The sequence below is a fragment of the Vanacampus margaritifer genome, chromosome 1 (assembly GCF_051991255.1).
Source record: "Vanacampus margaritifer isolate UIUO_Vmar chromosome 1, RoL_Vmar_1.0, whole genome shotgun sequence".
In the NCBI taxonomy this organism is placed as follows: domain Eukaryota; kingdom Metazoa; phylum Chordata; class Actinopteri; order Syngnathiformes; family Syngnathidae; genus Vanacampus; species Vanacampus margaritifer.
The window spans coordinates 65,150,438-65,379,113 of record NC_135432.1 but is presented as its reverse complement, the minus strand read 5'-3'; the positions used below and the strand labels follow the sequence as shown (position 1 = coordinate 65,379,113).

The following is a 228,676-nucleotide window of genomic DNA, read 5'->3' as shown; positions in this document are numbered from 1 at the left end:
AATTGGTGTTTGGATGATGAGGCTTTTGCCCCCCGGACCCAAAATATTTTTCGAACCCCTGGCGCCGTTGCCATCACTTGGTTGGGGGTTGCGAGTGGAGATTGAAGCCAACTTCAAACAAACAGGAGGACTCCAAAGTGAGGCCAGCGGCGCCACGTCAGAGTTTATTCCCTGCGAGTTACTTAAGGGTGCGGCACTTACATTTGCGGCGGCCTTAATGAGCCTTGCCGAGCTCATTGCAAGGCTCAGCGAAGGTCGATTGAAATCTTGACTCTCGCTGGATGCGACGGGGTGGCCTCTATTATTATTCTGTTTTCTTAATACCCATTAAATCTCACGTGCAAAGTGGCCAAGTCATTAAGTAGGGTCTACTAGCCGCCTTCATTTGGAACATTGCGGTGCATATTGACTTCACCGCATGGTGTGTTGGTTATGGAACGAAACCATCGCTCATTAGCAGTGGCTAGCTCGTGGAACTTCAACTTTAAACAATGGGACGGTTTCATTAATCAAATTTGTCCTCACTGGGCCAGAACACGCTGGCCCTCAGTGATTGGTGGCTCAGAGAACATTTGCTAGCCAACTTTGAATACCAAAACGAATCTGTAGGGATCTAAATGCTGATTAGTATTTTTTAGGGCTGATTCAGATACTTGGCAGAATGAAATAACTTATAAATGATTAATCAGTGGATACATTAAAACAAATATATAATCACTTATTTTTGGGGTTTCGTAACACTTACGACAGAAATATGAGTCACAGGCAGAACATTTGACGACTTAACAATAAATCGGCAACATTTGGCTGATACTTTTGCTGATTTCTGCCAATTTTTCAAAAGGGCTAATACTGGCCAATTAAATCGGTCATGCCTTAATAATTGCATTGGTGGGGGAACAGTATAGTGTACTTTTTTCTTTTCTTTTTTTATCAATATTTTCTTTCAACCCTAAATTCTAGAAAAAGCCAGGTTAAACTACCAATAACACGAAAAATAGGGGTTGGTGCCCCCGGCTTAAAAAAAAATAAAAATCTATTTATAAAAATTTCTAAATATTTTATTTAAAAAAATATATATACACAAAATCGGCCGATTAACTGGTCTTCGCCCCAATTAATACATTTAAAGATCAGCATCCCAAGTGAGTATATATTCCAGACAAATATATCATGTTTTTATAAATCTTAAACTGCATATTTGCATCGTATTAACGGTTTACACAATTGCGACGTGATCGTGATGGTGTTCAGAGACAGTTTCGGTTCCTATGGAAACCCCAGGGTTGATATTCATGAATCCTGCCACTGCTTGGTTGGAACCACCAGGGGTGCTGTTGAGTCATTCTTTACAACTTTGCTGTTCTGAATAAGCAGAAGATGACGTCAACTATGAAAAGTTCAGAACCTCCCCTCAATAGTGTCAACACATCACAATCCTTTCATTGAGCGTTCATTTTCCTCATAAAGCTCATCAGTTGCTCTCCAGTCCCGAATATCGCTTTTTATTCTTTTTTTTTTTTTTGTGACATGCCAAATAAAGTAGACGTTGACTTTATTGTCGTATGATTCAGCTCGCGCGTGGGCGTAATCGTGCGTTTGCGTGCTTCCGCCCGTCTCCAACTTTTGACACACATCAGACTGGATTTTTCACGATGGGTGGGCTTCAGCTCACACATGACCCTGATCACAAGGAGCGGTAGGAAAATGGACGGCTGGATGCTTCGATAGCTATTTGTCCGTGAATGTTTGGTAAAATGGCGAGGACACATTTCAGTCATTTTTGAAAGTTCTGTTGGTATTCATCTCATCACTAAAACGAAGCGAAACAAATCTGGATAAATACGATGCGCATTCACAATGTGTTCAAAGATACTCTCAGTGCCATGCAAGCAACTTCAATTACATTAAGAGACAGTTCACATCAATTACAATACATAATTTCGAAATAATTGTTTTATTTTTAAGCCAATGCTTTTCCATGCCAAATTATATCCGTGATGCTGTTTTTGGAAATTCTACTCAAAGCAAGTGTACGATACGGCAGAATTGACTCCAATTACCATGAGATGCAGACACTTAATTCCAATTACCCGGAAAAGAAATGCGCACTTATTTGTAATGACGTTTATTCTGGCTGAAATTAATGAATGGAGGTGTCGTATATGCACTTAATATCAATTACCCCAGAAAGAAAATCGGTATTTTACCGATTTCAGTGGCATTTAAAGCCATTTATTGCTATTCCATCTCAGATTATGTCGGTGAGACCGTTGTTCAAAGTGGGTCATCGCATTGTAGACAATTATGATTGATTTTTTATTGATTTTTTTCCTTCATCCGAGCCCCGTACTTGCACATCCCTTCTCATCCTGAACTGGCCTAAAAAGTGAGTGCTCAAATGTGAAAAGTTTTGCTTCTTCCTTTAAGAGCGAGTACTCAAGAGTAAATACTCGTACCGGTATCGGTCTGAGAAAAAAAAAATGCTGGTGTCGAATTTATAGCAATTACTGGATGGGGGGAAATCTTCATAGACAGATGTGGAAAAGTAATGTAATTGTGATTTTTTTTTTCTTTCACTGTTGCAATTGTGATTTATTAGGCAACTATTTTTTCTAAGGTCGTCTTCCCAATGTATTTTTTTTTTTAAACAAACATAAGCAATAAAAAAAGAAAAAAATTTAATCAAAGCACCATTCCAAATTATGCAATGCCACAGCGCATCGAGGCAGTGGTTAAGGCAAAGGGAATTCAACCAACTATTGAAGATTGACATATCGTTTTGAAAATACCATCCATCCATCCATCTTTTTTTCCATGCAAAACACTGGGAAGTATGCATGCTGATTTCTTCACATTATTTCAAATTTTTTGACATCCTGTTTTAGTGGGTTTTATGAGCTGGAAACTCAAATAATGTAAAAAAAATAAATAAATAAATAAACAAATAAATAAATACTTGAAATCACTTAACTTGTGGGCCCCCAATCTATAATAGTTTGACTTTTTGAATGGAATTACGGAAATTATTAACATTTTGAGGATATTCAAATTTTTGGACGAGCACCTGTATATTCATCTTTTCGGCAAAAAGGGGCGTGGCCACCTCATTCGAACTCATATCTCGGAAACTACTGATGCCTATTTTGGTAACTTGACCTTGAAATTGACCATGTGGATCATGTGACTTTACCATTTATTTTCATTAAATGTCAGCTCTCAAAGTTTCAGGTATGTAAATGTATGAGTTTATCGGCAATAACGAGTCAAAGTATCGAAAGCCTTCATTCAAATCTAAATCTGTTTGGTTAAACCCACTGGCTGATTAACTAGGAATTCACGGGAAAAACATCGTCTTCTTGCACAATTTTAAGAGTAGAAGCAATTTCTTCCATGTCCTGGTGATGCAAAAAGAGGCAGCAAAGGAAGGAATCAGGATGGAGGGAGCGAAGTTATCCAGAGAGGGACGTTGACGGATGGCTGAAAATTATCGCAGGAATGCTGCGAAGCGCTTGTAACGTTTTGAGCTTTTTCTTCCATTGAGGAGTTTCATCCAAATGCGCCATTTAAGGGATTAGCGGCCGATAACCTGCCCGCTATCTACACTTACAGCACACACACATCCATGTGGACTTTGTGCTCTACTTCCCCCCCTCGCATCCTACCACAATTCCCTTCCCCATCCAGACTTTGTCCAGCGGGCTCGTGAGCGCCGAAGCGGGAACGCAACACGGGTGGCGGAGGCCAGCTGCTCTGCCGCGATAAGTGCGGCGCGCATCCGCGACTCCCGTAGGTCACAGGTCAGAGGCGAGCAGACGGGGGAGGGTGGGACAGGTGATAGAGACACGCGCCGGGCTGGAATTAAACAGATACCGGGCAGATGGCGGCGGGCCCGTCGTACCGCCGATGCCAAAAAAGACGGGTTCGCCCGAGGGGGAAGGCGGGAGAGATCCAAAAAGCAAACCACGTGGAAGAAATACATGGCAAACCCGACGATGGGATGATTTTGATCCTCTGCTCTTCGCAGTCTGTTCAGGATTGGTGATGATGAGGAGAAAAAAATCCCTAATGTTTTGCCTGATACTGAAATCACGATTTATAAAAAAAAAACTATTTTTCATTGTTTTCAAATCTTAGCATTTATTCAATTACCACAACTCAACTGCTCAAAACTACCATCGCAGGCTCACGCACATTCACACAGACAAGAAAAAGAGTAGAAAAAGAAAACTGCGATTGAATTTGTTTTTCACAAATTAGAGAGATGCTTTTGGTTATCGTTATATGACCTGTATGCGTTCCCACAGCGTTTGCATGTAAGCATTTGTTCTCATTTGAAGGACTATCACTCCCGGAAGTTGATGCTAATTTCTCCGTTAGCATGTCAATGGAATTTTATATTGACTTTAGCATTAGCAACTGATAGATATTATAACATTTTTAATACTTCATTTTATTTTATTAACCATTGTTACACATTATTAACATTTTAATTCTTTATATTAACCTTGTCGAAATGTTTTGTGTCCTGTGCAGAGCAGATGGTGTTGACTTCGTATAGGCTGACCTTAAGCTGGGACATACTATTTAGTCTAAAAAAGTTCCTTCTCAGCGCTTTGTGCGAAAACACATTTGGTCCTTGAGAACAGAATCTGTTTTGAACACCCACACCTGACTCTGTTTTCGCCATCGCTCACGGAAAAGTACCAGAGAGTATGTTTTGTCTACAAATGAAAGAGAGGAGGTCTTCTTAACTATAAGAAACCGTTGTGCACGCGGAAGAGCTACATTTGACGCTCTGAATCCCACCTGTTTAAGTGATGATTAGAGGCAGTTATTTGTCCAGAGATTCTCTGTTTTTTATTAAATCATTTTTTGCAAAAGGTGTATTTTTCTTACATTAAATCGATCTTCATTTTTGGAACACGCAAAGAGGACATAATTCTAGATTCCTCTTCACACTGTCGTAGTTTTTTTTTTAAAAATGTATTTTAAATGAAACATGCATTTTAATTCAATTTACAACGCGTGTAATTCATTTTGTCGTGTGTTTAGTTTGACGGTAAACTTCCGCCGGGTGTTGAAAGCCCGGCAGAATCACATCCGTGTCACATGCTAGCTGCACACGCAAACATGGTACTTTCACAACGTCGGGAACTTTAGGACAAACGTTTTAAGGTTGTAAGATGCCAAAATTGAAATAATTGATTGGATTTCTCCGCTATCCCTACATAGTGTGCACACACCCCCTTTTCACACTTCTCTAGTCGTGAATTAATCTAAATTAGTGTACGCACATTTTACATCCGATACAATCCTTTTTTTTTTCTATCATTGCTCTCCTTTTTTTTAAAAATAAATAAATAAATAAATTAAAAATGTTTAATTTTTTTTTTTTTTTTTTTTTGATCCGATACAATCCTACTCACAAGTTTGAATGCTTACTGAGCATATTTGGCACAAAATGGAACCGTTCCCACTCATGCTCAATGCTCATCGATGACAAGATGGTTGCCGCTCCATGAAATAACCGTCCTACCATGAACCGGTCTGTGATGTAAAAAAAAACAAAAAACAGGTACGATTGTCTCGTCTCCACATTCCTGCATAGCATTAGCATGTTTACGATACACATTTGGAGACTCAGCCAAAGCCGAGCCCCTCAATCCAAGGTGGGATTTGCTATAGGAGATGAAAGGACCACCAAGACTACAGGGACAGCAACATCTGCACTTCTGGCAGATGTTGCTCGTGGATGTCTCCGAGTTGGAGACCTCAAACCGAGGAAAAAAAACTCTTGTTGGGCCCGAGAGTCATGAAGCCGATTCACGCAGGGCAGTAACAAACGGGTCAGTCTTGAAAAAGCCAGAGAAAAGTTTTGCATAATCTTGGGTCTTCATTTGAATTCAACACCCGAGGGGACGTAATCCCCGTGTCAGTAACACCGTAACCATTTTCTTTCCATGTGAAAACGTGTTCAAACAAAGATGACAAAAGGTCAACATTGACTTTTTTTCCCCAATGTTGTCATTCATGCTTTTTCTTCCGCTGCGATTCCTCCGAATGCGCCGTCGCTTCCTCCCCATCCTGACGTTATCAAGCGATAAGATCTTTACTGGTTTCCGAGCCCCGTAATCCCCCTTATTATTCCTTATCTATCCTTTGACTTGGCGTGTACCGCGGTGATCATTTCCTCCCTCCCAAATCCTGCGATCCCCTCATAATGCCTCATTTCCTCCCTCCATGTGCGTTGTTGTGGGTTTGGATCATCACATCCCTCATTTCCTGTCCAGCTCATTCCACGTGATTTCATCCTATTGCGCCCCTTCAGCTCTCCTTCCCGGCTTTCCTCCTACTTACAGTATTCCATTTTTTTTTTTTTTTAATTAAGGTGGCATTTGACAACATTTTCAGATGCCTTCCGGTTGCAATTAAAAAAAGTAAAGTAAAACTACTCCTTCAAATGAATGAATTTGTTTGTGGGCCTGCGCGGGTGACATTTTAGTGTAAAAGTGACCCAGAAGTTGCTGTCATGTTTAGGAGCATCTTAACTCTTTGACTGCCAGACGTTTTCAGAAACGGGATGTCGCCAGTGCCAGCCGATTTAAGCATTTTTGACTGATCTTTCAAGGTCCACAGAAAATTATGTGTTTGGACTATGGAAACACTGATACTACCAAATGAAAGATTGGACTCTCATCTTTCATCAGAAAAAAAAGTTTGTTTCTACCTTATTCCGTTTTTCAGTAATCAACAATAGAAAATGGTTAGTTTCACCTCTGTTTTGAAAAAAAAACGTCTTTTAACGTCTTTGGCACTCCTCCATAGGATTTTACTAAACGTTATTTAACGTTTTTGGCAGTCAAAGAGTTAAACACATATGACATATGGTTAGCTCTCCGGCCAGGGGGCGGGGGTTGTGCCTTGGCGCTGCCGTAGCCTGGGGGGCCCTGGGGGGGGGGATTTGTGCTTTCTCGGTCCTGGCCGGGGTCGACGGCTCCCCTCTTTGGTGGAGGTTTTCATGCATGCCAGATTCACTTCCTCTCTCGAAATTCAAACACATTCTGCTTCTTCCTCTGCTCGTCGAGTCGGTGGAGGCGGACGTCTGTGGATCTCACTCTGCGTCGTCTGTCCTTCCTTCCTGTCCTCAGTCTTTCCCTTTGGCCTCTTGAGGTCTCCCTAATTTGTTGGAATTGAGATGTTTCTGGGGTTGGTGAAAGATTCTGGTTGGTAACCTGGTGGGTAGTAGGTGATGTCTGGTCGGTGCTGGATTTCACTTTCCTTTCTTTGATCCTTCCTCGGGTCTCCTGACAACCCCACGACTTTAGCTGGATTCTGAAGTATTCGGTTTAGGTGAACGGTACGGGATTTTTAATATTTTTTTTTAAATCGGTTTTAGGTGAATTAATGAGCACACATGCACATACATACAAAAAAAGAAAAGAAAAAGAGCGAGAAAAAAAAAGAGAGAGCAATGATGATGACATGTCGAATCGGTAAGATTACCGAATGAACAATACTGAGCTCTCTCAAAAAAAAAAAGGGGGAAAAACTACATATGACACACCACCCTTGAGCTGCCTGCCGACCAAGGTTATTACAGTTAAAGGAGAACAGGGTTTAAAAAATTAAAATATTGAAGAATCGATATTGAATCTTCCGTAGGTTAACGCGGCTGCTTAACTGCCTCAGATGAATACCGTCTTAGCACACTACAATATATTTACAAAAAAGTGAATACCAGGCTTGGTAATAAAGTGCTTTGGACAACAAAGCGCAAAAAAAAAAAAAACTCGATTTACCATTATATGCTAATTGGATTTTTCAGTGTTTGGACTATGATGTGTTTTTTGGCAAAAGTAATTGCAGCTAATTTCCAAAAAATATTATCATAAATACCTGGAGCATAAAAGTTAAATAAATTCCATGTTTGTTTTTGCTTTATAAACTTTTCTTTTTTTTTTTTTTTTTACACTTTGGTACAGTATGGTGCAAAAGTATCACGCTGGTGTGAAATGACTTCAGACATGCTCCACTGACCGGAGGCGCAGACGATGCAAAAAAAAAAAAAAAAAAACCCTACATAAATAAACAGAGAAAATTGAACTAAGGGCTTGAGACAGGCCCGCAATACGCTGTCTGCCGTCCCTGCGCGCTGCCATTAACTCCGGCGGGACGCCGCCGTCTGTCACCACGCCGCTAATAAAGAAGAAGACGAGTGGGTTGCGGGAAACAAAAAAAAACAAAAAAAACAAAGCTGTTTGCAGTTAAGTGGTGAGCTTGGAGCAAACTGTCACTTGGCCTGACTTTTTGGGGTCCCCCACCACCACCACCACCCCCCGCTTCCACCTCCTGGCCGCTTACTGGGCTGTGGAGCAAATCCCCTCATCATCTGAAAGAAAATGTGAAAGGCAGCAGGCTTGTAAAGCCTCATTAGGCTTAGTAACTCATAGCACTGCACAGCACTGTGTGTGTTACATGCAGATATGCAACAGTGTGCCAATGCGCACATGCGTGTGCGTGTGTGTGTGCGTGTGCGTGTGCGCCTACCTCACAGCCACAATGAGTCTTTTTCTGCGGGGGTCGACGGATTAAAATGTCATTTCATTCAAGGGATTTTTTTTTTTTTTTCCCCCACAATAATTTTCATTTTACTAGTGAAGGGATGTCATTAAAAAGCCTATAATAATCATAAAAGAATGACGGGATGGAGGGACACGCGCAAGAGGGGGGGAAAGCGGTTCCCAGATTCATGATAAAAGTCCTAATTATTACATTCAAATAAATTAGATGTGCGGTTAAACCAGAGGTGGGGAGTCATTTCAATTTTATCGCATAGAGTCATGCAATGCAAAACGTACTTTTTTTTTTTTTCTTCCCATCTTTGCAAAATTGCTAAGCTGCGACCCATTGTGGCCATGAGTGATGCGGGGACCATATTTCAAGCAGTTGTTAGGCAAGGCCGCTTTATTCATACAGCACATTTCCTACACAAGGTAACTCGATGTGCTTCAGATAATTAAAGTGAATTCCACTATTCTACTGAGGAGCAAACATGCTAACATATGCGAGCGCTTGCGTGCTTGAACCAACCCGGACGAGAAATCAGCATTTGCAAACGTTCACCAACAGTTTTAACTCTTTGACTGCCAGACGTTTTCAGAAACGGGATGTCGCCGGTGCCAGCCGATTTAAGCATTTTGACTGATCTTTCAAGGTCCACAGAAAATGTTGTGTTTGGACTATGGAAACACACATACTACCAAATGAAAGATTGGACTCTCAGCTTTCATCAGAAAAAAAAGTTTGTTTCTACCTTATTCCGTTCTTCAGTAATCAGCAATAGAAAATGGTTACTTTCACCGAAATTCTTTCTTTTGAAACAAAAAACGGAGAAAAAGAGCTTTTTGTGAAACGATGTTATTTCATGCACTCTAGTGAATTGTACACTTCTTTTTGTCCATGAATGATGCCACAAACACCTAAATAGTGCTTTACTTCTGTAAAACGCTTTCACCAACAATGAAAAAGTGTTTTTTGATTGCAAAATACGTTTATTTCCATTCAACAGCGTAACAATTTGACAAAACAATTTCGCAAACTATTTACAAATGTGTGCAACTGTGGTACTACTTACAATTATGTGGATGTTTCAAATACAGTTTTTCTTTTTGTAACGCTCTCCTGCGTGCAAGGAGACGCCAGGACTCGCGCAACAGTTTACTTTCACTTTCGCATTGGTCCGTTTTGCGTGCAAACGTTACACTTTCTTGACGGGCTTTTTTTCCGGGGAATAAAAAGCAAGTAGCAGACTGTACACACTTCCTCCGATGAATATGCATTGGACTCGGGGCACTCTCCGTCGTCCGATCGAACGTCCGCCTGTGCGTGCTCGGTTGCGCTCCGCGTTACGACACCGTCATAGCCGCCGCGTCAGCGGTTCCAATTTCGCCGTCAAGCTCGGATTCACCTTCATCATCATCGATGATGATCATTGTCGTCATCAATGTACTATTTTAGCGTTGGTCGATGCCTTTCGTCTTGTAAGTGTAGAGCTGCTTGCAAACGCTCGCCATTGCCCGTTCCCTCCTCCATCTAGCTCCATCTAACGTCTTCTACTGCCGCGTCAATGCTTTCCAACCACGGAGTCACCATCATCTTCATCATCGTCATCAACAATGTGCTTTTTTAGCGATGCTTTTGGTCTTTGAAAAAAACGGCTCTGGCGTTAGCTCCTCGCGACCGGCCGCCATTTTTCCTTTGTTTTCCATTCTGATCTCCTGCTCAACGCTCTAGCTCCGCCTCTACTGACGCCCACCCGATCTTGTCAAAAGAGAGTCATCGCTGCCCTCTAGGGGCCAAAAATAGTCATTAGGCTCAAAAAACCTGCTTAAAACTTTCAGGAGAGCTCCGCAAGCCTTCCCAGCACCCGTTTCAAAAAAAAATAAATAAAAAAATGGGAGGACGTCTTTTAACGTCTTTGGCGCTCCTCCGTAGGTTTTTGCAGAACGTCATTTAACGTCTTTGGCAGTAAAAGAGTTAATGGATTTTCTTGTCGCCGGGGAAATTTGGAAAAAACTGTTGGCGAATATTTGTGCAGACACTACAGATAAAATTGTACAGACAGTAAATATTAGGGCTGTCCAAAAAAAAGAGAATCGATTCTCATTTAGTACGATTCAGAATCGATTTTAAATGTCCCCAAATCAATTTTATTAAAATGATTTTATTACTGTCTTGCCCTTGTTTGTGTGTGCGTCTTTATTGGGAGCGCTGTTCATGTTGTACACGATTTGGCCACTTAGGGGCAGTGTGGTTCTGTGCATTCTGATTACGTTGTAGCCACGTTAGAGGGTAGAAGGAAAAAGTCAAGTTTTTTTGCAGCGTAGGAAGCGCGTATGCCGGGTGAGTAATGTTAAGATGCTTCTCTGTACACATTCCGGAAGCGTTTTGTATAAGCGGCCGTTCATTTGAGCGATAAAAATGCCGCGAGTAGTGCGCTAATTAGCATTAGCGAGTCATACTGGCGTAGATCATGACGATTATTTGCACATTTATAAATTGAAGCAGAAATCCTTGTCAGTCAAATCAATTGGAATCAAAAAACGATTCTGAATTGAAGCAATCAAATCTTAAGACTCCCGCCCCTAGTAAATATGTTGATGTTCGATGATCATGTTCTCTGAAAGTCACATGAAATAGGGTGAACATGCAACGAAAAAGTCTCAAGGACCCCCGGGCTTGAAATTGAACAGGAAGTCTACCCTATTGGTTTGAAGCGGCCATATTTGGAATTTCAGAGCTTCTTCTTTGACAAACACCTCCTAGAAAATTCACTCAAATGAGCAGCAATTGATAGCAGGGATACGAGACAGATGGCAGGTTTGAATTGTCAAGCTTTTTGTGTAAGCCATTTAACGTAGGCGGAGCAAAGCAGAGACCCCCCCCCCCCCCGACACCACTTTCATGGAGTGACACAAAATGTGTTGGCAACAACCATTTCTCACAACGAGACTGCCGCACCTTTGACGCTTGTCCAATTAAGCCACCATATGCATTAATAACACTGTTATACACACAAAATCAGTAACTAATCGAGCATTTCAAAAGGAACTGTCAACGGTTCTTGTTGAAAAATAAACAAATTGCTGTTGATGTACTTCTGAGATCAGTGTTGTGGTGGCGATTTAGTATGAAGTAGTATTAGACCGATATGTCTTTCCAGGGTCAATACGATACCTATTATTAGTAGGCAAGGAGGCCGTTAACCAATATTTGGAGCTGATATTCATTTGCGGTAAAAAGGAAAATATTTGCGTCAAAAATAAGAAACTGAACTTTGTTGAAATGCCATTGAACATGTTAGCTGAAGGTCGTTTTTTTTCCTTTTAATTTTAAACTAAATAAAAAAAATAGATGGTTCCGTTTTAAAATTGTAACAAAAGCGTAACTGAAAACTTATTTTTCCACTTATTTTTGTTTGAGTTTAAAAAAAAAAAGTTTAATCACATCTATTTTAAAGTGAAATATAAAATAAATACATAACTAAAAAGTTTCCTGAAGTGAACCCAGTTTTCAATTAATCTTTTAAAATGCCATCTCACTAAGCCACGAACATTTGCAAATTTAGTAAAAAAATTTGTCAAGGTTTGCAAAAGGTTTCCAAAAGATGTTCGCGGACAGTGAAAACTTGTCTGAACAAAGAAAAAGAAAAACTGCTTGCGACAAGTAAAAAGCGCCTGCTAACATCTTTGCAACCCGCTACCAGCTGTCCAACTAATTTACAGCTACCAAGCCAGGCACCCGCAGGTAATGCTAACAGCTAGCTAGCTGCATGCTAGCCAGGAGCCACTTACGTCGGAGACTTCTGCCATATCATGCAGCGACGGCGTAATTAGTTAGCGGTTTCTTAGCGACCTAAACAAGCGATTGAATACGAGTTCGGGGATAGCGTTGCGACTTTAATATCCATCAAAACTATGAAGGTCTAAAAGGGAAGTCGCGCTACCATCACGCCACGACGCGGGCCACTTTCAAAGTAAAAGTCTACTAAGGCTATTTGGGATTGCGACTCCGGAGCAACTTATAGTCCGGAAAATACGTTACACGAAGCAGATAAAGTTTGATCGGTGAACATATTTTCCTGGAAGGACAGCATTTTTTTTGGGGGGGGCTGAATTCGGCTTCTTTGGCTACTTCTTGCGCTCTCTTCTCCCTCTGCTGGAGAAGAAACGCCGGCAGAGGCTGCATAAGAACCCGCCCAGTCCGTCAGTCGCCCGCCCTTAGTTCATATCATAAAAGCACAGCCTGAATTATTAATAAGACGTCTTCACTGAAAGGATATTTACCACGTAGCGCACAAAACAACAGTCGCAGCAAACGAGCCACAAAGGCAAATAATCGGCGCGCTATAGCAAATTAAGACTGTGAAATGAAGCCTTGTGAAGAATTCCAAGGGTGTATTTCAATAGTATTAAGTGCGCGTGTGGGGGCGTCAGGAGACGGTAAAGAACACATCCTCGCCGGTAAAATAATGAATTCTCGCCACAGCGGCCTCCTCGCTTAATCACATTTAGCAAATCAGGAAGAAGCCTTTACGCCCCCCCCCCCCCCGTTACGTCGCGCTCTCGCCGCCACTGAAATGATTTTAGCGATAATATCGGCAAGTCAAAAGGTGCTCGGCGAGGCCGCGCTCGAAAGCGGCGCGATTGCAAAGATTGGCTTTTTTTTTCCATTTAAAGAGACACACACACGGTTTACACACGGGCGGAGAAGGTCGATAGGAAACACGGTTTCATTCACTTGGGGGGGATGAATAGAGGTTACATTAGCTTTAACTTCAAATATCATCACGTTGCTCAAGTGGGAATTTCCAAGGCCTCTCCCCCCCTTCCGCACTTTTTAACACTCACACGTCCTCTGTGTCAAAAGATAGACAGCAGAGATTTACAGTTGGGGGTCACACACCGCCTCGAATTAGCTTAAGTAGAAAGGGAGGGAGGAAGCGCTTCCGGGCGCGAACGCGTCGTCACACGGAGTGAGAAGAGACGAGCATCTTTCGCTCTGCAACCCCCCACCCCACCCCCCACCCCCCTCTGTCCTTTTCTGCCTTTGTCCCGGTTTGACATTAACGAGAGGTTTGCGTGGCGGATTCCCGATAACGCCTCGGAAAAAAGTGATAGCGGAACAAAACAGCATCAATAACTCCAAATGTGACGCAAGTCTCTTCAACATGCAAAATTCCACCTTCATTAAATCCCGCCTTGGTGTCTTTACAGATAATATCACACACGGTCGAAGATCTGGGCGTGGTTTGGGAGGAGCCAAAAATCTGCTCCGTCACAAATTGGTCCAAAAACAACGAGATGGTGGTTGTGTTTTTTTTATTTTTTGGGGACAAGGAGAGGATCTCCCAGGAGTTATGGAAAAACTGCAGATTCGATTTTTCGGTGTGTTTTAGAGTGGAGCGCTTGTTTTTCAGTGTTGTTCCCCCCAGTGCCACTCTGGAGGCTCCTCTTGTTTCAATGTGGACTTGTTGAGGATGTTGGGACGACTGGTAATGGGCTGCAGTTGGGTGGGGGCGGGGGTCCATGGTAAAATGTTCATTTGAATGGTGAAGCAACCCGCTTGATTTTAAGCAATGCCCGACAAGTAAGCTGCACACGTCAAAAAGTGTCCCCCAAAAAAAAAATAATAATTATGATGCTTCAGCCAATATTTAAAGTCCGTTTGCTAGTAATGAAGCAAAGATTTTGAATTTGTATAAAGTGGTGCTCGGGGTACAGCTGAACTATTTCGAAGAAAAAAATTCCCCTCAATATTAAAAAATTCAAAGTCCACAAGCAATAAATTGTTCTGTATTACAACAAACTAATAGATTTTTGGTCCTGTATGTGAGGCTTACACCAAAATAAAGACAAATGAACCCTGAATCAATATGAAAGATCAACGTTAGCAAGTTAACAACTTTAACGAAACACTTTTTGACTCGCAAACTCTTAACCCTCCTGCTTGTGTATGTTGTGGGTCAAAGTGATAGCGATGTAACGATAACGGCAATATCGTGATATCGCGATATCAAAACTGCCACGATATCGCAGTCGTGTCACAATATTAAAAGCAGCACATCTGTTAAAAATGTCAAGTTGATTTCCCTCTGGTGGCTAGTTTTTTTTTAATGCGGTTGGATTTTCCAAAGGCATGTTTTGGCCCTTCTATGTTTAAAATCCACGCACTCAATATTAAGTCGTATCAGATTGAAGGTTGTTTATATGCGTTATAGTATTTACAATATTGTGATTTTTTTTTTTTTTTGTATATCGCAAACCTCACCACAATATCGTGATAATTATCGTATCGTGAGGTTCATATCGTGATGTTTGGATATCGTTACATCCCTAAAAAAATGACCCACTTTTCAAGTTAAATCACAAAATATTAGCTTTTCACTAATTTGGCACCAGCAGATGATAAACAGTTCATTTAGACATGTTTGCAAAGGAAACAGTTAAAGGCGCTATAAGAATGTTTTCTCCGGATTGTTTCAGAACATTGAGCATAAAACGGGTCAAATTGACCCAATCGTTGGTTTTGGACTGTTAAACATTCCGGGTCAAATCGACCCATTGTAAGAGTAAAGAGCGTGCGCGTTCATTCTTATTCCGAAAATGCAATATTAATGAGAATGCCATGTTTTGACTAGCGGGGGGCACACAAATGTCACCTAAGACTGAAGCAAGAAACAATTTTGAATAGCTGCACCGACTTGCTTCATTCAGCAAGTGTATTTACAACTGTTATGTTGGAATTACCATGTAAATGAGCACCGGGCATGATGATTTTTACTTCTTTTTTTTTTGGGGCAATTTGACATCTCCGTCTGAGAGAAAAGTACCTGCTGCAATGCTCTCTAAGAAAAATGCCAAGTTGTGTGTGGACATGCAGACATGCTGTGCTACACTTTGCCACCCAAAAAAAAAAAAAAAAAGAGAAAAAACGCACACAAAAAAAGCCAGGCTAAAAAAGGCTGATGCGTACAGAAAGTGAAAGAGTGACGGTTGTTTCTTTCTTGCCCTGTGGCTGAATGCCAGAATCCAGCAGAGCTCAAAGTCCTCCTTGCAGCTGGAGGAAGCTCTCAGCTGTGTCCCGGCTCAACCTTTGCTCATCTCGCACCTCTCTCACTTACGTCCTCGCCAAGCGACCTCATCGTCGCGTCGGGGTTGACGGTTATTGAAATCGGATACCGCTAAAGTTCATCTCTCCACATTCTCATCCCTCTGGATGCCATCATGTGAGCGTCTCCTTTGTGTATATAGACAAATATTGCCGACTTGCAACTGCCACGGAGCTAAACTGATTGCAAAAAAAAATCTGCAGGTTTGCAAAATGAATCCGATTTTTGTAACATTTTTGATAAAGCCATTTCCTTGCAATATGCAAATTTTTATTTTTTTGTTCATTTCGTAGCATAATTAACACTTTCTGGGTTGTTTTACACAAAATGACCCAATTTTTTGACCCAAGTAAAGGTTCTGACCAATATTTACCAGTTGTTTTACACTAAAAGACCAATTTCTTGACTTAAAATTGGGTCAAATAGACCCAAGTAGATGATCGGTTCATTTTTGGGTTATTTTTGAGTGTAGGCTAAAAATGACCATTTTGCTAATGGGCTAACAAATCAGAGCCGACAGATCAGAATTTTTTTAAATCTGATATATTGATGAAAGTTTACATTTAGATCTCGTTTAAGTCAGTAATTCCCAACCAGACACAAAGGAATGTTTTTGGAGTATCACTGGTGGTACACGTGCTCCCTCTAGTGGTAGGCAAAAGAATCACTGAATTTGAAATATTCAAAATGTACAAAGCATAATGATTGTAATCAAACAAAGTACATTTAAGTACAATTTAAATGTATTTAACTTCATTGCAATGCATTTGCATTTAACCTTTTACAATGTATAATTTAGCCAATTCCACGTTTTGTTAGAATTTTGAGGCATATTTTGTTTGCAGAAAATCCCAGTGGAAGCTGATGACTGTTGGAGTCATTCGAAGTGTACCCTATACATAAAACGTGTGTGAAACAGGCCACATACACACACACTTATATAATTGTGAGGACATCCATAGACATAATGCATTTCCTAGCCCCTCCCCCTAACCCCAACCATCAAAAACGAGTGCCTACCCCTCAATTCCTTACCCTAACCCTCAACCATAACCTAATTTAAACCTAAACTCTAAAACCACATTTTGACCCTCAAAAAAAAAAGTTTGGACTCATGGGGACCACCAAAATGTCCCTACAATGATAGTAAAAACCCAGAAAATGATCCCCATGGATTGGCTGGCAACCAGTTCAGGGTGTACCCCGCCTACTGCCCGAAGCCAGCTGGGATAGGCTCCAGCACCCCCCGTGACCCTTGTGAGGAAACGCGGTCAAGAAAATGGATGGATGGATGGATGATCCCCATGATGAATATAAACGCCCATACACACACACACACGTTTGTTTTACTATCTTCGTGGGGCCATCTCATTGACATAATGCATTTCCTAGCCCCTCCCCCTAACCCCAACCATCAAAAATTATTGCCTACCCTTATTCCTTACCCTAACCTCAACCATAACCTAATTTAAACCTAAACTCTAAAACCACATTTTGACCCTCAAAAAGAGGTTTGGACTCATGGGGACCACCAAAATGTCCCTACAATGATAGTAAAAAAACAGAAAATGATCCCCATGATGAATATAAACGCCCACACACACACACACACACACACACACACACACACACACACACACACACACACACACACACACACACACACACACACACACACACACACACACACACACACACACACACACACACACACACACACACACACACACACACACACACACACACACACACACACACACACACGTTTGTTTTACTATCTTTGTGGGGCCATCTCATTGACATAATGCATTTCCTAGCCCCTCCCCCTAACCCCAACCATCAAAAATGATTGCCTACCCTCATTCCTTACCCTAACCTCAACCATAACCCAATTCAAACCTAAACTTTAAAACCAAAGTCTTGACCCTCAAAAGGAGGTCTAAACTTATGGGGCCCAGCAAAATGGCCTTGCACGGACGGGCGGGCCCCACAACTCTGTGAAATCCCGACATTTTGGCCCCACTATGTCACAAAAACAAGACCACACACACCCGAACGCCACACAGCACAAACACATAAATACTGGTCCCCACACGTTGACAGGAAGCAGGCGCCGCGCGACTCGGCAGCGTCAATCTATCCGTGACTCAACTGTTGGGAGTGATTCACTCGGAGAGGAAGCTAAACACCTCATCTCGCTCGTGCGCGCGCACGCACGCACGCGCACACACACACAGGCAGTCAAGACTTTGCAGAGCCAGCTTGAAGGAATAATAAGAATAGCGTAAATAAAAGGGCTTCTGCTGGAGGGGCTTGAGAGTCGAATGCAAAAGTGAAGGTATATGAAACATGCATGCGAAGGAGCCTGCAGGTTCGCCAGCACTGAAAGGACACCGAGGCTGAACTCTGAAAACGTTTTTTCCCAACCTTTATTGACACAAGTAAATTGCGCCTAGTGCCATCTAGTGGTCGAGTATTTACTGCAAGTGCTGTCACTATCGAATATTTTTTAGAATCAGTCGATTCATCAATTAATCAAATAATTAGATACATTTTTATTTTGCATTAAAGGCTATTACAAAAGCTTTTTCCAGCCGCTGATTACTGCTTATTAACCAATGATTCTTATTTTGTAATGTTTAGTGATTTTAAAAAATGGTGAACTCGCCAACCTTTTTGAAACTCATTTCAAGGTAGCCCCGCCCCCTGCCAAGTTTTCTTGATGGCTAAGCACACTTCCCTCCCGCCATTGATGAACGAAGAATAGTAAAATATCGGTCGCTAGTTGCTGCGCTTGTCGTCCGTCATCCGCGTCCCCCCCCCCCAACCCGTTGACGAGTATTTTCCCGGTTGGATTTTGGTTCCCAGTCCATCACCAGACCACCACGCTCAGCAAATTTTCCAGGTTTTCCAGGTTGGTTATCGAGTAAAAACTGATGCCTGCAAATAATAATAAAAATAATAAAAAAGATAACGTACGATGACGGGCTACAGAAAAATCAGTAAATAATTCTGTTGAGAAACTGAAATTTTCGTCAATTTAAGTGAATAGCTTCAAACGATAACTCGATTATTAATCGATTACTTTGATAATCAATTACTTGTTGATTAATCGGTCTGACAGCTCTAAAAGATAGTATATAATCATTTTCAGTTGATTGGATCATTTCCCGTGGAACACCTGATGATTTCTATTAAGTCCTTGGGAAACACACACACAAAAAAAAAAAAACACTATCGATGTCAGGATGTATTCAATGTGCTCATTTGTGTTGCAATTTCCTTTAACACTCCAGCGCATTGATTCCGCAGACGTTTACTGCACTTTGTGAGATAACCAGCCTTTAAAAACAGTAACAACAACAGTTTGGAGCAGAGGTGCAGCAACAATACACACACACACGCAAGCATGCTCGTACCTTGGTGACAAGGGGCTCGGTGTCCTCCAGGATGGAGATGAAGGGGGTCTCCAGAAAAGAGGAGAGAAACTCCACCTGCACCAGCTCCTCGCTGGAGCGCGGGAAGGCGAGCACGGCGGTCACCCCGCGCACCACCAGCTCCTGGCAGGCGCAGCGGGACAGCGACGCCGGCTCCCACCCGAGCGGCGAGCGAGCCACCACCTCCAGGCTCAGATTGTAGGGCAGCAGCGGGAGGCTGCCGGGGGCGCTGGAGGTGGCGGCGGATGAGTCGGAGGTGGTGGCGGCGGCGGAGGCGCTCTGGTGCCGGAGGCTAGCTAGGGCGCGGTTGAGCGCGTTCTGTATCCGGGCCGGCTGGCGGGCGGGCAGCAGCGCGCCGAGGCGCACGGTGTGTCCGATCCGGGCCAGGACGTGGCAAGACGGCGGCGGCAGCAGGCAGGGCTCCGGCGACGAGAGGGCGCCCAGAAGTAACAGCAGCAGCGGGAGGAGGAGGCGCGGGGGTCTCCCGGGGGCGGCGAGGCGGTGGGTCCAGGGTCCGGAGAGGGGCACCATGCTGCAGCTCCGACACGCGACGCAGGAGGACTGGGCTCCACTCTGCGGGAGATGGCATCGCTCCCCCTTGGCTCCCGGCTCCACCGCTTCACCGGGACTTGATGCTGCTTCTTTTCGCACCGCTTGCTTCCTTGCTCTTGTCTTTCCTGCCTCGTACCTCCGTAAAGTTCTTGAAATGAGCAGGAGGTGGGAAAACAGACGCGCGGCTCGAAGCTCGGAGCAGCCCGGCTCTTTTTCTGCTTGTCTGCTGGAGTCAGGCACACCAGCTGCGTGCGTGCGTGCGTGCGTGCGTGCGCGCGCACGTGTGCGTGTGTGTGTGCGTGTGTGTGTCCTCCCGCCCGCCAATAATGTAACCTCTCTCCGAGGCTGCCTCTTGTTGAATCTTAATGGCAAATTCGGCGGGTAACGGAAGAGGATTGCTCATTCACAACCTTCACGCAGCCACTTTTTTTTTTTTTCCTACGGAAATTGAACTACATCACTCACCCTAATGCAGTAGTGAAGTATACTAACAATCACATAGATTGAAAATAGAAATCTCCACAAAAGGACCAGACATTTTTTGGGGCTGAAAGTTGATTATGTGATGACATCATTGAGGGACGATCGAAAACACTTCTGATCAAATATCGCCAACATTTATGTTGACTTTTGCCCACTTTAACCTCTGCAAATAGAACAATTGCCCCAATATTTTATATTAGGGGTGTGAATTGCCTCGTACCTGGCGATTCGCTCCGTATCACGATTCATAGGTCACGATTCGATTAGATACCGATTAATCATGATATGAGTCGATAATTGCAACAACAACAAATTATTCAAAATTTTGAAAATACTAATCAGTAGTAATAGACAAATGAAGCTTCATGAAACACTTGTGATAGTTTGACCCCTCTAGATGGCACTCTTGGTTTAAATGGGCCAGCTAGCTAGCTAGCTAGCTAAACAGCTAACCAGACAGACAGACGGACAAATGAAGCTTTATGAAGCACCTGTGATATTTTTTGACTCCTCTAGATGGCACTCTTGGTTTAAAGGTGCTAGCTAGCTAGCTAGCCAAACAGCTAACCAGACAGACAAACGGACAAATGAAGCAGCTGTGATATTTTTTGACTCCTCTAGATGGCACTCTTGGTTTAAATTGGCCAGCTAGCTTGCTAGCTAGCTAAACAGCTAACCAAACAGTCAGACAGACAAATGAAGCTTTATGAAGCACCTGTGATATTTTTTTGACTCCTCTAGATGGCACTCTTGGTTTAAAGGTGCTAGCTAGCCAGCTAGCTAGCCAAACAGCTAACCAGACAGACAAACGGACAAATGAAGCTTCATGAAGCACCTGTGATATTTTTTGACTCCTCTGGATGGCACTCTTGGTTTAAATTGGCCAGCTAGCTAGCTAGCTAGCTAAACAGCTAACCAGACAGTCAGACAGACAAATGAAGCTTTATGAAGCACCTGTGATATTTTTTGACCACCTCTAGATGGCACTCTTGGTTTAAAGGTGCTAGCTAGCCAAACAGCTAACCAGACAGACAAACGGACAAATGAAGCTTCATGAAGCACCTGTGATATTTTTTGACTCCTCTAGATGGCACTCTTGGTTTAAATTGGCCAGCTAGCTAGCTAGCTAGCTAAACAGCTAACCAGACAGTCAGACAGACAAATGAAGCTTTATGAAGCACCTGTGATATTTTTTGACCACCTCTAGATGGCACTCTTGGTTTAAAGGTGCCAGCTAGCTAGGTAGCTAAACAGCTAAACAGACAAACAAACGGACAAATGAAGCTTCATGAAGCACCTGTGATATTTTTTGACTCCTCTAGATGGCACTCTTGGTTTAAAAGCTAACCTCAAGTAAGATGTTTTGTTGCAATATTTCTATCAAAAATTGATGTTTAAAAATCGATTTTGGCCGCATAGTGAATCGATGCGAGAATTGTGCACGGTAATATCGCGATATATTGCCGAAACATCACTTGATGTCAGAAAAACTCTACTTATGTCTACTTCAACCTCCGATTGCCCCAATATTTATAACTCCAAAGAAAAAGCTTAACGTTGATTAATGTCCAAAAAATGCTATCAATCTTCACAAAAATGTATAAGATCATTTCTACTTACGCCCAACTCAACCTCGGAAAATATCAGATCTGCGATATTTTGGGATCTTACGGACGTTAAGTGTTTCCACTTGCTAGCAAAAGCTACAAAGACGCTACACATTGCCAGGCTTCCAAAAAATAGCATATTTCAATTTTTCAACCGTTTTTATTTCACGTGTGTGTTTATTGTATACGGCTCGACTTCCATATTAAAGCAATCTCAATTTGAGTCAACTATCTCGCCACATTTGTAGCATTCGCCAACTTTCCACACCGACGTCGGCGGTGCTTTAATCGCACACTCTCTCGTTCGCGCATGATTTGACGTAACATTTTGCCGACGACGCCTGCGAGCTTCACTTTGCGCCGCCGTCCTCGTTCCTCGCCGCCGCCGCCGCCATCCCGCTGACATCCGGAATGAATATTTGAAGACAGGCGGCAATTGGAGTAACCAAAGTCAGCCAGGCTTGCAACTATCCTCATCCACACCTGCATTTTTATTATTTTTTTTTCATATTGCCTGGCTGAGGTCGTCGTATGAAAAGCATACGTGCGAATCCAAAGTGCTGTGCATGTCCGCTGACAAGATTCCAAAAATAAGTGATGATCGCAATTAGCTGACCGCAAGCTTTAGACGTCCGTGCCGAGTAGTGAAGTCGATTCGTCAACTAGTTGACTTGGACTCCCTACTTTTTAAAACAAACATGCAAGTACGCATGTCATGTCTCAACTTTAGCTGCATTCTCCATTGGGTTTAAGTATGGAGAGCGATCTTGTCCTTTCACTTCTTCGTTTTTGGTGGTTTGCCGAGTCTGGTTTGAATTTTTTGAATCCGATAGCAGACAGAATTTTAATTTATACGCAAATCGTCTTTTTTCGGATTAGAATGCAGAAATATGTGATGAATGAATTTTATTTTTATTTATTTATTTTATTTTATGAATATTCCAAACTTCCACATAAGCTACAGATCTATGCCATGTATCTTATTTACACTATAAAATCACCTCAGAACACAACTCAAGAATAGTCACCTCAATAAGTTTTAAGTTTTCATATTTGTCTGCACTTATTAATCCAACTAGTAACGAAGGTGCTAAAACGGCATCCCAAACCAAAAGGTCCTTCCCGAGGAGGCGAAGTTCCCGTATTTTCCTTGAGAAAATGAACTGTGTGTTTTAACTGGGCTCCCCCTTTGCGAGATAACAGCCAGCGCTTAAGCACCGGCACGCCGCGCTGCCGGGCTGGCCCGCCGTAATGCTGATAGCCGCTTGGCATGCCAAAAATATTTTGCTGAGATTTATATTCCCACTTCGCTACTGGCCGTCTTTTTTTCTTTTCAGCACGCTGGACAGCGCCAGTTTGCAATAAAGCTGAGGTGGAGCGCGGGCATGCTAATTTGGACCAGGGACAGCGCTGGCTGCTGTGTGTGTGCGCGCGTGCGTCCTACAGAGTCATGAAAGTGGAACGTGAAGTGTGTGCACAGCTGCTGGCGATTCTTGGGAGGTCCAAGTAAGAATATCAGGCTTTCATCTCGGCGGGTTTCTTTATGCATGACTTCCAAACTACAGATTTTCAGATATCAACCTGGAGTCTTGGCTTTAGGCTACACAATCAGAATTTCTTTGGCCTATCACAGATTAGTCATCAAGTAAAAAATGAAAAACTGGACTGGCCCGGCCCACGAATAGCAAAAACACGTATAAGTGATGCCAACTAGGATATATGGAAGAATAAAATCTTCACCAAAATGCTGATTAACGGTATATATAACTCCTTGGAGCCAATCAATGATGTCATTGACCAATAAGGCAAATTAACTCATTCACTGCCATTGACAGCTATAGACGTCAATGGCCACTTTTGTTAACAGCCGAATGCCGATTTTGCAAAAAAATGCTAACCCTTTGACTGCCAGACGTTTTCAGAAAAGGGATGCCGTGGGTGCCAGCCGATTTTAAGCATTTTGACTGATCTTTCAAGGTCCATAGAAAATTATGTGTTTGGACTATGGAAACGCACATACTGCCAAAAAAAGATTGGACTCTCATCTTCCATCAGAAAAAAAAGTTTGTTTCTACCTTATTCCGTTTTTGAGTAATCAACAATAGAAAATGGTTAGTTTCACCTGTTTTGAAAAAAACGTCTTTTAACGTCTTTGGCACTCCTCCATAGGATTTTACTAAACGTTATTTAACGTTTTTGGCAGTCAAAGAGTTAAATATCGTCTGATCCCGATTCAGATCCGTGTAAAGTCTACTGGATTCCTTTTTGTTGTTGTTGCATAACTTATTTTTATGATGTATGGATGTTCTTTTCGGCAACCAGCAACAGCAAAATGCTTATTTTGTTTAATTAAATTTTTTCAATTGTATTTAATTAGAAAAAAGTATAATCGTGTTTAAAAAAATTTTAATCCTTCTAAAATAAATATAAACAAAACCTTGCATAACGGATGGAAATTAAGTTAGCCTTTTCCTGCAAAAAAATTTAATCATTCTATTTTTTATTTTAATTTAATAAAATCTATCAAATATCTATTGGATTTTGATTCATTTTTAAGAGACGACCAGGGTTTAAGTGTGTGATGATAACCATAGAAGAGGAAATGGAACTAAATATTAATGATACACAAATGGAGATTTGCCAAACAGATGCTAGCATAACTAGCATGCCACAAATTCCAAATAAAAAACTACACATTAAATTCTGTAGAGTAAATTTGACTCTATTTAGAGGGGGACCAAATAGACTCAGCTTTAGAATAAAAAGTGACTAGAGGTAGGAACGAACTCACGACCTTCAGCTTGGGAGACAGGCAATGTACTCCCTGAGCTACGCAGCTCCTGCTTTCTGCTATTATATTGCTCATGTCAACTGCAGCTGACGCCATCATTGCGTGAAATCTTCCTAACTCCAAGAGACCAAAAACAATGTCTTAGGTCTCTTGGAGAAAAGCAAACAGTAGGAGGGGCAAAGCTCAGCTGGTAGTGTAAGGGGGGACTGCCACAAGATGAAGGTCGTGAGTTTGTTCCTCAACCCTTGAGCGAGTTTTATTTATTTTTTTTACGTTTTTTTTTATTTTACTCTCTTCCTAGTGTAAATCTTACGCTATTCTAAAACTTGAGTCTATTTGGTCCCTATCTAAATAGAGTCAAATTTACACTACAGAATTTACTGTGTACCATTAAATGCCACGATTTCCATGATGTGGTTCTCAGGCATCTTCAAGGGTTCAATATAGTTTCACTTTGTCATTTTGCCCATTAGCTCCTTAATAAATTATGGATTATAGATAAAACTTACTTTACTTTATGTGGCAGTACTGTTGAAGTATTCAAAATCCAACCCCTCCAAGCATAAAAACTTTTTTTTGCAAATTTTGGGCCCATTTTTTTAACTCATTCACTGCCATTGACGAGTATTGACGTCAAAAATTCATTTGAACAATTTTTTTTCTTTTTTTTTTTAAGGAGAGCTCAGTATTGTTCATTCGATTTGACATCATCATTGCTCTCCTTTTTTAAAAAAAAAATATATATAAATGTTTTTTTTCTCATTTTTCTTTCTTTTTCTTTTTTTTTTAAATATATATACATATATATATATATATATATATATATACATTTGAACAATTCTATTAGTTTAACATTTTTTCCACTTTTGTTAACAAGAGTATGAAAACCTAGAATTTTTTTATTGTAAATTTAGAACAGATATAAAATTTATGATTAACTATTGAAGTCAAGCGATCAATTACAATAAAAAAAATGAATCGCCTGACGCAATTAAAGAAAAGAAAAGATTATTAAAAATTAGGAGCATCAGGCGATTAAAATGTTTAATTATAATTAATCGCATGACTTCACGAGCTAACTCACGATTAATCACAAATTTTATATCTGTTCTAAATATACAATAAAAAATTCTAGGTTTTTATACACTTGTTAACAAAAATGGAAAAAAAAATGGTAAACTAATAGAAATAGTCCAAATGAATATTTGACGTCTATAACCGTCAATGGCAGTGAATGAGTTAATTTCTGGCTTTTCCATTAGTTTTCTTTTCGCATTTCTTGAAAATTCGAAAAAAAAATGGGAGGATGGAAATCCAACTACTGATCATCACTGCAATGTTTCTACAACTTAGTTGGCGAATTGAGTTCATTAGGCTCACACCTGTCTTTAGAAGGTCCCACAGCAGACATTACTTGCAAGCATGAATCAAAGGCAATTGTCTGTCCACCTTTTGAGACAGGATTGTCTTTCTTTTCTATCTAAATAGAATCAAATTTACACTACAGAATTTACTGTGTACCATTAAATGCCACGATTTCCATGGTGTGGTTCTCAGGCATCTTCAAGGGTTCAATATAGTTTCACTTTGTCATTTTGCCCATTTGCTCCTTAATAAATTATGGATTATAGATAAAACTTACTTTCCTTATTCGTTATTGAGATCTTAGACCGGCGGCGTTCAACTCATTGATTTCTCAGCCGGCAAAATATTTGAGCCTCCTCTCTCTCCCTGTGTGTGGTTGTATGTGTGCGTTACCTGATTGTTGGTAGCTTGCCACCTGCAGATACTGTTTGCCTCACCCTGTGGCCTGGGACAACCTGCAAGTACACACACACACACACACATTTAGGAAGTCATTTCACAGCCTGCTGGGCGACTCGGCGTGTGTGAGAGCGTCCCACTTTAGTGACAAATCTAAGACAGTTGTGGCAAAATGTGTTTTTTTTTTCTTGCTCCCTGTGCAGAAAAAGGTGAAAAACTAACAAGGGATTTTGTGCGTGGGGAGCAAAAGCAGCAGCATTAATCTTGAATGGCTCCGCACTAACACACACACACACACACACACACACACACACACACACACAAACAAACACACACACACACACACACACACACACGCTAAACTTGTTGAAGCAAGGTAATATAGCCGTATAAAATTATAAATATAGCTTGTGTGGTGAAATATTACAGGGTATACGAGGTTTGTCTTGGTGCCGCGTAAGGCTTGCTGTAGCACAAAATGTCAAATGTGCTGTTCAAAAGGTTTGCGTGAGAGATTCAAAATGTCAGAACACCTTAAAAGCTTGTAAAATTCTAGAGTAGGACTCAAAACGTCCGCAGCCCGCACACCTCACTCCACCTTCCTTTCAAACACCAACAAAGGGATTAACAATGACGCTTTGAGGTTTCCCATTGACTCTTTCAGCAGAAGTGGCCTCTAACTGGGCTTGACTACCACCAGAACCACCGCTAAAAAAATGGTGGCCATTTAAGTCGCCCATCCCCCACTTGAGAAATAACGCTGCATTGCTTGACTTGTGGACAAACGACTTGAATTTGGATCCCATATGACTGCAGTTTTTGTTTGTTGACAAGGAAGAGCTCGGTGTAAAGATGGAGGCTTCTACTTTAGCATCTCACACTGGCTAACTATCGAGCCGCTGACTAGCTAGCAGCCATATGCTTGTCACTCATGCTCAAAATGTAGCGTCTCCTCCGTATAATGGTTTACACTTAATGTAAAGATTTGTTTGTACCATAACCAAAATACGTAGATTGCTACATTAGCTTCTTGCTCTAGCTAGCTTCCGACTGGTTCTCTCTGACGTCGGGCAGCTTTTTAAAAAATCTAAATTAACATTTAGTTGAATCTTCCGTGGCTGCTTTTGTGCACAAGAGTTACATTTATTTGTATTTTTTGACAAAGAGAAACGGAGTAAAGGTTTAGACTGCTACGTTAGCTTATCATGCTAACTAGCTATCAGCTGACTGGCTAGCTGTGCTTTTTTTTTTTGTCATTTGTGATGAAAATGTAGTGCTCTACATGTGTTAAATATGATTTACAGTTAATACTGAAGTTTAGATTGTGATTGTTTCGGAATAAAATGTAAGTGATTAGCTTGTGATGACGGCTAAATAATGTTACATTTTGACTTAAAATATTGGCTGCACAGCTCGGTTTTATGACGGTGATGATGTGACAGTTTGGATATTGATCTCAACAGAAAATCAAAAGGTACCACTGCAATGTAACTCCTGATCAAAGATACCATCATTGGAAATCAATACCTGGAGGAAAACCCGCTTAAAAATGCCTCATCATTATCAAAACATCTTATGTCCGTTTCTCCTGCACCGATAAAAAGCTCACTTCAGCTCCTTTGCACTGGAACTTTTTCTTCTTCTTTTTTTTTTTTTTTTTTTTTAAGGTCTATGCTGCACAAATTAAGACCCGAGACCAGAAACAATGCTGAGCACCATTAAATGTGCTAGGTTAAATTATACCTGCAGTTTTAGAGGTGAATCGTCATTAGAAAGCTCTTTCCCGGAACACCACTTGCGCCTGAGAAAGTGGGGAAAGTGACTACTTGACGAAGGCTAAATTGGGGGGGGGGGGGGGGGGGGTTTATATTGTAACAATTTCCATAGATTAATTTTCTGTAAAAACATTCAAGAACTACATGTGCTGAATAATTTGAATATAAAAGGCTTTTTTGTTGTGATTTGAGTAAGTCCGAGTCCTGTGCATCAACCTCATTTCGAATTCAGCTCTCCATCTGAAAAGCCTTTGAATTTTGGTCGGTAATTTCTGTACAAAATCCGACTAAATCCCGGTTGCACAGGAACACCTCAAGGTTGACTGCCTGCAAACTCGCTAGACAACGTGACGGTTGGCGACCGTTTCGGTTGAGTTTGCCAAAATGACTCTGGCGCGTCTTTGGGTTTGTTTTTTTGCTGACAAAAAAAGCAAAATGGTTTTCTTGAATGCATGAGGAGCTGCGGATTAACGAGGCGCAGCGGCACGGCGAGCTGCGAAAATGACATTTAATAACCACCACAACTAGAAAGAAAACAATAATTGCGGTTATCGTTTTTGTTTTGAGGCAAGGTGACTTGGTTGCATTTATTTCTTCCTCACATGGATTTGAAGGCTTATTGTGTGGTAGACGTCATTAATGTCCAATAACATTCTGTGTCATTTCTTCACTTCTGTTTTTCTTTTTTTTTTGCCAGGAATAGGACATGCGACTTATGCCCGTTTTCATCTGTTTTTCTTTTGTGAATATTGAGAGGGGACTCCGCCGCTGTATGTGGCAGTACTGTTGAAGTATTCAAAATCCAACCCCTCCAAGCATAAAAACTTTTTTTTTGCAAATTTTGGGCCCATTTTTTTTTTTAACTCATTCACTGCCATTGACGGCTATTGACGTCAAAAATTCATTTGAACAATTCTTTTTTTTTTCTTTTTTTAAGGAGAGCTCAGTATTGTTCATTCGATTTGACATCATCATTGCTCTCCTTTTAAAAAAAAATAAATATATATATATATATATATATATATATACACATTTGAACAATTCTATTAGTTTAACATTTTAAATATATATATATATATATTTTTTAAATATATATACACATATATATATATATATATATACATTTGAACAATTCTATTAGTTTAACATTTTTTCCACTTTTGTTAACAAGAGTATGAAAACCTAGAATTTTTTTATTGTAAATTTAGAACAGATATAAAATTTATGATTAACTATTGAAGTCAAGCGATCAAATACAATAAAAAAAAATTAATCGCCTGACGCAATTAAAGAAAAGAAAAGATTATTAAAATGTTAAAATGTTAAAATGTTTAATCATAATTAATCGCATGACTTCACGAGCTATCTCACGATTAATCACAAATTTTATATCTGTTCTAAATGTACAATAAAAAATGCTAGGTTTTTATACTCTTGTTAACAAAAATGGGAAAAAAATGGTAAACTAATAGAAATAGTCCAAATGAATATTTGACGTCTATAACCGTCAATGGCAGTGAATGAGTTAATTTCTGGCTTTTCCATTAGTTTTCTTTTCGCATTTCTTGAAAATTCAAAAAAAAAATGGGAGGATGGAAATCCAACTACTGATCATCGCTGAAATGTTTCTACAACTTAGTTGGCGAATTGAGTTCATTAGGCTCACACCTGTCTTTAGAAGGTCCCACAGCAGACATTACTTGCAAGCATGAATCAAAGGGAATTGTCTGTCCACCTTTTGAGACAGGATTGTCTTTCTTGAGGCAAAGATCTAGTGAAGTCTCCTGCTTTGAAGGACGTCCGTCATCGAATAAATCAAAGTAGTCTGGAACTACTGCGGCTCTCATTTGTGTGTCGAATTTTGAAAATAAATAAATAAATGGACTATTTTGCAATGAGATTTCAATGTAAGATATGATTAAAAACTGCGAATACTCTCTGGATCCATTGCAACAAGTTAAAAAGTCCAAACCGTCACGAAATGGCGGCACGTCATTGGACAAGCCGCAATATTGAATTCAGCGGCACGTGGCTGTCAAGAGGTCGCTTATTAGCGCTCTCAAGTGTGATTGCTAGCGCAGCCGCCGGGACGCCGCGGCCTTGGATTGTCCCGGAAGGACGGTTGTACTTAACTGCACGCGCAGGTGTCCCGTCTCCTCGGATGTCTCGCTGCTCCCTCTCTTTTACGAGTACTTGTTTGGATTGCGGAATTAAAAGGAAGAATAGAATTAAGACGGCGCCGGGAAGTCAATTAAAGAAGCTCTTGATCTGCGTTTTTGTTGTTGTGAGCCTTTGGCTTGTTCAATCATCACCTCTCGCCCTCTGCTTTGACCTCTGACTCACCCCGGTTTTTTTTTTTTTGGGTGTGTTTTTTTTTTTTCAAAATGTTTCTTAACCTGCGCACTCCCACCCCTCCCTGGAAAAATAAGCAACCTTGCATTTTATAGAATGCAAAGCCCCAGCCGACAACATTTCCAGCCGTCTATAATGTGCCTCTGTGTCAATGTAATCCTTCGTAATCTGTCAGAACAGACTTTAGTGGCAAAAAAAAAAAAAAAAAAAAAAACACACGCTCGTATCACCTTTAAGCAAAGTGCTCGCTACCAAAACAACGGAAGGGAAGCAATACTGGAAGATGGCGTGAGGAGGAGGAGGAGGAGGGTGGCGCAAAAGGTTACGGACGGGTGAGAGCTGGTTCACAAAAGGCCACAAGGGTGGGAGTGTTTTTTTTTTTTTTTTTTTTTTCAGGGGGGTTGTGGGGGTGACTTGTCTCGGGCTCTTGCTGTGTCTTTAGTGTCGAGACAAATTAACAACATGAGCTCACTTGCTGCTATTGCTTTCATCCTCTGCTCCCACTGATGTACAAAGACACTGGTCTGTGGAGGAAGACTTATCTGGAGGCAGCAGCAGCGCCGACTGTGACTGTGCGTGTGTGTGTGTGTACTTGTACATACTACATTGTGAGGACCAAAATACTAACTCAAGAATTAGAATTTAGGTTTGAATTGGGTTATGGTTGAGGTTAGGGTAAGGAATGGGGGGGATAGGCAATCATTTTTGATGGTTGGGGTTGGGGGTGAGGGGCTAGGAAATGCATTATGTCTATGGATGTCCTCACAATTATATAAGTACAAGTGTGTGTGTGTGTGTACTTGTACATACTACATTGTGAGGACCAAAATACGTTTTCAACAGGACAACAAGGACATTTTTGGTGACGTGAGGACATTTTGGCCGGTCCTCACAACTCAAGACCTGTTTTTGAGGGTCAAGACTTGTTTTTTTTTTTTTTTAGAGTTTAGGTTTGAATTGGGTTATGGTTGAGGTTGGGGTAAGGAATGGGGGGGGGGGGGGGGCTAGGAAATGCATTATGTCTATGGATGTCCTCACAATTATATAAGTACAAGTGTGTGTGTGTGTGTGTGTGTGTGTGTGTACTTGTACATACTACATTGTGAGGACCAATACTAACTCAAGAATTAGAATTTAGGTTTGAATTGGGTTATGGTTGAGGTTAGGGTAAGGAATGGGGGGGTAGGCAATCATTTTTGATGGTTGGGGTTAGGGGGAGAGGGGCTAGGAAATGCATTATGTCCATGGATGTCCTCACAATTATATAAGTACAAGTGTGTGTGTGTGTGTGTGTGTGTGTGTGTGTGTGTGTGTGTGTGTGTGTGTGTACTTGTACATACTACATTGTGAGGACCAAAATACTAACTCAAGAATTAGAATTTAGGTTTGAATTGGGTTATGGTTGAGGTTAGGGTAAGGAATGGGGGGGGGGGGGGGGGCTAGGAAATGCATTATGTCTATGGATGTCCTCACAATTATATAAGTACAAGTGTGTGTGTGTGTGTGTGTGTGTACGTGTACATACTACATTGTGAGGACCAAAATACTACAACTCAAGACCTGTTTTTGAGGGTCAAGACTTGTTTTTTTTTTAGAGTTTAGGTTTGAATTGGGTTATGGTTGAGGTTGGGGTAAGGAATGGGGGGGGGGGCTAGGAAATGCATTATGTCTATGGATGTCCTCACAATTATATAAGTATAAGTGTGTGTGTGTGTGTGTGTGTGTGTGTGTGTGTGTGTGTGTGTGTGTGTGTGTGTGTGTGTACTTGTACATACTACATTGTGAGGACCAAAATACTAACTCAAGAATTAGAATTTAGGTTTGAATTGGGTTATGGTTGAGGTTAGGGTAAGGAATGGGGGGGTAGGCAATCATTTTTGATGGTTGGGGTTAGGGGGAGAGGGACTAGGAAATGCATTATGTCTATGGATGTCCTCACAATTATATAAGTACAAGTGTGTGTGTGTGTGTGTGTACTTGTACATACAACATTGTGAGGACCAAAATACATTGGGTTTTTTTAACAGGACAACAAGGACATTTTTGGTGACGTGAGGACATTTTGGCTGGTCCTCACAACTCAAGACCTATTTTTGAGGGTCAAGACTTGGTTTTGGAGTTTAGGTTTGAATTGGGTTATGGTTGAGGTTAGGGTAAGGAATGGGGGCGTAGGCAATCATTTTTGATGGTTGGGGTTAGGGGCTAGGAAATGCATTATGTCCATGGATGTCCTCACAATGATGTAAGTGCAAGTGTGTGTGCGTGTGTGTTACATGTCTGCGTGCCACGTCTAAGCAGCTAAGAAGAGGTTAGAAAAGCCCGTTCTGGATTTTGCACAAAATAGTCATACTGTAGAGTGGAAGCAACACATTTGAATGCTGTCAAGGTGAGAGAAAGTGAGAGTCGCGTCAGACCGCCGCAATTCCGGCTCAGGGAATATCCGAAGAATTTGTTGTCACGGTACCATTAAACAAGGAATGAATGGAGAGCGGGAAAGTCAGGTCTGTCGTGTCTATGTGAGGAGACTGGCCTCCCAGGTAGGGGTGACCCCGCGGGGCTTTTATATATTTCTTGGAATAAATACATCATATCATCAAAACTACAGGCACAGCAGGGGTCACAAATGAGGTTCCTATGGGGGGCAACCAGGCATCCACAAGGACCACATAAGTAGTCCGCGGGCCTGTTCTAAAAATAGCTCACTCGCGATGGGACATTTTGTTAGCTAGCAATTTTGTAGAAGGGGATGACCTGAAAATGTAAACGGCAGACATTTATAGAAATAAAGGGTAGCATATTGTGGTTATCTGCTTCCTAATTCATATGAGAAATGATTAACAATGTCTTCACATAATATAATTATTATTAATTTCATGTGTAGCTGTAAGAATAACTTAAAAGCCGTAGGCCGGCAGCCTCTTCCTGTCACCCGTTTCCACTTATTGTTGGCCGTCATTTGTTGACGCTGTCCAAAGTACAATATTTTCCGTCTTCTTATTCTATTAGAAGGGAAGCTTTTCTTGTTCGCTTGCAATAACTGACAAGAGAAAGCATCAGGATGGCTGATAATTGGCTTTGCCTTTGTGTCTCTAACAGGAATTAAAAATAAAAACAACTTTACTTAAGCGTTGTTCCTGTCAATAAAACATAACTACATTCTTAAATATCACTAAAGACTGCACAATTCAAAACACACTCAGACGATCATGACAAAGAAATGCTTTTAAGAAGTGAATTCTGTCACCCAAAAATGATTTTAACAATTGAATAACGGGATGAAATATTAAAAACGCAGCAAAGTAATGTTAAGGCGATGTTGCATGTTAGTTTTAAAATGTATTTTTAAAGTTTGATGTTAATATTTGATTCAATCGTGTGTGCGGTGCAATGATGAATGAGCCCTCGAAATTCCCATGGCCGTCTGGGGTGAGTCAAATTGTGGGAGCTGCGTTTTGAGTTTGGGAAATGGGGCACCAATGACAATCTTTTCATCAGACAAAATATTTGGTCAAGAATTTAGACCTGTCAAAATGAATTGATTAATCGACAAGTAATCGATTATCAAATTAAGCGACAACGATTTTAATAAATCGAGCCATTTTTTAAATTGAAAATTGTCCAAATCCTCGGATTTTAGCACATCGACAGTAATTGTTCACTGATTTCTGTAGTCCTTCATGAAAAAAGGACTTCTTCTTCTGTGCTTAACCAAAATAAGACATTTGCAAACATCTGTTTTTACTTTGGAAAACAATGACCGAACCGGTAACACAGTACAACATCAACCCCCCCCCCCCTTTTTTTTTTTAAATCACTATATGAATACGGAGTACGGAATAAAGATCAATCACTAGTTAACTCTTTGACTGCCAGACGTTTTCAGAAACGGGTTGTCCCCACTGCCAGCCGATTTAAGCATTTTGAGTGATCTTTCAAGGTCCACAGAAAATGTTGCGTTTGGACTATGGAAACACACATACTACCAAATGAAAGATTGGACCCTCAGCTTTCATCAGAAAAAAAAGTTTGTTTCTACCTTATTCCGTTCTTCAGTAATCAACAATAGAAAATGGTTACTTTCACCGAAATTCTCTGTTTTGTCTTCCATTCTCATCTCCTGCTCGACGCTCTAGCTCCGCCTCTACTGACGCCCACCCGATCTTGTCAAAAGAGAGTCATCGCTGCCCTCTAGGGGCCAAAAATAGTCATTAGGCACAACAGACCGGCAGGAAACTTTCACCACAGCTCCAGAAGCCTTGCCCGCACCCGTTTCAAAAAAAATTTTTTTTAAAAATTGGATGACGTCTTTAGACGTCATTGGCAGTGCTCCGTAGGTTTTTACTTGACGTCTATAAACGTCAATGGCTTGGAGTTAATAAACAGTAATCAGGGAAAAAATGCTTTTGTAATGCACTTAAATGCAAAATTAAAATGAATCTGATTAATCGATTGAATCATCGATAGATTAATCAATATTGACAGCACTAATCAAGATCTGACCTTTGTGGGTTTGGCAAGTCATAAGACTTCGGTGCCATTCTCCGCCCACACGTAATCACAAGAACTAAAAAAATAATAATTCTGCGATTTTTTTTTTTCTGCAGGAGAGTGGATCGTGTACTTGAAACCAAAATGGCAGACTTCCTGTGTCTTTTCCCATTTGAGAAATAGTTGTGGGTCTGATCACGACAGACGTGGCAACCAAATTGAAATTGGTTTTGGCCCCCCCTACTTTAAAACGTCTGCTTTTGTCACAACCGTTTCAAACTCACAAAAACGATCATGTGCGTAGTGCTGTTGTTCACGTGAAAAGCGGCCGCACGCCTCATTAGTATGTCGTTTGCATATTAAACAGCTTTCTGAGGAGATGGGGGGGGGGGGGGGAGAAACCGTTTCCATTTCCATGATTGAGTCCACAGAGCCATTACGACTATCAAGGTGAGCTTTAAAGGAACCGCCATTTCCCCGGCATCGAGCGAGCGAGGCGGGATGACAAATGGCAAAACGGCGGCGCTGATTAGCACCAACGTTCGGCGAGGGTTCTTGAGTGTCTGATCACGTTCAGAACAGCAGGGGCTTTTTTTCCGCCTTCATTTGAACATGGAAAGTGTTTGAACACGCATGTCCTCACGCTCACCTCCCCAGGAGACGTGCAGGGTGGAGCCAGGTGTCGATCGGAACCCCCTGGCGAGCTAACGATCGACGTAGCCTGCGGCTAATACCCGAGAGGATTCGTATATACTGTTTTGTTTACATACTGCGGATAATTGGCGTAGCGCATTTTCATAAATATTTCCCTGAGGTGTCTTTTGGGATGAGGCTTTTATTTGCATATGCATTTGAAATAATAATAAACAATATTACAGGGACAGTAAACCCAAGTTCCCACTGTCATTATTTCATTGGTACAGGTAATAACCGTTCTTGTCTAACGCGCCTGTATACTGGGGCACACTGTAATTCCACTCCCCGCCACTAGATGGCATGCATGTTTAGTTGGAGACAGTAGTCAGGTTTCCATCCAATTGTTTCAAAATTTTCAAGCAAATGTACAGAAAGTGCACAAAACGGACATGCGACTTATTTCCATCTGTTCTTCTTGTGCGACTATTGAGAGGGGACTCCGCCGCTGTAGGTGGCGCTATACACTAGAGGGATGTAATTTTAAAAAAGAAGAAGAAAACCAGGAAGCGGCTGCGCCGTGGGACGGCATCGTATGAGTTTGCTTTTGTAATTCTTGATCAACCGTCGCGTTTCTTTGCGGTTTTCCATCGAAAATGGCATCAGTATTTGTTTCTTTAATTAATTCCAAAAAGTTTTAGGTTTCGTCGCCCCCCACCCAAAAAATTTTTTTATCATCTAACATTGCTTTGGCACTACAAATAACGTGTGACGTGTATCCGGTCTTTCCAGCGGTTATTTGCAAAACCCGTTTCCATCGCCAAAATTAGCATTTTCCTTTTTTCGATACGCTTTAAAAAAAAAATCCACCCCCTTTAAGCATAAAAACTTTTTTTGCGAATTTTGGCCCTTTTTTTTTTTTCCCGAATTTCTCGCGTTTCCATTTAGTTTGAATTTCTTGAAAATTTGAATAAAAATGTCTGGTTGGAAACTCAACTAGTGTAGATTTGAAAGAAGAACAAAACCGGAAGTGCCGTATAGTATGTCATGTCATTATCAAGTATTCATTGAAGAACTAATTCTTCGGATGTGGAATTGTAACTAACTATACAACAGTGATGTTGTCTGCACTCAGACGATGGGAAAGACCTTATTTGCCAGACCCGCCTCACTCTCAATGGACATTCGGCGAGGGGCGGTGGGGGGGTGGGACTCATCCCTCATTAGGTTGGCTCGCACATTCCCACATCCGGCCAATCAATGGGCCGCTAATGGGCTGCCTGTCAACGCATCAAGTCACGGGACGGGTCAGGGTTGCCCAGGGAACGCCTTTGTTTTGCCCAAAGGGATCCGGGATGGGAACTACGGAGGATGATGATGAGATCTAATCAAGAGAACACACTGCATAATGATTGTTTTTGCACTTTTACACTTTCAAGGTAGACATACAGTCACCCTGCAAAAGTATTGGGACGGCATGGTTAATTCATTTGCGTTTATCGTCTACTGCTAGTGGCTTCCTGTTTGTATTTGTTTTTAAATTAGGGGTGTCAAAATGACTGCGTTAATTTTGAGTTAATTTAAAGTTCCTTTAACGCCACAATTTTATTTATTTTTTTAAACACGCGATTAATGACCGCCCCTTACTTGCAAAGCGTGTACTGAGGGAATTGCAGCAGACACGTCCACGTCAAAATTTTGTGGTAGTAAATTTAATTTTATTTGTGGAGACTGGGGTCAAATTGTATTTTGCAATTTTATAAATGAGCAGAATTTCACGAGTTACTTCATGTTAAAGATTAGATAGCTCTTAATATGAAAAGAAAAATGCCCTGAGCTGCCACCAATGTCTTACAAATGCAATGATGCCATCTAGTGGCAGAAAAATGACCACAAATCAATATCGCGCTCGTTTTTTTAATTTTATTTTATAATTTTAATTTTTTTAATTAATTCTAGTTTTATTTTATTTTAATTTTGTTGTACATATAAGAACAGACATAACATTTGCGATTCATCGTGAGTTAACTATTGAAGTAATGCGATTAATTACGTTTAAAAATGTCTGGTTGGAGGGAATTGCAGCAGACACGTCCACGTCAAAATTTTGTGGTAATAAATTTTATTTTATTTGTGGAGACTGGGGTCAAATTGTATTTTGCAATTTTATAAATGAGCAGAATTTCACAAGTTACTTCATGTTAAAGATTAGATAGCTCTTAATATGAAAAGAAAAATGCCCTGAGCTGCCACCAATGTCTTACAAATGCAATGATGCCATCTAGTGGCAGAAAAATGACCACAAATCAATATCGCGCTCGTTTTTTTTATTTTATTTTATAATTTTAATTTTTTTAATTAATTCTAATTTTATTTTATTTTAATTTTGTTGTACATATAAGAACAGACATAACATTTGCGATTCATCGTGAGTTAACTATTGAAGTAATGCGATTAATTACGTTTAAAAATGTCTGGTTGGAGGGAATTGCAGCAGACACGTCCACGTCAAAATTTTGTGGTAATAAATTTTATTTTATTTGTGGAGACTGGGGTCAAATTGTATTTTGCAATTTTATAAATGAGCAGAATTTCACAAGTTACTTCATGTTAAAGATTAGATAGCTCTTAATATGAAAAGAAAAATGCCCTGAGCTGCCACCAATGTCTTACAAATGCAATGATGCCATCTAGTGGCAGAAAAATGACCACAAATCAATATCACACTCGTGTTTTTTATTTTATTTTATAAATTTAATTTTTTAATTAATTTTAATTTAATTTTATTTTAATTTTGTTGTACATATAAGAACAGACATAAAATGTGCGATTCATAGTGAGTTAACTATTGAAGTAATGGGATTAATTACGTTTAAAAATGTCTGGTTGGAGGGAATTGCAGCAGACACGTCCACGTCAAAATTTTGTGGTAATAAATTTAATTTGATTTGTGGAGACTGGGGTCAAATTGTATTTTGCAATTTTATAAATGAGCAGAATTTCACGAGTTACTTCATGTTAAAGATTAGATAGCTCTTAATATGAAAAGAAAAATGCACCGAGCTGCCACCAATGTCTTACAAATGCAATGATGCCATCTAGTGGCAGAAAAATGACCACAAATCAATATCACACTCGTTTTTTATTTTATTTTATAGATTTAATTTTTTAATTAATTTTAATTTAATTTTGTTGTACATATAAGAACAGACATAAAATTTGCGATTCATCGTGAGTTAACTATTGAAGTAATGCGATTAATTACGTTTAAAAATGTAATCGCCTGACACCCCTATTTTAAATATTTAGTTGGTCTCACCCTACCTTCCTTCTTTGAGCTCCTCCAAATGATCCGTTCCAATACTTTTGCTCGCTTGAAAGTGAGCGTCTTCATCTTGATGTAAAAACCCCATGAAATGAAAGCTGAAAATCGGAACTTTTGTCTCATATTGTACATAATCATCTTTTAATCCAAATCCAGTAAACAACAAAAACAAAAGGAGTTGACGACGTGTCGTTTCAATAGTACTTGGCCAATCGAGATGATGATTAGCCATGAAAAAAAAAAATGGTGCGAGGGCTCATTCATTGCAGCTTGCAGCTTCAACTTCTTTCATTTTTTTTTTTTGACATGGCAAGAAAAACCGATGAAAAAGCAAAAACACTCACAAGCCGCGGATCAAAGGGAGCTTTGTGTCATGCTTGGAAAACTAAGCTCCTTGTCGACTCGGCGATTTGTTTGTGTGCAAAAACTGACATCAGTGCTGTTGACATTTACTTAAATTCAGCCCCACTTTGGCACAAGCTCAATTTTATTGGCTGGCGGAAATCCCACCGGTGGTTCCCGTATTTGACACTGACGAAAACGCTTTATTATTCATGACACATGGCAGGTGGGTGAGATGAATTATTCACTTTTCCGCAAACATAAACAAAACGGCAAATACGACGGCTGTGACGACTGCATGAGTGACTAAACAGTTCATTTTCCGCCATCGACGGCGGGAAAAAACGGCCCGCCTCATTTTCTGGCGGGCATCGTTAGGAATTCACAGCAGAAAATGACGCCGGCTCAAAACAATTGCGACTGGGCCAGTCGAGCCGGCAGCACATTCAGCCGTTAAAGAAGTGCGTCAATTTGTTCTAAAAGAGCAGGTGGAGCCCAGAAGTAAATGAGGCCATTAAAAAAAAAAAAAAAAAAAAAAGAGCATTATCATTTCTTGGATTTCCCTTCGCCTTTTGGATCCGTCGGTCAGCAAACAGTCAAGTTGAGCGAGCAGAGAGAAGCAAAGTGCTGACGGAGACTTCGCACCCAAAAAATAAAAAATAAAATCCCTGCAGCATTCAAAAGTAGAGGATTATCACCTTCTCCCACTAAAATGGTGTGATTAGAAAATAATATAAAAGAATATATACTTTACAAAGAAATGAGAAGCAAACCTTTTTAAGCCCTCATGCAGGTCTGAAAGGCTTTTTTTTTTTTTTCTTTTTCGTGGCTGTATGTTATGGCGGCGTAATCTCAGGGGGGGGTTAACGCACATTTTTTTTTATTATAAATTTCTTGTAAATTCGAGTTGCAAATTTGCAAAGAAAATTCTTGGAATATTGCCACCCCCCCAAAAAATATATATTTATACGTGGCTCTAATACGCCGTCGTAGTAGGTTGCATTGGTGCGAGCTTTTTTTATTTTATTTTTTTTTGCTGAACTTGTCAATTAATTTATTTAGCATTTTCCCACAATTGACACCAGTTCCTCAAAGTCTTAACATGGCTGTGATTCGCTTTCCACAAAATCAGCCTGTTTAGCCCTCCACAGCGGGGCCAAAGGCAAGTACAGCCGTTACCATGGCAGCCGGGGGCGGAGCCGGGGCGGAGCCAAGGGCTGCACAAGCAGCAGCCCAGAGTATTTTTTTTTTTATTATTTATGGCGTCTAAATAAGTTCAGTGTTTAAGAAGTGCAGTCCACATGTTTACATATCATTGGGTTATAAAATGTGGATAGTTACGTGATGGAGCCATAGATTTAAGATTTGAAGTAATAATAATGATAAATAAACCCTCTTTCCTATTAATTCACATTAATATGATTTTTTTTTCTGCTGGGCAAGATTTCTATCTTTTTTCATTTTTCGCTGATTTTGACTCTTTTTCCCCACATGAAAAACATGGATTTTTATTTATTTGTTGTTTTGGGGTTATCTCATGTTTTTAGTTAATAGCGGGCGCCAGGATAATATGGCCGTAAAGCTTATAGGCAACATTTTAAAGATGATATGTTCTTCTCTACAGCGCAAATTAATTCAGACAATTGCGCACTCCAGTTGAGCGCAATTGCCATCCCATGCAAACTACAGAATATCTATTCATCTATTAAGTCCATTTAGAGTGTGAAGGAATCGAAATCAACACAAGTCAGGATTTAAAGACGATGCGTGTGCTAAAAACACCACAAGAGCACCGAAGCAAGATCTGACACAAGTTGTCCAGGCTGCTTTTGTTCATATAAGATAAGATAAGATAAGATAAGATTCACTGATTGTCACACCCACCTAAGTGGGGCGAAATTCATTCTCCGCATTTGACCCATCCCCTGAGGGAGCGGTGAGCAGCAGCAGCAGCCGCGCTCGGGAATCATATGGTGATCTAACCTCCCAATTCCAACCCTTATTGCTGAGTGTCAAGCAGAGCGGCAATGGGTCCCATTTTTATAGTCTTTGGTATTGAACCCACGACCTCCCAGTCTCAGGGCGGACACTTGTACCACTAGGCCACTGAGCTGGAGCAATAGAAGTGGACAGAGTGTTGCCAGCATACCATCGCAATGGTTCGAAAGCCATTAGCTTCAGGTTTCAACAATATATTATGGAGAGCTCAAGATGAGGGTAGGAAATCCCCAAAGTTGAATTTGGGCTGACTTGAGTTTCTTGCTTCCTCTTTCTGGAGCAACTTCATTTCATTTCATCATCTGCCGCTTTTGATCAGCAATATTTGCCTTTTCCATTTTTTTTTTTTTTTTTTTTTAATTTTTGGGCTCCTTCACTGCAGCTAAAAGTCCCGCTACGGCAGGCGGAGATTTCAATCAAAATGATATGTAAAAATGAGCGTGTTTTAATTTCATGCCGTGCGGGGTAAGGACATTTATCTGTAATTTACACTGCAAAAAAAAAAGATTAGCGCCCACAAAGGCGTTTTCCAGATTCTCCAAAAGACCCGGCGAGCAGTCACGCCTGCGTACCGCGGCTGAAATATTCCCGTCTCAGCTCGTTTGTGCGGTGCTGCCGGAAGACGGACACGAGGAGTTCCGCAGGTTAACGCGTCCCCCGGCGAAACGTGAGCCGCGATGATCGCTCGCCGCGGCGGCCATTACGCCCGTGCTGAGGTTGCAGTGCGAAATGTCGGGGATTAACATATAGAACATAGATTTGATATCCGCCGCGATGGCCTCTCTGCGGTGTCGGGGAAGCGCAGCGGCAGCGGAAGGGCTCCCCAAACCCGAGCCCGGGCCAGCTGGATGGTAACGAGCGCTCCCTTAAGAGGCTAATGGAGGCTCATCTTTGTCTTCTTTGATATATTCAAATCTAATCGGCCCGCTTTCCCCTCGTAGGCCGTTTGTTAACGCATTAACACGGGAGCCGCTAATAAAAGCGGTGACAACCGGACAAGACCGACGACTTCAGCCTCTTGTTTCAAACTGGCAGAATATTTTTGAACGGTCTTAGCGAAGTTAAGTAGCACAAGATGTCGACATCATCCAATATGTTTAAAAGTCTAATAATCACCTTGCGCCTCTGCGCAAAATACATTTTACACCCTCTGCTGGTTGGAGAGAGGCCGTAAATCTACTCAATGACCGTGAACCGCGCAGGCCAGGGAAATTGAAAAGTTACTTTTTATGTATTCGCAGATGTTAAGACGAATAGACGCGATGCAGATGACGCTCGTCTCCGGCTCTACGAGGCGCGCCGGAGCCCTTTGGCTTCTCCCGCCGCGTGACTTTAGAAAGTTCATCCTGGTGTCACGGCCGCAGTTTGCTCATTTTTTGACTGGTTGCCAGTGATGAAAAAGGGAAGGTCGGGCCGGGTACGAGTCCCACAGAGGGTTGGGAAGGTTGTGAAGGCTGCGCGGAGTGATACACGTTGGATAAATACGATAATATTTAACATACGAACATTTATAGAATCGATCTATTGATTATTCAAACGATTAATCAACTCATCGGATTCTTTTTAATTGTGCATTAAACTGTACAGTATTACAAAAGCATTTTCCCCTTTATTACTGTTTATTAAACATTGATTGGTGTTTATTTTCTACTTTGTATTCGTATAGTGTTAAAAATTTATATTGTCCTTTTTTACCGGTTCGGTTCATTAGTCAGGCTGCCATCCAATTGTTTTGAATTTTTTTTAAGCGAATTTACTGAAAATGCGCAAAACGGACACGCCCGTTTTCGTCTATTCTTCTTTAGCGAATATTGAGAGGGGACTCCGCCGCTGTAATTTAAAAGAAGAAGAAGAACAGAGAGCGCCTGCGCCGTGCGATGACATCGTTTGAGTCTGCTTTTGTAATTCTTGAGAAACCGTAGCGTTTCTTTTGCTGTTTTCCATCTAAAATAGCATTAATAGTCGATTCTTTAATTAATTCCAAGAATATTTCTGTTTTGTCGCCCCCCCCCAAACATACCTTACTTTATCGTCCGACATTGCTTTGGGACTACAAACGTACGTGTGACGTAATATCCGGTCAAAACGGGCGACATGTATCCGGTCTTGTCAGCGTTTATTCGCAAAACCTGTTTCCATTAACCAAAATTAGCATTTTCCTTTTTTTTTTGATACGCTTCAAAATCCACTCTCTCCAAGTAGCGTAAAAAACTATTTATACGGATTTTTGGCCCCTTTTCAAATTTCTAAAAATTTGAATAAAAATAGATGGATGGAAAGCAAACTTTGGTTTTCCAAAGCAAAAATAGATGTTTGCAAATGTCTTATTTTGATTAAACACAGAACATAATCAGTCTTCTTTCATGAAGGGCTACAGAAATCAGCCAACAATTACCGATGATGTGCTGAAACCAGAAGATTTGGACCATTTAAAAAAAAAAAAAAATGGCTCCAAGCAATTACTCGATTGTTAAAATAGTCGATTAATCGATTAATTTTGACAGCTCCACATATACAGCAGTCTTGGCGTACATACTTGATTTTCATCCAACAGAGGTTAGAGTTGACGTTACAGAATCGGCTGATGATTGGTTTTCATTGGACGGAGGCGATATTGATATTGGATGCGGGTGTTGTCCAAGATGTCTCCGATACATGGCAGTATTGATATTTCCTCTCCTAAAGAACAGTCTTTAGGAGGTGCATACTTGATTCTCATTTCACAGAAACAATATCAATATAGTACGGTAAGAACTAACAATTCAATACAAGCCTAATGGACTACTGTCTTTTATGAGGTTCTGTTTGTTGACATAACGACCAGACGTCGCCTCCTTTGCTTCAAAGTTGACTATTCAGGAAACTGAAGTGGAAAAGGTCAAGTCATAACATCCGTTACATCCTCAAGGCTTTCGGATCATTTCACTCCCTTTGTCCCGTCAACCAAAATCGACAACAGAGAAAACGACTCAATCGAAGGTCTTTGTGCGCCGTCTATTTTACTTGCTCCTTTACTGCGTATCATTTCTCCCCCCGCTTAAGTCGACGTCCCGGCGGAGGCCGGCGTTCCCGACGACGCATTTGCACCACAAATCTATATTTTGCCGGCTCAGCTTTTGTCTCTCTTAATCACTGGCTTACTCCGACATTACTGATCGTCTTTTGTCCTTTCGCACCCTAACTCACATTTGAACCTTTTGCCTCAATTTGGACTTTTAATCCATCCTGCCGTCTTCCTTTCAGCCAGAACTTCCTTACGGAATCGCATTCATTTGCCGCACTTAGTACATTCGTCCTCCTGACCTCGCTTCCTGTCTTTTCCCGCTCATTTGCTCTCTCCGTTGCCTTACTCATCCCTTTTCTATTCCCACCCAGCCCTCGCCTCGACCCCGACCCCCCCCCCCCCCCCCCTCCAATCCTCTCACTCCCTTCATCCATCCTTGTCACTTCCTTTTCAACTTCTTTGCCTCAAACGCTCTCGTCGGCATTTCTGGCCGCTCTCCCTCCGTGCTACTCTTTTCCCGTTAGCGCTAGCGCTAATGGTACGCTCCCGCGCGCACTTCCTACTCCAACCTTCACATCCATTATTCCGCCCCTCTCCCCCCCCTCCCGTCTGTTTTGCTACAATCCCCCTCTTCTCATCCTGTACATTTCTCAGTGTCTCTGCGTCCATTCGGAGTGATGGCTCTTATTGATCCAGCCTGTGATGATGTTGCCCAAGGACGACCACAGGGCAGAGAACCTCTTAAAAACAACAACAACAAAAACTAGCCCACCTTGTTCATACGTGCTGTGCCTGTTTTTTTTTTGTTTTTGTTTTTTTAAATGTATGTCTCCAGTGCTTTCCAGAGGCTTCTTGTAAGATGAAATGTCTGAGGGAATGGATGGGGATGTAGCGAGACCTCTAGGGATGTTTTTGAGTTACCCTCTGGGTCTACCAAGAGGTTGTGGAAATGTGCGATTTGACTTCAAGAATACATCCTGTCAAGACGGCATTGGGGTGTTATTGAGATATCAGGCTAAGTGAATCACTGCATTATTAATGACAACTTTTACCGCAGAATCCATACAACCCGTCTTCTATAGAATTGACGGTTCAGGCGGTGCAGGTAACACGGTCCTAACTTTAAAATTATCCTTAAAATATGTAGTTCCATCCCTTGAAGCTCTTATTTTGAAGTTCTTCCCGGCAGAGCGTTGCGGCACAACGGCTGACTTAACTCGTCTTTAAGTGTTTGGGGTGTTTATTTTACCGTCAGCAACTCAACTGAAATCACACTCAATCACCAATTAAGGGTGCTTAAAAAAAATAAATTAAAAAGACTTAATTCCGGACCTTGTATTGTATGGCACCCGTTGCCAACATTTAGCAGCAGCGTTAGCATTTAGCGCTAGCTAGCAGCACTCAAGTGCCCCACAGAGACAGTCGAGAGCCGTCGGATTGCTTTTCAAAGGCAGTTTGACAAACGCAAAAGACTGCACACACTTTGATGATGACAGCCTAAAACACAGTTTTACACATTCCTGCTGATCACGTTTGAACAAAAACAGGCTTAGCAAAATGTGCCATTTTAACTGGCCAAAATCGCTACTGTGGTTCTAACGTCGCTTTCGACTCATAGATCAACATCTATGGAGAGAGGTTTGTCGAAAATCTCAATGTTTCGAGAGAGGAAAATAGTTTACTGCTTAGCACAGTTTAACCCTGGAGAACCCAAGGACCCTTTTCTTCTTTGGAAAATTATAAATTATACATTAAATGACTGCTATAAGTTCACTAAACACCAAAATATGTTTTTTCAATGTTTTTTTCAATGTATTCCCTAATTTGAAAATTTGAAATTTGACCCTTTGGGATTTAGGGGTATCATTTCGAAAAATCTGAATAACAAAAACTGTCAGTAAACTATTTAGAATTTAAGAAAATAATCAATCAAATACACAGCAACATTGAACAATATAATTTTTTATTTTTTTTTTGCATTTTAGCCATCTTGTCAATGTAAGTGCAATATTCATCCACTAGATGGCCCCATGCAGGGGTCAGAAGTGGCACTCTGGACTTTTGAAGTTAAATTTGTAAAAAAAGAAAGAAAAAAAAGGTCTTTGTTATTTTAGTAGCAGAATTTATAGGGGCCAAATTTGACCCCGTGGGTTCTCCAGGGTTAAATCAGATTTGTTTTTATAAATTTAAACTGTGCTTAGCAGTACACTAAAAAGTTAAATCTAAAAAAAATATATATCATTCCTTATTGAATGCCAATGTTTTTTTGTCTTCTATATTTATAATTATTTAACCGAGCTAAACAATAAAAATATATCCAAATAGCAAAATGATCAATAAGTAAATACTGTTGCTGTATATGACCAATGATTCCAGACTTCCTACAGTCTTATCTAAGTGTTAAATGTTTGTTGGGCTATTACGGCGGCCATTTTCCTGATGGGCAGCTGCTGTACTGTATTATGAACATCGGAAGCATTGTGGGCCGACAGCCTACGATACGTGAATCATACGATCGCAAAGCCCCATTTTACTGCAGGATTCCTTGATAGATATTTTGCCCTTGTTTTTCTTACAGGTCACACGTAGCCGAGTCCGGGCATTGCTCAGGTGTTGGGCCGGTTGCCAAACCCAATTAGGCCGATCACTACATTGATGATGATATCGTTGACTGTAGAATCCATCACACCATCTTTTTCTTAGCAGTGAGGATCAGGGAATTGGGATGGCGCCACATTTTATTTAGGGCAAGAGCCGGGGTATTATTATTATTATTATTATTATTATCCAGGCAACAGAATTCCTGACTTGATTTATCCGTGGTTAACTTTCAGGTCCAACATGGTCAAACTTTGTACTGGAGTATTATTAATGTTTTGCGCCTACTAACTAGACGAATCATTACATTATTGATGCCAGCCTTGACTGCAGTATTTGCTGCAACAATATTTTACTCTCTTTGTCCATCTCGCAACCCCTGACAAGTTCTTCTCTGCGTATTATGGAGTGAATTGGAGTTAAAAGCAGCTATGGGAATCGTTACACAACTGACGCAACCTTTACTACAGAATTTCCTGACATTTCTCCTTTTTTGTTCATCAAGCGGCTCCAACGTTACAGTGTCTTTTGGGGCCATTTCTGGGGGCTTGTTGGACCTGCTGTATAAAAAAAAACCGGCAGCCATGTGACTCGCTACATTTTTAGTGCTCCCCTTGTTTGTCAAATATTTTCAGTCTTCTCTGGGTATTTTTTTTTTTAGGCGTGCGCTTTTACCGCATGGAACACAGTGAATCACTACATCTTGTGTTAAGTGTCAGGTATTGCGCCCTCTGTCAGGTTAAAAAAACGTAAATTCTCTGTTAAACTCACTGTCCTCATTTCCATGTGGAAGCTTTAAAAATAAAATGCTAATTGCTCTTCCTCCTCCAGTTTTTCGTTTAGTGTCCACATACTAAATCTTCCACTGTCCTCATGGCCAGACATCTGAAGCCATCGGTCTGTCCTGGTGTTAATTCCTACCCCCTCCTCCCCTCTCCTCGCTCTTGGACTGACTTCTGTACTGCTGGCTTTCATGACCAGGGGGACAAATGGCGGGATGGATGCAGATGTTTCCCCACCAAGCCAGACTGCAAGCTCAGCTTTCTTGCATTTGGCCTCATACATCATACAACTAGCGATGCAAACAAGACCTGGTAGGAAGACGGGATGAGGGAAAACTGTGGGGACGGGTCTTATTTTGCTTGCTCGTTGAATATTTATGCCCCTGACATTGTGAACTGCGCAAGCTATCTGTTAAGATGACTAAAAATGAGCCTGTAATGACGACAGTTAAAAGGAAGAAAAAAAAAAGTAGTTATGTGGCGCAGGATAGCCACGAGGAGGAAAGTGGTTTGGTTACAGCGTTCTCTATAAGCACAGCGCTGGTGCGTGGAGCGTTTAAATGTCTCCCTCGGTTCACATGGCCTCCATTTATACCACTTGCAGGAAATGTGGAGCAGTGAAACTACCAACCGTGTACTCGCTTAAGCATTCGATGGTCAACAAGTTAGGATGAATCCCAAATGAGGTACGATCTAAAAACAAAGAACGTGTGGTCAGTAAACCCAGAAAAAAAAAAATTTTAAGGCATAAAATTAAAAATAAAAAGTAAAAAATTGGGTATTTTCGGATTTGGAGCAGATTGGGTTACTTTTACCCAAGGTTGGGTTAATTATTTTGACACATCATTGGGTTGAGAATATTTAGACGGCCTGAAGAGCTGAAGCTGGTTGTCATTTTTGACTTTTGTGAGTAATTGCGGCCTTTTGACAGTTGGGTAAAAAGAGTTGGGTCAAAAATAACCCAAATTGGATATTTTTTTCTGTTTTTAGAGTGAGTGATTGGTATTCGAGTCCTGGCTGGCTGGCTGGCTTAGTGAGTAACACTGCCGACTTTGGAAACAGTTGGGCCAATCAAATAGGGTCAAAAAGTTACCAACCCAGCTTACTGGGTTATTTAATTAACCCAACAGTGGAAATCAATTAACCAAAAATATATACAATCAAATCAAATAAAACTTGGGGGAGGGTTAAATGAATAACCCAAAAAGTTGGGTTAGTCCCTTTTTATGACCCACTTTGGGTTATTTTTGTAACAACTGCTTTTAGATCAGTATTCATGACCTAGTCATGGTGCACGGCCCACTCACCGAATATAGGTTGGTTGCGTCAGGAAGTGCATCTCGTGTAATAACCACGCCAAACGGTGGCAACCCCTGAAAAGGAGAAAGCTGTTGCTGCTTAGAAAATGCTGGAAATACAATTTTTATTATTTTTAACCACAGCTTTATTGACAACCTGGTAACCCATTTTTTGGTAGCTTTAACTTATCAGTATGGGTAGTTTTCCCCCCTGTTACTTATTTGCTACAGAGGACGCACTTTTCTGCCAACAATTGTCCATGGAAAGAGAAAGATGCCTATGGTTGAGGGTCACTTTAAGCTGAATAAGGACAAAAAATCATTTGATGTAATTACTGCAAAGCAAAGTTGGCGGAGCTTGGAGACTTGAACGCGGGAATATGACTCGCCTGACAACGAGTCTATGGCCGGTCGGTGGACACCATCTGCTAGATGTAACAGCAACACAATTTTTATGTTTTTAAATGATTAACGGCAAACAAATTTACCGGTAATCTTCATCACCGTATGTCAAATCACTACTTTACGGGGGCCAAGCGTCTTCCATTGAATTGTTGTGGCTGGCGAAACTTGTATCGATGCATGTAAATTACCCAAGTAAAATCGAGGAAATAATCAATAAGATCATCGATTGTAAAAAGATTTGTTTGTGACAGCCCTGGTTCCATCGGCATCTGTCGGAATTGGTCATCGTTCGCTCGTGCACACATTTTGGGAGGCGAGCAGCCAGCAAAAGATTGACTTGCTTGCTTAATTTCACACTCAATGAGCGGGCAATCATTTTTCCTTAATGTGTCCTGTTTAAATTAAAAATGCTAAATGCTAATGCTAAAGTGCTCAAAAAGTCATTCTTTAGTCCAAAACTAGTTTGGAGGCAGACAAACTTGTTTAGTGGCTTTGTATTGAAAATAAATATGTGAACTAGCCATGATGCTAAATCACAAATCTGGCAAAATTGAGAACAGCACATTTTTGGAAATAAGCAGCCAATAAAAGATGCGCTTAGCTTGTTTAATTTCACACTTGGTAGGTGGGCAGGTGCTCACACACCATTTGCAATTAAAAAGTCCGTTTTCCATAATGTGTCCCCTTTAAACCAGCTTGACCCACAACACGCTCCATTGATGAGACCGCCTGGAGATTGAATGCGAACGGTAATTGCTCTGAACCAGGGGTGAGGCGGCCATTTTCCCCGGGATCAAATAAGCGCGCATGTTGTAATGGAGCAAGCGAGGCGGGCGGGGAGTAGAAGACGGGAGAGGGAAACCCCTCCGTCTTCACCTTCAAGCTCGGGGGTGCATACAAATGCCGCACACAAAATAAGCTTCGCTAAACCAATAACACAAAGTGAGAGCGCGCATAAATTCTGGTCGCTGGCCCTCGCTTGTCCTGTGAAGGTCAACGGGCTGACGCGTCTTCCTATCTGCATGCGCACGCGGCCCACTCGGCGCTCCTCATTCCTCTTACGTTTCGCAAACTCCGCCTCCTCCCATCTTGAGTCGACTTCTGTGCAATGCCTTTAAATACACCGAGAGCCTTTGAGTGTCCTTTACATTTCTCCACTGGATTGTCTCCTTTGGTTTTCAACTCTTTTCATGTTCTTGCTTTTTTCTTTCTTTTCAAGTCCGGCGGCAGCGAGGTCGGGAAAGCCAGCTTTAGCTTGACTGATGGAGCGGATAAAACAGACAAGAGCAAGACTCCCCCCCTGATGTCCCCTGTAGTTGATACAATCGCCGGTCAAAATGAAGTAAACAACATCCACATCAACTACTATAAATAAAAAGGCTAATTTATGCTTATTTCTCAACTAGTCACTCCCACTTAGATCCATTCTTCATTGCATGGAGTAAAAAAATATACATTAAATTTTTTGGGTGGATGAAATATTTACAAAAAAAAAGGTTTAGAACCCCCCCCCCCACACACACACAAATAAAAGTTGCATTTTTACTAGTGCTGTCAAAATTAAAGCGTTAACTCATTGATTAATCACAAAAAAAAAAATAGCGTTAATCATGTGTTAACGCAGATTAACTCATTCACTGCCATTGACGGTTATAGACGTCAAAAATTCATTTAAACTATTTCTATTAGTTAAAAAAAACAAATCCACTTTTGCTAAAAAGAGTATTAAAACCTAGAAAAAAAATATTGTTAAGTTATAATAGATATAAAATGTGTGATTAATCGTTAGTTAACTAGTGAAGTCATGTGATTAATTAAAAAAATTGAATCGCCTGACGGGCCAAATAAAATTATAAATTATAAATATAAATATAATTACGTTCAATCGTAATTAATCGCATGATAATTTTATATCTGTTATTTAACTCTTTGACTGCCAGACGTTTTCAGAAACGGGATGTCGCCAGTGCCAGCCGATTTAAGCATTTTGACTGATCTTTCAAGGTCCACAGAAAATGTTGTGTTTGAACTATGGAAACACACATACTACCAAATGAAAGGTTGAACTCTCATCTTGCATCAGAAAAAAAAAAGTTTGTTTCTACCTTATTCCGTTCTTCAGTAATCAACGATAGAAAATGGTTAGTTTCACCGAAATGCTCTGTTTTGAAACAAAAAGCGGAGAAAAAGAGCTTTTTGTGAAACGATGTTATTTCATGCACTCTAGTGAATTGTACACTTCTTTTTGTCCATGAATGATGCCACAAACACCTAAACAGTGCTTTACTTCTGTAAAACACTTACCACCAACAATGAAAAAGTGTTTTTAGATTGAAAAATACGTTTATTTCCATTCAACAGCGTAACAATTTGACCAAACAATTTCGCAAACTATTTACAAATGTGTGCAACTGTGGTACTATTTACAATTATGTGGATGTTTCAAATACAGTTTTTCTTTTTGTAACACTGCCCTGCGTGCAAGGAGAGGGAGCAGGCCGCGTCAGCGCTTCCAACTTCAGCATCAACCTCGGAGTCACCATCATCATCATCGATGATGATCATCGTCGTCGTTATCAATGTGCTCTTTAGCGTTGATCGATGCCTTTCGTCTTTGAAAAAAACTGCTCGAGCGTGAGCTGCTTGCAACCGGTTGCCATGTTCTCTTCCCTTCCCCAGCCATTGTCCCCTCTAGCTCCGCCTCACGTCTTCTACTGACGCCTACCCGATCTTGTCAAAAGAGAGTCACTGCTGCCATCTAGAGGCCAAAAATAGTCATTAGGCTAACTCGATCTGCTTGAAACTTTCACCACAGCTGGCCAAGGCTTTCCTCCACCCGTTTCAAAAAAAATAAAATAAAAAATTGGATGACGTCTTTTAACGTCATTGGCGGCCCTCCGTAGGTTTTTACTTGACGTCTTTTAACGTCCATGGCAGTGAAAGAGTTAATGTACAATAAATATAGGTTTTCATAAAAAATGAAATGAAAAATTGTTAAACTAATAGAAATAGTTCACGTGAAATTGTGACGTCTATAGTCGTCAAAGGCAGTGAATGAGTTAATCAAGCGATTAATCAAAATTCTAAAATGTAATTAATCTGATTAAAAATGGTTAAACAACAATATAATAGTTGAAAGATGTGGACTACGTATTTAAAAGGGTTGACCCTGTTTGTCTCATTAGCGTTGGACATGCTGAGGCGGGGAGACGACTGCGGAATATAAATAAATAAAAAATTAAAATAAAAATCCCTTGGCTTTGAACCTTCTCTCTGCACTGGCCAAAACGTCTCGCACTCTCTCACCCACACTAAACGGGCGACACGCTTACATTACATTTGTGACCAATGACAAGCTTCTTAATCCTGGGATTTGACTGCGTGTGTGTGTGTGTGTGTGTGTCTGTCATTGCGTCTTAGCGGCGCCGCCGTCGTCTTCACAGCTACGGGCCAAGAAATGAAAATCTTCCCATCCTCCTCCAACCTCGGGCTGCTTCTGTCCTCTTGCTCGTGTCAATAAACTCAAACACACACACGCGCAGATCCAATAAGACCCTTGCACCAGGGCCCGCGGGGGCCTGCCCTGATGGTGACTGATGGCAGAGGGGCAGGGGGGAAAAAAAAAAAAAAAACGGTCGATGTTTATTTGGGAAAATTCAATCATGAATAGCACCTCAATAAATGACTGGAGCGATGTTACAAAAAAGTAACATTGCATGCCTTCATTGGACTGGCAGGATACATTTGAGGAGTTTTTTTTGCGTGCCACTCAATTGTGTGAATACTCATTTGGAATTGGCAGGTTGGGGCTACGCACTTGCACAAACGGCCTTTTCTAATAAAAAAAAAAAAAAAGAAAGAAAACAAACAGGCTGAGAGGATTAAATGTCTAGAGCGCGACAGGTTGCGTATAATAGCATACACATAAAGTAGAATGACGATCGGTATGAGGTATGGCATGCGTTCTTCTCATCTAATCGTTAGCGCACATGTTTTCGTCATACCCAAACTAGAACTACTTCCTGCTTCCGTGTCTAAGAATCATGGGAAATGTAGTCCTAACTAGCCTAATGCCGGGCAGTCAAACAAAAAGGTAAACGGCACAACTAGATTCCAATTCACTATTTATTAAATTAAATACAATTAAATTTTATGACTTTAAAATAGCCATAGTCACTTGCTGAGGTTTTTTTTTTCTTTCATTGAAATATATTAACCCATTATTGTATCAATAATGAAATGAGTCAAAATATGCAAAGAATAAGGGGTAGGACTAGATAAGTTTTCAACTTCTTCCTACTCCCTTTTGAACATGTAAACCGTGACTAATGACTGTATAAGGTTTTTCTTCTTTTGAATCTTTTGTTTTCTGCTACTTGTTTGTATGTTCAATAAACAAACAAACAATCAAACAAACAAACAAACAACAAAAAGCTGCCAGGATCAAGCAAAAAATATTGGATAATGGTGAGTACAATGACTTGCTTAGCGCTGTTGAACTGTCAACCAAGATATTACTTTAGGTAATGCTAAATGCTAACAACCTTTGCTGTCATGATCGAATATTTTTTTTAGAATCGAGTAATCGAATAAGCAGAACATTTTTATTTTGCGTTCAAGTGTATTACAAAACCATTTTTTCCCCTGATTACTGTTTAACCAGTGATTATTTATTTCATATAGTGATTATTATTTATTTATTTTATATTTTTAAAAAGGGGGGGGGGGGGTTGATGCTGTACTTGCCAAACTTTTTGAAACCGATTATGCTCCGGTTTGGTCATTGCTTTCGAAAAAGAAAAAAAAAAAAAAGAAAAAAAAAGAGATGTTTGCAAAAGTCTTAAAAACAAAACATCGGAATTAGTGAATAATTACTGTTGAGATGCTAAAGTAAAACGATTACTCAATTATCAAAAATAGATTAATTTCATAATCAATTACTTGATTAATTTTGCCAGCTCTGAACACAATCACCAGATTGACTAGTGATTCAATTTGTTATGGTGAGAATTTGTTGTATATTTTCAGCATCATTAAATGAAGGTCTCTAAAACGATGAATTGTTTATCAAAATAGTTGTTTGATTAATCGATGAGTTAAGTTATGGTAGTGTCCAGTAAGTTACCGTAGGCACTGTATTAAATTCCAAGGGAAATGAGCAAAATTTGAAAAGTGGTACTTCTCATTCGCCGTCTTGCACCCGAGCCCAATCACCATTCAGCGCGTGGGCCCGGCCGGTGCGATTGCCTGATGCCGTCAATTTGCGATGCAACGTGATGTAAACTCTCCAAGCAAGTGTGTACGATGTGCCGATGAGTCACTGGGAACAAGCAGCAGACCCGAAATGTAGTCAGAAGACGGCAGATGCGTTCACTAATGCCGCATCACCTGCAGGCCTCGCTCCATCTTGCGTTTAGGACGATTGAGAGACATTGATTAGCCGTCAGTTAAAACGCGACGGGAAATGAACCGGGGGGGTCCCCCGAGTACCTTAAAAAAAAAAAAAATTTAAAATTAAAAAGTATCGACCATTCATTGTACGCGGCAGAGGATTAATTCCAAAAATAATAATAATTTATCTCTTAAACTGACATCTAATTAATATTGATCGGCGCAGCATTTTCCACAAGTAAACATGTATTCTTCCCCCAAATCAATAACTTTTTAACTGGCCTCGCATTCTACTCTTCATCTGAGTCAAGGTCGGCCCGCTTTAGAAAGCGGCGAGTAGCTGTGTGAAAAGACTCGACACGCTTCATTTAAGTCTCAACACCGCAAACGCCAACCGAGGGGTATCAATAAAGTTATAATCAGGCCTGCGGCCAGATGGATTATGTTTGTGATGCGTTTTAAGCGCCGTGCCGAGACACGACGACGCTCCTCTGAGGTTGTTTGTCGCCGTGATCGGCTTTTTTTTTTTTTTAAGATCACAAATATTTCAGCAAATTAAAAAAAGAGGTCAATCCAATGGTGGGATTATGCTATTTATGATTTTACTGAAGCATTCCCACATATATTATTGTGATTTTTATTCTCTTTGCCGAGAAACAACTCCCACATAATACTTCCGATTTATACACCGTTCAAATTTCAACTTGCTTCAAAAATTCGCAGCGACACATTTTTTACAAAATCATATAATTTTCACCTCGCTTTTGTTCATGAACTAAAATATCCACAGATTTTAGTTATTGTTTATCAACTCATTCACTGCCATTGACAGCTATAGACTTTAAAAAATATATTTTTAACTATTTCTATTAGTTTACCATTTTTTTCCCTCATTTTTTGTTAAGAGTATGAAAAACTTGAATTTTTTTGGTACATTTAGAACTGACATAAAAAAAATTAAAAAAGTGTTTAGTTTTTAATAATCTTTTTTTTTTTAAGAAAAGATTATTCAAAATTAGCGGTGCATGACTTCACGAGTTAACTCACAATTAATCACAAATTTTATATCTGTTCAATACAATAAAAAAAAATCTAGGTTTTCATACTCCTGTTAACAAAAGTGGGGGAAAAAATGTTAAATAGTTCAAATGAATTTTTGACGTCTATAGCCGTCAATGGCAGTGAATGAGTTAATGAGGGTTTTAGTCTAGTTTTAGTCTGTGTGACGACAAAATTATTTTTTGTTTAGTTTTACGAAATGAACACTAATTGCTGCATTCTTTTGAAATGCCATTTCATAACGAAGAGCGAGTTCACAAGCTAGCTTTTTGCTAACAGCGTTAGCTTCTGATAAGCCGCACTTCATTGCTCCGTGGCGGATGAGGGAGAATTAGTGTACATACACATTCTCGTGTATGATTCCTTTCCTCAAGTGAACACGCTTTTAATGTCTTTCCGGGCACTTGATTTATTTTTATTTTTATTTTTTTCTGCACACCCTGGGCTTGGCTTCCTTCCACAAGCAGAAACGAGCATCCGGCCAGAACGCACACTGGCTTGCCAGGGGACATATTTTAGAAAATGGACTTTTTAATATCTGGTACAAAAAAAATAAATAGTTGGATGCCCACCCATCAGGTGTGAAATTGAACAAGCAAGTTTATCTTTTTGTTACCTGCCTCATTTTGGAGTCCTCGTGCATTTCCAACCCACTTGTGGCTCATTTACATAAATAAAGTCATGCAGGTGGGAATGGTGAAGATCCTGAGCCTCTTTCAAGCAACAACAACAACAACAAAATTCTCGTGTTAATTAGTAAGGAAAATAACACTATGGGCCCCATTTTTCATAGACAGCCGCCCGTGCTTCATTTTTGTGGGTAGGCAAGTCTAGCCTGTTTATGAATTTGGTCGATCTGCTAATTTGGTGACCAAAAAGTAAATGCGGAGACAAGAAACAGGGTGTGTGAGGTCTACTGTCATTCTTGATCCTTTTGGAATTTTGACACAAGTGTAATTGCGACATGTAGGAACTGTTTTAAATTGTGAAAAGAAAAATCCATCATCTTTCTCCTACTTTTAGTAGTGCCCAAAAAAAAAAAAAAAAAAAGTGCCATTATTCATTCATTCATACTCCTCAGGGCGCCGATTCGCCGCCATGGAGTTAACCGGAATCAATAATCCTGCCGCCGAACATCTTGGCATCAAAGAGGGGAATTTCTGCCACTGTAAAGAATATCAAGTAGACGTGCACCTTTTTTTTTCTTTTACTGCCGCATGCCAATTAATTGCCGCAGAGTCAGACGTTGACGCACACTTTAAGCAAAAACATGCGCGCATTAACAATATTCATATTTGATGAAGCGCTCCATAAACCTATTAAAAAGGTCCACAAATGTTAACTTAGACGTCATAATAAAATGACTTATTACCCCACAGGATGAGCAAACTTGAGGTTTTTAAATGAATCTGAATGGGAAAATAAGATTTACACGAGTTTTGCAAGCAATCAAGCTGATTGTCCTCAAGCAGCATAAAGAGGGGACAACTTTAAATCATCTAAAAGCAACATAATGTGCTTACCGCCATAGCGACTTGAGGAGGAGATGACCTCTTCGTCTCCCTCAAAATGATTGTTGCTCTTTACTCGTCTCTTTGTTGCCTCCAGTACTTTCTAGAATGAGGAGGCAGCACAATTTCATTCAGCGAACGGTTGTTTAAGCGTCCAAACATCCACTTCCATTTCTTGCTCTTTTATTTAAACACTTGACTAGCCTCAATGGAAAAATCAATATATATATATATAAAAAAAAAAAGATAGCATATCATAGCAAATACATACAAACCAGATCAAATGGAAAATACGCCCTCGAGAGGATGTGAGCAGCTCAGACGATGTCATAAAAGAAACCATATCGGAAAAGCTATGATCGTAATGCTAATGGCACATACTTAAAGCTAACATTTGAATTAACGCATTTAGCATATATATAGGATCAATACTTATTCCCAACTCTCCATCGTAAACACAACTCGTCGGAAACTTGCCCCCCCGCTCCTTTCTAGGGGCCATGCTAGCGGAGGAATAGCTAGCTTGACCACTGGCTAACAGCAGTTAGCTTGACGGCTCACGTGACAAATTGTCATGATCCTGCGCTTCTGTATGTTGACCGTTTTTATATTTTTCCTCGGTCCTCCCTAATACACCCCTGCTTATCATTAGGAGGGCTTGTAAGCGCTGGGGAGATGGCTAGCTAGCTAGTTGCCGCAATATTGCTAACTCTAGTTCGATTTCTCTGCCACATTTTGCTAGTTCTCGCTCATTTTTGCTAGTTTCTTCTGTTTTGTCTTCTGTCTCAACTTGTGTTGTTTACATTCTGTTAGTAACTTTTCTTGGGAGTTTGAACTTGTTTTTTGTATTGTTTTTCCCTGTAGTCTACAGCTGAGTTCCTTTTTTATTCCATCTTTTTTTTTTTCTCTCCATTATATTCATTTCCCGCGTTAGTCTCCTTGTATGGTTGATATTGGAGAAAACAGGGAAACCTCTCAAAATGGTGCAGAGAGGGATCCAGACTGATACGAGATGGTCAGCTGCTAATATATAGTAAGCGCCCAACAACAGATTTGGCTCATTTATATATTTAAAAAGTATCCATGTATTAGTCGAAAATGTGATACAATGGCTAAAAAGATTTCACATTTCAATGTATCCTCAGAATGATGTTGTATTTTTTCCCAAAAATCAAACAATTGATCATTTATTTTTTAAAGCATAATTTTGTTCAATGAGTTTGGAATTCATTTCAGTTTTAAACTGTTGTTATAGATAATTCTGAACATTGCGTCCACAATGCGTTGCGATGCCAGCTTTTTATTTTCTTCTTCTTTTTTTTTTATTTTTATGTTTTTGTAGTTCATCCCAGCCTAAAATGAAATCCTTGTCCAGTATCCATTGTGTTAGCTTTAGCCTCGGCCTCCACTTCTACCTTAGCGTTAATGGAGATGGTACATTTAATTTGCCCACCAGGTATGTAGCCATAGCAACTTGGTGGCCACAAATTTGCATTTTGTGCACATTAAATCTATACAGACGCTCCCCTACTTACGAACATTCGAGTTACGAACAACGGTACATACGAACATGTCTGCGCGCATGTCAAAAAATGTTCGGAAAGAGATGCTGTAAGTTAGATTTTTTACTGCGCACCTTTTTCAGAGCACTGTAGTGCTTCTTTCCGCCGCTAATACCGCCGCTTGGCGCTGTGAGAGCTCACCCGGCATTGGAGGCTCAGCAACGTGTCGAGGAGGAGGAAGAAGAAGAAACGCCCGTCGCTCATAGATAAAGCCATCGCACTCTTCGAGCAGCAAGACCCAAATATTGAACGTTGCACAAAGGTTGCAAATCAATTGAATGATGCCATACAGTGCTACCGCATCATTTATGATGAAAAAAGAAGAAAACTGTGCAATCGTCGTTGGATCGCTTCTTTCGGCCAGTTTCTAGTAAATCCTCCAAGGAAGATACTCATCAACCCTCATCTTCTTCTCCGCGACCCTCAACTTCTTCCTACATTGAAGTTACGGAGGAGGAAGTAACTTTTGAAGCCCATTCCAGCGACGACGAAGAACCTCTCATGATATAAAATCCTCCTCTTCCTCCTCCTCCATCAAATCCTTAAGCATCGAGTACATCTTCCAAAAGTAAGTTAAACTTCATTTTATTTATCTTATTACGTACATGTACATACTGTGTGTGTCTCTCGCTCTCTCTCTCTAACATACGTAGTACAGTACTGTACGTATTCTCTTTAAACATAAATTATAATACAAAATATAGCACTGAAGCAACTTTACGAACAAATTCACCTTACGAACGATCGCTCGGAACGTAACTCGTTCGTAAGTTGGGGAGCGTCTGTATTGTGGCCAATAAAAAAGAAAAATAATGATCATTTTCCCCATGTCACAAATGAGGCTCCATAGATAAATGTTAAGTAAACAGTGTTTATATACTCATCATATTGAACCTAAATTCACTCAATCTCAAGTTTGTGTCTGAAATCAAAAGGACAGTATTTTTTGCAATTTGGCAGCAACATGTTATTGTCACATCTCTGCACATCGTCCACACCAGCACTTGTGGCTTTAACATACAATTCATATGCTGGCACACGCATGAATATCAGCGTATGTGCATGCTCCTGACACTCAAGCCAAACATGCACATAGCGTGCAAAATTGCAATTGCGGGCATGCATGTATCAGCACGCACACACGTGCGCACGGACGGGCTAAGCAGTTGATGGCCCTGGGCTGGCCCGTCTTTATCAGCCTAAGCCGGGGGCCGACTTAAGCCGAGGCTAGAGAGAAAAACCACTGAAACTGACACTTTTCATCCATTTCATATGAAATTCTGCCGGTCATTAATGATTTACGCTGTTATTTCGCATTCTGCGCACAGTGTCCAAACTTTTCTCTCACTCAAAGTCTTTGCATTGACTCATTGTGCACATATGTATTGCAACTTCGCAAAGGCTTTTTTTTTTTTTTTTTTTTTATGACGACAGGTGGTGCAAAGTTACGCTCTCCCCGAGGTCTTAAAAAAAAAGCTGATTGCATTTGTGTATTAAATTTGCCTTTGGATTGAATTAGGGGGGAGTTAAAAAATGTCCAGGAATCTCCGACACGAGCACAATTTGGAAAAGCGCCGCGGTCGCTTGCTCGTGCGTTCGCAAATCCCCTTTTTTCCTTCTTGCCTCCCTGCCGATTAGGCCTGCACGGGAGCGGGGAGCGGTGTTGACGGTGCTGCAGCACAACTCTTACAGCTACTTGAGTGCATACGTACGTAAAAAAAAAAAAAAAAAAAAGGGACATATTGTGGGAAATTAATACAGAAATTAGTTAATTAAACAAATGAAATTTATTTATAAATTAAATCTCAAGACCTTCTGCTCTACTGTTATGCAATAGTGGGGCTAATTTACATACAGTAACCACTCCCACACAGATTCTCAGCCATTGGCATGTTGAGCTAACCTTTTATGCATACACTTGCCGGCGAGATGCAAGGGAGCTTCCCAACGAATGCAGGACATGACCAAACAAGCCATATCATACCATACGTACTCGCCAGCGATAACCCGTTACGCATACACTTGCCGGCAAGACCACAAGAGCCATCGTGCCGATAGGCATATACAAACTGGGGAGAGCCAACCTGTTGTTACACATGAACTCGACGGCAAGATCCAGTCCACTAATATGCATGCATGTACTGGCAAGAGGACAGGAAATGAGCGCCAACTTCCCAAGTGGCACAGAAGAGGAGAAAGCCAAATGCCGTCCAGAATGCATACACTTGCTGGCAATTTCCAGCCTGTTGTTATGCATACACTTGCTGGCGAGATGATTAGACAAGAGCCAGTTTCAGTTTTGAGCTTCATAGCAAATGTACTTGTGTTATTGTGCCCTTTTCCCCCTAATAAATGTACCTAAAAAAAAAATTAAAAAAATGCTTAAAATTTTTTGAAAAGTGACACACTCCACTGTTTGTCTCCTAAAAAAAAAATAAGCGGAGAATGTGGGTCGTCCAGTTGCTGGTTGCCTTTTATTTTTCCCCAAGCGGCTGGTAGGCCGCTGATAAGGATACTTTTCCAGACTTAAATACAGTGAGTGAGAATTGATGAGACAATCAGCCTGCGCTTCTGTGTGCGACTTTTCTGATTGTAAAACGACGCAATGCCACTTGAAGTACCAAAGCGGGTCACTTGCTGGGGACTCTTTTGTACCCAATGCGTGTGTCACTGTCATTCCTTAATGACCTAGATAACAATTAACACAGAGGAACATCTGCTGAACATCGGCCCAAAAGTGGATCGTGATTCATCACAACTCTTTGCATGGACAAAATTGAGACAAACTGTCAGCGAATTCATAAATGATGAATTTTGTACTAAAGATATAGTTAACCTGTTTTGTTTGAACAATGGACTATATTTCACGGAGAAGGCGGGATTTCCGACTTCCGGGTTTTCACCCATCAACTTTGTTTCCGTTTCTGCACCGTGTGGGCCGCGTCCCAGTACGTGCGCTTTCGCCTTTGTGCCCCTCGGTTGCGCGTTCCCGTCGACGGGTGCGAGGCTGCGAGTGTGTAGCGTCTTAGCAGAGACGCCCTCCTGCCGATGAGCGGCACCGCGCGGTTGGGGGTGCGAGTGTAAAACCCGGAAGTCTGTGGCATCTACCCCATAGTATCCTAGGGAAATTTGGTTCAGAAGAAGAAGAATTATTAATTGGCACTAATATTTTTATTATTTAAAATAAATGTATAAACCAGTTATTGAGATAAATGGAATACATACATTTCAACGAACGAATGAATTTTTAGAGAGAAAAACAGCTAAATGAATGCAAAAGTATTTGAAGTCGTGTTAGCGACATTAGCCTTTTGTTACATCCTGTTAAGTCTTCCAGGACGCGGGGGAGCCGTCCCAATCCTTTTGTTGACATAACATGGATGGGGCGTGTCTGTGATTACAATGAATCCATTACTGACAAAACAAAGTTGGTCAAATGTCCAACTGGAGAACATCGCTCTTCGGGGGGGGGGGGGAAACGATAGCAAACAATTGGCACTACAGAAGTGAGTAACATGGGGTGCAAGTCCGTAAAAAGTACTTTATAGGGACAACAATAACATTGTCTCACCTGTGCACAAACATGAATGAAAACCTCCCCCATCATCTCGCCAGCTATTTTTAGGGGGGGGGCGGACCTCATCTGCAAGCGTGTCACCTTTTGTTGCTCCGTATCACACACCAATCCATCTCCTCTCCCTCCCTAAAAATTCCCTTCCCCTTCAGTTCATCTCAGTTCAACGGCTCCACCGACCGCCCGCCTCTCAGCCAAAAACTCCCTGCAGGCCCAGATCAAACGGTGAATCACAAAAAAAGTCCTTGAGAAAGGCGGCGGTTCCGTGTCAGCGCCGCGGCCCTCTCGCATCGTTTTGTCATCCTCTTCCGTCCATCTATTACTTCCTCTTCAGACGCCACACACGCACACACACACACACGCCGCTTTACCACACCAACTCTTCACTTCCAAAAATCTACCTCGGCGTGCTGAAGGCAAAGAGGTATTAAAAAAAAAAAAAAAAAAAAAAAAACATCTGCCTGCACACAATGGCCAGGAAGTCACATTAAAGCTGGCATGTGAGAAACGTTCAACTCCTCGATTCTATAGAAGCCCTCAATTTGCATTTACATAAGATAATTCCATTATTGCTTACAATGTCACACGCTGGCGAAATGGACACGCTATAGCGCAGAGATCGAAAGCAAAATGGTGGAGATAGTAAAACTATGAGTCCGTCATCTTTTGAGGAAGTGCAGAAGGACGCTTTTATATGGATGACATCCATTTGTTACAAGCGGCAGAATGACAATTTTGTGGTTATGTTATGCTAAGACCATGTCTAAATAGTGGCGCAGCTGGTCTACGGTGATTTTGGTGAATTCGATCTGGCAGAGGCAGACAGATTCTGAGCCTCAAGCGCATCGATGTCATCATATTTTATTCATGAATACAACTTCGGAATCAATGTAGAAATCAATGGATTGAAGATACCATCGTTACGAGGAGGGATGCCCAATAAGTTAGCCTGGGTCGTTAGCAGAGGTTAAAGAGAGTGTTTTTGTTATTCAAAGATGATTGATTCATTTCTGCTGTTCTTTTGGGCAGTGTGAGTTGCAAGGTTTCACTCTATATGCTCCACTGTAGGAAACAGGAAGTTCCCCTTTGTGCAACCAATCAAAAACATTGACACAAAACAACCAATGAGATGCAAGAACATGCGGACTTCCCGTGGCCGACAGAAAGAAAAACGCAATGGATAGGTTTGCCATTTGCTTGCAGCCCGTGTGCCTAATCTCCATCCCGAGGTAGTTGGCTCAGCATTAAAATTCTTAAACACTTTGCTTTTCATAACAATTAAACTGTCACCTGGTTAATGACTACACAGGGAATTCCACCTCCTGTCTGCTTCGGGGCATCTTTAAATGAAGCCAGATTTTATTTCCCATTTTGTATTATTGTCCTTTGAAGACCGGCCACTTGCCAAGTAAAAGATCATAAAAGTACAGTATTGCACAGTCTTACAAGTTTAATCAAATACGTTTGCATGTGAATGGGTGTGTCATACAGTCAGCCCTCACCCTGGGAGCTTTTTTTTTTAGCTCTGTCTGTGTGTGTGCGTGCATGTGCGTGTGCATGGTTGGGCTGGGGGAAGGGGGGGTGTATAAACGCAAAACCCATATCAAACGTTCATCAGCATTAGCCGTTTAGGGAGTTTTGTGGGTGAATATGTGTGAGAGAGAGAGAGAGAGAAAGTGAGAGAGTTGCATGTGTGTGAGAGAGACGACGAAAGAGTTGCATGTGTGAGAGACGGCGAGAGGGTTGCGTGTGTGAGTTGTCTGCATGAGAATGCGAGAGTTGTGTGCGAGAGACAGCGAGAGGGTTGTGCGTGTGAGAGAGACAGCGAGAGGGTTGTGCGTGAGAGAGACAGCGAGAGGGTTGTGCGTGAGAGTTGTGCGTGAGAGAATGCGACAGCGTTGCGCGCGTGAGAGAATGCGAGAGCGTTGCGCGCGTGAGAGAATGCGAGAGCGTTGCGCGCGTGAGAGAGATGGCGAGAGGGTTGCGCGTGAGAGAGATGGCGAGAGGGTTGTGTGCGTGAGAGAGATGGCGAGAGGGTTGTGTGCGTGAGAGAGACGGCGAGAGGGTTGTGTGCGTGAGAGAGACGGCGAGAGGGTTGTGTGCGTGAGAGAGACGGCGAGAGGGTTGTGCATGAGAGAGACGGCGAGAGTGTTGCGTGTGAGAGTTGCGTGCGTGAGAATGCGAGAGAGTTGCGTGTGAGAGTATGCGAGAGAGTTGTGTGCGAGAGTATGCGAGAGAGTTGTGTGCGAGAGTATGCGAGAGTGTTGTGTGCGAGAGAATGCGAGAGCGTTGCATGCGAGAGAGAGACGGCGAGAGGGTTGTGCGTGAGAGAGACGGCGAGAGGGTTTAGCGTGAGAGAAACGGCGAGAGGGTTGCGTGTGAGAGTTGTGTGCAAGAGAGTTGCGTGCGAGAGAATGCGAGAGCGTTGCGTGCGAGAGAATGCGAGAGCGTTGCGTGCGAGAGAATGCGAGAGCGTTGTGTGCGAGAGAATGCGAGAGCGTTGTGTGCGAGAGAATGCGAGAGGCTTGCGCATGAGAGATTCTGCATGAGAGCGAGTCAGAGTGTGTGAGTGACACTTTGTATGACTGTTTATCCAAGTGCGTGTGACAGGATGAGCGCATTGCGTGAGCAGGAGTGAATTCGAGAGTCACCAACAGGCCTTCATGTGTGCACAAACCCAAAACTCAATCAAACGCTCATCATGGGATCTCGGGAGTGGATTAACCGTTTGCTGCCAGACTTGAATCAAAGCGACAGGATGGAAGAGAGGAACTCATGAACACGTTAACAGCACACACGCGCACACACTGAGACAGGCGAAGGTGGCGTCCCAACGCCCCACAGCGGCTCACTGGCTTGCTGACTGGCAAGGTCACGCAGCTTTTCGGGCGCCGGCGAGAGCGCTGAAAGGCGGGAAAGGAGAATGCGCACACACACACACACACACACACACACACACGCCTGTGGGAATATTGCTCAGGCGCACACACAGCAACTTCCATGCATGCAGCCAAAGGATCAACTTTTCAGTCCTATTTTTGTGGGCGCGAGGCTTTCGTTTGGCCCCGGTTTGCCGGCGTCCGTCCGTCCTCCGCCAGGGCCTCTAATTGAGAAATAGCGAAGTGCGCCACATGAGTAACGATCGTCCCGGGTCGTTGAGTAACTTGCCACGCTAGTCCATTAGCGCTAATCTTATCTGGGAAATATTTTTTAAAAAACACACACACACACACAATAGGAGATCCTGTTATTTGGATCAGGCACGCTCGGAGGGTCTTAAGTGTCAGCACTCAAAGAAAAGTCGATTGGCCTCTTTTAAAAAAAGCGTCGCAGACCGATGGAGCGTCGAGATCTGTCAGCCGTGTGTGTGTGTGTGTGTGCGCGTGTGTGTGTGTGTGTGTAAACATTATTGATATTACATCATCAGCCGCAATCGATGCGACGCAGACCAATAAATGCTCGCCAACACATCAGGTAGAACCGCAGCGTTAACGAGGTTTCCAGGATTAGTCGTAGCCCTTTTGGAGGTCGAGCGAAGCCCTGCCGGTTAGCAAATTCACCATTTTTGGGGAAAAACTCACCTATTCACGACCGTCTATACATTTTCCCACGTACGAGGCATACCGATGAAGCTTCCAAGGAACATTTTTCTCACTTTTAAGGATCATTTTTGTTGGTATTTTATGGCACAAATTCCGAGGTTTACTCTTCAAGCATATTTTTCAGACTTTTAAGGCATTTACTTACAAAGCTGTTTCTGACTTTTGAATTGTATTTTTCCAACTTCCGATGTATAATTTCACAATTTTTTGAAACACATTTCATTGAATTTTAAGGCACGTTTATGGTTTGCTTTTCTTTTTTTTTTGGAGTTTTCTGATTGTTTCAAAGCATATTTTTGGACTTTTGGGCATATTTCAGTTTTTTTTTTTAGGTATGTTTCTCAGACTTTTTCCATGTTGTTCTTTTTTTTCCCACTTAAGCGGAATGTTTCCTCAAACTTTGGAATTTTTTATTTTTTTTTTTAACCTTTGTTTCCTCCTGAAGACCCCCCCTCCCCACATACACACTGGACATCAAACTCACTTGAGGGTCTCTTATTGACACAGATTCTCTCCATCACTATCAAAGTTGGCAAGCCAGGTTGATGATTTCAAATATGTTGAAGCAGGCAACACCAGCTTGGCCTTCCCGTCACGGCATCGGGTGTTTGATGCGTCTGTTGCCGTGGCGACGCGCGTCATAGTTGTCATACGGTGTGTGTGTGTAAACAATGCAAATGTTTGGGGCCATTAATAAAGCTTTAATGAGTTGACTTCATTAAGTGCATAACGCGTGAAACGCAATTAAGAAGAACACATTGCCTTGCATGTGCCCCTTACACACACACACACACTCGTATTTTTTTACCAAACACGAGGTCCTCGCAAATGCATTAATTGAGCACATTAAATGCGCATTGTGTAGCATCGCGTCTCGCAAGCTGCGCGGCAATTTGGGACCGTGAAAGAAACATCTGTGAACATTTGGCCAAATACGGCACTCACATCTTGCTTAACCACACAGATATTTTAATGGCATATTTTTCAAACTTTTCAGGCGTTGACTTCTAACTTTTAAAGGCTTTTTCTTGTGAATTTTTTCAAATAAAGACACATCTTTTATAGCTATAGAGTGTGTGTGCATGTGTGTTTAACCTTTGTACCTAACAAATAAATAAATAAATAAATAAATAAAGACACTTTTGAGGAAGTTTTCCTAAACTCTGAGTCTTATTTTTCAGATTTCTTTTAAAGCATGATTTTCAACATATTTTTCTGACTTTACAGTATATGCATGCTTTCTGACTTATAAAAGTATATTTTTCCAACTTTTGAGACATATTTCTTCACGTTTGAGAGATTTTTCCAAAATTAGAAATTTTATTATTATTATTATTATTTATTTTAATTTGCCAAACTTTCAAATTAAAATATTTTTGGGAATTTTTGCTTTTTTTTTTATCAGTTCGAAACACGTTTTCACTATTTAAAAAAAAATAAAGAATTTTTCATACTATTTGGGCATATATCCCCTGCTTATGTGGCATTTATGACACTTTTGATCCCTAATTTTCCCAAAATTTGGAGTCAAAATTTACCAAACTTTTCTCAAACTTTTGAGATATAAAACTTTGCAAGTTTTTGAGGAATACATTTCGGATGCATGAAACATATGTTAGAGTTAAATTATTGCTACTTTTGAGGTATTTTTTTTATTTAATTAAAAAAATTAATAATTTTACACACAAAAAAAAGGCGCAATTATTTATTTATTTATAGTTATTAAATATTTTTCTGACTAGGCTATATGGCATATTTTCCAGAATTTTGTGGAATTTTTTTTCCCTAAACTAATCCATAACGATATATTTTTTTAACATTTTTGATCATTTTTACTGAATATTTTGAGGCAAAAACGTCCACATTTTCAAGAAACACGTTTCCAAATTTCTTGGACAAAATTTTGCAAGCATTTGAGGCACAGTTTTTCCAGCTTTTAAAACATATATTTGCAAGCTTTTCCTCAATAATATTTTCTCCAAATATCAAATTGTATTTTCGTACCGTTTGCGGCACATTTTTCCAACTTGCGACTACTTGTGCGGTGACGCCAGACCGCTAGCGGTGTTAAGTGATGCCAACGGTCGACGCGGCTGCAGGGAGGTCAGCGATGACGGCCGTACGCACAAATGGGTGACGCGACGCAGGGACCAGCCCACAAATCAAGAGCACGACTTGGCTGGCTCTGCGGCAATACGCGACCAAGACTGCGCGTGGGCGCGCGTTTGTGTTGTAAAGTCACACTTAGGATGGCTTGTTACTGCCGACGTACATTTTTACGGGAGCTTTTTCTCAAAGTGTCAGCAAAAACATGTGCCAAATGACTATAAAATAACTCTGCCCTGTTATTTTCCTCGCTCTTTTTCCCCGCTTTCTCCTCAGACATCTGCTCGTCCAAATGTCTTGGAAAGGAGCGCGTCTAATCGTCAGACGCTCCTCTCCCCCACCCCCACCATGAAAAGAAAACGAAAAGAGTTGAATGCAAGTCATTTGGATGAGTGCTGCTTGATATTTGTTGGCCGGAGGGAGCGTCTGGAAGCGTCTCTTTTGCAATAAGGGATGGCGCAAAGCGGGCCCTGGCGGCGCTCGTTCAATCTCCCGCTCGTAAATAATTTGTGCCGGCTGTGGCGGTGGCGTGGCGCGTATATTATGGCGGGACTGTCACCACGTGGCGGCGGGTCCGGTTTTTGATTGACAAGAAGTGAGGATGGACGATTGATGGGTGAGAAAAATCAATAGATTGCCAACCTTGGCCAGGCAACTGCAAAAACTGTGCCGCAGTGAACGCATCACTTAGAAGCATAGAAAAAGAACAAGGGCCTGCTGTGTTTTGTTACAGGACTCCACAGTCTCCACTTTGTTGCCCTTAGTCTCCTCTAGGATACATTTGTCTAACTTGAAGTTAATATAAATTAGCACAAGCACAGCTCTGAATGCAGCGTTGTTGCAATACACAGTCTCCATTTAGGTTCAGTGGCCCTTAGTCTCCTGAGATAACATTTGTTTCACTTGAAGTTAATACAAACTTGCATGAGCACAGTTCAATATTGCAGTATTAAGCCACGATCACCCGTTTGCTGCATTTGCCCATAGTCTCATCTTGGATAACAATTGTGTAATTTGAAGTTAATACAAACTAGCATTAGCGCAGCCCTTGATGCTGCAATATCTCTACTTTGCTGCTACTTTGTCTCCTTTGTAGTCAATACAGATAGCATTAGCTCAGTATGTGCCTTAGCTCTGGATTCTGCAGTATTATCCTCTACCGTTGCTCCTTTGCTACAGAAGCCCTTAGTCTCCTCTTGCATAACATCTGCCTCTGAAGTAAAAACATGCTAACTTACCTTGTGCCTTAGCTCTGGAGTATTATTCTACAAAGTCTCGACTTCTCTGCAATGACCCTTAGTCTCGTTTTGGATAACATATTATACTCCACAGTCTCCACTTCACTGCATTCTCCTTAGTCTCCTATTGGATAATGTTTGCTTCCTCTCAAGTCAACACAAGCTATCCTTAATTTAGCTTAGGTCTAGAAACCGCAGTATTATACTCCACAGTCTCGCCGCTGGAGCCCTTAGTCTCCTCTAGGATAAAAGAGGCTTTTCAAAAAAAGTAATTAGTCAACGCCACGTCAACACTTGACTAGACTTCTCCATACCCATATTTGAATGTAGCCTAACGAGCTATAATAAAAAAATAAAATAAAATAAAAAAAAGCATCCATCCACCTACCGAACCGAACCTAACAGTTAAAGCTAATAACTTAATACTTTAACTGCAGGAGGCTTTGAAGGCACGTTAGCGACATTAGCCTTTTAAGCCCTCCCTCAGCGGCGCGCCGACATTGCAGCGCGGACGATTTTTATCGGCTGGCGGGCTTTCACGTAAATACATCATTGCTGCACGCGTGTAGACGAAGACGTGCTGTAGATCATCGCGCTCGACCATTCAAGGCAGTCGGCCGTAAAAAACACACACGCTGCCACGCTTCACCTCTCCTGCCATCCGCCCGTGTGACACTCGTACATCTCACCGCGCTCGCACACACACACAGAATGGCGAATAAGTTGGGCGGAAGTAAGCGGGTCATATCCCGCTATGATTCCCGCTGCAGTTTGTCTGATGCGGGAAGAGTGAGGCGGCAAGGGAATGGGAATATTATGCAAATGAGGCCGTGATTGTAACCGTGGTGACGACATGGAGGGAAATGGTGGGATTTAAGACTCCCCGGTGGGGGTAAAAGAAGGCAAGTTGGCGTCGGAGCACGAGGTGGTGGGGGGGGGGGGGTGGGGGAGCTACCAAGTTTAAGACCTAACTATTATGTATAGTTTTCGATGCATTTGGTTCATACGTAAACAGCATTTTAGGTCAATAAAATACACGTTTATATTTACACGAAAAGGAAAAGGAATGGCAAGAGTGAGAAAGAAAGAAACATGGACGAAAGAGGAAGGAAATAATAAAGGAAAGAATGAGGTAGAAGTGAAGAAATCAAAAGAGGAAATAAGGATGTCGTTAAGGAAAAAACAGTCTACACACAATTTAATTTTAAACCAAACATCAAAGACCTCTTTTCACCAATTGGATTAGTTTTTGTAAAGAGGCAATTCTTTGACGACTTGCATGTTTAGTAAACGTAGAAACTAACGGACATGGTTACTCAACATCAAAGAGAGTAAAATAGGATTTTAACCGAAGTGATGTGTCCATCAACATTGTAAACCTAATGTAAACATCAAAGACATTCTGACTTAACCTTAACCCCCGAACGCGTTTTCAAACACGAAAGTTGAATCGTTGAGTCAAATTAGCCTTTACGACAATTCAGTCTTTGATCAACCGACTGAATATATTTGTAAATCCCATAAGTTGACTTTTTCCAGATCAAAAGAATTTACTTTTTGATAAACATAACCTCTGCTTTGTCAAACATCAAAGACAATTTTAATCTTTCTACTTTGAAAACCACTAAGACTTCAAAGAACCAAACAATTAGAGAACATTTGACTCTTGACAATGGATTAAGGCACCCCCACCCTCTTAAAAAAAAAAAAAAAGTCCTTTAAAAATGCACGTGGCGCCGCTTACAAGATGACAAGAGCAGGCCTGTTCATCTTGACTGATGAGAGGTTGCAGGTGATAAAAAAAAAAACAGCTGGACTGTTCCGCCCCCTGCTGGTGGCGCTGACACAGTACACTTCACATTCTGTAACACTGTAAGCTAAAATTCAAGCAGCATTTCCCATCCATTCTTATCTAATCTAACGTGTTTTAGGATTTATTATTTATGTATTCATTTATTTATTTTGCTCCGCATCGCATGAGAAGACAACCTAATTAATTTTACCTCATGTTATCATTACAGTTTTTCATTAGTTGTTTTTGAATTTGTAATTAAATTTCTCTAAACTAGTTTGTTTTTTTTTTCTCGTTTCTTGGAACAAGTTTTCAAACCTTTGACACATCCATGCAAATAATTCTGTATATTTTTCTGCTGTTTCACATTCTAAATTACTCATGCCATGTCGATCAAAATTTATTATAAAGGGTCTCTGATGAATGAAAAAAAAAAATTCTCGTGTGTTACAAAATTGGAAATTCATAAAGTTCAACCGCTAGTTGCCACAAAACAACTGCAGGTTCTCATCAACCTTTAAATGGTCTCGGACAGGTTTAGGAAGAGTCCGAATGTCATAGATTAACACTTGATTAACTTCCCCTGGATACTCTCATTTTGTGGCCTAAACCTGTATAGGCCTAAATTTTAAAGTACTGTATTATGGCACCATAAGTTATTATATATGCAACCTTTTATCTACAGCAACACTTCAAAAGCATAAATAAAAGTAACTCAGCACAACTAAGCACTGCAACAGAAAAAGTTGTGGTGCAGAAATTTAGGCAGTTATGAACACCCTTTAAATGTCTCAATATCCAAATGTCATAATCGCACCACATTTCATTTGAACAAGGACACAAGGAACTGATTCAAACTGCAAGAATCTCTAAGTCGCAGTCTTACCGGCTGCCTCTGGTGTTCGAAGATAAGTTTTGTCGGCCAGCAAGAGAGTTCCGACCAGAAGGCAAGCGTCCTTTTGCAGCTGCTACTTGATTTCTAATTAGTTGCACCAACGTCAGGCAGCAGCTGGGCAGTGTTTGTCCTTCCAGTTCACGTTAGGTCTTCAGCCATTGTTGTAGTCCTTTTAACTGTCCGTTTGGCTTGACAATAACAGTGGCGATAAAATTGACAATTGCCTTGTCTGAATGCGTGACTTCATGTTTCAATGACACATGACACATTTAGCTTCAACTTCTTCCACCGGCTAGGCTTGTCACAGCTAGGAATCCGATTTGGATCAGGGAAAACATATTTTCCAATCCATCACAACAGGAAGTGTACAGGAAGTGCCTCAGAAGAGCCCCAAAATCAACAGGAAGTGTCTCCGATTGAACAGGAAGTGACCCAGAAATGCTCAGATAACAACCAACTACGGTTCAGCATCAGAAAAGGTGAGCCGGGATTGGTTGTTTCCTGAGCAACTGTGATGTCATTTTCAGTTGACATCATGTGGGCAAAATGGCCGCCCCTTGAGATGCATTTAAAATTGGGTGGATTTTGATGCGTAACTCGTATTCCACAAACGGGATATCAAACCTTCATAAATTTTATATAATAGGTACTTTAGTGTAAAAAAAAAGAATAATTTAAAAAAAATGCATGCAAATTGTATGTAAAAGTGTATTTTTTTTTTAATGAAAAAGTCTCCTGACATCAGAACAAAAAAAAGCCAAAGAAAAAATAATTTGTATGTTGTCCTTGAAAAACAAATGTAAAAATAAAAAATTAAAATAAATCATAAAAAATATTTTGAATCTTAAATGTTAAAACGTAATTCAACATTTATTTTAAAATAATAATTGCAAATGTATTTAGAAAATATGTACTGATATAATCCGGTCCTGGAGAGCCCTTATCCAACCTGTTTTCCACAACTCCCTCCTCCAATTAAATTTTTTTTTTTTATTATTGTTAGGAGAAGTCATAGCATCGTTATGTTTTATCTTTATTATAAACTGTTGAACACGCTGTAGCTCCCTTTGGTGGTGCGCGCCGTGACCACCAGGGGGTGGTAGAGTACCAGTAAGATTTGATGAAACAGAACGCTGTTTTTCACACAGGATCAGGAACTCGTATTGTACGCTTGTGGCAAAATAAAACTTATACATTCTAATTTTGTTAGCATGTCAATAGCCTTTGGTATTGTATGTTAGCTTTAAGCTAAGTTTTGTAAAGTTATGTGGTCAGGTTAAATACACATGTAATTCTTTGTTTTGTATTTCTACAATAACATTTCAATAAAGTTCTTCACTTAGCTTCTTTTTTTGACGAATTTTCTAGGTCGCTTTGTAGCAGATCTGGATAAAAGTGTGAGAGCACAGATCTAACCCATTCAAATATAGTTCATCCATTATAATACGACTTGCACACTTTTTGTAATTTAAAGAATGTAATATTTACAAATGACCTGCCTTGTCTTTCTTGGCCAGCAGAGGGCAGTATAGCTTTAGGGTGGGAAAAAAAAGGAGGTGGAGCGTGTTGACAGACGCATGAGTCTGTGATTGGCTGAAAAGTTTGGGGTATGTCTTGACCCCTCACTGAATTCTCTATAAAAAAAAATCCATCTGAGAAGTTTCATTCCTTGCAAGCCAGCAACAACGTTTGGGATAACTTGGAATAACCGCAGTTGGATTTGGACCTTTTGGGATTTCTTGTGGCTTTTGACGTCATGGCCAAGTTTGGGGTGCTGCTGTGCGGTTTTGCGCTCAGCTTCCTGGGCTGGTTGGGCATCGTGATCGCCACGGCCACCAACGATTGGGTGGTTCTGTGCCAATATGGTCAACTGGACATCTGCAGCATGATGGACGTAGTGTGGAGCACCGGCCCGTGGGCCGAATGCGTGTCCTCCACCAGATTACAACGCTGTTTAGCCTTCCAGATCTTTGACCTCCCCGGTAAATGATTTGCCTGCTGATTAAAAAAACGAATTATTTGAAATTATTTTATTATTTTTTTTATTTATGTTTTTTACATGATTATTTTATGGTAAACAATGTAAGAACATTGTGATAAAATTATTTTCACACAAGTTTAGTTTAAGAAATACAGATATATATATACACATATGTATATAACATGTTTGCATATACCTGTAGATGCATATATTTAGATTTTTATTTTTCTGTATTCATATTTTATTGCTTTGGAATCTTCAGATCAACAAATGTATTTTATTCATATTTTTGGGATTTATTTAATAATTTATTTCATAATTGTGCTGACAAGCTTGATCCTGGTTCATCATATTAAATCAAATTTGAATTGTACTTTAATATTTTTAAAAATATTTTTCATTTGTTATATTTTATTAGATAATATATATATTCATGTATATTCTTATAGCATATTTTAAAACCTTTTTTAATTATATCGTCTCATTTTATCAATTAAAAATTATTTTTGGGAAAAAAAATTATGATTAAATAAGTAAGTAAGGCAAATTTGATGTATTTATAATAATGATTTTATGCATTTATTGAACTAATTACCTTAAATATTTATTTGATTAATTTTCTTTATTTAAATTCAATATATAAATCTACACATTAAGAGTAAGATGAACTTGATGTATTTACAATTGCTTTTGTTTTATTTTGTACATTTTTGAATGAAAGATATTTAATTCCATGAAATATTTCTGTGCTTAATTTTTCACATTTTATTTATTTATATTTAAGTTCAATAATATGTATAAAGTTGAGTTTCACACTCGCATTTCTGTTTCCGTAGCCTACGTCCAGACGGCGCGTGCTCTCATGGTCACGGCTTCCATTTTGGGACTGGTTGCTATGGTGATTGTTGCCATGTCCATGCCGTGCACCCGCCTGGGTACGAGCGCCCAGGGTTCCAAAAACAAGCATGCTGCCGCGGGTGGAGTCCTCATGCTCATCGTTGGTAAGCGCTTTTCTGACCCTTGGGCCAGAGGACGTTGACGCCAATTTTTTCCCCGTGCAAACTTAACACCAGCCGACAAAACAAAATGAAGCCGCGATATTTTCCTAAAGCACTGCAACTGTCTTCATTCGGGTCGTTGTCCATCTGCACTGGGAAGCGCCCAGATAAAGAAGCCTTCATGAAACCCATTGCTAAATGCAACAATCGCCTTGCAATGTCATGGCGTCATTTCACTATGTTTGTTCTTGTTTGTGATTCAGGACTATGCGGGGCAATTTCCACCGTGTGGTTCTCCCTTGGCATGTATCTGAGCGGACAGCTGATGTCCTTCGGCTACTCGCTGTACGCCGGCTGGGTGGGCGTGGTCTTGTCACTTTTGGCCGCCGTCATCCTGACCTGCTGCTCTTTGTCGCCGTCCGCCCGCCCGTACCAGGAAGGCAGGAAGATGGTGGCGTACACAGTGCCGGCTGCTGCCCCCCCTGCTGCCGTGGGTGTCTCTTCCAACCACGCCAAGAGCGTCCACGTCTGATGGGGTCATAGGTCATGAGGTCAAGCGTCAAGTTTCTGAGGGGGCTCTAGCCTTCGGACTTCCTATCCATGGATTGACACAAGATTTTATTAATCAACTTTTTTTTGTTTTCTATGGCATATTGGATTCATTTGGGGGGAAAAAACTATTTTTGATGGCTTAGGTTTTTTTCTCCTGTATTTCTGAATCATTTAATTCCTGTTTTTGGAATGTTCCCTTTTTAAATGGCAGGGGGGAAAAAACTGAAAACAGGGAAAAAATACTCTGAAAAACAATTTTTTTTTCTGTTTTTTGTAATCTTTTGGGGGTTTGTCTTACGTACTCATTTTTTTCCCCCGTTCTTCAGAATCTTTTTGAAGAAATAAACCAAAAAATAAAATAAATCAATTTAAAAAGTTTTTTTTCAAATGATTTTGTTCTCTTTTTAGAAGCTTTTTTAATGTAAAAAAAAAGAACAAAATAACTCAGAAAAAGGAACCAAAGTTTTTCATAATATTTCCCACTGCTTTTTGAAAAAAAAAAATCTGTTTTCTTTTTTATAATGAAAGAAAATACGTCCAATACGTTCAATAAAAAAATTTTAAAAAAATACTCTGAAAAACAAAAATAAAAAATGTAATGTATGGGGGGGGGGACAAAGAAAAATATATCTAAAAAAAAAAAATTCTGAAAGAAAATAACAAAAACCACAAACATAATGTTTTACTAAAGCCCAATTTTACATGTGTTTGTTGTGTCCCCCCAAAAATATTCAGTATTCCTAAACTCTTATCTTTGGGGTTATTTATTGTTTGTATGCACTCTTGTTCTGATTTTTGATAATAAACTGTTCCACAAAGAAACTCTTATCGAAGGTGACTTTTCTTTCCGGATTCACGATGAAAGTTTAAGTTTTGTGAGTATTAATTCATACAAAAGGTTCTTAGTTTTGATAGCATATTGCTGACACCCAAAAAAAGGGCTTGTGATCCTATTTTGAAAAACCTTACCTTGAAACCTTAACCCTGGTTTAAAACTCTTAACTTGAAACCCCATTATGAAAACACTAAACTTTGTAAACCCACTAGTTCAAACCCATAGTTTGAGAGCCTAAGCCAAGTTTAAAACCCAGTTTTGAAAACAAACCCTAATTTGAAACCCTAACCCAATTTTAATCATTCCTATTTTGAAAACCTAATTGCACTTTTAAACCCTAATTTGAAACCCTAATCCTAGTTTAATATCCCTGTTGTGCAAACCATATCACACTTTAAAACCCCAGTTTGAAACCCTAACCCTATTTTAACACCCTACTTTGACATGCAAATCCTAAACCTTTTTCTTTTAAACCGAACCCCAGGTTAAAACCCTATTTTGAGAACCTGAGCCTTTTTTAAAACCTTAATTTGAAATCCTAACCCTAGTTTAATATCCCTATTTTGCACTTTAAAAAATCCCAGTTTGAAACCCTAACCCTATTTTAACACCCTACTTTGACATGCAAATCCTAAACCCTTTTTTTTTTAAAAACCGAACACCGGGTTAAAACCCTATTTTGAGAACCTGAGCCTTTTTTAAAACCTTAATTTGAAACCCTAACCCTATTTTAACACCCTACTTTGACATGCAAATCCTAAACCCTTTTTTTTTTAACCAAACCCCAGGTTAAAACCCTATTTTTAAGAACCTGAGCCTTTTTTAAAACCTTAATTTGAAATCCTAACCCTAGTTTAATATCCCTATTTTGCACTTTAAAACCCCAGTTTGAAACCCTAACCCTATTTCAACACCCTAACTTGACAGGCTAACCCTAGTTTAAAACCTTTTCTTTTTTTTCACCAAACCCCAGGTCAAAACCATATTTTGAGAACCTGAACCTATTTTAAAACCCTAATTTGAAACCCTAACCCTTGTAAAAACCTACATTTGAAAACAAACCCCAATTTGAAACCTTAACCCCAGTTTAAAAACACCATCGGGACGCTTTACTGTTGTGCTTATTGACTACATCTAAATTGTTACAATTGTTTACTTTTTTGTATGCTTTTATACTAAATTAATAATCGATCAATAAATACAACAAAGAATTTCAGCAGGATATGAATGTTATGTCTGATGTCATATAAAGTTGAAATGACATGAATGAATTCAAAATGACTTTTTCACCCAATAAGTCAATCTAAGAGTGGAGACGACACATTGTTTTTTTTCTTTTGTATTTGCAATAAATAACTTTTCATGAAAACAACAACAGCACAACTCAGCAGAAAAGAAGTGCACCCGAGAGCAAGTTAACAACTCAAGACACACACACACACACGCGCGCACATAGAAGAAATCAATAATAATAATAATAATTAGAAAAAAAAAAACACATTTGACATTTTACAAAACAACAAATCCGAGGGAAAGAATCGGGGATATCTATCGGTTACTATGCGAGAGACGACAACAAACAACACAATCACAGGAAGAACACGGAGGACAAAAATCAATATTGTGTGTTGTACAATTGTATTAAAATATTCTCTGCATGTCTTCCTGCTTCTCAACCGTCTGCTATTCGAACTAGATTTGTTTTTATACACATATATTATAAAGGAGATTAATCATCGCGCTGTTGTTAAAAATAAAACTTTTTCTAGTCAGGCCTCCTTGCGATTGAAGCGTGACTTACAGGAAGTCGCTGTAGAAAAATACTCGCTATGTGCTCTTTAGGCCGTTTTTTTTTTTTTTGTCATCTCAGAATTCGTATGCCGGCCGGATGGAAACTCATTTTAGCTACTTGGAATCGCTCAAAATGGAACTTTGTTAGCGCAACGTGGCCGACTGTTGCTCGGAGCGATGCGTGCGTGGGAAGCAGGAAGTGGGCGTGGTTTCCACAGTTTTTTTTTCGAATTCTGATTTCGCATCCGATTTGAAAATTTTGACATCCAAAATTTGAATTGCTTTTATTCGCTACATCATACGAGCTTGTTTTTGACACAATTTGGTAGGAATTCATACAAAAAAGTGCTTGGAATTAGTGAAAGGTATAATATATATATATATATATATATATATATATATATATAATATATATATATATTATATATATATAATATATATATATATATATATAATATATATATATATATATATATTTTTTTTTTTATTATTATTACTGTTGAGGTGGCCGGTTAATTCCCAATTCAACCTTTTTTTGTAGAATTTGCTAAGACACTTGATGTCCAGCAAAAGAAAAGAAAAAAATATATATATATATTTTTTAAACACTATTTGCTCATTTATTTTTGCTTGAATCTACTATTTAAAAAATAAATAAATGGCACGATTTGCTGTAACAGTACTTTTTGTCAAGGCAAACATTTTATGTTATTTATTACGTGTGCGAATGTTTTTTAAACAATTTTTTCGTATAAGGTATGTAACAATTTCTTCATTGCACTGCTTAACTCTTGCTAGAAAAGAGTCCAAAATATTTGCAATTTGTGTGTAAAGTTTATCAGTGTAGTGCTAAAAGTTTTCTGTTTCGTTATGTTCACTTTTTATCTGATTAGCTTGTTTAGCATTTAACATTTATGAACATTTTGCGCCAACTGTACAGAAAAAAAATATTTAAAATATATATTTTTTTATAGTAGGAAACTTTTGTTTTATGCTATTAACTTTTTTTTATCATATATTTTGAGGTTAAGCTAAAAAAAAATTGGTTAAAATTTATTTTGTGATTTATTAATTTTGGTGGTGATTGTTGTGTTTTTTAGCGACATCATAGAATCTCAAGATACATTTTTGGGTCCGAAATATTTAGTTGAGTGTGGCAGTTTTTTTGACAATCCAATTTTTCTTTTCCTTTTTTTTTTCCTTTTTTCAGGAGAGCTCAGTATTGTTCATTCGATTTGACATCATCATTGCTCTCCTTTTTAAAAAAAAAAAAGAAAAAAAAAAGGAAATTTAAAAAAAAAATTGGATTTTTTTAAATTTCCAATTTAAAACTTGAATAGCCTGACGTGTTTTTCCAGAATTATTGAGTCAGTGGTTCAGTTTTTTCACAATTTGCTAATTCAGCACTTTTTTTTTTCACAATTTCCTTTAAACAAACTTTTTATCACTTTCATTCACTAATTTAGCGGTTAACTTTTCATCAAGCCCAAAATTTTATTTTGTTTCTTTGTTGGTTACGCTTTAAAAAAAAAAAAAAAAAAAACACAAAAAATTGTCAATAAATTATTTCACTTTTTGTACACCTGAACTCTAAATTGACTCTTGAGTTGCCAATTTTAGCACATGACTTTTTTCGTATAATTTCCTCCGAAATGTTCAAAAAGAGCTCATTGACTAGCGACAATGTGCATGTAATCATTTCTGTTGCCGTAGTTACCACCACATGCAGAACGACAGTGACAGTCTCGTGCGTGAATAGCATGCTTCACACTCAACACACACACACGCACACACACACGCACACACACAGCATTTTTACAATCCAGCATGTGAGGCTCGCCGGTGCCTGAATGTGTCGTCGTTATTTTGGCCGAGCTGCGACTGCCTTTGGCTGAGTTGGGAGGTGATTAAGGTACACGGGCGTAGTGAGTTGGTGCATGTTATTGTCCATTTGGAACCTTCGCACGGTCACGAAATGGTAGAGGGGCGGGGCTTTTGCGATCACGTGACATGGGCAGAGGTAGGGCGGGGCTTAGCCTTCGATTTAGTGCATTTGACAATAAGGCTTCACCTTGAAAAAGGGAACAGATGCAGCAAAGACCACCACCTTCTGTCCTCCAAGATAACTTTTGAGAATACTCCTCGTGGCCGTGTGGACGAGAACCGCTCTTTTGGCAACATCGATATTTAGAATTCCCCAAGAAACCAATCCCAGGCATTATGAAGGAATTAGAGGAAGCAGCAAGAAGTGTAGAGTATCGTTCAAAAGGCATGCGCACGCAAAAGACGGCAAAGAACCAGAAAGCAATGACATCTACTTTTCAACAAAAACATCTTGCACGGGAAGCGAGTGCCACATGCGGAACATAACAAACACTAAAAAGGAACTAAAAACATGAACACTAAGTGCCAAAACAAAACAAAAAACAAACAAACATCCCATCACAGAACATGAAGGCACTATCGCAAGCAAAGTGAGTCCGAGTACAAATTGTGAGAACATCAAAACTTGCTGTTCATTCCTTTTGCTTGTTTGGGATTAGAAAAATAAATAAATAAATAAAAAGAGGAAGGGTTAGCAAAGAAGAGGACGTTAAACTTAAAAAATTACATCATTAAAAGTTCTGATTTGTTACTTGGTGCATCAATTTACTGTGAATAAAATGTAAACATTAAAAATATATGATTGATGTGTACATTTAACAGTTAAAAAAGAATTCAAAATAATATATATAAATATAAATATAACCATAAGCATCAAGAATTGTTTTCCCTAAATTGGGTTGATTAAAATGCATGAAATCATTTGTATTTATTTTTATTTATTCATCTCATGAAATAAATGGTTAATTACAACTATATTAATTATAATTAACAAATTCAAAAACAGTATGGATTATTTTGCTCCTTGAATTAATTAAGACCTATTAATTTTTGCATTTTTTTTACTCATTTATATCATATTTGATTTCGTGTAAAATACTATCAAAAAAACATTTCACAAATACATGTAACATTTTTAAACTGAATAATTAGATAAGTAGCATTAAAATTAAATCGAAACTCTAACAAAACAAAAACAATGAGTCTAAATCTTATTTAAAATATATTCCTGCATTATTCCATTTTTTTTTTCATTCCACTTATTCAATTTATTATAATTTATTGTTTACAAAAACATGAAACAAAAAGAAGAATAATTGGTGTTTTAGTTATAATTTAGCTGACAAATAAATAAACATTTTTTTTTTTTATCTTATTAAAAACTGCTGGGTCAAAAATAACCCAATTTGGTTAAAAACATTTAACTTAATTAAAAATTTTACTTGGGTCACTTTGGGTCAAATTGACCCACTTTTGGGTGAAAATTTGACTCAACAGTTTTAAGGATGTATGAATGAACCAAATGTGTCCTATTTAAAAATCAAATGGGGCCCTTGATCAAAAGTTTGCCCATCTCGCGTTTACTTTATTTTGTATTTTTACTCCGACAAGAAAACATGCTGACTTGTCCTCGGTGCCAACTAGCAAAGTAAGCACGGCAATCTGCTGCGATGAATCATGCCCTCTTCCACACTTATCTGCCGCCATGTCTGCACTTTGCTATCAGTGTTTAGGAGCATGTTTTTTTTTGTTTGTTTTTTTTGGTTTTAGTGGAAACCCGGTGAAAGACAAGTCAGTGGGAAAATCTCGCCCACGGAGCCCACCACACAAACAGCAAACCACCCAACATGCTGGCATGCACGCTCGCGACACTGACCGCCAAACTCGCACCCGGCCCACCACTCCAGCCAGATTTGGGAAAAAAAATCCGCCCCTTCAGTAATCCATGGGGTCCTCCTCCACCAGGGCGGCGCCGGGCTTTCGAACGGGTGTCCCGTCGCTCTCCGGCTGGGCTTGCGGCGCCCGGCTCGGCGGGCCCGACGTGACCTCGGGCGGCGGGTAAAAGTCGTCGTCGAAGCCGCAGAAGCCCTCGTCCACGCCTTGGTCGTAGCGCTGGTAGGTGGAGGCGTGTGCCTCGTTCTCCCGCGCCGTGATCTCCAAGGTGCTATTCCACATGCCGTAGCCAAAGTAGATAAGCACGCCTGCCGGGGATATGAACAAAGAGGGGGGCAATCCTCGCGTTTACAAAATAACAACTTTACAGGAAATCCAAGAAATTTTATCTTGCTTTACGGTTAAAAAAAAAAATAAATGTCAAAATTAACCCAAATTGGGTCAAAGAGGGTGACCTAACTTTTTGGGTGATTCATCTAACCCAATTATCAGGGTTAAATGGATAACCCAAAAAGTTGAATAACCCAAAGTTATTCATTCAACTTAACTTTTGGGCTTAAATGAATGATTGGGTCAAAAAAACAACTTTTTGGGTTATTCATATAATCACAATAGTCGGGTTAAATAATTAACCCCAAATCTTGGGTCGGTCCCTAAAGTGAAGCAAGATGATGTTTCTTTCACTCCAAAAACAGTTGGGTCAAAAAATACCGCAAAAAAGGGATTGGCCAATAATTGGGTCAATTTGACCCAACGTTCTGGGTTGCTTTACACAAAACAATCCAAAGAATTAGGTCGCTTTTGCACAAATTAACCCAATTTTGAAAGTTGGTCAAATTGACCCAAGTACCGATTCAGCCCCTTTTTGAATCAAATTGGGTTATCTGTTGAACCCCAATTTTTTGGGTTGCTTATTTACCAACTTTTGACATCAAATGAAGTTTGGATTGGTCTCTTTTTTGACCCAATTTACATTATTTTTGACCTAAAATATTTTTAAGAGTTCTTTCTATCGTACACTATTGTGCAAAAACAATGCAACCCCGTCCCAAAATTCATGTTCAAGCGCTAATTAAACACACCAAAAAAATTGCTGCAGTATTTTCTTGAAAAATAAAACAATATTGTTTTTCTAACCAGATAGGTGAAAAAATAAATAAATAAATGATGGGTTAAAAAGGGACTAACCGCCACGTGGGTAAAATAAATAACCCAAAAAATAGCAACCACATTTTTCGTTTTATTCATATTATTGAATGATTCATGTGAAATTGAATTTTAATTGTATTTTACTCACCTACGAGACACCATACGGAGAATCGTATCCAGGTGATGGCGGACAGTTTGAGCATGAGGTAGATGTTGACCAGCATGGCGGAGGCCGGCACGAAGGGCACGCAGGGCGCCATGTAGGGCAGCCGCTTGGGGTTCTCCGGCTGCTGCAGGATGACGACCACCAGCAGGGCCAGCACCGCCGCCAACAAGATCAGGAGGAGCAGAGCCCACCAGCGACCCTCACCGATGCTGCTCGCACCTGGACAACGCATTTTCACCACCAAGGGGGAAAAAAATGCAGACGTTTGAATTTTCCCACAAAAAAAATGTGGAATTTATTCTGGAAATGAGCAGATTGAATTAGATGAGGTTAAATACCATTTATTAGTCCCAAAATGGGGACATTTGCATCGTTTCAGCATCAAGAGATGACCTCATTCTTGAAAATCTTGTCGCCATTAAAGATTACAATGAGACGTGACCTACTTACCAAATATGATAAAGGAGCAGAAAACGAACATGAAGACGAAGAGCAGCAGCACACAAACGGTGACGGTCTTCCCCGTAGCGGCGGTGGGCCGGTCCATCTTGCCCGGAAGTCCCAATCGGATCCTCAGGGTGTAGTAACGGGGCCCCAGCAGTTTCTTGAACCGGCGTGTGGCGCCGCCCTCCGACTCTTCGGCCTCGATGCCGCTGCCCATGTCGACGGTGCCGTAGTTGGGGTGGCCGGCGGCGTAGGCGTTCTTGTCGGGTTTGCCGATCAGCATCTCGTTGTCGCCCAGGGACGGCAGGTTCTTGGCGCCGCACGTGTTGGTGGTCTCCTCGCCGTCGTCGCGGCTCGGCGAGCACGCGTCCTTCTCGCACTCGGCCAGGACGCCTTCCTTCCTCTTGGCCTTCTGCTCCTCGGACAGGAAGTTGACGAAGCCGTGGATGTCGCCCTCGGGCTGGTAGCGCAGCAGGAGGACGCACAGACTCACCTGCACGAGGACACAACATGTAATTGATCACTTTGCTCGTGATGAAATGCACGTTTTTGTTATCCGAGAGGAGACTGAGGGCAGCGAGAAACTGGAGAACGGTGGGAAAGTAGAGACTGCAGCATTGAATGCCGCTAAGGAACCTAAGCTAACGTTAGACAGAGGGTCAGAAGTGGTCAAATCCATGTGGCCCTAAACGCATCACTCTTTACAAAAGATTTTATCCAAGAGGAGTTCGGGAGCAGCGGAAAACTGGAGCACTGCAGCAAAGTGGAGACTGTGGAGTTTAATGGCGCTAAGAAGCTAAGGAGCCATCCCAGGCTAAGCTAACATTAGCACATGTGATTATTATTATTTTCAGCATTTCTGACTGACAGAGGGTATGAAATTGCAAAATCCATGCGACCTTAAGTGCATCACTCTTAACGAAAGTTTAGTTTTACCCAAGAGGAGTTTGGGAGCAGCGGAAAACTGGAGCACTGCAGCAAAGTGGAGACTGTGGAGTTTAATGGCGCTAAGAAGCTAAGGAGCCATCCCAGGCTAAACTAACATTAGCACATTTGTCAATTATCATCATTTTTTATGCATCACTCAAAACAAAAACACTTCTAAGATCAACTTAATCCAGGAAGAGACTAAGGGCAGCAAGAAAATGGAGCGCTGCAAACAAAAAGGAGAATGGGGAGTGTAATACAGTCCCGTCAAGCACACAAGCTAAGCTAACGCTAGCACCTGTTTATGTATTTATTATCAACATCAATAGCTACGTAGGATACTTTAAAATCCATGCAGCATTGAATGCATCAAGGCTCTTCTGTATTTACAGAGCAGCTAAGCTAGCACATGAGCTAGCATACAATTTGGGTCATTTTGTGTGTTTTGTCAGAAGTTTGATGAAGATGTTGTCGATGGCGTCCTGACCAGAGTGTAGGCCAGCAGCGTGCCGATGGACATCATCTCGATGAGATCTCTGAGGCTGACCAGCAGGGACAAGAGTGCGGCCAGGAAGCCCGACACCACGCACGCCACGGCGGGGGTCTCCGTGTACGAAGACACGTGAGCCAAGAACCTGCGGAGAGGCGTGTACAGTGAAATCATGAACATTTGCAATTCAGTTTTTGCTAAATCAACAACAATATTTGCTCATTTTAATTTTGGAACCTATTCTATGACCTTTGACCCGTGTTTGTTGAAAAACACCTTTTTTTTGTGCTCAAGTCAAAGAAATCAACATTTTTGCTTTATTGTACAATTTTGGTGCCAATAAGATATTTTCAAGAGAATTGAGGAGCATCATTTAGACCCCCCCAAAAGGTTTTGCCGCCATTTTGTGGCATCTTGGTGACAAGAAAGTATGTTTAAGTGAGTTGAGGAGCTTCATTTAGACAAAAGTAGTTATTTGCTGCTATTTTGTAACATTTTGGTGCCCAGGAATTATGTTATAGTGAAAGGAAGGGCTGTATTTAGGCTAAAAGTAGTGCTTTGGCACCATTTTTAGCATCTTGGTGCCAAGTAACTATGCTGGAGTGAGTTGAGGATCTTCATTTAGACATAAGTAGGGTTTTGCTGCCATCTTGTAGCATCGTGGTTCTGAGGAACTATGTCATAGTAAGGGGAGAAGCTTTATTTGGTCCAAAAGTAGTGCCACTATTTTGTAGAATCTTGGTGCCAATGGTGGAATGAGTTGAGGATCTTCATTAAGACAAAAGGAGGGCTTTGATGCCATCTTGTAGCATTTTGATGCCAAGAAACTAGGCTATAGTGAAGGAAGACGCTGTATGTGGGCCAAAAGTAGTGCTTTGCTGCTAATTTGTAGCATCTCCGTGCCGTGGGACTAGACAAAAGTAGTTTTTGCTGCCATCTTGTAGCACCGTGGTTCTGACAAACTGTTATAGCAAGGGGAGGGGCTTCATTTGGTCCAAAAGTAGTGCTTTGCCGCCATTTTGTAGAATCTTGGTGCCATGGGCCTATGCTAAGAGTGAGTTGAGGATCATCATTTAGACAAAAGTAGGGCTTTGATGCCATTTTGTAGCAACTTGTTGCCAAGGAACTATGTTACAGCATAGGGAGGAACTGTATTTGGTCCAAAAGTAGTGATTAGCCGCCATTTTGTAGCATCTTGGTTAGAGTTTAAGAGGGGGTTAGGAACTAAGGAAGTATGTTGGAGTGATTTGAGGAGCTTCATTTAGACAAAAGCAGTTTGTTGCTGCTATCTTATACAATCTTGGTGCCAAGGAGCTTTGTGGAATGAGCTGAGGAGCTTCATTTAGACAAAAGGAGAGTTTTGCCGGCAACAGTTTGAGAAGTCCAAAAAGCCGGCGAGCGAGCACTGACTTGAAGAGCAGCCCGTCGCCCGCCATGGCGTAGATGACCCTCGGCATGGGGAAGAGCGAGCCCAGCAGCGAGACGGTGAGGCCGGCGATGGAGCCCACCGCCACGATGTACTTGGCGAACATGCAGCCGTGCGTGGCGAACATCTCCATCAGGGGGGCGTCGGCGTCGATCTGGTCGTAGGGGACCATCAGGGTCAGGATGACCGACACCTGCCGGCAAAAGCAGACCGCACGTTGACGCATGAATGAATTAGGGAGGGCGGACGGGAGAGCAATTCAAATTTCGTATTCCGCCGCAGCTATGCCTCGGTTGCCATGGCAACCATCACCCGACATGTCAGGATCACAAACTAAGATGCAGACAGTTGTAGTGTGCTGCGCTTCGGAGGCTGTAGGTGTGCGGTTTCCACGGCAACCTACCGACACGTACGCCGTGAGGCACGTGACCAGCGAGGCGGTGATGGCGTACGGGATGGACGTGTTGGGACTTTTGGCTTCCTCTCCCGTCGTGGCGATGATGTCGAAGCCGATGAAGGCGTAGAAGCACGTGGCGGCGCCTTGCATCACCTGCGGCGGCGACACGCGGCACACAGAAAAAGTATGTTTGAAATGCATTCATTTTTTATTAAATGTTTGTATTTTTATTTTATTTTTTTATAAAAAAATAAACAGTAAACCATTTTCAATAAAAACAATTATTTATATCTTATAAAATGAAAATAATAATAATAAAATACTGAACTGTTTATTTTTATTTTATTACAGAAATATATATTTTATAATTTTTTTTAACATTTTTAAACAATTCTGTGATAAAAAACAGTACAGTAAAAAATAATAATAAATCAAAAATATTTCTGACATAAAATAAAAATAAACGGTACAGTAAAAAAAAATTTAATTAAAAATATTTCTGTCATATAAAATATAAAATGAAAATAAACAGTACAGTAAAACATTTTGAAAAATTATAATAAAAATACAAATATTTTAAAATAAAATGAAAACAAATAAATAATAAAAATAAATAAAATGTCAAAATCAATCTTTATAACATGAAAATTAAGGCGAAAATGAAAATAAAATAACCACTAAATCCATTTGAATAAAATAAAACATTTTGTCTGTGGCTTACTTTGAACCGAGCCTGCATAAATTACAACCAATAAAAAAAAATGTAAATGAAAAATAATCTTGGCTGCCTCCGAATCCGTCCTCTCCGTTGTCACTTACCCCGGACCAGCCGAAAGGCAGGAACCTGCCGTCGTCCCAGTTATCGCCGTTGACGAAGAAGAGCCCGGCCACCATCAAGAAGAGCCACACCAGCAGGTTGATGACGTTCAGCACGTTGTTGAAGCCCACAGAGTTCTTCACCCCGAGCGCCACGATCACCGTCACCAGCAGCGCGATCAGCAGCGCCAGCAGGTCCGGGTACGACTGCTCTCCTTTACCTAACCGCAACACACACCAAAACTCACAGTATATCGTTTGTCCACACCGTTAAAATCAATCTAATAAGTCATTGAATATTGGTTATGTACAATCTTTATTTTGACTAAACGCTGTGTCAATATCTTTACGAGGTTCCTCGGGTGTCTTCATCGGAATCGCTGAGTCATCATGAAAATGTCGCAAAATAACGTCCTATTAGTGGCCAAACGGCTTCGCAGTCGACGTTTGCTGCTGATGCAGTGCTTCTGCACAAACAAGAAAGCCAACAAAGGGAGCTGGGCCGAGCTCGGGTGATGCGATACGCGTGTTGCCAGGCGACGGGCCCGCCACATGACAGCACATCCTTCAGTTTTGCAATTAAAAAAACACGCACTGCTCCCCACTTGACCATCTGGGAAACGATCGGTGCTGTCTACTAATATTCTGTTTGCACGCTATTTGCGGTCTATCGCTTTGGGGGTACGTACATTTGGAAAAAACACACCAATATTCGACTCACCGAAGCCGCTGAGCGTGCCGATGTGCGTGGTCATGAAGCCGCTGATGCTGTGGTTGGCCAGCGAGTCGGCCATGCTGCTGAGCGCCGAGGCGCCCGCCGCCGTGCCGATCAGGTACTCCAGGATCAGGTTCCAGCCGATGAAGAAGGCCACGCACTCGCCCACCGTCACGTAGCTGTACGTGTAGGCCGAGCCGGTGGTCTTTGGCACGCGCACGCCAAACTCGGCGTAGCACACTCCTGTCACACGAGAGGTGCACGTTGGACACAAACGCTCCGCCCCGCTAACAAACGTTTGCAACACATTCAGACAAAAGAAGAGAAACGTTTCTTTCATTTCCTCAACCCAACTAAGTTCAAGGTTCATTAATAGAGCCTGTCAATATATCAATATAAGTTACGCTTGTTTGTGTTGTATGGCATTTACATGTTAGCATTAAGCTTGCGGACTTTTTATCCAACAAAGTTAAGGAAGTAGCAGTTGTTTGAAAGTAAACAACTACCGCAAATTTATTCTAATCCCCATTAGCTTGTCTATAGTATTTCACTTTATATGACATCCTTTCGACAAAGTTATGAAAGTAGCAGTTGTTTGAAGGTATATAACTACTACAAATGTATGCTAATCTCCATTAGCCTTGTCCATGGCTTTTCACTTTACATCTTAGCATTGAAGCTAGCGGACTTTCGTTCAACAAAGTTATGAAAGTAGCAGTTGTTTGATGGTATACAACTACTGCCAATGTATGCTAATCTCCATTAGCCTTGTCCATGGCTTTTTACTTTACATGTTAGCATTGAGCTAGCGGACTTTCGTTCAACAAAGTTATGAAAGTAGCAGTTGTTTGAAAGTATATCACTACTGCAAATGTATGCTAATCCCCATTAGCCCTGTCCATGGCTTTTCACTTTATATGTTAGCATTGAGCTAGCGGACTTTCGTTCAACAAAGTTATGAAAGTAGCAGTTGTTTGAAGGTATATAACTACTACAAATGTATGCTAATCTCCATTAGCCTTGTCCATGGCTTTTCACTTTACATGTTAGCATTGAGCTATCGGGCTTTCGTTCAACAAAGTTATGAAAGTAGCAGTTGTTTGAAAGTATATCACTACTGCAAATGTATGCTAATCCCCATTAGCCCTGTCCATGGCTTTTCACTTTATATGTTAGCATTGAGCTAGCGGACTTTCGTTCAACAAAGTTATGAAAGTAGCAGTTGTTTGAAGGTATATAACTACTACAAATGTATGCTAATCTCCATTAGCCTTGTCCATGGCTTTTCACTTTACATGTTAGCATTGAGCTATCGGGCTTTCGTTCAACAAAGTTATGAAAGTAGCAGTTGTTTGAAAGTATATCACTACTGCAAATGTATGCTAATCCCCATTAGCCCTGTCCATGGCTTTTCACTTTATATGTTAGCATTGAGCTAGCGGACTTTCGTTCAACAAAGTTATGAAAGTAGCAGTTGTTTGAAAGTATATCACTACTGCAAATGTATGCTAATCTCCATTAGCCTTGTCCATGGCTTTTTACTTTACATGTTAGCATTGAGCTAGCGGACTTTCGTTCAACAAAGTTATGAAAGTAGCAGTTGTTTGAAAGTATATCACTACTGCAAATGTATGCTAATCCCCATTAGCCCTGTCCATGGCTTTTCACTTTATATGTTAGCATTGAGCTATCGGGCTTTCGTTCAACAAAGTTATGAAAGTAGCAGTTGTTTGAAAGTATACAACTACTGCAAATGTATGCTAATCCCCATTAGCCCTGTCCATGGCTTTTCACTTTACATGTTAGCATTGAGCTAGCGGACTTTCGTTCAACAAAGTTATGAAAGTAGCAGTTGTTTGAAGGTAAACAACTACTCCAAATTTATCCCCATTAGCCCTGTTTATGGCTTTCACTTTATATGTTATGATTAAGATAGCAGACGTTCTTTAGGCAAAAGTTATGTGGTGGTGAAACACTGACCTAAATGTACAATCTAAATTCTAATATTTGTTTCATGAAATTGTATTAATTGATAACCTCATTTTGTAGCATTTCTTTGACTGTACTGTTGCCATTATGTGTATGTAGATGTTGGGGTTGTTGTTGTTGTGTTTTTTTTTTTGGGGGGGGGGGGGTCCAATTATATTTCAGCCTCTATGTGTTGCCATGTCAACCTAATCTGCCCAGCATCTTCAGAATTAGTAGTGCTGGGCATGTCATTTAAACTAGATTAGCAAAGGGACTTTAAAATTCTAATTCGTCCTCACAGGGCCAGCCCTCTCGATGATGTCAGCATTATTCCATCCTCTGATTGGTTGGTCGAGCAGCTAGAAAAATATGCTTAAAATATGTAGCGAGTATCAACAAACGGTAAAAAATTGGTAAGAAATTGAATAGTGTCAGTATTAGTTTGTATTAATGAGGCAGCCGGAAAAGAGAGCGACTCTCTTACCTGACAAAATGGAGGCCACGGCGGCAATGATGAAGGACACGATGACGCCGGGGCCGGCCATCTCTTTGGCCACCAGGCCCGACACCACGTACATTCCCGTGCCCACACAGCTGCCCACGCCGAGCGACACCAGATCCACGGTGGAGAGCACGCGGGCCAGCCGGGTGCCGTGCGGGCCCGTGCCGGACGTGGCCGAGTCCAGCATGGACTCCACTGGCTTGGTTCTCAGGACGCGCGACGTAAAAGTGTGCCACTTGGCGCCCCATTGGACTCGCCGGGGGTCCAGCTTGCCTGCCAGGCCGCTCATGCCGACAGTGTGGAGTCCAAGGAGAAATCTTTCTTTGATTGGAGATGGAGGGTCGTTATTCTGAAGATGAGATCACTATCTTGTCTTGGTTCACTGGAGTTTTGGTCCCCACATGGTGAGAAATGACCTAACAGCAAAACAAGCACATTCATCATTTGAGCCAAACATACAGCTTCAAACCAAAATGGCCGCACTCTAGAAACTATTGGGTCAAAAACAGCCCAAAATTGTTAGAAATGGACTGACCCAACTTTTTGTGTGTGTTTTTAAACCCTAAAATTTGGGTGAGGTGTTATAAATGAAAAACTCGGAAAGTTGGGTCAATCCCCATTTGACCCATTTTTGTTTATTTTTGACCCATTTGTTTTTAGAGTTTACTTTCGGACATGAGTCCCATTGATTGGTGAAACCGAAAATGTTAACAGCATGATCCACCCACATGCAACACTTTAAAAACAGTAATCTGAAAAATAACTGAAATTGGGACAAAAGGACTGACCCAACATTTGGGGTTATTTATTTAACCCAAAAAGTTGGGCCGAATAAATAAACCACAAAACAACACAACTTTTTGGAATGTTTTAGAAAGAAAGAAAAAAAACACAAAATGTCTTTTGTGTTGTTTTACACAAAATAATCCGATTAGGATTTTTTTGTAACCCAATTTCTGGGTTGTTACACATTAGATGTATGTACATGTCACATTTGACAACATCCACTCTTACTCAATGTTGGCTGGCTCAAAAATAACCCAGCTTTCGTCAAAAATTTGACCAAAAAAAGAACCCAAAGTTGGGTCAAATTGACCCAAGTAGTGGGTTGGTCCAATTTTCATCCAAAATGGGGTTATTTTTGACCCATCAGTTTTAAGGTTGTACACTCTATTATAAACAGTGGGGTGAAAAATACAACATTTGGGCTATTCATTCAACCCCAACAGTTGGGTCAAATTACTGTAATAACCCCACCATTTTTTTTAACAACCCATTTTTTCTGGGTTATTTATTTAACCCAACACTCTAAAAACAGTTGGGTGAAAAGTAATCCAATTATGGATAAAAAAAAAAATGGACTGATCCACTTCATGGGTCAATTTGACCCAACTTTCTGTGTTGTTTTATACAAAATGACCGATTTTTTTCTACCCAAGTAAAGGACCTGACTAGAATATTATTTTTATTATTATTATATTATATATATTGCTATACACTAAAAGACCCATTTCTTGACTCAAAGTTGGGTCGAATAGACCTAAGTAGAGGATCGGTCCATTTTTGACCCATAGTTGGGTTATTTTTGTTTTTAGACTGAACTTTTCAAATTTTGTACAAAACAACATGAGCTGATCTGATTTTTTTTTTCAACTCTCAATAGTGTGCACCTGGCGCTTGCTGTAAAAAAAAAAAAAAAAGAAGAGCGAGCGAGAGAGAGAGCGAGAAGAGAGTCATTAAGCATCAAATTGCAAGTGTGGTCTGGTCTCTTGACTTCACATCAACCTGCACTCTGGAGGTTTAGTGAGCAAACACTCAGCGACGAGCCGCACGCCCACGTCGCCACTCGGCTGTAATATCAACCACTCCGCTTATGATTGCTGATGTTTTGAGCAAACCAATTTGTTTGTCTGCCGCCAAAACATTTGGAATTTCCAGGAAATAGCCTGGGCCCCGAGTGGGAGCGTGTGTGCGTGCGTGCGTGCGTGTGTGTGTGTTTGAAGAGTCCTACGAGGGCCAAACAAGGCAAGACAAAGCGTGGCAGGCGTGCGGCAGGTGTTCCATGCGCCTCCCGCTTTGCCAACAGTGAAGATGAGGGGGGGGGGGGGGGGGGGACTGAGGGGGGGGGGGGGACTGAGGGGGGGGGGGGCGACTATTATCTCCTAAAGGCAAACAAAGTGTCATTTGCAAGCAAGCGATAACAACACGCACGCTCCCATAAGGGCATTTTCCAACCATGAGGCCAATACGCGAACGGACAGACAATTGTTGTTTGAACGTGTACGTGAATGGATAGGCAGATACTTACGTGTGTGCGTGCGCGTGTGTGAAGTGGATGGCAGAGAGAGAGAGAGAGAGAGAGAGAGAGAGACTTCAATTTTAGCAAAGGCTAGTTTGTAACGCTAATTGCAAACTCCAACCATGTCTTGAAACCCACATTTGAACCACTAATCTTGGTTTCTAACCCTCATTTGAAATCTCGATCCAAACGTTGGAAAAGTATGTGTTGCTGTTTTGGTTAGCGACAGAGATCCAAATGGGCTCAGCCATGTTCATGACATGAAATCAGGACAACTTGATGTGCTTTTATTTTTTTCACGAAAAGGCAGACATTGATTAGTTGTCGACGCACTAATTGGGGCGTGGCATCTGGTACGGGAGGGGCCGCAAACGTGTACTGCAACGTTAGCAAGCTAGGCTACGTATACACCAGCAAGTGCCCTCTGATGTGAGGATGTCTTCAGGGACTGTGTGTGTGTGTGTGTGTGTGTGTGTGCGCGCACAATCTGCTGTTTCTAAATTTGTCTGTTACGTAATCCGCGGCTTCCACTTGCTCACGTTTTGTTTTTGACTTCCTCATCATCAAATGTGACGTCTGACTGACTCATTCTGATCCATAATAATAAGAACCATAATAATAATAATTATTGTTATTATTACATAAAATATTATATATATATATAATATCATAATTATAATAAAACCCTCATTTTAAACCATACCCTTAACTTTCCATATACTCATTTGAAACCTTAATCAAATTTGAGACCTTAACTGGAAATCCCAACACCGGCTTCAAGCCCCAATTTCAAAACTTGATCCAAAAAAATTCAAAACTAATTTGAAACATCAATCCAAATTTAAGACCAGCTCTTAACCCTGTCTTGAAACCCTCATTTGAAACCCCACCCCTGGCTTCCAAATCTCATTTCACTTGGGTTCAAATTCTAATCCGGAACTTTATTCCAAAAGTTTAAAACCTTAATTTGAAACTTGACTAGAAATGTAACACTTTTTTATCTATCTATCTATATCTATATATATATTTTAACCCTGGCTTGAAACCCAAAACCTTAAAATTTCCCCCATAGCTTCAACCCTGAATTATAGAAACCTCAATCCAGGTTTAAATGATCTCAGAACACTAATACAATCTTGAAACCATCATGAAGGTCATTGAACCAATTCGTATAAATTCGTATTCATTCAATACGACTGCACATGGAAATGCTGACGGAAAGTCCACTTTCGAACCGAGAATCTCAGTACTGCGAGTCAGACGTGCTAAACGCTAGCCCAACTCATTTTCAATTTAGCACCTGTGGCGAGACAGAGAGAGAGAGAGAGAGAGAGAGAGAGAGAGAGAGAGAGAGAGAGAGAGAGAGAGAGAGAGAGAGAGAGAGAGAGAGAGAGAGCGGGGCCATGTCAAGAGGGATTAGCCCACTTGTGAAGGGTGACACATGATGTCACGTGGTCAACAATTGCTGGCTGGACGGGAAAAAAAAAAACGTATAGCGTCATCGATTCAACTCACCCGCGTGCAAAAAAAGGTTCCACCCCGTCTTCGCGCACTCCCGCGCCGCCTCTCTGCGCCTCCTGTCCGGTCAAGGTGAGGCGCGCGTGCCCGGCTGCTGGTGACGGTGGCGGCGGGGAGGACGACAACAACACGCCCGTTGCAGCAGCAGCAGCATCACCTTTTAGCCGATCCCAGACGCGTTGTGCGTGCGTGCGCGCCGGGTGGAAAGCACAACAATGGAGGGAGGGTTAAAGGTAAAGAAAAAGTGACGGGAAGATGGCAGGAGAGGAAGAGGAGGAGGAAAAAGGAGGGAACGTGGGGGGACTCACTGCGGCATGGCTGGATGAAACGATGCCCGCATCAGCAGCAGCATCTCCGGGCTGGAGGAAGAGGAGGGAGGAGGGGGAGGAAGAGGAGGGAGGAGGGGGGGGGGGAGTGCATGGGAGGGAGGGGACGATGATGCAAAGAGCTTTAAATCATTCACGAACCTGCGCGCGCGCGCGTGCATGAACGTTTTTTTCCTCCTTCCTTCCTGTTCCAATCCGCTGCAGCGGGTATGAGGCGATTTGCGGTCTTGTGGCTGCCCGTAAACGCACTGACGTGCGCCGGCGGGCTTTGCTTTGGCGGCCGATTGTTTGCCGGCGAGCAGATCGACGCCGAGGATGACTTGGACGGGCGACGAGAAACTTTGCGCAAGGGAGGGGCGCGGGCGAAAGCGAGAAATCCAACGATTGCGGTGCGGATCTGGAGCGAAGCGTGCCACATTCTCCTTATGGGAAAGACACTTTTTCTTTTTAAGGCGTCTGCTGGATCTAAGAAAAACATCTAAATACAAATAATAATGTGATAAAAACTGTAAATCCTTGTACCCTCACTTTGAACTAAAAAGCAACCAATTGGCCCATTTAATCAAATAAATACATAAAAATCTAATATAGGCTATGCAATTATTAATATGTTTAATATAGTTTCCCTGATTCCGAATCAATATTACAAATATGTGCAGTAAACTTACATGTAAAATGTTTGAAACTGTTTTACTCATTTTTGTTGTTTTTTATTGTAAATTGAATTTTAATTGAGAAAACATTTTTGATAAAATACATTGTTTGATTCAAACATAAAAATATTTCTCGATTTTTAAATATTTTATTATTGAATTGAATTAAATTTACAACATAAAAACATAAATCCTGCATTTTTGATGGAACAGCTAAATTAATGGCAAAAAAATAAATAAAAAATACACGACTGAAATGAACAGCAGTATTTTATGTAAAAAATGAAGTGAGGAAAAATGACAGTTTGTGTTTGGGTCATTTCCATATATTGGTGTATAAAAGTAAAGACATTTCAAATTGAGTAATTTTTCTATGTCACTGTGTTTTTATATGTGTAAATGTATCCCATGCTAGAAAAAGTCCCGTTTTCAGAAAGTTTTTGATTTTAGTTTTAACCAATCCGAGTAAAGGCAAGGCAGGTGTCTTTATGCAGTCGCAGAAACGATAAAAACATGGCAGTAGTTTCGACCCTTTCACAAAATCAATACTTTTCGACATCCATTTTGCTATTTGGTCTTGTTTGAATACAAAATGTCTGCCTCATCCTGGCATTTCAGTTCACAGATCCCTCTGGTGTATTGCGACAACATAATGCGACTCTTTCTATTTTAAGAGAGATTGAGTTTACATGGAACTGTAGCAAAAAAAATAAAAAAACTGCTGAGTGGATGCTAAAGGTCAAATACGGGGGGGCGGGGGTTGACATTTTGATTTAGGGCAGGGGGATGTGCCTGATTGATGTTTAATGTCATCAAGGAGTGAGAAGACGCTTTTCTCGTCAAATATTCATCACGAGCCGTTTGCTGCATGTTGATCTTGGTCTTTCGTAGCGAACGCTGCTAAATAATAACATTAAACAAATACATATTTGTTGTTGTTATTCATGTTTACATTTGTATTTTGTGAAAAAATAGCACAAAACTTCCCCCACAAAAAAAAGATAAGGAAAAGGCCATTTAAAAACTTAAAAACAAATCAATAGATTGATACAAATATTTTATTTTTATTTTATACGAAATGCTACCAAGATTGCATCACAATAAACGTAACAATAAAAAAAACAACTTTCAACCCCATCACTGACATCTTTCAAAACATGCTAATTAGCATGTAGCATGCTAGCAGTGCAAACGAGCATCCGCGCGTGCTCGCTCTGACGTTCTCACAAACACGGCGTAAGCAAATGTCGCGTGACACTTCCAGCGAGCCCTCGGCGGCGGGACAGCTGTGCGACCCGAGTGCCACTACCCATAATGCATTGCTGTCTGACGCGGTCACCGGGCCACGGGGCATTGCTGACCCTTTCGCAGGGGGACCAACGCGCACACACAAAATAGGAAGAGGAAGGCTGAATAAAGTCTTAATCGGTCGAATTTGATTAATTGAATCGTATTTCCACAATGACAAAATGTTACTGGAGCCTTTTTGACAATGGCTTAAAATGTCTTGGCTCGTCTATAGAGAAGAAAGAGAGAAAAAAATTATTAATCGTCTGACACCCCTATTTAGGTGTCAGGTCATTAAAAAAATTTATCCTAATTAATCGCATGATTTCAATAGTTAACTCACGATTAATCACACATTTTATATCTGCTAATTTTACAATGAAATGTACAATTTAAAAAAATCTTAGTTTTCATACTCTTGTTAACATAAAAGTGGAAAAAATGTTGAACTATACAGACATTTCATATTAATTTATAAAATTGAGTTAAAATTAAAAAGATGTAGTGTACTGTAAAAAAAACAAACAGAAAAACAAGTATGATATTGATTTATGTTGAGGTCATTTTTCTGCCACTAGATGGCATAATTGCATTTGTAAGGCATTGGTAACAGCTCAGTGCATTTTTCATTTCATTTTATGAGCTATGTAATCTTTAACATGAAGTAACATTTTAAAAATTGTAAAATACAACATGACCGCAGTCTCCACAAATAGATGCATTATTAAATTGTATAACTTTTAAACTGTTCTGAGATCGTCAGCCAATCACAATGCACATACAGACAAAAATGCATTCACACTCACATCTAAGGGCAATTTAGCAATGACGCTAACATGCATGTTTGTGGAATGCGGGTGAAACGGGATTCGAACCCACATCTCCTGACTCTAACTAACCACTAATTCACTATGCGCTACAGGAAGAGATGCACACATACGCACACACGCGCTGACATCGTTACCTTTGTTTTGTTTGTGTGCTTTAGAACCCGAGGCACCGATAACGACGGCCTCAGTCAAATGAACACCTGCAGAACATTATGGGATGGCGCCCGGCAGCCATGGCGACACACACACACACACACACGCACACAAATGGCACAATGACCAATCGGAACGTGAGATTTGTTTGGATTAGCTCCAGATGGCAGAGATTTGAAATGATTTTTCCAATGATGCGACTAAAAATGAGTTTGGCTTCTGGAGGTTCAAGTAAGTTCGTTTCAACTCCAAAGGTAAATCTTTCCATTTGTGTGCTACATTGCGATGCATTTGAATGAGATAAGTGAAGATGGCGTCGTAAAAATACGATCAAGATAAAGCACACTCCTTTGAACATATGATCAAATTGGATTTTTCATTTATTGGACTGTGTGACGCGTTTTCCAGCAAAAGTACATTTCGTAACCCATTCGGTCATATGATGGCTAATGTCAATATGAACTGCAAATGCGGATTTTTTTGGTGCAAGTCTGAGAACTAATTACATTATTATTGTCTCATGTGTGGTATTAAAAAAAAGAAAAGAAAAAAAGAGCAGTTTGAGTTCAGCGTCTTTTTTAACTCATTCATTGCCATTGACGGCTATAGACGTCAAAAATTCAGTTAAACTATTTCTATTAGTTTAACATTTTTTTTCCACTTTTGTTAACAAGAGTGTGAAAACCTAGAATTTTTTTTCATTGTTTATTTAGAACAGATATAAAATTTGTGATTAATCGTGAGTTAACTAGTGAAGTCATGCGATTAATTACAATAAACATTAACATAATCTATTATTAAAACAATTATAATTAAACCAATATTTTTTGTTTAAAAAACATAATACATTCATTTATTTAAAATGAACTACTTTATATTCACATTTGATTATTATTTGTTTCACAATATATTTTTAACCTGAAAAATCTATTGTTGCTTGTAGCCCCAAACATTTCCCAGACTTGACTTTTAAAACTGATAGGGTCGAAATAAAACCCAATTTTGGTCAAGAATTTGCCCGACCTGCTACTTGGGTCAGTTTGACTTTCTGTACAAAAACAACAAAAAAAATGTTTTGATACACAAAGCAATCCAAAATGAAGGTTGTCTTGACAACTCAAAATTGGATCAAAATGACCCAAGTAGTGGGTTGGTCCATTTTTGTATTTATTTTTTGTATTTATTTTTTGTATTTATTTTTTGTATTTATTTTTTGTATTTATTTTTTGTATTTATTTTTTGTATTTATTTTTTGGATTTATTTTTTGGATTTATTTTTTGTATTTTACATGATTTTGTATTTTTGGGAGCCATCAGTTTGAAGGGTATTGTTTGAATGCGGGACAGCGTCAAGTGAGTAACGAGCGCGCTTTGTCTTCGGAGCTTTCGGCTCCTCACGACAGAACGGCGAGGAGCTGTTTACCCGTCCAGGAAATGCACCCGAAGGTCGGGCGTGACTCATCACACACCCACACACACACACCTCCGGCGTGTGTGTGGGTGGGGAGTCAGTTAGTGGTCAGCGTGATTCATTGAGATTAGAAGCTCCTGAAGGAGCAATATTTTCATCACTTCCGCCACTTTTTTTAAAAATATTTTTTTTAGGATGAGAACAGAAAAGCTGTTGCTCAATTGTTCATTTCAAGCCTTTGAAATCTTAATGCCAACTCATAATGGAAAACGCTAATGAGTAGCCTCAAATCTTAAAACAATGTCTTTTTTCACATTTTAAATATGTTGTGTGTATATTTTTGGGAGCGGGGGCGGGCGGGGTCCATTTTGGAGTCAGACTGAAAGCACAAAATGTGAAAGAAATGAAATGATGTGAATACATTTTGAATGCACTGTATTCACAACAAATCATTTTCATCACATTTTGTAATACATTTGCAAAAATTTTGACGGGAAAAAAAAAAAATCATCCATTTGGCTGTAAGGACAAAATGTGGAAGAAATGAAGTGAGGTGAATACTTTTTGGATGCACTGTATTCACAGCAAATCATTTTCTCCACAAATGTAAAAAATAACTTTATTTTTTTTAATTTTTTATTTACACATTTGCAAAAATTTAATTGAATGATAATCTTGGTGAATGGAATCCATTTTGGAGTCCGACTGAAAGCACAAAATGTGGAAGAAATGAAATGATGTGACATTCCAGATGCTCTGTATTCACTACACTTCATTTTTTTCCCACAATTTGTTCTATTTTTGGATTTTTTTAAATACATTTGGATTTTTTTTTTTTTAAATGCACATTTTCATGACGTGTGGTCATAATTTGAGAGTAAACAATGACTTGAATCCATTTTGGAGGCTGTAAAAACCCAATGTGAAAGAAATGAAGTGATGTGAACACATTCCAGTTTGCACTGTATCCATAACACTTCATTTTCTCCACAATTTGTTTGTAAAAAAAATTTAACAATAACTTTGAGCACACTTTCATGACGTGGTGCTTTGTGTATCATTTTGAGAGAAAAATGAATGAATCCATTTTTGAGTAAGGCTGTACCAGCAAAATGTGGAAGAAGTGATATCAATACATTTCAGATGCACTTCATTGTACTGCCCCCAGGTGGCCACGGTAGGTGCAACAGAGGGAGCAGCACAATGTCGAATGAAATTAAGCAACAAAAAAAGAGACAAAAATCTTAAAAGTCTGTCATTATTTTTTGTTTGCATGCCATGAAAGTGCTAACTTTTTCTCCAGGAGCGACTAAAAAAAGACAAAATGAGCGGAATAAAAAAAAAAAAAAACTTTTTTCATGGCTCACGAATTCATCACGACAAAATGCACTTGTAAAAATGTTTAGTGACTTTTGTCATCATGACATTTGGTTTAAATAGGCAAACAATGGCGTCCAAAGACAGGATGGGCAAATAAATGGACATTTGTCTAAGTGCCAATTAAGTGTTGTCAGAGCCTGGAAATAGAAACCACCAAGGTCAGAAGAATGGACCCTGGGAGGGTCAAAGGTCTTATTTGAAACAGACGATTTGTGAATAAAAGATCATGATAAAAGAAAACACATGTAAAAAGTAAAAAAAAGTTGAAGCACAATACGCTACAATTGTCCTCCAAGCCATTAGGGGGCAGCAACCACCAGAGTGTTGGGACATACAAAGCTCTTTAGTCAGTAAGGAAGAAATGCTAACTTCCTTAGCATCACACAACTGTTGTGTTATTAGTTTTGGTGAGATTATCTTGGTATCTATTAGCATTCATGTTAATATTGAGTAGTTCTTGCCTGCGCAAGAAGTTAGCATACCGAGTATTTTTTGTGTTGAGTTGATTTTGCATTATTGTTGCGTAAATTGCTTTTGTTTCATTGACCAATGCTAAATAGTGTAATTTGAGTTGTATTTGAGTTTGTATCACTTTTTTGTGGTTTTATTGAGTACTTGTCAAGTAGTTTTTGTTTGTTCCTTGATTGAAGAGGTTTTTGTTGTTGTGAAGTATTTTTTGCCTTTTTGTCAGTTTGTGTTATCGTGTTCAATCAACTAAAACAAGCCCCCCCCCCCTCGTCTTATGCTTGGCTTGTTTTCATACTTTTTAGTAGCTAAAGGGACATTCTTAACACGTGCAAAAAAAAAAAAACAAGGCAAGTGCAGGATTACTTTGCTACTGAGTGCACATCCAGTTGTGTTTTTACAAATCTAATAAAGGGCGGTAGTCCAAGCAACCGATTGGATTACAGGGCAGGAAGTGATTAACATCCCAACATGAGCTCGAGTGACAGGAGCCGACAGGAAGGGTCTGATTGGTCGCCGGCGCGTCATGCAGGCCAAGATCAAATCAGTGGATTCAAACTGGAGCCAGATGAGGCGGATCGCCTTGCGCCGATCAACATTTGCAGTTGGCACAATCTATTGTGTCTTTTTTTTGGTTGCAAAATGTAAAAAAAAAAAAAAAAAAAAGTACCTTCTAGTTCTACTGTAATACTGTTAAACGCCTGGTTTTGTGGGGGAGGGGGCAGGGTACTTTATTTTTGAGTTATTTACAAAATCAAACTTTATTCTTCATCATTTTTTTCAAAAATAGTTTTTAAAATTGAGCGGACTGAAGTTTTTTTTTTTGTAATCCCCGAAGAAACAAACATTTGACTTGAAAAAGAAACATTTATTGATTGATCGTGAGTTGAGTTGAGTAATAATTTGGTGCACAAATATTGCATTGAATTGAGATTTTGTGATGATTTTGGATACTAATTTAGGAAAGGAAAAATAGTGAACAAATGAAGAATTTGTATTTACTGTATTTCAAAAATTTGTTCTAAAGTTTTTTTTTTTGCACTTTCTTTTCTAGGGTGGACAAATATAGAAAAAAATATGCAATAAAGGAGAAAATTGATCAAATGTCTGAATGTCACATTGGTATCTTCTATTATCTTATATTCAACTTCTAATTTAACACTCTTTTTTTTTTAAAAAACAGTGTCAGTTGAAGCACATCAAAGTTTGTGCATGCACTTGCCCTGATGCTTTGATACTTTACAAAAGCAAACAACAGTCATCAAAGGCACTTGATCCTAAATCTTTTTGTTTTATAGTTTGACTTACTGTCATTTTCCTAAATACACGTGCAAACACACCAACACATGCAAACTCCCAAAAAGCATTTATACACGAACACAAAGCCACAAACACACTCAAGAAAAGTGACGCTTGGAGACGGATCAGGCAGGGAACAACAGATGGTGAGGATTTCATGAGGGTTTTTTTTTTATCAAGATGGAGGCAGAGAAATTAGATGTGCTCAAATTGTGGACTTTGCGCCTCAGTAATTAGTCGGCGGATGTTTGGCGAGTCATAACGCTCATCCGACGCGATTAATTAAACAATGCGTTTATTACCGTGATTGTTACTTTGTTGGCCAAGTTGAGCGATACGGAGTCCAAATATTGTTATTATATAATCCCCAAATGAACAGGTTGGATTGCTCACCTGGATAACACGGTGCAGGTTCGGGGGCGTGCAGCAACGCGTCTCCGGTGCGTCCCCTCAGCATCATCGCAGGTGCGTCGACAATCGCAATCAGGTGGAATCCTTCGACCTACAAAATGTTTTCAGGCCTAAAAGGCCACGTTTGATCAACCTTAACATTAACATGGAATGCAAAAATATTTAAAAAAAAAAAAAAAAAAAAAAAGGGAGAACAATGATGATGACATGTCAAATGATCAATACTGAGCTCTCCCCCCCAAAAAAAAAAAAAAAAAAAAACATGGAATGCATCGTCATCTTGGAGTGGTCAAAAATGTGTTTAACAAATGAATAAATAAATAAAAATAGCATTGACATTTGTAGACATGTGGAACAAAAAAAATATTTAATTTATTTAGAAAACTATAAAAAAATAAAATAAAAAAATGGGGGGGGGGGTAACTCCTCAAATGAACTGTCAATAGCTCTTGTGAGAGGAAAAAAAAAAAAAAGCTTCCTATTATACCCAAAAAGATGGCATTTGACCCAATTAGGTTTCTCGCCATCTAGTGGCCAACCCTGTTATTACAAATTCAAACCGCTCACTACAGTACATATTTTTATTTTGAAAAAAAATGAATAGAGGCACATGAACCCACCCATGGCAGAATATTGGCTAATTGTTTGTTCAACTGCCTGCAGCTCCTCCCCCAGATTTATTTATTTATTTATTTTATAACACCGGTGGCCTGTCAAAGAAACAGATGGACTTCCTCCAAACCCGACACCACCGGTTCACCTCGAGGACAAAATCTCAAGTCACAAACTCAACAATGTTGTTTACAGTGAAGAAATGCACGGCTCAACACATGAGAGCAGTTTCTCGAGGTTCAAATCAGAAGCTCATTTGCATAAATCGATTCTCCATCCCCCCCCAAAATGGTCTCATTTTTGTCCATAAGGCGCAACCGTCTTGGAAGGTGGCGAAAATGGCCGATGGACGGAGGCGGCGTACTTTTTAGCCTTTGATCTCCGATAGACAAGGCATTCGGTGGGGGCCGAAGGATGGAGAGCGGGAAAACAGACACGGGGCCAAGATAAGCAAGACCACTGTTGTGTGCTGCGTGTTTGCGCTCCCTGCGCTACACACAAGACACACAGTAGTGAAAACAGGCTTTCAAGTTCAATGTTGTTCATACTGGGAGATAAAACACGACTTCCTCCGCACTCACACGCTCCAAAGTTCGACCGGCGAGCTGTTCAGTAAGTGATGTACTCCTTTGTTAACAGGCTGCTAACTGTTTGGATACAAATAAGAGACAAATGGACATCTCAGCGTGACATTTGCAAAAGGCCATAAAGGTCAAAGTCAAGAAATCGGCAAACTAGGTCAGCGTCAGGCTCATGCAACCCCCCCCCACCCACCCCCCCAGCGGGCCGAGCCAATCCCCCAACCCCCTCCTGAGCGGACCCTGGCCCTCGCTGTTTTTATAGCCGCTCCCTGTCGTCCTGCATCCACAAACACAACCAACATATGAGCTGCGTTACATCCGCCCACATGCAGAAAAACGCCACCACCTTAGAACTTTATTTATATATATATATATATATATATATATATTAGGGGTGTCCAAATGAGTGCATACATTTTAAGTTTTAAGCAGCCCTATTTCCAATTAGTTTAACTTTTTTTTTCTACTTTTATGTTAACAAGAGTATGGAAACTTGGGGATTTTTTTATTTTTTTTACATTTTATTGTACATTTCGAACAGGTATAAAATTTGTGAGGAATGAAGTTAACTATTGAAGTCATCAATTAATTACGATTAAAAAAATCATCACTATATATATATATATATATATATATATATATATATATATATATATATATATATATATATTAGGGGTGTTCAATTCGGCAATATATCGCGATATTACAGCGCACATTTCTCAAATCGATTCAATATGTAATCGAAACTATTTTTAAACACCAATTTTTTTATGGGAATATTCAACAGGATCACAGGGTTAGGATTTACACATTAATCATGGACGAATGTTATATTAGTGGAACATTAAGCCTTAATATTTGATTTCAGTGCTGTTCAAACATGAAACAGACTGCAACCTGAACTTTCAGATAAATACATTTTCATTCAAAGCTTACAGTGTACATGTACAATTTTACTGATTAGTATTTTCTAAATTTGAGTTAAAAAAATAAAAATAAAAAATCGCAATAATCAATTTAAAGATTCGTATCGGGATTGAATCGTGACCTATGAATCGTGATACGAATCAAAAGGTACTGGGCAATTCACACCCCTAATATATATATATATACACACACACACACAGCAATCCTTATTTGTCTTTGAACATCTAAAATGGGAAGTACATTACTTTTGGTCGTCTTACCCGAGTTGGGCCGCTTCTGCTTCATCTCCTCCTGCCTGATCCTGGATCCCGGATCCCGGATCCCGGCGCCCTGTGGCTGGAACCGGCGGTTGAGCTGGAGCCACGATCCTCATCATCGTTCTTGACTACCGGAAGCCTAAAACCTAACCCCCCCCCCCCCACCCCCCTTGGTCCACTTGTCTGAAGTGACTTGCTTCACGTGGACCTCGCCGTTCATCTTTCCTCCCTGAATGCGGTCCTGTCCCGCAAGGAACTGTGGGTAACTTCCCAATTTCATCTTTGAGCTTTGATCTTTGATCTGGCATCTTTGAGCAGATCTGTGTTGACAATGTTTGTTTTTGTCTTTTTTCTATCAAGTTTTGATCTTTGCGTCTATCATGATTGTCTGTCTGTCCCCGGGCAAACAATTGGATTATTTTGCTCATTACATGAAGGGAAGTTGATTCTGCTGCCACTTGACATGGAATATCTATTGCTAATCTTAAAATGTACCTTAGCTTAGTTAGTACTACTTAGTTCTAAGTGTCATTAGGAATTTGTTCTAACGGTTATAAATGAATCGAAACAACTCTCAACTGACTCACAGGCCAAGCAGTTTCAACTAAGACCGCCAAAACTAGCCCCTAACTTTCACTTCCTGGTAGCAGCATCCAAATGATTGAATGCTAGTGCTAGCTAAAGCTAGCTCCCTCTCTCTCAACTGCCTCCTGTTTCTTTCCCCAAAACAAGAAATGGTTTTCTTTCTGTCACAATTAAACAACTGTAGCACAGTTGATTAGATGTGCTTGTTAGCTACACTCGATACTCTCCCATTACGTAGCGCTGAGATTGATTTCAAAGTCAGCAAAGGGCACATCACAGAACTCTTTAGTCAGTTGGGCCTCGCGTGCTACACGCGCAGCATTTTCATGGCGTCCGTGTTTTGTCTGCGCCAAGTTTGTGATGATTCAAAATGAAAAGAATTTGTATTCTAGTTTGGACTCAAACTGGCCTTGTTGGTCTCACAGTTTTAAACAAGTTTCTGAATGATATCGGTTGTTGGCTCTTCCTTGTTGTTGTTTTGGCATTTTGAACATTTGCTCACTGCTTTTCATTCGGGGTGGCTCGCAGGCTAGCGACAACAGTTTGCTGAGCTCTTTTATGTTCTTTTATGTATTATGATAGAGACTGTACTTTTGTGTCTTTTTGGCCAACTCGCCCCTTAAAAGAGACATTTCATGGTTAAATAAAAGTTGTGCTTGATATGCTACAAGCTAAAAGTGAGCATGCATTAGCTTCAGTGTAATATTCGCAGGCCAACAAGTGACCCCAAAAAGGCCAAAGAGGGAACTTTGTTCTGCATTGTAACAATCAACATCCGCGCGCCAAAGCGTCTGGCTCAGCGTGTCCTTGACAATGTTCTCGCAAAGTGTTAAACAACATCTTTTTGATAGACGATAACACATTTTTCAACAGTGACTGGCAAGCTAAGGGCTTGATTTTTTCCAGGAGATGATTCTATGAGTTGCGCGACGGTCATGTGGGAGGAGAGCTGACAAGACATCTCTTGGGATGACAGCATTGCCTTTCCAACACTCCCCTGAGTTTGGTTTGCTTTGTTGTTTATGGGAAAGCACAAATTCAAAGATGAAATGCATTGATTGGGGGCCGATCGAAAGGGAAACGTGTCGTCAGTCTACGTGACGTCGCTTCAGAATTGCGTGCGTTGAACGCTGTCAGGAGCTTTGTCGAGCTATGGCGGCCCAAACGTGATCGAACAAAACTAAACAAAACATTCAATTGTGATGTTAAGTAGGGGGCCACAAAATATTATCCTGAGGGCCGCAAATGGGCCCCGGGCCACGTGTTTGAGACTTGCTTTTGATGCTTATGTGGTTCTTTAAAAAAAAAAAAACTTCTTTTTTTTTAAATAAAGTTACAGAATTACTAGAATAAATTATTTTCAATCAAACTTTATTCATATAGCACTTTTAATTAAACAATTAACTATTACGTAATATAATTTTTTTTCAGTGAGGAGAGTTCTGAGGGAATTAAGATTCTTCTTTCCACCACGATTGAAATTTCGCAGTAAGGTTGAAGTGTACGATGGTGGTTTTATGCCAGACCCGCTCATCTGTTTCCAATAAAAAAAAAAAACTTCCATCCGTTCTTCTTTCGTAATGACAACCATTCTGCCGCCCTCTGGGTTCACCCCCGCGGATGTGGCCCACCACCTTTGGCCATTCCGACAACTCCTCGAGTCCAGTCTACTAAATGTATCCTGAAAAGACACACACACACAAAAGTTGAAAGCTCTGCCGGAGACAACGAACATCTTCAGGAGACCAAGTGAAAGCTCGGCTAATGATAATCCATATGTTATACAAAAAAAATTACTTGACGTCCTTTCGCTTTAATTCTTATAGTGGGCACATGTAAAAAAAATAATAATAATAAATTGCAAAGAATTTTTGGGGGACTGAAGTTCCACTTTAAAGGACCACACGTATAGTAAAAATCGGGTTCATTATGAATTTAGGGGAACTCGAGTTTAATGCCTGCACTAACCTCGGGTCACCTCTAGAGGGCACTACGTCCTTGTGAAAAGTACCCATGTAGCACATTTGAGTTAACTAGAATTAAGATGTAATAGAAAGAGAATAAGTAATATTTCAGGAAAAAGTCCTAATTTCATGAGAATAGTGTTATTTTTTGGGATGGAAAAAAGGTTGAAATTCTACAAGATTTGTAGTCAATGTCCGTTTTTTTTTTTTTTTTTTTTTTACAGAAAAGTTCCAGTCAAAAATGCTGAATGCGAGAAAGAAACTGTGCTATTTTCGTAACACAAATTGAACTGTGACCTCCAACCCCCAAGGTACTATAGCAGCGTGACAACCTTATGTTCATTATATTCAGCATTTCCATGATTGAAAAGTTACAAAACTGCTGCAATCTCATGCAAAATGAAGCATAGTCGAGCTTCCAGTCACGCGGTTACATAACAGCCCTCCCTCACACTTGATGTATAGAAAAAAAATATGTTGTGGTGTTCCATCCCACTCCTGTTCCCATCAAATGACAATATCGAAGGCGGGAAATCCACACTTTCTTCCAGTCAAAACAAAAAACAGGTGGCGGGCCAAGTACCTTATTACAATAAATACTTCCTTATTTCAAATCTCTGCGGAAAGCAAATAATAACCACAGAGGATCCCACAAGAAGAACCTAAATAATCACTCATGAAAAATCTTGTTAGTAGTCTCTTTTGCTTTTGCAATAGGTTTGCTATTTAAACTTTCCATCACTTTATCTTCTTAATGTATTCCACACTCAAATTGGCAGTCTTGGACTTGATCCCATTTGGATCTTAAGTCATTGCATTTTTAAACCTTATATGAGCAGTAATAAAACATGAACTTATTTCCCACATCCATGAATGTTGTGCGCTGAAAGATATTTACACTGCATGTAGCAGCACAGCTAAAAGTCACATGGCGGCCATGTTGGGAGGGGCATGTTCCAAGTCTTAACTGGAGCGGATTCTCATGAGGTTATTTATTTACTGCCAAAACTGTGTACTATACTTTTTTTTTTTTTTCATCTGTGAAAGCTTCTTCCCAGCTCCATTGTCATACAGCTCGAATCATATTTACTTTGTCGTTAGCTACACTAGCTAACTAAGCTAGCTAACATCATTGCATTTTGTGGCGTGTAGAGAATCACATGATCATACTTACACCTTCCTGTAATAGAATATAAGAATTTGGTGGCGCGTTATAGGCCTAATATTGATTACTCAGTGATTTTAGTGTGTGTGTGTACAAGTACATATTAATTCATAGTTTTGTGTACTAGTCCCCAATTTATTTATTTTTATCGGATATTAAGGCTGCTAGGATTTCTTTCAAACTTCTTGTACAAATGATCTAGGAAGAGGCAGAGCCCATCATGGGGTTTGACATCTGCGATGAGGAGGAGGACCCGGGCTAATGTGCACCTGGAGTTGGGAGAAATGTCAGGTCACAGAAATCAACTGCCTCTCCCTTGATAAACAATTCCAGTAAGACACAGAAAAGGCAGCGCAGAACAGCAAAGCCAAAGCTGATTTGTGATCAAATCTTAATGAAAAGTGATGCATTAACGTGCCAAATCATTCTTTTGTTGACCAAAATACAATAAAAATCATCACATTTAACCAAAATGAGAAATTTCTTAAAGTTTACAGTATAAAAACGCATTCAGACAGGGTTAGGGTCATTTTCGAAGGTTGAGCACACTGACGGAAAAATGTACGTAGCTGTTGATCATGCATCTAAGCGTTAATGGATTTAGGAGCCTGAAACATTAACAAAAACGTGCTTTTGTTACATTTATGTTCAAGGTCTAAATGACTTTCACATCGCAGCCGCTTGGCTAAAAACCTTACATTTTGCTGCCACCTTTAGCACAGCTGCATGATTGCATTTATTTTATTTTTTTTTTAAAGCCAAGCAGAAAGGTGATGTTTTCAGGAAGAAGAAAAAATGACTTAATTATAATTATTAAGCTTTATTTCTTCCCAGTATGACAGACAGTTTAGATGTTTTTTTTTTGTTTTTTTTACACTCAGTCACATTTCCAGAGAAAAACCATGATGAGCAATGAGTTTGGAAGGAAACAACAGAAATACACTGCATGCAGATATAACACACAAGGATCTCGTCTCTCTCAATAGTAAAAGTACAGTCAAAGAGTCAAAAACAAAAACAAGCAGCAGCACTGAAGAAATCAATGCTATGGAATCCAATGTCCAATATAAGTAACAGTAATTAATAACCAATACAAGAATTGGCTTTGAAAACAAAAAAAAAAAAGTTTGGACAGTTGTATGACAAATTAACATAAAGCCCTGAGAAAAGTGGTCATCTTTTTATTTACTGCGCATGACTGAATGAATGCAAACGGGATTTTAAGAGTAAAAAAAAAAAAAAAAAAAAGGGAGGGTGGGGACTAAAAGCAGTTATTCATAAATCCTTTAAGGAATCTGTGGTAGAATTTGCATATGCGTCATTTGCGTTAAAAAAACAGGTTGTCTTGTCTTTAGAGTGCTATTGAAGACAGTTGAGGCCTCGAGGCTAGCAGCGATCAGGTTGCCCAAGCGAGAGCAGCGGGACCTGAAGAAGTTTGTTACAACAGCAATGCTGCCCCCAACCTTTGAGCCAAGGCACATCCGTTTAGAAAAATGATCACAACAAGTTTAGTTTAACTTTTTTTTCACCGTTTCAATTTGCCAGATTTTTGGAGGTGTGGCTAATCCTGGCATACGCATTTTTTTTATTTAAATACCTTTTTTTTTTTTATCTGGAGCTGTCATGAAGTAAAAAAAAAAAAAGAAAAGGAAGGGGGGGGGGGGATAAGAGGCATTTAATCGTATTGGTTGAATAGTGTGTAGTACGCTCCAGTAATTTAAACACACCCTCTATAAGATTCTAGCAGAAATATCAAATGATCACAAAAAAGAATAACATACACTCCAGGATATACACTGATGTTACTCAAGCATTTCTGAAAACAAATGAACACCCCCCCCCCCCCCCCCCACACACACACACACATTTTTTTTTTTTTTTTTTAACTTCCCTTGGAAAATACTTGCCATTTTAGAAACCGACTTTCATACAAATTATTAGTGGTCCTTTGAGACACTGACTCGGGGAGACCCACTCACAAAAATCTTTTGGCTGGAAATAGTGAACACGTTTAATAGTTTAATAACTATAGCCTTTTTATTTGACTATTTATGAAACATATATTTATTAAACATCTCCTAATTAGTAGATCAACACCGTAGCTATTTGTAAGTGGTTCGAATTTGAAGGAAGTGTGCAGTTACATTTTCAGCCACAGGTGGCAGTAGTGATTCACAATAAAATTTTCTGTGTTCATGAGTTTTAACATTGTCAGTTTCAGTTTCCAATTAAGTTAACACACCTCAGACAGCAGAATCATCTAATAGGATAAACATAAGAGAGTAATTGCATTTGACGTTTTTAGTCAAGATGGGCCAAAATCGGCCCGATTGTCTTTGGCCGACCTAAGATGCCGCCGAATTGCACATCTTGGTTCACACCAGTGGTTAGCCTATCCAGCGGAATTGCAAGCTACTTGGGTATTATTACAAGACCCAAGCCTGTTAGCTCATATTTCTGCGACGACCTGACAGGATGGATTGCACCCACTTGAGGAATTGAGCAAATACACTTTTACTGCTCATCTGTGGTGTCTGTGTGAGATTTCAATTTTTGTTTCAATTAACCGACATGCCGGTCAAAAGTCACAAACTGCTCGCCACGATTGAAGCACGCTTAAAAGGTGTTTGTTCGATTGCGGCAGTACAATTGTAACGAGTATGATGAGCCATGACCTGAAATTGTCGCGTTTTCGTGAACCCGCTCCATCGCCATCCGATGCTTTCTCAACAGTACGATCCATCTTTTTTTCTACCATGTTAAGATCCAAGGATGGGTCAAAGATTGTGGTATTATTTATGCAGCTAATAAAACCTAAATAATCAGGGTGTGAAATGCCCCACACTTGCAAGACAAAAAAAACAAAAAACTATAACGGCTAGATTGTCACACTCTTGTTTTGTTCCTACAAATGGTAATTAAAAAAATAAATTAAAAAAACATCACAGTACACCGCATGTGCACTTACACACTAAACAGACGTTTCATACAGAAAAACTAACTTTGTATTTTTACTTACTTTTTTTTTTTTTTTTTTTTACACACCAAGATTAGCAGTAGGTCGAGGAACAACTCAACACATTGTCCCAGTTGGTTCTGGCATGGAAACGTAAACATTCTTCGATGGTCCAATAAGTGTGCAACACACTACAATAACATTTAAAAGCACACAAACATTAAAAGGACATCTGAGAGATCACCCGGCCCCAAAAGTATTCTACATACAATATGTACCATTTTCCCTCCACCCACTACCTAAAATAACAATTACCCCCCAAAAATATCCCCTGTTGAAACCAAGACTTTGCACCTTGTTGAATATTTTCCATTAACTTGACGATTACAATGACATGTCAAAAAATAGTCTTACGTTAACAGCAACCAAATACACAATAAATGTTACCATTTAACAATTCCGCATGCTAACCACGCGTTTTGTTTGCTACGATGTGTAACTTGTTGAAAGGCACACACTGTAGTGTGTGTGTGGAAGAATACGGTTTGAAAGACTATTCATACACAATTAAAAAAAAGACCATTCTGTGTACAGTCATTCCCAGTTTCGATTGATATTATAAATTATTAATTTTGTATTAATTTAACTTTCTGAAAAAATAACAGTTTTTTGTTAACTGTCAGTCCGACCTGACATGAGTAAAATGATTTGTAAAACAAACAAACAAAAATATGAATTTTGAATTGCTCACACGTGTGTGTGTATGAATAGTCCATAAATGTCTATGAATGGCCTCCGCATGCGTAATAGTCCAACCCCACACTTTAGGCAAAACGTTATGCCACCTTCATTGACTGCCCCAGTAGCTGGTTTTAAACACACACAAAAAGAAAAAAAGAACCTGCCCCAATCCGGCTCCACATTTGATGCGACGCAGCAGGGACACTCGTGGCGGAAATGTGCGGTGGAGAAAGGCAGCTTAGCAGCAAAAGGATCGCTCGGCTTAAGTGACCATCTGCTTTATGCCAATTACTTGCTCCTCACCTATAGCCTCCAAAACATTGACCTAAAAAACAAAACAAAAAAAACAGGTAACCTCTAGGCTCTGTAACGTTCAACCTCTCAAATTATGAATCATCTTGCATTGACATGAAGCATTATGCAGCTACACTAGACTTGAAGCACATCAGGAATGTCACCAACACTTTGTAGCTTCTTCCCCAAAAGATATGCAAAGCATTTAAAAGGTGAAAAAAACTTACTAAAAAATCGTCGCCATTGTTCACTTTCTTCTCTATTTCCTTGCCCAAGTCGCCTTCCGGTAATTTAAGGTCGTCTCTGGTCCCCGCCTGTTCGTCCAGCAGACTCAAAAAACCATCATTATAACCTAAGACCTAGATGAATCAATGCAAATGCACACACTTAAAGGGGAAGTCAACGTTAAACATTTCTAAACAATAAACTGTTATAGGTGACCTCACTGGTCTGAACAGGACATTCTGATTATTACATTTGTGGAATACGAGTAAAATCCAGACGTTTTTGTCCATCTCAGCGGGCGGCCATTTTGCCACTTTCTGTTAACTGAAGATGACATCACAGTTGCTCCGGGCTCAGGCAACGACCAATCACAGCTTAACTGTTTCTAAAGCTTCGCTGAGATTGGTTGTTACCTGAGACCTGACCAACTGTGATGTCATTTTCACTCAACAGCAAGTGGCCTTCTGATATTGATAAAAATGGCAGCATTTTGCTATTCCACTAGCACAATATTAACCACAATACCGTTGTCGGTACCAGATGTGATCGGGCTGCCAGATTGTATCGGGGTTGTCGCCTACCGATGATGTCACGCTACAGGATTGGCTGGAAATTGCCCATTTGCAGGTGTTCAATAAAGTTTTATGGGGGCGACCCTAGGACACGCTGGAGAGACTACGTCTCTCGGCTGGCCTGGGAACGCCTTGGGATCCCGTCGGAGGAGCTGGCTGAAGTGGCTGGGGAGCTAAAGATGCTGCCCCCGCGACCCGACCCCGGATAAGCGGAATTGAAGACGGAACGGAGCAACCGTTTTATTAAATCATATATTAAAAATGTGCAAAATTAGCATACTCCTCTTCCCTACTGCAACACAGTGGCCGCATACCTGATTGCACCGTCAGTCAGGCTTGTTAGCCAAGTGGGAACCCGTTCAGCAGGTTTCCAAACCTGCACATTATGTTCCCACACGGGTGTGACACACCATGTTAGTAAGTCACACCTTTGTGGGATTTTCTGAGGGTAAAAAAAAAATAAAATAGGAATATGCTCTTGAGAGACCTCGAAAATCCAAACCTGTATTTCAGGTTAGCAAGTTAGTTGTGACGTTTAGTTCAGTGGCCAGCAGAGGGCAATATTGCCCAACATGGTGGCCGGTCACCTGCGATTGATAATTCTTATTCCAATATTGGATTTGTTGGGACACACACTTTTTTTTTTTTTCTTGGAGGGGGTGGGTTGGTTTAGTTTAGTTGGTTTAGCCCTTCAAAGAAAAACTGCTAGTAGCTGTTAGGTAATTAAGAAGAAGAAGAAGCTTGTTTTAGCCCAAAAAATGACTTTCCTTAATATGTGGCATTGTGTTTTGAGATTATCAGAGCACAAAACACACACGATATTTGAAAAACTTTTAAATGACTTATTTTATCTTCAAGTGCGGGGTCAGTCACAGAATTTTTATTTTTAATATTTATAATATCCTTGTGTGTACCGGGCCGTAGCAAACAGCAAACCAATTTCGTGTTGGCCAAAAGAGCAAACAGCTCACCTGGAAGTCTGTCCTCTTCACATTGGGGACTTCCATGTTGTGAGTGGAAGGACAAATATCTTCATACTTCTTGCCAGTGAAAATGTCAAGTCCAACAAGGTGGACCTATGAAAAACATTTTTTTTTTTTATTTTAATAACAGGCATCGTGAAGTCACTCATCATTGCACTGAAACAGCTCACATTTGTTTATTCACCTTGGCGTGCCCGTGCTTTCCAGTCTTGGAGGTAGACATGTCAACTATCTTACAGGGATGCCCTTTAAGCATGACATGGCCGTTCTTCCTCAGGGCGGAAGCCTGCAAGGGGTATGTGGCCGATGCCCCAGATTCGCCTTGGTCAAAATCTTCATCCGCCATGCTTATCCTGCCTGCGTATGAACACGTGCAAGAAATGTCGAATTTAAAACAAAAGCAAAACAGGAAACTGTTTAAGAGACTCACTTGGGTAATGATTTCAAAAACCTTAAAAGATGCATTTGACCAGGGGCGGAGCCAGAAATTTTCCATTGGGGTGGCCGGGGTGAAACCATGACTCATATAGGGGTGGCCATAAGTTCATACCTGAAATGTCTAAATAAGTGGTTCTTAACCATGCAGCCACACCGTTCGCATGCCGACCTTGGGCTGCGAGCACCAACTAAAATAATTTCAGAGCATATGTTATGAATTCAATGCATCGAAGCTGTTACAATTGTCAATGAGTTGCTCAGTTACAATAGAGTGTTCTGCCACTTGACGGCAATAAGGCAAATGTCGAATATCTAAGCAATATTACAGTTAAAAAAAATAATGTAAATCAAATGTAACCATTACAGACGCCACACATTTTTTTAAACATGATTTTTAGTGAATAAGTATTGTTCAGCATGCAGAAAACAATGTGAAATTAACAAAATCATTTGTACTTTTATAAATAGTGAGGAGGCCACGTTGATAATCTAGAAAGTTTTTGTACTAACTGAAAATATATGTGTGTTCGCCCCGCAATAAGTTATCCAGTGAAATATATAAAATGCTTATAAGATATTTATTTACGTATGTAAAACAATTATGAAGGTAGGTTTGTTGTTGACTTTTTTGTCGCCATGATCCATGCTTGTTTACATTCTGCGTTTCTGATACCCCACTTTCCTTCCTTGTCATGCCGGCTGTCAAAATGGCTGCCGCGTCCATTTTGTGACGTTAGCCACTCCACCGGTAATAAGCAATGACATACTAGTTTGTGTCGCTTGAATGCCCCAAATTAAATTATTATTTTTTAAATTGCGATATTTACGTGGCACTGTTACTGCAAGTAAACGTCATACTTTACAATGAATAAAGTCTCATTTTGATACTTCCATGATACTCTTCCCAAGTTGTAATAAAATAAACCCAACACCAACTTGATGCAGTAGTGCCATTTTTCCATCAGAAGAGACCAAATGTGTCCAGTCGCGCATTAAACAACACATAAAAAAAAAAAGAAATATTACATTGTGTGTGTGTTTTTTTTTTTTAAAACTACTCCCGATGTGTGTGTAACCTGACACCGCCGTCGATGGTCCTCATCTGAACGCAAGTACACGTTAACAGCCGTCATTCTGAGACTTTATCAAGGCTATCATTGTGTTTTTTCACCGTGAGGGTCGATTGAGAAAACGTTTAAAACAAACACATCGTTTGAATGGCGTCGTTTGAAAAAAAAAAAAAAAGACAATCGCTGCCTCGTTACGGTGGCCCACACCCAAAAGACTTGACACGAGTTGCTAAATATTAGCCACAGCCACCTTTCCGAAAACGGAGCCCCTTCCGGGCCAAGTTACTCATTAACACCAAGTTGTAACGCTATCTCGTTTAAAATTCACTGATAAGAGCGAATATGTTCGCTTTTTCCACAAACAATGTGACCTTACCTTTGTGTCCCTCTGACGCCAAAAAAAAGGGAGCTCGGAAGACTTGCGCAAAGGTTTTTGTATGGCGGAAGCGCAGGTAACTGCTCACGTGATCAGCGTGTAAGGGGCGGAGCCAATCACCTTGCTGCTTCTGGCTAGCTTGTGACCATATTTGGGCAGGGTGACAAAGTGGCGTTTAATTTATCAAGAGTTGTGCGCTAATTGTGTTTATTGACCCAAAAATAGTGAATTAGAATGTAGTTAATATTTTTTCCACACAATTCCCATTCAATAATTGTTTAAAATTGTGAATTATATTTCAGTAATTCAGCATTTTTTCTAAATTTGTATTTATTTTTTCATTGTATGTTCATTTTATGTTCATTTGTATCATTAAATAATTTGTTGAATATTAATAAACTCAAAACAGTATATTATACAAAAAAAATGGTAATAACAAATTGATCAATCATAATTTAATTACCAGTATATAAAAATGAAAACGAATCCTAAAAATTAAAACATATTTTATTACAGAAAATGTACATTTTACATGTATTTATTTATTCTCTTTTTAATTTTTATTCATTTATCCCATCAAATTGGTAAAACATTTGTGTGCAATAAACAAAACAAGACAAGGAAACTGAGAAAGAGATGTAATTGTTCCCAGAATAATATCACAAGGAGGTAGTAATGTCATAATTAACAGCAATTAATTTGGGGGGAGGGAGTCGCATTTGGCACATAAACTTTACCATCAATACAATACAACACTCAAAAACAATCACAATATTGAAGGAAATGTAAATTACAAATATTCCGTACAAACAAAAATAGGAGTCTACAAGCATGATACATACGTATGCTTGAGAGTATTTATATGACGAAAACAGGGAGGAAAAGAAGTCATTCCCACAACTGTATAAGAATAAAGTCAAACTATTACAAGAACAAAGTCAAAATACAAAAGGGGGCTAGCCTTTTGAAAATCACATGCAAATTAAGTCAAAATATTACAAGGATAAAGACATAACTTTGAGTCAGTTATGAGGGGAAACAATATCAATTGGCAATTACAAAGCAAAAACAATTGAAAGTGGAGTCAAATTATTGTCAAAATAAAGTTGTGATTTTGTTTGGAAAAGCGAGAATGTAGCAAAACGAGAAATTATTAAGACCAAAAAAAGAAACTCAAATTATTTAGACCAAAAAACTTAAAGTAAAGTTGCAATATAAGTCAAAAGAATACAAGAAAAATGTCAAATTACTGCAAAAATAAAGTTGGAATTTTACAAGAACAAGTCACCCTGATACGAGAATAAATGTGTAATACTGTACGTCAAAAAAATCCAACACTGTCGACAAATGATAACACATAAAAATGTTTTCTCGGAATTTTACGAGACACTTTTCCCTGTGTGGCCCTAATACTTCCTTTTACATTTGCGCTTAATGCTAACTCCTTTTAAAAACAAAGACAATATTATTATTATTATTATTGTTGTTATTATTATTATTATTATTACTGACAAGCTGGAGGTCAATTGTTGAGCTGCTTCTCAAGTCATCAAACGCTAACCTCAAGGGGGCGCTGGAGAGACAGCAAGTGTATAAAACATAATACCATATTGTTGTATGTTATTGTGAAATGAAAATTCTTCACATTTATAACAATTATTATTTCTGGCATTTTTCAACCCTGTTCCACATTTGTCAACCGATTCAAACCTTTCCAACTTGGAAGTATTGACAAAATTGAGCACATCTTGGGAACCACACATTTGTCCACATTCCCACACAAGAAAATAAACCCAAATGAAACAAATGAGGCTTTTCCCAAATTGAACTCATCCTTCCAACATTTCTCAACCCATTTCTCATGCCTTGAAAATGTTAACAAAATCCATAATGTCTTAGGAACTGTTTTCACACAGTCCGCATTTTACAAATGTACCTTAAATCATTTAAGTTGAGCTTTTTTCGGCCAACAATTTTTTCCATTTGAATGACTGCCACCATTCAAAATCAGTACTTCAGTATTGCCAAAGAATGCAGGAAGTGATTTCTGTAATTTAACAAATATTAGCATTTGCATTGTAGCAAGGCATGAAAAACGAAATGCCAAACTTTGCGACGGTCCCTCAGGCATGCGTCGATGTTTTGAGTTGCTGCAATTCGACGTCGTCGCCGCTGGCGTTGGACGGCGCCTTCTGACCGCCCTTTCGGAAAAGGTCGGCGATCTCCTCGAAGCTCTTGCCCTTGGTCTCTGGCACCCGCAGGTACGTGAACGCGGTGAAGACGAAAAGCAGCGCGGCAAACAAGATGAAGACGTACGGGCCCAGCCAGTACTGAGGAGTCAAAACCTTGCACCATTAGTACGTCCCACTCCGCCTGTTTTGTTGTTTATATATAGTGTGACCAAACGTCCTCGAGCACCATTTTCTTACGTCCTGTTCGGGCGTCCAGGGTTTTTTATAAATTCATGAAAATGTCCGGTTGGCATGGCGTAACTAATAGGAGGTGAAGTACACTGTGTAACTGCGACTGGTACCACATTTTCAAGGACGGGGCAAGTGTCCTCTTTTTCTTGGATATGGGAATAATATGGTCACACCCTATTTATGTAACTACCGTTATCATGACAACAACAACAACGTTTCTATCCATCTATCTATTGTTGAAGAAAATGATCAGTCACTTCGAAGCTTTTATTTCTACAGAATATTCCGGGCACAAGTAGAGTTCCAGACAATGGCTGCAGCCTCTCACAAGTGCGAAGATTTCAGAGGATTTACAACATTCTTATACTATCTTGAAGGCCGGTACCACAAAGCCCCCAGGAAACAGCCCACCCGGAGTTCACCGGACATGAGATACTTTAAAGGCATCATGCTAAGACATTGACTTCAACCACAGACAAATCGTCTATTGTTGTGGAAATAGAGGAGGTCCTCCAGACATGCTGGCAGAAATCGCGACAACACTCACAGATAAAAGTTCTACTGAGGAAATAAGGAAATTTAACAGTTGTGACTAAATCTGGGCAGAAGATCCTCTTTACTATCTAAAGGTTCTAAAACCGCAACTAGCGATGTAAATTGTAAGCGTGGCAATGGTGTTAGCCATTGTATGTTAGCACTAAGCTAACATGGACATAAGGCAGTTATTTTAGGGTGACCATATTTCCATTTCCCAAAAAAGAGGACACTTGAAATTGTGGTACCAGTCGCAGTTACAGCCAAGCGGACATTTTCATGAATTTATAAAAACCCTGAGACGCCCGAACAGGAGAAAAAAAATGAAAATGAGAAAATGGTCTGTCCTCCCCAATGTCCTCCCAAAAGAGGCCGTTTTGTCACCCTAGTGATTTGAGCTCCACAAGGTGTAATTCTCTTTGTTTTAAGTTGAGTTATTTTAGTACCCTTTTTTTTACAATTTTTTTTAAACTATTTTAGTAAAATGGCGACGTGACACAATGCAGTACCTGTATGTAGGAAAAGGTCATGCCGACGATGAAGTTGCTGGTCCAGTTGCAGCAGCCGGCGAGCGCGATGGCCGCCGGCCGAGGGCCCTGGCTGAACAGCTCGGCCACGATGAACCACGGGATGGGACCGGGCCCGATCTCAAAGAAGGCCACAAAAAGGAAGATGGCCGCCATGCTAACGTAGCTCATCCAGGCGTACTCGCTCTGCCAGGGAAGACGGCAATCCTCGTGTGATGTTGCGTTTCGAATCTCATTCCGAGGGCGGGATTGGACGAACCTGGAACTTGAGGCCGACCGTCATGGCGACGGCGCAGATGCACATGCCGCCCAGGCCGGCTAGCAACAGCGTGCGCCTGCCGGCGCGGTCCACCGACGCTACCTGGAACATCAAAGTACTCAATACAAAGTACTCAGTACAATATGAAGTATTCACAGCGCTTCACTTTGTCCACATTTTGTTATTTATTCCGAAATGGACTAAATTCATTATCGCTACAAATTTTAACACACAACATCCTGTAATGATCACATACTAAGAAATCTCATATTATGACTAGTATTATTATATTAGGTCTAGTCTTTTAGTGTTATTATGCAGTTTAGCGAGTAGTGTTTGCATTATTATTGAATGTCAGGTGATTACATTTTTTTATCGTAATGAATCGCATGACTTCACGAGTTAACTCACGATTAATCACAAATTTTATATCTGTTCTAAATGTACAAAAACAAAGTTCTCTTTTCATACTCTTGTTAACAAAAGTGGAAAAAAATGTTAAACTAATAGAAATGGCTAAAATGAATTTATGACGTCTATAGCCGTCAAAGGCAGTGAATGAGTTAAAAGGTGTTAAGATAAGCAAAAAGTGACTCACAGTCACCAGAGTGAAGATGGTGTTGACGGCGCCGACACCAATGGTGGCATAGACGGGCTGACTGACGCCGGCCTGACTGAAAATTGCCGTGGAGTAGTAAAAGATCTTCAACAAACGGAAATGGACGTTTATTGACAAGTTCAAAGCACAAACTCTGTCAAACGTTCACACGTGACGAGGAAGGAAGTTGAGCCGCGACTCACCGCGTTGATGCCCGACAGCTGCTGCGACAAGTGCATCATGAGGGCGACAAGCAGCTGCCGCCTGTACGCCGACGAGCAGATCTTGGGACAGAAGACACGACATCCATGTCCAGCTATGCGGAAAAAGTGCACGTGTGAACATTTGCGCGTGGGAGACCAACCAGGGACGAGATGGAGACCCGGGGCACCTTGTCCGCCTCCTCCTTCTCCCTCCTCATCTCGTCCAGATCGGCCGACGCGTCGTACGCCCCCTTCAGGCGATACAGACCTGCCGCAAAACACAGAAAAGTGTCATGAATATTTGTTCAGAATCCGTTTGGGGAAGAAGGAGGAATTTCTTTGAGGCGAGGCGTTTAATTTTGTCTGTTTGTGGGGAAAAGGAGGAATTGAGTTCACTGGAGGCTTCAGTTTGGGATGAGCTGTTTGTTTATTCAACACTTGTTGGGAGGAAAATGAGTCATTTATTTGAGCTGAGGCATCTAATCTGAGGTGAGAAGTTTATTTATTTAAAACTCATTTATTGAAAAGGAGGATTTTATTTGCGATAGGGCATGTGGGAAAAGAAGATGGTGACTTGAGATGTCTAGACTACAAAGGTCCAAATTGTTTAGAATCTGTTGGGAGACATTTATTCGAGTTGAGGTATGTTTGTCAGTATGTTTGAGGTGAACTGTTTATTGGCACCAAAATGTGTTCAAAACCTATTGGGAGAAGAAGGAGGCATGTATTTAGGTTGTTTTATTTGAGGTGAGGCCTTGATTTGTCAAAACCTGCTGAGGATGAGGCATGTGAATTGTTGCCTGTCTGAGGTAAGGTGTTTATTTGTACAAGCCGTCTTTTTGTTCTTTTGGTGTTGGTATATAAAGGAGGCATTCATTTGAGTTGAGGTGTGCATATTGATAGGCATTCATTTGCTAAAACCTGTTAGTGATAATGAGGCATTTATTTCTGGTATTTTTGTTTATAACTTCTTGGGGGACAAAGGAGACAATTTATTTGAATTGAGATGTCTCTAAGGTAAGGCATTTATTTGTTAAAACCTGTTGTGGGGGAGTATGTGTTTTGAGTTGATGTGTCTATATAAGGTGAGGCATTTATTTGTGCAAAACTCAGTTGAAAACCTGTTGGGGAGGCGCCGTTTATGGGACTTGAGGTATCTATTTGAGATGAGACATTTGTTTGGTTTCATTTTTTGGGGGGGAGTAAATTAAGGCGTCGTATTTTTGACGTAGGTAAGGCATTTATTTGCTTAAAACCTCTTAAGGGCGAATAAGTAATTACATTTTTATTTAACCCTAACCCTGCTGCACACGTACTGTTCCGAGCCTCGTTTTCCTTTTCCAGAAGGATGTAGAGGTAGCGCGGACTTTCGGGGCACAGCGGCAGCAGGAGGGACTGCAGCACGGCGGGGGCCCCCGACAGCGCCAGCAGCAGGGGCCACATGTCGTCGTTACCAAGAATGAAGTCCAGGCCGATGACCTGCCGACGACACGTTACACCCAGGTGAGAGAGGTGCCCCCCCCCCCCCCCCCCCCCCGCCTCACCGCCTACCTGGCTGATGAGGATGCCAATCACAACCGCCAGCTGGTGTAAAGTCCCCAGGGCCCCTCGGTAAGCTTTGGGCGAGATCTCGCCGATGTACATGGGCACCAGGCCGGATGACAAACCTGAAAACGCAAACACACGGGTTGTAATTTTCAATTGAGAATAATTGTGAGTGCAACGGTCACAATTTAATGAGGATAAAAGTCTACTACTGTACAATAGGGGCTTTTCCACCACCGGAACTTTTGGCGAACTTTTCAATTTACCTTTGGGAAAATTCAGTTTTTGCACCAACAAAAATTTCCAGGGGTAATTAAATTCCCCAGGGGACATCCGAGTTCTATCTCAGCAGCAGGGTCTTGCTAGAGCCAAGCTGGAACTTTGAGGGGACGGGCTGCACTTATGGAGGACCAAAACTGCCATAATTAAAAGTAAATGACTAAATAAATAAATAAATGACTAAAAGTGAAAATAAAAACGGATACAAAAAATTATTTTCAAAAATCAAATCCCCAAAAATTCATATAAATGGAAACAAAAATACATGTATGGCATAAATAAATAAATACAAGTAAAAATAAAAATAAAAAACGAGATTCAAAAAAATAAATATAAAAACAAATGTTGAAATAAATACAAAAATAAATATAGAAATAGAATTAAATATCAATCAATAAATAACATTTCGTCCTGGCAGAGCGCCTGCAGCATGAAATAAATAAATGTGAGAGCAGATTGTTTTTATTTATTGATTGATATTTAATTCTAATTATTCTAATTGTATATTTATTTTTACTTACTTATATTGTATAATATCTCTCTCTCTCTCTCTCTCTCTCTCTCTCTCTCTCTCTCTCTCTCTCTCTCTCTCTCTCTCTCTCTCTCTCTCTCTCTCTCTCTCTCTCTCTCCTCTCTCTCTCTCTCTCTCTCTCTCTCTCTCTCTCTCTCTCTCTCTCTCTCTCTCTCTCTCTCTCTCTCTCTCTCTCTCTCTCTCCTCTCTCTCTCTCTCTCTCTCTCTCTCTCTCTTTCTCTCTCTCTTTCTCTTTCTCTTTCTCTCTTTCTCTCTCTCTCTCTCGTATATTTAAAGTTATTTTTCATTTCCATTTATATTTATTTTTGGGGATTAAATTTTTTAATTAAAATTTTTATATCCGTTTTTTTTTCTTCACTTTTAGTCATTTTTTTATTTATTTAGTCATTTATTTAGAATTTTGGCAGTTTTGGTCCTCCATATGCACTGACCAAGGCTGACTGGTTGTTCAAATAGAGGAGGGGGTGTTTTTACTTCGGCTGGGCTCATCAAACTCATTTGAATTAATTACCGAGAACTCTAAGACGCTGCGTAAACACAAATGATAAATTCCCTGAGGAACTTTTACAACCAAGAACTTCCTTTGCCCAGAACTCAAAGATCCTGGGCTTGTTGGTGGAAAAGCAGCTTATGAGAGCAAAAAACAGCAAGAAAAAAAAAAAAAAAAGAGTAAAGTTGTCATTTTGTAATGAGGTGACAAGAGGCCGACTCACCACAATAGAAGCCCATAATGGCGCGGCCCGCGATGACCATGATGTGAGGCTGCCACATCTTGCAAAGGCCCATCAGGAGGCTGCCGGCCACGGCCAGCACGTTGATCGCCAACATGCCCTTCACCCTGCGTGCACGCCACACATTCATACATTCACTCACTAGCTAAACACGCTAAAACTGCAAAGTTTTTCTTCCTGACACTCAAAGTCACAAAATTCTGGACAGGTGACTTTAGAAAACATCTTCTTCCGGACAAAAGATTTTGGCAAAGTTCTTGTTCCTGACTACTGATGTTGGCAACGTTTTTGTCCAACCTTTAGCATAGTTCTTGTTCCTGACAAGTAGCTTTCATAAAGTTCTTGTTCCTGACACCCTAGCAAAGCTCTTGATCCTGACAAATGACCTTCACACAGTTCTTATTCCTGACAATTGATTTGGAAATATTTAGCATTTCGTTTTAGAAAAGTTCTCATTCCTGATAAGTGATTTTTGCAAGGTTCTTGTTCCTGACTACTGACTTTGGCGAAGTTCTTGTTTCTAACAAGTAGCTTTCATAAAGTTCTTGTTCCTGACAAGTAGCTTTCATAAAGTTCTTGTTCCTGACACCCTGGCAAAGCTCTTGTTCCTGACAAATGACCTTCACACAGTTCTTATTCCTGACAATTGATTTGGGAAAATTTAGCATTTTGTTTTATCAAAGTTCTTGTTCCTGACACATGACTTTAACAAAGTTCTCATTCCTGATAAGTGATTTTTGCAAGGTTCTTGTTCCTGACTACTGACTTTGGCGAAGTTCTTGTTTCTAACAAGTAGCTTTCATAAAGTTCTTGTTCCTGACAAGTAGCTTTCATAAAGTTCTTGTTCCTGACACCCTGGCAAAGCTCTTGTTCCTGACAAATGACCTTCACACAGTTCTTATTCCTGACAATTGATTTGGGAAAATTTAGCATTTTGTTTTATCAAAGTTCTTGTTCCTGACACATGACTTTAACAAAGTTCTCATTCCTGATAAGTGATTTTTGCAAGGTTCTTGTTCCTGACTACTGACTTTGGCGAAGTTCTTGTTTCTAACAAGTAACTTTCATAAAGTTCTTGTTCCTGACGCCCTGGCAAAGCTCTTGATCCTGACAAATGGCCTTCACACAGTTCTTATTCCTGACAATTGATTTGGGAAAATTTAGCATTTTATTTTAGCAAAGTTCTCATTCCTGATAAGTGATTTTTGCAAGGTTCTTGTTCCTGACGCCCTTTCAAAGTCCTTGATCCTCACAAATGACTATCACACAGTTCTTATTCCTGACAGGTGATTTGGGAAATGTTTGACTTTCATTTTTGCAAGGTTCTTGTTCCTGACTAGTGACTTTGGCAAAGTTCTTGTTCCTAACAAGTAGCTTTCATAAAGTTCTTGTCCCTGACGCCCTTGCAAATTCCTTGACCTGAACAAGTGACTTGAGTAAAGTTAATATTCCTGACATGTGACTTTAGAATAGTTCTTGTTCCTGACAAGTAGCTTTCATAAAGTTCTTGTTCCTGACACCCTGGCAAAGCTCTTGTTCCTGACAAATGACCTTCACACAGTTCTTATTCCTGACAATCGATTTGGGAAAATTTAGCATTTTATTTTAGCAAAGTTCTTGTTCCTGACACATGACTTTAACAAAGTTCTCATTCCTGAGAAGTGATTTTTGCAAGGTTCTTGTTCCTGACTAGTGACTTTGGCAAAGTTCTTGTTCCTAACAAGTAGCTTTCATAAAGTTCTTGTTCCTGACACCCTAGCAAAGCTCTTGATCCTGACAAATGACTTTCACACAGTTCTTATTCCTGACAGGTGATTTGGGAAATGTTTGACTTTCATTTTTGCAAGGTTCTTGTTCCTGACTAGTGACTTTGGCAAAGTTCTTGTTCCTAACAAGTAGCTTTCATAAAGTTCTTGTTCCTGACGCCCTTGCAAATTCCTTGACCTGAACAAGTGACTTGAGCAAAGTTAATATTCCTGACATGTGACTTTAAAATAGTTCTTGTTCCTGACAAGTGACTGGAGCAAAGTTCTTGTTCCTGGCTGGTTCATTTGGAAGACCTTTCGTTAATGTAATAAATTTTTGAAAGGTTCTTGCTCCTGACAACTGAATTACATGTTCCACTTACTCAAAGTTTAAGTGGATAAAAAATAAATAAACTCCTGTTCCTGACACTCTAGAAAGTGATTCTCCCTGACCAGTGTCTTTAGAAAAAGTTCTTTTCCCCCTGAAAGTTCCTGTTCCTGGCCGGTGACCGCCTCCGTGGCCTTCTCACCTGCCTCTCAGGTCTCCCACGAAGCCCACCAGGAAGGAGGAGATCACGCCCCCGACGGAGAAGATGGCCACCGACAGGGACCAATACATGACCACGGAGGAAGGGACCTGCCTCTGCGCGGTGTCTGCCGCAAAGCTGCCATTTGCCGACAACGGATCGGCTTCCTGGGGCCACACGCCCAGCGAGCGCCCATAGTGTCTCTCGATCACCTGCAGCGCACAAAAATTGCTGACACTCAACAAAGTCAAATATACTATTGTAAAGAATGTTTTTTTTAATTTTGGAGTTAAAATTATAGATCAATAACATATATACCGTATATACACACACACACACACACACATATATAAGATGATTTATTTATTGGAAGTATTATTTTATCATTTTTATTTTTTATGGGATTTTTAATAGGTTTTAGGTGAACTAATGAGTACACACTCACACACATACAAAATAAATAAAAAAATAAAAAATAAAAAAATAAAGTAAATAAAAAAGAGAGCAATGATGATGACCATGTCAAATCGGTAAAATTACCGAATGAACAATATTGAGCTCTTAAGAAAAAAGAAAGAAAAAAAAAATAGGAAGTATTATTTTTGGCTTTTGCCTTTAATTTTATGGCTCAATTAAGACACATGTAAAAAACAACTCACTAACATCTGGGATAGTACCAAAAAACTAACATAAGAAGAAGATTAAAATTGTAGACGTCAAAATAAATAAATAAATAAATACAAATAAAAAAAATAATTTAACATAATTAACTTAAAAATGTAATTAAATAATTATTTTTTATTTTATTCATTATTTATTAAGTCATTAACTGCCATTGACGCCTATAGACGTTAAAAGTTCATTTGAACAATTTCTATTAGTTTAACATTTTTTTCCACTTTTGTTAAAGGTATGAAAACCTAGAAAAAAAATTATTGCACATTTAGAACAGATATAAAATGTGTTAATAATCGTGAGTTAACTAGTGAAGTCATGCGATTAATTACAATTTAAAAAATGTAATCACCTGACGCCCCTAATTTTTAATAATCTTTTCTTAAAAATAAAATAAAGATTTAAAAAATAAAAAATAAAATAAAATTAAGGGCATCAGGCGATTAAAATTTCTCATCGTAGTTAATCGCATGACTTCACTAGTTAACTCACGATTTTATATCTGTTCTAAATATTTTTCTTTTTTCTAGCTTTCTCTTGTTAAAAGTGGAAAAAAATGTTAAACTAATAGAAATAGCTCAAATGAATTTTTGACGTCTATGGCCGTCAATGGCAGTGAATGAGTTAACTATAATTCCTTTTTAATTTAACAATTAATAACATTAAAAATGAAATATATTTAAAAAAATCGAATCGAGATACAACACAGACAAAGCGTCCAAAGTCCACATATGTGACCTTCGATGCCAAATTTGTAGACACAAGCTAACCTCAACTCACCCGTTGCGGAGCATTTATGACCCCCACACTGTATCCGTACTGCAGGGAGCCCAACACCGCCGTGAAAACGGCCAACGCCAACGGGGCCGTCAGCTCCTGCCCGAAGACGAAATTGAAACCAATTTTTGCTCCTCAATGAGTAATAAATGAAGACTGCAAACTTACCTTCCCCGGCTCCATTGCCAAGAGTGTCAACCACCAGAGCTCAGGCAGGAGATCTAATGATCAATGAGCAATGTCCAGTGACACGCATACGCTCACACGCACGCACGGACACGCCACAGTGGCTCCGCACACTAAAGTAACTTTGTTTTGTTTTTTAACTTAATAAAACACATGAAAAAAAACGGACCAAAATTTTAATGTGTTTGTGTTCATAACATATAATGATAACAAATTATAAAAAAAAAAAATTCAGTAATTTTTTTTAACTCATTCACTGCCATTGACGGCTATAGACGTCAAAAATTCATTTGAACTAATTCTATCAGTTCAACTTTCTTTTTTTCCACTTTTGTTAACAAGAGTATGAAAACCTAGAATTTTCTTACTGTACATTTAGAACAGATATAAAATTTGTGATTAATCGTGAGTTAACTCATGCGATTAATTACATTGACAATTTTAAATCACATAACGCGCCTAATTTTTTAAATAATCTTTTCTTAAAAAAATAATAATAATTGCATTAGGCGATTACATTTTTTAATTGTAATTAATTGCATGACTTCAATAGTTAACTCACGATTAATCATAAATTTTATATCAGTTCTAAATGTACAATAACATTTTTTTTCTAGGTTTTCATACTCTTGTTAACAAAAGTGGAAAAAATTGTTAAACTAATAAAAAATAGTCTATAGCCGTCAATGGCAGTGAACTTCAACTTCATAAAAATAACATTTTAGTTTGACAACTTTCTTGTTCCAGGTGACTTTTCGTAGCACTAACACACATTAGATGCTTAACTCAGTGTCATAAACAGTTAAAAACCAAAGTGGGGCATCGAGCCAGTAAGTAAACAAAATGTTCGAATGCAAAATGTGCTGAAACGCTGCACATTTTCGTTGACTAAAAGCCTGCCCAAAAAAAAAAAAAGAAAAAAAAATCATCAGTAGCTAACACAATCTCTCGTCTGGTTAATGATACACTCACACAAGGTGACCAAAGTCTGAGGCTTGCAAAAAAAAAAAAAAAAGATGCTGCAGCAGCATGACTGCACTCTTGCATTTATTTCTTTTCCAGTCTTGTTTACAAAACTAAAATCCGCCAAAAAGGACGATTTGTCATTTCAAATCAAAGCAGGAAGACAATAAATTAACACACAATTTAAAAAAAAAAGAAAAAAAGATTACAGTGGTTTTATTTGTCTTTGGGTCCTTAGTGTAATGACCCCAAAGGACAAACACACGCACGCACACACACGCACACACGACATTATTCCAAAGAGGTTACCTTAGCAAGGGTCTTGTTCCTGCGGATTACTTGTTCCTGTAAAGTTTTGGATAATGCAGCTTTATTGGTATAGCACATTTCCTACACATGGTAACTCGACGTCCTTCACTTAATTACAAGGACAACTCACAAATAAAATTTTCCAATTTTGCATTTCAAGGCAAGTAAATAAATGCATTTTATTGACGCTTTTAGCATTTATACTTGTGGCTGACTTCACTTCCAATGGCAGTTTATTCCATGTGTGTGCAGCACTAACAGCTAAATGCTGACTCACCATGTTTGCTTTGAACTTTGGGTTCCTCTAATTGACCCGAGTCTGCAGACCTAAAAACCCTTTTGGGTTGATATTTTTTTCATGTATTCCGAAACGAAACCGTTCAGTGATTTACAGATTAGTAGCAGAATGTTCAAATCTATGTAGCAGCTCAGGACTTGAGTAAAATGTTCCCAAGTGGTCCAAGGATTGACCCTTGAGGGCCCCCACATCATTACCAAAAAAATAACGCATTTCTTCCAAAACCCGAACCCGTCGAGGACTGGTCCAGTTAATCCTACCCAATTTTCCGACAGTATATTATGATCAGCCGTATCAACACTGCATTTGAAATGTGATAAGACTCAAACTGACAACCTTTCCCAAGTCAGTGTTCAATTCTATATCATTTCGTACTCGTTTCAACTTTTCCGTTCACGAAAGGTGATGTTGAAGTTCTTACTCCTGACAAGTGATTTTAGCATGAGACATTGTTCCTGCAGGTTACGTTAGCAAGGTTCTTGTTCCTGACTTTGGCAAAGTTCTTGTTCCTGTCACATCAATTCAACCAACTTATTTTTGACAAGTGACTTTTCACAAATTCCTTGAAGTGACTTAAGCAAGGTTCTTGTTCCTGACAGATGATTTTGGTGAAGTCATTGTTCCAGATAGGTCACTTAAATTCATTCAAAAGTTTTTAGATTCTGAAGTTATTTCATCAAATGAATTGTTTCCGACAGATGATTTTCGCACCGTCGCACCACCACCCAGCCCCCCCCCCCCAGACCCCCCCCCCCAAAGCCACTCAAGAACATACACAGCAGCAGCATGGCTCTACTCTTGCATTTATTTCTCTTCCAGTGTCTCTTTTACAAAACAAAACAAATCCCCAAACAGGACGATTAGTCTTTTCAAAATAAAGCAGGAAGAAGACAAAAAGAAAACACCTCCCAAAATAAAACATTACAGTAGTTTTGTCTGCGAGCCCTCCGCGTGCGTGTCGACGGGGACGGGCATCGCGCACGCGTGCACGCACGGTGGGTAGACCGCTGGGCTCTTTATTGCTAAACCGTTAGCCTGTTAGCCTGTTGTGCATCTACAGCCATTTTTTAGTACAGTACACGACGACATGGTTGAGGTGTTCGTTAGCTCGCCTTCACTAGCGATGATTAAAAAAAAAGATTTCGAAACGTGTTAGCGCGAATCCAACGCAAAAAAAAAAAGTAGACCAACCACAATGTATCCCACCTCACATCATTTGGAGTGTTTTTGTTTTTGTTTGAAACTCCACTGATCATGAAGGCCCAAGAGATGAGATATTGTTCCTGACAACTTAGCAACGTTCTTGCTCCTGCAGGTTACTTTAGCAGAGTGCTTGTTCCTGACAAGTGACTTTCCTGAGGTTCTTGTTTCCCGACTTTCGAATCGTGTTGACTTGACCAAACTTCCTGTTTGTCACTGGCGACTGTACAAAATGTTTTTGCTCTTTACAGTCAATTTTTTTGTGACTTTCCGCAAGTTCAGGTTCCTGACAGCAAAATGTTGTTGTTCCTGCCTGGTGGCTTAAGCAAAGCTCAAGACTGATGACGTTCCTAAACTTATTGTAGACTTGTGACATCCCCAAGACCATTTTCCTGGGAAGTAATTTGAACAAAGTTCCTGTTCCTGACACTATAGGTAAGTTCTTGTTACTGCAGTTACTTAAGCAGAGTTTCTGTTTCTGACACTTGAGGAAAATTTGCGTTTTTGACAGTTGACTTTAAAATGTTCCTGTTCCTGACAGATGGCATCACCAACGGTTTTGTTCTTCACATGGGAGTTTAGCCAAGTTCTTGTTCCTGAGTTCTTGTTCCTGACAGATGTTTGTCTTGGACTTCAGGAAAGTTCTTACTCCTAACTGGTAACTTTAGCAACGCTACCAGGTGTCTTTCCTAACGTTCTTGTTCCTGAAAGTTGACTTGACCAAAAGTCTGGTTCCTGATAAGTGCTTTTACTGAAGTTCTTGTTCCTGATAAGTGTCTTTCATAAATTTCTTGTTTCTAACAGGTTGCTAGCGCAAAGCATTTGCTCTTCACATGTGACATTAGCATTGTTCTTGTTCCGGCCAGGTAACGTACGCAAATGCCTAACAAGCAACTCTCTTAAAGTTCCTGTTCCTGACAGGCCAATATTCTTGATCCTCACAGGCGACTTTGTTCCTGACAAGTTACTGTAGCAAATCTTTTTTCTTCCCAGGTGACTTTAGCAGGGTTCTTGCACCTGACGTCGCCAACGTTCCTGTTCCTGACTCACCCAAATAACAATCTCCAGTCAAATAATAACGAACCCGGCTGTGGCGGTGGGATACAATTGTAGCCACTTTTATCTACTTGTGTTATGCCAATTTTCTGCTCAAAACAAAAACCTGCACGTGGACGCACAGCACTGACTTTTTTTTTCTCCCTCTCCGAGACGTCGATCTCGGAATGGAACTCGCACCCATGTACGCACGCGCACACAATTTATTCAAGGAACAGGCTGTGCTGTGAAGTTTCACGCGGGCGTTCATTGTTGATTGACAGCTCAAGTCTGATGCAGCACCTTTGAAGAGTGGAACGACGACAAAGAGGAAAGACGTGAAGGGGGTTTGGAAGTGTACGATTTTCTTCTTAAAGGGACGCGGACGTCATCTTTTGAGTCGGCGGGAGGAAGAAGAAGAAGAAGAGGAGGAGAAGATCAAGTGGTCCTTCGGCTGCCCTGGTGTGTTTGTTTCAAGTCATGAGGGCGGCACGACAGGAAGAGGAAGAGGAGGAGGCAAAGTGTGCAAAAAGGAGGAAGAGGTCAACAGCCAATGGGAGAGCGAGGCTGGTCCCAGGGGGCGGGGCCATCACCAGTTCATCATGGAGTTCCTGTTGAGCGTCATGAAGAACACTTGGCTGCTGCCTCCCGAGCGCACCGACGCGAAGAACACCTGACAAGAGAGAGAAATAGAAATTGTAGGCAGGTGGAATCCGCTGGCTTCAGCAAAGTTCCTGTTCCTGCATGTTACTTGAGCAAAGTCATTGTTCCTGAGTGGCAATGTTAGCAAAAGTTATTTTTCCTGACAGATGACTTCGGCGCGGTTCTTGTTCCTGATCTGTTAATTCAGCAAGTTCTTGTTCCTGCAGGCTACTTTAGCAAAGTCGTTTTTCTTGAGCTGCAACAACAAAGTTCTTGTTCCTGCAGGTTCCTTTAGAAAAGTCATTATTCCCGATTGGCATCGTTAATGAAATTCTTTACCCTGACAGGTGACTTCAGCACGGTTCTTGCTCCTGATCTGTTAATTCAGCAAGTTCTTGTTACTGCAGGCTACTTTAGCAAAGTCGTTTTTCTTGAGCTGCAACAACAAAGTTCTTGTTCCAGACAGATGACTTTAGAAAAAGTCCTTGTTCCTGCAGGTTCCTTTAGAAAAGTCATTATTCCTGATTGGCATCGTTAATGAAATTCTTTCTTCAGCACAGTTCTTGTTCCTGATAGGTTAATTAAGCACGTTCTTGTTCCTGCAGGCTGATCATTGTTCCTGCATGCAGGTTCCTTTTGCAAAGTAATTATTCCTGAGTGGCAACGCTTGCAAAGTTCTTTTACCAGACACAAAAGTGTTCTTGTTCCTGATGCGAATTCAGCAAAAGTTCCTGTTCCTGTAGGTTATAGCAACATTCTTGTTCCTGACTAGTGCTGACTTTAGCAAAATCATTGTTCCTGACGTCCTGATTGTTAATTATAAATGTACACATATAATGGTTTCCGGCAAATAGGGCTGATATGACAGCTTCATTATTATTATTATTATTATATCAAGCAGTGTTTGTGAACGTGCGCGTGCGCATACTTTGTCATTGCGCTCGCACAGGAACTTGAGTCTCTGGGCCCGCTTGTGCATGAAGACTCCATCCAGGTGGCCCGTCTCCACTGAGCGAATCTCGATGGCTTTCTCGCCCCAGCCCATGATTTGATTGGAGTGGATGTAGGCTGCAGAATAAAAGGTCGACAAAAACTTGAATCAAACAAAAACAAATATTAAAGCATTTTAAATGAAATGTGTAGTATTTTTTTTATTTTATAAATCTCTATATATTTTTATTTTATAAGAAAAATTATTTATTTTATTTAATTTAATTATTTCTTAAAATGTTGTGAATAAGAAATATTTTGAATATATTTTATCTAAATTTTATTTAGATTTTTTTATATAGCAACATTAGTGTGTACAGTTTAATACACTTGTACATGCAATACACCTCCCAGCCACATGAGGGCGTTAAAAAAGTAATGCATACATTTAGCGTGTGGATTTGGGCTCATTTACAATTTGTACAAATTTGGGTGTTATGTTATTTAAAAATATTATGTGCGCAGATTGGTTTCTCTACAAAACTAAATTGTGTTTTAATTTGATAAATACATTTTAAAAAATTATAAATTAGAATTTTTTTTCCCCCAAGTAACATAACAGAGAAGCTAGCTGGCATCCATTACTGGTATAAACACACGGACCTTACAACAGATAAACACACCAACATCCATACACACAACTTTGTGGGGGCATTTCCGACGTAACTTTTTTAGATACCACACACACACACACACACACACACACACGCACACACACGTGCACTCACCAACGGAGGTGGGCATCTCCCCCCACTGCAGCACGACGTCTTTGGTGATCCTGCCGTAGGTGTTGACGTAGACGCCCTCGTCCTCGTAGCACAGCAGCATCTCCATGCCGTCCGTCTTGGGCAGCACCACGATGGCGTGCGGCGTCACCTGGCTCTGGATCTAACACACGCGCGCGCGCACGCACGCACATTTCAGGACGTCAAAAGCTGTCAAATGTATTTGTAATCCCGATCCGATTAAAAATAATCCCAGTGGGGTATTTAAAGGCATATTTCTGGTTTAAGCCCATGTAAGTGTGTTTGTTGACGTGCAGTAAAAGCTGCCTGCGATACGTTTGGCACCCAAAACGGATTTGGGTTTTTATTTGCAGGCATTTTCTCAGCTTCACAATTGCTTGTTTTTCCACCGCTTGATGCCGCTCTGGTGTTGATTTACTCACAAATGTTGTCTGCACAGGAAATTTCTGTCTGATTGATAATTCATCTGCTTTTAAATTACAATTACAATTATCTCAGGCAAGCATGAAACTCACAAAGTAATTTTTATGCAGATGTAAATTTACAAATTGGATTTTTTTTTAATACAAATTTAACTCATTCACTGCCATTGACGGCTATAGACGTCAAAAACTTTTTCTAATAGTTTAACATTTTTTTCCCCACTTTTCTTAAATATTGTACATTTAGAACAGATATAAAATTTGTGATTAATCGTGAGTTAACGATTGAAGTCATGCAATTAATTACAATTAAAAAAATTTAATCGCCTGACGAGATTTAAAAAAAGATTATTAAAAATTAGGGGCGTCAAATTTTATATCTGTTTTAAATGTACAATTAAAAAAATCTAGGTTTTCATAACCTTGTTAACAAAAGTGGAAAAAAAATTAAACTAATATAAATATTTCAAATAAATTTTTGACGTCTATAGCCGTCAATGGCAGGAAATTAGTTAATGAAGGTTTTTTTTTTTTTTCAATCACCCCCCAATTAAAATATTTGGTATCTGTTTTAAATGTACAATTAAAAAAATCTAGGTTTTCATACGCTTGTTAACAAAAGTGGAAAAAAAAATTAAACTAATATAAATATTTCAAATAAATTTTTGACGTCTATAGCCGTCAATGGCAGGAAATTAGTTAATGAAGGTTTTTTTTTTTTTTTTCAATCACCCCCCAATTAAAATATTTGGTAGGCGTGAAACTGTCAGATCTGTATAAATGTCAAAATTGCCCAAATCTGGACATGAACATAAGTATAAATAAAAGAGAAAAAAAAAGGAATTAGTAGGGTAGTTTGAAACATAAAAGGACAAAATCAGTACGACACACGAGTGAGTGACGGTACGGTACGGCGACAAAACTCATCTCAACCCAACACATCATTTATAAAGAAAAATTGCTTAATTTGTTGGTTACATTTATTACATTCATATAATAATATTACTATTTCTACTATAGCTTAAACATTTAACAATAAAGTATTGGTCTGTTGTGAAACTCAAAATTGCTGATTTAGGGGGAAAAACATACAAATAAAACTTATTTTTCAAGGTATGAAACTAAAACTGGCATTTGAAATTGTTTGGTGTTTGAATAATGACACAAATAAGTACAAATATTTATCAAGTATGGAATTTTAAATTGCTCATTTCATTTTGATTTTTTTAATCATAACAATTTGAATGGAACCTGAATATGAAATAATGTGATTTTATATAGTTACTGCACACTGCTAAATATATATTAGGGCCCGATTAAAGCTATAAAAAAATACTTTGATTAAAAAAAATTAAATAAAAATACTTTATAAAATTAAAAAAAAATACATAATTTTTTTTTTTTTCTTAGTTCCAGAATTGTAGGCTTGTGTTTTAGGGGCAGATGAGTTTCATCCCATCCGTTATCATTTCCTGCTACTGGATGTTATCTACGCGTCTCTACAAAGTGCACATGGACACGAGGTTAGCACAACGCTGTGCTTCAACTAAGAGCGCTTTTGGACTCTCCATCTACACATCTACAAAACACAGCAACACATCTGCACATCTACACCAAAAGCGGAAGGGAGGAAGAGGGCAGCGTGTCACCTTGGCCTCTTTGGCACACTGAAAGAAAAACAAAATTGGCAGGGAAGGAGCAGGAGAGAGGAGACGGATGTGAATAATGCATCGGGGGGGAGATTTTAAGAGTCCCTGCTCGTCCAATATACACGCTTGGGATTCAATTCCAGATAGTAAGTAAATTATTAATTAAGTCGTATTTGAATAATTACTTCTTTTTTTTTTTATGAAAGTGAAATGAATAAATATGGTTTGAAACTGAACATGTGATTTTATGTATTTTTTTTAAATAAATTTATTCTTAAAAAAAAAACTGGATTAAGTAGTGAATTTTCATCAAAATAAATTTAATAGAAATGGTACAAAAATAAACTAAATCGATTTTTTTTTAATTAGCTCTTTGACTGCCAAAAACGTTAAATAACGTTTCGTAAAATCCTATGGAGGAGTGCCAAAGACGTTAAAAGACGTTTTTTTTCAAAACAGGTGAAACTAACCATTTTCAATTGTTGATTACTCAAAAACGGAATAAGGTAGAAACAAACTTTTTTCTGATGAAAGATGACAGTCCAATCTTTCATTTGGTAGTATGTGTGTTTCCATAGTCCAAACACATAATTTTCTATGGACCTTGAAAGATCAGTCAAAATGCTTAAAATTGGCTGGCACCCACGGCATCCCTTTTCTGAAAACGTCTGGCAGTCAAAGAGTTAATAAAAAAATAAAACTACAAAATCAAAACTAGATTTGTAATATTTTCATTAAGACAATTTTAAGTAATATTTTATTTAAGAATTTCATATACATAGACATGTTGACATGCATAGGTAGGTGTTGCTTGTGTTGGTTAGCGATCAATTTGGAACGGGCTCAACACCTTTCCCGATTACTTACGTGCGACGGGATGTAGATGTCGTACGGGTTGCCCGAGTCGACGTCGATGACGTGGAAGCCCACGCTCGAGCCGTAGATGACCTTTAGCCTCTGGCCTTCCTCCACCGTCAGGTCGACGAGCTGAGGGCGGTGCTGCAGCTCGGCGAACGACTGCAAATTGAGCGCCAGACATTTGAACGAGTGTAACAAGATGTTCCTCCAAATGGACAGACAGGATTTGGCCACAAAAGTAAAATAATCGTTTTTCAATAAAGGGGTGCTACATTCTAAAGAACAATCTACACAATTGCCCAACTGTTTGTAAAATACCGACTCAATGTAATCTTAATACTTGATAAACTCAAATACTCCCTAAAAGGTATCCAAATACTTGTATACAAATATTCCCTAAAAGTAAACTATGTACTTTAAAAAATACTTCTTGATGTACTCAACTACTTCCAAAGTTACCTAAATACTCTTAAATCTACTCAAATACTCTTGCCTCTTATTTAGTTACCTATATACGTACTGTTACTACTGAAATACCTGTACTCTTTAAAGCTTATATAAATACTCCCTAAAAGTAAACAAGTACTTTGAAATGACTCAAATACCCACTCAATGTAATCTAAATACTTGATAAACTCAAATACTCCCTAAAAGGTATCCAAATACTTGTATACAAATATTCCCTAAAAGTAAACTATGTACTTTAAAAATACTTCTTGATGTACTCAACTACTTCCAAAGTTACCTAAATACTCCTAAATCTACTCAAATACTCTTACCTCTTATTTAGTTACCTAAATACGTACTGTTACTACTGAAATACCTGTACTCTCTAAAGCTTATATAAATACTCCCTAAAAGTAAACAAGTACTTTGAAATGACTCAAATACCCACTCAATGTAATCTAAATATCTGAAGATGTACTCAAATACTTTCTAAAAGTGACCAAAATACTCTTAAATTGACAAAATAGTGCTATTAAGTTACTCTTGAATCTACTAAAATACTTACTGCAACGTATCTAAATACTCCTAGATGCATGGAAATATTCCCTAAAGAGTAGCACTTAGTACTTTGAAATCTACTAAAGTAATTGAAACACTCAAATACTGTACTCAGATACTTCCTAAAAGTTATTAAAATACTCCTAGATGCACCCTAAAACTAAAGTAAGTACTTTAAAATCCAACAAATACCCCTCAAAGTAATCTAAATACTTATTGGTGTGCACAAATATTTCTTCTAAGTTACCTAAATATTCTTTAAAAAAACACTTCCAAAGTTAGTTCATTCTGTGATGTCTTTGTCCACCACTAGAGGGAGCCCATCCCTTTTTGAGCATCCCGGTATTGGGACCCATAGCTGCATACCTTAAAGGCCATGAACTTGTGGTAGGGCTTGGGAGCCCAGGCGTAGATCTCCACCGAGTTCTTCAGCGCAATCACCAGGAACTTGATCCTCTCGTACTTAACTGGAAGCACGACACGCGCATGACAAGCGTTCTCATGCGCGGTGACGACACGCTAACGGCTACGGCTACGTTACGCAATCGGCTCCCGCTTACCGACTTTATAATGCACGCATCCTTCCAGCTCCCCGACGGTGACCCAGCCTTGCTTCTTCTCCACTTCGGGGTCGTTGTGCAGTATTCGGTTCCTCAGCCACGACAGGTAGTAAACGCGCAGCTTGTTCTTTTTCCCTGAGAGTCGCCACAAAGAGAGAGAGAGAGAGAGAGAGAGAGAGAGAGAGAGAGAGAGAGAGAGTGAGTTTTGACTGCACAAGTCGAATTTGGGATTTTTGAAAAATTCCTAAATAGTGAATCAAATATTGTAAGCCACCATAACATTATTCATAGCGTGTAACTATCAATACTGCAACCGATTCAATTCAAATGTATTGCACGTACCAGTTTGATAAGAAATTGGGCCAAAATAATTGTTGGAAAAAGGTTAGAAGATCTGTTTCTTTGCAAAGGTTAAAAAAAATATTTTTGATGTGTTGCGCCACAGTTTGTGTACAAATATGCAATGCTTAAAATAATGCCGCAACGCTATCTGCTCGTCTGTCAATGACGTTTTCCATTATGCGCTAGCGTTAAGCTAGCGGGGATTGTTTGAAATACACAAAGTGTAATTCTTTGTTTCATTTTGTCTAACATCGATCAAAGACGTAAATATTAAAAAATAATAATGTAAATAATAAAATAAAGTAGATGCAAGACTCCAAAATAAAACACATAAATAAAATAAAAACATAATAAAAAAATCTTAAAATAAAGTAAATAAATGAATAAAAATAGGAAAACTGATTTTAAAAAATCCCTAAATAAAATAAATTAAATTAAGAAGATGCAAAACTCAAAAATAAAATAAATACAAATAAAAACCTAATAAAAAATCTCAAAATAAAAAACAGAAAAAACAGAAAACCTAATAAAATAAAATCTCAAAATAAAATAAATCAATGAATAAAAATAAAAACCTAATTTAAAAAATCCCTAAATAAAATAAATTAAATAAAGTCGATACAAAACTAAAAAATAAAATAAATAAATACAAATAAAAACCTACAAAAAGTCTCAAAATAAAATAAATAAAACAAATAAATACATGAATAAAAGAAAACCTAATAAAAAAAAATCACAAAACAAAATAAATAAATAAATAATAAAAACACCAAAATGAAACTAGTATTCAACCTACCCGATATGGTGACGAGCACGTTGAGGCCCTCCAGCACATCCATCTGAAGAAAACGCCGCCTGGTGATCAGATTGTAAACTTTTCCCTGGCCGCTTCGGTCGAGCAGCATGAGGCCGTTCTCCGTCCCCACCAGCAGATTCACACCTGAACGCACACATGCACATCATATGCATCAAGTATCCAAATATTGGGGGGGGGGGGAGCCTAAGGTTAAAGACTTACCCCAGAGCGCGGCGCAAAGGATCTCCGAGTTGAAACGCTTCTTGTACTTGCGGATCTCGGGCGTGTCGCTGTGCGGTCGGATGTTGGTGGGGTTCACGTTGACCACCGAGATCTTCCTGGCTTCGTTGAGTCGGGCCTGCTCCTGCCGCAGCAGCTCATTGGCGAACATGGCTGCCATGGCAAAGATGACGTGCGCAGTTATGAGTCATGAGGTGAACGCCTCACTACGAGGGGAAGCGCGATGCTCACCGGCTGCCGAGTTCTCATTTTCGTCACTTGGGGACGTTTGGTAGACGCGAGGGTCCACGAAAGGGGTGAAAGACGCTTTGGAGCCAGCCAGCCCAAACTGCAAATGATGAATGATTTAAATTTGGCTTGAAATGGAATGTTTTAAATGTGCTCAAGATAGATCAATAGATTGACTACATTATTATGACTATTATCAGCCAATAAAGTACAAAGCAGCAATTGGTGATTTGCGGAAACCCGAGTGCGATTGGATACGTTCACCGACCTCGGGCATGTCTCCCAGCTCCTGCAGGGCGGTGGGCACGGCGGTGGGTGAGCTGCTCTGTCGCACCAGGTCGGGCAGGTTGCCGTGGTTACCGTGATTCCCAAACCCGTTGCTCTCGGCGTGCCCGCCTCGCCTCTTCTCCTCGGCCTGAAGTCGTCATTCAGTCAGTCAGTCAGCCGGCGCTTCTCTTGGCGCTAACGTGGACGCTCACCTCTCTCATGACCAGCGTGCCGTCCTTGGAGTTCCCGTAGGGCTCTCCCAGGGAGTCCTCGCTCAGTCCTCCGTATGACTCGCTGCTGCTTTGCACGGCTGGCCTGCAAGGGCAACAAGCGCAAAAGACAAAAATGTTTACAAAGTCGAAATGATGGTGGCACATATTCCAACCACGCCGCTCGCAGTGCACTTGTCGGAACACACACGCACGCATTCAGGGTTAGAGTCGGACCAGCTCACATGATGCGAGGGATGTCGCTAACGGCCACAGTGCCGTCGTGTCCCACCGACTCGCCGTCCTCGTCGCTGCTCTCGGAATCCTCGCTGGACGATGAGTAGTCCGTCACCTATGTTGGCAGGAAAACACTTTAGTCATAATGATAATAATAAAAAAAACTGAGCTAATTATGTTTTTTAGTTAAATAAATATTGTTTAAATTTTACTCTGATTTTATATCTTTATGTTTAAATCCTGAAATGTGGCAAAAGTTCGAAGTTCAAAGTTCAGGAGGGGGTGGGTGGGGGGTCACTAATACTCTCAATGCACTGTATATACACATACAGCATATATGTAATACCAATCACACTTTTTCTTTTTTTTTACTAAATTACTTTATATTACTTTTTTAACAAATGTATTACATTGGTATTCGCTCACCTTTTAAATCCAAAAACAACAACACAAATGGAATGAAATATATGTGTTTAATGCTGTAAAAAAAAATGTTTTCTTTTACAATCCAAAGTTATCAAATAAATAAAAACTACATACGTTTTAATAAACATCGTTTAAATTTCGTTCCACTTCATAATTGTTCCACTTAAGTGTTAAATCTTCACACACACAAAAATAATTTAATTTTATATATTTCTGTTTGAAGCCTGAAACGTGGCAAAAGGTCAAAGTTCAGGAGGGCCGTGGGGGGTCTAATACTGTCAATAAACTTTATATACACATACAGCATATATATATATATATATATATATATATATATATATATATATATATATATATATAACATCAATCACATTTAAAAAAAAATACTATATTACTTATTTAACAAATATATTAAATTGGTATTTTCTCACCTTTTAAATCCAAAAACAAACATTTTTTTACTGAAATATATTTGTTTAATGCTGTAAAAAAATATATTTTTCCAATCCAAAGTTTTAAAAAATAAAAATAAAAAAAATACATCGATTTTAAATAGATGAAAAAAAACCCCACTATTTTTCCATTTTTCTTTTTTAAAATAAAAACTATAAAATAACCCTCAGAAACCAATTCAAACAACATTTCGAAATTGTATTGCACATCAAATGACTCCCGTACCTTAACCGGAGGCCGGCTCCCTTCCTCGACCCTCAACTCTCGCAGTTCCTTAGCCAGAGCGCTGAGGTCCTGAAAGCAGACCACCAAAGACGCTCTTACTTTTCCCATGTCTCGAGTGAACCATCACACAAAGTTACCTCATACACATTTGAGCCAAGGAGGCGCTCGTCAAAGTGTTTTTTGTATTTTTTTCTGTCAATACTTGAAAGCACAACATGGGGAGGTGGTCGTGTGGGACGGGTCGTTCTTTGACGGCTCAAACCAGGCCATGCACGCCGGCCAACGTGCCTGCCACCTGACCGGTAACCATGACGACGGGTTGGAAGATATTCACAGATGCTCAGGCGCCCGATGTGACACATACACACACACACACAACGTCCACCTTCTCCGCTGTGTGTATGTGTCACATCAGCGGACTTGGGGTTGTGGAGTCCCTCGGGACTGAGGAAAAAGGGGGCTCACTAACCTCATCTATGGCTTTCTTATAGCTCTGAAGGATGGAGGGGAAACAGACAAGAGAGGCAGAGAACAGGTTCGCTGTAGGAATTTCCTACACTTGAGCACAATAGTCTGGAGTGCGTTTGTATGTCGGGACTCACTGCGGGCCTGCTGGGTCGGATTGATTCACGGCCCTCCTCCTGTTTGGATTTGGCCTCCCGATTGGCTGCGGCTGACGATGACGCTTCCTGTCTGCTCTGACCTGTTGGTAGGACAACATTTGCGCTGAATTGACACAGCGTTGACACATAATTAACGTAAACACACATTTTAAGCGCTTTACTTTTAGGACAAAATTTGCAGGGATGTGATTTGACCAAAGTGAAATTATCGGAAAATTTAGCCGGGGGTCTGGGGGCCGCTGGCACCCAGCTAGGTCCAGGGTGCCCTGGTGGGGGGACAAGGGGGGCTTTGCCCCCCGGAGCTCATGGGTTTTCCGTGTTTTTAAGTACTTTCAATGCACTCACATGACAAAGAAATAGACAAAACAACAGCATAAATTTTCAATGTATATTGAACTATCCCATATAAAATGGCAGTTTTAGTCAACTCAAAATCAGTCACATTCAAAAACATTGGACTGCCTTTGCTTTTAAAAACTATCACTGAGAATATCATCATATCTAACTAATGTGATTACTAAGTTAACACATAAATAATGTTGAAGAGTTCAAATTTCATGAACAAATAATTGTATCATGACCAAATGAAAAGTAACTCATATTAGAGCATACCACAAATGTCTTTGTTATAGCAGAAGATGTTATCTGTCGGAGTCATGTGCATACACAATGAACTACAAAAAAAAAAGAAAAAAAAATCGATTTTATTTTTTTTGGGGGGGAGATAAAAAAAAAAGCGGAATTCCGCGAATTAGCGGAAAAATCACATCCCTGAATTTGACGGAAAAGGATGCAGGGAAAGTTATGCCGCCTTTTCAGAAGGAGATCGGCGCATATCTTAACGTATCCCTGTAGCCTTTTTTTTTTGACATTTCCCGCTATGCTTCTCTCTATCTTCTTCTCCTCTCATTTCCCTCCTGTTTCCACCCCAGAGGCTGACTGACTAACAGGGCACGTCGGACAGGTTGATCCGAGCAGAACTGAGGGATGGCCACGGAAAACCGGCTTGACGCAACTAAAGTGTTTGGGCAAATGTTTTGGGACACTTGGCAATTACAACCGCAGGACGGCAAAAACGGACCTCTCCTCTCGACCGAGCCTCCCTGGGACGAGGGCGAGGACGACGATGACGAGTTGGAGGAAGTCCTTTGCAGCATGGCGTCCAGCGAGAGCTCGGAACGGCGCAGATCTGGGTTGCTAAAGGAAAAAAAAAAAAAGCAGTGAAAACAATTATCCAAGAGGAGATTGAGGGCAGAAATAAAACGGTGTGCTGAAGCAAAGTGGAGAATACAACTGCAGCGTCCGTAGCTAATGCAACAAAACAGGCTAAGGTCATGGATGAGGTAACAATTTTTATCCAAGGGGAGGTTAATGAAAGCAAGAAAACAGGCCTTGGCAGCAAAGAGGAGACTGTGGAGTGTATCCTCCAGATTCCACAATTTAGGCTGGACAAGAGGCTAACCTAAGGTTAGTATCTGTGCAACCAGAAGTGGTTTACCTCCACATATGGTGACAAATTTTATCCAAAAGGAGACTGAGGGCAGCAATCTAAGTGGAGACTATGGGGTATATGCCAAGCAGTTGCGAAGGTCATAGATTAGACGTGGTAAGAGGCTACGATAACGTTAGTATCTGTGCAACCAGAAGTGGTTTACCTCCACATATGGTGACAAATTTTATCCAAAAGGAGACTGAGGGCAGCAATCTAAGTGGAGACTATGGGGTATATGCCAAGCAGTTGCGAAGGTCATAGATTAGACGTGGTAAGAGGCTACGATAACGTTAGAATCTGTGTAAGCAACACTGGTTTATGCCCACATGGGCTAGCGACCATCAGTGCTTGTGTCTGCTTAAAAGTGACAAATTTTATCCGTGCCGAGAATAAGGGCAGCAAGGAAATGAGCTACTGCAACAGAGTAGAGTTTGTGGAGTATAGAACTGCAGTGTACAGATCTAAGGCACAAGATAGCTAAGCTAATGTAAAATGTTTTCATCCACATAGGATGACATTTTCTCCAAAGGGAAACTGAGGGCAGCAAGGAAACAGGCTGCTGCATCAAAGTGGAGACTATGGACTTTAAAACTGCAGCAAGGCTAATCATGACGTTCACCTTGCTCGTATGAGCTGAGACCCCGTGCGAGGTCCCAAACCGACGCCTCCATTGGGGGAGTTCTTCCTGACCAAGGCTGGTGAGATGGAGGTTGTCCTCGGGGGGATCTGGAAAGACAATTAATCCCCATCGTTAATTCACTGGAAGAATTACAAAGAACAATTAATGCGGAAAAAATTGTCATGATACACCAAGCAAAGTCTTACCGACTGGGATTCTCGGACCTTGGGCGGCAGGTCTTCCTCTCTCTGCCAGGCCGTCCTGTCCCGATCGCGATCCCGGTCCCGCTCAGCGCTGCGAACCGGCGGAGTTTGGGTGTCGGAAGTCGGGTCGGAGTTCTGGCGGGGCATGTCGGGCCTGGGGGAGCCCACGCCCTCGCTCAGAGCGGATCCCGTCTGGTCCTGCAGGGACTGAGAACCCGACATGGAGCTGGAGTGCGTCTTGACTGGAACGAGGTGGGCCATCTAAAGTATTGACGAACAATCCAGGAATCAGAAATCTATGCTTGGTTTTCACTTCAAAACCACTGCGAAAATCACGCCACAATGAACACATCAGTTGGAATGAGAAACTGCAGCGAAGTTCTCCTACGGCGACACCTCTTATCTGAGAGGAGACTCGGGGCACAGCAAAGTGGAGACTGTGGAGTATAAAACTTGCATCTAAGGCTAAGGCACAGCCACACACTAATATTGATTTACCGTATGTGTGACTACTCTTTGATTACCTCGATAAGCGGTATCGCATTTTATCCGAGGGGAGACTAAGGACAGTGAGAAAGCAAAACAATGCAGCAAATTGGCTAATGTGGATTTTAATACTGTCACATCCATAGGTAAGGCACAGCAACAGGGCAACCAGGGAGCTTGTTTTAAGTCGACATTAGAAAACACATTTTATCCAAGAGGAGACTGCGGGCTGGCATAGGTTAAGGCACACCATGAATACACAACATCGACGTAAATATTCTGTATAGTCCTGCATCCAAAAAGGAGAGGTAGTAAGGTTAATTTTCAAGGCACAAGTGTTCCTTCCGCACACCCACACACACACACCTGGGGTTCGACGGGACGGTGGGTGGGTGGCGTTCGGGCGGCCTGCATGCCACCGCTGCTGCTGAAGGACTCGGATCGGGGAGGGAGGGAAGGGTCAGAGATCCGGTTCGACACTTTGGGCTGCATTGCCGGAGAGCTTTGTCTGTTCATCTTAGACCTCTCCTCCACCTGACACACACACACACACACACTACCGTCACTCATATCCTAAGTTTAAGTTTTTTTTGGGTGGAGTTTCAGTTCGTTGCATCAAATTTTGTAGCCATGTCTATGACGAGTAGACCTACAAAAAAAGTCATGCCCGAAAAAGATGGCTGAAGTCATTTTATTTAAGGTCATTTTGTGTATTTCCAGGATTCCTTCAAAAACAAATTAAGCGAAGACAGTTTTATTTGGCAACATGATTTTTTTTGTAGAATTGTCTTTCATGACTTGACCCACAAAAAAAAGTCTCAAGAAGCCATGCTCGAAAAGCTACAGAAAGTCAGCAATTCTGGTTGGAAGCAGCCATTTTAGCCGTATTTTTTTTTTTTTTTTTATCATTACCAGTGTTCCGTCAGTTTTGTCCTACAAATTTCGTTCAAATGCAACCAAATTTCAACCGCAAATACTAGATATTCGTCCGACGCTAACTTGACTTTGATCATTGCGTTTGGGCGGAATATGGCACCCAAGTTTAATGACTGGCCATAAAACAAAAGCGACAAGAAATTTCGTAGCCATATTCATCATGAGTGGACTCAAGAAATCATTTGCATAAAAAACAGGAAGTTCGCCATGTTGGTTTGAAGTGGCCATTTTATTGCGATTTGGGCCTTTGCCCAAAAAACTTAATTCAGCCCTCCAAGCATGTTTGTATGTAACATAAAAAATGTCCAAGAAACCATGTGGGTCAAAGCGGCCATTTTAGGGCCATTTTTTTTTTTTAGCAATTTACAATTTACTCTCCACAAAGCGTGAAAGAAACTCTATAAATCAGATCCACCATTTTGGATTTTGACCAAACGTCTTATGTGCAATGAAGGTCTGTCTTTGTGTGCCAACTGGCAGAAGTTCTAGCGATGAATGAGAATTTTCCAGTCATGGCTCTGCAGTTTCTTTTTCGAGAACCCCCCCCGGGTCATGTTGCATGCGCGATGTGAACGATCCCCCTTTGGAGGATTTTTTTTTTTTGCAAATCCTCATGAGCTCATAATCTATTGGGGGGATTATTCTAGATTATGATTTAGCTCGTCCCAACTAAAGTATGCATGTGGCTTCTATTCATGAGTCACAACTACAGCCACGGAGGCAGCGAGCAAGAAGAAGAAGAAGAAGAAGACGGCGACATATTTTTAGTAGTGATGAGGAAGGAACTACAAGGGGAAGAAAAATGGCAGATTTTTAGCGTCGTCACCTACAAGAGAAAAGGAAGTGTGCGAGAGGAGAAAACGTTTTGTGTACGTTAGTGTTAATTTCGTCAATGAAAACAAAACAAAAATAATTTAATAAACAATAAGTGGGACTAAATCAGAATGCATTTTCGTCGCCTAATTAAGACGAGACCAAAATGTACTTCACTTGGACTAAACTGGACTAAAATCTATGGACATTTTATTTCATGAACAAAAACGAGATGAAAGTGATTAGATTTTGTGTGAGACGACGACACGCCCCTTTTCAAATCAGCAGCTAGCAAGTGCAACATGGGACAGACAGGAAGTGGATTCACGGTGAAAATGAAAAAAAAAAAAGTAAATTATAGTTATAATGTAAAATTAATCCAACGGCTATAACGTTCTAACAATAATATTAATCCGACCGCTAATTTATGATGGCTAATTTATGATGGCTAATTTATGATGGCTAATTTATGATGGCTAATTTGCTTTCTTGTAGCATTGAGCCATAGTAGCCATTTGTTGATATACTGTATTTGTGTGCGAAGTCAACAAAAAGCGGAGAGAAAAATGTATGTGAAATGGTTTTCGATCCGAAATGTTCAACATAATCTGTTGACAAAAAAAATTTGTGGGATTAAATGATTGTCCTGACTAAAACGTTGACAGTTTTTGTTGACTAAAACTAGACAAATAAAATCATATTTTCTTGGACTAAAATAAAGACTAAAATGCTAGATTTATAGTCAATTAAAAATGGACTAAATAAAATTCGGGATGAGGTTGACTGATAAAAACTAACAAACGTGATCGAAAGTGGACTAAAACTGAGACTAAATTTTAAAATGGCGGATAAAATAAACCCTAGTGTACGTTTTCCTGGCGTGGCACACAAAAGATTTTTTCCTCTCGTTAAAATGAGAAAGAATATCAGACACTAGAAAGACGAAAGAGAAATGCCTGGAAAGTTTTTGTGAAAAGTAGTAGACTACTTGCCCGCCACCAACTTGAGACTTGACTCGCACTCCACTAAAGACTTTCTTCTCTAATCCTCAGAACCAACTTTAAAGAAAAGTCACTTAGTGCAGTAGCTCTTGACGACGTTCGGGTTCTACGTCTACGTCTAATCTACGGCGGAGGCGAGCGTACGAGCTGCAGCGGCGGCGAGCACTAACCAGTTTTTGGACCTGCGCGGGGGCCTTAGTAACAACATCGGAGATGTCAGCGTGATTGGGCGCAGAGAGGGGCCTGCCTGGGGGCTTTTCTTTCTGGTGGTCTCGAGGGTCCGAGGCAGGTTTGGACTGTCTGAGCCGCACAGCGCCGCAAGGTTCTTTCTCGGTGTTACGGGGCGGCTCCGTATGCGGAGGCGCCTTACCGTCTTCCTTTACCGCGGTCGGGCTGCGCTTCCTCTGACTGCGATTCTGAGCTCTCAACTCTCGGACCTGCTGACTTATCTCCTGCTTGAGCCCCGGGTCGAGGGGCTCCCCGGGGTCTAGCGCAATGCGGATCTGGGGGGCGTGGCCGGAGAGGATCTGGGCGCCGACGGACGGCGTGCGTCTAGGGGTTTGGGCTCGGGGTTGGCCGTGGGAGGCCGGGGACGAGGACGAAGGTGGCTGGTTGAATGACTGGTGATGGCGCAGGTTCGAGCGGGGCGGGTGAGCGCGTTGAACCTGCGCTTGCTGCGGCACCTGGGAGTCAAAGTCAGAGCAAGAAATTGAACAAAGCACACACAATTCAGGGCTGGAGTGCGGGTCTCCTGAGGATGCCAACAGTTCTCCTGTTGATGAAGATTGTTAGGATAAGAGAAGGCCACTTGGTGTTACAGCATAAAACAAAAGGAACAATCTGCCTCTCCGCATTTCGAACCGCTTCCACAGTGGAGTGTTTGAAGTCGCGTTCAGCGTGAATTGTGTGGTCCTTGGTGTCTTATTATATATTTTTTTAGCCATCACACGCTACTGCGGTTCTAAAAGGATAAATGCTAACCCACAGCAGTGTGTGACCTTGTATGGCCCTTCCTCACTCTACTGAGGGTTCCCCCCCACTTTTTTCTTTTTTTTTAACTCATTCATTGCCATTGACGGCTATGGACGTCAAAAATCCATTTCAACTTTTTTTTTTAATACTCATTCATTGCCATTGACGGCTATGGACGTCAAAAATCCATTTCAACTTTTTTTTAATACTCATTCATTGCCATTGACGGCTATGGACGTCAAAAATCCATTTCAACTTTTTTTTTTTTAACTCATTCATTGCCATTGACGGCTATGGACGTCAAAAATCCATTTCAACTTTTTTTTAATACTCATTCATTGCCATTGACGGCTATGGACGTCAAAAATCCATTTTAACTTTTTTTTTTTTTAACTCATTCATTGCCATTGACGGCTATGGATGTCAAAAATCCATTTCAACTTTTTTTTTCATACTCATTCATTACCATTGATGGCTATAGACGTCAAAAATCAATTTTAATTGAGCTCGTAATGGATACCGTAGTTAAATAATACGTTCCGACTCCTGGTTAAAGAGTGGAGTGCCATCCCACAGCAGTGTGTGACTTGGCCATCTTGTGGCTTATGTACAGTTCTTATTTCCCAAATTGTTGTTTTATGTCTGCCCAAAGAAATCTTGCTGCACAAATCAGGCTTTTTATTTTTATTTTTTTATCACATACCTCTTTAGCCCAGGCTGGCTTGTCATTGGGATTAACGACATCTTTGAAGTGGTAGAGCCGTTTCTTCTCCGCCTGCCGCCCCTCCTGTTGCTGTTGCTGCAGCGACACCAGGTAGGCCCTCTCCTGCTGCAGTTGCCTCTGCAGACGCTCGGCCTGCCGCTGCTCTTCCACCTGCTTGCGCTTGTACTCCTTGGCGGGAAGTAAACCAGAGCAAAGGTTAGTGGTATGAAAGCCAAAAATTCACAAGAGGTGGATGAACGAAGCCACAAAGGAGAAGGAAGCAACGCCAACTCAGGTCAAAAAGGGGATTGATGCATTCGGTTTCGCAAATGCAGTCCACAAAATCCATCACTGAATTAAAAGGAACAACAACACCATGATTCCACAAGATGGCGCCAAAGTGATCGTTTTATTCTATGAATGATGACAGGTTAATTCTACCTTCTTCCATGTATTTGGAAAAAAAAGTGCAAAACCCTCTGAAGGATGCTTCACTGGACATGTAAACATTGAGCCAGGTTACCAGCAGTAGCGCCTGTTCCTGTAGAAGCTGTTGCTGGAGAATCTCTAACTGCCTCTGCTCCTCTTCCAGCTGCCTACGGATATACTCCTGAGCAGCGTGCGAGGGAGAACAAAATAGGAGCAATGTTGAGAAATGTTAGTGTTAGTGACATCTGGATGCACGCAGACAGCCAAGGTGGCAAGTGGAGGAGGCGGAGATGGTCTGGAACAGGGACAGAGGCGGGAAAACTTTGCCGCTCCGAGGCATTTATGGCACATCATTTATTGAGAGAGCAAGAGTAACATAAAATATAAAAGTAATGTAAAATAACAAACTTGTATCACAATATATATCAATAATCATGCCCATGTGTACATTTTAAAAGGACCCTACAGCCATCGCTTTCTGTAGGCGTAAAAAGCAGGAGGATTTCACAATCGAAAATCTTCAGCAAAAATGAGGCTGAGCTTGAAATACTTCCTGTTTTCAAACTTTGTTTACATTTTGTGTGCCACCTTCTGGTGGTAAATAAATGGGAGGCAGAAAAAATAGTGATATACCGTACAAAAAAAAAATTCTGCAAAATAGTGAGACAGCAAACCCAGAACCCGCGACGGAGAGGGAATGACTAACTCAGTTAAGTTGCCTCCAAACTACAATCAATCATATTAAAATAGTATTTTTGCGATGCCCAGAACCAACGGGGGCGGGCTGATTACCTGTTGTGACAACCCTAGAAATGGGGTCTTATGTATTCATTTTTTTGCCCAATTTACATGCGGGCGGCTACAAGTGAGACCATGACGAGAAACTTGAGAGATACATTTCCTATAATAGTGCCGGATCCGAACCTGTTCTCTTTCGGCGTGCCGGCGTTCCTCCTCTCGACGGAGCTGCTCCATTTCCTCGTAACGCCTCCTCTGCTCCCTTTCGTGCTGTTTCCTCAGCTCGCGCTCGCGCTGCTGCTGCTGTGGATGGGGAGGGGGGGGGGGAGGGGGCAAAGACTTTAGAAAAGACCACTTGGGCTAAAGCTGCAATTTGGGAAAAAAAAATTTTTTTTAATTGTGCTTCATTTTGGCTGGTCAGTAGGTTTTATTGTTTTTAATAATAATAATAATACTATAATAATAATAATAATAATAATAATATTAGTACTAAATAGAAGCCACGTAAAAAAGTCGTTTGTTGGTGCATTCGGCATAGGGTTAAAAATATGTCTGTGAAGAAAACACAAACAATCAAAGTTTTTATGGTTAAAAAACACGTGAAGGAGATTAAGTAAATTTCAGCCTGATTTTAGACAATTTCTCTCTTTGTGGTCAAGTTAAATACTGCGGGTCAAAGTAGTATCATAACAGTATAAAACAGTAAAGAGAAAAACATTGTGCCTTAACTTTTATAATGGGCATGAATTCTACAAGAAAGTTTCATTATCCATGCTGGTCCTGGTGCTGCCCCCCCCCCCCCCCCCCCGTGAAAAGCAATGGTCTTCTCTGTAATACCAACTTCCGATTAATCGACCTCAAGCTACAAGTCATTTAAGAGCTCCAAACGCCAACGAACCTCTTCCAGCCGCCGCCGCTGCTCCTTCTGCTCCTCGATGCGCTTCTGCCTCTCGGCCAGCAGGAGGCGCTTGTGCTCCTCGTTCTGCTGCTGCTCCAGCTGCTGCCGCCGCTGCGCCTCCGAGCGCTCCTTATTGGCCAGCTGCAGGCGCAGGAAGTCGCGCCGCAGGGTGGACTCGCCGGGGATGTTGATGATGGAGCTTAGAAGGGGGAGAAGAAGACGGGACCATGAAACGGCGAGGGAGGCTTCGGGAAAAGTGTTGGTGCGTTTTCACTGTCGGCCGGCGCTGACCTGGGTTCGCCCGTGTCTCTTTCCTCGTCCTCTTCCTCGCTGCCGCTGTATTCGTACTCGGTCTCGTCTGATGCATTAAGAGACACACGCGGAATATAAAAAGTTACCTGCGGAGATCAAAGCTGCCTTCTTTTCACACGCTGGTGGTTTGAAACTCAGCACGCTTCTGACATTTCCCAATCCTCGCTCAACTCAAACCTTCTTTTGCACCTTGAGCCACTTTGGGAGTACAAAGCTCAAATTTGTCAGCGTGAAGAGCAGAGGACGTTGACATCATTCAACATGTCCCCAAGTTGCACCGATTTTTCCGATAATATCTACGCATTTTAATAATTCATTAATCACAAAAATTATCGCATTAATCATGTCATAGAAACGCAAATTATGATCACGCTATTAATTTTGAGCGCAGATGATCCTTTTGAAGACGTCCTCATAAAATAAAATGGCTTTTAAAATTTGGCGGGGCGAAAAATGTTGATTAAAAAGCCTTTATAATTAAGCAATTAATCGTGATTAATCAAAATTCTAAGATGTGATTCATTTGATTAGAAAAATGTAATCGTTTGACTGCCCTTATTTTTTTCAAATGTTTTTTTTCTATTTTCGTCTATGATCCATTTAACTCATTCACTCCCAGCCATTTTCACTGAAGCAACCCCCTTCGCTCCCGGCTGTTTTACTGGATTTTGACTGATTTTGCAAGGCCCACAGAATATTGTGCTCTATTGCTATAAAAATATGGAACCTACCAAAAGAAAGATTAGAGTAAAAAAAAAAAAGTATATTTCTATCTGTTTGCATTTTGCAACAATTAGCATTAGAATACATGTATAGCTAAGTTTCATCATTATTCACAAACCGGTTTAAAACAGTGGGGTGACGAGCTTGTTTCAACATGGCCCTGGTTGATCTCTTATACTCTGCTGCCACCTGCTGGCCGTTTGTGTAATAACTACCATTGTTTCAAGCTTTCGCTACAGTTCAGAGGCTGCATCAAAGCCTTCTGTATGCTATAGCATAAAAAAAAAACATAATAAAAAAAAAAAGGTATAAATACATTTTTGGCACCATGGTAATATTCAAAATAGAACGTATTTATATGTTTTTGGGAGCAAATGAGTTCATATCAATGTCGTTTTTGTCCCATTTTCTGTCCAATGTGTACAAACAGTGGCAGAAAACAGGCGCGCTTGAACGCATTTCAGTCAAAAGTGCGCCTAGAGCAAAAGTGAGGAGAAAAAGGAATGTCTGCAAAAAAAAAAGTTTCTATACATCATCAGTGGGCCTGCGGCGTTTGTGTCGCCAAGCGATTAATCCGCTTGGTAATGACGCAGCGGGAGCGTGTGTGGCGAGGCCGTCAGTGGCCGCCTTGAAAGCGGAACTGAGGTCTGTCACTGGATGTTTACTGTGTGACAATGTTGGGAGTGTAGAACGGCGTCCTCGGGGGCGACGTTGCTGCAACGAGTCTTAAAAACAAGATTGTGAAGAATCCATTTTGCTACCAAAACCTAATGAGTTGTTTTAAAGGATTTTACGCTGAACTACAAAATCAAACTTTCCACAAGAGTATCTCCAAACTGATTTTAGAGCAATTTCTCGTTCCAGACTCCAAGTACGATTGGTCATTTTAGAGTGATGCAATTCCAGACTCTAGACGTCACAATGACCGATTTTAGGGTGAGCTCATCATTTCGGATTCCCTCGAAAAAGACGACTGATTCCAGATTCTCTTTAGAAAACGGCAGATTTTAAAGAAAGTTTGATTCCTGGCTTCCATTCAAACAAGACAGATTTTAATTGAGGAAGTCAAGATTCACTTGGAAAAAAACAAATCACTGATTTTACCGTAATCTCCACATAACAGACTTCCTTAAAAAATGTTTTTTTTAGAGTAATCTAAATCTTGAGTCACTTCTGAAAATGATTTCCTCCAGAAAGTGATCGATTTTTAGAGCAATCTTCTCCTTCGAGATTATTTGAAACTGACCGATCTCCTCGGCAAGAAATCAGATTTTAGAATTAATCTTATCCCAGACTAAAATGACAAATTTTAAGGTGAGTAATTTTTAGAGATCGGTGGCCGATAATTATCGGCAATTATCGACTAATTAGACGTCAAACAGATGAACCAGATAATAAAGAAATGTTTGCATTTTTTTATTTTTTTTAAACACGGCTGTTTTGTTTTGGCAAACTCAAAATGAGTTACTAGTTTTCTTTGAAGCAATCAAATTTAGCTTCATGGCGCTTTACACAATGTTTACGTGTATTTGTCCATGTTAGCGTTATAGCAGGACTCAAAAGTATATTTGTATTCAAGTTAATTTTGTAAACAATTATCGGCTATCGACATTCTAAATGATTGGTTTATCTGTAGCGGTTGAAAATAGCATTATCGTGCAACCCTAGTCATTTTAGTCATCCAAATCTTAAAAATAATCCTAATCTTAAAAGTAATCTCGTCCAATCCTACCTTTCGAAAGTGACTTTTCGACTAACTTAATTCCAGATTTGTCATTGCAAACCCCCCAAAGGATTTTTTTTTTGAGCCATCACTCCGTATTCCATTTTCATAAAAAGAAGACCAACTTTCAATGTTGCGCTTCCCTAAAAGGAAAAAAAAAAAATGGGAGTTTGAGCTCACCCCTCTCGCCTCGCTTCTTCTTGGTGCGGTCGATGTGGTCCTTGAGCTGGATGCGGATTTGCCTCTCGTTGGGAAGGTCCCTGATGAACGGGTGCTTGAGGAGCTGCTCCGTGCTGGGCCGCTGGCCGTGGCTCTTCACCAGGCAGCTCTCGATGAACAACTGGAACTTTTTGGACCTGACCACGTGACAACAAAGGCAGTTTTCGCTATAATACTCGAGTATTCGCATTGCACTGCATTCGAAGTTAGACGGACATTTCGTCATCGAGTCGATTATCATAGCCTCGTTTGGCTACACGAGAAGCCGATGTATTGAAAGTGCGATACGGTCGTTGGCTTGATTTCTCACCATTTCTTTGACTTGAGGCGGGGCGCGGGATTTCGCGGGATGAGGAAGAGGGCTCTCATGGGGTGCATGTCGCACAGCGCTGCGGGGGTCACACACGAAACAGCAGCGCGTTGGATCATCTTTTTTTGTGTGTGTGCAAAAATCCCACTAAGCTCTTGCAAAAACAGACTCCCACTGATTTGTTTGAATCAAATGCGGATTTTGTTGTTGTTGTTGATTTTAGAGACTCATCCCAGATTGCCTTTAAAAAAAAATACTGACTTGAGTGCAATCTTCTTATTCCAAACTCCTTTTAGCAAAGGACTGATTTTAGATCAATCTTCTCATTCCAGACTCCCCTTAAAAATTACCGATTTTTGAGCAATGTCATTTCAGAGTCCCTTTGGACTAGGTCTTATTTTAGAATACTCGCATTCTAGACCATCTTTAGAGAATTATTTATTTTTGGAGTAATCACTTTAAAAACATGACTGAGAAATGACCTGAATGAGGGCAATCTCATTCCAAATTATTATGATTTTTTTTTTTTATTAATTATTATTAACTCGTTCACCCCCAGCCATTTTCACTGAAGCAACCCCCTTCGCTCCCGTTTTGACTGATTTTTTTTAAAATTAATTATTATTAACTCGTTCACCCCCAGCCATTTTCACTGAAGCAACCCCCTTCGCTCCCGTTTTGACAGATTTTGCAAGGCCCATAGAATACTGTGTTCTATTGCTATAAAAACATGGAATCCAACCAAAAGAAAGATTAGAGTCTGGTCTTTCATCACTAAAATCATTTGCATCCGTTTCATTATTATTCACAAATCTGTTTAAAACAGTGGGGAAAAGAGATTTTTGCAACATGGCCCTGGTTGATCTCTTATACTCTGCTGCCACGTGCTGGCCGTTTTTGTAATAACTACCATTGCTATTACCAGTTTAGAGGCTGCATCAGCCTTCTGTATGCTCTAGCATTAAAAAAAAAAAAAAAAACATTTAAAAAAAACATATAAATACGTCTTTGGGAGCATGGTAATATTTAAAATAAATTTATATGTTTTGGGGAGCAAATGAGTTAAATGGCTGATTTTAGAGCAATCTTCTCATTCCTGGCTCCTTTTTAAAATGACACTGTGTTGAGTAATCTTTTTGCATGTGCAAAAATCCAACTAAATTCTTAAAAAAAAAAAAGAAAAGAAAATCAGGCAAAGAGGACACTTGTCTACCCAATATAAAAAATGTATGCGCTTATAAAGGGGAGGGCACTTACGCGGAGCTCCTTCAGCCATCTCGATGGCCGTGATGCCCAGTGACCATAAATCGCTCTGCAACGAGACCAAACACCAGAAGGTGACCTTCAAGGCAAGAAACGCATCCTACGCAAGGTCGTTTAGGGTTAAGCACCTTGAAGTCGTACGTTGCGTCGGGGTTCTCGTCGCAGGCGATCACCTCCGGCGCCATCCAATACGGCGTCCCGATAAACGTGTTCCTCCTTCCCACTGTGCGGTCCAGCTGGGCCGAAACGCCAAAGTCCACTGCCGGGAGGAGGCGGGTCAAAAAAAGTCTTACACGTATAAATGGGTCAGAAAAGACACTAAATGCAGCGACGGACACGTTAAAAAAAATAATGATATCAAACAGAACAAAAACCGTCCTGACTCATAAACTGGAATGAAGCCATAAAACTGATGAATAGCTCGGCCCGAGATGCCCGTTTAACTGTTTATTTGCTTTTTACGGCGGGGAAGTAAAAATGAAAGAATGTGCCTGGTGTCATTGCAAACGTGCGTCGTAAATGTCCGTAAGCCAGAAGTTGGCAGGTATTCAGCGCACGCACACACAATTGTTGTAAGGCTACACTTCAGGCCCGTCCATTCGGGGGGGGGCCGGTTCACCGAGCGGCTCTTACGCGACGGCACCCACCTAGCTTGACCTCGGCGTTCTCTGTCAGCAGGACGTTCTGTCCCTTGATGTCTCGGTGGATGACCTTGTGCTGATGGAGATGAGTCAGGCCCTGAACACACACACACACACACACACACACACACACACACGTAAACACACACACAATCTGTGAAGGATACCAGAGCCACGAGCCCAACGGAAAGAGTCTCATTTTCAAGAGGATCTCACGTCCTTGTGTCGACGACCGGCAACTCAATAAAAGCTTTTTTTTTTTTTTTTTTAATTACGCCATGACTGATTTGGTTAATCTTGTCGCCTCCAAAAAGGAAAGTAGTCTGAAATTGTAATTAGCGTTTTTTTCCCCCCTCACATAGCAGCTGCGGGTATGACATTACTCAACTGCATGCATTTTTAGAACTATAATTATAACTGATTAGTTAATGCAAATAATTTATTGCTTAATTTGATAATCATTAGTAGCACAGTTTTTTTTGTTGTTGTTGTTTTATTATAAATACTAATGTAAGTTGAAATATTTGTCCGATTTTGCTTAAAAAGGCGGCACATAGCGTAGCGCTTTAAAATCCAACTTAAATGTCAGCCTTACACATTTATTTATTCGCAGTGAGGCATTTTTTTTTGTGCACAGTGTGAAGGTTTGCATTTTTGGGGGAAATTAAATATATATTGCACATGCAAAAGATCAACTTTCTTGTTACTAAGGTTTAAGGTAATTAAAGCCACCAGTTACTTTTTTTCCCTGAAGGAGATACAATTATTCGAGGTGTGGCATTTATTTCTTGAAGTTTGCATCCCTGGGCGTTATTATAGTTTGATTAAATTCTTGTAATTTTTGCCAAAATCAGGCATTTCCTTTGAAGTGTGATAACTTAGTCATTTATGATTTTTTTTTTCCACTTTCAACCGCTCAAAATGTTCAGCGGCATCAAGACCTAGCTACACATATATAGTTTTTATTTTCATTTATTTTTTTAATACCCCCTATGGACAACAATAGCAGTATTATGCTAATAGCAAGACTAACTATGCTGTATATATATATATATATATAAAATAAAATAATAATTTGAATATTTCATATGACATAGTTAGAGGCTCAAACAAGTCCATAAGTCATAACAATAGAATTTTTTTATGCATGCATTTTGTATTCATTTATTAGCCTTTGGCGCCACCTAGTGGATTTTTGTGTTAACACTCTCAACACACAAATTCCTCTATTTTTATGTTTGTGACTCGGCAAAGAAGCGATTGCATCAGTAATCACGGAAAATGCATAATAACACATCAGGTTTACAGCATATCAAAAACTGTGATTTATAATGGGAGTCAATGAGCCAAAATCGGGCATTATTACAAGAATTTCGTGTAAATCTCTCCCTCCTGTTTGGTAATAATTATAAATTACAGCATGGCGCCAATTTGAACTTCTACATTTTTTAACAATCCTGGTGAAATGTCTAGGTCCCTAGTGTATTTTTTTCAAATGCTTTTTCTTTGATGAAACACAGAAAAACATAAAAATGCCAAAAAAACGGACAAATAACGCCCAGGGGTTAAGGCACGCACGTGTTAAAGGATTTGTTGAATGAAGGCTATACTGATGCCACATTATGTTGCATTAAATATGTCTACTGTGACAGTAAAAAAAAAAAACAGGAAAGGTAATCACGGCCATGTGTCATTTATTCCAGGTGAGGTGTTTATTTTTTTGTAAAATGTGCATCAACCTTCCAGCAACAAACACATCTTCACTAATGGACAGAGAAATGATGCGGACAAAATGCCTTAAAACACGAAAGGAAATGGGTCAAACACAACACAGAACCCAAAAAAATATCAGTAAGGAAAAAAAAGGAAGCAGAAAAAGTGACAGCAAAACAAGACAAGCGGAGACAGGAGAGGAAGAAAAGGAAGGAAACGGCCGCTGTCTGAGCCTCAATAACGAGACGAGATGCTGCAGCGATAGAGCTGCCCTCAGCACAAACGGGCCAGATGAGCATCGGGGCGTCGCGGGACGCGCGCCGCTCGCCGTCAATTACGAGAGGTACGGGGATGAAATATGAATGACGCTCACCCTGAGGATCTCTCGGCAGATGTAGGCCGTCCACTCCTCTTTCAGAGAGTTGCCTTTGGTGTTCTTGATCAGATCCGTCACCGAGCCGGCGCCGCAGAACTCCATGACCAGCTGTGTAAAATAGCAAGGTGGATTACATCACCTGATTTGTCACGATAGAATGAAATAACGATAGCGCGTAACACAAACAAAGGAGATGCGACAAAGTGGTCACGTTTGAAACGCATCTACTCAACTGCCAACTTTATTTATAAAGCACTTTAAAGCAACTACTGCTGCATACAAAGTGCCATACGTAGAGCTGAATCAAATGTAAAAAAACAACAACAAAAACACACAAATAAGTCAACAACACCTAAATTCTGTTATCCAGCTAGCAGCTAACGTTAGCATGCCAGAGAAAAATTCTGATTATTTGGCTGGCAGCTAACGCTAGCATGCCAGACAAAAATTCTAATATCTGGCTAGCAGCTAACATTAGCATACCAGACAAAAATTCTATTATTTGGCTAGCAGCTAACATTAGCATACCAGACAAAAAATCTATTATCTGGCTAGCATCTAACATTAGCATACCACACAAAAATTATATTATCTGACTAGCAGCTAACATTAGCATACCAGACAAAAATTCTATTACCTGGCTGGCAGCTAACATTAACATGCCGGACAAAAATTCAGCTATCCGGCTAGCAGCCAACATTAACATGTCAAGACAAAAATTATATTATTTGGCTAGCAGCTAACATTAGCATACCAGACAAAAATTATATTATCTGACTAGCAGCTAACATTAGCATACCAGACAAAAATTCTATTACCTGGCTGGTAGCTAACATTAACATGCCGGACAAAAATTCAGCTATCCGGCTAGCGGATAATGGTGTTACGTTAGCGCTCGTGAAACTAAATGATGCCTTCTTGGCTTTTCCCACAGCCTCAATTCAAGCACACTGAATTTTATAGTAGGTCAATAAGTGATTGAGGACAACGGGTCGCCGTTGTTTTTCCAACCAATTGGACGAGTTTAGCGTCACATTTTTGTTAGCATTAATGGCTCATGACTCGCCTTGTTTACACACATGCGCTGATCTCGAGCCACAAGTGGCGTGGGAACACGTTCGCTAATAAGATAAGCATCTTAGCACATTTTCCTTCAATAGACGCCGTACCGCAAAGGGGGTGAAAATAAACACCTCATTAGGAAATTACCCTTTTTTTCTAATAATTGTAAGATGGATGGATGACAGAATCATTTCATGCCATCCTTTTTTCTTTCTTTCAATCCATCCTTCCACCCATTCCCTTCTTTCCTTCCTTACTTTGCTCCTTCCAACTAACCATCCTTCCTCCTTTCATGTCCCTTTTTCCTTCCTTCTCTGTCCTCCCTTCTTTTTTTACTTCCACCTCCTACCTTCTTTCCTTTCTCTATTCCTTCTATCATTCCTTCCATTCTTTCATACTTCCTTTCATCCCTTGCCTACTCTTTTCATTTCCTTCCTTTCTTCCATCCTTCCTTCCTCCCTTTCTTCTGTCCACCTTTGCCTCCGTCATTCCTTCCTTTCCTGTCCTTGCTCCCTTTTTTTCTTCCCATCATTCACCCTTCTGTCGTTTCACACATCCTTCCACCTTCATTCCATCCATTTTCTTTCTATCTTCATTCTTAATTAACTCATTCACTGCCATTGACGGCTTTCGACTATTTTTTATTAGTTCAATTTTTTTCCCACTTTTGCTAACAAGAGTATGAAAACCTAGAAAAAAATAATGTACATTTAGAACAGATATAAAATTTGTGATTAACTACAATTTAAAAAAATTATCGCCTGATATGTTTATTTATTTATTTTTTATATAAAGAAAAGATTATTTAAAAATTAGGCGCGTCATGTGATAATTTTTTTTTAATCGGAATTAATCGCGTGACTTCACTAGTTAACTCATGATTAATCACAAATTGTATATCTGTTCTAAATGTACAGTAAAAAAATTCTGTTTTCATACTCTTGTTAACGAAAGTGGATAATAGAAATAGTTTAAATTAATTTTTGACGTATATAGCCGTCAATGGCAGTGAATGAGTAAAAAAAAAAAAAAAACACCCAGGGATGATTATTTTGTGTAACAACTCCTCCCACCCGCCCCTCCCCTCTGTAGTTGAGTAAAAACACCGCACCCATAGCTGGTCGTCGATTCCCGGGGGGTTCTTTTTGACGAACGCGCCGTAGTAGGTAGCGATGTTGCGGTGGTGGCTGTACTTCTTCAGCATGTTGATTTCCGCTTTGATCTCCTCTTCTTCATCCTGAAGCACGCAAACACGCACGCACGCACGCACACACACACCACACAGCGAAAGCAAAAAGGCACAAATTAGCATTTTGCAGCAGTAAATAACACAGTTGGCCATCTTAAGTCATTCGCTGCCATTGACAGCTATAGACGTCAAAAATTCATTTGAACTATTTCTATTTAATTTTTTTCCATTTTTGGTAACAAGAGTGTGAAAACCTAGATTTTTTAAATTGTATTAAAAACAGATAGAAAAATTGGGATTAATCGTGAGTTGACTAGTGAAGTCATGCGATACAAATTTTAATCGCCTGATGCCCAAAGTAAAAAAAATAAAAATAATTATCAACTTTCTTTTTAAGGGCGTCAGGCGATTACAATTTTTTGTCGTAATTAATCGCATGACTTCACTAGTTAACTCACGATTAATCCCAATTTTTATATCTGTTTTAATACAATAAAAAAAATTCTAGATTTTCAAACTCTTTTTAATAAAAGTGGGAAAAAATGTTAAACGGATAAAAATAGTTAAAATGACATTTTGATGTCTATAGTTAATGAGCCTTTACCACAACTTTTTAAACTATAACTTTGCACTACTTCAAAGTATCATCTTGACATTTTTTGGACGCCAAAACAGAAACTTTGCAGGACTTCTGTGTGAAAGATGCTCAAGACGGTCGTTTTCTGTTGAGGCGATACCCCACCTTCACTGGGTTTTGTGTAAAAAGCGCAAGTCTACCGTTGTGGCTCTGATGTATAAATTTAAATTTAAAGTATTAAGCCCACTTTACACTTCTGCTTAAATATTCTCCTCATTTTACTTTTGCGTCTTAACTGTCGGACGGCTAAAATGCGCTGGGTTCCGTCTAAAATGCACAGGTGAACGAATAAACACCACAGCGTCCGCGACAGCTCTGACCCGGCAATTTCGCAGGCTCTCTGTGTGAAAATGCTTTCCTTGGCTGTTTCATTGTTGTGGGCGTAGTCTCTAAATATAGCTGAGATCCCACTCTCCCGCGCTGCAGACACGCTTGAGACCACACTGCTGCCCCGATACCAGCAGCTAATATTACCATGACGATAGGCCTGTCCTCATTTTCTTCGCTGCCACTGACTCATCGCTCTTAATTAGATGACACGGTGGTATAATCGTGGGACTTGGCGGTGCGTGTGTGCGCGTGTTGCGTACCCCGGTGACATCCATGACCTTGATGGCTGCCAGCTGCCCGGTCTTGACATGGCGACCCTGCAGAAAGACAGGAAGCAAAAAATAAATAAATTTAAAAAAATGGAGATCATTTGGGGGAATTCCTTAGCAGGAGTTTGTGAATGTAGAATTGTTTAAACCAAAAGGACAGACTTTGTGTCAGAGACGTGTCCGCCAGTTTTGGTTAGATCTGTGAAATTGGTGTCAGGTAAAAAAAAAAATTCAGACCCATTTTTGAAGAAAATTATTTAAAAAAAAAATAAAATAAAAAAATCTGTCTTGGGTACTTGGTTCCAATCGGGCATACGTACAACTTCTCCAAGAGTCGTGGAACTTGCCCAAAATGGCTGCTTCAACCCAAAATGTCCGACTTTGTTTTTAATTTTGAGCGTGACTCACCGAGAATTTTTGCGACTGTTATGATTGGCACGTGAACCTACCGAATTTCGTGTCGATCTTTTCGGTGAAAGTAGTGCTGGGGGCAAAATTTTTTCAAACTTTCAATTAGGCGCTAGTGAGTGATTATTTTTTTGGGGGTTAACAAAAAACTGACAAATTAACTAAAACTAAAAAAAAAATTTAAAAAAACTTTTGTTAATTAAATAAAATAAAAAATAATAATGCTTTAAAAAAATAGAAACAAACTTTTGTTGTTTTTGCAATTTTGTAAATTTTTCATTTTTCTTCATCTTTCATTGTGATGCCTGCATGCCTATTTGCTCTTATTGCTGCTGGAAATGTAAATTTCAATCAATAAAGTAAATATAATCATAGCAAAAATGTCCATCATTTTAATCTGGCAATTATTTAACTCTTTGACTGCCAGACGTTTTCAGAAAAGGGATGCCGTGGGTGCCAGCCGATTTAAGCATTTTTGACTGATCTTTCAAGGTCCACAGAAAATTATGTGTTTGGACTATGGAAACACACATACTACCAATTGAAAGATTGGACTCTCATCTTTCATCAGAAAAAAAAGTTTGTTTCTACCATATTCCGTTTTTCAGTAATCAACAATAGAAAATGGTTAGTTTCACCTCTGTTTTGAAAAAAAAACGTATTTTAACGTCTTTGGCACTCCTCCATAGGATTTTACTAAACGTTATTTAACGTTTTTGGCAGTCAAAGAGTTAAATGCAATAAAACTTTCTTTTTTTTTTTTAAACTGACAAACGCACTCTGAAAACTAACAAAAAAATAAAAATAACTTAAGTTATGGAAATTCCCAAACTATTAAAACCCTGAGCAAGATCCACGGATGCTGACTAGGTCAACGGGATGTTGTGACGCTTCTGATTTGATCGCACAGCCTGTGGAAAAATGACTGCAAGAAGTGGGCCAGAGGTATCGTGGCGCCTTATCGAGGCGACCCAGAAGCCTCGGGGGGAAGGGGGGGGGGGGTGGGTGCTGCAAGCTGAAGGGGGTCAATCCTGATGAAGCTAATGAGGCTAAAGATGCTAAAACCACAAAATGATTTTTTTTGTTTGTTTGGCAGAATAAAATTCTGCAATATGGTGGAGAGTTTCTGGTCAGACAGATATGTTCCACACACACACAAAAAAAAAAAATAAATAAAAAAAAAAATTGATGAGGGTGTAATAGTGTATGGAACAGTGTACTGGAGGAATTGCTCACAAGCATATGGCACTGTGGGAGGTCTGACTCGAGAGCGCCCCCTGGGGGCTCCCACTGAAGGGTCACTGTGATAACGAGCCAAAGCAGAGGGTGCTGCCCCAGTTACAAGAGCGGCACGTTGAAATGCTCTCATGTTGAGATATTCATTCATAAAAAGAAGAAATGGCTGCAGCGGCAGACGTAGCTTTTTTCGAAAATTTTCTTAGCTCTGTGTGAATGAAAACCAAAGTAGTTTTTTTTTTAAAGATAATTCTGTTGACGATTCAAAGAAAATGTGGGATTTTTATTGGTTACATTTGAGGGATGGGCCGATGTTTTTTTCAGGGCCGATACCCGGGAACGATTATTAGCCGTCAAGGAGGCCGATAACCGATATTTTAAGCCGATATTCATTTTCAGTAAAAAGGGGGAAAAATATTGACGTCAATTTTTTGGGAAAATACAAATGCCAATCTTGACTCTGTTGGTAAATGACAATATACTTCATTTTAAATTTAAAAAAAAAAAAGTTCAGGGAGCTCCCAAGGTTATCAGTTAAATGGAACCTAAAAACACATTTCGTTGTTTTAATGTTGAACGAAAATAAAAGGATCCGAAAGTTCCCAGGGTCAGCAGCGTCTCATGAAGTTAACTGAAATTTTAAATAAATAGTTCTCTGAGATTAAAATGGTAAAATCTTTACCTTTTATCGGCCGTCAGATTTGGAAAAAAGGCCAATACTGATAATCGTCAAAATGCCCAATATCAGCTATCTCTATCAAATTTTCATTACATTTATATTTATTATTACTATTATTTTTATTTGATATGTATTTATTTGTTTTATTATTTTGTTTTTATTATTTTTATTAATTTATTTTATTTTATTTTATTAGGGCCTGAGCAGCGAACACAAAAATTTTATATTTTGTCAGTAAGTCATACACAAAAAAAAAAAAAAAGAGTCTGTAGCGCCCCCTACAGGGTTGTCTAAGATTTTGCCAGTAAGAATAACTGATCATACTGATCATTGGTAGCATTAAACAGGTTCTAAAAACGCCCAAACTGGCAGATAATAGTCAAGATGATGACGATTCATTGCCAGGAAGAAGAATCGAGTACCAAGCAAAGCCAGAAGGATTTTGATGGCTCTCGTTCTCACGCTAAAAGAATCTTGCGAGAGGAAAATCTGAGCAAGAATTGCTCATTAAGATCAGACTGCCCCAATTCCACGGGCACAACGGCCGGCTTTGTCGGCGGCCGACAAAAGGAATCGCGCCCTCTTAGCGGCCGGATCTCGCTTGACTCGCACCCTTTTTTTAGTCTCCCGTAAACCAAATGAAAATCCTTATCAGGACTCATTTACAGTCTTCAGTGAACCTAATGAACATCAAAGTTTAGTCTTCAAAGAACTTGGAATCACACACACTCGATCAAGACTTCACCCTTCCCAAAACATTGTGTGACAATTTGCGAATTGTGGTAAATAAAACTGTATCCGTCCAAATCTCCGACATGGACACGTCCTCCGCGTGACCTTCAGACCTGCTAAATCAAGAGCTGCACGCAAGTCATCTTCTGCCAGGATTGCCTGGCTTGAAATTCACATCGCTTGGTGCCAGATGGAACGAGGATGATACCCGCCGGGGCGCCGGCCTCCGCCAAGGCCGAACCTGCTTCGTTTGGATCACCAGCAAATTGTCTCCCTTCACCTGAATATGACTTGACAGCATTTTTGTCATTGCGATACCTGCATTTGTGCGCATGGAATTGAACAGAATCAGTCACGTCTGAAAATCTGCGTTCCTGGTGGATTTAAACATGGTCTACGTACTGTATATAGAATTTTTTAACCTAATTCTGGTTACTTAATTCTGTCTGTTAGCGAGAGCCACTACATCGTGATAACTTACATTGATGTTTCTGCATTTGGCAATTTATTATTATATTATATTATTAGTATGGGATTTTTTTTTAATGGGCTTTAGGTGAACTGATGAATACACACACGCACGCACATACTGTACACATGGTCACCCACATACAAAAAAAAATATATATATATATATATATATATATATATATGTGTGTGTATATGTATATATATTTAAAAAAGAAAAAAAAACATTTTTATTAATTTTTTTAAAATTTATTTGTTTTTTAAAAAAAGGAGAGCAATGATGATGTCAAATCGAATGAACAATACTGAGCTCTCCTGAGAAAAAAAAAAAAAAATGAAAATCTGCGTTCCTGTAGGATTTTGTTAGGCCGATGCAGATACTCATTTTTGGCAGAAAAAAATACTGATTACCGATTAATTGGCTGATTAATTTTATTAAGTAATGCATAATTCCTTTTTTGGTTAAACATTTTTTTAATAAATAAAAAATAATAGTTTTGGCCAACGATTGTAGGGCCATAATCTACTGTTTACAAAAAACAAAAGCTGTTTTCTGTTGTTTTGGGGTTTTTTTTGCACTTGATGAATGGAACTGTGACCAAGATAGCATCGACTTGTATGAAAACTTGTCTCTTGTGTGAGATGCCTGCCATGCCGACTTCCAACGATTGGGCATTTGCCTCCCTCCCGATTGATAACAAGATGAAATTCAAACCCTCATCTTCATCTTGTACTCCAAAAGTTGCGCTGATCTCAAATCCAAAGCGACCAAACTGCGCCATCTGCAGGGATCAGTTTGTCATTACAGCTGTTTACAAACTTGATATCTCGTCGATGGCAGTGAACGGTTAGATTCCGAATTGACGAATATAAATGTCCATGGCAGTGAATTACTGAATGAATTTCAATGAAATATTTTTTGCTTATTACCTCATTCGCTCCCGGACTTTTTCACTGAAGCAACCCCCTTCGCTCCCGGCTGTTTTACTGGATTTTGACAGATTTTGCGAGGCCCACAGAATATTGTGTTCTATTGCTAGAAAAACCTACCCAAAAAAAAAAAAGATTTGAGTCTATTCTTTCATCAAAAAGTATATTTCTAACGGTTTCCGGTTTGCAGCGATTAGCATTAGAATATAGCAAAGTTGATGATGAATTATTCACAAATCTGTTTAAAACAGTGAGGGGGAAGAGCTTTTTCCAACATGGCCCTGGTTGAGCTCTTACACTCTGCTGCCACCTGCTGGTTGTGTTTGTAATAAATATCATTGCTTCAACCGTTCTCTTCAGTTCAGAGGCTGCATCAAAGCCTTCTGTATTAAAAAAAGCTTATATGTATGGGATTTTTTTAAAATAGGTTTTAGGTGAACTAATGAATACACACACACCCACATACAAAATTAAAAAAAATTATATATAAAAAAATAAAATAAAAAAAAGAGCAATGATGATGACATGTCAAATCGGTCAAATTACCGAATTAACACTACTGAGCTCTCCAGAAAAGAAAAAAAAAAAAACGTATAAATACGTCTTAGGGACTGGTAATATTTAAAATAGAACGTATTTCTACATTTTGGGGAGCAAATGAATAAATAACCTTGATTAAATGATTTGAAATGCATTTAAATTTAAGAATGACAAATGTGGGATGTGTTGCCTCAAAGACACATCATGAAAAAGTGATCGCATGCAGTATTAATGTTGTCCATTTTTTGGTCCCATTCAGCGCAAATGGCCTTGATGCTCATCCTCATCCACCGCCTGTTTGGGACCGACTCTCTGACCTAAATCTGCAATTTTTCCCGCTCGCTCTTATCCCGCCGACTCCCTCTCGTTATCCAACCCTCTTAACCCCTCTTTATGCCTTTCATTATCGCGAGCTCTCATCCCCTAAACGCCTCGCTCGTATTTCTCGTCGGCGGCATCTCGGCCCGGCCCGGACGCTAATTCTTGCAAAACAACCTTGGGGCTCAGGGTGCGAGGAGCAGATGTGACGCCAGGCGAGGCGTCCGTCTCCGATTGTGACTGCTCATGTGCAGGCCGGCAAAACAAAAACACACGCAGCTGCTTCCACCCTCCGGTGCCGTCATCATCATCATCATCATCATCAACTTCACGGCAATCGCAACAGCGCGTCCCGTTCTTGAATCTATTGTTGATCAAATGTCGGGAGGGAAACACGTCAGTCGCCCCAAAAAGCAACGGCGAGGCCGGCAGGTGTATTAGCGTGATAACGCGCGCGGGCCAATTGGAAACGTGCGTTCCGCTCGGATGGTCGCGCTTGTGAAGCAGACAGCAAGCTGATAGCAAACTGATATCCAATCAGCCTGCGGGCCACCGCGTCACGCAGCAGTCGATACCGCGAGAGTCAAAGGAGAAATTGAGGCACTCACACATGCAATGACAAAAACGGAAATGTTTCACAATTTGGCGTTGACCGTTTGTCTAGAATGCGCGGCTCGGAATTACAGCTGTCAAAACTAATCGATGAACCAACAAGTAATTGATTAGCAAATTGATCGACAACTATTTAAATGATCCAGTAATCGTTTGGAGCCGTTTTTTGATTAAAAATGGTTCTATTGAATACGAATGATAAAATAACCACCAATCACAGGTTAACTCATTAACGTCAAAAATTCATTTGAACTATTGTCATTAATCGTGAGCTAACAAGTAAAGTCATGCGATTAATTAAGATTAAAAATTGTAATCGCTTGATGCCCCGAATTAAAAAAAAATATATTATATATATTTTTTTTTTAATTCATTCACTGCCATTGACGGTTATAAACGTCAAAAATTCATTTAAACTATTTCTATTCAACATTTTTAACATTAGTATGAAAACCTAGAAAAAAATATTGTACATTTAGAACCGACAGAAAATTTGTGATTAATCATGAGTTAACTAGTGAAGTCATGCGATAAATTTCGATAAAAAAAATTAATCGCCTCTCACCCCTAATTATTTAATAATCTTTTTTTTAATGAATTAATGGCAGTGAATGAGTTAATAAACACAAGGAGTGGGCCCTAGATTCACTTTCTTTTTCTTTTCTTCTTTTTTTACTGGAGTGGAGCCCCGAATGCTCCCAATTTGGAACCATTTGGAGATTTTGTTTCCAATATCTTATTTTTTTCATTATTTATTTTGTTTTTTTCCGTGCAAGCCCCCATTTTTATTGGAAAATGTACAATGGAGCTTTAAGAATTTTTGTAGAATATTACAGGTTTACAAAAAATGTCTAAAAAATTTTTTGGGTGCATTTCAAAAGGTGTCAATCGCAAATTTTCCCTATTAACGGGCAAGCCTGGTTCCGATCCCCCACGAATGGTGGGGTTCCAATGTATCGTTTTAAGTTGTAATATCACCATTGACCACTTGATGGCAGGCATGGTCTTACTGAGGATACAGACACACGCAGACAACACCCTTCACACAACCGTATCAATGCCTTCCGCCACTGAACCGTTCCCGTTGCTCCCTCTGTTGCATCGCAGCAGCCTGGGAGGCAGCTCACGGCTGCAAACGCCTGCTCGGTGCAGATGGCCTCCATCATTCCCCGCCCAGTACACGCCCACATGTGTTTGTATTCCAGTTTCTGTCTTGTGTATTCACATGTGCCTGTTTGCTGAGTTTTGTTTTTTTTTTCCAAATCCATACTGTGCTCCCCCTTACAGGAGCTTTTGATTTATTTATTGATTTATTTATCCATCACCTTCCTCATCATGGGTTTCATCTGAGAAAATAGGCCATTGTAAAAGTCATGATGAAAACTAAAATGTTTCACAATTCAGCATCGTCCGTCCGTCTAAAATACTCGGCTGAAATTTGGGAGAAATTTGGACAAAATCTCTATCAGGGGTTCGCCCGGAAAGGGTTTTGTTATTCTTATGTACAATATGTCACATGCACAGTATTTTTCTTCCGTTTGTATTAAATGAATTCATTATTTGTGCACCCACTGTATAGAAGTACATGAACGCGTCACACTGATGAAGTGCGGTAGCACGTGTGTGTGTGTGCGCGCGCACACCATGGGATTCATAAAATGAACTTGGGTGCGTTGATTCACTTTTACGATGTGTCCTGCTACTACAGTGAGCCGAAGGTTAAGGATAGACGCACACGCATATATAAGAAGGATTTCTTTATCCTTTCCAGCTCGCGGCTTGACTTCAGTGCGACTGGGATTCCTGCCACTGCCTTAATATAACCTGCTGCTGGATATCAGTGTGTGTGTGTGTGTGTGTGTGAGAGAGTGTGTGTTTTGATTGTTGATGTGCACGACCGTCCGTGCCCTTGCCAAGTCAATTACGCACGCACACACACACACCATCACCAGGACACATTTACTATGCAGGACACTTCCTGTGGTAGCTTAGCAACAGTGTTGGCTGTGCATGAAACTTAAGCGCACACGCGCACACACACATGCAAGACCGGTGCCCTCGCATGGGATAGGAAGCGAGGTGATGCAGAGGACAGGAAGGAAGGACGGAGACAGAAGAGGAAGCACGGGAACTGACTTTTGTACCGCGAGAAATTTGGACTTGTTTATTCCCATTCTTTCCACAGGAGTCCCTTTCAAGGGGACAGATTACAGGGGGAAAAAATAATTTTTAATGGCGGGTTAGTGGTTGGCGCCGTGGTGGGTATACACAGTACGCTCTGATCTTTAATCTGGCCCACAAGTATTGACATTTTCTTGAAATGTTTGCATTAAAATTAATGTATTCATTTTATTTTTTATTAATTTATTCATTTTTTTTTTTTAATTAATTTATTAATTTTATTTTTTAAATTAATTTATTCTTTTTTTTAAAATTAATTTATCTCATTTGATAACTTGTTAATTGATTATCTAAAAACCTTAGTATACCAAAAATGTAAAAATGCATTTCATTTAATATTTTATTACATCATTGTTAATAAACGGCAATAAATTACGAACAATAAAACATTTAAATGATGAACGACATTAAAAAATAAAAATAATAATAATAAAATATAATTTAGGATTAGGATTAGGATTATAAATAATAATAAATAAAAAAACAGACAAGATTGATAGGTTAGGCATGTTTTTGTGGTTCACTATGCACTGCATCCGACAAAAACCCAAGTCTATCGAGGCTAACCATTAGCATTAGCATGACAATGGCCTTTTCCATTATTTGTTAGCATTAAGATGGCGGGCCATTCTTAAGGCATTGTTGTTTGGTTGCGTTCAACACGCAAGGCACAATTTTCTTGGTTTGATGTTTAGCGCTCAACTGGGAGAGGCAATAAACATTAAACAACATTTTTATATTATGATCAATTGTTCACTATTTCACAAAGTGCTGCTCATTGTGAAGTGATTTCAACAAAGTTACAGGATAGCAATTGAGATACTGAAATAGTTTCAGTCAGAATCATTCAAATATGATTAATCCGTCACAGTCACCATCATTAAACGTTTAGGAACGATACAGGCAATGTTGTCATTTGAACATTCCTAACAGCCAAGTGCAGAAAATGAGTTACAAAAAGCAAAAAAGACAAAGCGAAACACATTGAATTGTCATGAGATATGCTAAGCTTCCTTCTTCAGGTCCGTGATTACACATGATGACCCAGAAAAAGGAAAAAACATGAATGAACGCTCGCTAAACTGTCAGCGAGTAACTCTTTGTCAAGAAGAGGAAGTGGGTTACGCCCTAATCCTAATCCTAATCCTAATCTGTGCCATCCTGGTAATCCACGCATACAAACAAAAACATGAGACCAAATTTGCTCAACGGCATCTAAACTCGGGGCCTGTTGACATGGCAACCTTAATATAACGGCAAATTATTAGCATTCAGCTGTGAAAATGTATGTCGTTATCTTAAGACACAATACGACTGCATTAGCTAGCTGCTAATTGTTTACAATTAGCACATAGCTAATGCTATTAGAAGGACTGTGCAAGTGAGAGATAAATTATGATGTTGTTGCTAGGATTATTTCGACGTAGCAGTTAGCTTGCTATGACCAACCGAGAAAAAAGACAACAAGTAATCAAGACAAATAGTTTCAACCGTTACAACTAGCTGGACAATTTGATTAGCATCAAGGCTAGGTAATGTCGGCTAGCTCTTCAGACAAACGTAGCATCGCATGTGGATGAATGCAGTGACCTCATAGGTATGAAAAAACGACGGTGTCGAGAGTGACACGTAGTAGAAGAAAAAGTACCTAGCAGTTCCTGGAGAAGTGCAAACAATCAAATCAGTACTGTTAGCTCTAAAAAAAAAATTTGTTTTGGTCATTTTCTAGCTCTAAATTCTCAAAACTCAAACCAGAAACACATTAATCGATAAGTAATCGATTATCAAACTAATCCCTAATCCATTTGATAACCGATGAATCATTGAAACCCCGTTTAACTCAAATGGTCGAAATCCTCAGACGACCTTAAACTAACATTAAATATTTTCAAATTTTATCATCATTAATAACCCTGGAGAACCCACGGGGTCAAATTTGGCCCCTATAAATTCTGCTACTCAAATAACAAAGACCTTTTTTTTTTTTTTACAAATTTAACCTCAAAAGTCCAGAGTGCCACTTCTGACCCCTGCATGGGGCCATCTAGTGAATGAATATTGCACTTACATGAGGCAGAGTGGTGGTGACAAGATGGCTAAAATGCAACAAATAAAACAAAAAAATTATATTGTTCAATGTAGCTGTGTATTTGATTGATTATTTTCTTAAATTCTAAATAGTTTACTGACAGTTTTTGTTATTCTGATTCTTCGAAATGATACCCCTAAATCCCAAAGGGTCAAATTTCGCCTTAATCCTAAATTAGGGAATAAAGGGTTAAAATTGAAAAAACATATATTTTGGTGTTCAGTGAATTTATAGCAGACATTTAATGTATAATTCATAATTTTCCAAAGAAGAAAAGGGTTCTTCGGTTCTCCAGGGTTAAGTAGAATGATTATCTTCAAAGTAAAACATTTACTTTGGAAATCCATCCATTCCATGTTATTGGATAAAAACGTCAACCGAATCATCATCAATTTATGCATTTTCTGCATTGTCAATTTGAAATAATGTCCTATTTTTGAATAAAGGGGTTGAAATTAACACACATGCTCTTTATCGGATTAATCGATTCATCAACAATTTGTCAATTAATCAACAACTTTCATCTTGAGCAAGCAAGCAGTGTCCGCTCTTGCCGACGGGAAAAAGCGGAACCCGCCGAGTAAAGGTAGACTTTCATCAGATTCTCAGACAGGAAAACAGGCCAAAACTCATCTGAGCGTAACCGAGATGTGACAGCAAATGTTTCAGCCTTCACCCCCGCAGCGTCAATACTGAACTCCGTCGACCTTCACTCCCATCATGCTTTGCAGCAGGTGCTGGGAATTACGGCCACTTTGGGCAAACGAATGGCCCAAAAACACAGTTCTGCCTCACGGAACGCAAAGAAATAAGGGAGCAATCAAAGTGGCGAGCGCACCTCGCAATCTCCCCAACAACACACACACACACACACACACACACACACACACACACACGCACACACGTGCACACAGCCAGCAAACACACACATTGCTGTGGAATCAGTGAGGCAGTAAATAAAAGTGACAAAGGCCTCCATTCCAATCTAAGACTGCCAAGGAAACACAAGAGGCGGCCCGAGGCGGCTCACGGGAAGGAGAGGAAAAGGGATACGTTCAAAAAGAAGATCTGTGACAATATGGAAGACGAGAAGAGACTTTGAAGGAAGACGAACGCGACGGCGTGTAAAGGCGGTCCGGAGGCTTTTTTTTGCTGACGGCTACAGGTGCGGGTCGGCGTACGGCGAGACAATCGGCGTGTGTTGATTGTGTTATCGGCGAAAGCCTCCCGAAACTGTCATCCGTCAGCGGCCCGTGGTGCGGACTCGCCACGACAAGATAATTAGCGAGCCGACGGATGCGCAACTGTTGTGTTCGATAAACACGCTAATCCGAGATCTCGGCGAAGGATTTGGTGCGGTGCTGATCAATCCGCAATCACGTACACTTTAATAAGAGGGAAAGCGGGCCAAAGATTACAGTAGATTAAAAAGTAATAGTAGTGAAGTAGTAGTACAGTTACAAAGAGTAGCGGAGAAGTCAAGTAGAAAGGACGAAGTAGTAGAGAAGTTACGGTAGAGAAGAAGTAACAGTCATAAATAGCAACAGGGGTGAAGAAGTCAAATTTGCAAAGATGTAACAGTAGTAAGTGTTATGGTAGCAAAGAAGAAAGAGTACTGAAAGAACAGTAACAGTAGCAACGTAGTAGTAAATGGCGGTAAAGAAGAACCAATAATAGCCATGAAGTAAAAGCAACAAAGACGATGTAATAGTAGCAAAGATGTAACCGTAACAGGAGGAAACGCTAACAAACAAGTAAGAGCTGCAAAGTAGGAGTAGTGAAGATGTTGGAGTAGTTAAGTAGATCAGTGGTTTGGTCGGTGCTGGATTTCACTTTCCTTTCTTTCCTTTCTTTCCTTTGGTCCTTCCTCGGGTCTCCTGACGGCCTCACGGCTCTCAAGTGTTTGGTTTAGGTGAACGGTATGGGATTTTTTAAATAGGTTTTAGGTGAACTAATGAATACACACTCACACGCATGCACATGCACATACAAAATAAAAATTAATTAAAAAAAATATATATATATATATATATATATATATATATAAAAAAAAGGAGCAAATTGGTAAAATTACCGAATGAACAATACTGAGCTCTCCAGAAAAATAAATAAATAAATAAAAATAAGTAGATCAGTTGCACAGATGTTGCAGTAGTGGTTACATTGCAGAATTAACAGTAATCGACTACTAACAGTAGTGAAGAAGTACAACTGCTCAGATGTAACGATAAGGAAGACATGAGTAGCTAACAAAACAACAGAAGGGGAGATGTAACCATGGCAACAATGTTAAGAGAAACAAGAAAGGAAAAACAGTAACCACGAAATAAAGTAGTAATGGACGGATGGATGTCGTGAACAAGTAACAGCAGCTGAAGATGCAACGGTACCAAAGAAGTATCTGTAACGCAGATGTGACAGAAGCTAAGCGCTAACATGAGCCATTTTAGCAATTAGCAAAGAAGTAACACTCGCACAGACGTCACGTGACGGTAGCAGCAGCCGAGTTCTTCCTCGTTCTGTCTGCCGTCGTCTTGCTTCACTTCCACGCCAGCTTTAGGAGAACATCCACATGTGCTTCCCCAGCGTAGTTCTGCCAAGGTACTGCATCACCGACTCGCTAACTCGCTTACACACATTGGGTCACAAGTGCACTCCCTCTCTAATTCACTCACTTAGTAACTGACCCATCCACTTATCCACTTATCCCTCACTCGGAGTCAACCTGCCCGATGCCGGAAGATAATGACAAACGCTTTCTCTTTTTGTCGCCCACGTACCCGCACCGGGCAAAATAGACGAACGAGAGGAGAGCGGAGGGAGAGAAGACGAGGAAAAGGGCGGCAGCGGGCGAGCCGAGCGTGGTGGTCGACTTCGCCGCACTGGCGTCGCGCTCCCACGGCGCTGGAGGTCAAACAGAAGAGGTCGGCTTGCTACTCTACGGTACGGGTTGGAGGTGAGCGGGGCGAGAAGCAGAGCTGGAGGTTTCGTACGCGCTAGTGTGGAGACGCCTGGCCATGATGGGAAAGAAGTTAGAGTTGCAAACAAGAAAAAAAGCCATGAGAGTACCACAGAAATAAGAAGACAGAACAGTTGCAAAGAAGAAGGATTAACAGTAGTTAAGATTAGAACTCAACTCAACTCAAGAACTAAAAATAGTTAATAGGGGTGTGACAAATTTTTTTTAAATTTTATTTAAATTATTTGATACTGTCTTCCCTTTGTTTATGTGTGCTTTTATTGGGAGCGCTGTTCATGTTGTACCCGATTTGGCCACTTAGGGGCAGTGTGGTTCCACGCGGACTGTTAAGCCACATTAGAGAGTAGAAGGAAAAAGTCACGATCAAGTTATTCTAATAAAAGTAGTTTTTTTTTTTTTTTGCAGCGTGGAGCCGTTCTTTTGAGTGCGAAAAGTGCCGCGAGTAGCGCACTAATTAGCTTTAGCGAGTCAGACTGGAGTAGATCATTACGATTCCTTGATTTAAATTGAAGCAAAAATCAGTCAATCAAATCATTTTGAATCAAAAATCGCTCTCAATCGATTCTGAATCGAAACGCACAAGATTCCCACCCCTAGTAGTTAAGATCCATTAATAATATGTTTGATCTGGTCTCCTTATTGACATCAGGCACGGCGAAATGACTGGGTGACGGCAGCGCAGTGCATTGTGGGTAAGTGGGGCGCGTGGCCTTGGGTAAAACAGCGGCAGGGAGGATGTAGGCTAATGCATGCGCTGCCAGGTGCGCGTGTGCGCGTGCGTGCGTGCGTGCGCGTCGCAGCAGAACGGCCACATCTGCTGTTCCCACGGTAACAAGCGGCATCCACCTCGGTCACGGTTCAGGGCTCATTCATAAGGACTCGGGAGATTGAAGCGCGTGTTCAGGCGTGTGCCGGCGTGTGGAAAAACACGACAGCGGGGCGGGGGGGGGGGCGGGAAAATTACACGGTGTCAGTCGACTTCGAGAGGCGGACGGATGCGATTGTTGTCAACAAGAAGTTGTTGCTTGCCATTCCGATGGTGTTCCATGACAGAATCTAATTACAAAAGTGTTATTTATGGATGCATTTTTCGATGTGAGTATTGTCATATTCATGTATAGGAAGTACAAGCGCAAGTGGAATTTAAAAAAAAAAAAACACGACACATTGAACACATCAGTCAGACTGATAGCCTTTGTTGTTGCTGTTCCTTTTTTAGCGACTGTCACATTCTGACTTCTTGGTCGTTACTGGTTCGTGTTTGCTATCGTTACTGCGCCTTCATTACTGTAACTTCTTTGTTACCGTTACATTTTCATGATTTGTTTGCTTTGTTACTACGACTTCATTGGCACTTCAAGTTCTTTGTTATTGTTACGTGTTTGCTATTGTTACTGTAACTTATTAGCTACCGTTACGTGTTCGCTACTGTTGCTACTTCTTCTCTTCTAACTTTTACCACAACTGTCGCGTCTTTGCTAGTCTTCATTACGGTTACGTGTTCGCTATTGTTACTGTAACTTATTAGCTACCGTTACGTGTTCGCTATTGTTGCTACTTCTTCTCTTCTAACTTTTACCACAACTGCCGCGTCTTTGCTAGTCTTCATTACGGTTACGTGTTTGCTATTGTTGCCAATTCTTCCTGACTGTAATTTCTTTACTATTGTAACTCCTCCCCAATGTTACTACGACTTCATTGGCACTTCAAGTTCTTTGTTATTGTTACGTGTTTGCTATTGTTACTGTAACTTATTAGCTACCGTTACGTGTTCGCTATTGTTGCTACTTCTTCTCTTCCAACTTTTACCACAACTGTCGCGTCTTTGCTAGTCTTCATTACGGTTACGTGTTCGCTATTGTTACTGTAACTTATTAGCTACCGTTACGTGTTCGCTACTGTTGCTACTTCTTCTCTTCTAACTTTTACCACAACTGTCGCGTCTTTGCTAGTCTTCATTACGGTTACGTGTTCGCTATTGTTGCCAATTCTTCCTGACTGTAATTTCTTTACTATTGTAACTCCTCCCCAATGTTACGTCTTTGCTGACGATGTTACTTTTTTCATGACTGTTACTTCTTTGCCAGTGTTATTTTTTTCCCACCGGTGTTACTTACAACAATACTGTTAGTTCTTTATTACTATAACTTCTTTGCTACTCTTACTTCTCACTGTTACATTTTTATGAGTGTTCTTAATTTTTTTTTCTTTCTGTTACATCTTCACCGCTGCTACTCAAAGTTCACAACAACAACAAAATTCTACTGTTAGAAAAAAACTGTAGAATGTTCACAACTGTTACTTTTGCGCTCATGCTTCGTTTTTATGGCTTCTTTGTTACTGTAACTTTTTCACGACTGTTACTTCTTTGCTACTGTTACTTTTTCGTCATTTATGCTACCAATACTTCTTTGCTAGTGACATCTTTGTTACCTCTTGGCTACTTGTACTTCTTCACTGCTATAACTTCTTGGCTACTGTTAGTTATTCAATACTATTAATTCTGTTCATCACTGCCAATGTGGACCGTTATGATTCTTGCTCAAAAAGACCTGAGCCCATATCACCTTCCTGTCACTAAATAGAGGACACACAGCTGTCGCTCTCACATAACATGTCAAGAAAGCGTGCAAAATATGCAAACGAGCGGCCGACATGTTTTTTCACGCGGCTTAAGGTGCGAGGCGGGCATCCGACATGCCGGCCAGACACGATCGCTCGTGCTCGCCACTCGTCCTTGGAGCCATCAAGGGAGAAAGATGACTTTTCCCGCGGGAATGACCAGGCTGTGCAATTAATCAATTAGCCGATCAATAAGTCGTCTTGCCGGGGGAGTCGCACTGCGTTTCGGGCCATCACCGCAGCTTCTGTTCTCAGCCACTCAACCGCATTTTGGACTAAAAAGCATGAGCAGAGTATTCTGGCTAAGTTGTGGAAGATTTTGCACAAGACCACCACATTATAGCCCACTGGGCGAGACGGGAAATAAATTAAAGCACAAGAAATGTAGTTGGTATTTTTGATTATATGGAGACTTCTTAATTTGAGAATAACACGTCTTTATTCTTGTATTATTGAGAAAAAAAAATGTGTGTGGGTGAAAAATCTCATTACGATACAAACTTAATTTTGTGTCGTTGGAAAAAAAATCTTGTGACTTTTTCCTCAAAACAAATCAGACTATTTTCCCTTTAAAAATGTGAAAAAAATATATAAACAATTTCTAAAAATGCTTTTTTAAATAAATAAATAAATAAATACAAACAACTATTTTCTTGCCATAAATATTTTCTGGTCAAAAAATGATGATTTTTCCACCCCCAAAAATGTATAAGTAACTATTTTCTCAAAAAACACTTTTGTCCTCTCAAAATATGACTTAAGTATGTGTAACAAAACATGACTATTTTCTCCAAAAAAATTCAAAAAAAATTTCTAAAAGAAAAAAGATTGTAACAAAAAAAAAGAGAAATAAAAATGACTTTTTCATAAAAAAAATTATTTTCTCCATCCCAAATATTTTTGGGGGGACAAAATGACTTTTTCTGAAAAAGTTTGGCAATATGCCAACAAGACACAACTGTTTTACAAAGAAAAGCAACTATTTTCTTAACAAAAAAATGATTTACTTTGACCTTAAAAAATCAGGACTAAACTTGCTATATTTTATTTTCCCAAAAAGTTTGTATCTTAAAAAAAAAAAAACTTAAAAGTGATACTCTCATGACTCATTGAACCATTTCTGCAGTAAAAAGTTAATATTTTGTCCAGAATGAATTTGATAACTTTATTTTTCATGTAGAATTAATACCTTTAAAAAAAAATAAAAAATTCCACTTGCTGTCGATTGAAGATGACATCATCTGTGCTGAGGAAGTAGGTAACGACCTATCATGGCTCAGTTTGCTGACCAAACCCAGAAAACAGCTGAGCCATGATTGGTCGTTATCTACTTCCTCAGCACAGGTGATGTCATCTTAAATCAACAGCACTTGAATTTTTTTATTTTTTTTTTTAAAGGTATTAACTCTTTGACTGCCAAAAACGTTAAATAACGTTTAGTAAAATCCTATGGAGGAGTGCCAAAGACGTTAAAAGACGTTTTTTTCAAAACAGAGGTGAAACTAACCATTTTCTATTGTTGATTACTGAAAAACGGAATAAGGTAGAAACAAACTTTTTTTTCTGATGAAAGATGAGAGTCCAATCTTTCATTTGGTAGTATGTGTGTTTCCATAGTCCAAACACATAATTTTCTGTGGACCTTGAAAGATCAGTCAAAAATGCTTAAATCGGCTGGCACCCACGGCATCCCTTTTCTGAAAACGTCTGGCAGTCAAAGAGTTAATTGTATAAAAAAAAAAATGTAGTTATCAAATTAATTCAGGACAAAATACAAGTATCTTGTCGTCCTGCCCCCCTTTTTCAGCGTGACTTTCATACTCCATATATAACATTCGTATTGAAAAATGTAGCTTCTCCACCACCGCTCATTTATCCCATGATGAAACATTTGCGCGATTCCCTTTCTTGCGAGAACGCGTCGACGACGAGGTGTTGCGGCAGAAATGAGATGAGAAAGTACGCTGCGGAGCGCGCGAGATGGAGAAAGCGTTTTAATTATTCAGCATTACCCGTGTTCTCTATTTACGGGGGCCTTTTAGAGCAACCAGCGGAAACCATCCATCCATTTCTATACTGTATATACGTTGACGCTGTGAGGCCCTGCAGGCGGCTCCCTCAAGGACTGCTCACAAGGGAGGTTTCAACCTCACAAAAATGGTAAAAGGAAAAAAAAATAAATGTGATTACTTATTGATAGCGGGGTGAATGGATAGAGCGGGGGATGAGGAAGGAAAGCTCAAATGATCTCAGATCAGACGCTTGTGCGGAGAGCGACGAACGGAAAGGAGCAGATGTGTATCTTTGAACTACTACACACACGTAGCTGCTATCTCTTACTCGCAGGCAAACACAATGGCAGCTATATAACGTCGCATTACAGGGCCTCAAACGTCACGTAAAAAAAAAAACTGAAACCGCCCTTATAAGCGTATAACTAGGAGTGTCATTAAAAGCCATCTGAATCAGGAAATCAAGTGATGCAATGGCACGAAAATTAAGACGCGCCCGTTTTTAGGCCGAGCGCACGTGCGTCTGTCTAGGAAAATAGACAAATTAGAATTCAAACATCAATTTTGCAGGCAGATTTCTTGTAGTGTTTCCAGCCAATCAAAAGCTTTTCCATCAATCTAGACATTCCATTGATCTCTACTGAGATCATTAAATCTAGTAGATTCCTTTTCTCACACACAAAGCGTCTAAAAATGGCTCTGCGGCGGCGGAGGCAGCGTTCCACTCGGCTAATACCCGCCAGACTGAAGGTCAATTTATCTTCTCACACTCTCAGATTGAGCTGCTCACAGGATGATGATCCTCTTCGGGCTTATGGGGGCCGAGGCGGATCCTTGTAAGCGTTTTGAAAATAGACTGCTTTTCTTTTTTTTTGCTCCAGTGCCGCCGCTTGTATTTTTTTCTTCTTTTTTTTTTTATCTGGAGCTTGTTTGCGCAAGAATTTAGTCCTATGAACAATTAAGCAAAGGAAATAGTAGAAAGGTGACAATGTAGTTTGGGGATTAAATCTTACATTATTAACTCATTCATTGCCATTGACGGCTATAAACGTCAAAAATTCATTTGAACTATTTCTATTAGTTAAACATTTTTTTCCCACTTTATTAACAAGAGTTTGAAAACCTAGATTTTTTTATTGTACATTTAGAACAGATATGAAATTTGTGATTTTTTAATAATCTTTTTTTTTAAAGATTATTTAAAAAAATTCGTAAATCGTTATTAATCGCATGACTTCACTAGTTAACTCACGATTAATCCCAATTTTTATATTTGTTCTAATACAATAAAACAATTCTAGGTTTTCAAACTCTTGTTAACAAAAGTGGGAGAAAAAAAAAGTGTTTTACTAATAAAAATAGTTACAATTAATTTTTGACGTGAAGGGCAGTGAATGCCTGATGCCCCAAATTTTTTATATTTTCTTTTTTTTTTTTTGTAATTCATTCACTGCCATTGACGTCAAAAATTCATTTAAACTATTTCTATTAGTTTAACATTTTTTCCCCACTTTTGTTAACAAGAGTATGAAAACCTAGAATTTTTATTGTACATTTAAAACAGATATAAAATTTGTGATTAATCGTGAGTTAACTAGTGAAGTCATGCGATTAATTACAATATAAAAAAAAAAGATCGCCTCTTGCCCCAATTTTTTAATAATCTTTTTAAAAAATGAATTTATGGCAGTGAATGAGTTAATGAATGTTATTACATGTTTCCCCCCCCCAGTGTATTCAATGTCATAAAGGGAAAAACATGTTTCCACTTCAGTGTCAGTTACCACTTGGAGTATTTCCTCCTTCCAGCTGCAATATTGACTCGTCGGACTCGTTTTTGGTACAGCGCAAGTCAGCCAATGGGAGGAAAGCGAGGACACGGGCTAACAGGCTGTTGCCATCGGCACTCTGGGTAATGCATAGTCGCTGAATGTCAGCCAGTAAATGAGCTGTGACTTTCATCCACGCAGCAGATTTGAACCGCCGCGACGTTGCGACACGGTAACAGCTGAGCGCAGCCACTTCCTGTGTTGCGCGGCCACACTTCCCCTATCAGCCCCACACACACAAAGGACATCGTCTTACCTTGTACACTTGCCCGTAGGTGCCATTTCCTACCAGCTCCACAAGCTCAAAAATACCAGCGGGGTCCTGGGAAGACAGATAAGAACATTGCGTCAACATTAGGACCATGAGATTGGGGGTCTCAAAAGTTAGGCAGTCATTTTCATGTTGTCAGGGTCGACTGGTGGTGTCGTCCCTCCTCGGGTTTTATTTAAAAATGTTAGCATGTGTTTCGGTTTTGTCATTCCCAGCAATTGCATTATCGATTGGTAGGCAGTGGAAAAGAGGTGATTGGTGGCGATTTAGCGAAGGTACGGGAATAAGCTCAACTTGTGGTCGGTAGTAGGTAGCAGTGGAAAAGAGGCGATTGGTGGCGATTCAGGGAAGGTACGGGAATAAGCTCAACTTGTGGTCGGTAGTAGGTAGCAGTGGAAAAGAGGCGATTGGTGGCGATATAGGGAAGGTACGGGAATAAGCTCAACTTGTGGTCGGTAGTAGGTAGCAGTGGAAAAGAGGCGATTGGTGGCGATTTAGGGAAGGTACGGGAATAAGCTCAACTTGTGGTCGGTAGTGGGTAGCAGTGGAAAAGAGGCGATTGGTGGCGATATAGGGAAGGTACGGGAATAAGCTCAACTTGTGGTCGGTAGTAGGTAGCAGTGGAAAAGAGGCGATTGGTGGCGATTTAGGGAAGGTGCGGGAATAAGCTCAACTTGTGGTCGGTAGTAGGTAGCAGTGGAAAAGAGGCGATTGGTGGCGATATAGGGAAGGTACGGGAATAAGCTCAACTTGTGGTCGGTAGTAGGTAGCAGTGGAAAAGAGGCGATTGGTGGCGATTTAGGGAAGGTACGGGAATAAGCTCAACTTGTGGTTGGTAGTAGGTAGCAGTGGAAAAGAGGCGATTGGTGCTCATTTAGGGTGAACTAAGGTCCATCCACAGCTAAGACACAGAAGAAGGTAGCCATGGAAAAAGGCGATTGCTGGTGATTCAGGGCAAAAATAATTTAGAGCTAAGGTACGGGAAAAAGATGAGATGAGTGTTTTTGTTTGTCATTTGCAGGGACGACAGTTGTGGAAAAGGGCCAATTGGTGGTCAGGTCACTTCTTAAGTTTTTTAACATATTAGCATGTGTGTTTCTTGTTGTTGTTTCCAGCAATAACAGACATACATAGAAAAGACAAGATTGGTGGTGATTTAGGGTCACTAAAGCCTGTCTCGACTCTAGAGCGCCAACTTGGGGTAACCCTCTTTTAGGAAACAGTGGAAAAGAGGTGATTGTTGATCATTCAGGGTAAACGATGGTCCCTCCAGAGGTCATGCATAGGAGCAGTGTGAGCTAACATTAGCAGGTGTGCTTACTTCGGTTATTTTTTCACAACAAAAAAGATGGCAATTTCGGGAACAGGTTATGCTAACATTAGCATGTCGGCTTTTTTTTTTTTGTTCAGAGGGTAGCTATGTAATAGAGGCAATTTAAGGTGAAATATGGTCCGACCACAGCTAAGGAACAGCAAGGCGTGCAGCTAACATTAGCATGCATGTTTATTTTTGTTATTTTTCACTACAGCAAAGTAAAAGTAAAAGAAGCGATTGGTGGTGATTAAAGCCTTAACTAAGGTCCGTCCACAGCTAAGACATGGGAACAGAGTACACATCTTTTGTGTTTCGCCATTCCAGTCACCTCCATTGCATTTTGAATCACTCGCGTCCCAGCCGGGACGTAAAAACCGAAGCGTCGTCGGTTTCTCATCAAGTTCCATGAGCACATGAAGACGTTTTCTCATTCCTGCTTTACGACTAGAGAGACCCCCCCCCCCCACTCCAAAGTCCCTACAGCTCCTCTGGAGTCGCCAGTTAATTAGCCAAGCGCTCTCACGCCAACACGCTAAGCTAAAGGCTTTTTGCAATGGTTGCCAGGAGCGTGTTAGCCTAGCCGCCGCACGTTCTCCACTTCCTGTCACACGTATCTCGTATGCATAGCAAACGAGTGCACATTTTTAATAAAGATGACACGCTACCAGGGCTTAAATACACAACGACAGGTTGCCAAGACTGGACTCAAAAGTATGACAAACTCATTGAACCCCCTCCGGCCTCTACCACCGCGAGCACACACACACATACACGCGCACGCACACACACACACACACGCAAATACACACCTCCCCCTTCCAATCTGGTGCACGTTGCTACGGCATTCCAACAATAGCTGGTATTCGGTCTCTGCTTCCTTCACAAGTCCATCGAAGGCTCTCATTCACGGGGGTTGTCCATTTAAACGTTTTTTTTGTTGTTGTTGTTGCTTTAAAAAAAAATCATTCTTTTGAAATCAATAGTGTTTTTCCATCACTGCGTAAACGCCAAAGGATTGTTTTAATGACTGTAAACCAAAATGTGACTCTTGAAAGTAAAAATAAATATTTGTCATGTCTCGAAATAAGTCACAAAAGTCTTTAAGATTATTGTAGTCAACTATCATAATACATACGTTGCATAAGCATTTACTTATCAACTCATTCACTGCCATTGACGGCTATAAACATCAAAAAATAATTTTAACTATTTCTATTAGTTTAACACTTTTTTCCACTTTTGTTAATAAGAGTATGAAAACCTAGAATTTTATTTTTTATTTTATTTTTTTTTAGAACAGATATAACATTTGTAAGTAATCAAGAGTTAACTAGTGAAGTCATGCGATTAATTACTTAAAACTTTAACATTTTGAATCTTTTTTTTTAAAATGTTAAAGTTTAAAATGTTAAAGTCCAGGGTAAATAAAGGCTTTTCAAACATTTATTTATTTATACATTTTTCTAAATGATTATTAATATATTTTTAAATGATTTCACAACAATGTTAAAAGGATTTCACGGCATTTATGTTTGCTAAATGTCAATTACTTTTCTTTTTTTTTTAAATGATCTCATAACAGTAAATGATTTTTTTATTACTAAATACCCTTATTGTTGGCCAAACAAAGGCTTAATAGGATATTTTAATACCATTGAGACTATTCATAAAAAATATTAAATTGTTGCAACATTGCTGTATTGGATGCGATTAGCTTGCAACGGCACGTGTTTATTTGAAGGATTTACTGTCCCTCCTCTTTTGCTTCCCAACGCTCCTCTCCTCACTTTTTGTCTCCACGGGTTTGTGCAGGCCTCAGCAGAACTGTCAAGCTGTCAGGGATCTTTTCTTCTTCTTCTTCCCTTTCCTTTTTCTTCTTTGTCTCCCCTACACGGCGTCCTAAACGCAAAAAAAAAAAAAAAAAAAAAAAGACAAACCGGTCTGAAGTACATCCTCCCTCTGTCTCGCGGTGCACGCCCCACATGACGCCTCGGAGCGCAAACAAAATGTACGTCCAAGCTTAAGTGTTCGCCCGACGCTATCTGGCTAGTTTGCTTTTGAGATGCTATCAGAGCGTGAAAGATTTCAACCTCAGTCTCCACGATAGCACTAATCTCTAAAGTACACAAGCAACGGCCATTTCGTTTTCCACAAGAACCCGTTGACAGTTCGTTTGAAGTGGACGAGGAATTGCTAAATGTGCGAAACGCAAGTATACGGGGGGTCCGCTCTAATCATGTAAATAGATTATTTCTATATCACCGATTTTTGGTCTGGAACATTAACCTTGGAATGGCTACGCAGAACAGAGTGCTTTTTCTTTTGCTTTTTTCATTTGATGCTGCTCCACTTCATACAGTACGTGTCCTCGGGCCTACTGATAAAAATACAACCCGGGCCGGGCGTCATTCATCTTTCATAGGCCCCTCGCACAAATGGCCTCTCACTTTGGAATACCCCCCCCCCCCCCCCCCCCACAAGCTTCTCATTGTGCATTACCCCGGTGTCACATGACCAGTCACATGACCTCAGCGGCAGCCAGTGAATCGCGCTGCTCAATAATGCTTGAATTAGAAGCCGGAAAATGACACAAACTGAATGCCGGGAGAGAGAAAAATAGGCATGAGAGGGACGGTGAAATCCATCGAAACCTCCAACACTCTAAAATAAATCATCAATTGCGTTACCAATTTTCCGGAAAATTAAACGTGGCAAAAAACATAAAAGTTTACATTGGTGTTTGTTGAGGATTATTTTTGAAGAAAACAGCAGAATCGCCATTGAAAAACTTTATTGTGTGAAAAAAATAGTCTTTAAAAGTCCTCTCAAGAAATTAATCCAGGGATGTGATTTGACCAAAGTGAAATTATCTGAAAATTTAGCCGGGGGTCTGGGGGCCGCTGGAGCTCATGGGTTTTCCGTGTTTTTAAGTACTTTCAATGCACTCACATGACAAAGAAATAGACAAAACAATAGCATAAATTTTCAATGTATATTAAACTATCCCATATAAAATGGCAGTTTTAGTCAACTCAAAATCAGTCACATTCAAAAACATTGGACTGCCTTTGCTTTTAAAAACTATCACTGAGAATATCATCATATCTAACTAATGTGATTACTAAGTTAACACATAAATAATGTTGAAGAGTTCAAATTTCATGAACAAATAATTGTATCGTGACCAAATGAAAAGTAACTCATATTAGAGCATACCACAAATGTCTTTGTTATAGCAGAAGATGTTATCTGTCGGAGTCATGTGCATACACAATGAACTACTAAAAAAAATAAATAAATAAATAAAAAAATCGGAATTTTTTTTTTGGGGGGAGATAAAAAAAGCGGAATTCCGCGAATTAGCGGAAAAATCACATCCCTGTTAATCGTGTTGGCTGACCAAACTTGAAAAAAAAACTATGTTGAACTATCTCTATTAGTTTAACATTTTTCCACTTTTGTTAACAAGAGTATAAAAACCTCAGATTTTTTATTGTACATTTAGAACAGATATAAAATTTAGTTAACTCATGAAGTCATGTGATTAATTACAATTAAAAATTTTAATCGCCCGACACGATTAAAGAAAAGAAAAGATTATTAAAAATTAGGACTGTCAGGCGATTATTTTTTTTATCGTAATTAATTGCATGACTTCACGAGTTAACTCGCGATTAATCACAAATGTTATATCTGTTCTAAATGTACAATAAAAAATCCTAGGTTTTCATACTCTTGTTAACAAAAATGGAAAAAAAAATGTTAAACTAATAGAAATAGTTCAAATGAATATTTGACGTCTATAACCGTCAATGGCAGTGAATGACTTCAACGTGAGCCTGAACCTCACGTTAGACACCAGCGACCCTGGACACCTTTTTTTAAACTCTAAACAAGGGAAATTTGTCCCGGGGAGGTATTGGGGAGAGGCCATTATGAATAATGGCTTTTAGAGTGCAAGTCTGCTGTTCTTGCAAAAGCCACCTTTACGTGTGAGTGAGTTTCATTCCTCAACATAACCGTAAACCCGCCTCGCTGATTCTTACCTAACTTTAACATTTGGCCTGTTCCTACCAAACAGGTCACCAAATATCCCAAAGTGTAACCATCACTCCCCTCGTCTGTTTTGTAGCGCGGCCCGTCGACTTGTTGGTCTCTCCGGAAAATGAATTACACACAAGTGGGGCGGATTAAATCAGAGACCCTTGAGAAGATGGAGGCAGTCATGGTGGCGGCGGGGGGCGGGTGGGGGATTGGGTCGGCACTTAGAACACAAAATTGATGCGGCACGAGTCTAAATTCCCAGCACATCCCGCCCACACCTCGCCGCTGCATTATTCATCACGCGGGAGTCAAGTCTTAATCACACATTTACAAGAAAACGTAGCATGACAGCGTTTGCCTGCCACGTCGGGTCTCATTCGGGTCATGAAATCTCTTTTAACTCTTTGACTGCCAAAAACGTTAAATAACGTTTAGTAAAATCCTATGGAGGAGTGCCAAAGACGTTAAAAGACGTTTTTTTTCAAAACAGAGGTGAAACTAACCATTTTCTATTGTTGATTACTGAAAAACGGAATAAGGTAGAAACAAACTTTTTTTTCTGATGAAAGATGAGAGTCCAATCTTTCATTTGGTAGTATGTGTGTTTCCATAGTCCAAACACATAATTTTCTGTGGACCTTGAAAGATCAGTCACAAATGCTTAAATCGGCTGGCACCCACGGCATCCCTTTTCTGAAAACGTCTGGCAGTCAAAGAGTTAAGCATTCATTTCAATTAGGCTATGTTTACTTTTTTTTTTTTTTACGATGGACCTGGGAGTGATCCTTTTTTTTCTTTTATGACTGATCGAAATAAATTGTATTCATTTATTCATTCAATATTGCGATTGCAATTATTATTATTTTTTTCTTCTCTTGCTACGACTCAGCAGTTTGCACTCGCTTGTTACTACGGCAACTTAATGAGGGCTTGAGCGTGTGTCTGCCCCCTGGTGGCTGGCTGAGAAAGTGCTTGATTTGATACGCACCAATCCCACATTTTTAAACGTAAATATCGCCGTCAATCAGGACCAGTTTAATTGTGGCATCCAACAACGTGATCACAATTATAATTTGATTAATTGTGAAGCCCTGCTTTTACCCCTCCCATATACTTTTTGTGGGAGGGGGGAAAAAAAATCGGACTTTATGTTAACCCCTAATGTTTTTTTCAGGGCTGATACTGATGACAAATATTAGTCGAGTAGGTCGATAACTGATATTTGAAGCAGATATTCATTTTCAGTAAAAATAAAAAAAGGGGGGCGGGGTGGGATATTGGTGTCAAAAGTTTCTAAAATACAAATGCTAATTTTGACTCTTTCCATGCTGGTCAGTGAGGAAAAAGCCATCTTAAAGGCCAACGTGCTTCTTGTTTCAACTTGTAGGCCGCGTTGGTGATCCAGAATCTGGTGGTCCATCACTGAGTGGTGGGAAGTGAGTTAGAAATGGGTCAAGTGGAGATGAGACAGCTGAGTGAGAAGGAGGGAGGACGAGGGGACAGACTTCCATACAGTATATAGACCATTCATGAATAAGCCTTGTGTAAGCCCCCGGGCACTGCCGTGGCCCCGTTACCATGGCGTCTGCGGTGCGAGGGGCCGAGGAATGCGGCCTCAGTGGGCAGCAGGCATTGAGAGGGCGATTGGAGGGCGGGCGAGGGTCTCCAAACATGGAAAGTCGGAGATGAAGCCATCTTGAACAAAGATCATCGTGTTTCCATTATTTTTCTAAAATAATCCCCCAAAGTATATTTTTGGGTTTATAATTTTTGCTTTGCGCTCAAAGTGTGCCGACGAACCGCCCACTGCTGGGCCATCTGTTGCAGCGAGGTGCGCTTCAATTAAACGCCCGGGAACGTGCGAGGAGGAAAGTCAAAACGCCTCGGAGATGTCGCCTCTCATCTCGCCGTGGCCTCCGCGGCACGGGTGGCACCCGAGGTTAACGCTCGACGCACCGTCGGTCCCTTGTAAGCGCACGCCTATATATAGAGGCCAGGTCGGGTCTGAGATTCAAACCCAGAACCTTAGTGAGGCGGGTGTGCTAACTAGTAGTCCACCATGCGGAGTAAAAAAAACAAAACAAAACATGAGGAACTGAAAAACACTGACAGCAAACAGCAAAATCCACTCGGTTTCTTTGCATCTTTGAGCGCAGACAGAAACAAAAACCACACAACCCCCTTCCCATCATAACCTACCCGCCAACCCCCCCTCATCAGACCCAGCTGACCTACTTCCTGTCTAGTCAGTGTATGACTATACACTCATCTGACAGTGTGTGTAGGAGTAAGGGGGGGGGGGGGGGGTTGTTGTTATTTGGGTTTAAAAAGCCAGCATATGCGTCAGAACCAAACATCCAAGCTTCTATCCTTAGCTCGGGTAGCTTATTTATGTATGTACAGCTGCTTGTCAGCGAGTTAGCATGTTGCTATTAGCATTACAGTGAACCCCTACTGATTGATGTATTTTTCTGTAGAACTATACTAACAATTACAACAACAAAAAAGTCACCTTAACAAGCAAACATTAATGCTAACATCGAAAGCTAACAGAGCTAACGTCAGAAGCTAATGTTGGGCTATTAGCGTACATTGAACTATCAAATTTACCTGTAGAACTTTGCTCATAACTCAAAAACAGATCCTTACACACTTTTTGTAAGGACCGAAGATGCCAGGCTAACACCCTCTTAGCTTTGGAAACAAATATTTTGACTTAAACATGGGAAGCTACCATTTGAGCTAACGTCGCAAATGAATGTTGATCTTCCAGAGCACCCCCACTGATACTAAAAACTACAAACAGCATATTTTCACGCATTTCGTAGTGTCCTAAGACGGCAGGCAAATTTCTTAGTGAGGTCAGAAGCAAACAGTGAAGCTAATGTTAACGCTAACCGTGGAAGCAAACACTGACGCTAATAGTTGGACTTCCAGAGCTATTAGCATGACAGTGAACCTCCACTAATCTGCCTACTGGTGTATTTTTCTGTAGAATTTGATCAACAACTAAAAACATCCTAAACCGCCACTAAATTCAAAAAGCTAATGTTAGCGTTAAACTGAGACATTCTTTTGTCATCATCAAAAACATCAAACGCTCACAATATGGCACGCCCATCATTTACAATGAGCGCTGCAAAGCATGCTGGGAAGGTTGATGCCTCAGCATCGCTGTAATATGATTCAAGTAGCACTAGTAAGGAACTTTTCAACCTTAATAAAATATGTTCAAACCCTTCTGATGAAACATCGACTTAAAACTAGTTGAATGGTACGTTTGCCATGGCCTGAGGGGGGGTCTGTATCCATTTTCCTGGCACTAAGCAACTTTGAGGAGGCTGTAGTCTTCCTTCAGGCATAACTTTATCACTTTTGTCCATATGGCGCCGCCATAATCAACATAAACTGAAGGTTCCTTAGTGTTGCTTTAATGTGACGGCTCTTATAGCCGGTTATTCACGCTAACTGCCACCTCGCGCAATAGAAATAAATACGATTCAAAATAACATTACATGCCAATGCCGTATAATTAATGCGATAACGGCCACTTGCTAGTGAGTCACGCTAACCACCACCTTGTACAAGAGCAATAGCAAACAAACTTAGTTTAAAAAGTCCACAGTCACGCAGTTTACTGCTATTGCTCCTCCCCTCTACATGAAAAACAAAGAAAAGTACACATCGTGTATTTAAAACCACACAGCTTTGCCTTTAGAATGACCAAGCTAGCGTTACACAAAACACATAACAGGAAAACGCCATTGACTGAGCTAACGCTTAGCATCGATAGTCACGATCACAGTAGTTGTGAAATTCTTCTTTTGTGTCTGTATTAGTGTATTATACTGCCCTCTGGTGGCTAAGGCGGGCGCAATGAACTGAAGTGATGTAACGAATGTCTTTATAAAGTGCAATACTGTAGAGTACTACTTTCCTAATTCAAGTTGGGGATGGGGCAGAGTGCGGAATCACACGCACACTTGTATAGTCCACAACATTGGCTTATTGCACCTGCTGGTTCCAGTGTCAGGTGCACCCAAAGTAGTAACAGTAGAATGTAGGCTGCCTCACCCTCAAAGCAGACAGGTCGATTTCATCCAGACTGCGAGCCGGGGAGTCACTCGCCATGACGGGAGGACTTAAGTCACACCAAAGGAAACAAACAAAAAAAAAATAAAAAAAATTCAAAAAAAGATCCAAGGAAATGCAGGCGGTCCTGGCGTTGAATGTCTCTTCCGGCGTTTGCGAGTCACCTCCGGCTAAAGCGAGGGGAGGACGTTGGCGACGGCTTCCCGGTCCATGTCGGCGGGACGGAGGCGAAAGCGAGCCCGGATGTGTCGCCGTGCGGGTCGGCGTGTGCGTGTGACTGCGAGCCGCCGCCGCCGCCGCCGCCGCTACGTGTGAGGTGACAGACAGACAGCGAGAGCGGATGGAGAGCGGAAAAGGAGGGGCTAAAATGGGGAGGGGGCGGGACACGGTGGGGGGGGAGGCCCGCGCGGCAGGGAGTCCCGCACTTTCAAAGTGTCACGTGACTTGCTCATGTCATAAAAATAATGTAGTAGTAGTAGTAATATTGATAATAATAATAATAATAATGGGAAATGAAAATGTTTAGAAATTGTAATTATAATTAAATATTTGTCCATTTTTTATTAAAATATGTAATCATATGTTAATTGGTGTTACATTGTTTTATTAGCATTATAAAAGTTCAGTTCAGAAAATTATTTTATTTCGTTGTATTTAATTAAATTTCATTTTTTGAGTTTAGAAATATTGTTTCATTAAAATGTTGCAAATTTCAAATTTAGTTGAAATATTAAAATTTAATTGCATTTCTTATTCTTATTTGATCAAATTCGGTTAAATGTCAATTACAGTTTCAATACACAGCAAATATTTGTATTAAAACATTTTTTGTATTTATAATATGCATTGAATTATGCATTTAACCCACGTTTTATGTGATTAGATTCTTCCAGTTTTCTGTTATTTTGCAAATAACTTTTAATTGAATAAACATTCAAATATTTTGAATACCTATTGAATCATTATTTTTCTGACAATCTCAGCGACACACTCATGCAAAGTGTCTTTGGTGTGAACAAGTGATCATTTTTATTGGTTCGCCATTTAAAGTAAGCTCAGTGAGTTTGAGTAGATTAGACACGGGACTGTACAAAACCACTAAGAGCAGATAGATAGAATTTAGATACAGTTGTGGTTTTTACATCATAGAAACTAAAAAAAAAATACCAAGCAGCTGACTGACAGGTCAGAGTACAGTACGGGTTAAAATAGTAAAAGGCAAAACAGGATGTTGGAACATTGAAAAGTCCATGGTCCCAGTCAAGAAACGATTAGTGTAAGAAGATACTATTACCAGTACGAAAAGTGAACTTATCTTTCCAGCATCGTCAAAGCAGGTGTTATTGTTTCACACGTATATATATTTATACATTTATATTCTACTTGCTAACATTAGAAAATAACATGAGTGCTTCTTAACTTTCACATTGGAAGGCGGGGGGGAGGGCAACGATCATTCAGATATGAAATGTTATGTTTCAATACAAAATTACCTTCCACAGAATAATTAATACAAATATTAATAACAATAAAATAGGTCAATTAAAAGGGAGCATTTTCTAAAATGTCTGAAGGGGAGTTTTGACCCAAAAAAAGAAACAAAAAGAGTACAAGCTGTCTTGTAAGAAAGCAGCACCACCTGCTGAGCAAAACATGGAATTACATGAGCAAAGATTGTCTCTTCTGACTGGGTTGCTACTTTCCCATTTCAGCTCCATTTCAGCGGGATGACGCGTCAAGATATGATGTCATAAAAGAGGGCAAAGTACACAAAACCTTGTTGTTTAAAGTGGCTCAAATAATAGCAATGCGCTCAAAGTTTTCAGGGGCTTCACTCTGCAGTGGTCCGTGAAAGCTTTTGAAAAAAAATCAGCCCCCAACGACTCTTTCTCTTAGCCAACGTGAAATGTGGTAGACATGTCGGTCACGAGGAGACCCACAAAAATGCCTCAAGAACCCATGCCCAAAAAGACAAAGAGTTGGCCATTTCGCTTTGAAGCGGCCGTGTTAAGGTCATTTTTGCCATTTTTCAAGCTAATACAGCCACTGAAGACAGTTTCACTTCAAAACGTGAAATTTGGTAGACCAACAAAAAAGTTTCAAGAACCCATGCCAGAAAAGATACAGGAAGTTGGCCATTTTGATTTGAAGCAGATATTTTAGGGTAATTTATATCTAGGAGTCCTTCAAAATCAATGCAGCCTGATTTATTTAGCAACAGGAAATTTGGTAGGCACGCCAATTGTGAGGAGACCCACAAAAAAAAGTCTGCCATTTTGGTTCAAAGTGACCATATTTACGTAGATGATTCAAAAATTTTCTTAAAAATTCAGTTCCCGAACCCAACACAAAACTTGGTAAGCATGTCTGTCATGAGTAGACCCACCAAAAAAAATCTCAAGAAGCCATGCTGAAAATGACACAGTCTTCTATTCTGGTTTAAAGTGGCCATATTCACTTGATTGCACCTTTTAGAATGTTTTTTTTAAAAAAAATCTGTCCCAAGGTCAGTTTGGCTTAGCAACATGAAACTTGGCAGGCATGTCTATCATGAGGAGACCCACAAAAAAGTCCAAAAATACACGGAAGTCAGTCATTTTGGTTCATAGTGGCCATATTTACTTGACTGCCCCCTTTCAAATGTTTATTTTAATTTTTTATTCGGCCCCCAGATGAAACTTGGTAGGCATGTCTATCGTGAGGAGACCCACAAAAAAGTCTCAAGAACCCATACCCAAAATGACAAATAAGAGTCCACCATTTTGGTTCACGGTGGCCATTATCCACTAGATTGCACCCTTGAGAATGTTTTTAAAAATTCAGCCTCTAAAGCCATTTTGGCCGAGCAACATGAAACCTGGTAGGCAAGTCTATCATGAGGAGACCCACAAAAAAAAAAGTCTCAAGAACCCATACCCAAAAAGACACATAAAGTCCGCCATTTCAGTTAATTGTGGCCATATTCACTTGATTGCACCTTTTAGAATGTTTTAAAAATTTTGCCTCAAGGCTAGTTTGGCTTAGCAACATGAAATTTGGCAGGCATGTCTATCATGAGGAGACCCACAAAAAAGTCCAAAAATACACGGAAGTCAGTCATTTTGGTTCATAGTGGCCATATTTACTTGACTGCCTCCTTTCAAATGTTTATTTTTATTTTTTATTCAGCCCCCAAAGCCAATTCGACTAAGAAAGATGAAACTTGGTAGGTATGTCTATCGTGAGGAGACCCACAAAAAAAGTCTCAAGAACCCATACCCAAAATGACAAATAGAGTCCACCATTTTGGTTCATGGTGGCCATATCCACTAGATTGCACCCTTGAGAATGTTTTTAAAAATTCAGCCTCTAAAGCCATTTTGGCCGAGCAACATGAAACCTGGTAGGCAAGTCTATCATGAGGAGACCCACAAAAAAAAAAAAAGTCTCAAGAACCTATACCCAAAAAGACACATAAAGTCCGCCATTTCAGTTAATTGTGGCCATATTCACTTGATTGCACCTTTTAGAATGTTTTAAAAATTTTGCCTCAAGGCTAGTTTGGCTTAGCAACATGAAACTTGGCAGGCATGTCTATCATGAGGAGACCCACAAAAAAAGTCCAAAAATACACGGAAGTCAGTCATTTTGGTTCATAGTGGCCATATTTACTTGACTGCCCCCTTTCAAATGTTTATTTTTATTTTTTATTCAGCCCCCAAAGCCAGTTCGACTAAGAAAGATGAAACTTGGTAGGCAAGTCTATCGTGAGGAAACCCACAAAAAAAGTCTCAAGAACCCATACCCAAAATGACAAATAGAGTCCACCATTTTGGTTCATGGTGGCCATATCCACTAGATTGCACCCTTGAGAATGTTTTTAAAAATTCAGCCTCTAAAGCCATTTTGGCCGAGCAACATGAAACCTGGTAGGCAAGTCTATCATGAGGAGACCCACAAAAAAAAAAAGTCTCAAGAACCCATACCCAAAAAGACACATAAAGTCCGCCATTTCAGTTAATTGTGGCCATATTCACTAGATTGCACCTTTTAGAATGTTTTAAAAATTTTGCCTCAAGGCTAGTTTGGCTTAGCAACATGAAAGTTGGCAGGCATGTCTATCATGAAGAGACCCACAAAAAAGTATCAAGAATCCAAGTCCAAAAAGACAAAAGTTTGTCATTGTGGTTCACAGCGGCCGTATTCACTAGATTGCACCCTTTCGAATGTTTTTCAAAATTCAGCCTAGCAACACGAAACTTGGTAGGCAAGTCTATCATGAGGAGACCCACAAAAAAAAAAAAGTCTCATAAACCAAATAGACAGACAAAGTGTGGCATTTTGGTTCGAGGCAGCCATTTGGCCATTTCCAGCGCTCCATCCAAAGCAAATGAGTCCTAGAGATTTGGCTAGCAAATTCTAAACCATACGTACGAGGCAGATGGGCGATGCTAAATGATGTCATCCTCAAGGTTCCCACCGCTGGTGTCCAGCAGCACATACGCAACCAAATGCATCCCATGCGCTTACGCATGCGCCGCCATCTCAGCATAATATGGGTTGTATTTAAAACAAAGAGCTGGTCCCTTTGTTAAAACGTAAGCTTCTCAGGAAGTGGCAGCCCATCATGCTTTTGGCGGTTGTTCCACCTCAATAACCCTGCAAAGCGTGAGATAGCGTCGACGTATCCGGCTTTTCTACGTCCTACGTCCATATCTCGGTGGGCACCATGGCTTCCTTGGTCCCGACCGAAGGCATGAGGTTCTGCTCCGACAGGAAGTCCAGAGGAAACTGCACCAGGAAGCCGCGGATCTTGCGCAGCTCCTCCTGAGCGCGGGCCAGGTCGGTCTGGGCCAGGCCGGGCTTGGACTGGTACTGCTCCAGCTCGGACATGTTGCGCACCAGCGAGGAGGGAAGGCAACGGAACACCTGCGGCGCAACATATGCACAGCGGCGTGAGAATACGTGGACACGTGGTGCAACAAGGCACGCTCAGTCATTAGCATACATACAGCAATGGTTTTCATGGAATTATTTTGTATTTATTAGGGCCCGACCATTTTGGATTTTTTGAGGCGGATGCCGATTCCGAATCAAAAATCTTGATAACCAATTAATTATTTAACTTTTATAACAATGATAATGAATTACAGGCAGATCATTTGACTGTTTTAAAATACTGTTTTTTGATTAACTGAAGAAGTCATTCACTGGCAACCATTTCACTGAAGCAACCCCCTTCGCTCCTGGCTGTTTTACTGGATTTTGACTGATTTTGCAAGGCCCACAGAATATTGTGTTCTACTGCTATAAAAACATGGAACCTACCAAAAGAAAGATTAGAGTCTCTCTCCTCTTCAATCAGGAAATATCAGGCATATTTGTATCTGTTTCCATTTTGCAGCAATTAGCATTAGAATATAGCTAAATTTCGTTATTATTCACAAATCTGTTTAGAACTGTGGGGAAATCAGCTTGTTTGCAACATGGCCCTGGTTGATCTCTTTTGCTCTGCTGCCACCTGCTGGCCGTTTTTGTAATAACTACCATTTGCTTCAACCATTCTCTTCAGTTCAGAGGCTGCATCAAAGCCTTCTGTATGCTCAAGCATAAAAAAAAAAAACGTAAAAATCGTATAAACATGTCTTTGGGAGCATGTAAGATTTAAAATAGAACGTATTTATACGTTTTTGGGATCACATGAGTTAAAGAGAAAACAAATCAGCAAAAATTGGTAGATTTTTAAGGGGGAAATTTTTTAGATGTCATTATCTTTGTCTTTTATGTGGGGGAAAAAACTCAGCCTATTTTGCAATTTTAAAAGATAATATCAGGCATTCAATCGGCCAGCTGCATATTTATGGTGTGTTTTTCATCCAAATATTGACTGTATGAGTTTCATACAACATTAGAAATTAGCGTTTTAAACAAAATCCTGTTATAAACAAAACTATGTTGTAAGATGAGAATCCCTGGTATAATTAGATTATGGAAAACTCTAACATTGAGATAACATTTTTGATTAATTTTGAGATCTCTCACACCTTCTCGTAAATGGTGGCGTTTCGGCCGGCTGTGGTCATCCACACTTCCTTGTAGAAGCGGTCGCTGATGGGATCGGAGAGATCGATGGCCGCATCACTGTGGCCGCCGAGGATCGTCCTGGAGAGAAAAAAAAAAATGGCGGTGCATGACTCAATACAGATAAAATAATATCAAATGGTAAATGCTACTTTTATATAGCGCTTCATACATCAAGCACTGTATATATAGCTCAAGTATTCAACTTATGTTATTGTTACAGAGATGACAGGTGAATGTTAAAATGTTAAATTAAACTGCTAAAATTGTCCTCTTCTTTAAAGGGTGGGTAATTATACTTTATTTATTATAGACGGTGCTTAAAGCACTAAATGTTCCCTTTGCGCATGTGCAGATATAAAATTTGTGATTAATTGTGAGTTAACTATTGAAGTTATGCAATTAATTACAATTAAAAATTGTAATCGCCTGACGCGATTTAAAAAAAATAATAAGATTATTAAAAAATTAGGGGTGTCAGGCGATTTTTTAATCGAATTTGAATCGCATGACTTCACTAGTTAGCTCACGATTAATCAAACATTTTATATCTGTTCTAAATGTACAATAAAAAAATTCTAGATTTTCATACTCTTGTTAACAAAAGTGGGAGGAAAAAAAATAGAAATAGTTCAAATTGATTTTTGACGTCTATTGCAGTCAATGGCAGTGAATGAGTTAATAAAGTTACCCGTGGTAATTTGTTTTTTTAGTGTGTGACTTGGAGGAGTACTTTACACACATACTTAAGTTAGCATTAAGTCATTTATTTTTAACAGCAATGTAAGGTGGGCTTGAAAATATTTCAGTTTTTTTTTTGTATTTAGGCTTTAAACTAAATAATAAAGGCAATCAAAACAAATCATAATTGGGACTGTTGCCAGCAGAACGCTGACCCTCGTGAGGATAAGCCATGTATGTAACGTATGGATGAAAAAGAATAAATCTGTCACCTAAAGCACTCCAGACGCAGCCCGAGCGCATACGGACCAGCCTGGAACTCGCGCCCGTCCATCACCGAGGCCACCTTTTCCGTGTCCTCCACGAGGACCGCCACCTCACTGTCGCGCTTGCCCAGCATGCTCCTGTCGTTGATGTTGGCCGAGCCTGAAACGCCACGCGGCGGTTAAAATCAGATTGCTGCCAGGTCCTCGTCCTATCCAGCCAGCAGGTGGCGTAGGAGTGCAACGCTCAATTGCTTTCAGTGTGTTCTTATACGACCGCTGACAGCTTTCTCGACGGGTCACACTCAGAAGGCGTCAGTGCGCCTCAAAATAGCGGCGACGCACCGATGATGACGGTATTGTCGTCAGCGATGAGCATCTTGCTGTGCACGTAGATGAGCTCCGTCACCAGGCGGCCTTCCAGCTCGGTGTGCGTTCGCAGGCCGGCGAAGGAGATGTAGTTCATCCAGTGGTCGTCCACTGCGGAGTAGGAGAGCGGAACCACATATCAGACTTTTCACCACTAGATGACGGACATCACTCACCAGCACCTCCAAAACTAAGACTGTAGCTTTTCTATACTGAACTGTGTTATACAGGTGAGTGATTAGGCCTGTTGACCTTTAACCCTGGAGAACCCAAGAACCCGTTTCTTCTTTGGAAAATTATGAATTATACATTAAATGACTGCTATAAGTTCACTGAACACCAAAATATATGTTTTTTCAATTTTAACCCTTTTTTTTTAACTAGCTCAGAATTGCTAATTTATCAAAAAAAAATATATATATCTATAACATACTCCTAGGCATTCTGCAACATGATATGAAATAGATTAACAAAAAAAACACAATTTTACCATCTGATGGTTTTGTTTGGATTGATTTCCAGCTCAACAAAACAGCATGTTTGTTGCCAGCCATCTTGTCATCACCACTCTGGCTCATGTAAGTGCAATATTCATCCACTAGATGGCCCCATGCAGGGGTCAGAAGTGGCACTCTGGACTTTTGAAGTTAAATTTGTAAAAAAAAAAAAAAGAATTTATAGGGGCCAAATTTGACCCCATGGGTTCTCCAGGGTTAATTTGGCTTTGAAGAAACACATGATCTCGTACTTACTCTCCTTTCGAAGCTGGGAGATGATGGAGTAATCCCCTCGGATCATGGTTCTTAAAAAAACAAAATAAGAATTCAAAAAAAAAAAATGGATTCACTTCCCAGGCTTTCTCCATTTCAAAGCCTCCTGATTGTGCTTCACCTGTAATTGAAGTGCATGACTGCCTGGATGGCGTTCCCCCCGCCTGTGGTGATGTCGCCCTCGAAGCCGGGAAGGAGAGGGGTCACCACGTACACGCGATACTTCTTGCCCTCCCTGTCAGCACACATACACATCAGTTACAGCAAGACTGGTCGCTTCGTTAGGTACACCAAATGAGCTCCAGTGCCTGGCGGAGGTAATAATGTAGCTAAACGGAAAATGGAGCATTTTTGTCAAGACATTTTGAAGTGAACACGGGTTACTTGTGCGCTCTGAGGATCCTCTCGATGATGGCGTCTCCGATCTTGTTGTACACCATTCGGTTGTCAGCACAGCTGATGAAGAACTGGTTCTGAGGAGGACAAGATGATGCTTCATTTATTGTCGACTTAACGTTTTGTAATTGTAATTCATCGCGTGATTTCAATAGTTAACTTGCGGTTAATTGCAAATTTTTTATCTTGTTAACACAAAAGTGGAAAAATGTTAAAACAAATTGATACAGTAATTTCAGAATAATTCATAAAATGAGTTAAAATAAAAAATGATGTACTGTACGGTAAAAACTAGTGTGATATTGATTTGTGTTATTTTTTTCTGCCACTAGATGGCATAATTGCATCAGTGCATTTTTCTTTTCATATTATGAGCAATCCAATCTTTAAGATGAAGTAACTTTAGAAATTTTGCACATTTTTAAAATTGCAAAATACAACTTGACCCCAGTCTTCACAAATACATGCACTATTATTACATTTATTACTGCTCAATTTTGACGTGGACGTGTCTGCTGCGCTGCGACTTGAATTCCCCCAATACAGGCTTTCCAAGTAAGGGACGATCATTAATCATACTTTAATTTAACACAAAATGAACGCACTCATTTTGACACCCCTAATCTTTGGTATGTATAACTACTATAAGTAAAAAAGAAAAGAAAAGAAAAGAAAAGAAAAAAAATGCACTTTTCTCTTGGCAATAAAACAAAAGCTAAATGAAACTAAAAATGAAAAAAATATATATATAATTTTTTTATTCTCTGGCATGATGTTTACCTCAACTCAGATGCGCTATTAATTAATTTTTTTCTTTTACCTCGATGTAGATGTAGTGTTTGCTCTTGGCGATGACTTGGATGTATGCGTTGTGGATGGACTCCTCGTGGTACTTTATGCCGGCTGACCAATCGGCTGCTGAGCGCAAGACCTTACAGAAAACAGGGGGGAAAAAAAGAGAAAGATCATTAGATCCCCTTAAATCAATATGCACTCACTGGACATTTCTTTAGCTACATAATGAGAGCTCCAATACAAAATATTTCATGGAGATTGGCGCATATTATATGAAAAATAAAGACCCAAAATGGCTACTTCTTGCATCTTTCCAGGTGTGCCTTCTGAGGCTGTCACTACAGTAGTTTGTCATGTAATTTCCACTATTTCCAAGATGTCTGCATAATTTGGGGAGATTTCAAAAACGGGAAAGCACTTAAAAAAAAAAAGGCCATTTATTTCGCCTCATAATAATAGCGACAATGATACTTTTTAAATGTCTAATAAACTGCCTAACTAAAACAAATATGGCTAAAAGTGGCCAAATATACTTCATAAGTGGCACCAAAGAAGAAAAAACAAAGCTCTTTGCTTTTTTTTTAGTAGTTACATAATGCTGTTTTTGGCCCACGGACTCCCTTTTGTGTCCTTCCAGCAGCTTTGGCGGATATGTCGGTAATGCTCGTACTTTATATTATACAGTACTTTTTTTTTTTTCAAGCCTTCTTTCTGGCTTATTGTGGTTCACAACGCCCAAAGGGTCAACGGGAGCAGCGGAAGCGCCACGTTCGCAGGCTTCTCTTACCTGCACTTTGGCATGTACACAGTCAGGCACTTGGTATCGGAGCTCAGTGGCGCTGGAGTGAGATTTTGGCAGCAGGAATGGATAAGACAGAGAGCGGTACTTTGGCTTCATGATCTAGAGGAGGAGGAGGAGGAGGAGGAGGAGGTGGAGAAGAAGGTTAGCGGGGGCGAGAAGGCGTGACCTCACGTTGCAGTGGAAAGAAAGCATGAGCGGGAAAAGTAAAGGTGCTTTTTCCACACTTAAGAGTTTCCTTGAATTTAGGCAAGGGAGTGTTTATTGACCTGCGTGTGTGTAGTGAGGCACAAAACGGTGCCGTGTAACCTCTAGTCAATGATTTTCTTTTGTGGAACCATTCCAGCACATTGAGTAAGATTTGAACAGTTAGTGCATCATAATAAATTCCTTTTGTGGCACCATTTGGTCTACATGCCTTGGCCGAAAGGGGGAGGAAGTACAGACAAGAAGACGGTCACAACTGTGCAGTAAGCTGCAGTAATATCTTTTTTTATTATTATTTTTTCTTAAAATAAAGACAATGTTATCTTTTAACATCTGTATATATGCTACTAGTTATTTCCTTCTAAAATTTATAATAATAATAATAATTCTTATTATTATAATGATTATAATAATAATTATAATAATTGGTGTACTTGCCTTGGTGAAGTTCCAACGCTGAATAAAGTGCCGCGCCACGTCACGAGCAGCTCTGCCGTGCAGTGCCGAGGCGATGTCATGCCACGGCATTCTGGGAGTGGCGTACCGGTCGATGAAGTCTGCACAGCGGGGGAAGCAATGGGATAACATTACGACTTTTGTTGCATATTAAAAATATTACATTTTTATTTTGACTAGTAATGATATGATTTTATTCTTTTCAGATTATGATTTCTGTCTCCAAAAAAAATATATACTAAGTTTATCTCAAAAGTGCAGACGGGGCAAAAACAGGAGTCGATTTTTTGTCTAATAAAATACATGTTTATTTCAGACAAAAATGCAACTTTTATTCTCCCATTATCACTTTTAATATTGATTTTTTTCCCCCTATAACATTTCAATTAAATTTTGAAACATTCTGAATTATTTTCTCAAATTTTCATCCCCATGGAAAAAAAACCCTGACCTTTTCTAATCTTTTTTTTTTTTTAACAAACACACAAAATACTATGAATGTACGTTATTTTTAGGGCAAAAATTCAAGTTGCTATTAAAATGTGATTATTTTTTTTCTTGCATTTTTTTTCTCATCTTCATTAAATCATCAAATCTTTTATTTTTTTCTCATAAAAAATGGGGAAAAAAAGACTTTTTGCTGTTAAAAAGACCTTTATGAAAAAAATGTCTTTCCTCATGAAAATACTAAATAAATAAATAATAAATAAATTTACTTAATTCACATAATATTACAATGTCCCTGATTAATTTTTCCCAGGAACAAGTGACTTCTTAACTCTTTGACTGCCAGACTTTTTCAGAAAAGGGATGCCGTGGGTGCCAGCCGATTTTAAGCATTTTGACTGATCTTTCAAGGGCCTTAGAAAATTATGTGTTTGGACTTTGGAAACACACATACTACCAAATGAAACATTGGACTCTCATCTTTCATCAGAAAAAGAAAAAGTTTGTTTCTACCTTATTCCATTTTTCAGTAATCAACAATAGAAAATGGTTGGTTTCACCTCTGTTTTGAAACAAACGTCTTTTAACGTCTTTGGCACTCCTCCATAGGATTTTATAAACGTTATTTAACGTTTTTGGCAGTCAAAGAGTTAAATGTGTCAATGCTAGAACACATTTACAAGACATTTGTTTTCTAGCTGTATTTTTCTTTTGAGTCATCTCTGGCTCATATTTAATAACTACATGTACTACACACCGTCAAAAGGTTTTTCCAGCTGAATCCAGTCCCTATAGACAAAGTTGCAGTAGTCTTTTCCATGCCAGAAGCGAGTGTTTCCCTGCAACTCTCCCACACCCGTTTTGAGGCTTCGCACTGAGCCGCTCCCTGTCAAGGCACACGTATAACACTCAGAAAAAGAGCGAGAAAACATTTGCGAAGCAAGCGAAGGTGATTGAACGTTGGCTTCGCACCCGAGCTGTCCACGCTGCTGACGCTGTCTGCGTGCTGCAGGGTGTGCTTGTGCAGGTGTCGATACAAGCTGAAGCGAGCGCGCCGGCTGCGGCCGACGCCCTTCAGCTTGGGCAGGTCGGCGGGGTCTCCGGGGGGCGCCCCCCGCCCGTTGCTTTGCCACACGCCGTCCACAGGCGGGGCCGCCTTATTGGACTGAGCGTTGGCGGAAGCGGCCTGGAGAGAAAGATGACTGGTAAAATGTTTCGGGGCAGATAAATGAAGATGGCTAACTTATTTTTTTTATCCTTGGCACTTGTGTGAGGTGGTTTGACCCTGGTACTACCATTATTCCCTACGCCAAACAAGTTGTACTTTAAAGTGGAGGTCAACCTTAAATATTTCTTGACAATAATATGTTATATGTGACCTCACTAGTCTAAACAGGAGAACTCTGATTAATATTACATTTGTGGAATATGAGTTATGAAGCAAAATCCAGCTGTTTCTCTCCATCCCAGGGGGCGGCCATTTTGCCACTTGCTGTCGACTGAAGATGACATCACAGTTGCTCAGGGCTCAGGCAACAGCCAATCACAGCTCACCTAATTTCTGAAGATGCGCAAGTGGCAAAATGGATCCTGAGATGGAATTTTTTATTTATTTTTTTTTACTTGACTTCCCCTTTAAAATCTGATTTAACATAAAGAAAATATATATTTTAATATTTTTATTAGGATTTTTTCCATGGATTTGTGTACCTTCTATAAAATACAAAATATTATAAAAAATAATTTACTTCTATTACCTAGTACATATACTTATGTATTATTATTATTATTATTATTATTATTATTATTATTACATGTGAAATCAAATGACTCCAAAATTGCAAACTCCAAAAACCTGTGCTTTGTACAACATATCAAATTTTTATGATGGAAATGGTCTAACCCTGGAACAGATTTGCATCGCCTTTATGTCCTGGGAAAAAAAAAAACGTATGGATTCTTGGGGTTCCTACTATATTTGTAGTCTTAGTCTGACCTGTTCGAGCGCCACGGAGCGCGTCACGCTGCCGACGTCGGTCAGCCGGTGCTCCCTGTCGTCCCAACGACCGTACGCCAGGTCGATCCCGCCCACGAAGGCCACCGATTGGTCGACCACAATGATCTTCTCGTGATGCGCCCACAGGTAGACGGACGAGGACACGTGGTCTGGATGGCGCATCACCTGACAACAAACACACACACACAGAGGAAGCTGTAAATGCAATACACTCATCAGTCATAAGTTTCAGTACATCGGCGAACCGACCTTGATGTTGGGATGCAGATGCATGAGGGTTCTCTTGCTGTAGCCGGAGTTGATGCCCAATGCCAGCTCCACCTCCTTGTACAGCATCACAAAGACGCGCACGCCTTGTTGCTGCCGGCACACACACACACACACATCAAGATCTTTTTTTTTGAGGAATTACAAGTTTAATATTAAGAGAATAATGTTAGTTGCGTGAGGGGAAGTGAAGTAAGAAGAAGCAACGTTAAGAATCTTGTCAAGTTATACTCCAGAAAAGAATGAAATAATCGGTGTACTGGCGAATCAACGTCAGATTATCGTCTGATCACATCTCAATTCTCACAAGATTACTTTTTCTTTTTTTTCTTTTTTAATAATACTGGATTGTCAAAAAAATGTGTTCTTGAAGAAAAAATAAAGCAATATTCTTTTTTTATTTTTTATTTTAGCTTGATAACTTTTTCTTTAAAAGAATGTAGTCTAATTAGAAGACAGTGCGACATTCTTTTTGGTCTTATAAGACCATTTTTCAAGAAAAAAAAATACATATTTCTAATGTTTTCCCCCCCTTGAAAACGCATACAAATTTGACTGTTTCTTGTAAATATTGTAATATTAAATTTATTTTTCTTTAAAGCCAGACTTTCTCATTTGTCAAACTGCCCTTTTCCCCTAAACATTAACCAATCTGTTGAGGTTTTTCATTCTTTTTTTCCCCTCAAAAATATATCTAACCTTTTTCATCTGAAACAATATGGCTTTTTGGTCAAAAATATTCAAAATGGTCAAAGAAAAAAAAAAGGGCAATATTTCCCCTTGAAATTAAAAAATATATATGTATATGACTGTTGTAGAAACATATACCCAATTGGTCATAAAAGTTATGTTTTCTCTTGAAAAACGTGAATTAATGTTAAAAATTCCCATTTTTTCTAATAAAAAGTACGATGCATAAATAAAAAATGAAAAAAATGATTTGCCACCAAAAATACTAAATTGTCCTAAAAAAATACATTACTGAATTAATATTAAGACTTTTCTTAAAAACAGGATTCTGACTTTCTCAGAAATAATACAACATTCTCATAATGTACTTAATTAGAATATATACAGTAGTTCATTATTATTTTTTTATCTATACTTTTTTGGGGGTCAAAATACAACGTTTTCCTCAACAAAATGCAACGATGACGTGCCTTATGAATCCCGCCTAGCAACGAGTGACACTGAAAACTGAAACTGGCAAGCGATTGCGTCCTCACTTACAGCTTTGCGCTTTAGGATGCAGTCCAACCTCCAGCGGTTTCCCTCGACCACAGGTCTCTTCAGGAAGATCTCTGGACTCAGCCTGCACACCAATACACACCATTTGTTATACTTCATATTCCTACTGAAATGTTTCTTAAATATAACGTGTTCCTAATGTTGTGGCTTGTCACTGTCTAAGCTCACAGTTTGGCATCCAGAGGTCACATGTGCAATTCTGTTGGCTCATGTTACTTAAGTGAATGAGCGGCAGGATAAGCATCCTGAAAGCTGCTGTGTTGGTTCCAATCCCTTTTTTTTGCCTTAGCAACTAGCGGCCCATGAATGACACTCACCACCAGTCAGTAATGAAGATTTCCTCTCTGGCCTCCTCCAAGGCATCGGCTACGTCCTCCATGTAAGTCTTTCCGTTCACGTACCTGCATGACAGAGTTACTTAGTCATCACAACAGTATGTCCATCAAGCACAACACACACAGATCATTTTGTAATTTTGTTTACAAAAATGCTATACAAATAAAGTTTTACTATCGTTGGATGGCCGAGTACTAATACCAGGTATCGGTATTGCGTCTTATTTTGAATTGTTTTGGGTACTCATAGAGAGGCTGCATGGTATCAAACATCCATTATTAATCCGTAAACTGAGTCAAAATGGACACCACATGCCTCACTATAAGGGAGTTATGATCATGTGACCTTTTCCAGCCAATCACAAAAGAGAATTAGTAATGTGGCAAAACAAAACAAAAAAACGGTTGCAGCCTGAAAAGGGTCTGACAGGCAATTTTTTAAAAAAAATGAAAACTTTTTCTTTATAATAAAAAAATATGGCTTTTTTTCTTGAAAGAAAAACAACTCCTGTAAAAAAAAGAAAAAAAAGAAAATGGCTTCTACTTAAAAAAAGGCTTTAAAAAAAATAAACGATGGTATATTAGGACAACATAAATAAATAAAACAATTTTTAGAGAGGGGGGTAATATTCCGAGAAAAATCTCACAAATTTACTGACTATATTTATATTTGTAAAATTATAAAAAAAAATAAAAAAAATAAAAAAAAAATATATAAAAATAAAATAAATAAAATAAAAATAAAAATAAATTAAAAAGTGGAAAATTTGCGCGAAAAATCTCACAAATGAACAACAAATAAACTCGCAGATTTGTAACCTCACAAAAAAAAACCTCACAAATTGATGAAAAAATAAACCCGCAAGTCTCATGTCTCGAGTCATGAGGTGAACCCGATGACATTCGACGCAAACATTCATTCATTGTAAAGCATCAGTAGTTCATTAAATTCATTCATTTTCCTAACCGCTTATCTCTACTATATATTTCCAACTAGGGACACGAGTTGGACAAGGGACATTGTGCATGGTTTGCACTGACCATTTGGCAGGAATGTTTTCCTGCTCCTGTGCAAAGGAGCCAAAGCGGTGTTCCCGCAGGAAGGCCTTGCCGTGATTCCTGACAAAGCTCTCGATGCTCTGACCCCACCAGCGGGCGTGTCTGTAACTGCTGCATTTCAACACCAGCGTCCTGCGGGCACATGACCTCACAGGATGTCACATTAAGATTTAAAAAAAAAAAAAAAAAAAAAGCTTAAACACACGCACACACACCTGGAAAGGCTGTCAACCCTGACCCCGTGCTTGGTCTCAGTGTCTTTGGAGTCCATCTTGATGCTGAACTCTTTGTCCACCAGGAGAACAAATGAGATCGCTCCCGAGTCGGGCTTCATGTACAACAGGAATGAGTCCTTCACCACCAGCCACCTGATACATAACACAAACACGCACTCTTTATCATCATCATCATCATCATCATCATCATCATCATCATCATCGCGTGCGGATTGGCGTAAACTTTTGTTGCACGTGTGAGCATCCTTTATGTTGCTTGTTGTTGTTTTTTTGGGGAGAGGAGGACTGTGGGAAGCAAATCATCACGGAGCCGTAGGTGGCTTGACGGAGCCTTCCAAATGTGTGGGATTATTCGTGCGCGTGTGTGTGCGTGCGTGTGTTCTTGCAATACATTGTAAAAATGCTCATATAATCTTTTGGCTGTGATAAAGAGAAGGAGGCAGCGATTAGCTATTAAAGACAAAAAAAAAGGATGCAAAAAAAGAAAAGAAAGCGAAGAGCACTGACCGTTTGGACCAGCGGTAGCAGGCTTGGGTGTGACCACAGCAGTTCATGCCGGGAATACGATGGCCCCCGGAGCGCTTGTGTATCATTCCTTCCCTGCACACACAAATTATAACACATCTAAAAATAATACATTTGAAAATAAAATAAAATCTGCAGTAAGTACAAGAGCTGCAAAATGCAACATAAAAAAGAACACTGCTCAATACACATTTTGGTGTCAACGGTTTTAGGCTATTTTGATACCAAAATGGCATTGGTTTTCCGGATTGACTATAGTTTTTGACATATTACATTCGTCGTTTTTTTTTTTTTTTTTAGGTGCTGACTCTTTGATGAGGCCGTATCTGCCTTTTGAATCCTGTCCGCACTATTCTGTCTTTATGCAATATCGTGAAAGATGTCATTGCAGAAAGCCTTCTATGTGCAAATCATTTGAAAATCAAGCAAAAATTCTGAAAAGGAGGCAATTTTAGCAGAGTAAACAAAAGATTTTCCCAATGCAAAAACAGCTGAAGTCATATTGTAAACTGTCAAAGCACATCAATCAACTGTCAAAAACGTAAAGCCAATTAAAAAAAAACGATGTCATTTTCTGACTCAGCAGCCCAAAATTACCCACAAACCATTCAAATATCTTTGGCACTCAAAAAAATAAATATAAAAATAAAAAAATAATTAAAAAAAAAACATTGGCCAATGTAATAAGATAAAAATACAATGCTTAATTAACACAAAAATATGAATAAAAAATCAAATAAATACAAATTAATTTGTACATTAAAAACAAAAAATCTAATAATCAGATTTAACAGCGCATTTTTGTGAAAACAAAAAAAACAAAACAAGCGCTCACAGTCCTTTGGGGCCGAGGTCGTGAATGAAAGACAGCTGGCTGACGTCAATGAACTCCATCTGAGAAAAGACAACAGACGACAACGTCACACCGCGAGGCAATTTGCATCCCGCTCAGCTGTTCAACGCGCTGACGAGGCTCCTAACATAGCGATAAATAACGCTCATCAAATTATAAAACAAGTGTGAACATCACTAACACGAGTGACGGGATACTCACAGTGTGGTGATATTTTCGGTACAACGCCATCTTCAGCAGCTTGTTCAAATACTCCTCCAATTGTCTCTGGAGAAACACAGACGCACACAAACGTGATGATTTTCTTTTGCCGAGTGATCAAAACTGCCCATCCGTACTTGTCCTTATGTTTTGTCGATTCAATCAGTGGGAACTGGCCAGCAGGGGGCAGGAAGACGACTGTTGCAACTAAGTAAGCTAACTAAATAAGTTGTTTTAAGGTTGATCATAACAATAAAATCAATGCTAGTTTTGTTAGCCGTCGAAGGTGTTTTGCATTGTGTGCTAGCGTTAAGCTAGCAGACGTTCAAGTCAACGTTAACATGCAAACACTTTGAAACGAGTACTTGTTCACTAATGTTCACTATGTAGAGAGCTTATTTGACCAATATTTTAATTTTAATTTTAGCAATAAAGAAATTAAGCAAGTATTTAACAACAAATGACTAAAATAATACATTCAAAATTAATAGGTACACTTTAATTAACACATTGTGTGGAAAACAACAGCTAATTTAATGCAAATGAAATCAATGCCAAATGAGATAACGAAACCGCTTTGCTCACCCCTGCATTGGACCATGCAGGTGTACCTAATATTGTGACCTGTGAGTATATAATCACAACAACAACAAAAATAAATACATAATGCAAGATTAGTGTTATTTAGGGTGACCAGATGTCCCGTTTTGGCTGGGGCGTTCGCATTTTTAAGCCTCGGGTCCCTCGTCCCGGCGGATTTTGCCAACCTAATTTTTTCCCAATACTACGCAGGTCCTGTTCCTCCCCTTGTTGACAAAGATTGACTACAAATTAAATTTGGTGAAATGCATTCTATTTGATTTCCAGCAAAATGATAGATAGCATCCCAAGTTGTTAATCGAAGCCATCGTGTCACACGCTGACGTACCCGCCGGCTGGACACCTGCTCGTCCCGCACCAGCTCGTCGCCTCCGCCCCTGGGCAGCGAGGGCATCTCCCTCACCTCGCTCTTCCTCACCGTCCTCCTTTTGACCGTGTGACTGTCGACACAAGGAGAAGACGGGTGAGAATCCATTTTATTTGCTCATTCAAATCCTTGTTGAGGTGCGCGGCATCGCCTGGCGGGTTGTTTGTTGCGCAGGCTAATTCGGTTAGCGAGAATAAATTGACTGCAGGGTGAGCCGGTCTTGAAGGCATTATAAATGTTTTGTCGAACTGTGTGACATGGATGCAATAAAGTAAAGTCAACAACACAGGAGCGTGTTATTAAAAGCTTAATCTTGTTTTTGAGCTAGCGGGAACAGAGAGTTGTAAGAATCGTGGTGGGTCTGCACAATTGGGCTGCCTTAAAAAGGCCACATTGTGAATTTACTGGATGGACAGTAAAAAAGATAGGCAATATAGCAATGATACAGTCTGAAAAGGCAACTAGAGAAAGACGATCGACAATTAAAAAAAAGCAAGTTTTACCACTTTGTTATCACAAGGCTATAATTACGAATAATTACAGGTTAGCGTCCTCATTAGCATGCATGCCTCCTCTTCAAATAGAAAGGGATATGAGAAAACAGGAACTAGTACTGCTTCCACAATCCACATATTGTATAAACTAAAAAAATAAAAAATAAAAAAGTAAAATCTTTTTATATGTACTGTATGTGTTTAAATTATTTCATTATTTATTTGAATGGTGTATAAATAATAAATGTGATCAATATTTTGTTCTTGACAGAAAATGCATCCAAAATAGTGGCTCCACGTGTATTATTAAAATAATGATTTTTGGTTTTATGTTTTATTTTATATTTGTAATATATTCTAAGTATGCATACATATCAATATTGTCAATATTTTTAGGTGCAGCTCTGCAATAGATTCTTGAGAGAAAACTCCAAACCCGAATATGAACAAATAGTGTTTCATGTAAATATTAAGATTTTTATTATAATGTATAAAACTTTTACAAATAGTAACAAATAGTGGCGCCACGTGTATTACGGAAAAAATAGCAAATATTTGTATTTTGTTTCATGTATTTTAATAGATTTTAATTAGTTTGTATACAGTATATTGCAAAGGTATGGCGATAAATATTTACTAATACTAATTGTGGTTTCTGTGTGTAAAATATTTTTTCCGATGTACACATTTCAACATCCACATTATATTTTCATCACATCATATGATGAATAAATGAAATGGAAATATTAAAAACCGACCCACATTTGGTTATGCCTTACAACAGAACACATATCTGAATAAAGGCCCAATCTAGTTAACAGTTTGTGCTTTCGATATGCAAATGAGATGGGCGTGGCCGACCTGCGCGACGGCAGCGGTATCCTCATGAAGGTCTTGTACGTCCTCAGCTCTCGGTGGAGCTCCAAAAAGTGCTTCTCCTTCCTCTTCACCACCCACGTGAACTCGCCGTGCTTCATCTCAATCTTGAACACGGCCGGCAGAGACTGTGGTGCGTGGTGGCAATTGACGGGAATTGATTACAACATTTGGGGGTCATTTGTAGGATTTAATGGCAATTAACTCATTCACTGCCATTGACGGCTATAGACGTCAAAAATTCATTTGAATTATTTCTATTAGTTTAACATTTTTCCCCACTTTTATTAACAAGAGTATGAAATCCTAGAATTTTTTTTGTACATTTACAACAGATATAAAATTTGTGATTAATAATGAGTTAACTATTGAAGTAATGCGATTAATTACAATTAAAAATTGTAATCGCCTGATTCACTGCCATTGACGGCTATAGACGTCAAAAATTCATTTAAATTATTGCTATTATTTTAACATTTTTCCCCACTTTTATTAACAAGAGTATGAAATCCTAGAAAAAAAAATTGTACATTTAGAACAGATATAAAATTTGTGATTAATAATGAGTTAACTATTGAAGTAATGCGATTAATTACAATTAAAAATTGTAATCGCCTGACGCGATTTAAAAGAAGAGAAAAGAAAAGATTGCTAAAAATTAGGGCCGTTAACTCACGATTAATCACAAATTTTATATCTGTTCTAAATGTACAATAAAAAAAATTCTAGGTTTTGATACTCTTCTTAACAAAATTGGGAAAAAATGTCAAACTAATAGAAATAGCTCAAATGAATTTTTGACGTCTATAACCGTCAATGGCAGTGAATGAGTTAACTGGAAAAGGGACGAAAAACATTTGCAATATTTTTGGGATAATTTTCTGACAAATATTCCCTTGAATTTAGTTTCCAAAAACAAAAACAAAATATAGTACCATTTACTTAAAAACTTAAGTAAATTTTATTTAATTAAACTTAAGTTAATTCAACTTAACTGAAACAGAAATTTTGAATAATTGTGAACTCTTTCCTCTACAAAGAGGACAAAATGCTATTTTTTTTTAATCAGTGGTGTGTAAATGTACCTTATTGACGCTCCTGTGCTGCGACAGGTTGAAGCGATCCTGCGCCGCCGTGAAGCGCTCCACCTCCAGGATGCGGGCGGTGATGGGCACCGTGGGAAGGAAGACCTTAGCGCTGGCCTCCTTGAAGCCCACCGTGGCGTAGACGGCCGAGAACGGGATGCGGCAGTCCCCTGGGAGGACGGAGAGGGCCGTAGCAGGGGTGAGAGTCGTGCATGTGGGAGGCGAACGATGAAGTGGAGCGAGTGGGATGCTACGCTGGAGAATCTTGATGTTGCTTCCAAGATTTCCACGCTCTCCAAGTGCAGCTTCTGGTCTGCTTCATTTTAAATTTATTAGAGTCTTACAATATGCAAGATCACCTTGTACATGCAGTAGCTACTACTGGCTTTGACCATCATTGGCCAATTTGTTACTCAAATATCAGTACTTGTAATCTAGGGGGGAAAAAAAAGTAGTATCAGTGGATCCCGAGTAATATTCATACCCATAGAGTACCTAGACAGTTTCCCTCGTAGTCTACGTCCTCCCCATCATCAAAGTCCAGCTCTCGGGCGTCCAAGCTCTCCACCAGATCGGCCATCTTGATTCCGTCAGTCACCGTGCTGTCCGAACTTTCGGCGTTTATCAGATCGAGTCTGCTGGTCGTGGGCGGAGCCTTGGCCAGCATGCTCAGCAGCCGTTAGCGCCCGGAGCAGGGCGCGCCTGAAAAGAGTGGAGACGGGACGTGACGTAATGTAGAATGCACACCTCCGCCAAGGCCAAACGACAGTACGAACTAGGGGTGGGGAATCTTTGAATGTCTCACGATTCGATTCCGGTTTTTGGGTGTGCGATTCGATTCAGAATCGATTTTCGATTGAGAGCGGATTTTAATTGAAAATGATTTGATTGACACTGATTTTTGCTTCAATCTATAGATGTGCAAGGAATTGTAATGATCTACTCCAGTCTGACTGGCTAATGCTAATTAGCGCGTTACTCGCGGCACTTTTATCACTCAAAAGAATGGCTCCACGCTGAAAAAAAAAAGTTTATTGGAATAACTTGATCGTGACTTTTTCCTTCTACTCTCTAATGTGGCTACAACTAAACAGTGTATTAGATCGCGTGGAACCACACTGCCCCTCAGTGGCCAAACCGGGTACAACATGAACAGTGCTCCAAATAAAGGCACACACAAAGGCAAGACAGTATAAAATAACTTAAATAAAATCGATTTTGGGACATTTAAAATCGATTCTGAATCGTACTAAATGAGAATTGCGATTCTTATGAGAATCTATTTTTGGGCACACCCCTAGTACGAACACAATAACAATTTGAAGATGAGCATGCGGGTTTTAAGGCTTTGTCAGCTGGCGTGTTGTGTGTGACTTTTCTTTTGATGGTTGCACCCTAATGAGTCAGAGGGGAGACATCATTGTCGAGTCAAGTGAGGAATGAGCATGCACACTGAGCACTGAGTCATCATCAAGCAAACAGACTCCCACTGTGACGCCCAGCACACCCACATGTGGGTTTATCCATACAGTATGAGCATCTATTTAGAGTCAGTGTTGACACTGTGCAAAGTGTTAGGATGATACAAGCTTTGTTGTTTGGATTACATTATTCAGAGCAGTCATTTTGGCATAGTAAACAGTACAATGCTAACAATGACTAGGGCCCGAACGATATACATTTTTTGATGCCGATTTACGTCGATTATTCAAAAATCTATATAATAAGAATAAGAATAAACGAAAATATTAGGAAGTGAAAAATACAGTAAGAACAAATACTGACTGTTCCTGTGCATTTTTGGCCTCTTGGGGGCAGTGTGGTGCAGTGCATCCATAGCATACACACTTAAATTGAGTACAGAAGTTGTGATTGAATTTTATTAAAATAACTCGTTTTTCACACATTGGGAAGAATTTGTGCCCTTGCGTAGTGTTATCTCACCTGTGTGTACGTGTTCCCACAGCATTTGTGTGTGAATATTCATTTTCTGAAGTCAATGCTAACTTCCTGTTAGCATTTGAATGGGATCCTCCCTTTGCTCGTGATGTTTAAAAAAAATAAAGCACGTTTTGTATTTAACATACAGTGGATGAAATTCTTAGCGTCGTGTGTTTAGTTTTACAGTTAACTCCAACTGAGGTGTCATTAAACAGCTTAAAGGACGCTTGGGGACAACAGAATAACATAAACTACACACTTGCTAGTTGCTAATGCTACACAAGCAAAATGGTGCATTCAGGGTACTTTCACAGCGTCGGAATCTTCATTTTTCTTCTGTAATGTTTTAAGGGGAAAATAATCGACCATTTGGCCAATAATCGGCCGATTATAACCGGTGGCCGATTAATCGGTCGGGCCCTAACAATGACATTAAAAAGCGTTATAATATCTAGAGAAGCAGCTTTTTCATATTTATTTTTAACACAGAGAATGATTTTTTTCCTGTTTATTTTCACCTCCTAAAATCTGTTTTTATCAGATGTTTTTTTTCTATTCTTTACCCAAAGAGCCTTCATTTTTCACCACATGGAAGCTTTTTTTTAATCCATTTGTTTTATTTTAACTAAGCCCACTTTTTTTTATCTGATTTATTTTAGGGGGAAAAAGCTGCCTTTTTAATCAATACAAGTCTCTTTTTTTACTGAGGCATTTAATACCCCCCCCCCCTACCTCCCCCCCAGAAATAATCAATTGTTGTCTATAATTAAGTCAAAAGGGATTGTTTGTTCCTGATTTTCCATGAAATCTTCTAGCTTGGTTTTCGTTTTGTTTTTTACACCAATTTTCTTTTTTTAAAACCCAAAGAAGCCATTTTTAACTGTTTTTTGTTTGTTTTTTCCATTCCAAAGAGATTGAATTCATAGCTTCCAATTTAACCCCTCACACATTTTTTAAAGAATATATTATTACCGCTGAAATTTCAAACCAGCTCAAATAAATGACATCCATAGAACACAAACAGCTCTTCAGTTCATGTTCATATTAGCAAATGATTACAAAGCACGCAGACACCAATTTGATCAAACAGCATCTCCAACTTGCCGAACCGGTTTTCACCCTCAAACACTGCCTGAAAGGAAATGCACATTACAGAATCCAACATGCAAAGTCATCCGAGGCGTCCCCACGTTGGCGTTACTCAATTAATAAAAGACAGAAAAGCAGTTGACTCGGCAACGGGAGGGGGAAAAAAGACATCTGAAAAGAATATTGAAGTGTTTTTTCAAGACAGTCCTGACTGGAATGTGTGTATGTGAGAGTGAAGCATTTCACTTCCCCTGTTATCTCTTATATCATTCATTCAAGTCAATCATTACTGTCCGTTGCTTCGATTAAGCATCGAGCGATCGTAGTAGTCGTAGAAGAATTGATCCTGACGTGTCTTCCGATACTTTTGTCTGTAAAACAGACACCACAAACTCCATTTTAACACATGAGATTCATGGGAAAAGTAGCATGAAAACGGGAGGATATTAAGTGTCAGTCTCATTTACAGGAACAAAAGAGACAAAAGAGGGTGAAGTCTTTTAAATGTTAAGGCAAGGTGTGATGTTTCTGGACATTTAAAGTTAATGAGTCATTCCTAAGTAATGACACAATCATTTCCGTAACGACAGTAATCATTTAAAATATTTTAACACGCACGTTAGACGAGTGGCCAAATATTCATCTTCTCTTATAATAATGCAACCAAATAGGCCAAGAATTGGCTCCAAATGCCCGTGAATGTCACACAAGAGAAAACGGCAACAAATAACAGCTTGACAGTAAACATTCCCGACTTCCGGACACGTTGAGGCACGTTCACACCGACCATCTGAAGAGTCGCCGGCAGTCGAGGCGGGCTCGGCGTTTTCATTCAGCCACTCAGTCGAATGCAACATTCGCTCATCAAATGTGTTTAAGGCCAACAGGTAACAATAAATGCTACCGCTAGCAGTAGCAGTTGTTCTTTTAGTAAAAATTGTGGTTAGTAGTTGGTGCTAGCAGTTGTTCATGATTGTTGTTAGCAGTTGTAGTAGATATTAGCGCTTGTAGAAGCAGTTGTTAACGGTTGTTTGTAATCGTTTGAAAACGCTACAATCGGTTGTTGTTAGCAGTTATTACAGTTAACGGCAGGTGTTAGTAATACTAGTTGTCGTTTGCAGGTGTAGCAGCCGTTTGTTGCCTGGGGATGGTAGTACTAGTTAATAGTTGTTAATAGATGTCAGCAGTAGTTGTTAGTAGTTCGTATTGAACGGTCAGCAAGCAGCTTTTTTTTGGCAGTTAATGTTAGCAGTAGCTGGAAAGCATTGTAAGCTAAATTGTTAGCAATTAGCAAGGCGATGTAGTCACAGTTGTTCCAGTAGTTGTTGTTGTTAGCAGTTGCGGTATTGGCAGTTGTTAGTAGCTCTTTAAAAATCTCTCAATTCGCTGTTAGCAATTAGTTGTAGTAGTTAGCAGTTATTAATTGTTTGCAATTGTTAATAGATGTCAGCAGTAGTTGTTAGTAGTTCGTATTTAGCGGTCAGCAAGCAGCTTTTTTTTTTGACAGTTAATGTTAGCAGTAGCTGGAAAGCATTGTACGCTAAATTGTTAGCAATTAGCAAGGTGAAGTAGTCACAGTTGTTACAGTAGTTGTTGTTGTTAGCAGTTGCGGTATTGGCAGTTGTTAGTAGCTCTTTAAAAATCTCTCAATTCGCTGTTAGCAATTAGTTGTAGTAGTTAGCAGTTATTAATTGTTTGCAATTGTTAATAGATGTCAGCAGTAGTTGTTAGTAGTTCGTATTTAGCGGTCAGCAAGCAGCTTTTTTTTGGCAGTTAATGTTAGCAGTAGCTGGAAAGCATTGTACGCTAAATTGTTAGCAATTAGCAAGGTGATGTAGTCACAGTTGTTACAGTAGTTGTTGTTGTTAGCAGTTACGGTATTGGCGGTTGTTAGTAGCTCTTTAAAAATCTCTCAATTCGCTGTTAGCAATTAGTTGTAGTAGTTAGCAGTTATTAATTGTTTGCAATTGTTAATAGATGTCAGCAGTAGTTGTTAGTAGTTCGTATTTAGCGGTCAGCAAGCAGCTTTTTTTTTTGACAGTTAATGTTAGCAGTAGCTGGAAAGCATTGTACGCTAAATTGTTAGCAATTAGCAAGGTGATGTAGTCACAGTTGTTACAGTAGTTGTTGTTGTTAGCAGTTGCGGTATTGGCAGTTGTTAGTAGCTCTTTAAAAATCTCTCAATTCGCTGTTAGCAATTAGTTGTAGTAGTTAGCAGTTATTAATTGTTTGCAATTGTTAATAGATGTCAGCAGTAGTTGTTAGTAGTTCGTATTTAGCGGTCAGCAAGCAGCTTTTTTTGGCAGTTAATGTTAGCAGTAGCTGGAAAGCATTGTACGCTAAATTGTTAGCAATTAGCAAGGTGATGTAGTCACAGTTGTTACAGTAGTTGTTGTTGTTAGCAGTTACGGTATTGGCGGTTGTTAGTAGCTCTTTAAAAATCTCTCAATTCGCTGTTAGCAATTAGTTGTAGTAGTTAGCAGTTATTAATTGTTTGCAATTGTTAATAGATGTCAGCAGTAGTTGTTAGTAGTTCGTATTTAGCGGTCAGCAAGCAGCTTTTTTTTTTTGACAGTTAATGTTAGCAGTAGCTGGAAAGCATTGTACGCTAAATTGTTAGCAATTAGCAAGGTGATGTAGTCACAGTTGTTACAGTAGTTGTTGTTGTTAGCAGTTACGGTATTGGCGGTTGTTAGTAGCTCTTTAAAAATCTCTCAATTCGCTGTTAGCAATTAGTTGTAGTAGTTAGCAGTTATTTTATTAGAACTTGTTGGCAGGTATTAGTCGTCGTTATCAGTTTGTTTGCAATTGTTGTTAATAGTTGTGTGAGCAGTAGTAGTAGTAATTGTTGTTCCAATTATTTAGCTTTTTTTTTTTACCATTTGTTAGAAATTGTCGTATTGTTACGTGTTGCTAACAACTGCTAGCAGCAGTTGTTAGCAGTTATTGTAGCCACTGTTGTTGTTAGCAGGTGTTAGTCGTTATTTGCAATTGTTGCCGATGCTAGCAGTTGTTAGTACTTGTTAGTAAATGTTGGCAGTCGGTAGCAGTAGTTAGGTAGTACTAGCTGCAGCAATTGTCCTTAGTTGTATTGTTTCCTTGTTTGCCATCTTTTTTTATGGACTTTCCCTGAAAAGCGCGTGTCAAGCATGAAATAATCACTTTGAGTGACACAAGCTGACGTTTATCACAATGCTGGACAGTCGAGGCATGTGCTACTCCTCAATGTTTTTGTGCAGGAGAACAACGAAGCCAGTCAAGATTAAAGAGTAACATCTGTGTAACTAGATAACTAGAAATATGAGGAAGCGCATAACGTTTGCATGGATCGATCAGGATGACCGTCTTTGCGGGGTTCGACCTCCTTTGATTGATTGGCTTAAAAGAGAGGGAGGCAAATGCACTCCTAGTTTCGGCGCAATGATCTATGACAGCGCTGCGTTATCTCCCGGGTCTAAGAATAACCGTGACCTCCCGTCGGCCAGCCCCGCCCAGAGGTCAACTCCAGGGGGTGCTGGAATGCCGGAAGAGGTCTCAGTGTTTACATGTAAAAAAAATAAAAAAATAAAAAGTGCACTTGTGCAACCTGGACGTACATCAGGGCCAACGGGAGAGATGAATTTGAGTTATCGCTCACTTCCGTAACTTCCTGCTTCCTGCCCCGTTGCCATGGTGATGTTTAAAGAGCCAGCGAGCAGCTTGACATATGAATATTAACAACACCTCTTAAATGTCACTTAGTTGAAATGCGCACATGGTGGATCTCGTCAGCCAGGAGAGGAGGAAAGAAGAAAAAAAAGCACGTTGAGTGGGTGAAGACGATGTGTGGAGGATGGCGGGATGCCGGGAATGAAGCTTCTCTCCCTTTCAAACATATTGATACACATACGCCGATAGAACCACTATTAAGTGAGACCATAATTACCATTTACAACTAATGTCATAGTTCATATTTCATTTTAATTTTGGCAGCCAATATGAAAGTTCCACGATTTTGTGAAGTCTTTTCTGGAAATTAGGGGTGTCAAAATGAGTACATTAATTTTGAGTTAATTTAAAGTTCCTTTTAAGCCACAAATTTTTTTTTTCACACGCGATTAATGACCGCCCCGACTTGGCAAGCCTGAAGTGGGGGAATTCCAATTGCAACGCAAAATTTTGCAGTAATAAATGTAAAAATAATGCATATTTATGGAGACTGGGGTCAAGTTGTGTTTTACAATTTTAAAAATGTGCACTTCATGGTAAAGCGGTCACCGTCTTACAAATGCAATTATGCCATCTAGTGGCAGAAAAATGACCTCAACACAAATCAATATCAAACTCGTTTTTTACAGTACAGTGCAATTTTATGAATTATTATGAAATGACTGTATCAATGACTAAAAGATGCCGCCAGATTTCTATTTGTTTATCTTTTTTCCCTCCACTTTTATGTTAACAACAGTATGAAAACTTGGGGAAAAAAATGTTTTATTGTGCATTTAGTACAGATATAAAATTTGTGATTAATCGCGAGTTAACTATTGAAGTCATGCAAATCCTTCCGATTTAAATTTTGAATCGCCTCATCTTTGACACTACAGCCTGAAAATATGCCAGTTTTAATTTAATTTAAGTTTTAATCATTTTAATTGAATTAGGCCATGCGGACATTTCTGACTTTATTTTTGCCTTTTCCACAAATTACTTTCTTCAGACTTCTGATTGGCTAAAACTGACTGAGTCTGATGTCGACGACAACATGACAATAGGCCATTTTATTAAAAACGTGCTGTTTCTGTTATTAATTTGTGAACTCCAGGTGGAAGTTTGACCCCATATACGGCTAATTTGTGGACATGGCTGGAGTTTCTCACTATCAAGGTGACCTGGAGCTTTAAAAAAACAACAAAAAAAACACACGTATGTCAATACTTTTGATCTACAGTATCTCGCTGTGATGAAAACTGAGGATTCTGCCCAGGGTTGGGAGTTGGGAGCTCCCCGCATGTGAAACAGCGGGATTGTTCTCTTCCAAAAGCCGGGTGGAGAATGTTTATATATCAACTGAGGTGCACAATGTGATTGTGTCCCACTGCTTCAGGATGGTTGAAGGGTGCCAAGCCCCTTCACTTCTGAGCCAACAAAATGGAGCGCTACTCCGTAAATGGCAAAAATGACTCTAAAATGGCCGCTTGGAACCAAAAGAACAGTTTTGCTGGGTCTTTTTTGGTACGGGTTTCTGAGAGGTTTTTTTTTGAGGGTCTACTTGTGATAGACATGCCAAGAAGGAACTGGCTGGATGAATTTTGATGTGGCGACTGAAATGACTTTGTAACGTATCGTGCCTTTTTTTGAGGCTCATTTGGCCGAATTCACTTGGAAAAGTTGTTTAACTCATTCACTGCCATTGACGGCTATAGACGTCAAAAATTCATTTGAACTATTTCTATTAGTTTAACATTTGTTTCCACTTTTGTTAACAAGAGTATGAAAACCTAGAATTTTGGGGGGGATATTTAGAACAAATATAAAATCGTGGGTTAACTAGTGAAGTCATGCGATTAATTACGATGACAAATTTTAATTGCCTGACACCCCTTATTTTTAATAATCTTTTCTTTTTTAAATCTTTTTTTTTAAGAAGAAAAGATTATTAAAAATTAGGGGCGTCAGGTGATTAAATGTTTTAATTGTAATTAATCGCATGACTTCACTAGTTAACTCACGATTAAAAAAAAGATTATTAAAAATGAGGGGCGTCGGGTGATTAAATTTTTTAATTGTAATTAATTGCATGACTGTAATAGTTAACTCACGATTATTAACAAATGTTATATCTGTTCTGAATGTGCAATAAAAAATATATATTAATCACGATTATTTTGGTAATAATTGAAATCATGATTATTCAAACGTTCATATATTTTTGGGTAGCAAACAAGAAAATTTGTAAACATGTAAAAAAAAAAATAATAATTATTAAGACAAATAAAATTATTTGAAACACTAATTTAAGTTCCTTTCCGACTAAACAAAATGTATAAAATTATTTTTTCTAAAAATAAAAAAAAATAAAAAGCGCAAATGTATAAATTCAAGTATGGTTTTCTACTTTCTTCGTATAAACAAACATAATTTATTTACACTTATAAATTGATTGATTGATTGATTGATTGATTATAGCAAATGTTGACGTTGAATGCACGTGCTTTGCGGAAACTTCTCTTACTACCTGTCCTGTGTGTCGATAGGATCTTAGTATGCTTTTTTTTTTTTACAGTGGCACAATCACACATTGATCCATCCATGCAATGCAGAGCTCATCAATGTAGCATTAACAGAGCGTGCGGTGCCAAGCTCCTCGTGGCGCAGATGGTACAACTAGAGAAGACGGAAGAAAGAGAGGAGGTCTGTGACACCTCTCTCTCTGCCCACACTAAAGCTGCCTATTATCTAATCCACGGGAAAAAGAGGGTGGCGGGTGCGGTGGTGGGGGGTGACAGGGACGCTCAAGGAGGCGCCAGCGACAACGAGGGAGCAGTCATGCTCGTCACCGTAGCGCCACAAACACAAGGCGCCATTGTGCCAGCGAGAAAGGGGGGGGGGGCATCTTTTTGGTCGCTGTGGTCTTCGCTCATGTCATCGTGACCGGGCGGGAGCCAAAATTCAACGCACTGGTTTCCACACCACTTTTGGATACTCCCTGGTTACCGGGAACACAGCAGAGAGTATGAAAAGCTCTCTGTTTGAACTCATTCACTGCCATTGACGGCTCTAGACGTCAAAAATTCATTTGAACTATTTCTATTAGTTCCCACTTTTGCTAAGAAGAGTATGAAACCCTAGATTTTTTTTTTTTTTTAATTTAGAACAGATATAAAATTTGTGATTAATCGTTAGTTAATGAGTGAAATCAAGTGATTAATTACAATTTTTTTTTAAAAAATGAATCGACTGATGGGACTAATTAAAAAAAATAAATAATAAAATAAGGGGCTGTTATAAATGTAAAATCATAAAAAAAGTAAATGAAATGGAAAAAAAAATGTTAAACTAATAGAAATAGTTCACATGAATTTTTGACGTCTATAGTCGTCAATGGCAGTGAATGAGTTCATAAAGGTCACTTAAAAAAGTTTGTCATTTTAAATTCCTGGTAGTGGATATAAAAACTACGCACACTCTTGTTTAAATTTGTTTTTTTTGTGGTATACAAAAATGAGACCAATTGAAACTTTTAATGACCTATAACCTTAACAACTAAAATGGAAAAATATATATATTTTCAAGAGGAAAAGTAAAAATAAACTAATAATGTGGTTGCATAAGTGTATAACTGGGGATGTGTTACGAATTAACCGATCGCATTCAAACACATTAAACGGCAGTGAGCACACATTTAAACTACCTCTGATTAACCCGAAACAAAGTTTGGATGTTCTAGTAGGCTTTTGCTGGTATTTTTGTTGCCATGCTGGACTGAGCTTCCATAAATGTTTAAAACGTAACATTCAGGAAAAGGTTGCAAAAGATTTTCCAAAAATATGCCATGGGACAGACAGACAGTCATTCTCAAGCTGGATGTCCTTCCAATCCAAGACGGATGAAAAAAAAGGAAGAAAAAACTGGTCAGGGAGCGTACCACAAAGATAACAACATGAAAGGATCTGCAGGAATTTCTGGCAAGTGTTTAAGTACATGTGACAACACCCACCCATCTTCTATCTATCTGGTTTATGGGGTACGGTAGCAAGACGCGTTTGGCGACTGCACAACTTTTTATATCGAAATATTATACCTTTCAACTTCCCTTGTTGAGACCATTTCTTCTGGAATAAATGTCACCCAAAAAGAGCCAATGAAAAATCGAAACGTAGCATCAACGTAAAATCGTTTCTCGACCTGCTAAACTGACATACATTTCTTATCAACACCTACCCTCTCTTCATTCCTGTCAAGCTACATGCTACATGCTAACGGCGAGTAATTTCGCTGTATTGTAGTCTTATTTTGTCATATTACACAGATAGGCTGTTACTGACACTGTAATAGTTTGTCTTATTTCAGCATACTTCATACTTGCAGGACATTTGGCACCCTGTGTTTACACACATCTGCAAAACTTATGAATAACTTTCAATTTTAGATCAACCTCCAGCGTATCATTTTAGGGTTACATCGCGCTTCCCTCTCCGGCCTTCCATTGGACAGCGTACAGTCAAAACTCTGAAATGTTGTGGTTGAAAAGCTCTCTGAAATATGCCGCATGCAGTTTGCAGTTTCACATCTGGAATGCATTGAACCCAAGTTGACGTTATGATCCATAAATGCCAGCGTTGCACATCTAGAAATATCTGTTCATCCATTTTGTCTATATCGCGTACCCTCATTCTCGACACCGTGGACTGGTCGCCAGCCAATCGCAGGGCACACATAGACAAACGACCATTCGCACCTTACGAGACGTCACTTAGTTAATGTTAATTACTTGCATGGATGTTTTGGGGAATTTGGGAGGAAGAAAAAACACATACAAGCACAGGGGAGAACAACGCTAACTCCACAGAGGAATTCCAAATTTGAACCTTGATCCTCAGAACTGTGAGGCAGACGTGCTAACCCCGCTAGTACTGTACACTGAGCAAACCCGTCTGGTAAGAAGAAAAATTAAGTAGCTGGGGGTGATGCTGTTGTGGGGAGGAAACAGGGAATGACACGCGTGCACACGCAACTTCGACTACCCAGTGTGTGTGAGTGGGTGGGTGCATGTGCGTGTGTGAGCGAACACCTGTGGAATCTTACACAACTCTCTCTTTCTAAGTGTGACACACGTCCAATATAAGAACAACATCAAGAGCAGCAACTCAACAATTATGACAACAAGGAATTTTGGGCGGTAAGGTGTCCATTTTGAGTGATCCTTAGTGACACCCCCAAAGACACAAATAGAACAACCGCCTCGGAACGAGAAAGCGAGTGAAATGTCACCGACCTGCTCTTTGGGTGGACGTGACGTCCACATGTTTGCTTTGCTTCGGTCCACTTGTTGAGAAAAGTCACGCTAAATGCAAAGAAAGCAACAAGAGCAACTCTGGTGTTCTTCCACTTTCGGGTATCAGTAAAAGTGTGGCAACCAGCAAAGAGTCAACTCCGAGAGATTTTTCCAAAGGGGAGGGGTGAGAAACTCGTAGCCAATCAAAGCTGAGAAGGCGGGATGGTTTGGAATCTCTGCCAATCAGAGAAGAGTGATTCCTACGGGGAGTCAAATACCGAGGAATTGGGAGGAGCCAATGAGAAAGGAGAAGACTGGCCCTGCGTTAATTATGTCATAGCTTCAACTCTGTCTGTTTTGTCCACAAAGTCTGTTATTGTGTGCCTTATGATTTTTATGTTTATGTGTCAGCTAAGGTACGAACAGTGACCAATACTATAATCTACTAAGTAACGTATTCCTACATTTAACTGACTTAAAAAGCTATGCTAATTTGTATAATGATAAATTTGATAATCATTATAGCCTACTGTAAGTGAAATAGAATTTTAAACTTCGGGAAGACTACAATAATATACTGCTACTCCTTATTAGGATTCATCTGTAATTTGTTTTATTCATTAAAAAAATAAAAATAAATAAATCCTTTATACCCAGAGAAGTTATAATAACATAATCACACTGTACAGTTTAAAAAAAAAACATTTTGTGGGCATTATTTGTATTCTTCCATCTATCCACTTATAATTAAAAAAATTACAGAAACTTTGAATAAAAACATGCTTTTTGTGTACGAGTCGAGCTTGCATGAGTGTTCCAAAATATTATGATGATGATGATGATGATGATGATGATGAAAACTACCACCACAATATTGATTCTAAAAATACTCCATATTGCATTGAGCTTACATGTCATAAAATCCTGTTTTTGCTTCTCTTGCGCCACCGTGTGTATATTGCTATGTACTGCACAACACTAAACAGTGGCCTATTTATTAGACTCAACTTAAACTTTAACCTGAAAAACATCCACGGTGTTTAGCAATATTTCAGACAAAATGATTTCCAAACTAAACACACACACACACTGACGCCCACTATATTCACACAAATGAATAAAGCCGCATTGAATACAAATGGATGCGTAGCTTCAACTATATATTTTAACAGGGCATTAGTGTGTGGATATAAACGCTACTAACTATGTGACCAGACTGATGGATTACTGCTCACAAAACACACATTCACAAATACAGTACAGAACATTCTGGAAAGCTACATACCTAATATATGACGAAAAGGCTCCTTTTAAAAATAATAATCATAAATCCCCTCCTCGTGTGGCGTATGACTTTCCTGCTCGCCGTGCATCAACTATGTGTGGCCCATAAAGACATATAATACGCCCACCAGTAAACAGTGCAAAGGCCGCAGTGATAACAATATATACTTAAGGCATAATGAACCCATTCGACAATAAAATGGGTATCCTCCCTATTGCTCATGGGATTCACTCCTTATTGGAAAATCTACTGCACGAGAGCGGTCCAGTATTGTGTTGATGGAAGAGGAAGTGTGTGTAGACACAAAGTATTCATCTGTGTATATGTGCAAATAAGCAGCCCGTGAGTAGGATGCGAGTTTGCAAGCACATTGGCAGCTTGAGTGTGAACAAAGGTGAATTTAACTCATTCACTGCCATTGACGGCTATAGACGTCAAAAATTCATTTGAATTATTTCTATTAGTTTAACATTTTTCCCCATTTTTATTAACAAGAGTATGAAATCCTAGAATTTTTTTTTGTACATTTACAACAGATATAAAATTTGTGATTAATAATGAGTTAACTATTGAAGTAATGCGATTAATTACAATTAAAAATTGTAATCGCCTGATTCACTGCCATTGACGGCTATAGACGTCAAAAATTCATTTAAATTATTGCTATTATTTTAACATTTTTCCCCACTTTTATTAACAAGAGTATGAAATCCTAGAATTTTTTTTTGTACATTTAGAACAGATATAAAATTTGTGATTAATAATGAGTTAACTATTGAAGTAATGCGATTAATTACAATTAAAAATTGTAATCGCCTGACGCGATTTAAAAGAAGAGAAAAGAAAAGATTGCTAAAAATTAGGGCCGTTAACTCACGATTAATCACAAATTTTATATCTGTTCTAAATGTACAATAAAAAAATTCTAGGTTTTGATACTCTTCTTAACAAAATTGGGAAAAAATGTCAAACTAATAGAAATAGCTCAAATTAATTTTTGACGTCTATAACCGTCAATGGCAGTGAATGAGTTAAAGTCCCCGTAAAGTGAAAGGAACCATTTTGTAAATTTGACACACAGCAAAAACAACCTTTCTGAATTTGAATGATAAAACAAAAAGCCTCAAAATCTAAAAAACGCAGGCACGTGCAAAGAAAACTAACACAGAAAGAAAACCAAAACAACTATAAACTAAACAAACAGCAAATGTGTTTAGTTTTGTGGGGTTTTTTTGCCATTTATGTGGATTTTTTTTTTTAATTTACCGTTGTGTTTACTTTGTTATGTTGTTTAGCCTATTTTTGTTGCGTTTTGCTGTTGTGTTGAGTTATTTTTTTTTGTGATTTGCAATTCATGGTCACCGTAGATTATTTCTAAATCGTCGAGCGAAGCAACGCAGTGTAAACAAACTGCTTTTATTGATCACTGCGCAGAGTGGCCTGCAGGTGGCGTCGCTGCGCTGTTATCATAGTCAACCCCTCCCCCCCACATGCTCACCTGATTCATATTGTTTTGGTGCACCCGTCCCCAAACAAGCACATGCTGGACG

At 39.8% G+C, this 228,676-nt stretch overlaps 7 protein-coding genes across 36 annotated transcripts in view; 1 reads left to right on the top strand and 6 right to left on the bottom strand.

Annotated features, from left to right (window-relative positions):
- grin3ba (glutamate receptor, ionotropic, N-methyl-D-aspartate 3Ba) overlaps positions 1 to 72,423 on the bottom strand; it is a 179,377-nt gene extending 106,954 nt beyond the window's left edge. For 2 of the 8 annotated variants that reach the window (XM_077562169.1, XM_077562160.1), the window contains exons 1-4: positions 72,029 to 72,423; positions 57,281 to 57,371; positions 48,912 to 48,977; positions 26,302 to 26,363 (exon numbers count right to left, since the gene is read on the bottom strand). Coding sequence is in view for 3 of the 8 variants with exons in the window: in XM_077562130.1 (XP_077418256.1) it covers positions 19,093 to 19,641 (549 nt within the window). In the remaining 5 variants the exon portion in view is untranslated. Of the gene's footprint in view, positions 1 to 19,092; positions 24,765 to 26,301; positions 26,364 to 48,235; positions 48,298 to 48,911; positions 48,993 to 57,280; positions 57,372 to 72,028 lie in introns of those variants that run through there. The other 6 variants (XM_077562197.1, XM_077562187.1, XM_077562151.1 and 3 more) reach the window with 5 other exon arrangements.
- Positions 72,424 to 73,718: 1,295 nt separating this feature from the next.
- Positions 73,719 to 76,376, top strand: LOC144061948 (claudin-11-like). The gene is made up of 3 exons (XM_077582906.1): positions 73,719 to 74,019; positions 74,855 to 75,019; positions 75,280 to 76,376. Exons 1-3 carry the CDS (start codon positions 73,794 to 73,796, stop codon positions 75,546 to 75,548), a joined length of 660 nt encoding a protein of 219 aa, XP_077439032.1. The 5' UTR covers positions 73,719 to 73,793; the 3' UTR covers positions 75,549 to 76,376.
- A 2,902-nt stretch (positions 76,377 to 79,278) lies between these two features.
- Positions 79,279 to 105,757, bottom strand: slc7a14a (solute carrier family 7 member 14a). 6 transcript variants are annotated; one of them, XM_077562109.1, is made up of 13 exons: positions 105,384 to 105,757; positions 102,986 to 103,113; positions 95,097 to 95,536; positions 94,786 to 94,945; positions 90,954 to 91,387; positions 88,508 to 88,744; positions 87,790 to 88,007; positions 86,977 to 87,123; positions 86,558 to 86,766; positions 85,145 to 85,292; positions 83,737 to 84,223; positions 83,269 to 83,505; positions 79,279 to 82,279 (listed from the first exon to the last, which is right to left on the bottom strand). In XM_077562109.1, exons 5-13 carry the CDS (start codon positions 91,258 to 91,260, stop codon positions 82,014 to 82,016), a joined length of 2,256 nt encoding a protein of 751 aa, XP_077418235.1. In that variant the 5' UTR covers positions 91,261 to 91,387; positions 94,786 to 94,945; positions 95,097 to 95,536; positions 102,986 to 103,113; positions 105,384 to 105,757; the 3' UTR covers positions 79,279 to 82,013. The 6 variants fall into 6 exon arrangements, with proteins under 6 accessions (XP_077418235.1, XP_077418243.1, XP_077418216.1 ...); XM_077562117.1 differs by having other exon boundaries at positions 95,097 to 95,147; XM_077562090.1 differs by having other exon boundaries at positions 94,786 to 95,147.
- Positions 105,758 to 107,319: 1,562 nt separating this feature from the next.
- Positions 107,320 to 116,857, bottom strand: LOC144049281 (eukaryotic translation initiation factor 5A-1-like). 3 transcript variants are annotated; one of them, XR_013293535.1, is made up of 6 exons: positions 116,750 to 116,857; positions 115,050 to 115,222; positions 114,854 to 114,958; positions 113,313 to 113,444; positions 112,956 to 113,116; positions 107,320 to 107,646 (listed from the first exon to the last, which is right to left on the bottom strand). XR_013293535.1 is itself a non-coding variant. In XM_077562049.1 (5 exons), exons 2-5 carry the CDS (start codon positions 115,209 to 115,211, stop codon positions 113,054 to 113,056), a joined length of 462 nt encoding a protein of 153 aa, XP_077418175.1. In that variant the 5' UTR covers positions 115,212 to 115,222; positions 116,750 to 116,857; the 3' UTR covers positions 109,899 to 113,053. The 3 variants fall into 3 exon arrangements, 2 of the variants coding, with proteins under 2 accessions (XP_077418175.1, XP_077418185.1); XM_077562049.1 differs by lacking the exon at positions 107,320 to 107,646 and having other exon boundaries at positions 109,899 to 113,116; XM_077562059.1 differs by lacking the exons at positions 107,320 to 107,646; positions 116,750 to 116,857 and adding an exon at positions 115,317 to 116,328 and having other exon boundaries at positions 109,899 to 113,116.
- A 381-nt stretch (positions 116,858 to 117,238) lies between these two features.
- Positions 117,239 to 128,390, bottom strand: slc2a2 (solute carrier family 2 member 2). Its single transcript, XM_077562039.1, has 12 exons — positions 128,273 to 128,390; positions 128,108 to 128,203; positions 126,656 to 126,864; positions 124,363 to 124,487; positions 122,845 to 122,960; positions 122,610 to 122,772; positions 121,455 to 121,561; positions 121,294 to 121,374; positions 121,091 to 121,195; positions 120,493 to 120,594; positions 120,216 to 120,419; positions 117,239 to 119,079 (listed from the first exon to the last, which is right to left on the bottom strand). Exons 1-12 carry the CDS (start codon positions 128,285 to 128,287, stop codon positions 118,873 to 118,875), a joined length of 1,530 nt encoding a protein of 509 aa, XP_077418165.1. The 5' UTR covers positions 128,288 to 128,390; the 3' UTR covers positions 117,239 to 118,872.
- Positions 128,391 to 130,646: 2,256 nt separating this feature from the next.
- Positions 130,647 to 192,762, bottom strand: tnika (TRAF2 and NCK interacting kinase a). 14 transcript variants are annotated; one of them, XM_077561920.1, is made up of 35 exons: positions 192,411 to 192,762; positions 182,963 to 183,028; positions 163,062 to 163,118; positions 161,757 to 161,882; positions 159,581 to 159,691; positions 157,501 to 157,591; positions 156,982 to 157,112; positions 156,848 to 156,902; positions 155,591 to 155,669; positions 155,242 to 155,417; positions 152,595 to 152,661; positions 152,304 to 152,502; positions 151,592 to 151,708; positions 150,762 to 150,848; positions 150,239 to 150,427; positions 148,734 to 149,246; positions 146,180 to 146,347; positions 145,331 to 145,588; positions 145,125 to 145,231; positions 144,095 to 144,210; positions 142,993 to 143,093; positions 142,860 to 142,883; positions 142,391 to 142,459; positions 141,295 to 141,401; positions 141,053 to 141,155; positions 140,842 to 140,988; positions 140,577 to 140,673; positions 140,328 to 140,498; positions 140,106 to 140,249; positions 138,968 to 139,102; positions 138,774 to 138,874; positions 137,412 to 137,561; positions 134,456 to 134,615; positions 133,666 to 133,805; positions 130,647 to 132,768 (listed from the first exon to the last, which is right to left on the bottom strand). In XM_077561920.1, exons 1-35 carry the CDS (start codon positions 192,465 to 192,467, stop codon positions 132,685 to 132,687), a joined length of 4,503 nt encoding a protein of 1,500 aa, XP_077418046.1. In that variant the 5' UTR covers positions 192,468 to 192,762; the 3' UTR covers positions 130,647 to 132,684. The 14 variants fall into 14 exon arrangements, with proteins under 14 accessions (XP_077418046.1, XP_077418053.1, XP_077418061.1 ...); XM_077561927.1 differs by having other exon boundaries at positions 151,592 to 151,705; XM_077561935.1 differs by lacking the exon at positions 142,860 to 142,883.
- A 671-nt stretch (positions 192,763 to 193,433) lies between these two features.
- Positions 193,434 to 227,201, bottom strand: pld1a (phospholipase D1a). 3 transcript variants are annotated; one of them, XM_077561898.1, is made up of 26 exons: positions 227,127 to 227,201; positions 214,330 to 214,536; positions 213,835 to 214,004; positions 212,735 to 212,877; positions 211,341 to 211,452; positions 210,413 to 210,478; positions 210,194 to 210,252; positions 209,341 to 209,433; positions 208,813 to 208,965; positions 208,580 to 208,729; positions 207,521 to 207,604; positions 207,186 to 207,267; positions 205,938 to 206,048; positions 205,668 to 205,853; positions 204,644 to 204,857; positions 204,429 to 204,557; positions 203,207 to 203,325; positions 202,550 to 202,663; positions 201,788 to 201,898; positions 200,956 to 201,044; positions 200,693 to 200,806; positions 200,554 to 200,603; positions 199,778 to 199,912; positions 199,442 to 199,595; positions 198,452 to 198,569; positions 193,434 to 197,336 (listed from the first exon to the last, which is right to left on the bottom strand). In XM_077561898.1, exons 2-26 carry the CDS (start codon positions 214,499 to 214,501, stop codon positions 197,112 to 197,114), a joined length of 3,153 nt encoding a protein of 1,050 aa, XP_077418024.1. In that variant the 5' UTR covers positions 214,502 to 214,536; positions 227,127 to 227,201; the 3' UTR covers positions 193,434 to 197,111. The 3 variants fall into 3 exon arrangements, with proteins under 3 accessions (XP_077418024.1, XP_077418016.1, XP_077418034.1); XM_077561890.1 differs by lacking the exon at positions 227,127 to 227,201 and adding an exon at positions 225,842 to 225,988; XM_077561908.1 differs by lacking the exon at positions 227,127 to 227,201 and having other exon boundaries at positions 214,319 to 214,394.
- Positions 227,202 to 228,676: the final 1,475 nt, after the last annotated feature.

What these genes read in the sequence shown, in the direction of transcription:
- LOC144061948 (XM_077582906.1), top strand. Translation starts at nt 73,794, where the DNA reads ATGGCCAAGTTTGGGGTGCTGCTGTGCGGTTTTGCGCTCAGCTTCCTG. An exon ending in CCAGATCTTTGACCTCCCCG is followed by an intron (nt 74,020 to 74,854) that starts GTAAATGATTTG and finishes CTGTTTCCGTAG; the next exon opens with CCTACGTCCAGACGGCGCGT. An exon ending in AGTCCTCATGCTCATCGTTG is followed by an intron (nt 75,020 to 75,279) that starts GTAAGCGCTTTT and finishes TTTGTGATTCAG; the next exon opens with GACTATGCGGGGCAATTTCC.
- slc7a14a (XM_077562073.1), bottom strand. Translation starts at nt 91,219, where the DNA reads ATGGGGCGCCAAGTGGCACACTTTTACGTCGCGCGTCCTGAGAACCAA. An exon ending in CGCTGCTGGCCTACACTCTG is followed by an intron (nt 84,224 to 85,144) that starts GTCAGGACGCCA and finishes GTCCTCGTGCAG; the next exon opens with GTGAGTCTGTGCGTCCTCCT. An exon ending in CTGCTCCTTTATCATATTTG is followed by an intron (nt 83,506 to 83,736) that starts GTAAGTAGGTCA and finishes TGCGTTGTCCAG; the next exon opens with GTGCGAGCAGCATCGGTGAG.
- LOC144049281 (XM_077562049.1), bottom strand. Translation starts at nt 115,211, where the DNA reads ATGGCGGATGAAGATTTTGACCAAGGCGAATCTGGGGCATCGGCCACA. An exon ending in GAAAGCACGGGCACGCCAAG is followed by an intron (nt 114,959 to 115,049) that starts GTGAATAAACAA and finishes TGTTTTTCATAG; the next exon opens with GTCCACCTTGTTGGACTTGA. An exon ending in ACAATGGCGACGATTTTTTA is followed by an intron (nt 113,117 to 113,312) that starts GTAAGTTTTTTT and finishes TTTGTTTTTTAG; the next exon opens with GTCAATGTTTTGGAGGCTAT.
- slc2a2 (XM_077562039.1), bottom strand. An exon ending in AGCTGTCGGGCATCAACGCG is followed by an intron (nt 121,196 to 121,293) that starts GTGAGTCGCGGC and finishes CGTTTGTTGAAG; the next exon opens with ATCTTTTACTACTCCACGGC. An exon ending in TGACCTTTTCCTACATACAG is followed by an intron (nt 119,080 to 120,215) that starts GTACTGCATTGT and finishes TTGACTCCTCAG; the next exon opens with TACTGGCTGGGCCCGTACGT.
- tnika (XM_077561920.1), bottom strand. Translation starts at nt 192,467, where the DNA reads ATGGCGAGTGACTCCCCGGCTCGCAGTCTGGATGAAATCGACCTGTCT. An exon ending in TCGACCTGTCTGCTTTGAGG is followed by an intron (nt 183,029 to 192,410) that starts GTGAGGCAGCCT and finishes CTGTCTTCCCAG; the next exon opens with GACCCCGCTGGTATTTTTGA. An exon ending in ATAAGAAAGCCATAGATGAG is followed by an intron (nt 142,460 to 142,859) that starts GTTAGTGAGCCC and finishes GTCTGCTTTCAG; the next exon opens with GACCTCAGCGCTCTGGCTAA.
- pld1a (XM_077561898.1), bottom strand. Translation starts at nt 214,501, where the DNA reads ATGCTGGCCAAGGCTCCGCCCACGACCAGCAGACTCGATCTGATAAAC. An exon ending in ATACCGCTGCCGTCGCGCAG is followed by an intron (nt 211,453 to 212,734) that starts GTCGGCCACGCC and finishes TTGTGTCGACAG; the next exon opens with TCACACGGTCAAAAGGAGGA. An exon ending in AGGGTTGACAGCCTTTCCAG is followed by an intron (nt 208,730 to 208,812) that starts GTGTGTGTGCGT and finishes ATGTGCCCGCAG; the next exon opens with GACGCTGGTGTTGAAATGCA.